Raw genomic sequence first — 288358 nt, 5'->3', positions numbered from 1 at the left:
ATACTGTATAGGCCAGCTCATCCGTAACCTGCTGTGGGTTTCTCAGATAAGTCTCTCTCTCTCTCTTGCTTGCTTTAATCATTTCAATAAGACTGTTTTCCTTCTGAATTCATGAGGGTTTTTACGTGTGCCAGTAGCTCAAAGAAGTTGTAAACTGACAGGTTTTTTTTTAAAATTGCCCAAAATATCTCTTATTCTATTCTGTGGTACTGGTAACACTGTGTGAGTGAGTTGGTATAGGCAGCTTGCACACTATCCCTTTTAGTATGCCGGGGGGAGGACACAAGGGACATGGCTGGAGTGAACTACTGTGACCAGTGATACCCAGCTCAGGGTTGGATATGAAAATCCTTAAGCCTGTTCTAATCTACACAGAGCTGGGACTGCTATAGAACTGGCCCCTGAATCACAAAGCCACAACTGCTTCCTTGATCCTGCTCGCCTATTGGGAGTTTTTCCTCGGGAAGGATGGCAAAATTGGACTCTTTGGTGTCTGTGGGAATAATAAACATGTAGGGGCCGTGGTACTGGGCCCTACTAGATCCATTTTTGCCATCTATATGAAGCAAAGAATTGGCCTCTGAATTTGATTTTGTAGCTCTCCATATGTATTTCCCCTCTCTTTTCAAAAACATAGGATACAATGACACTTAGCTTTATGACAGATGCACATTTTCCCGCTTTCTTTCCTGTTCTCCAAAGGACTAGCCGCCCAAAATCTCACTCTCTCTCTCTCTCTCTCTCTCTTTGTATTCCTGTATGAAATCCTAGGTATGCACTTGGGTTTCAGACAGGATCACCGACTGCAACTCATGCCCCCATGGCTACACTTCTATTTTTAGTGTGCTAGCTCCATCAGAGCTGATACAGGCATGTTTGCTCAAGCTGGAAAGCCCTCAGGCTAAGGAAAATGGACCTGTCTCCTTCTGGAGCCTATTTCAATATCATTTCTTGCATCAGCCAGAAGGAGTCACTAGAGAGTGACAAAAGGCACCGGAGCAGAGCAGAAAAAAAGAAAGAAAAGAGCCATTTTGACAACAGAATTTTTTCTTTGGGGCCTGTTAATTATAAGAAATCAGTCACTTGGTTCATACCTGTCAATAACCCCACTTTGCCTAGGATAATCCTGAGTATTTGCTACCAGTCCTAGGAAACTGATATCCTGGTCAATATCAAGTATGACTACAGCTGCTCAGCTCCCTACAGGCCATCCCCTCCCAGTAAATCAGCTGTTGGCCCAGACCCAGCAGTGAGATGATGCTAAGGAGTGGCTCCTTCTTTCCTCCTTGCAAGGAAATTAGTGGCTTAAGGAACTTCTAACCCTGGCTCCCCTTCTCCCCCGCACCCACAGCTAGCAGCTCCCCTTCTGGACCCAAGCCACTACTTGTTTTACTGGAAAGGAGGTGGCTGACACTACAAAGTATCTCTAGCTTTCTCTACATTAGGGGAAAGATCAAAATTAGGCTGGGTTTAGCTAACATGAGCTACCTAAGCCTGACCTAAATTCAACCACTCTTCCTAGTGCAGATACAGGGTAACATCATTAGTTTCAGTTTAGGAGGTCAAGTTATAATGTGTTAGTGAAGTATGACCTAAATTCGATCACTGTTCCTAGTCAAGACAAAGCCCACCAGGCCCTAGCCCAGACTGTGAGATATGTAAACCTCCCACCTCACTTCTCACTTCTGTTTCCCCAGATCCAATGACATCCTTCCTACCTTCCCAATCTAATGAACTACTTCCTGCCTCCATCCTCCTCTCTATAATTTCCTCAGCTCCCTCCCTCGCCAACAACCATCCCATCCTGCCTCTCCCAGGCGCTCACCTACTCACCACTCCTTTACCGTTCCCCTAACTATCCCTGGCAGTTCCCAGATCCATACTTCTTCAAAAATTTTCCCAGGAAAATTGTTTGAAATGTTGGCAACTATCACAGAGCACAATGCTCTGTCCAACAGATATAAAAACTGTTTAGCTTGAACACAAAAGTACCCAAAATCAGCACTGGTTCAAGTTTGAACTATGACTAATGTGCTAACAATGATTTGCTTGAATTCCATTTGTGTCTGCAAGCTCTCTGTGGAAGCTTTTTACAAACACTTTTTTACTGATGGGACAAAACCAAAAACCTTTACCCCAATGCCCTGTAAGCTTTGATGGTTCAGATAACAGAAAACACAGATTTGAACAACCCCTGGTTTTATTTTTACACAACCAATCTTCAAACAACAAGATTTTACAAAAGCTGTCCCCAGCCTACTTTATTGAACAGGCTGCTATTCACTGTTTATTCTCAGTTCACTACTAGTTTGTTGGGGTAAAAGTCACATGGTAGAAGTCACATAATATTCTGTGAGATCCCTGATTGGCTGGACTTTTCTAGCTCTGCACACCACATTGTCACTTAGTTGATATATTTAGATCAGATGGAAAAGTCAAGGGGAGAGTGAGGGGGAGGAAATCTCCTTATCCATCCATCTGTCTGATACTGGCAAGAAGTGGCCTACTATATTTTATGAGTTTCTGTAATTCCCCATTTATTGTAGACTGCATAATTATTACTTTATATTTTGGCTCACATAATTATAGTCTAGCTTCAGAAGGGAACATTTGTTGCCCTGAGATCAAAAATTCAGACATTCAGACGTCAGAGTGGAGACCTAGTTTCACTTTCATTTCCAGCATTAACATGGTGGTACCCTGAGGTTAATCAAAACCAGTGAACAAACCTATCTACACTATTGTAAAGTCCTGTTTGAAATCATGTTAACTGAAGTGTGTTTGCGAACACATTTTAAAACATGTATTATTTTCCCACATTGAATAGTTTCAATCTGTTCATGGACAATTCACAAACAAAAGGAATACATCTGATACATAACTGGTTTATTGTGAACAGGGCCAGCCCTAGACTAAATGGTGCTCCAAGTGAGAAGCATCTTCAGCGCCCCTCTTCATTTGTTAAACTTTTGAATACTTTATTTTTATTGCATTTGTAGCCCATTTCACTAGTTGGATGCATTATTTGCATGCAAGATTTATCCCTGACATATAAGACAATAAGTTTGCATGCTAGGATCAGTAAACCTATATGTAATACATAAATAAAAAAAATTGTTTCCTCTATGCTTATAGAAACTTTTTAATTTTAAGAATAACTGAAATGTACTAACATCAAGAAATTGAACTGCACACCAACACTGGATGCATCAGTATTAAATAGCATTACAGTAGGTGACAGCCTTAGAATGTTAACCTTAGTCCTTGAGTTCAAAAGGTCACTTTTCTTGCCTTTGCTCTCACAAACTGAAGCACAGCGTCAGAGAGATCCAAAGACTGGCCAATGGCATTTTCAAGTGATAAAATAGCAAGCAATGTCAGTCTCTCATCAGCCATCATCAATCAAAGATATGTTTTAATGAGCCTGAGCTTTGAAACACTGTGCTCACCACTTGTGGCTGTGACCAGAAGCATGAGCAGAATCTTCAAAACTATCCGCACATTAGGAAAAGTTCTGCATCATGAATGAACTGGAGAACTTAGAGTGGAGAGTGCGTCCCGTGTTGCAAAATGTGACAGATGTTGTCTAATTCACCATAGAGGGTTTTATCATTGAAGCCCGAACATTCCCCACATGTCAACATCCGGTGAAGGTCTGTATAATTGTTCAAGGTTGTTTTCCTGTCCACTGGTAGCTTACTAAGGTCATACAAAAAAACCCAGGTCTTTTCATGGTGCTTCATTTATCCAAACTTTTCTTCAATGGACACCCAAACAATGTCAATGAGCAAGCAAAAAAACACTCTCTTGAATTTTAATTCTGAGCTTCCCATCATCTTATCTCTGCCCTAAGAACCAAACTGTCTCTACGTCCAATGAATACAAGTTTCCTTGAAGACAGGCTCCACTCCTAAGTTTTCTGCTATTTCTTTGGCAGCAGTGATGGCATCTTCAAATCTGTTATCTCTTTAGGCCACAATGAAATCAAGGCAGTTCTCATCAAAGTAATAGTGGTCGTGATGTCCATCAACTGAGTGTAGCATCTTTCTTACAACATTTACTTGGAACAGGATATCATGCCAAACCACAATTAAGATCAGAAATTTGAAGTCAGTGATCTGGTTTGCCAGGCTTTGCACCTCATGTCAGATTCTTGCCTCAGCTTTACTCAACTGTGCCAGTGCCATCAGGGCATCATTAACTTCAGTCACTTGGTACCCCACTGTCAATGCGGCTCTCCCAGTGAGTGTCACTTAGTGGCTTCAAGGTCAGATTTGTAACATTGTCCGTTAGGATCTTCAACCTGATAGTTGATGCTGAAAACAGGACATATATTATTTGAAGTATTCCGAAGAGAGAAACTGAATCTAAAGAAGATGAAGCTGCATCTGATACAACCAGGTTGAAGAAATGGCAGCCACAAGTCATAAAGAAAGCTCTTGGATTCAATGCAAAGATCCTTGCCTGGACCTCGCTGTTTCTTCTCTTCATGTTCATGCCGTTGTCATAGCCTTGGCCACAGCAGTCCTGCAGCTTTATTTTATTCTCATTTAGAATATTCATAAACAGTTCTGCTAGGCCTTTTCCAGTAGAGTCAGCCACAGACCGGAAATAGATAACGTGTTCCTTTACTTGGATACAGCCATCCTCGTCGTCAACAAATCTTACTAATGTCAGGAGTGCAGTCTATTATTATGGTGTAGTACTTTCATAGAATCATAGAATATCAGGGTTGGAAGGGACCTCAGGAGGTCATCTAGTCCAGGGTTTCTCAAACAGGGGTGGCTGCTTGTGTAGAGAAAGCCCCTGGCAGTCCAGACCGGCGTGTTTACCTGTCCCATCCACTGGTCTGGCTGATCGTGGCTCCCACTGGCAGCGAATCTCTGCTGCAGACCAATGGGAGTTTCTGGAAGTGGCACAGACCGAGGGATGTACTGGCTGCCTCGGAGGGAACAGGTAAACACACCAGCCCAGCCCGCCAGGGGCTTTCCCTACAAAAGCAGTGACCTCTGTTTGAGAAACCCTGATCTAGTCCAACCCCCTGCTCAAAGCAGGACCAATCCCCAACTAAATCATCTCAGCCAGGGCTTTGTCAAGCCTCACCTTAAAAACCTCTAAGGAAGGAGATTCCACCACCTCCCTAGGTAACCTATTCTAGTGCTTTACCACTCTCCTAGTGAAAAAGATTTTTCCTAATATCCAACCTAAACCTCCCCCACTGCAACTTGAGACCATTACTCCTTGTTCTGTCATCTGGTGTCATTGAGAACAGTCTAGATTCATCCTCTTTGGAACCCCCTTTCAAATAGTTGAAAGCAGCTATAAAATCCTCCCTCATTCTTCTCTTCTGCAGACTAAACAATCCTAGTTCCCTCATCCTCTCCTCATACGTCAAGTGCTCCAGCCCCTAATCATTTTTGTTGCCCTCCGTTGGACTCGCTCCAATTTTTCCACATCCTTCTTGTAGTGTGGGGCCCAAAACTGGACACAGTACTCCAGATGAGGCCTCACCAATGTCAAATAGAGGGGAAAGATCATGTCCTTCTATCTGCTGGCAATGCCCCTACTTTTACAGCCCAAAATGCTATTAGCTTCTCTTCCACTATAATCCCTAGGTCCTTTTCTGCAGAACTGCTGCCTAGCCATTCGGTCCTTAGTCTGTAGCAGTGTGTGGGATTCTTCCGTCCTAAGTGCAGGACTCTGCACTTGTCCTTGTCTTTGTTGTACTTTTCTTTGCTAAACCACATCAATATGTTATCAAGCATTTTCCTTGCCATAAAGTCAATCAATTCTTTTTAAATTGTTGTCCATAGCTTCTTTACAAACTATTCAACATAGATGTTTATGCATGACATCATCATATTTGCCAAGGAATTCTATCAAACCAAGGAAATTACCATTATGGCTAGTCAACAACTTATCCAACAAATTCTGGAAAGCCAAATTATTCTTTGCAAGGAAGAGGGTAATTGAGATCAGACGCTCGAGCATGTTCCTCCAGTAATGGGTTTCTACATTAATATGCTGATTTTCTGCATCTATGCATTTATTCAGCTTGAACCTGGACTCAACCTCCATCCATTTGGAGTAGGCCATAAAAATGGCCATGTTACTTTTCATGTTGCTTCAGAGCATCAGCTAAGTTATGCCAGTAATTGTACCTGGAAAGCACAAGCAACAATTTGGCATTCTTGTCAAATATTTTGCAACAAAAACAGAACATTTTGTCAGTTGATTTTGAGTAAACTAGCCAATGCCAATTCAGTTCCTCACCAATCTCAAGCACTCATTTGAAGTGTGACTTTGAGAAGTATCGCTTCTGCTCATTTACTGGGAGATTTTGAAAGGAATTCTGGGAGCTTTTAGGGAACCAGAGGAATTGTAGGAGGAGAAGTCAAAATCATATAAATCCTGGAGAAGAACTCCTAGAAGCTTTCTGGTGATGACACCATTTCCTCTTCCTTTACTCAGAATGGAGGCCAGGATGAATGCTTAGTGTTTGGGCATTGGTCAGCAAGGAATGCTTCTGATAAAGCTTTTGAAAAGTAGCCATGTGGTGCATTAGATAGTTGTGGCAAGGCAGTGGAGGATGGTAGGGAGTGGCAGTGGAAATGTTCCAGCTGTACATGTGGGAAAAGAGAGACCAGCAGTTCTGAATGGTCATGCACCCAACCTCTGCCCCTCCAGAGGCATACCCCATGCAAAATTTGAGCATAGTATTCATCTCAGGGAATATCAGCTTTGAGTCTTAGCCACAAACAATGAATAGTGGGACTTAGTTGTTCTCAAAACCTATATCATTGTTTGTGGGATCTAATTTTTGTAGTCCATATTCATTTGCACTGAATGCCAACTCACAGTTGCAGGGACATAGAAACCCATATAACTGGTACAGGTAAAGCTATAAAATTTGCAGTGTACACTATAATTGTAAGGCTGCTGTCAGACTTTCTTAAAGCAGAGATCTAGAAACACATGCTCTAATGTATACAACAAAGGAGGTGCAATATGGAAGGTCCCTACAAAACCAAAAGATTGGTCTGGGTACCGTTCTACAAGCATACACTAGTGTGCCATATTTGTTAAGGATGCTTGATATAACAGACAAAAGCTGGAATTGTGGAGGGGTGTATGAGAGAGATTTGATTTGGAAGTCTGATTTGAAATAATTTAATCGCCTCATTCACTGTACTTTAAACTTCTCAAGTTTGAGAATAGTTAGTTAAAGTATTTAAACCTGAAACTTGAGAGTTAAGAGGGATTTTTTTTTTTGGCCTAGTTGCCGTGGCACACATCTGGCAGGCAGGTGCATGTTCTCAATATCTGGATTTCCCCCTGCACGTCTCAGATCAATCTTTCAATCTATTTAATCACTGTCAGTATTGTCAGGCTCCATATCCTCCTCAAAGCAAAATGTTAAGGGTATCATCTTGTATTTATTTTTTCACATCAGCTTTACAGTATATTTTCATGTACCATATAGTTTTAGTGTTTCTGCTTCCTGCAGCATTATTTAGTGTTTCCTCAGAGTAAACACTAGATGGTGGGCAAGTCAAGTATAGAATAAGAAGTATTAGAAATGCCAAACACCTTAGCTTTTCCTTTCACTGTTCATTAAATGGTCTTCATTTGCTGGCACAATAACCACCATAATCATAATACACTTCAGCTATCAAACAGGCATTTAACTCTCTTTGTTACTTTGACTCCTTTAGCAAGGTTCAACGTGGTGTTTACAACAATGCTGAAGTCTTATCACAAGCTCTCAGGATCTGGAAGTGTAAAGAGAGCATGTAGGACACACACAATGCTAGCAGGGCACAAGTGAGTCTAAGCAAAATAGTGCTTTTGGTGGAACAACTTACTCAGAAAAAGATGTTGGGCCACACCATTCACACCATTGTAGTCAATGGAGGTGCACGGATGTGAAACCGAAGTAAATAAGGTCAGAATCCAGCCTGTTGTTACATACAGAACTGCTGAGAGAATTTGATATAGGGCTGGTCCCTTGTAGGAATCCAGCCTGGGTCCACTACTCACTCCCTTATACTGTCCCAGCTACTTCAGTAAAAGGCTGATTTCTAACCTTTGTCCTCCATAGGAGTGTGTTCACATGTCCCTGCCTGCCCACTTTGTATCAAACCAGGGAGCACAAGGGTGTATGCATGTGGAAAGCTGAGCATGCACATATGGAAGCCTCACTAAAACCCTGCTCTGTTTGAAGTGTAATTGAACTCAGTACTGTTTAAGACTGTTGCTTTTCAGCTGCATACAATATGAGAGCTAAGTTATTTTGAGGAGTTAACCAGGTCATATTTTACCAGATAATATGTTGTTATTGTGGTGAACACCTCTTTTGCTACAGTGCTCTGGGATGTTAGGCTAATTAACATCCCTCTGATTACTGCTTTCTGTGCATCCTAGGTAGGGTGACCATATTTCCCTATGCTGAATAAGGGACACCTGGTAAAATTACTCATATTCAAGCGAGTCCAGTGGCAGTCAGAACTATGCAGTATAAACATTCAAATTAACATCAAGTTGACTGAACCCGTTACAAAGAAATACTGCATAGTTGGATTCTTTTTATTTATGTTCTTATCTTTAAGGCTTTAAGGTTCACACAGGGAGAGATGACACACGCATACTCCGGTACACCTCCCTCACACAGGCAGGATGACCAGTCGACACAACCCTCCCTGCCTGGCACTCTCTGCCCTCCATGCCTGGCTAGGCCCCCAGGATGGACCTGCTTTTCCTGGTACCTAGCGCTGCATCTTCCCGAGGAAACATGTAAGGTGACATGCAGGGTCACATGCCTCCCTCCCCAGATTTTTGCCAGAATGTGGCCAGTAGCAACTTTTTGGCATCTTGCAGGGTGGCGGGAGAAGGGATGGGACCTGGCCTGTGTCTCTGCAGAACTCATCTCTCCCCCGCCCTCGCCCCCTCACCCAGCTCCCCTCTGACTGGAAGCCCCTTGTCCCTTCCTACCCACACAGTGTCGAAAGGCAGTTACCGTCTCCAGGCTACTGCTGGCCACCAGCGTAACCCAGACGCCACCTGTCCCCCAGCTACAGCACCGGCATGAAGGGGTTAAGCCCTAAAGATGCATTGTGTACCAGGGCCCAGGGAACCTGACCACATGGGCTTCAGCTAACCTGGCAAGAGAGGTGGCTCAGCTGGGGAGGGTGCCTAGGGGACAGAGGTGGACCCAGGGTGGGAGCAGGGGGGCGTATGAAGAGAATGCTAAGCCCCTTCCCAGGTCTCTGCTGTGGATCCTGCAGGGTCAGGATGCGAACAGGTTGGAAATCATTTCTTCCCCCGTCACTCCAGAGCTGAGCTCAGGGGCGGAGAGGCTTCCCCATGCCAGTGCTGTGTGGGGCTTTGGCATGCGCAGTGCTTGGCTCCTCCTGGCCAGCACCCTGGGCCAGAGGGTCTTGGGATTTCCTGGGGTGTCAGCCCAGCCAGAGGCAATGGGGGAAGGAAGAAGCCTACCAGGCTGTTGGTAGGCTGAGCACTCTGACCAGGGACTGGTTCTCCACACAGCGCTGAGAGTGGGACGTGCCCCACTGGGGGGGTATGGAGGAGCAGCGGGGCTGAGGGGGGTTAAGGGGCAAAGCAGGGAGAGGACAGCAATAGCTGGAACACATAAAGGACCGATGAGCAGCAAAGGAGACACGTAATAGGCCGCCACCTGGTGCCTGCCTGCACTCACCAGCCATCGCATCTCACAGCATGCAGTCAGTGCTCGCTGAAAACGGGACGGTGGGGCAGGATCCTGCTAGCCAAGAACCGGCACGCACTAAGGGCTACGCTGAAAAACTAGCAGAGGGAGCAGCTGGCCCCATGCACTGTAGCTTTACCCTGCCACCGTGCTTGCACACCCACCCCCATCATCAGCCACTGGACTCCAACACTCACCACTGGTGGGTGGACATCTGGTGAGCAGGGATCCAGCCAACAGCAGGATGCACCAATACTAATGGAAGAAGACAGAAAAAGCAGGACAATTGGCCTGTTTTTAAGAAAAAGTAGGGACACCTGCAGGGGGGCTTAAATACAGGACTGTCCCTTTAAAAATGGGACATCTGGTCACCCTAATCCTAGATAATGTTTGAAGATGTTTGACCTTTAGGCAAAATTCTGACTATACCTTATGGAGTTACAGGAGTATTGGTCATATATTTTGCAAGTGCCAGCCTGCAGTTGCAGAGCAGTAGCAATTAAGTTTGTGGCACTTTGTGGGCTCTGCTTTCTTGGGTAATTGCTATATGCATACAATCAAACAAAGGATTAGTGACACTGAGATTTATCATCAGAACCATTTTTTAACTCACTTCCACTAGATTCAGCCCTGACAGAAAACAACCACCAGTGATGATGATACATATAGAAAATATATCAAAAAGTGAAACAGTGAATTTTCTACGTGCATGTTTGTCAAGGCTGATTCCCCACTGCGGCACTTCAAGTGCAGAAGGTGGGGGCCCGCAAGGATTCTGCAAATTAATCCTGGCTGCTCCAGGCTTGTATCAAGCTCCCAAGGTTACAGCTTCTCTCTGACCTTGGATGGGTAGATGCTGCCACCACCCAAATGCAAAAAAACCCTTTGAGAGCCCAGGAAGGTGCACTTGGGAATTCCTCCCTATGGGGCATCCTCAATCCCTTTCACACCCCATCCAGGGAAGAGCCGAGAAAGGAAACAAAGGAAATCAGCTGTTGCCATCAGTTAATGAAACAACATATGCACAAACCTCTTAAGACACCAAAAATCCAATCCTGTTTTTAAAAAAAGGTAAACTTTATTAAAAACAAAAAAAAAGAAAATATATCTGGAACTTAGGCTATTGCTTGATTATAAAAGAGCAAATATAATAATTAAGCATCAAGAATGGTTTTCTTGAGGTCCAACTTAATGGTTACCAGCAAAACAAAAGCATTTGGGGTTAGCACAGAGGAGTCCATGAGCTAATAAGAAATAAAAGCAATAACTCTAATAGCATCTTCCTAGACATTCCCTGACCTACTTACATATCTGGGGTTCGGATAAGTAATTCCTAGGTATGAGCTGATGATTTTTCATACTTGGTTTAGCTTCTTACAGCATTGCTGCTCTGTGTCTCCTCTCTCTGGAGAACAGACAAACAGACCAAGGGAAAGTTTTTTTTCCTAATTTTAAAAAGTTCTAGCCCTCCCATTGGTCAAGTGCTCACACCCTTCCTTTTACCTATGGGCTTTTTTAACCCTTTACAGGTAAAGCAAGTAGAGAATAACTACTAACAGAGATTTTGTAGTTAATTGGCTGGCTGGATGTCCATAAAAGGGAGCCACCCCCACTCCTCATTTATCACAGTGTTCCTGTGGTGATGTGGCATAATACATTTATTTTGATATGTGACTGTGCACTGGCATGGTTTCTCTATCATCCCCATCAGAAATGTTCTGTTGACTTTGGACTGCTGCCTTATCTATACCTCCTCTTTTTAGGGAAGGTGATTGAAACAGCAGTGACTGTCCAGTTCCAGGTGCATTTGTACAAAAATGAAATTCTGGGAGAGTTCCAGTATCAGATTCAGCCATCTTTTGGAGTTGAAAATGTGCTTATCATGATTTTGTTTTAGACTGGGATCAGATGGCAATTTTGTTCACGCTGAACTTCTCAGGAGCTTTAGATCAGTGGGTCTCAAAGCCAGTCCGACGCTTGTTCAGGGAAAGCCCTTGACGGGCCGGGCTGATTTGTTTACCTACCACGTCCGCAGGTTTGGCCAATCGCAGTTCCCATTGGCCACAGTTAGCCATTCCAGGCCAATGGGAGCTGTGGGAAGTGGCGTGGGCTGAAGGATGTGCTGGCTGCTGCTTCCCGCTGCCCCCATTGGCCTGGAGCAGCGAACTGCGGCCAGTGGGAGCAGTGATCAGCCGAACCTGCGGATGTGGCAGGTAAACAAACTGGCCTGGCCCACCAGGGGCTTTCCCTGAAAAGCAGCAGACTGGCTTTGAGAACCACTGCTTTAGACAGTGATGAATATGATTTGTTGCTTCACTGAAAAAATGCTGAAAGTGTATTTGGAACTGACCTCCACTGTTTCAAGTCATACCTAGAAAATAATCTGTTATTGATGATGGATAATTGTGACATGACTGCAGAACTTGAAATGTGATATATGTGACACATGGAAATTTCTTGCAATATCTTTGGAGGACCTTATTGTATTATGTTTACGTATCATTGTGGGCCAGGATTGTATGCAGCCTCTCTAGCGGGGAGATATGACATTTGTGAAATCTGGGATTTCAAAAGAATATATTGAAAATGTGTCGGACAAGTATGAACTTTTGGGACAACACATGTTCAGTGGATTTCCTGGGGAATTCCTAGAGACAAGTTAATGCAAATTTCCCAACTCCTGTTGTGCAAAATCCCAGCCTTTTGAAGCTGCCCTAAGGAGGGCGTCATTGCCTGCTACAATACCCATTACAGAAGGCCAAGATCAAAGACCCGAGATGTATAAAGAAATGGCTGATCTGCCTCCATTCTGGTTCTGGATCTAAGACAGATGAACCTGTAACCATGGGAAAACCCACTTGTGGTTTTTGAAGGATTAAAACATACCAGAGTCCTTGGCTGGAGTTGGGAACTACCCCAATAAGCTTTCTAGCCTGTGTCTAGGTTCTGTTATTATTTTAATATGTTTTATCTACCATGCCCTTACTTTGAGAATGCGCTTGCTTAGAAGGAGCTGTGTGGTAACTTACAACTGCTGGCAATACTGTGGTCATATCCCTCAGAAAGAAAGCAAAGAGCAGAGACTTTTAGGCAGTCTGGCTTGCTGGGGATATCAGTGTAAGGCAAGGAGCTATGCAGACTTAAAATCCCCAGTCAGGATGGAGTCAGATATAAGTGTCTGCCCAGTGATAGCTGGGAGCCAGAAGCCTAAAGTGGGTGGACCTCAGAGGGGGAACATAGGTGCAGTTGTCCTGAAACTGTGCCAAGATCCATCAAGAGTCTTCCTTATTCTCATGTTGTTCAATAGATATATGAAACCTCATGGTGAGTTTATTTCCAAACACTAGTGTGACGGACAGCTCTACTCACCACTGGATGACACTGACTCCTAGCAGTTCTGGGGATTAGCTCTGCCAGGCCAATGCCCCTTCTGGCAGTTGCTCTCTGTCTTTTTCTCTCTCAGCACACCCTCTCTCATTCCAGGAACTGCAGCCTCCTCTTCATGATTTGGCCCGCCAGGTCAATATGTGTTTTCCCTTTCTGGGTGATCTCAAAGTCCTTCCTCACAAATGGTCTCAGGCAGTCATCTCCAGTGCTGCCCTGATGGTGCAACTTCCCCAGTGGCTAGTAGGGGAACCCAGGTCTGGCCACTACTCTGGGTTCCAATCCTAGGACCCTGTACCTGGCAACAGTGGTCTGCTTTCCCTCAGAACTTGTTTCTTCTTCCCTGGACTTTATCCTACAGTTTCTGTTTCCGTACACACACCTCAAAAGTAACTATAAACTGATCCCTGTAGCCTCAAACACACCTCCCTTCTCCCAGGGAATGACTGCAGTCTACTTCGCTGCAGCCCCCTTCTCCTGCCTGACTTTATAAACCCATCCCAGCTCCTCCCCCAGATGGGCTTTATCGGCCAATTAGGCCTTAGCGTGCCCTGTCTTTCCTCCAGGTGCAGCTTATAGGTTCTTTGTCCTAATTTACCCCTTCAGGACTTGTGTGGGGTGGACACCCCATCACAACTAGATACAATTTGCTTACAATACATGATGTTTCTTGCATGCTGGACCCACTAAGTTCAGTCTCTGTTTTGGAGGAATGCTTGAATGATATTACCAACAACTTCTTTCTCAACTATGGGAGAGAGAAGTCTTATTCTTTTTGGTTGTCTACACAAGAATGCTCTCTCAAACTTCATATCCCCACTTGTTAAGATGATTCATTCAGAGGTAGTCAAGTTCATTATCTTGGCATCAGTTTTGATCATGCCTTTTCCTTAGAAAGCCATATTTTAGACATGACAAAAGATTTGAATATTGTAATTACCTCTTCACAGGCCTCTTAGTAGTTCTTTTCTGTTCCTTTCTGCTTGTTCAGAATGCAGCAACAGGATTCTCACTAGTTTGGGTGAGAATGTCAGATGTCATGGATAATAAAAAGTAGTAAAATATCTTCCATTGCACAGAGGTTACCAGAATCCCAAGAACTGAAATTATCCATCTGGAGTTAGTGCTTACTATTTTTTTACCCATATTCTAATAAGATCTTTGGGAGCAAATGACTGGATCTAGTGAACATTCCATTCGGTGTAGGGTAATAAAATACCTGCTATATGTACAGGTCACCAAATTCCCCATGAAACTAGAGTTACTCATCTCTATGTACCTTGAAAGTTCTTTCATTTCTATTCATTTGCAGCTATGCTGTGTAACCCTTATTCATGCTGGTGAGCATTTACACCAGTAGTCCCTTTGTATAATGATCTCAGAATTATAGATATGTAGGGCTGAAAGGGACCTCAAGAGATCATCTAGTCCAACATCCCTCATTAACCCCCTCCCCTACTCTGAAGCAGTATTAGTATGGGTTGAACTGTCTACCTGTATAATCTAAAAATCAAATCTAATGTGATCTTTGAGAATTTAGCACATAGGGTAATAAACATCATAACAGTTCCAGAGGAAGCACTAACTTCAATTTCCTGGGAGTCCTTTCTAGTTCCTAAAACCCTTTGATTGTCTGACAGATATAATATTTACATTACTTAAGAGAAATCTTCCAAAAATCACATGCACTCTGCCTTTGTAATTAATGTTTTTTTGCTCAATAGGCATTAACAAGCTGAGTGGAATCAACAGAAGACTAGGGCATGCAAAAATACTGCTAGGTTGAATAAACTTGTTAAAAATAAATGTAAGAGCTGCCTAAAGCAAGCAATAAGTCTTTTTCTCTGCATTAGCAAGACTGTACGTTTTTCATATTTTAGACAGTTCTGAAGTCCATATGTAATAATTTCCCATCTCTTTTTGTTAGTGCTGTTAAGCCATTAAAAAAATAATTGTGATTAATTGCATTATTAAACAATAATAGAATACCATTTATTTAAATATTTTGGATGTTTTCTAAATTTTCAAATACATTGATTTCAATTACAACACAGAATGCAAAGTGTACAGTGCTCGCTTTATATTTATTTTCACCTCATACAAGGACTGTAATGCAATCTCAATCATGAAAGTTGAACTTACAATCATAAAATTATGTAAAAAAAAAACACTTGCGTTCAAAAATAAAGAAATGCAGAACTTCAGCACCTACAATGCACTCAGTCCTACTTCTTCTTCAGCCAGTCACTCAGACAAACAAGTTTGTTTACTTTTGCAGGAGATAATGTTGCCTGCTTCTTGTTTACAATGTCACTTGAAAGTGATAACAGACATTCATGTGGCACTGTTGTCGTCAGTGTTGCAAGATATTTATGTTCCAGATGCGCTAAAGATTCATATGTCCCTTCATCTTCAACCACCATTCCAGAGGACATGCATCCATGTTGATGACAGGTTCTGCTCAATAACGATCCAATGCAGTGCAGACTGCTGCATGTTCACTTTCCTCATCTGAATCAGATGTCACCAGCAGAAAGTTGATTTTCTTTTTTGATGGTTCATGATCTGTAGTTTCTGCATCAGAGTGTTGCTCTTTTAAGACTTCTGAAAACACACTCCACACCTCATCCCTCTCAGATTTTGGAAGGCATTTCAGATTCTTAAACCTTGGGTTGAGTGCTGTCGCTATTTTTAGAAAGCTCATATTGGTACCTTCTTTGCGTTTTGTCAAATCCACAGTGAAAGTGTTCTTAAAATGAACAACATGTGCGGGGTCATCAATCTGAGACTGATATAATATGAAATACATGGCAGAATGTGGGTAGAACAGATCAGGAGACATAGTATTTTCCCCCAAAGAGTTCAGTCACAAATTTAATTAATGAATTTTTTAATGGGCGTCATCAGCCAAAGCATGCCTTCTGGAATGGTGGACAAAGCATGAAGAGGCATCTGAATGTTTAGCATACCTGGCATGTAAATACCTTGCAATGCTGGCAACAAAAGTGCCATGCAAATACCTGTTCTCACTTTTGGGTGACATTGTAAATAAGCAACCAGCAGCATTATCTCCCATAAATGTAAAAAAAATTATTTGTCTTGGTGATTGGCTGAATAAGAAGTAGGACTGAGTGGACTTGTAGGCTTTAAAGATTTACATTGTTTTGTTTTTGAGTGCAGTTATGTAACAAAAAAAATCTACATTTGTTGCACTTTCAAGACAAAGAGATTGCACTACAGTACTTGTATGAGATGAATTGAAAAATACACCTCTACCCTGATAGAATGTGACCTGATATAACACAAATTCAGCTATAACACGGTAAAGCAGCGGGGAGCCCTGAGCCCTTTAAAGCGCCACCCAAGCCCCATTGCTTTACCGCGTTATATCTGAATTCATGTGGCACCATGGCCCCTTTAAATCATTGCCCGAGCCCAGCTGCCAGAGCTCTGGTGGTGATTTAAAGGGACCGGGGATCCCCACAGTGTCTGGAGCACTAGTCCCTTTAAATCACCGCTGGGGAAGCCAGTCCAGTCCAGCACGGCGTACAGGCAAGAGCCATACCGGACCAAACCTGATATAACACAATCTCATCTATAAAGCAGTGAGACTTTTTGTCTCCCAAGGACTGTGTTACATCAGGGTAGAGATGTACTATTTCTTTTGTTTATCATTTTTACAGTGCAAATATTTGTAATAAAATAATAGAAAGTGAGCACTGTACACTCTGTGTTCTGTGCTGTAATTTAAATCAATATATTTGAAAATGTAGAAAAAAATCCAAAAATAGTTAATTCATTTCAATTGGTATTCAAATTTTTAACAGTGCAATTAATCATGATTAATTTTCTTTAGTTAATTGCATGAGTTAACCACGATTAACCGACAGCCCTACTTTCTCTAGTAACAAAAGAACGCTACTTTGTTTCCTTGCCATTTTACACTTCCTTATCTAACCTCTATAATAAATGCTAAATTATCTACTAAAGATCAAAACTTCATTTTGCTTTGGAGGCCTTAAATTAGATCAGAATTAACCCTGAACTGCCAAAGCCCATCTTAGTCTGGCTAATTGGGTGGCATATCAGAAATTTAAGAGAGATCAAATATGTAATTGGTCTTGTTCCTGTTCCCCACCCAAACTCTGCTCAGAGTAAATGGTGAACTGTGAGCAACTTGGCTAGGAACACTGTTTCATGCCAAAATTAGACAATGCCACTTCCTGATTTTTCTGTGAATTAAAGAGTCTTCTCTGATTTATCTTCCATTGTTAGAGATACAAGCCGATTCTGTCTGGATTAGGTTGCTTAGCACTGTTTGGATTGCCTGTGTGAAATTTCATATACCTGAGACTACTTCAGATACCCAACTGGACAGCCAGTTTGCTATTTCTGAGATGCTAAATTTAAAAAAAAATATGAAAGGATTCAGTAACAGATAACCCACCTTGGCTTACCCTTGAGATCTTGCGTGACCTACAAAATAAAAAGGCGTCATATAAAAAATGGAAACTAGGTCAGATCACGAAGGATGAATATAGGCAAATAACACAGGAATGCAGAGGCAAGATTAGACAAGCAAAGGCACAAAATGAACTCAAACTAGCTATGGGTATAAAGGGAAACAAGAAGACTTTTTATCAATACATTAGAAGCAAGAGGAAGACTAAGGACAGGGTAGGCCCACTGCTCAATGAGGAGGGGGTAACCGTAACGGGAGACTTGGAAATGGCAGAGATGCTTAATGACTTCTTTGTTTCGGTCTTCACTGAGAAGTCTGAAGGAATGTCTAGTATAGTGAATGCTTACGGGAAGAGGGTAGGTTTAGAAGAGAAAATAAGGAAAGAGAAAGTAAAAAATCACTTAGAAAAGTTAGATGCCTGCAAGTCACCAGGGCCTGATGAAATGCATCCTAGAATACTCAAGGAGTTAATGGAAGAGGTATCTGAGCCTCTAGCTATTATCTTTGGGAAATCATGGGAGACGGGGGAGATTCCAGAAGACTGGAAGGGGGCAAATATAGTGCCCATCTATAAAAAGGGAAATAAAAACAACCCAGGAAACTACAGACCAGTTAGTTTAACTTCTGTGCCAGGGAAGATAATGGAGCAGGTAATCAAAGAAATCATCTGCAAACACTTGGAAGGTGGTAAGGTGATAGGGAATAGCCAGCATGGATTTGTAAAGAACAAATCGTGTCAAACTAATCTGATAGCATTCTTTGATAGGATAACGAGCCTTGTGGATAAGGGAGAAGCGGTGAATGTGATATACCTAGACTTTAGTAAGGCATTTGATACGGTCTCGCATGATATTCTTATAGATAAGCTAGGAAAGTACAATTTAGATGGGGCTACTATAAAGTGGGTGCATAACTGGCTGGATAACCGTACTCAGAGAGTAGTTGTTAATGGCTCCCAATCCTGCTGGAAAGGTATAACAAGTGGGGTTCCGCAGGGGTCTGTTTTGGGACCAGTTCTGTTCAATATCTTCATCAACGATTTAGATGTTGGCATAGAAAGTACGCTTATTAAGTTTGCGGACGATACCAAACTGGGAGGGATTGCAACTGCTTTGGAGGACAGGGTCAAAATTCAAAATGATCTGGACAAATTGGAGAAATGGTCTGAGGTAAACAGGATGAAGTTCAATAAAGATAAATGCAAAGTGCTCCACTTAGGAAGGAACAATCAGTTTCACACATACAGAATGGGAAGAGACTGTCTAGGAAGGAGTATGGCAGAAAGAGATCTTGGGGTCATAGTGGACCACAAGCTTAATATGAGTCAACAGTGTGATACTGTTGCAAAAAAAGCAAACGTGATTCTGGGATGCATTAACAGGTGTGTTGTAAACAAGACACGAGAAGTCATTCTTCCGCTTTACTCTGCGCTGGTTAGGCCTCAACTGGAGTATTGTGTCCAGTTCTGGGCACCGCATTTCAAGAAAGATGTGGAGAAATTGGAGAGGGTCCAGAGAAGAGCAACAAGAATGATTAAAGGTCTTGAGAACATGATCTATGAAGGAAGGCTGAAGGAATTGGGTTTGTTTAGTTTGGAAAAGAGAAGACTGAGAGGGGACATGATAGCAGTTTTCAGGTATCTAAAAGGGTGTCATCAGGAGGAGGGAGAAAACTTGTTCACCTTAGCCTCCAATGATAGAACAAGAAGCAATGGGCTTAAACTGCAGCAAGGGAGATTTAGGTTGGACATTAGGAAAAAGTTCCTAACTGTCAGGGTAGTTAAACACTGGAATAGATTGCCTAGGGAAGTTGTGGAATCTCCATCGCTGGAGATATTTAAGAGTAGGTTAGATAAATGTCTATCAGGGATGGTCTAGACAGTATTTGGTCCTGCCATGAGGGCAGGGGACTGGACTCGATGACCTCTCGAGGTCCCTTCCAGTCCTAGAGTCTATGAGTCTATGAGTCTATAACCCTGTAACACCAATTATATCATTTTGTGATTATTGAGAAAAGGCATATGTTAGGAAGACTTTAATTAGAAGATTACAAAAAAAAATCTGGAAAGATAAATTCAGTTTAAGGAACACAAGTGTTCTTTTAAGAGCTCCTTTTTTGTGATTCACAAATTCTTGAAATGTGTTTAGCTTTTTAATTTGCAAAGAAAATACTTGGTTTTCCCCTGTGGATTGGGACTCTGAACATACATTTATGAAATGTGCAGATGGATAAGTCCAAGCATATTTCAGCTTTCCTGCCTTCTGTATACCCTTTATTGTCACGTCAGTTCTCTTTCTTGCTATCTCTCTCATTCTTGTTCTGTTCGTAGGAAATAAACAAGGATATAGCTACCAGTATATAGACCAAACAACACTGACATTTTCCAGAATGATCTCAGGTCAGTGTCAACCTACCAGGACAATTTTTTCCAGCAAGCTTTGTCTGTGAAGTGTGCTAAATTCTGCCTTGTCAATCATAGATTACAGGTAATTATTCCTCTTCTTGTCACCAGTCCCTATCTTGCAGCAAGATCTGATAAGCTGTCTCTAGCATAATGCCTCACTTGTTGATTATAAGCAAAGACAGCATACGAGCTCTAGCTAACCATAACAAAATGTGAGGAGGAACTCATCAATTTTGGTGGCCGTTCTAATAGGTCTTGACATTTCATGGTGTGATGTGTTGTGTCACCTTGTGGTGATGATATGAAACCATCGAAAAGTTGAAGAAATACATCTGAAAGGAATTCATGGCACCAACTAGGCACCAATAGTCAGAAACAAATAATGAGTGCAAAGTGTTTGGAGCAATAAAGTCCACTTTACTTTAAACCTTGAAGATGAGTAATAAAATGGGCCAGATAGTGATGAGCCATCCAGCTGAGCCAAAAGTTGCTCTATCAAACCAATTTGCTGACAATATGACTATGGTGAACACAAACACGTAAGAAGCCACCAGACCAGCCACAGGATGTCCTGATCTCTGTACAGAGACAGAAAATATTGGATTTTTTAATGGCAATCTCAGTTCATAAAAGACCAATGAATGGAATAACAGTTTTGCAGTTTAAGTTTGAGGGGAAATTGCAATTGTCATCAGTGGAAACAGGATTTGACCCAGGGCCATTTCATCTTGAGAGAGACAATAATACTTATTACAAGATATCAGTGCTTTCTGTAGTCGTTGTCTTTTTCTGGTAAAAATGATAATAAAATAGATTAATATTGTTTAAAAGTTCTTATTAGTAGAGCATGTTTCTTGGTCCATGCTTAGGCCTGGGCTACAGTAGCGGGGGGGGGAGGGGTTGATCTAAGATACGCAACGATAAATCGATCCCCGATACATTGAACATTACCTGCTGATCCGGCGGGTAGTATAGATGTACCCAGTCAGATGCACTTTATTCAATACAGGGCTCTTCATACAGCTAGACATCCAGTTTTATGATAATCATAGAAATGTAGGTTTGGAAGGAACCTCTTAGATGTCTGAGAGAGAAAGCCCAAACTTCCCAGGAACGTAGTGTTTTTATATCCATATGTTCCCCATTGAACCCAATTTTGAAGACCACAGAACTTTTGTTTTCACAGAGAATGCAGGATCCAGTGCTCCAGTACAGTATTTATCTCAACTGCATCCAGTCACCCTCAATTGACCTACTGATTCTCCTTTTACTCCAGTTTCACATCAGTTGATTGTGCTAATTATTACTATATTTATTATTAGACACCATCAGCCATCCAAATAGGTCTCCAGGACCAAATTCTGATTTCATTTATACCCACTGTGCACAGTAAAATTTCACAGGCATGAGAACTAAATTTAACCTACTGTGTAGAATGAAAAATAGAGATAAAAATCTTAAGCCCTTATGTTCACCTGATGAAGATGTCAGGGGAGGATGAAACAGTTTAAGAACGGCCTACTAAAAGTCTGCGAATTACTATCTGAAATCTGAATATCTTTTTTAAAAGGAAAATGAATAGACAGTGTAAGGCAGAGGATAGAATCCCTTGTTTAACATTTACCATTTAAGCTCTGACTAATAGTTATATCTATTAACGTGCATTTTAACTGTTTGTGATTCACAGACAGATTGTTTAAATGCAGCCCTGTTTATCCATCTGGTTTCTTAGGCCTCAATCCTGCAACTTGTTCCCACAAACAGAACCCCATTGACTTCAATAGGACTCCATGCAGACACAAGTTGTGCCTGTGAAGAGCCCTACTGAAGTCTATGAGCTCTGCGCAGTCATTTACCTATGTTGCAGGTCTCAGTTCTGATGAGGTGCTAGGATAATATAAATATTAAATCTTCATCCTAATAGCTTGTTGCTCCAAGACTGCAGCCAAGACCTGGTACTGTCACTTGTCTCAAATAGTTCCTTGGGAGTATAGAATGATCATAGATTCCAAGGGGCCATTGTGATCATCTAGTCCAGGAGTAGGCAACCTATGGCACGCTTGCCGAAGGCGGCACGCAAGCTGATTTTCAGTGGCACTCACACTGCCTGGGTCCTAGCCACTGGTCTGAGGAGCTCTTCATTTTAATTTAATTTTATATGAAGCTTCTTAAACATTTTTAAAACCTTATTTACTTTACATACAACAATAGTTTAGTTATATATTATAGACTTATAGAAAGAGACTTGCTAAAAACATTAAAATGTATTATTAGCACACTAAACTTTAAATTAGAGTGAATAAACTAAGATTCGGCACACCACTTCTGAAAGGTTACTGACCCCTGATCTAGTCTGACCTTCTGTATAACACAGGCTATAGGACTTCCCCAAAATCATTCCTAGAGCAGAGCTTTTAGAAAAACATTCAGTTTAAAAATTGTCGATGATAGACAATCCACTACAACCCTCAACAAGTTGTTCCAATGGTTAATTACTCTCACCATTAATAATGTACACCTTATTTCCAGTCTGAATTGGTCTAGCTTCAGTTTCCAACCATTGGAGCACATTATATCTTTCCCTATTAGATTGAGGGAACCACTGAAATATTTGTTCCCTATGTAGGTATATATAGATTGTAATCAAGTCACCCCTTAATCTTCCATTTGCTAAGTTAAATATTGTGATGGACTCAAGCAGCTCAGTCTAAGGCAAGTTTGCTAATCCAATGGTTCCCAAACCTTTTTTCTGCCTATGACCCCTTGACTACATTTCCCGGACACTTTTCATTTTTTATTCATAAGTTTCATGTTATTATATTAGATAAGTTAGTTTATTATTTAAAAAAAGAATCTGTAATACAATAAGACTCCCAAAGAAACCAAACGTAAACAGTCCAATTATTATTTTCACTTCAAGTGAAAGGTATAATCCTGAATAGCAAGTACGGTTCTACCAGAATGCCCTCAACAGCATGGGAATGCCCTCACCAGTCTGACCTCTCACACACAGTGCACGCAAAGTCACCGTAATGGGATGTCACCCACCTCTTGCAAGCACCTCCAGTCGAATGTGTTCATGCCCGCAGTTTTTCCTCAACTTCCTCCACTCACAGTGCCCCCTATCTGCTGCTGCACTCATCAGGCAGGTCTTCTGTGATTCAGCCCTCTGACCAAGTCACACAGAATCCATGTGTGAAACTAAACAAAACAAACCCCTTGCGAGGTATACTGTCCAGCTGTGCCTATGTCAGAGCCCTCAGTAACATCCTGCAGTTCTTCCTGGGCTCAATCCCTTCACAATCCAACTCTTATCACAATATCCCTCCATTGGAACATCTCTGTAGCCACCTCCAGGCTCTGGTCCTAAGTCTGACAAAGAGGGCCCATCTCAGCATCCTAGCTGGACAGCTTACATGCAAAGGTTCCTGCTCTGGGTTGGAGAAGCACTGCTGGGGCTTCCTCCCTGGAGACTCTTTGTCAGTCTCTATCCTCAGCTCTCCAGCTGGGTAAGTCTCAGTTCAGACCCCTTCCGGGGCAGGTAATGGGTAACAGTTCCACGTACAATCCCTTCTGTGGGCCTGTCTAAACTCCCTTCTTTCAGGGCACAGCCACTTCCACAGTGGCTGCTGGGAGAGACCTGGGTCAGCCCACTACTCCAGGCCCCAGTCCAGGGACCCTCTAAGTAGCAGCCATATACCATGTCCCTTTAACTAATTGCATTTCCATGGGCTACTTCCCCATGGTCCTTGTCTTTTTCAAATCCCAGCAGCTAGCCAGGAGCATCTTCCTTGCTTGCTCCCCCAATCCCTGCCAGCAACTACCTGCCTTGGCCCTTTCAGCTCCTGCAGCCAGCCAGGAGCACCTCTTGCTCCCCTGGTACCTGCCAGCAGACTAAACTCACTCTGGTCCTGTAGCTTCTTTTATATAAGCCTGCTGGACCCCAACTTGCTGCTACCTGCAGCCTCTTTCCTGATTGGCTGCATCCCACGCAGCCTCTCTAAGGAGCTCAGAGGACCCTCTTCACTGCCTTTTTGTGGGGCTGGGTGTGGCAGAGCCATGTGGCCTCCAACAGGGGGCTTCAGGGCCTACTTCACCCTGTCACAGTCACACTGTGTGAAGGATGCCATTTTAAGAACAAAATGGTGTCCTCAATGAGGTAAAAGTACTGGAACACCATTCAGGCATGTTCCGGGCCCACTGCAGTACTCCTCAATGGATGGACCCTCCATAACCCATGGTGGACCCCTGAGGATTCAGGGACTCCATTTTTGGAACCACTGGTCTAATCATTTAATCATTCTCATGGCTCTTCTTTGAACCCTTTCCAATTTATCAGCATCCTTCTTGAATTGTGGCCACCAGAACTAGACCCAGTATTCTAGCAGCAGTCTCAACGGTACCAAAATACAGAGGTAAAATAACCTCTCTACCATAAGTGCCAACTCTGTGGGTGCTCCAGGGCTGAAGCACCCACAGGGAAAAAATGGTGGGTGATGAACACTCACCAGCATCCCCCTATCAGCTCCCCCCATCACCCCCGCACAATGTTTTTCACCCACCAGCAGGCCCCATGAATCAGCACCTCTCCCTCCCTCTCAGTGCCCCAGTGCCATGATCAGTTGTTTTGCGGCGTGCAGGCAGGAGGCTCTGGAGAGGAAGGGAGAGGAGCAAGGATGTGGCGTTCTTGGGGGAGAGGGTAGAATTGGGCAGGAGGCGGTGAGGTGGGGCCGTGGAGGAAGGAGCGGGCCCTGGGGCAGAGCCAGGGGTCAGGCACCCCCCCTGGCACTTTGGAGTCAGTGCCTATGCTCCTACTTGACATTCCCCAGTTGATGTATTAGCATTTTTGGCCACAGCATTGCACTGGGAGCTCATGTTCAGCTGATTATCCACCACAACCCCTCAAATCTTTTTCAGAGTCACTGCTTCCTAGGACAGAGTCCCCTATCCTGTAAGTATGGCCTACATTCTTTGTTCCTATTAGCCATATTAAAACACATATTGTTTGCTTCCACCCAGTTTACCAAACAATCAAGAATCAAAGCCCCATTGTGCTGGATGCTAACCAGCTTACAGCTGAGTCAGACAGACAGCTGGCAATGGACAGTACAATGCCAAATGCATAGATCTTGCTAGTTACATTTTCAAAGATTTTCCGGTTCCCTCTGCTTTTCCTGCCCCAGCTGCCCATCCAATGCTGATGCCTGGTGCACAGTTCCTGCCCCTGGGCCCTACAGCAGCTCTGGTGGAGCATGAATCTCCCCCTGCCAGGGATATATGACAGGAAGGGAGACAGAGGGACTGTGTCGGTTAGTGCACTGGGACAGGAGGTGTAAGCAGAGTTCAAAATGTGGAGGGAAAAGGCAGGACCCTATCACATCCCCCCGAGGTACATGGGGACAGTGAGCCCTCAGCACAGGGAGCAGTGACAGGACACGCAAGCAGGGGATATTGGACTGAGTTACAGGAGACCAGGTGCAGTCTGGAATCCACACAGCCCCGTCCCTTAGTGAAGGGGTTGGACCCTCTTTCCAAAGACATTTGGCACTGTGGAGTCTTGGCAAGGGCTAGGTGGGATGAGCAGGGCTTCTCCAGCTGTATTCTATCGGTCCAGGTAGGGTGCCAGGGGCATATGTCCAAGGGTGTGCTGAAAGGGTCAGTGCCTTCCCATCAGTCAAACAGTCCTTCCACCCATTCCATTGCTCCTTCAGGGTGTACTTGAGCATTATGTCTCTGGCATCCATACTAGTCATGCTGAACCTTTCCTCCACCAACGTGATGGAGTTGACCGTGCCAAGAGGGGGCACTGCATCAGACAGTGTTCAGGTGTTTGTCTAGGCTCTCCACATTCACACCTGTGGACACTTGGATATCTTGGGATGGTACAATCCCTGAGCACTATTAATGTCCATTGTGCCTTGGAATCCAATTAGATCAGTGGTGCCCAAATTTTCTGTTGCACCCCCACCCTTACCAGTTATGGAATCTGTCCATCTCCACTCCATTCCTGCACAGTTGGCTCAACAGAGGAGCTTAGCTGACAGGGGCGACTCTAGACATTTTGCCGCCCCAAGCACAGTGGCATGCCTCTGGGGGTGCTCTGCCGGTCACCAGTCCCGCATCTCCGGTGGACCTCCCTCAGGCACCGCGGGACCACCGGAGCCGCAGGACCAGCAGACCCTCAGCAGGCATGCCGCCAAAGGCTGCCTGCCTGTAGCCTTCACGGCGACCGGCAGAACGTCCCTCGTTGTTTGCCGCCCCAAGCATGCGTTTGGCATGCTGAGCCCTGGAGCTGTCCCTGTTGGCTGAAGACAAAGCTGGGGATGGAGCTGGGGCTAGAGGCAGAGCTGGCCTGGGGGTGGAGAGGGAATGAGGGCAGAAGTGGGCTGAGGGAGGAGCAGGTGGTGGAGTAGAGCTGTGGCTGGGGGCAGAGTGAGCCTGAGTGCAGCTCCTTCCCCACCCCCTGTGGGGACTGGCCCTGGCCATGCTGCATGTCTCCTCGAACATTCTTCTGCACCCTCCTGTGGTGTGCACCCACGGTTTGGGAGCCACTGTATTGGATGGAATGCTGACATTCAAACAGCACATCAAGAAGCTAAAAAGGAAAGTTAGCTTCAGGAATTGTGTAATCCAGAAACTGGCCCACATAAAATGGGGAGCTAACCCTACAACACTCCGAGCAACCAGTCTTGCCCTGTGTTACTCAGCAGCAGAGTACTATGGCCCGGTATGGTCTCGCTCAAGTCAGGCACACAAAATTGATAATGAATTCACTCAATCCCAGAGGCTCATTGCAGGGACTTTGAAACCAACTCCCACTCTGTCTGTAAACTGCCTTGTGAGAATTGCCAGAGAGGCAGGATGCCTTCAATAATAATGATAATAATACTTCCCTATGAAGCAGCTTGCATTAGAGTTTAATTCAAACTGCAGCATATATATGTTACTTCTATTTCTCCTTAATAAAAGGCTGTGTTTGATTGAACTATATGTAGGGCCCTACCAAATTCATGGCCATGAAAAATGTGTCAAGGGCCATGAAATCTGGTCTCCCGCCCATGAAATCTGGTCTTTTGTGTTCTTTTACCCTGTACTATACAGATTTCACAGGGAGACCGGTGTTTCTTAAACTGGGGATCCTGACCCAAGAGGGAGTTGCAGTCAGGAGGATGTCAAAGGTTATTTTAGGGGGGTTGTAGTATTGCCACCCTTACTTCTACACTGCCTTCAGAGCTGTGTAGCTGGAGAGCGGCAGCTGTTGGCTGGGGGCTCATCTCTGAAGGCAGCACCCCGCCAGCAGCAACACAGAAGGGTGGCAATACTGGGTGACAGCCACTGCCCGAGTGCCCAGCTCTGCAGGCAGCAATGCAGAAGTAAAGATGAGAGTACCATACCATGCCATCCTTACTTCTGCACTGATGCTGGCAGCAGCTCTGCCTTCAGAACAGGGCTTCCGGCCAGTGGTCACCACTCTCAGGCCCTCCAGCTCTAAAGGCACCACCGCCAGCAGCAGCAGTATAGAAGTAAGGGTAGCAGTACCAAAACCCCTCCCTCCTGCAATAATCTTGTGATCCCTCCCCACACACACAACTCCTTTATGGGTCAGAATCCCTACAATTACAACACAGTGGAATTTCATATTTAAATAGCTGAAATCATTAAATTTATGATTTTTAAAATCCTATGACCATGAAATTGACCAAAATGGACCATGAATTTGGTAGGGCCCTAACTATATGTCAAAAATGTCTGTGTCAAACACATGCCACATTATCAGTACCATCTATCCTGGGCATAATTAATTTGAAACTCTTTTTTGTCATCAAAGCAATATTGTAGAAAAAAAGTATGGAAGCACATTAGGGCTTCAGTTAAAGTTGAGTTCAGACCTTGCACTTACAGCAGGGATTCAGCCTTTTTGTTTTGCATGAAATATACAGCATATCCTCTCCAGAGCTGCAGCACTTATTCTTTGATTATTGAAACTATTTTCTGAGAATATTAAATGAACATGTTAACTTTTTTTAACAGCAGTTTTCAAACAGCATCGACATCTGTTCTCATGAAACACCTAGATTAGCTTAAATACATTTTTTACACAGGGTACACTTTCATTACAATACTTAGGAGTTTGCTCTAGGGATTTAGTTTCTGAACCTGCAAAAGATTTAGGCACATACTTAAAGTTAAGCTAAAGTTATCCTTTGTGAAACTGGGCCTTAATGATCAGTTTCATTAACCTCTTGAGAATATTTTGGGCCAGATCTTTGATTTCAATCTAGCCTCTTTACACCACTCTGGTGGTGCATGGAAGACAGAAAGTCCATGTCCCAAACTAGCCATCTGGGGCAGTTTCTACTTGGTATAGCTTGCTCTATGCCACTTTTTTCTGTTCTCTGTGTAGAGTGCATGCTGGGGGGCAGGCTGAGGGTGTGGATGGAGCATGCTGTGTTCCTCAGCTAGTGTTACTAAGCAGGGGACATATATAGAAGGTAGAACCAACCCAAGAATCAGGCTGCCACAAAATGACTCCTCGGTCTGCATCTTCTCCTCACAGCTGTGCCTAGCCTGGTGCAGCTGAGAGTTCAGCCCATTTACTTTACAATGTGCCAAGGTCCTAGCAGTTGCCCTTAGAAAAGTCTGTGCTTGGGACAAACATGAGTGCCCCATCCACATGATGACACACACACAACATGAGACATCCTCGGTATTTGTGCTATATTGTAATAGCAAGAGATATATTGGGTAACCTGGTAATATTGGTGCATCAAGAGATCCACACACAAAAATGTCAAGAGAGGAGCCAGGTAGGCTGGTTGTGAAACTGTGAAACGCTATAGCTCCTACCAAACTTTAAGTACTAAGGCCGTCATGAGGATTTCTGAAAGCTGTGACTTACTGGAGGTATGCAAAAGATCAAACCATCTGATTTAATAAATAGCATGTAGAAGTGGAAATTCAACCTTCTTCTCTATTAGAAAAAGGAATTGCTGTAATAATAATAATAATTAATAATAATTAAAACCTTATTCTTATATAGTCTTTTTCATCAATAGGTCTCAGAGCATTTCAATCTTTAATGTATTTATCTGCACAATCCCTCTGTGAGATAGAACACTGTTATTATCCCCATTTTACAAATGAGGAACTTATATAGGGAGGCTAAGTGACATGCACAAGGTCACACAAAAGGTCTGTGGCAGAACAGGGAAAACTAACTCTGTGTAGCCTAAATCTTTCCAGTACTTTAAATTGTTTCCTTCTTTCAGATCAAGGTTACATCTACTAAAAAGCATAAATATTGGATCAAAACTACAACTGGTCAAAATAGTAAAAAAAAGTTTTCTATGAACGTTCATTTGAATCTGAAAGCAAATTTTGCTTCATTTGTGTTTGTGACCCTTTTGGGAGTGTTTCCCATGAGCCCTCAAGGTTTATTAGTGTGAATCTTTATGAAAAGCAAATGTTACATTCAAATGCTCAGATATTCAACAAAAGTGAATTTTGAATTGTATCCTTGCTTGTAAAATTCCCAACCCATGCTGTGCTGGTTAGTTAAATAAGTCATCCAACCAGGAAACATAAAGTGTAACAAATCGAGACAATATGAATGGCAAATATTCTCAAAGAACTATCCCTACCAAGAATTGTCTGCAGACCAAGAATTACACTCTTTATAACCTGTTTGTGTAGCACCTAGCACAATGGGTCCCTGATCTTGATAGGAGCCTATGGATGCTACTGTAATGTAAAAGCAGCAAATGTAAAGAATATATGTCTGCCTGACTATTTTTTATGTGGCTGCCCATTACTGCGGTATCTATGTACATTCCAGGAAGAGTTCTTCACCGAAGAAAATCATGAATAATTGTATATAACATATGGGAGAATTCCATGATTTGTAAACAAAGATCAAATGCGTTGCATAAATTATTAATTGTGAATTATTCACTCAACTCAAATCAGAACCCAAAGTATCAGCTTGAATTTTATTTACACCATTATAATTTTGCGCCCTGATTTTCTCTTGTGTGCTGCTATGTAACTGACTAACCAGGTGTGCCAGCCTGATCTGAGATCCGCAGCAACTCTAGCTAGCTAGATATACTTCAGGAAGCAAACAAATCGGGTGAAGACAACACTCCTCCATGTGCTCTGCCCGAGCCCATGTGAAATGAGTGTGCTGGAGCACTGAAATATGAAGTGTTGTGGTGATGTTATCTCTCCCCATCTCTTCCGTCTTGCTCTGGTGGGCTTCCCTCTCAGACTGAAACATAAGGAGAGTAACATGGTGTTTTCTCCTAGCTGCTTGTTAATCCAGCTAATTTGTTCCAAGAGAAGAAATAAACTGCAGACTTAACAGCATCAGAAATTCTGAGCATCCCACTCAAGCACTATTTAAAAATCAGAATTTAAAAACAAGTATTTTTCATTTTTATATATAAAAGCCCCCTCCTCTCCCCAAGGCTGATTGACAAAGTGAGCAGAATCCGTGTTCTCACACCACAAGGTATCTATTACATGAGAACTTTCTTCTGGCGCCAGGAGGTATTTAGAGAGTTTGCTTGGCGATTCCATAGGGGAAAGTGTGCTGAAAGTTAGAGATACCTGAGCAAAACTGACTACCAGCCAAATTCTGGGGAAAAGTAATGAGCCTCAGCAATTAATAATGTCTCATTTTCTTTCCAAAGTTATTAAATCTGAAACTAAACAAACGCACAGAATCAACTAAAAACGAATAATTCCGCAAACAAGAGGGTCCTGGGTATTGGTCAATGCAATTAACACAATGAACAGTGTTTGCTCGTCGTGTGTATTTTAAGAATTCTGGAATCTGACTGTTCGAAAGCTAAACATGTTTCTTTTTATTTAGAAAAAGCGCCTTTTTTATTTATGTTCTGTAGATCGAAGTAAACGGGGAGATAATTATTTTCTATTGCACAACGCATACATACTTTAGGAATTTTATATCTCTAGATGGACGGTGTATATTGAGTATATGCCTGTACACATATAGTATGCTAGAAGTATTGATCGAGAGATATAGGTAAGAATATATTTGTGAGAAATTAGACAAGCAATGACATTTTCCCCTTAAACAGCTAAATCTAACACATTTAGCTAAGAAATCGGACAAATGGCTGGAGTAAAATATAAAAATCCCATGACATCATAATTAATGTAAGCTCTCCAGCAAGATCAGGGAAAGCTTCCCTTTACGTCGATGGAAGTTTAGTCTGACAGTCTGCAGGATCCGACTCTATGTTGCATCTTCTTGATCTCTTCCTTTTCTGTGACATCTTTCCTCGTGGCACACACTGCTTTGGGAAATGTTTCCATGTCGTCGATTCTCACTGTGCATTCGTTCCCATTGAAGAGGTGTTGTCAAACTGCACTCGGTAAACACACTAACGCTAAAGATCTAGCATCATCAGGTGTTTCTGTTTTTAAATCCTGGACTTAAAATTCATTTGCCAAGCGTATTCTTTGATGATGTGCTCTGGTGAGGGAGTTCCGCGCAGAATCAAGTCGAGTAAATAATTTTCTTACTTTTCTTTCAGGGGTTCATTTAACACTTGTTTGTTTTAGTTGACATGGCTTAACCCATTCACTAGGATTTTCTTCTCCTCCTCCTCTCCAAATATCGCGGAAAGGCAACTCTTTGTGAAACCACCGTGTTGTCTTTTTTTTTTTTTTTTTTTTTTTTTCCGTTTGTGAATAACCTTTCAGGTTAGAGTTTCCTGGATTTCTGTGTGATACTTTTATTAGAATGTCCAAGTCTAAACGAACATTGTTGTCCTTTGCTCGGATCATCACTTCAAGGCTCCACACAGTCATATACACGCTTTGTTAGTGTCCACGTCGTGTGGTCAGGAGCGCTAAAGAAGCAGGGTCTGATCCTCAGCCCGTGTAAATGGAGTAGGATGAGAATCTGGCCCAAGATAGGGTTTTTAGTTTTGGTTTGTTTTTTTTGGAAGGTATGAGAGGGAAGTCAGTTTTATGACTGCTGTGCAACCCTGATCTTGCCAAACGTCTGGCTCAATGCCAGGACGCTAAGCAATGGTGTTTAGTAAACCCAGTATGGGTGGTTCTTGGTGGTTCTAGCAGCGACAGGTATTTCTGTGGAGTTTAAGTGAACTGTACGGAGTGTAAAGCACAGTATTCTGGCTCCCTGGAACACCTTTTCGATGCACAATGTTCCCTTTCCCTTTGAAACTGAGGCGATCCACAAAGTATCACAGCATGAAGTATTTTTGTTCTGGGGCAGCAAGTATTAAGGAAAGCAGCAAAGAGTCCTGTGGCACCTTATAGACTAACAGACGTATTGGAGCATCCCACGAAGTGGGTATTCACCCATGAAAGCTCATGCTCCAATATGTCTGTTAGTCTATAAGGTGCCACAGGATTCTTTGCTGCTCTTACAGATCCAGACTAACACGGCTACCCCTCTGGTACTTAAGTATTAAGGAAGTCATTTCTCCTCCCTCGGAGAACAGAACACTGCTGTTAGGGCAGCTCACCATATCAGTACTGCAAAATTATTGGACAACAGGAGGGATTCAATTCTGACCTCCCAGAATTTGATAAAATACATGTTCCCCTCATGCAATGACCTCACAATACGGGTAGCAAAGAGGGAATCTCGTGTAAATTGTGCCGTGGCAGCACATTCCTCCCTTTCTATATAATGTTCAGGTTGTTTCTTTTAATACAAATTATTACACATTCTTTTTTTTTTGTCTATAGGATCAGCAGGTAATATCCATTAATAGCAGAAGTGTGACTAATTATATTTTCTAACAAGTTCCCCTGAATTCTTTTTCAGTTGCTAGGGCTCTCCCTTGTGTCATGTTTAGGTTGCTTGGTGTATGCCCTGTACAGCTTCTATAGTCAGACACACTCCCTCCTCCAACCACTCTCGCGATGTTATCATTTCCTACTTAGTCCAAAACTATAGCAAGAACAACAAAACCCACCCTTTTAAACTCACTTACCTAGCTCTCTCGAAGAGCTGAAAAACTATACTTCTCTTCACGGTGAGGGATTTGCTGTGGCTAGATACGTTGCAAGCACAAATGCCCGAGAGAACCCATCAATTAAGCCATCCGATTATTGTATGTTTTACATAAATGACTTCCTGATACCCCAGTTTTATGGATCCATAGATACAAACTAAGTATATGATATAAACGTCTCTTAAATTCACAAGAAAATTGATTCTGCAGTACTTTATCTACAATGGCTAAGTGATTTCTGACATAATTTTGTTCTGTTCTAAAATATTGTTTGAGAAGAAAAATGCATACACTCTCTCATCCACAGTACTCTGACACACAAACAGCCTTCCATGCCGTTAAAGCGTGTACTTTGACCAGAAATAAAGCGGGGGTATTATACAGCTTTCCCAGCTATCAGCAGCACAGGTCATGTTTGGGCAGTGGCGGCATGATGCTGAGGGGTCCTGACTGGAGTTCCTAGGCACTAAAGTGATACAAATTTCAAAAATGAGAATGAGTCACTATAAAGACAAGAAGCCAAACTCTGTTTTTATGGATTCAAATATATCCATTTATTCTGAGTTATTTACCAAAACTCCTATCCAGAACTCTAGAATCAAGCCATATGCAAAAATTAAGGAAAATACGTAGTAGGTTCTGGCATATTGCCAAAACATAAAATCCTCCCAACCCCACACAAGCAAGGACTCTCCTACCACTTTCTCATGGAAAACTTAAGGAAATAGATTTTCTATGTGGCATCACCTTAAAGTCAATATATATGGCAGGTCAACAAGAGGAAGCGAGTTCCAGAGTTCCCTGAAGAAGGCCCTATCTCCAGTTCTCTCCCCATCCGGACGTTATTTCTGTGTCTACATTGGTGTTTATACTTGACTCTGCGACATTCAGGTGTCAATAGTGTTACACAGAGAGGGCAGAGGTCTTACACATTGGAGCGGTACTGAATTCAAAGAGAGCAGGGTTTGGTTCAATATTTGTTCACACTGTGCCTCCTAACTGAGTAGAACCCCCATTGAAGTCAAAGACTTCATATCTGGTAATTGAGAGAGATTTCTGGCTCAATCTTATAATGAAATATTCCTTGTTCAGTATTCCAGAGAGCATGCACTACTGGAGGATTAAAGTATTTGTTAACAAAAATGAATGTTAGCATGACGTAACGCTCTGGCCCCATTAAAGAATTTATTCTGAAACTGATATGCTGGTCAAGAGTAGAAGCAATTTAGTGGATTCAAGGGACCAAATTCTATTTAGTAAATCCAGAATACCTCCTTAGACTTCAATAGAGTTACTCCCGATTTGCACCACTGGCGATTTTGTCCCAAGATCTGTAATAACCAGTAAATGAGCATAGAGATTGTCTATTCCCCCTCTCCATTTTTCAGGCGGTTTAATCGGATGAAATGAACAATCAATTAGACTTTAATTGGCTGAGGAAGCGCTAGGAGTGAAAGGTGAGATTTGCCAATATAGCTTTTAAGACTGGGTACCATTTTCCTCTCTGTTTAGAGAAATCCAGCACTTTTTCTCCATTAATCTTTCGCAAAGAAAGTGTTCAGACTGCACCTGAATAAACAATCCAGATTGGGGAAAAAAGAAAACTTATATATGTGTTCCTGATGTGTGTGTCTCACTCTGTATTTATATTGATAGTGTGCACTAATAGGAAACGCATAGTATAGGGCTGCTGAGAAAAATCCATCGCCTCATCTTATTTCCCCTACCACTGTAGCCTTATGTGTAGGACAGAAAGCAAGCACCCAGAGTCAACTCAAGTTCAAGAGATCCAGTTGCAAGTATCATTCGTGTGTTTCAGCGGTTCAACGAATATTGTTGTCAAGTTTCACTTGGAAAGTTTGACATAAAATATCCTTCTGTTGAGTCACGCCGCTATTGATGAAGACATTTATACAACGTTAAGTGCCCCCAGAGTAAGACTGCAAAACTCGTGAGGAGCAAATTACAGAGTGCTGGGTGAAAGTGGTCATGAAAAGAAGGAAAATTGTGCAAGGAATTGTAGCAAAGGGGAAGTTGCCATATTGGTCGAGAGATGAATGTATCGAAAAGATTAAGGAGCAAGATTTAAGACAGATCTTTCCACCTGTTATAACCATCAGATCCATACATTCTCTGCAAACTGGAACATTTATTCTAGTTATTTGTATCCAGACAGGTCGAGAAGGCCCATGAAATAAACAAGAGTTGGGTCTTCATTTTAGGAAGGAGATTTTTATTCTGTTATCAAAGTTATTTCTATATTGCTTTTGTATATTACCATTTCCACTGGACTGAGTATTTTTCCCTGCGCGGTGATACATGAGAACTGCAAAACGGAATGTAAAAACTCTGATGAACTTTTACAGGAAAGCTGCCTTGTTTAAGTTCGTACATGTCACAGAACTATACGATTCCAGATCGGTTTGATTCAATTAAGATTGCTCCAGGGGAGAAGAAATCTCCAGACCCGTTTATATCCGTTTGCCACTTTCTATACCGTTGTGCAAGTTATTCGCAATGCCAAGATATATGTCATTTCTTTTTAGTGACTTTTAACTACATTACGCATTTAAAAAAAAACTACTTGGTTTTCAGCTATAGCATTGTTTGCTCGCTCGCTCTCCATCGCCTATAGCCCGCGCATAGTGAATAACAAAGTCACTGCCTATAAATCAGTGAGGGCCAGGTCTGTAACAGGTGGAACTCCATTTATAGCAGGGGTGCTACAGCCGCTGTAGGTTTGGCCTATTGCCGGCCATTGCAGAGCCGTCCCGAAAAATGGGGCCAGGTATCTTCGATCTAGTCTTATGCGGAAAGCCCTGAAATACGAAGGGGATTTGACTGTAAGTTTTTTGGGGCAGTGTCGCGGTAAAGTGCCGGTCACTCTATTGCAGCGACAGGTATATGATGATAATACGACAGAGCTGTCAGTCCCCAGTGGACGCTTGGCCTGGGCGAGGACGGCAAGATCACCACTCTGCGGTTTCGGGTCCCGGGCCAGGCAGTGGAGATGTCCCTGCGGAGCCCCATCCCCCCTGCAAAGGGCCCGGCGGAGCTTGGAGGGCAGCTGGGAATCGCAGACTGTGCAGATAGGGGGCAGTGGAGCCTCCCGAAGCACAGGTGCTGGAACTAGGGGAGGGGGGTGCAGCACCCCGGGCCTGGCGTGAAGTGGTTTCCCTTAGATACAGGGGTTGCCCTTTGGTTCAGTGGCCCTCAGCACCCCCGCTATAGAAATTGTTCCCCGGCCCAACGTGCCCGCAACTCCGGCGCGGGGTGGGGGTGGGAGATGACCCCTTCCTCCCCAGCCCCGCGCTCCGGGTCCCACAGCAGCGCCGGGGTCGCTGGCGGGGCGGCTGGACACACTCTGCGGCGCTGGGGAAGGTCTCGGGCGCTGCTGGTGGGGGGAGCTCCGGGCGTCCTGCCCGTCGCCGTGTGTGCGCAGGGAGGCGGGGGGGGGGTGTCCCCTTGCCCTTGCCCTCCCCCTCCCCTTCTGCAGATGGTCCGCTCCGGACCCCCGGCTATATATCCCAGCTGGCTGAGGGCATCCTGCCGAGCCTCCCGGCGCGGGGTGAGGACGGGGCGGCAGCTGGGCTGGGCGGACTCCTCGCCTGCGCTGCCTGCCCGCCCGGCGCCGCTGCCCCCCGAGCCCGTCTCTCCCCGGGGAAGGGCGCGTGCCATGTCCACGGGCTCGGCCAGCGACGCGGAGGAGCTGCCCGCCATGGAGCTGCGGGGGCTGCAGCTGGGCTACGCGCCGCCCGCCGCCCAGCGCCAGCCCCGCGGCCCGCTCTACCCCTCGGCGGACCAGTCCTCCGCGGCCGAGGAGGAGGACGAGGAGGAGGAAGAGGAGGACGGCGAGGGGCGCTGCGCGGCGGCGGGGCCGGCCGGGGGCTGCAAGAGGAAGCGGGCCCGGGCGGGCGGCAAGAAGGCGCCGCCGCTGCTGCCCAGGGGCGCGTCGGGCGAGTGCAAGCAGTCGCAGCGCAACGCGGCCAACGCCCGCGAGAGGGCCCGCATGCGGGTGCTGAGCAAGGCGTTCTCCCGCCTCAAGACCAGCCTGCCCTGGGTGCCGCCCGACACCAAGCTCTCCAAGCTGGACACGCTGCGCCTGGCGTCCAGCTACATCGCCCACCTCCGGCAGCTGCTGCAGGAGGATCGCTACGAGAACGGCTACGTGCACCCTGTCAACCTGGTAAGCGCCCCCCAGGCGAGGCGAGGCTGGCCCGCCCCCAGGCGGATGGGCCCAGCAGGGCTGGGGGGCAGGATGGCCGGACAGAGGGATGGCAGACAAGGGCCACTTTTCTAAGAGGCCTCTGATTTGGGTGGGGGGAGCAACCTCGCACACCCAGAGCCTGCTTCGCAGAGGTGCTGAGCTGCAAGAAGCCGATGGCTTGGCACGCCCGGCCCTGTCAGTCCGGTGCCAGGCGTGTCTAGCTGGGCACCGAACAATAGCAGGCACTTGTGGGCCTGAAACCTTCATCCTGGAGCTCGAGTCCGTCCAGTCCCCGCTCAGAGAGCTGTGCGCCTTGGGGATGAACACGTAGTAGCTCTGGGAGCGGGGGTGTTTGTGGAGAGGAAGAACAGACCCGTCGACGTGTGTTTATTTTTATAGGCTGACATTTCCCCCTGAAAAAATAATTAGTGATCTAACTCATCTGGTCTAGCTCTTACTTCTGATGTTTAACTTCAGCGTGTCTGTAGCTGGTATACTACATTTTCCAGCCTTCTTAGATTTCCCCCTATTTCTTTAAACTGTGTAGATCACTCCAGCAGAGTGATGATGTTTATTATCTAAGCAAGACCCCAATTCTCCGCTCAGTTACAGCTTTGAAAAAATTCGCAACCATCCCGTTTACACTAGTATAACGAAGAGCCGACGTTGGCCTAAAGTGATGCAGAGGCTAGATGTGTTTATGTTGGGGAGACTGAATCAGAAACCTTTAACGAATTCATTTTCTGGATATCGGGCAAGTTAAATGACTGAGGAAAATATAATTCATTCTTCAGGTCATTTTGCAGCATAAGCTTTCACTAAATCTAGAATTTAAGACCTGAGACATAAAGAAGAGGATTGCTGTTCTGTTTTTCTAGATGTATTAGGATGGTTGATTATTTTAGCACCAGTTTAAAAACTAGGAAATCAGTTACAAAGCATTTTAAAAATATTATATGTTTGGACATGAATAAGTGGATGCTGGTAATAACAAGTTAAGGTGTATCTGATTCTAATTAAAATAATACTTTTTAGAGAGGACTAGTTTGTAGTGCTTCCCAGTGTGACTAAAACTGTTTGTTTGTTTTTTAAATATGGGGTGCTAGGAAATTAACTGTTAATAAAAGCTCCAGTTTTACTTTATATTGCAACTATCCTTCTAATGTGAAATGCCTTTTTTGTTTACAGACTTGGCCATTTGTGGTTTCAGGACGACCAGAATCTGACACCAAAGAAGTTTCTACAGCTAACAGACTATGTGGAACTACAGCTTAGCTGAAGTAAAGCTAACTTTTTTTTCTGGATATTTTTAAGAGCTATGATTTATGGGCACATAACTAAAGGATGGTGATTAGAAGCCATCTCTAACAAACAGTGTGAAATCTTTGTACCCTACCCTTTCTTTCCCTTATAGTTCTGAGGGTAAATGTACTTAAAGGGAAGGAATAAAGAAGGGAGGAGGTGAGATGGGAATTTCTCTGAACTGGCTGCAGCGGCTGAAGTCTGGAATTTGGAAAGGCCTTTCTTTTGCTGCATCATTACTACCACTGCCTGAGAACCTGTTGATCTGAGGCTTTTAAAGTAATGGAAGAGGATTATAACATTATAGAATTACCAGCATGGACCAAAATCAGACTCTATGAACTAATCCCAAACAGTGTTATTTGTATTCTAAAGCAAAGCAGTATTCTAGAGTAGTTTTGAAACTCAAATAGATTTATAATATATTTCGATGGCTTTTTTATTCATGAATCCTATTTCCTGCAGCTATACAATAAATATAGTCATATTACTTTTGTCCTTTTAACTAGATTTTTCTTAAAGACATTGAAGTAGCATAAGCGAGGTTCTGCAGTTAGGTTATGGGCCTTGGAATTAGGTTATTGCCCTTTTGTGTGTGTTAAGGTGCTATATACACGAGCAGCGACTATCCCTAGGACATGTTAATAGATAGGACAAAGTTCCCATGTCCTCACCTGGAAGGGATCCTGCTTTTACTCTAAATCTGGGGCACATGTGTTGTAAGGAATGTATTTGTATCAAGCTATAGAAGATCAGGAATTTTAAAATATTTTAAACAGTCTGTCCTGTCATATTATGCTCATCTATGAAGGATACTAACCCTAATGTGTATTCCAGTGACATTTCTTCATCCAGTAAAGTGCTGTAATGAGGATGCCATCAAATGACTTGCAAATGTAAATAACTTTATTTTTTTATAAAGGATATTAAAAGCTTTGTTACAACAATTCACGGACTTGCTGGTGCTATGGTAGTGTCTGACTGCATGAAAGTAAGGGTATGTCTACACTACAGCTGCTACAACAGCATGAGTACAGCGCTGCAGCTGTGTCCTTGTAGCACCACTGTGTAGATGCTTCCTACATTGACAGAAGGAGTTCTTCCATTGCTGTAGCTAATCCACCTCTTGGAGAGGCAGTAGCTAAGTCGATAAAAGAATTCTTCCATTGGCCTAGCTGCATCTACATGTCTTAACTGTGGCACTCAGGGTGCAATATTTTTTGCAGCCTTTTGAGTGATGTAGAGAGATTGATCTAATTTTTAAGTGTAGACAGACATAAAAATATTCCTTATAAAGATGTTCCTGAAATCACAGATTCACAGAAAGGAAAAATACATGTAGATTAACAAATGGATGTCAGCAATACATTCCTTTTCGAATCCTGAAAGATAATGTAATAATCCTTTGCAACTGTTCCTTGTCATTCTACCATTCAAGCTGCAGTCAGCTTTGCTTTTATTTGTATTTGTGCAGTGGGAAAGCCAGCTGAGTTTTGCAAGTTGGAAGCAGACCTTTCCTGTTTCTTAACTCCTAAGATTAAAAATCCTGAGATAAGATTTGTTTTCAGAAAATATTTTCTTTGGGTTTAGCTCACAATCATCGCAGTGAGGGGGAGGGTTGACTCTTTTTAGAAAAGAGGAGGCCTCATCTCAATTTAAGCAATAGGATAAAGTAGCATTTGTTTAACAAGAACTGGCTTAACTCCTGTGTCTTTATAGCACAGCAAGATTCCTTGAAAAGTATACTGGAAAACAGCCTACAGTGTCCAGTCTCCCAGAGACTAGCTTGTACTCCTGCTTAAGATCTGGTGCTCCCCTGGGGGAAGAATTAAGTGAACAATTTAGTTAAGTTGCTCTCCTTACCATCAAGTTAAAAAATGATTCCTGCACAACAGAAGTTGGGACTTGATCCCGTGCCCATTGAAGTCAATAGGAGTCTGTTGCTTCCAGTTACATCTGGAATAACTATTAAAGGTTATTTGAGCTACTCCTATTTTGCACCCACATAACTGAGAGATGCTCACCCTCACTAGGAAGTAAGGTAAGAGAGCAAAGATATCCAAGTGAAGAGGAAAAGCCTTAAAGACGGTGTAGTATACTGAAGAAATCAGCCTCATGTTTACAGTTCTGGGTCCTTGAGAAAAGATTATTTAGCAATTTCACTGAGGTCCCACTTGAGATAATCTTATTTGTGATCTTGAGCTGTTTTTGGCCCTGATCCCTGCTGTAATTGGTAAATAACTCTAGGAGACTGGAGAAACACTGAAAAAATGGAAAAGTTTAATCAGTATAGAAAGATTAGTATGGAAACATTGAAAAAATGGAAAGAAAAAAGGCCCAAAACATGAACCAGTTATAATGAAGTAAATATAATAAGTCAAAAATTGGGGGATGGAGCATGCAAAGGATAGACATCTATTTTAGCTGCAATCAGTGTGCCATACAATACAGTCTCTAAAGCACACTCACTTGTGCCTATAGAATATAAAATAAAATTGTTTGTCAAAAAACAGTGAATACATTTATATTACCTGTTTCTTCATTGTAGGCTTTTAAAAAAGATAATAAATATCTATAATATGACAATTGTAAAAGTGCAGATTTCACATATGCTCTTCAGTTAAATGCATCTCAAGATTTGATCATAATATTTTCAAGAATTCACTCAATTTTAATTCCTGTGTTCATAAATACTTTCTTAAAGGCATCTCAAGGAGCTTTTTCCTTCTGATCTGTCACCGAGAAGCATTTTGTAATGCAAAAAGTGAGGTGCTCATTTGCACTAACTTGCTGTGGGTGAACATGCTGACAGGAAGCTTGCTGTCCTGCCTGGGGGAATGGGTAGGGCAGGCTGTAGGTTCTAGCATGCCTGGTCTATATTAAAGCAACACTCTGGCTCTGCTCTAGCAGCCTTTTGCAGGAAAACTCAGAAATAGCAGGATCTTGGTCACGTGACCTGTTCGTTAGAAACCCCTGTTTTAAGCACTTACACATTTCCAAGGGGGAATAATAAGATTTGGGCTTTCTTCCGTGGGTTTTGCCATCCTGATGGAGAATTTCAATTCTATTTTAAAAGAGTGGCACCATTCTGTTGGGCTGGGTGTGAGCTACCTGAGCCTGGAAAGGGGTGGGCTAGTTTCTTTTATGCTTAAAATGAATAAAAAATGCATCATATGTCCAGACCAGCGATCTGCAAATATGAAAGGTAAGAAGCAGCTAAATTTTTAATTACAGCTGGCGTTTCTAAGCTCACTGACCTTTTTGTTATATAGTCCCGTCTTTTGTGACACTCACACAAGGAACAGAGTAAGCCCATCCTGATCCCAGGTTCATTTATTAATCTCCCCATAGCCTTAATATTTAAAAAATTGAAAGGACAGCTGCAATTCTCATTCAGCCTTTTACTCAGGAAGAGCTGTTAAATATGAAATTTTAAGGGCCAATTCCCACCCTCTGATACATGCCCACTTTGACTTTGATATATCTGAAGAAGCATTTGTCCCCCAAAATTGTGTTTATGATTTTTAAATTAGTATAAAAGCTGCATGGAAATCTGTTTGCAGTTCTTTACATGGAGCTTTCATATAGCAAGTATCACATCACTGTCAAGATAATTGCCTCCAACAAGAAAAGTGTATAGAGCTATATATGTACACACACAAATCTCCAATGCATGCCACTGTTTAGACATAGGAAGAAATGCCTCATATATTATGAACGATAAAAAAATTGAACTGAGCAAACAGATGTTTGCCTTTAAGAAATGCTCATGACACACCTTTTGAATTTGGGTAAATCATAAGCATGTTATTTTTAAAACTTCAGATTCACCCCAGATTTAGAGTAAAAATTAAATCTGCTCAGTTGAAACCTATATGTTTGAGCTCTATTTGGGAAAATGAGAAGAGGGGAAGACAAGCGGTTTTGGAACCTGAAATCTATCCACCAACCCAAGCTCGGGGGTAGTTTCATCCTCTTCACATTACTTGCATGGAGCCAGATGCTCCCATATATTTTGCTACATGATGAGTAGTCCCTTTCTCCACCAGTAGTCCTATTTAAATAAATAATAGAATTAATAATGTAGAGCTGGAAGGGCCCTCGGCAAGTCATCAAGTCTAGTCCCCTGTGCTGAGGCAGGAATAAACCTAAACCATCCCTGACAGGTGTTTGTCCAACGTGTACTTAAAAACCTCCAATGATGGAGATTCCACAACTTCCCTCGGAAGCCTATTCCAGAGCTTAACTACTCTTAAAATTAGAAAGTTTTCTTGGTACCATGACACAAGATACTACTGAGCATGACAAAGGGGAAGAATCTGACCCAAGATATATTGCACCCACTGGATCAATGTAAATAAAAGTTCTGTGGTTCCACCATTGGGTCCCTCACATCACTGCTATCCACATCTCACCAGCTTATGCAGGATTTGTGCATAGAGCTTTCATGCAGTCCACAGGGGATGCTATGCTTCTCCCCACCGACAACTGTTTTCCCTATTGCCCAGATATATTTTTAAATCAAAATTGCATGTTTTCCTAAAAGATATGATCTAGTTCAAACAGGAATTAATTCAGGGAACTGCTGTGGTCTGGGTTAGACAGGATGTCAGGCTAGACCATCACAATGGTCCCTTCTGGCATTATAATCTATGAATCTCCAGTGGAGTGGAGGGCCAGTGCAAGGGCTCTGCAAAGCCCTGGTGAATTTCACCCTTAGCAAATAATTGATGCATTCAAAGATACTAAATAAAAATTTGCAAAAGAGACTAAGGACCTTTTTCAAGCTAAATCCATGGGATTTACACACACAGGCTATGTCTACACTACTGCAGTAAGTCGACCTATGCTATGCAACTCTAGCTATGTGAATAATGAAGCTGGAGTCAACGTACCTTAGGTTGAGTTACCACAGGGTCTGCACTGTGGGAGGTCAATGGGAGAAACTTACCTTACTCTTGTCATTGGGGGTAGAGTACAAGGGTCGACTGGAGAGCGATCTGCTGTCAGTTTGGCAGGTGTTCACTAGACCCACCAAATCAACCGCCGGTGGATCGCTCTCAGAGTGTCAGTTCTGGCTGTAGTGTAGACATAACCTCAGGTGCTTTTGAAAATCCCAAGGTGCCTATCTACATCTTTAAGTGCCTAATTGCCTTTACAAATCTGTCCCTAAGGGACTCAGAAATCTAAGCCCCATTCTACTGCTATATTCTTATTGTTCACTCATGTAATTTCTATCCATAGAGATTCTATGGTACAGTATGATTCATTTAAGATTCTAATCTTATTTGACTCTATGCTTTCTTTCAGATATAGTGCCACTCCCCCACCAATGTCACCTGCTCTGTCATTCCTATATCTTTTGTACCATGGTATTAATGTGTCCTATTGATTATCCTCATTGTATCAAGTTTCTGTGATGCCTGTTATACCAATATCCTCGTTTAATGCCAGGCATTCTAGTTCACCCATCTTAAGACTTCCAGCATTTGTATATAAGCATTTGTCAGTATTTAGTTGCTCTCCACTTTGGGCGGTGGGGATTGAAAGTTTTGGACGAACTCCCAAGGACTGAATGGACTTTGAGGGCCTGATTCTCCTTGGCCTTGAACTTTGCACAGTCATTTACACCTAGGGAAAGGGAGTGCAAGTGGGTTTAAAGTGCTACCATTTTGATTTGATAGCATTTTGCACCTACTTTGTGCAAGTATAAATGACTAATGGAGGTGGCAAGGCAATAGCCGATCAAGCCAATTTCTCTCCCATTCCTCAGAGTGATCTCCCAGGGTAGAATGGAGACACATTAGGAGGGAAACTTATGCCCAGTGTGATGCTTGTCATGGATAAATAAGGACTTCTAACTTTAGGGATTTCAACCCACCTCCTTTTGCCAAAACCAAAATTTAAAAAAAAAATTGAGGACACAAAAAAAGAATAAAGGAAGCACTTTTTGGAAAGTCCCTGTCAGACAAGCTACTAATAATCAAGCTGGATCCATAGATAGCCTGTGTAACCATGTGATCTTAGTAGTATTGCCATGCCATCCCTGTTTATTAGGCCTTGTCTACATGGGAAAGTTTTACTAGCTATACCAATTATAATTATAAAGGTACGTCTAACCCTTGTGTGGACATTCTTATTCTGATGTGAGTCGCTTTTTTCTGTTTAGCTTAAATTCCTTCCCCAGTGACATAAGCTAAACCAAAAAAGGCACAACACACACTAGAATGGTGATTATACTGATAAAACTATAGTAGTTTAAATTCATATTTTAGCTTATACAAAAAACAACCCTTTGCCATGTGGATAAGCTCTCACACTCACTTTTTGCATCTTGTTTCACATTAGTGTGTAAGCTTTTCAGAGCAGGGACTGTGGTTCCCAGAGTTTGTTATGGTGCTTAGCACAGTAAGGCCCCAAGCTACACATGGGGCGTGTTACACACATGGCAGGGAAAAAGCAGATTAATACTTATGAGCCACCGTACAGCAACAAAGTGTGTTTGTGCTTTAGGCAGGAAGAAGGCTGAGAAGAGTGCTGCTTTCAAGTTTCAGATTTCCAAGGGGCTTTCACGAGAAACAAAAATGAGAATAAACATTATCTTAAAAATTCTGGACAATGTCTTTATGTTGTTCTTGTGAGAATTTTTAAAATAGGGTTTAAACTTTAGAAGTCTGATCAGTTTATGGGAACAGCTGGTGACTGGGTGGCAAATTTCTAAAGGTGTTTAGGTGCCTAAAGGTGCACATAGATGCCTAGTAGGATTTTCAAATGTGCCTTAGCTTTTATAAATCTCACCGGGTGCCTATCCGCATGTTTAGGCATTTAAATACCTTTAAAAAATATGGCCCTAAGAGTATGTCTACACAACAAGGTATCCTGGGTCTGTGGGATCCGGGCTTGTAGACTTGGTGTTTGCAAGCCCATGCTTGAGTGTCCATAGTGCACTGTACACTTGGGCTTACAATTACTGCCCCAGGTCTCACAGCAAAGACATCCATACTGCACTGTGCAGACCTTCTGACTTGGGTATGTGGCTTGAGCTTCATCTACTCTGCAAAATGACAGAGTTTGCACCCAAATCACAGTGCAATTACAGCTCTGATCCATCACCCTTAGCCGGCACCTAGGATCCAGGTCCTGAGTGCTTGCTGATCTGAATTAGATTGATTTGTGTGTGGATGGAAGGGGGGCTTGATCTCAGAGCCTAAGCTTAGTGTGTAGAATAGACATATCCTGAGTGTTCTAATGGTTTTGGAGCGGGGTTAGGAAGAAGGCCTAGGTAGGAGGAGGAAACATCAAAATAGCTTCCAGCAACTGGGAGGCTGAGACTATGATCCAGAGCTAGTCCCAGCAAACACTACCTACCTGCTGATAGAATTTTTCCCTGTGTTCCCCGTGCATCCTGCCTTCCTGCTCCCAGTTTCCAAACTGGCTCTTGGCTTAGGAACTGACAGATGGGTTGAAGCAGATGTGCAGTGGGGAGGCTGGTTAGGCCGTAGAAGGAGGGAATTGGTCTCAGGAACATGGCTCAGGTTAGGGTGCTTTCACAGAGAAAGGAGATCTGGTATTTTGTGTGGGAAAGGGAAGGATAAGCATTTGGGAGCAGATTGGGGCATGAGAACAAACTTATCTCTTCAAACAGTTAGTGTTACTAAAGCCCTACTGCAGAAAGTGCACAAGAGTTCAAAATATTGTTGTGTAGGTACTATAAAAATATCAATCTTTCATGTTTTGTTCTTTTGCGCTTCTAAACAGTCATGTTATATAGTAATAATACAGCAAAATAACTCAGAGAAGCCCACCAAATTCAGAGGATACTTCTGATCAAAATATAATCAAAATAGAGTAGGACACATTTTCAGCTTAAACTACATGACACTGTCCCTTTGATGTTCCAAAGTTCTTGATTCCTCATTAAATTAATTTTCCAAACAGTTCTAACACCTGTTTAAAACCATGCACCACAACCCATGCCTGCTGTTAGAAATAGTGGCATCTGGCCACAGTAATTCTTGATATTTGTGTTTGGAAATTTCATGCTAAGAATTTAATGTAATTCAGTATGGAATATCGTAATTCAAAAGCCATTTATGCTAAAATTATCACTCTGTCATAACTGCACACATTACTGTTAAAAGTCACAGAAGCAAGGAGGACCTTTATACAATGGGAGAGTTTTCACTTAATAATGTCCACTAACCAAAGAGATCCCCAAACTATTTCAATGGCCTTATTTTGTGGCGAGTAATGAGTTCTGAGGGCAGATATCAACCCCAAATCTACCTTGGCAGACAAAAGGCATAGTTTATGCCCAAATACCAACAGAGGTCATGTCAGATGTGATTATGGCACCATCTTGTGGTTTAGGGGAAATGTACAGACAGGACAGACTGCATACATTAGGCTTTGCGCATGCAGTAGACTGATTGTGACAGTAGGTTTTCTGTCAGCTGTTCATTTCAGTGATCACCTAGCCTAAAAGGAAGCTTTTGCAGATTGTCAGTTTACTTACAACCCATTTGTTTTTTGGCTTGTGACTTCTGAGCTCATGTTGCAGCCAAAGTCTCGGACTCCAGGACCTGCTTGATCTGGTAAAAAAAGTGAATGTTGTGGTGAATGTTTCAGTATTTAAGCCAAAACCCATTGATTTCAGTGGGAGTATTTCCACTGACATCAATGGACTCCTGATCATGTCCTCAATTAAAGAAGACAAAGAAAAAAAAAACATACAGGCTGGCCCAAAGCAGTGTGTTATCTACGCTACGTCATTTGTAGGAGTAGACTCAAGACTGTTGCTCAAATAGTAGTAAGATTCTCCTTGTCTATGCAGAAAGGCAACTTGGCCTCTCCTACAACCCCTGTCAACCAAACAGAAACCTAAAGCATTTGATCTCCCCTCCAGGATCCTGGGAAGGTGATTAGTAAGTAAAATAAAGTTAAAGAAAAGTTTCTGGGCAAATTTTCAATGCCAGTAGTATACAATCCAAAAGATCTAATCTGCATTTCCTAGGCACTCATTCCTTCCAGGAGTGCCATTGGGTTCATACTCTTTTGCAATGAGACTAGGGCCCGAAATGCAATAATGGTGATGCAATTCTTTTCAAATCCACTAGGAATAAATGCATTAGGTATAAGGTCATATCAGTGCGCTCTCATTATTTTCACTTGTAAACAGTGATTTGTTAACTTGACATCATACTTTAAATTATGATGATGGTTAGTTTGGCCGGGGGGATTGAAGCCCCAGGGAGCAAGGCACTGAACACATGCATAACATCAAGAAGATGTCTGTCCCAAAGAACTTACAGCTAACAGACCGAGCAGTAGGCTGTATGTTAATGATATTGCTGTTTCCATTCTCCCTCTCCCCAATTTCATTATTATTTAAACATCTGTAGCACAGAAGGCCCCAAGAGAGATCAGACCCCCATTGGGGTAGGCCCTAGATGCACACACAAGAGACCCGAAGGGCTTACAGTCTGAACAGACAAGGCAGATAACGTGTGGGAGAAAAATAAATATAATTGGCCTTATTTTACAGAAGTGAAACTGAAGCACAGTGAGATTCAGTGACTTGCTAAAAGTGGCAGAAGCAGTCTGCGGTAGAGTGTGGAACTGAAGCTAGGTCTTATGTGTCATAGTCTAGTGCTTGAACCAAAAGCCCATCCCTCCTCTCATGTCCCATTACAATAGTGTCACAGGGTGGCTGGGCCTTTAAGGGGAGATGAGCCTCAGTCCACCTGTGACAAATAACTCTCTCCCCAGATGAGGAGAATAAGTAGTAATGAGCAATGTCATGTGACAGGTTATGTGGCTAAAATCTGGCCTCTGGCTGCAGATAAGAGAGGCCTGGGAAAGCACAGGAGAAAAGCAGGAGTAGAGTTAGTAACAGAAGCAGACCCTGGGGCAAAGGTCAGGCTCCAGAGAGGAAGCCCCAGGAACAATATTTCTAAAAAGGAACAGAGAACTGAAGGGGAGCCTAAGAGAGATGACAGGATCAACCATGGAGTGGGTGCAAGAAGCTTCAGTAGTGTTTGATTTGTTAGTAGTTTTGAGGTCTACTGAGGGGCTCCCAAAAGAAGCCCTGGGACCAGCTACTTTGCAAAGACAAGTGTGATTAAAGAATAGCCCAGGAGGAGCCCAAAGAGGATTTTTGTTTTAAGGTTCTATGTAATTTAAGACTTTGCTGCTGACCAGGTGGAGGTGCATGAAGGGAATTTGCAGAGGCCTCTGGGAAAAGCTGGTTTGGTACTGAACAGTTACAGCTGAACTTGGTACCCCAACAAGAGACTGAACTCTGAGACCGATCCAGCCAGAGGTCTGAGCCACACAAACCTCCCAGAGAGATGGAAAACCTTGGTGAGGGGAAACCGAGGCAGAATGCTACAGCACCACCCCAGGTCATAGGGGGTCGCTCAGGAGATGACTGCCTGGCCACAAGTGGGAAACATTCAAATGAAGTTGGGCAAGTTTGCCCTCTGCAATCTGCTTTGTGAATCTATCACATACTGTATATATAAACTTCTATGACATAGATATTTTGTACCCACAAATACAGAATATTCTCTAGATAGCCACATACCAAGAGCTTGTCCATGAGGAGGAGATAATTTTCCCCTTTGAACACATTTCAAGTGGCAACTTCAGGCTCAGAAATGTCTCATAAGAAGGTTGGGTTTAGCTTTTGTTTGACTCTGAAAGCTTAAATTGTTTTTTAACTTTTTTTAACATATTATTGTGTTTGTTTTTTAACATATTTGTTTTTTAACATATTATTGGGTTTATAATTTGACCTTCCAACATTGTCCTTAACTGAGACTAGGCATTTTGGCGAGCATTATGTTTTAGAATTTTTTGGAAAACCCTTTTGGCCTTTTCTGGGTTTTGAGTCCAGTTCCCACAGGACAGGTGTCCACAAAACCCCTTCCCAGGCCCTCACCATTACTGGCTTTAACTGGCCTCCTTGATGGCAGTTTCAGGAGAGAGTAGATAGGAGCTGGAGAGAGCTCCTTGTTAAAATTATGCCACCATGCTGAATACAGAAGGATGGGATGATTCCCTTTCAGATTTCCTAGTAAGTGCTTGCATCCCATGTACCCAGGGTTTACTCCAGGCAAAGGGCAGTAATCATACAGAAGCCTTTTGTTAAACTATAGGCAGCACACCAATTACAGTGTGGTCAAGGATGGAATGACATGTAACCTCACAGATGTGGCCCTTGCAGGGAAAGACTGAGGCCATGTCTACATCTAAAATTTTGCAGCGCTGGTTGTTACAGCTGTATTAGTACAGCTGTATAGGGCCAGCGCTGCAGAGTGGCCACACTTACAGCAACCAGCGCTGCAAGTAGTGTTAGATGTGGCCACACTGCAGCGCTGTTTGGCGGCTTCAAGGGGGGTTCCGGGAACGCGAGAGCAAACCGAGAAAGGAGACCAGCTTCGCCGCGGTTTGCTCTCGCGTTCCCGGAGCCACCCAGCAAACCGCAGGGAAGGAGACCTGCTTGCTCGGGGTTCTGGGAACAAGAGAGCAAACCGGGAAAGGAGACCAGCTTCGCCGCGGTTTGCTCTCGCGTTCCCGGAGCCACCCAGCAAACCGCAGGGAAGGAGACCTGCTTGCTCGGGGTTCCGGGAACGCGAGAGCAAACCGGGAAAGGAGACCAGCTTCGCCGCGGTTTGCTCTCGCGTTCCCGGAGCCACCCAGCAAACCGCAGGGAAGGAGACCTGCTTGCTCGGGGTTCCGGGAACGAGAGAGCAAACCGGGAAAGGAGACCAGCTTCGCCGCGGTTTGCTCTCGCGTTCCCGGAGCCACCCAGCAAACCGCAGGGAAGGAGACCTGCTTGCTCGGGGTTCCGGGAACGAGAGAGCAAACCGGGAAAGGAGACCAGCTTCGCCGCGGTTTGCTCTCGCGTTCCCGGAGCCACCCAGCAAACCGCAGGGAAGGAGACCTGCTTGCTCGGGGTTCCGGGAACGAGAGAGCAAACCGGGAAAGGAGACCAGCTTGATTACCAGAGGCTTCCTCCTTCCACGGAGGTCAAGAAAAGCGCTGGTAAGTGTCTACATTGGATTACCAGCGCTGGATCACCAGCGCTGGATCCTCTACACCCGAGACAAAACGGGAGTACGGCCAGCGCTGCAAACAGGGAGTTGCAGCGCTGGTGGTGCCCTGCAGATGTGTACACCTTCAAAGTTGCAGCGCTGTAACTCCCTCACCAGCGCTGCAACTTTCTGATGTAGACAAGCCCTGAGGCTTATTATCAGGGCAGTATGGTGAACGTGGCTCTGTTGGCACTGCCTGTGTTGTATTTGCCCTGTAGCTAAACAGAGACCTTTCCACTACACCAGTGTTTCTCAATGACCAGTCTGTGGACTGGCGCCCGTCTGTGCGATCTCCCTGACATAGTTTAGGAAAGCAGCAAGCTGGTCCCTGGGATCAAAAATGTTGAGAAACACTGCTTTACACAACTGTCAATACAGGTTTTTTCAGGAGCAACTTTAAGTTTAAAGTTACTTATTTGAAACACTTGGTAACTCAACATAGTTTAGTTGTTTGCTGTATGAGCAGGCTAAATGGTTGCATTACTGTGAAAACGATCAAACAGTTGGTGCACAGGAGGAGGCACGCTATCAGGAGGGTGTACGTTTGAGCTCTTCAAAGTGCATGCTCTTGGTTCAGTGAGAGCTACATAATACAATTTACAAGGAGAGCAATAGACAGAGCAACGTGAACCGATAGCGCCCTCTGGTGGGGGGAAAAATTAACAGGCGCTTACGTCCTTCCCTGTCTCACATTGTTTCTCTTTCTGTATGGTTCTCCAGCATAGTCTTATTCTGTTCATCTACATTTCTAGTATGATTATCGTACTGGGGGTACAAATAAAGGTCTGTATTGGATAATAAAATGAGTTAGTATTAGGGGAAACAGCAACACTTGCCTGTTGGAGCAGGGGCAGGGCATTAGCTTTAATTCATCACTGACTTTGCTGTATGACTTTGAGCAAGTCATTTGTTCTTTGTACCTCATTTCCCACCATGTTTGTAAAATAGAGAGGGTCATACCTCTCAGAGATCTTCAGCTGGAAGGCACTGCAATTGTTATCATGAAGCTCTGGGCTTTTCCATAGTTAATCCTATTTATCTGCGGCCACAAATTGCACTGTCCCTTTAATTTAATTTTGTCCTCTTGTCCTCAAGGAGGGGAGGGAAAGAGAAGAGATTTTTCTGAGACTCCCATATTTCGACACTTCCATATAACAGGCCTGCTCCAACAAACTCCTTTGCATTGTTGTCTGTGTATCTTTAATGCATGAGCCTGACCTCAACACTCCATGTCCTTTTCATGCATTTACTTCTAAGCACTAATTCATACTTTTGTCACAAAATAAAATCTTGGCCTTGGAGTGTGAGGAAATAAATAAAACAGAATTCATTTCAAGTGAGTACAAAAATCCAGGGTGGGATTAACCTGTGACTCTCGGCTTTCTAAAGGGCTTTACTAAACCATAAGAACTACAGTATAGGGGACATGCTAGAGGCATCAGGGGGATGGGGTAGGACATGGCCAGAGCATATGTGTACCTGTGGGAAAGCTCTAAGTGGCCATTGCAGCTGAGCATAGGTTAAAGAAGCCCTGAGGTTGTTCTAATGTAATCAAGGAACTGGGCCGCCCTCCCCCGAGGCTCAGAATACTAGTGGCACAAAGGTAGCCTTTCCCCCCTTCCATTCCTGAACCAAGCACAGGAACAATGGAAAGAGAACCCTGGGGAGCTGGGTCGCAGTGAGCAAGTTCACCTCTTCTAGGCCTGAAGGAACAATGCTTCCTCTCTCACCGTGTCACAGCAAGAAAAACTTTAGTCTTCCCAGCATTCTGAGAGACAGGTTTGGCTGTGGCACTTAGGGGTGAAAGTAACTTACAGGACTTACCCATACTGCTGGAGTCTTGAGGGGACGTGGCCTCATCCGGAAGAGGTGTGGCCCCTCAAGATTTAAAGGCCCTGGGGAACCAGCTGTGGCTGGGAGACCCGAGCCTTTAAATCAACCAGGGGCTCCCAGCTGCGAAGGTGGCTGGGAGCCCCCCAGGGCTCAGGGGCAAATTAAAGGGCCCAGGGCTCTGGCTGCCAAGGGGAACCCCAAGTTTTGCGGGGCTGGGGCAGGGATTTAAAGGGCCCAGAGCTCCTGCCGCTGAGGGAAGCCCGGAGCCCTTTAAATCCTGGCCCCAGCCCGGCCACCAGAGCTGTGGCTGGGATTCAAAGGGCTCTGGGCTGCCCACAGCCGCGGGCAGCCCAGAGCCCTTTCAATCCCTGCCGTCGAAGTCAATGCGGCCCAGCACAGCATACTGGCTCTTGCCGATACACTGTACCGTACCAGCTTACTTTCACCTCTGACTGTATATATGTGTATGTGTATGAATGTGTCACAAACAATGCAGGTGCAACCTGCCACTGACCAGCAGCGACCCCAGCAACCAGCCCGTGGGCTGCTGCCTGCAGAGAGCCAGCAGATGCCGCTGGGCTGGGTCTGCCAAGGAGTAAGTAACCAAGGCAAAAACCACAGCCAGACAGACAGGTAGGGAGCTGGCAGGGGCAGGGAGGGGAGTCAGGCGTGAATGAAGGACAACTGGAACAGCCTTCATGAAATACACAAAATATTTAGAGAAAGTTTTGTCAATTTCAGCCTCTGCACTCTGCAGGCAGGACAAAACAAAAAGATATCTGAGATTGCACCTGATGTCCTAAGGAAATCAATATATAAAGAGGGTGGATTAGAATGAAAACTACTATTTCTTTCAAAGGAGGCACAATAATTTCCCTGAATATTGTTTTCCCCTACAATCCTTTTGTGGTTTTGTCTATGGGGGCTATTTGCTTTCCCTGTGAATCTTTAGTTGCTTTAGCAAAATTGCTTTGCCCCAAATAATCCCTAATCATAATGACACATCTTTTCACCATGTTCTCCATGTTTTTTGTGTTGTTTTTTTTTAAAAAGAGGATCTGCAAGCAGTTTGGACACCACAACCATGATCTTCTGCTAGGGACGGAATGGGATAGATTTGAACTTGGAAATGGTTCCTGATTTTGATTGTGTTTAGGAGATCCCCTCATCCTGGGGGCAGAAAAGAACTGCCCCTGCCATGATCACACACACCCAACCACAACTGGGAGTGAAATTAACATGGATGCCAGAAACGGCTCCTAACTCTGGGCACTGAACTGCACAGGAAACAGCTGAGTTTAAACTGTTCTTTTGCAGGAAGCAACAGCAGGCATCTCAGCCAGTGTCCCTACTGCACGCAAGAGCCTAGAGCCTGCTGGGGGTGGGAGAGGAGGAATGCAGAGCCTTGTCTGCAGCCTGGCTGGAGGAGGGGGAAAGAGGAGCCGAGAAACCAATGTGACAGTGAGTTTTCACTTCCACCTGCTTTTATTAGCTCTGGATTTAAGCTGTGCAGCCAAATGCTTGTATTTGTTGTGTATATTAGTATTGGAGAGATCCCCTCATCCTGGGGGCAGAAAAGGACTGCCCCTGCCATAGTCAAACACACTCTCTCCTGGACCCCCTCCCTCCCAGCTACTGAGAGTGAAATTAACAAGGATGCCAGAAACCTAGCCCTGAGGGCTGAACCATCAGGGAACAGCTGAGTTTAAACTATTCTTATGCAGGGAGCAGGCTTCTCTCTCCCTCCCTCAGTCAGTCTCCTTTTCTTACCGATCCTCTTATTGCCACCTTATTTCACCTCTGGTGGCACCTTGACTGCCTCTGACCATGACTGTAGAAGGGCTGGCTGCCTTAAAATGTCTGAGGTTTAATATTTTAAATTGCACGCCCGTAACCTGGTTGTTGACTTGTGCCCTTGCTTAGTTCTGGAGTTGCCTTCCTTATGATACACACGGAAGATATCAAGTATCAGAGGGGTAGCCATGTTAGTCTGGATCTGTAAAAGCAGCAAAGAGTCCTGTGGCACCTTATAGACTAACAGAAGTTTTAGAGCATGAGCATTAGTGGGTGAATACCCACTTCGTCAGATGCATGTAGTGGAAGTTTCCAGGGGCAGGTGTATATATATGCAAGCAAGAAGAAGGCTGCAGATAACAAGGTTAGTTCAATCAGGGAGGATGAGGCCCTCTCCCTACGGGAGACGGAGACGAAGAGCTACTTAATAGGAGACCAGGAACTGTCATTTCTTTATGTTCTTTCTTGTTAGGCTTAGACTGATCCTCCCAGCAACTGGAGAGGTCTCCCTGTACCTTCACCTCCTCAATCTAACTTTGCTCAAAAGTCAGTATCAACCATGTTTCAAAAATCCAAGGCTGAAATTGTGTCCCACTGAAATCAATGGCAAAGCTTCCTGTGACTTCAGTGGGGACAAATGTAACCCTAGGTATTTAGCATATTAGGATTTTGTCTACCTCTGCTGGCCTGTCTCAATGCTGATGACCCAGCAATACATTTTCCCTGCAAAGAGAAAACATATTTTAACATATACTGAAACTGTGTTTGTTTTGGCTCCCAGCTGGATTTCAGAGTTTCTTACTTCTCAGTCTTTTGTCCAAGATTTATACAATCAAAGCATAATTAAGAAAGGCCTCATACCATTAGCCACCTTCCACCAGATTGTGTATCCTCTGGGAGCCTCCATCCTTTGTTTGGAGTCTATCTTCTTCCTCAATGGGATAATCTTCTGGGACAGGATAAACTCCATAAATGTCTCCTCCACTTCATGGGTGCAAATACAATCTAGATTGGAGGTACTGACCAACTCCCTAGTTGTTTGTTTTTGTTCTTCCAACACTGGCTTTCCAAAGATGATGGACAGGAAGGAGACTGACCACTTTGCTTATAGACTTCCCTCATTTGTTGCACTGGAGGCCAGCTTTCCCTTTGTTGAAGTGGATCTCTCTCAAAGGGAAAATCTATCCACTCAAGGGCTTCAACCAACATATTTGGTTTGTAGTCAATGAGCTTAGTGATACCGGATATCTAGACCATCTTTACCTTCAGTAGCTTTCACTAAGATGATAGTGAAGTCCATGGGAGCACCTTAGGCAGGGACCACTTCATAAATCCCATGGAATACTCAGAGGTGATAACCTGGGCTGATGAGCTGGAATGTGGGAAGCTGAGACAATGGGACTGGACATAAATATCTGTTGAGCTGGGTCATTGTATTTATCTCCCACCACCATAACAGCTGAGCATCTGTGTCATGCTGCACTCTGGAACCTCTTTTCCCTTGTCCCAATTTAAATGTTTTGCCTTGATATGATAAAGGTAAATAGTGTCTGAGGGTAGGTGCAGTGGTAACTGAGACCTTTAGGGAAAAGTAGGCTTATTCTTTCTGTGCCTGACCAGGTGTGCCCTTGTTAGATCTGATTTTGCGCGTCGTGTAGCACCGGGATATTAACTAGGGCGACCAGATCACACAGGTCAAATATCGCGACGCGGGGCAGGGCGGCAGCAGAGTGGAAAAAAATGGCAGCAGAGCCAAAAACAATCCCCCACCCCCAATTCCTCCTCCCTCCGCAAGCGCTGGAGGGAGGCCCGGGAGACTTAAGAGAGCGCGGGGCCGGGGTGAGTGTGGGAGCAGGCAGGACTCGGGCACGGTACCTGGAAGGAGAGTAGGGGGTGGCCTGCGGGGCCAGCTGTTCTCCCCACCTGGGCAGCGGGGCTCCGGAGCAGCCGCTGCTGCAGCTCCCACTGCCGCGGGGGCAGGAAGCGGCCGCTGACCAAGCTCGGTGGCTGCGGCTCTGGCGCCCACGAACCCCCCCAAGGCCGGGCCTGCTGCGGGGACCCAGCGTGCACGCTGCGCGCGCCCAGCCCGTGGCCAGTCGCGTCTGGGCTGGCTGCCCAGCTGGTGCAATCAAGCGGGCGGCCCCCCATCCCGCTCGGGTCCCGCAGGGGAACGAACGGGGCTGGGCTGCCGATGCCTCCGCCGCGGGATTGCACCAGCTGGGCAGCCAGCCCAGACGCGACTGGCCAGGGGCTGGGGTGAACGTGCGCGCCGCTGGGTCCCCGCAGCGGGCCCGGGCGCCACGTGCTTGGCCACTTCCTCCCCCCGCGGCAGTGGGAGCTGCAGCAGCGGCTGCTCCCGAGTCCCGCTGCCCAGGTGGGGAGAACAGCCGCCGCCTGGCCCCGCGGATCACCCCCTACTCTCCCTCCAGGTACCGCGCCCAAGTCCTGCCTGCTCGGGGCTCGGCCTGACTCACACTCACCCTGGCCCCGCGCTCCCCTGAGTCTCCTGGGCACGCGGGCTTGGCAAGAGGCGGGGATTTGGGGAGGGAGCCAATGGGGCAGTGAGGGGGGATGAGGGCGGGGATTTGGGGAGTGATCCAATGGGGGAAGGAGGGGGCGGAGTCGGGGCGGGTGAGCGTGCAAACCCTTCCGGGCTCCGGAGCCTTTGCCGCTTTGTCCGGGGTCCCATCTAACATCGGTCGGGACGTGGGACAAACAAGCAAATATCGGAACAGTCCCGATCCAGTCAGGACGTCTGGTCATCCTAATATTAACTAGCATATGGAGCGTGGCTGGGGGACCAGGAAGAAGGCCAGGAGGCCAGAATGAGGGAGGCCTTAGTGACACAGACTTTCCTGAGACAACCTGAGGAGCATTAGGCTGTGAAACTTGAGGCAGACTATCCTGAGCTAGCAAGAGGCTGGAGGGAAACCTAAGAGGTGGTGAAGCCTAAAGGCCTAGAAGCCTGTTTTTGGACTACAATTCGGGTACCTCAGGCCTGGATTTGAGTAATTGAAGTTAATAAAATCAACCCTAAGAGGGGCCACAAAGTTCATGGTGTAGTTCCTGGGGGATCAAGGGAATCGGAGATGGGTGGAGACTGAGCTGTGACCGCTGTTGTGTGGCCAGCCTTCTGCCAAGGGATGCCTCCAGTGGAGCTGAACTATTACAGGGCCCCATAGCTTCCCCAGCCATACATCCGCTAGTGGAAGTATCTGGTCACCCAGGGGAAGGGAGGGGGAGTATGTTCCACTCTTTAAAGGGATCTAGTGAGTTACTTCCCTCGCAGTATTACTAGGGGGTTCCTGAATGGACTGTGCTTCTCAGCCACAAAACCTTCCAGGGCCTCCTTACTCCAGTTCCACATTGCCCTTTTTTATGGACTCTGGGCTAAAAGCCTAGTCTAGCCCTGAATAAATGGCTGATGGTGTTACAATTCAACACTATACTTCAGTTAAACTTGGCAGCGATTCTTCAGATATGTTGATATTTACACTTGCCTTGAGCAATCACTTTTACAGTTGGAACCATTCCAGCTGTGGGACTTAGTACACATTTGAATATTTATTAATTTGCATTTCAACCCAGGAGAGGAAGAAAACAAGAGAAGGAGCTTTAAATGTGTTACTCTGGATGTTAGCGGCAAGATCAGAGGAGTCTCAGTTGAATTCAGAGAGTGATGACTATCCTAGGAACCAGAACTGCTCAGAGAGGGCCTTGACCCATCAGACTCTTGAAATATCAGCCTGTTTCTTTCTATGACAAAAGTGGTAACATTATAGCATGAATTGTGATTAAGGTACATTGATAAAGCTTTCTGAGCTTTTTAAACCATGTATTTCTTACTAAAGTCAATGGGAACCATAGAAAACACTTGTTCCTAAAAGCTTGTTCACCTCTTGAAAACTTTGCCCTTTAAGGTGTAGAAAAAACTAAGTTTACAAGATACAAATACATAGTGGTTTGCTAGTGCCATGATGTGCACAGCCAAGCAGCATGTTCACATTCTGGACGGTACATCGCACTCTCCAAGCCAGCAGAGGCAATGCTCTTTGCTCCCAGCTAGCCCTGCCCCACTTTACCTGCAGGCAATGCCAGGCCTCAAGGGAGAAGAAAAGGAGAGAACCTGACTTGTTCTGGACTGACAGGTGAAGGGGCAGGAGTTAATTCTGCCTCTCTGTATGGGAGGGGAACATCTCTAGGCACCTGACAGCTGGGACTGCTGCTGGGGAAGAAGCACTGCATCTCTGACCAGGTGAGAATGTTGAGGAGACCAAGAAGTACCCAGCTGTGAGTGAACTGTGTGATTAAAGTACAGAGACATTGTGGGGCTAGCCCCCACCGCCCCAGTCTTATGTCTGCCCCACCCAAAGGGACTTGAGGCCACAGCAGGATGCTGCAAAAAAGTCCACAAGGGGATGTTACTTTGAGTCACTACAGACTGTACCATAGGGGCCATGCCCCAAACTGAAGGGGCAGAGGTAGGAAGTAACCCAGGGCAGTGGACTTAAAACTCTTTGCTGGGAGGACCCTTCAGGTTCTGCTTCACACAAGGCCCTGGGCTGGGAGCTGGTGGAGATGGAATGCTGGGCCCCCTACCACATGCCCTTAAAGGCTGAGAATCATCCTCCAGGGATGGAAGGGGCCAGAAGCCAAGCATGCCAACCAGGCTGCCTGGCCCTCTGAGCCCCCTCTTACAGGCCTTAATGAAGAAGGAATGGGAGTTCGTTTCAGCCATCAGAAGAGAGCCCTTCTAATAGAAAAACTGTATGCAAATGTAAGCTGGAGAATGGTCCCGCTATTGTGGGGAACTTTCCTGGCTTCTGCACCACCCCGGTGAAGTGGGCTGGCGAAAGGATCTGAGTCCTCACTCCCACTTCCTTTATCAAGAGGCCTCCCTGCCCTTGAGGACTCCCCTTCCGCTCTCCTGTCTGGCAGAGTCCTCGTAACCCCAGCAAGGCTGGGCCCAGGATTCCTGGGGGGCTCAACCCCCAACCCTGCTCTGGTCACCTAGGACAGGGGCTAGGGTGTCCCCACTCCGGGGTACTCTCTTTGCACTGCGCACCTCCCTGACCCACCGATCACATTATACAATTTAAAGCAAATATAAGTTATTTAATTAACAATCAATTTTAAAAAAGAATAAGGAAAAATGGAAAAGGTTAAAGGAAAACACATCACCCCGCTCTATGGCAGAGAACATCAAAAACAGTCTCTCTGGAATGTCAGGGCAGTTCACAGTCTGTTCCTTGTAGGTCCCAGGCCTCCTTCTCAGGCCCTGGCTGTGCTGCAGGGACACTGCGGGTTGGACACTTGCTCTGGCAGTGGCCACACACTCTCAGGTTCTGGGTGGCAGGGACCCTTCTCCCCAGTGTCACCCCCGCTCTGTCAGGGTTAAGATCCCCCTCCAAGTCTGGCCTGCAGAGCCTCTTGGCTGAGGCGTCTCCCTGTGCTGGGCCCACTGCCCAGGGTCCCCCTCGCCCTCCCCAGCTGCTCACCGCACCCAGCTCCGGACTGCTCCAGCCCCAGCTCCACACTGCCTCAGCAAGGCTGCTGCTGCTGCTCTGCCTTCAGCTCCCTGGGCTGCTTCTCTGGCCTCTCTGACTCCAGTTGTGGCAGGTCTGCTCTGCAGGCTGCTTCTGTGACTCTCTTTCAGCTCTCACCTGCTTCCTGGACTGCTTGTCTGACCCCTCTGGCTCTGGCTGCTGCAGCTCCCCTCCCAGGGCAGGTCTGCTCTCTCTGGGCTGTGCTCTGGCTTTTTTGGGCTGCAGCTCTGCTTCCAGCAGCTTAGCTTGGGCACCTGCTCTCTCCTTAGCTTGGCCCCACTCCGTCTGATCCAGGCAATTCCAGCTCACAGGGAGGATGGGACCCACCCTGGCCTTCTGTCTCTTTGATTAGCCTGCCCGCCCTATCAATCAGGCTGACCTGGAGCATTGGCCTCTCGCCATTGTTCCTGGGGACTGTCAGTCTCAGGGTCCTGATTTGCCATTGATCCCTCCCTTATTAGTGCTGGGAGCTAGCAACCAAACACCCCCACTGAATGTTAATAAGGGGATAACAGTCCCCTTACACAAAGCATGGTGAAGTTATATAGAAGGAGAAAAAGTATAAGGCTTTGTCAGGCTTGGGCAGGTCCTCAACTGCATTTTTAATAACGCTGGCTAGACCACTGGCATCAATGTTAGATGTAACTGCTACATTGCTCTTTCACTGACTCTTGTCTTGGATGTACTTTAAGGTTGACCTTTGATACCATTTCTGTTTTTCTTTAAAAAATTGTCCTTTTGAGAGGGGGAAAAAAACAAATTTCCACCCTTTTGAAAAAGAAGTATTGTGCAGAATCATACAGTGTCTGGAACCTTGGGGAACGAATTTACAAGAGAAATGTAATAGCATCCAGGTATACATCTGTGGAGCAGGAGGGAAATAACTATTGCTTTTTTTATTAATATTATATTTACCTGCTTGAAATTATTCTGACTGACTGCATGAAGGACTACAAATGCATGTAAGGCACTGGTTGCCTTATAACCATGACAGGATGTTGGCAATAGGGGGTGTTGCAGCCTAGTGATTTTGTCTGAAGTGGGGTTGTTGGTGTCACTAAGCATAACCCTACGTAACTCGAGAGGGTGGAAGGCCACAAGAGTATGGAGCCTTCCTGGTTTTAGGCCTCAGCAGACAAGAGTCCCTCCATGTTTGAACTTTAATCGACCTAAAAGGCCAGGTGTAACAGCCGTTATCAGTTGCAACAGTTCTAACTGGTCTAAAGCAGAAATAATGAGGCCTGTGCACCTTTAGCAGAAGGACAAGATAACTTGCAGAAGGAAAACTTACTAACGAGCTGCCGGGGCCAAGATTACTTAATGCACCTGCGCTTACGTAATTGCTACAGGGGGAGGAAGGAGGAAGGGGGAGGGGAAACGGGGGATTGCTAGTCAGTGAGAAAAGTTCTCATGGATATAAAGGAACAGACTGCTTGTTTTAGGTGTGCTTGATCTGAGTCAATCTCCCTGCACCGCTTTGAGATCTCAAATAAACTTGGTTTGCTTCTCCACCCTGGTGTGTTTATTGGCGCGGCACACCAGGCCACGGACCCCCCCGCTGTTGCTTGGCCTCAGGCAGTTATCTGCCGGCAACAGGGTGAATCATAGAGGTCTCCTCTAAATGTAGGTAGAGCCTTTAACTTGGAAAGAGTCCCAGTGGAGATACTGGGAGAGAGATCACAGGTGCAGCTCAGCACAGGCCCATCGCAACATCCCTCTAAATCAATTAGAGCCCAGACAAAATGGAATATTTATATAGAATCTGAAATTCATATGCTGCCAGTTGAGGTACCTCCTGATGAATTGGACTGAGTCTATTTACAGTAGATACATATATATATTGGCCCACTGAAAGCTCAGCAAAAATATATTTGGCAGCAAGTGAGAATTTCTGAGTTTTGCAAAGAGTTCTATGGTCAATCTATTTCATTCCAATGAATTTTTTTGAGAGTGTTATATTTTGTTTAATCTTAGAACTTCAAATTCTATTAAAGCCTGTGGCACCTCTAATATAAAGAAGGTACATACACTTAAGTCATACTCCTGTTGAACAAGATTAGATAGTAGCTGAACAGCAATAAGCTAAAAATATGTTAACATAAAATTCTGTATGTTGTGCAAATCCATCTAAAAACAATCTGGGCAAAATCCTGGCACCATCAACATCAATGGCAAAACTTCCATTGACTTCAGTGGGGCCAAGATTTTACCCTCTGCTCTTAAACTTTTGATGCTGTTTCCATCCACTTTTAATATAAGCTTGAAGGTAAAAGTTTATTACCGGAGCTATATTTGTAAGATACATGAAAATAATGATGAATGCACATGTAAAATTCAAGGAACTTTTTAATGAATATTCATAGATGCATATGCAATTCAAAGAATCTTTCAATGATCCCAGTCTTAAGAGATCTCAGTACAATAACTTATGAAATCGTGCATCTCAAGAAGTGAATCCTGAAGACCCCATTGACTTCAGCGCAGCTGTCCCAGTTTATACAGGCTGAGAATCTGGCCTGGCATATGGAAATGAATGAATTCATGTATGAAGGAATAAATATACAGGCAGGGCCGTCCTTAGGCATAGGCAACATAGGCAGCTGCGTAGGGCACCTGAAAATTTGGGGCACCACTGGGTCTTAGTGTCCACCCTCTTGTTTTCCTATCCCTGTTCTGACCCTTCCTGCAGGCTCCCACAGATGGCTGCTCTAGCCTGGTGAGTCTTCCTTGGGAGGGAATCTAGTAGTTAAAAGTGAAAAAAACCTCCAGCCTGCCAGACCTATTAGCACAACATTGAAACTGTTAAAGAGACATTCAAGGGGTAATAAAGCCATTTAACAGGCATTTGCCAACCCCAAGGTATATACTGACAGGTTTCAGAGTGGTAATCCTGTTAGTCTGTATCAGCAAAAACAAGGACGAGTCCTTGTGTCACCTCAAAGACTAACAAATTATTTGGGCATAAGCTTTCGTGGACTAGAACCCATTTCATCAGATGTCCACGAAAGCTTATGCCCAAATAAATTTTTATGCTGTCAGTTTCTGACTTTACTGACAAAAACAGTTGTGCATTAATTTAATATTTACACTGAACATGTCAGTCTACAGGACCTTAGTTTAAAATTTGCTTTAAAAATATTTCATTAGTGAGCTGGTTAAGATTATAAAATCACATTTCTAAAAAATGCTTGCATAAGAGTTTTAGATGCACAATCATCTTTAGCCTTAAATGCGTGGATCTTCAGATGTAGTTTTTTAAATAAATCCTTCAAAAGACCTACCTTATCTAAAATACACATTTTAATTACTATAGTTAAAAAAAAAAGTGCTTCCAAGTCTTCCTGTCCTTTCTGTCCATCCCTTCACCACCTCTCCCCCCCACTCCCCACTGAAGAGAGCCCTTACAGGGACAACAGTCCTTCCCTTCCAGATAGCTGGACAAAGAGTTCCCTTTCTTTACTTCTGACTATCCGACAAACTAGTTTTAAAAGAACCCTCCAGCAAAATCAGTACCTTAGTAAGACAAAATCCTTGTTATACCTAAAATCTTTGGAAACATATTTTTTTTAAGTTGGTAAAATTTCATAACCATGTCTCTTGTTATGGAGATCACACAAAGTAAATTACTGTTCCCTTTTTCTAAAAGCAATGAACATTGTTATGAACACACTAAACCTCTCTGATTAATTTAAAAGAATGTCTTTGTTTCAGTGAGTTAAATATGTAGTAATCTGGAACGCTGGCTTAAGATTTGAGTACATTTAAAATATAAATTCAACTTAGAAATACTGATGAAGAAAATGTAAAACAGAGAAGAGCTGCATCATGTATTCCATTATATGTAATGTTGTATTCAGCAGGACAGCTGACTCACCCTTACTATGAAGTTTTTGCAAATAAATCTCTGACAAACTTCAGGGCATATCAAAAAACCTGTGACTGACATTTTTTATTCTCAAATTTTAGTGCTTTTAATTAGGTACTTTCTTCATGTCCATTCTGCATGAGGGAGAGGGCATGGAAGTCTCTGCGGGGAACTGGGACTCTCCGCCACCATGAGGCAGGCTGGGCATCTCATTATCCTTTGCTGTCAAGTCCCTCCTCCCCCTCCCCCACCAGGCTGTGAGCTTGGGCTGCCATCCGGCATAGGGGCACCAGTTTAATAATACTGCGTAGGGCCCCATAAATCCTAAGGATGGCCCTGTATACAGGAGAATATGTTCAAATCACACATTGCTGGAACCATAATTCTTGTGCTTATGGCATCGGGTTTTTTAAACTTAGAGTCAGGATAATTTTCTCACTAACAAAGCAAGAATTTACGGTTACTATTAATTCAAGGGCCATTTAATGTGAAGGACTTTTTTATGCATCTGCTGCTGAGAAGACTTAATGCATCCCAACTTACTCATAAAACAGACCCTTCAATCTTGAACCTTTGGGGCTGAGTACACAGAATGGCAAACCTAACATCCCTGGGTCAACTGATAGTTAAATGAAGATATTAAAAATGATAGGAATGACTCAAGCGGTCCCCAAAATAATATAACTTGATTCCAATCTCGTAAAGTCAAGAAGAGCAAATAGAAGAGAAGAAGAATGTAACCTTTTTAAGGTAAATAATAAAGGGGCAAGTTCTGTACTGCCTAGTTTTTTGTGTTTGGTTTAATTCAATCAAGAATAAGGGAGAAGGGGCAGATTGCTATGCTTATTTAGGCTTTTTTACATCACTTACTCTAGGGGGCTTCGCCACTTGCATGTAATATAGCTCCATCCAGAACTCATGCCAATAAAACCTTCATGCCACCACACATCACAATTTACTTTGTTTATGCCACATTTTCAAAACAGTTATTTTTATGTTTTAAGACATTGATTGATACCAAATTTCATATCCCTTTGATTCAAAAGGCAGATTAGTTGTGGAGTGATAGAAAAATGAGAGCTAATATATTATTAAAACCTTTAAAAAATTTCTCTTAAATAGCTTTTCTCTAAATCAGAGCATCCTATTTTCAAGGTCCAGTATCTTAATGGTGCCAGGGCTAGAAAGGGATACTGTATATATGGAGTGTGGACTCCCAGCTCTACAACGGCATACTGCAAGGTATTGCACCTTAATTTTCGGTCTGGACCAGTGTCATTTCATCCCTCTCTGTTGCCTGATCCACAGGTGTATTTAAAAAATAAAGTCTATTTGAAGCTGTCCAGAGGATTGGAGTGCTAGTAGTCTGGGCAGAGATGGTTTCGGTGAGGTCAGAGGTACACAAGAAATTCAGTTTATCATAATTTAATCCAGGGTTACTCAAATATGTAGATTTGTTACTTATCATCCTGCCCACTTCTGTAGTTTAAATATATAAAAGAAGCATCTGCAATCTCTGAAAATTTCCATGCTGAGGTGTTTTGGTTTGTTTTTTCTCTCTCTTGGTAGTGAGTTTAGTGCTCAGAAAAGCTACCAGGTTGAGATCTGAGCCTTCTCTCTATGTAATGAATTAATTACAACACAGGATTCCCCAAATGCCTGCTAATGTACCTCCACTATCCGAAGGCTACTTATAGGGATGAAAGTGTAGTTGGAGTCTGTTATAAACAGATAGCTAAGGGTTAATGGGTCTTTCACCTGGAAAAAAAGTAACCTGAAGCACCTGACCAAAGGACCAATCAGGAAACAAGACTTTTTCAAATCTGGGTGGAGGGTTTTTTGTGTGTGAGTCCTTTGTTCTTGGTCTTCTGCCTGACTCTCTCTCGGCTATGAGGGGATTTCTATTTCCTGCTTTCTAATCTTCTGTTTCCAAGTTGTGAGTACAGAGATCATAAAAACAATAGGGGTTATTGTTTTTTTCTTTTGTATTTACATGTCTATAGTTGCTGGAGTGCTTTGAATTGTATTCTTTTTGAATAAGGCTGTTTATTCAATATTCTTTTAAGTAAATGACCCTGTATTTGTCACCTTAATACAGAGAGACCATTTTAATGTATTTTTCTTTCTTTTTATATAAAGCTTTCTTTTTAAGACCTGTTGAAGTTTTTCTTTAGTGGGGAACTCCAGGGAATTGAGTCTGCAGCTCACCAGGGAATTGGTGAGAGGAAAAAGTCAGGGGGAAATCTGTGTGTGTTAGATTTACTAGCCTGACTTTGCATTCCCTCTGGGTGAAGAGGGAAGTGCTTGTGTTTCCAGGACTGAAAATAGAGAGGGTGGACTCCCTCTGTTTAGATTCACGAAGTTTGCTTCTGTGTATCTCTCCAGGAACACCTGGAGGGGGGAAGGGAAAAGGTTTATTTCCCTTTGTTGTAAGACTCAAGGGATTTGGGTCTTGGGGTCCCCAGGGAAGGTTTTTGGGGGGACCAGAGTGCCCCAAAACACTCTAATTTTTTGGGTGGTGGCAGCTTTACCAGGTCCAAGCTGGTAACTAAGCTTGGAGGTTTTCATGCTAACCCCCATATTTTGGACGCTAAGGTCCAAATCTGAGTTGGAGTCAGATCATTTTTTGCTGGAAATGTGAGTGTTAATTGTCATAGTGGCCTTTGGAAGGAACTTGATTGAGACTGCCAATTTATTTTACATAGGCCACCAGGTAATTAAAATGTAAGATGGTAATTGTAAAGTGGGGACAGGTTCTTTATCCCATTCTCAATCATCTAAGTCAGAGGTTCCCAAACTTTTCTTGTTGCATACTTCCTTCCAGATTTACCAGCTGCCTGCATACTCCTACCAGAATACAGGTTTTGTTGGAACTCAATCTTGAGTCCACCATCAGTTGAGATGTCCAGGAGATTCTCTTGTTCTTTTATTGACAAGTCTTGCGGCATGGATACTTCAGAAAAATTAGTGAAAGGGTAGCAGACCCATCTGTTTGCATTTCCAATTGAGGAAAAATACTCATGTAATTGCTTCACCAGTTTGTTGAAATGTTGCTTGATGTCATCTTTAATACTGTCCTGCAACTGTAGTTCATTCATTGTCAGGAATTCATGCATATTTGGGAAAATTTCAGTGTTGTTTTCCTCCACACCATGAGCCCAGAATTCCAGCTTTCTTATCATTGACTTAGTTTTGTCCTGGATATTGTAGATGGTTGTATTCAGCCCTTGAAGTCCTAGATTTAGCTCATTCAGGTGAGAGAATATATCTGACAAGTAACCCAACCATGAGAGCCAGGCCGTGTCATGCAGAGAGTGAGAGAGCGGGAATGGGTGGTCTGTAAAGAATACCTTGATCTCAAAGTAAAGTTCAAAGATGCATGTCAAGACCTTGCCCAGTGACAGCTATCTAACCTCTGTATGGAGCAATAGGCTGTTGTGCTCGCTTACCAACTGTTTAAAGTGGAAAAGATTTTGAAATTCAAAGGTCAAGCTTTTATTAAGTTTAATATCTTCACAGCATTGACCAGAACCTCCTTCAATTTGGTAGGCGCGCCTTTGGCAGCAAGTATTTCCCTATGCACACTGCAATGCACCTGCATCACATCGGGAGCAAGTGCTCTGATACATGTCACTACTCAACTATGCCTACGAGTCATTGGCTTTGCTTCATTGATATAATGCCAATACATCATGACCGTATGATATCATGTTGATTTATGAAGCTGTCAAGCAACTGAAAAATCACATCAGCTGGTGTTCTGGTAAGCAATGTCTGGCAAAACAAAATGTCCCCCTATACTGCACCTTCATAGATGTATCACACGTACACCAGAAGGTGAGCTAAGCCTGCCTCATCCAGGGATTCATCCAGGTGCAGAGCAAAATACTGGGTGCTAGTGACATGGTTCATCATTGGCCATGTCATCAATTCGACATATTGTTTGATAATGGCACTAACTGAATTAATTTTGTCTCCTTCTCTCCAAGCATAGTGTGTACCATGTCTGCAGTCGCAGGTAGCATTAGTTCCTCTGCTGTGGTGGGAGGTTTTCCTGACTTCGCCACTCTGTAATGCACTAAGTATGATGCTTCAAGGGCCTTAATATCATTTCAGCAGCAGCAGAGTGCAAAACTTTCTTGCTCGCCTTTAGCTGTGCCCACATCCACTTGAAAAATTCTAGTGGTTTGTCCTTGTGTTGGTCATGTTTTGTTTCCAAGTGTCCAAGAAGAGATCGTTAGGCTGTTGTTTGACAGGTCTCAACCACATAACATACTATGGCTGAGGGTATTCACTGTCTCCAGTCCAAGTAAATCCCATTTCAGTGTGCTTTTCATCAGACTTACATCTGTTTGCTATAGATCCTGTTTTGTCCCTGGCGTCAACATTTCACTTCACAGGCTGAGATCTGCATGTGGAGTCAGTAGTCATCTCACCTGCAATTTCAGCAAGTGCACTGGTACTGACAACACAAATTTCATCACTTCACTTTTCATCACTGATACTTTGCATGTTCTTCTTAACACTATCTGTCTTTAGCCATCTGTCCATATTTCACTGTTATGTACAGATATAGTTATATGGCGACATATACATCTGAAAAAATCCCTAAGTTCTGCTCTAAGTTAGACTGGACAATTGCTGGGCAACTGAACCTGAGCTGTAGAGTGATTGGAGGTGAGACCGTTGTACGTCAGCGTCTCTGTGTATCTGTGTTCTCAATGGTATATCTTGAAGTAAATTAACTATCGTATTCTATATAACAAATTCCCACAGAGTTTTAAAATTTTCTGAGTAGCCTATTATGAACATTCAATAAATAAAATAATTAATAAATAAAATCTGCCATTACACTATTTCTCCAATGTACCCCTCCCCCCTGAGATGTCTCACACACCCCCAGGGTACGAGTACCACTGTTTGGGAATCCCTGAAAATCCATCCAGTCCCTCACTGTGTTGTGGGGTTTGGTTTTGTTTTTTGGCTTTGCTAATTTGCGTGCATTTTTTTTTTCTGGATGTTCTGACACTTCAAATTGAAACTTCCTTCAGTTTATTTTTACTTGTCTATCTGCTTGTGCTGGTTTAAATAACTTCTGTATATGATTCTTTCTATGTGGTTCCATGTGCCCCCTCTCATGGAAGTACCTTTCATTTTTCTGGGGGGGTGCTACACCCTTACTCTGCCCCAAGGCCCCGCCCCCACGCCGTCCCTTCTCCCCAGGCCCTATACTCACTCTGCCTCTTCCTGCCCCCCCACTCCTTCTGGCACACCACACCCTCACTCTGCCTCTTCCTGCCCCTGCTCCACCCCTTTCCCCAGCACCCTGTCCTTGCTCCACCTCTTCCCACCCCTGCTCTGCCCCCCAATGCCTCCCACCCACCACCGAACAGCTAATTGGCGGGGGCTTCTGAACAGCTGATCGGCAGGTGGCTGGTGCAGCCTCGTAGCACCCACAGAGTTGGCGCCTATGCTGGTGGCAGGAGGCTCATGAAGGAGGAACATTCCACTTAAGGAACAGCAGTTTCAGTCTTAAAATCTGTGGGAAGTTTTGTGCATACAGATTCCCCAAAAGCCCTATGCAACCAGAATGGACCTCTGCTCCCCTGCCCACTCCCTTCATCATCCTGATAGCCACACTTCCCTTTGATACCGTTGCCTGTGGGAATCCCTCAAGGAAGTTTCCCCAGCACCCACAAGGGGGCATGGAAGAAATAATATATAGATTCATAGATTCTAGGACTGGAAGGGACCTCGAGAGTTCATTGAGTCCAGTCCCCTGCCCTCATGGCAGGACCAAAGACTGTCTAGACCATCCCAGATAGACATTTATCTAACTTACACTTAAATATCTTCAGAGATGGAGACTCCACAACCTCCCTAGGCAATTTATTCCAATGTTTAACCACCCTGACAATTAAGAACTTTTTCCTAATGTCCAACCTAAACCTCCCTTGCTGCAGTTTTAAGCCCATTGCTTCTTGTTCTATCCTTAGAGGCTAAAGTGAACAAGTTTTCTCCCTCTGCCTTATGACACCCTTTTAGATACCTGAAAACTGCTATCATGTCCCTTCTTAGAATTCTCTTTTCCAAGCTAAACAAACCCAATTCTTCAGCCTTCCTTCATAGGTCATGTTCTCAAGACCTTTAATCATTCTTGTTGCTCTTCTCTGGACCTGCTTCAATTTCTCCACATCTTTCTTGAAATGCTGTGCTCAGAACTGGACACAATACTCCAGTTGAGGCCTAACCAGTGCAGAGTAGAGTGGAAGAATGACTTCTCGGGTCTTGCTCACAACACACCTGTTAATGCATCCCAGAATCATGTTTGCTTTTTTTGCAACAGTATCACACTGTTGACTCATATTTAGCTTGTGGGCCACTATAAACCCTAGGTCCCTTTCTGCCGTACTCCTTCCTAGACAGTCTCTTCCCATTCTGTATGTGTGAAACTGATTGTTCCTTCCTAAGTGGAGCATTTTGCATTTATCTTTGTTAAACTTCATCTTGTTTACCTCAGACCATTTCTCCAATTTGTCCAGATCATTTTGAATTATGACCCTGTCCTTCAAAGCAGTTGCAATCCCTCCCACTTTGTTATCATCTGCAAACTTAATAACAGTACTTTCTATGCCATATGTAAGTCGTTGATGAAGATATTGAACAGAGCCGGTCCCAAAACAGACCCCTGCAGAACCCCACTTGTTATATCTTTCCAGCAGGATTGGGAACCATTAATAACTACTCTCTGAGTACGGTTATCCAGCCAATTATGCACCCACCTTACAGTAGCCCCATCTAAGTTGTATTTGCCTAGTTTATTGATAAGAATATCATGCAAGACTGTATCAAATGCCTTACTAAAGTCTAGGTATACCACATCCACCACTTCTCCCTTATCCACAAGACTCGTTATCTATCAAAGAAAGCTATCAGATTTGTTTGACATGATTTGTTCTTTACAAATCCATGCTGGCTATTCCCTGTCACCTTACCACCTTCCAAGTGTTTGCAGATGATTTCCTTGATTACTTGCTCCATTATCTTCCCTGGCACAGAAGTTAAACTAACTGGTCTGTAGTTTCCAGGGTTGTTTTTATTTCCCTTTTTATAGATGGGCACTATATTTGCCCTTTTCCAGTCTTCTGGAATCTCTCCTGTTTCCCATTTTCCAAAGATAATAGCTAGAGGCTCAGATACCTCCTCTGTTAGCTCCTTGAGTATTCTAGGATGCATTTCATCAGACCCTGGTGACTTGCAGGCACCTAACTTTTCTAAGTGATTTTTAACTTGTTCTTTTTTTATTTTCTCTTCTAAACCTACCTCCTTCCCATTAGCATTCACTATGTTAGGCGTTTCTTCAGAATTCTCGGTGAAGACCGAAACAAAGAAGTAATTAAGCATCTCTGCCATTTCCAAGTTTCCTGTTACTGTTTCTCCCTCCTCACTGAGCAGCGAGCCTACCCTGTCCTTGTTCTTCCTCTTGCTTCTAATATATTGATAAAAAAGTCTTCTTGTTTCCCTTTATTCCTGTAGCTAGTTTGAGCTCATTTTGTGCCTTTGCCTTTCTAATCTTGCCCCTGCATTCCTGTGTTGTTTGCCTATATTCATCCTTTGTAATCTGTCCTAGTTTCCATTTTTTATAGGACTCCTTTTTATTTTTTAGATCATGGAAGATCTCATGGTTAAGCCAAGGTGGTCCTTGGCCACATTTTCTATCTTTCCTACCCAGTGGAATAGCTTGCTTTTGGGCCCTTAATAGTGTCCCTTTGAAAAACTGCCAACTCTCCTCAGTTGTTTTTCCCCTCAGTTTTGATTCCAATAGGACCTTACCAATCAACTCTCTGAGCTTACCAAAATCCGCCTTCCTGAAATCTATTGTCTCTATTTTGCCTTCCTTAGAATTGTGAACTCTATGATTTCATGATCACTTTCACCCAAGCTGCCTTCTACTTTCAAATTCTCAATGAGTTCCTCCCTATTATACAAGAAGAGTGCATTGATTTTTCACCACTTCTACTGATATTTAGAAAAAGGGATGGCCCAGTCTTGGTCATCCCATTCCTTCTCACGGCTCACATTGCCTCAGCCCAATAGAGGATTATCCCCAAGGTCCAGAGGAGAGAGTCGATGCTTCTGTGAAGATGGCTGATGCCTCTTTGTGTGGGAAGGGAGAGATCAATATGGAAGAACCCTCTTAGCTGGCAATCCAGGGGAACATGGGGAATTGATTGGTCCCTCAATATTGTAATTCTAAAGGATGGAAACTGTGACAATCCCATGTAGTATCTTTGGGGACCAGATTGTATTAAGTTTACCAATCACTATGGGTTAGGGATTGTATGCAACTCCAGGGAGGAGGGATACCATAACTCCTTCAAGACCCAAAAGCACTCTGGAGGGTGGGGAATGATTGAAGTGAATCATTTAATTTATAAATACCTCCACAGAGGTACCAGTTCCCAGAGAGATTTGCATATACTAGATCAAACTGAATTTTCCAGAGGCAAACAAACAAAGAAAGGGTTTTGGGCATGACAGTCTGCATTTAAACTGACTCATTTCTTCTTTCTGATGAAGCAAATGGCCAGGACCTTCTGCCCATCCCTTGCAGAAGGGTTGGAAAGTCTACTAGGGCTCCATAAGACTGAAGGTCTCCTAGTATGTTTAGTGTGTTTATATCTGTTTGTTGTTTGTGTCTTGTCTGTAATAATGCTTTTACCTTAATAAATGTACTGGCTTAGAAGAAGCTATATGGTAACTTGTAGTTGCTGGCAATACACTGTTTACAGCCCTCAGAGAAAGCAATACACCGGTGCTCGCCTTTAGGCAGAGTGGCTTACTTGGGATATCTCACCATAAAGCAGGGAACTGTGACTCCTTAAAACTCTCAGCAGGAGGGAGAGAGAGACTCATGCCTCCACCCAAGAGGTAATGACTGGGAGCTGGAAACCTTACATGGATGCTATCAATGGACCACAGGGCCATGGAGGGCGGAGAATAAAGGTGCAGTTACCCTGAAACTGTGACTGACACCTTCATATATTCTTGTTCACCTCTTTGAGTAGGATAAAGAAGGCTCATTCACAGTTGTTGGTTGCAGTGGGAGAAGAGAAAAGAATTGAGTGGGTGTTGTTTTCCCTTCTCAGTGGCTGAGCTGGCAAAGGACAAATAAACTATTCTTGTGTCAGTTTGCTCCCATTTCTTCAAATGACTCTGCATGAAATCGTCTCTTCTGAATGTGAAGATTTATTTCTCCCCCATTTTGTATCAACACAAATCTTCTCCTGGTCATCATGAACCATACTGAGGGAGAAGCAGAATATCTTGTTCAGTGGGTTTCTTTGTAGGACAATATGAAAGCCTCATACTCATATTTCAGATTATCTCTTTTCTCTGACTCTAGGTTTGGCAGCCTCAGAGTTGATTTTGTACACAAGAGCGTATTTCCTTGAATGTCAGATTCTCACCCTTCTTGGTTCCAGACATGAGCTATTTTAACTTCATGGCTGTCTCTAGGCAAAACAAGAAGATGAAACACAAAATACATAGTATTATACACAAACAACCCTCACATGTATCAACATCCATATGGAGAGAGCGATTTAAGATGTACCTAGAGCTCCTGGCAAACATACACTGACTTGGAAGATCAATCTCAAAATTGAAAATTTTCTTTTAAAAAAGAACAAAAAGAAACAAATGCAAATATAAAGTCAAAGATAAGATGATATATGGTATAGAAGACAAACACAGCTTCCCAGATCTGCCTCTTCCTTTCCCAAGTGCTGAGTGAAGCTGATCTCTCTCTTAGGAAAAGCTGGGGTTTATTGCCTGGTTCTCAGCATGCTTCATTTTTAATGATCTCTTCTTTCTTTCCATGTCTTTCATTTCTTCTCCAGCACTCTAAGGGCCACTATTGCAGATGAAGAGCGGGGTCAGGGGTTGGCTGCTTGCACCTGGATAACTTCCAGGGGCAAAAGTAAAATACTTACTACTCCCGGATGGGAAGGTGCTTCGGTGGAAGGGGCGGGGCTGGAGGGTCAGACTGCCCCAGTCAGCCCTTCCATGCTGCCCAGCCTGGGGCTCCAGTGGCGAATTAAAGGGCCCGGAGCTCCGGCTGCTGCCACAGTAGCAGCGGCCGGGAGCCCCGGGCCCTTTTAAATTGCCGGGCCCTGGGGCAGCTGCCCCAGAGATCAAGAAGCATTCTCTGTCTACCTGTGTGCAGCATTTCTTTTCTGGGTAAGTGCTGATTCAGTGTGACCTCAAATCAGATTATTAACATAATCTAGGGCTGCCTCGATATCTAGGTGTCATCTTCTATGGGTAACATGACTGTAAATATACCAAAGCTGCCATTTGATGTCCCCTTATCTGGAACATACCCTCATGTGATGCAGATTGAGCCCCACCCTTCCGTGGAGCAAACCCAGCACAAATAGATGAAGAACCTTGGAGAAAGGAAAAGGGGGGTGGCAGTAAAGACCTATGATATCCAATGTTTTCAAAATGTAAGGGGAAGATTTTAAAAATACCCAGAGGATGGGGAAGCCATCTCTCAAGCTCCGCTTCATGGCAAGGGTCTTGATGTGGTAAAATGAAACTAGTAATAAGCAACTTCATCTTCTCAGTCAAAACTAGGAATGGGTCTAAGATGCAAAGTTCAGATCAAGACCAAGATCTGAATTTCTACCAGGCTTGGGGATGTTAGGATTTGGAGATTTGGTTCAGTCCACCTCTTGTCAAAAAGCATGGTTTAAATGATGAACATACATTGACTAATCTTAACATTTTACTTTTCTTTAAAAGCTACATACCTGCCTGTAAGCACTGAGCCTTTTCCCTAACCACAGTGTATGTGTAAAACCAGGTAGCAGAAATTGTAGGCTACATCTCTGTTAAATCAGGTAATGACTATTCACCACATAGTTTTTGGCAAGGAAATTCAGGGCAACTGTTCAAGAAAAACAAGCAATTTCCTTTTGCCTATGAACTGCTCATAAACACTTGAGCTCTGGTGCTTTTTATTCAAACCCTTCAGGTCTCAAATGCCTGGTATTCATACAAACTGTTAATTACAAACAGTGGAGTTAAAGTGACTGCTCAGCATTACAGAAAGTTAATTGTCATTATTAATGAGGAAAATGAAGGACTGGGCATGTCCTTGGGACGCTTTCATCCTAAAAGCTAGAAAGCCTAAATTGGAGACTCTCAGCAATTAGGCTTTTGCCAATTTATGCAATTTTATTCATGAACTCATATTTTTATAATATAGGGCTAGATTTAGAATTTATTCTCTGTCCATAGCAAGGAAGGACAAAGACCAAATGAGGGAATCATGATGCTAACTCTGTGAATCACAATTCCTTCTTGGTTCCCTACCACCTCCACCTTGCTCCATACGTGATGTAATCTGATACAGGTTGATACCCAGCCATGTTAGCTTCGCCATGCTGCCCAGCACATTGAGGTGGTGTGGAATCAAGGCTCTGCCTATTCCCTATCCACACCTGACCAGCTGTGTCCCACTTACAGCAGTAAAGAAGCACATGCCATTCTCTTACTCCCATATATGAGCGCATAGGGAAGTCATGATCTTGCTTTAAGGGAATAAATTTCAGTCAAGCATGTTCAGCATCAAAGAGAAAAATTTAAAAGGGCAAAAGAAAGTGATTTTTAAAAAAAAGTTTTGGGGGGGTCTATTGGGGATGGCTTAATTTTTAAATGTTATGCTTCTGGGGCTCACTCAGAAGTACCGATGCCATCTTTGGAATATGCGCCAGAGCAGTTTGCTCTGAATGCATCTCAGCATAGGGGATGCCATTTAAAAAAAATACTTAAAGTCCTGTGCTGCCAAACCAACAAATTTCAGAATGGAATGAAGGACTACATGGAGCATATGGAGCCAAATTAGCCTTGAGACACAGTCCATCATGGGTTGATTGAAAAGGAAGATAGAAGTCTGAATAATTAACACAACTATGATACCAACTATGATATTTAACACAACTGTGTCTCCACACAGAGGAAAGAGGGGGCTGCAATGCTGATCCTGGGAATCCCTGCATGTGAGAAGGCTTCCTCAGCTGGCATGAAGTTGATGTAACAGCTCAGTACCACCGCACGGGGCATTTTAGGAGTATTCCTGAGGAATGGAGGTTTGGCCAGAGCACTCCTGTTAAGCCTGGCTAGTAGAACAGCCACTTGGTGTCACAGGCAGCCATGCGCAATTCAGGAAAGCCTTTAGGCTGCTCTAACCTGTGTCAGGGGTTGAATTAGCCCCTCCACCCACCTCCCTTAGGATATAGAGGCACAAAGGGGATGTAAAGCCACCTTTGCCTGCACACTCCGCTTGGGCCTGGTACCCAGCTCAGCTCTGGTGAAGGGATGATTTGGGCCCATCCTATCTCTGAGCTTCAGTTCCCCAACAGTATAATGGGGATAATGCTTATCCTATGAGGTAGAGTACATTCTTTAATGTATGTGAGATACTTATACTACTCTGAGAGGAGTTGTATAAGTACTTGGTGGACATGAACTCCCCCAGCAGCAAGAACAAAACCCTGCATCACTCATGGAGGAGTTACCCCTCACCCCAGCTAAAGAAGAGTTGTCCATATTCATCACTTATGTTGATAAATTTCAAGATTCCTTTGAATAAACTATTCATGAATATTGTTTTCATTAACCCAGTTTATACAGCTGGGCAAATAATGCCTGAATAAATCACAGGCACCTATGAATATTATGAATTTTTAACTTAAAATATTCATAAATAATATTATTGTTATTACACACCCAGCATGGCACCTGGTGGTGAATGGAACCAAAGGTTGCTGAACAATCTAGCCAACACAAAATGTACAGTTCTAGAGTGCACTAGTACATTTTATTGATGGTCCAGTGCTTAGGGCACTAGCTTGGGACCTGGGTTCAAGTCCCTTCTCTACCACAGACTTCCTGTGTGACCTTGAGTAAGTCATTTAGACTCTCTGTGACTCTGTTCCCTATCTGTAAATGCTCATAAATAGCACTCCCTTACCACCTACGTGTACTGAGAGAAGAAATGCATTGAAGATGATGAGATGCTCAGACTACAGTGATGGAGGCTAGATAAGTACCTTAAGCAGACTGTTCACAGTAAGAGGAAGATATTGACAGCAACAAGGATGAGTGTTTCAGTGGAGCTTCCTGAATTCTTATCTTCTTACTAATCTTCTGCAAAAGAAAGGACATTAGAAACTTGTTGGTATTTCTCTCATTTGGAGACAGTCCTGTATGTGAACATCAAATCTAAACCCAATCAGAGCCAGACTAGCTTCAGAATTGAGTTTTCAACTCAGACATGGCCTTCAAGTGATCATCAGTTAGAAATTACAAAGAATTGGCAAACACTGACAGGATTTGTACAATACACAGACTTTAAAGATGTGCAGTAGGAAAGAAACAGAAAATGTGTTTGTTGTTGTATAAATCCTTTTCAAACTTTGCCATTTCTTTGTAATCTCTAACTGATCACTAACTCTTTGTACATGGTATTGATCTGTAAAAACAATGAACAGATTTTTAAAAATCCTCACTGGCAACAAATGCTATCCATCTGTCAACCTGTTAATGTTTTCCGCATGCTGGGATAAGAGAGTATGCTAAATGATAGGCACCATTTGCAAAGGATGCTCAAATAACTCATTGGTTTTATACATGTTCTTGTTCATCAAAACATGTTTTTTTAAATCCATATCTCAAAAATAGAAGTTCAATTTAAAGATTTTCAGAAAGAACATGAGATTATCATAGTCAGTGGTAGCCACTTTTCTGTTTCCCTACATTATTTAGAAAGAGATGTGGAAATAATTCCGACAAATGCAAATTCTTGACTGAATGCAGCTAACAGAATATCACCAACCACAAGAAGGTCTTGGCATGCACTCTGTTTCAACTGTAGCTGCACCACTCTGCCAAACATTACTATCGATCCCAGATGACTTGCCAGTGAAAAAAGTACTATAGCTCTCCAATGACTTGCCAGTGAAAAACGTTTACCTGTCTGGAGTAACTTAAAGGAGAAAAAAAATGTTTACCATGGAAGATTCACATTGTTGGACAGCTCCAGCTATCAGGCAATGGGAAAGTTATTTTTGCTTGATGGCTCAGGAAGTATTAGAAGATTTAATGTCACAACAGTGCAGTTTTGCTGTTTTCTAACACTGATTGATTATTCAATGGCAATAAGAACACATTTTCCTTCTGGAAGAAAAGGGGCAAATCCAGTCCCCAGCTCTGTGGCCATTGCAGTTTCCCTGGGCAATAGGTAAGGGGACTGGATTCAGTGAGTGCACTTATTTACACAGAACCAAGTTTGATCATGACTCCATGCATAGTAGTGGGTAAAGGGTGGGTCAGGGCCAAGGAAGGGGCAGTAGGGGAACCTGCTAATGTGCAGATCCCCCAGTCTCTCACCCCACCTGCAGCAGAGGCAGGTAGGGCCACTGGGGGCTATTTCAGCTTTTGGGCTAACGTAGCCACCACAGACCATCTCTGCAATCTTCAGAGGAATATTTCTTTTCACCTGGCCTACTTGCAGAGATCCCAAATACCCAGTCTAAGTTCTGGGTCCCTAGATTTGGCCCTGTGTTGGAGCAAAGAATCTCACATAAGCAGAAGAAGAGTTAAAGAAAGCTTATGGAACCAGCTAGCCCATTCCACCTCCAGCCGATGCCAGGCCTGGAGGGGATAGAAAAGGAGAGAACTTGGCTCATTTCAGGGCTGTCTAGTGAAGAGGCAGGAGGTCATTCTAATTCTGTATGTGAGGGGAGCTTCATTACAAGCCTGACAACCACCAGGGGAGAAGCATCAGATCCCTGACTGAGAGAGACTTTTGAGGAGACTGAGGAACACCCAGCAGTGAGTGAACTTTACCGTTTGACTGTAAGGATTCTGCAGGGCTAGTTCCTCCAACCATACATCTGCCCCCCGCCCAGAGGGACCTGAGGCTGCAGCAGGATGCTGCAAAAAGTCTGCAAGGGGGTGCTACTGCTGGTGAGCCACTACCAACTGTTTGGACCATAGGGGCCATGCCCCAAACTGAAAGTACATAGGTAGGAAGTAGCCCAGTGCAGTGGACTTAGACTCTCTGCTGGGAGGACCCAGTGGTGTTGCTTCACACAGGGCCCTAGGCAGGGACTTAGTGGAGAGGGATAGTCCCCTTACTGCACCTCTTTAAGGGCTGAGGCCAGGATGCAAGTGGAGGCCAGAAGATTCCTGACATGTCAGCTACCAGGCACCTCTGCCACCATATTAGGGCAACAAGGGGCTGGACATCAGGAGGGCTAACTTTTAGGCCATCTGAACTTCCAAGCACCCTATCATGGGCCATAAATGAAAAGATCGAGGGTGTTTTTTTCCAAAATAATTTTGAAAGCATTGTAGTGTACAGCTGCTCCTGTTAATAATCAAAAGGGTAAAACTACTGCCATTCCCCTCTGTATTAATTCTGTTTAGAGAACACAGATGTCTTTTATCAAAACCTCTTCTTCCATCATCACATAGTGAGTAAACTAGTCTACCATGTGTGATCATAACCTCTGAAATATTGTAACGGATGCAGCTCTGTCTTTGTGCAAGAGAGGGCAGCCTAATCCTATTAATGCAGACTCAAAGCTCCAGACATCTGGAAAATCTGTTACATTATTTATTACGCTTAACTATAAAAAATATTGCATAAATTGAAAATTAACCTTTGTTATTCATTTTATGAGAGACAGGAGAATACTCTGAGATTTCTGATGTCTGCAGGAAAGTTTCAGAATAAAAAACTGGGGTTTTTCCATGGGAAATTTCTTCTAATGCAATATAAATGTGTCGGGTTTCTTCACAGAATAAATTACTTTAGAACTTGCAGCGTGAAAAGAGATCAGACTTAGAGCCCTTGTGTCTGGCCTGATCTCATAGGGTTTGATCCCTGAACAATGTTGGATCGGATCACATCTTTCTTACCAGATCAAAATATAGTATATCTAGATAATACTGCTGTTTTTCATTTCCTCTCTCTGCTTCTTAGGTCTGTCCCCTTCCTCTTGCTGTGATTTGGGTCCAAGCTCTGTCATTTTGCAGTGTGGATGCAGCTAAAAGTATAAACCCAGTCAGAAGGCTTGTATCATCCAGAATAGACATATTAGCATCTCTGTGAGACCCGGGCCCAGCAACTGTAAGCCCAGATTTACAGTGCAGTATGGATGCTCAAGTGCAGGCTTAGAAACATCAATTCCATAGACCTGGGTTTACAATGCAGTATAGACATACCCTCTTTCTACTCTCTGGGCCTAATCCTATCCTCATAGGCAGGGGCGGCTCTAGACATTTCGTCGCCCCAAGCACGGCAGCACGCTATGGGGGGCGCTCTGCCGGTCGCCGGTCCCGCAGCTCCGGTGGACCTCCAGCAGGCGTGCCTGTGGAGGGTCTGCTGGTCCCGCGGTCCACTAATCCCGTGGCTTCGGTGGACCTCCCGCAGGCGTGCCTGCAGAGGGTCCACGAGTCCTGTGGCTCCACCGAAGCCACAGGACCAGCGGACACTCTGCAGGCACGCCTGCAGGAGGTCCACCAGAGCCGCCTGCCTCCCTCCCGGCGACTGGCAGAGCACCCTCCGCTGCATGCCTCCCCAAGCACGCGCTTGGCATGCTGGGGCCTGGAGCCGCCCCTGCTCATAGAATACCAATTATTCACTGTAATCAATGGAAATTATTTGTGTCTCGGGAGCAAGAGGGCAATCTTTATTTTCCTTGTCTGTTTTTAAGGCATCTTTTTCTATATTGTACTAGACCTTTACTTTTTCCATGAAGCTTATTTTCCTTTAATGTCTCCTTTTCCCCTCCTGTTCTTTGCCTTCTTTAGCCCATTCTTTTCTTTGGGTTGTTCCAGTCTCTTTTCTGCCTAGCTCAGTCCCTGACTCAAGCCCCAGGTTCTGACATGGCCCCAGGCTAATCATGCTGAAACTGAGATTTTGTCCTAGTTTAATTTTAATCAGCTGACCCTTCATCCTACAACCACCTTTCATAACATTCTTTTCATTGCAATTGCTGTCCATGCCCTCAGGAGTGTTCTCCCCACCTTAAAATATCTCCCTACTGAGTGTCTGCGTCATACTTGAAAGAAACTACTGGCCTCCTGGAGTGAAACCTCCACTAAAGAAGGCAACTTGATGTATTTGGGATTTGGAGAACCCTTGAGAAATATCATGTCAGAGACACAGTTCCTTTAAAGTGCAATAGTGGGTGAAGGACAAAAGGCTAATAGAGATGAAAGAAAAAAAGAAAGGATGGTAGGGGAAAATCACAGACACAAACAGCCTCAAATGTCCTGCCACTATCCAAAAAAGCTGCCATGATCCAAATATTGCATAAGTGTCTCTAGTTTTCATCAGAGAGCTTTCTACCTAAAGACAGAGTTCTGGCATCCTTTGCCGCTACATTTTTGCCAATTAATGTAGTGAGAAGGTACGTTCCTTCTGCATTTTTCTGTGTTATGGCCGCTCTCATAAGTGATAGGAGGTTGGTAGCCTGAGTTCTTCTTAGTATACTCATTGTAGTGTAACTATGACTCATGGTGGCATAGGAACACCTAAACCACAGAATCTTGCTGAAAATGCCCTGTTTAACTGGGAAGGTGATGCATTCCTGGAAAGCAAAGATTTGGTTCTGAGAGTAAGTTGCAAATCCACAAAGTTCAGCAGGGTTTAAACTTTACTCAAACACAGTCTCGCATTCCTGTATTTTACAGACAAGGGTAATGATCCTAAGAGCAACTGCCCCACAGCATCAGTGGAGTGAAAAATTGGAGGGTTGTTTTCCAAGTAATTTGACCCTATACAGCTGGATCAATAGTCAATATTGCCACGGCTTTGCTGAAAGCTAAACTTTGTTTCTACCTAATTTTTACCGTTGTATGTCACAATGAGGGCCAAGGTAGAGAAACCTTTGGTATATGAAAAGGAAAAGAGGACAAGAAATCTTATCTGTTCTTGGTTTTCTTGATTCTTAGCATGCTGAAAATGGCACATTCATTGAGACTTCAGGGACTTGTGCAGATCTAAAAACTGAACTGACCTGTGCAAACAAGTCCCTGTAGAGCTATGAGCTGATCACAACCTTATTTGCTTAGCTATTTCTCAAGCACAAGTTTTTACACTCAGCAAATTTATCCTGGAGCCAAAATGCAAGGTCCCAAACACACCAAGGAGTGAGCTCCCCTAATTGCTTGTGTCTGAGTACTGCACGGTCATTAAGGCTGAGTTCCAAATTACAGTCTAACCTATATTTGCTAATTGCTCATAATTTGTCCAAACAAATTGAGTGGGGGGCTGGTATTTTCCATGTTTGGTCCAAAGAAAAAAGGTTCTAGAAAGCTTCATCCAAATTGATGCAGCTACTCAAGCATGAAAAATTGTTTCCCTTTTACATCCTGTTTTGAAAATTGTGCTCTGATCTTTTAAAAACGATGAAGCCAACCATTGGACTGGCACCTTGCAAACTGCCTGTGAGTCAGAGAGAACTGAAACACAGTGGAGCAGATTCTCTTCTCGTCTCATTAGAGCCCTGCTTGGTGCAGGAATGAGGGGTAGAGCTAGATATAGTTCCAAGTTTCTGAGGGTCAGCCCCACTTCCACCACTACTTAGAGTTGCAGCTGGGCAGCACTAAGGGTATGTCTACTCTGCAATATAAGTCCAGGCTCAAGCTTGAGCCAATGACCAGACTCTCCGCCCTTCGATCTATACACAAATCTCAGACTTGGGTATGGATCTAGAGTCCTAGGGGCTGGTGGGTTTGAATCCAAGTCGGGACTCAAGCCCTATTGCTTTGCAGGGTAGACACAGCCCCCCAACCCACAACTTGGGTTCTAGGAGTCTGCCAAAAGTATCCCACAATCCTATGGGCCCACTTCTTTTGTGTCTCTAGGCCAAGACTGGGAATTCACCGATCATCGCTAGGGCATTCCTGCTTCTTAAAAATAATAACCGTACATTGCCATGCCTGTAAGTATGCTGCTCTGTGTAGTGGTGTAATGAACTGCCTGGAAACAATGAACTGTGGGAAGGGGACATGTGTTCCATTTACAAATCTAGTCGATTTCAGTTAGAGATACCTACGGACTAGATGGGCTAACGTAATCATTTGTGTCCATTTTGACTGGGTTTTGAAATTTTATCCAGAAATGAGAGGAGGGAGCATTAAGGAGGAAGGCTGTGGAGTTCTGTGTGTGTTTGCCTGCACCCCTGACAGGCTAAGCCATGTAGAAGCTGACAGTTATAGCAGCCTGCTTCTGGATAGGCAAGGGTGTCCTCATGTAGCTATCTTTATGCTAGAGAGTGAGGGCAAGCTGCTCACAAAGGTCCAGAAATGTAACTTTCTTCATGAAAAAGTTCTGGACCTTTGTGAGCAGCTTGCCCTCACTGTCTAGCATAAAGATTGCTAGTCATCCCAGGTAATCCCACCGGTTTGTGTCTGTGGCCGCTCCAGCAGTGCTGGTCTATGTAGGGGGCATCAGCAGCTATGCCAAGTGTCATGAGCAATATCAGCCAGTCTGAGTCGGCCATGTCTGTGTCTTTCTCTCCTAACTCCACCATAAGCTCTTTCACGTGCCTTTGATGGGTCAGAAAATGCCACCGAAATGTCCACCAGCATCTCTCGGATGCTCTTGTCTGTTTCCTGATACAGGAGTGAAAGCACAAGCAAGAGAAGTTCTTCAGAAGACGTCTTCTCCATGATGCTGGCTCCAGAAGCTGGATGTGCACAGACCAGAATGACTGCTTAGCGGGCTATTAAAACTTCCAGTAATGTGCAGGGTAGATAGTCCAGTTTTCTCACAGTGCCATATAGTCAAAGGGCTAGAGCGGTCACATCTTGGGAGGGTGTTGGGCATCTGGGATATGGTGGGTTTGACTCAGATATGAGTGCTGCAGTGTGGACACCAGAACCCCAGGTTCAAGTATGGTTAGATAATTCTTAACATAGGGTTAATCAGTGCAGAAGCTCAAGTGTTGGGTTCTCTAACCCAGAGTGGCTGAGTCGAGTCTCATTAACTCTGGGCTTACACTGCAGTGCAGACATACCCTAAGTTCCGTCACTGGCATAGCATAGTGGAGCTATGTCACAACCTTGCCACAGCCCGTATGCTGGAAGTGAGAGAGCGGGCAGAGGCGCAGGGGCAGCCCCATGGAAGGGGGCAGCAGGTCTGGGTCTTTGGCGGCAATTCAGCGGCGGATCCCTCAGTCCCTCTCAGAGGGAAGAACCGGCTGCCTAATTGCTGCTGAAGAATGAAGTGGCGGCAATAGAGGAGCCACTGAAGTGCCGCTGATCACAGCTTTTTTTTTTTTTTTGGCCGCTTGGGGCGGCAAAAAACCTGGAGCCAGCCCTGGTGGCAGGGCTCAGATAACAGGCTCCTTGCCTGGAGTTGAAATCCTTGGGCTTTGGCTTTGTGCCCCCGACCTGGGGCAGCAGCACTCAGACAGGCTCAGTCTTCAGTTCCCCCTCCTGGGGTTGTGTAGTAATTTTTATTGTCAGAAGGGGGTTGCAGTGCAATGAAGTTTGAGAACCCTTGCCCTACGGCATATGACTTAAAAATAGTCTGTCTTCTGCTTAATCAGTCATTCTTCCCACATATTTTTCAAGTCCCTTCTCTCATTTCTTTTTATTTGTTGCAACTATTTTTGATGAATCCTTAAGTATCTATTAACTAACTCACAGATAGCGATTCAAAACAACATGAGAGGCAACTGTGTCGTACATAAGAACCGTGTTTATTATATCAGACCCTTGGGGTTCTCAAACTGTGGGTTGGGACCTCAAAGTGGGTCACAACCCTGTTTTAATGGGATTGCCAGGGCTAGTGTTAGACTTTCTGGGGCCCGGGGCTGGAGCCCAAGCCCTACCACTTGGGGCCAAAGTTGAACCAAGGGCTTCAGCCCTGGGCAGTGGGACTCAGATTACAGGCTCCCAACCTGGAGCTAAAGCCCTAGGGTTTGGGTTTGTCTTCCCCACCCCTCCGCATGGGGTGGTGAGGCTTGAGCTTTGGCTTTGGCCCCCCCATCAGCCGTGGCGGTGCTCAGGTGGGCTGAGGCTTCAGTCCAATCTCCTGAGGTCATGTAGTAATTTTTGTTGTCAGAAGGGGCTCGTCGTGCAATGAAGTTTGAGAACTGCTGCCTTGTTTGATGTTATCTGATTACATACGTGCCATTTTCATCCTTTTGAAATGTTAAACATGAATTTCTCATTATTCACAACTAACGTATTAATCCACTTACACTCATTTTTCTTTCTCAAGTAATTTTGGAGGGAAAAATAAGATTTGGATAAACGACTAATCCAGTTAGTAGATCATGAAATTATTTAAAACCAGACTGCATGCTCTTCCTGCATAGTAATGGGTCATTAATTCTGCCCATATATATCATCTGTAGAGTCAGGCTTTATGGAACAGAATACACTTCATGTTATTCAGTAGAAATTTAGCTATTCATTCCCCTCTTCACGTCTTTTTTGTTGTTGTTTGTTTTCCCTTGCTGCCAGCTTAGTCTGGAAAACAAAAAGATCACTACTTGGAACCAGATATTTCATGGGTCTCTTTCTATTATATTGTGCCTAGATTTTAGAAATCAGCTTCACCATCTTGACAAGCATCTACAAGATCTCAGCTTCAGGTTGGCTCCTTTCTTATAAATTCATTACAGAGTTTTCTTTTGACTCTTCTGTACTACTTAGGTTTACTCACATACAGTATTGATTCTATGCTCTGTACACATTTAAATTATATGGCCATAATTTGGTAGCAGTTAAGCACATGCTTATCTTTAAGCAATTAAACTTTAAATATTTGCTTAAACACTTTGCTGAACAGGGACAGACTTAAACATGTGCTTAAGTTAAACATATATTTTATTGATTGGTAGAATTGGGCCCTATAATAACTTTTGGCACCCTAGTCAGAACGTCTTCCCTCTAATAAGCTAGCAATAGAGGTAGAACTTATTCTGTCAGGATTTAAAAGTGAGCCTCAACTGTTGTCTTCTGTGTTGATGTGCCACTGTGAAATCTGCTTACCATGTCAGAATAGCCAAGTGGTCAATAAATACTCTGACCTAATTTTCAAGAAAGCAGCTGACCTTTGATACGTAAAGCATTACAGACCTATGCAAATTGGTCCAACAGCATGACAGCTGACGCAAGAAAGGCAGGTAATCTATAAAACTGTGGTATATATGGTATCAGTTAAAAGTATTTGCGATTAAATAAGGGCTTCTAACTATATTTTCATGTCTCTAACAAGCCAGGCCTAGGGCCACATTATGGTTGTAAAGCTACATTGTGAGCAGTGGGAAAACCATATAGAATGCAAGGAGGGTGTGGCTGCCCCTTCTTGGAACTAGGTCTACTATTTGGTGGTTTGAATGGGTGGGAAAGAGAGTCTGGCCTGGCCCCACCCTTGCAACTTTCAGTAGTCTAAGCAGCTGTGTTAACCTGATGGAGTCCCTGCACTCCCTGACAGCAAAGATCGGGTTTGTGTGAAACTTTACCTCACTCATATCTCTTCCCCACCCCCACAGTAAGCTGTGGAGCTAAGAGTGAACTGTGAGGCAGACAAGTAAGGGAGAACTATTTGTAAAAGTTTCCTCTTAGGTTTTCTCCCAGACAGTGGGAGACCCTGGCCACATCCAGTTATATAAATTGACCCACCCTAAACTGCAAGCCTTGGAGTAGGGGCTTCACTTTGTAGCAGGGGAGCTGATAAGGTGATCAGCTCTCCTGCTGTGAAGCACAGCCACTGCCAGCAGCACCAGATTTTCCAGTGCAGGGCTGTGGTGGGCCTTAGCCCTCTCATCACCACAAGGCCCGGTCCCACTCAGTGGCCCTGCCCCTGGGTCCTCCTCTTCTCCTGAGGCCCTGCCCCCTGGCCAGGCTGGAAGCCAGAGCCAGCCAGGCCCCAGTGGGGAATCCAAGACCCTCCACCTGTCTGTGGCGGCATGTCCCAGGGGCAGGGACTTGGGCTGGGGGCTGTTCTCAGGCACCCCGGCTGCCTGCCCAGGGCAGTTGGAGGATCCGGGGATCCCCCCAGGACCCCAGGCTCCCTTGGAGGCTCTTACCATTGCCCAGCTCCAGTTTCTGGCCTGGCCAGGGGGCAGGGCCTCAAGGGGAAGAGCAAAAGGGCAGGGGTGGGGCCACAGAGAGAGGTGATGCCTTATGCCCCCCCTTCTATTGTGGTTCCGGTGCTCCTTTCCTGAACCAGGAAGTGACTGGGCACCTTTGAGGAAACAGCAGAAACCTGGCAAGCCAGGAGCAACAGAGAAGCCAGATGCAGAGAGGAACCCCCAGGAACTTCATGCAGAGCCATGTGTGGAACAGACTATGACTGCCAGACAGTACAGCTGGATGAAGATCTTTGTGGGATTTATGGGGGAGCAGTAGTGATTGGGCAGTCAAACAGTGCAGAAGGACCCCAAGGAGTGACATGAACTGAGCTTGGCCTGAAAAACAAGCAAGCTCCTACTTGCTTGAATAGAGAATTGACTGGAGAGGGCACCCCAGACAGCAAGGTTCTGTTGTGCAACTCACTCCAGACTCCCAGTGTTTTTACTCTTTGAGTAACAGCCATATATTTCTCCTTAAACCTGCTGAGATGCAGCTGAAGAAGCTCTCCCTTACCACTGTAGTACCATGCATGGAACTTTGTGAGAAAAGCACAGGTTGCCGGAGGGAAGAGTGTGGAGGAAGCACCAACAAGTCTGTGTGCCCATGGCTAACTGTAGTTGTAGCATCTCTGTAAATGGTTATTTTAAGAAAGAGACAGCTTAGTTTTAGAAACATTGAGTCATGTTATTACACAGCACATAGTACAGGAAATACGATGTGACCTGCCCCTTTGTCTGTCCATCCACACTCCATACATCATTTCACTGTGAATAGCCTCTGATCATTTCAGAGGGATGAGGGTTTGGTGCCCAGATCTCTGGAGAACAATTTTTCAAAGTATCACCTAATTTTTAAAAACACAAGAACCAGGCAGCCCCAGCACCTCCTGTTGCCCTTGTGCTGAGCAGTTCAGACGGTTTCAGCTGCAGAATGCTCACCAACTGGACATCACAAAAGGGATGAGGTTCTCCCAGATAACTCAACAATAGGGACTAGCTTTGTACCTGGCAGGAGGAAGAAGACTAAGGCTTACCATGTAAATTTTCTCAAACCATGAAAGACTTGTGAAGCTCTTCTGATGGACCTGTGGCTAGCAAGCCCTGAGCTAGGACCTCAGATAGTTGTTTGCTCAGAACCTGGCCCATTTTATTGAATGAGGCCCTTGCACCAGATCAGAAGATCCAATTGGTGCAAATGAGCAGAGAATTTTCCACAAGCTCAGAAAGAACAAATGTGAAGCAACATCATCTAGGAAGAGCACCAGGGCAACTTGTTAGGGAGAATCCTGGCCCTTACCAAAAAAGGTGTGGGTTATGATATGAGAAGAGGTGCAGAGAATGCTGAAAATGGGAGTCATTGGAGAGTCTAAGAGTGACTGGAGACGCCCTGTATTTCTGGTCCTCAAAGTGGATGACACGGTCTGATTTGTGTAGATTTTCACAAGATCAATTCCATCACAAAGTTTAACATCTATCGAATGCCAGTGATGGATGAGCTGTTAGAGCTGTTGGGCCCAGCATAATATCTCAGTACAGATGACCTTACAAAAGACTATTGAAAGATTCCCCAATCTCTAACCCCTCAAAAGAACACTACACTCTTGACCATCTTTGGCCATTTCCTTTTTAAAACTATGCTGTTTGGTCTGCAAGGGTCTGCAGAGACTTTCCAGTGCCTTATGAACCAAATCCTCACACCCCACCAGAAATACATTGGGGCATACCTTGATGGCTTTGTCATCTATAGCTATACGTGGGAAGACCACCTACAACACCTAAGAGCAGTATTGACATCTCTACAGCTAATCCTGCAAAGTGTAAGTTGGCTATGACAGAAATGACTTATTTGGGGTTTAGAGTAGGAGGAGTCCTTGTGAAGCCTGTGCTAGATAAAGTTCATGCATTAAACTCATGCCCGACATGATACAGGAGACAGACATGCTACTTCCACTAAGACTGTCATATTATGACCTATTCATCCCCAATTTTGCACTGATTGCAGCTCCCCTGATTGATGTGCTAAAAGGCAAAGATACTAGGACACTCTGGTGGGACAGCTGGTACAATAAGGCTTTTAATATCCTAACAGCATGGCTGGACAGACACCTGTCCTTGCCAACCCAGTCTTCACTTGGGAGTTTATTCTTTATACGGTTGCATCTGACATCAGCTCAGGAAAGGCTCTGTCTGTTTGAGAGATGGAAACACTTTATACTTTATTTAAGCAGGAAGTTGTTGTTTCCCAGGGAAAGACTGTATCCAATTATTAAGAAAGATGCTCTGGCTATCGAGTGGGCAGTGGACTCCCTCAGGTATTATCTGTTGGGCAGCCCCTTTTCCCTAGTCAAAGACCATGTATGCTTGCAGAGGCTTCACGAAGGACTCAAATCCCCAGATTAGACACTGGTATCTACCGTTCCAGCCCTATAGCTTCCAGGTGCAACACTGAGCAGGGAATGAAGATGTAACTGTGGATTTATTTATTTTTTTAGGGAGATTGAGACCAGGGAGATGCTCAAGCAAGAAACTCCACACCCCATCCCACTGGTGGAAAGGCTAACTAGCTTTCCTACAATTAGGCAGCCACAATTAGATGCACCTGCAGAATATTCATCTGCTAGAGAAGCAAGAGCGTAAAAGAGGGAGACTGGACACAGACTGGGGGGAGGGAGGCTGCCAGGGATAGTTAGTGAATGCCAGTAGCAAGGGGAGTGCAGCTTGAGATAGTTGCTGAAGTTTTTTTCTTCGCACCCTGTTTGGGGCAGACTGATGCTCCAAGCCTGATATGAGCAAAGGTCCTGAAGTCTGCTTCTAGCCAGTGACTTGCAGTGGGACCTGGGAAGCACCTCTAGGGACAAGGTACTGTAAAATGTGTTCTGAAAAGAATGTAGGAGCGAGCTGAATGCCTGCTGGGGACAGAAAGATTGCCTAGGCTTCTGTAGGGGACCATGGGGCCAAAGACTCAAAGATACTATGGCCAAGCCCAAGCTGAAGGTCAGCCAACTACAGTACCTGAATGTGGATTTAAGTTATTAACTTCAATCACACAGGTCTGAATGTTTTGGCTAGGATATTTTTCAGGGCAAAGGAAGCAAGGGAGGATAGTAGTGCTGCCTGTAGTCCTGGTTTATTAAAACAACTAATTATTTCTTCCTGTATCAGTTAGACAGAGTACCAATCCTTTAGATCCTTCTGGTTAGCACACAATAAATCAAGGGAAAGAATTTTAAGACATTTACTTAACGGTGATATGTATTGGCAGTAACATAATTTTTGATCCCTTTATCATGTGTTGATCACTAAATGCATAGTGCTGGATTATCTATATGTAGTGTCTACTTGAAAGCACTAGATGGAGCTTAAGGAAGCAATCTGAGGAGAAAGGCGATAAGATGGAGTGCTTCAATATTTTTTGTAGAGCTGCCTGGGGTGGGAAGTTGAGTTTCAAAAAGGGTTTTGTTGGTTTTGGTTCTGAATTGGAGTGAAAACCAAAAATTCTGAGATTCTTTGCAAAGGAAAATTCCAAAGCTTTGGGGTTTTGGGTCATTCAAATGCTTTTGTTTCAAGTTGACTTTTTAAAATTGTGTGCATACAGAGACCCAATTTTGTGAAACATTTCAGTTTTGATGGAACTATGTATTCCAATAGACTATAGTTCTGTTGAAGTTTCTCTGACTAGCTCTATTTTTTTGTAAATGTGCTTGAATAAAGAATATTACAGGAATAAAGAGAAAACTTGTTCACCTTAGCCTATAAGGATAGAACAAGAAGCAATGGGCTTAAACTGCAGCAAGGGAGTTTTAGGTTGGACGTTAGGAAAAAGTTCCTAACTGTCAGGGTGGTTAAACACTGGAATAAATTGCCTAGGGAGGTTGTGGAATCTCAGTCTCTGGAGATATTTAAGAGTAGGTTAGATAAATGTCTATCAGAGGAGGTCTAGACAGTATTTGGTCCTGCCGTGAGGGCAGGGGACTGGACTCGATGACCTCTCGAGGTCCCTTCCAGTCCTAGAATCTATGAATATTGTTTAATCCTACTGACTAATTGCTTTCTTCACATGAAACATTGTGTTGCATTTTCACTGAGCTTTGGACTTTCATTTTCTGTACCTAGGTGGTGTTATAATGAGAAATTGTTGTACATATTGTAGACGGATTAACTGTGGTACACACGCAGCTGAGCAGATCCGAGTCCAGGCTGGAATTTACCTATAACTGTCACAGGTGACAAGTATTAGCTAACCAGGTCAAACAGCTGCAGAACTCCCTCGGCCTATTAATCACTTGGAATAATTCATTAGCTAATGTCTTTCACTTGTAAGAGTTGCCTGTAATTCCTAGCCAGGAGATTCAGTCTCTGCCCTAACAGCACCCTGATCATCACGCTGTGCAATAGGAAATATTGTGGGTATGCTCCTTTGCTGGTGTCTTCCAGATTATTTGATTTTATGCTATTATGGAGGTGTTGCTAATAACTCCATTGTTAGTTTTTTGTTTTTCACTTAAAATGGAAACCTTTTTAGGTGTGAAATGTTGATTATAGCCAAAATAACATACCCTAGGGGGTAAAGGTTGATATTTTGGCCAAGTTCCTTGGATAGTTAACATTAAATTTGTTCAGTAATTTAGGAGTTACTCCTTTAAAAAAAAAAAAGGAATATTTATCTTGCTTTTTGTACCCCTCCAACCTATAGTTTTAGTCTTTGGGGCAGGGGGATGAAGGCTTTGGGGTTTTTTTAAAAGTAACATTGTAGATTTGTATAAAGGTTATTCTAGAAGGCACTAGCAGCACTACTTTAATTTAAGGTTGCCTAACCGTTTCCATTGTAAGTCCCTGCTTTCTGCTGCTTATAAATTTGCCAAACTTTAATTGTTTGGGCTGAGATTTTCCATGTCTGTCTCAGGCTGAATTGCTTTGGAAAGATTTAACAAAAGTGGTTCAGCGATTTGCTCCTAACCTTTGTCTTTGAATGTATTACAACTATTTCACTGAGAAGCTGGAGTGCCTCTATACTGCCGAGTAGGAACTCGAAATGCGGTTGCCTTGGTGTCAGGGGCAACTCTTTTTTTTGCCGCCCAAGCACAGCAGTCAGAGAGCCTTCGGCTGCGTTTCTGCAGGAGGTTCGCTAGTCCTGCAGATTCGGCAGCAGTTCTGTGGGTGATCTACCGGTTCTGTGCTTTCTGCATACCCGCTGATGAATTGCCGCCGAAGCCACAGGACCAGTGGACCTTCCACAGAAATACCACTAAAGGCTCCCTGACTGCCACCCTCATGACGACTGGCACACTGGCTCTCCCCCCCACACACACACACAGCTTACCGCCCCAGGCAACCCTTGCTGTGCTGGTGTCTGAAGCTGACCCTGCCTGGTTTCAATGATGTGCCTCTTGACAAACTTATAAAAATCTGCCCAAATATGACCAATTTATGAGCCACTGAAAATCACAGCTTGTACATACTCAGTGGAGGCCAGCAGCCGTCTGCACACAGCATGCTTCATCCCCACACAGTTCCTACATGCTGAATGGACTGAGCATGTTATGGCCCCACAGTGACTGACCATGCTCTGTCCAGGAAGGAAATAGGTCTGCCTTGAAAATTAAGAGAAGCAGAGATCCTTCCAGCTCTTTCAACTCAGAGAGGCAATCCCATCCTCTGGCAATATACAGATATTCAAAAATTACAATTTAAGTTGTTTTTTTTTTAAGGTAGTAGCTCTCACTCTTCCCTCTGAATCTTTGGTGTTCCAGTGTGGTATTGGTGATGCTGTGCTGCTTAAAGGGCTTTCAACAAATGGCTAAGTGAGTTCCTGACCACCTTTGGTTATTAAACAGCCCACCGCACGTCGTGCAGAAGTACTGATGTTAACCATGCCCGGAGATACTACCTTTGATACCCTTTTCGTCTAGTTCCTTCACAAATGTTTCTTTTGACCATCACCTACCAAAAAATCAGTATCAAAACCAACCAAATGGAAAACCTACCAACAGATACATGCTTCAGGCCCTGACCCTGCCATGGGTTACTCCTATATTTATTTGTTCATTCAGTTGCTTTGCCTCCCACTGACCTATCACAACCCACACCAGTGCTTGTCATAATTGCAGACCTGGCATCCAGGAGCTACTCTCGGTGTGTCCTTGGGAGGACAGTTCTCCTCAGAGCCATGGCCTTCTTTGCACAGTGCTGAGTGTGAGACACAGTCCTTCCTGGAGCAACCCTGGGGTTGGGGTAGCTCTGCTTCACCCCTGCATAGGGCTGTGTACAACACATCATCTAGCCCTTGGTATAAAGCAATGTTGTTAAACTTGGCTTGGAGACGTGTCCATCTCTTTTCTATTTTGAAAACTTGTGGCAACAGCAATATCTGAGGAGACTACAACAGGTGTTTCTGAAACTCTAAAGCATTTTGATTTCATTATACAAGCAGGCACTGCAGGGTGCATAAAGTTTCCATATTTGTGCCTTTGCCATGGCATGTACATACAAGCACTGCAGCTGCAGAAAGTTTTAAGAAAATCTTTTTCACCTTGTCAAAGATGGAAATATCAAAACCATAGAGGTAAATCTAAAAGTGTAGATTCTGAGCTAGTAGGTAGATTTAAGAGGGAAGGTAATAAACAACCTGAAACCTTATTTCTGCAAATCCTATCAGGTTTTCAGGTCTACTGAAAGTAGAGCTGGGAGAATACTGTGAAGAACATTTGAACATTCAATCAAGGTTTTAAATGGATTGACTTTATGTGTAATAACACCTTTTGGAGTTTGTTTTCTTGAAATAGATGAGTGAATGAGTACAATACAGAAAAACGTAAGCTAAATGATGTAGGATGTTTGGGAAAAGTATATATTAAATTCATAATCACTAGTTTTCACACCAATTCCTAAGTGAATGTAACTCTTAAAATCAGGTAACAGCAACAGGCCATTCTGTACACTCTAGATTTATGTCCCTTGCTACAGATTCTAACCTCGATGTGTGCAGTGGAAGCAACTCAGTTTATACTATGAATATCAAATAATTGAAGCAATACTTGCAAAGAAAGAACAATTTAAAAACAGCCTATAAGCTAAAATATGTGTGAATAAAACATTCCTTGAGGAATTTAGATAAGACTAATTTTTAGAAACTGTGATAGCTGTAGACTTTCTGAACAGATAAGAGGGTTAAATGGATAAATAAACAGTTTATATTTCTACTTGAAATATATATTTTAAATGTATCAGGTTCTCCATTTACATCTAAGCACTACAAATAATCAGATTCTATCTAACAATTGGTTAGTTGAATTATCAGTCAGCATTGCTGCATATTTCCCCTACTGCTCTTTTTTTTTAAATCCTTACCTCCCCTTCCCTAATTACGCATAAGAGTATTTTTAAATACTATTTAAATTGTTACAGAAGAAATTGTTATAATTGTACTGTTTGAAAACTTACACTTTTTGGCACTTCCCCACCCTCTACCCCTTATGAAACAGTAATCTGGGTGTGTGACAGTGCTGGAATATAATTCATCACTGTAGCGAGGAGGCCTCACTCCCCGCCGCGCCTGAGAGGAACAGGCCAGAACAGGTGCGGCAATGGGCGGAGCCACTGCCGCCTGTCCCTGCCCCCTGGAAGTCAAGGGGCGGGACAGGAAGTCCAAGGCCACTGCCGCCTGTCCCCGCCCCCCAGAAGTCATAGGGCGGGACAGGAAGTATAAAAGCCCGGCCCCAGCGCTCAGTTGAGAGAAGGCTACCGGAGAAGGCAGACACTGGGGCCCAAGCTCCCACTGGGCGCAGCCTACCCCGGGCCTGGTACCCAGAGGAGTGTTGGCCTGACCTGCCCCATGCTCGATACCCGGAGGAGTACTGGCCGGACCTACCCCATGCCCGGTACCCAGAGGAGCTACCTGAGCTTCCCGATGGCCGGCCTTCGGAGGAGCTGTCGGAACCTCCCAACGTCCCGTACCCAGAGGAGTGGACTGGACCTCCCGACGCTCAGTACCCAGAGGAGTGGACTGGACCTCCCGACGCCCAATCCCCAGAGGAGTGAACTGGACCTCCTGACGCTCGGTATCCTGAGGAACCCATGGTCTGGGACCCACTGGACGACGCCGGTGGATGGGCAGGTACCCAGTGAGGGAGAGGTTGGAAGTGGCCCGGGGGCAGCCGACTCCAGTCAGGCTGCAGACTCACCTGAGCCGATATCAGTGTGTTTCGGTCAGGATCCCCCACTGACCGCTAGCGGTGTTGACCGCTACTAGGGCCCCGGGCTGGAACGCAGTGAAATGGGAGGGCCTGCGTTCCCCCTGCCACCCCTTCAAGGGTGGCAGACTCCTCCTCCTCCCTGGCCTGAGGAGGCCATTCCTGTTAACTGTTTGCCAGTTTGCTCAGCCCTGCAACCAAGGGCCTGAGCCACCTATTGACTTTGCTTGTTTGCTCAGCCCTGCAGCCAAGGGCCTGAGCACCCTGTTAACTATTTGCCTGTTTGCTCAGCCCTGCAACCAAGGGCCTGAGCCCCCTGTTAATTGTTTGCCTGTTTGCTCAGCCCTGCAAAAGAGGGCCTGAGCCACCTGGTAACTGTTCGCTTGTTTGCTCAGCCCGGCAACAAAGGGCCTGAGCCCGAAGTGACAGTGGGTGACCACAAGGCCCCGAAGCAAGGGGCGGGCCCCGGGCCAACGGAGTGCGGTAAGCCGGCGTGGCTCCCCCCTGCCTTCAAGGAGGGTTGAGCCCCGGGACTGCTCCGCTACAATCACTTAGGCATCAACCTGTTCCTGTGGAGAAGACTGATTTGGGGATAGGCAGCTAATTAGCTGATCAGGCTGGGAGGGCTGTGGACTAATTAGCCATCAGCTGAGTGGTGGTATAAAGGAAGAACCAGGAAAGGGGGAGGATCTGAGTCCAGTATTGTCTGAGATCTCAAGGCAGGGAGATCTCTGCTCCTCCTAAGCCCTGTGAAGAAGGGCTAAAGGACAAGAGACACTTTAAATACTTTATTGAATGAGACTGTATTGGTGCTGGTGATGGAAATGTAAATATAGTCACACAAAGTTGCCACATAGTGGAGAATCTGAGAGATTTCTGGAGGATCAGAGAACAGGGTTGGGGGCTTGCCTGGGATTTTGACTATCCCAAGTCGTCATGATTAAGAGAGAGGCAGGAGAAGCTGCTGTGAGGATTCAGTGTCCGGTCAATGGCACAGATTCTGCGGTGGTTGGTGGACAAGCAGAAAGAGCTGCAACAGACTACAGAGTCTTTCCAATGGTCACACCAGCTGAAGAGACAATCCCTGCTGGAATGCCAGGCAGAGCAACAGAAGAATCTGCAGGAATTTATCAGGGAACAAATCCAAGTGCAGCAGCAGTTGCTTCAGAAAGTGGTGACTCTCAGTATGGGGAACAGCAACTGGACACAGGGGGTTGGCCTGTGTAAAATGGGGCCTGAAGATGACCCCAATGCATTTGTAGTGACATCTGTAAGGGTAGCGATGGAAGTCAATTGGGCCAGAGGAATGTGATCCCTCCAGTTAGCACCCTATTTGGCGGAGGAGGCTCAAGTGGCCTACATAGCCTTCGGCGATGAACCACCCAGAGATTGATGTTAAGGTGGCCATATTAGACAAAATGGGCCTCCCTATGAAGAAGTACTGACAGAAGTGTTGGGCCATTAGATGGGCTGGAGGTGCATGACCCAGGGCACTTGCCCAAAGGTTAATGGACTGGGCTACCCACTGGCTAAAGCCAGATAAACAGGGTGTGAAAATATGGACTCCATAATTCTGGAGCAGGCCTCCCTGAGAACACCGGTGTCTGTGTTAGGAGGCATCAGCACACAACTTTGGATGCAGAGGTGAAACTCAGAAGAGTTTAAGGAAGCAGATTTTTGGTAGTATGTCCAGTTAAATCCAGGAAAGAAGTTGGAGAATTGGCAGAGGAAAACCCAGCAGGGAAGAAAAGAGAGGAGAGCATAGGAACTCTCACAGGAAGACAGAAAATTACTTGCTATCAATGTAGGAGACAGGGACACAGAAGAGATTGAGCCAACCTATAGTCTACAGAGGGGCAATTTTGTGGTTGGACTGGTACCTTGGGGGAGTAGCAGAAAAAAATGCCAACTATCTTGGTGAATGTGGGGAGGATAGTGGAGAGCAGCCTAACGGACACTGCATCAGGGTTTTTATGGTCTAGGAAAGGAGTGGTAAAGCCACACTGGATCCTGCCAGAGGAAAGGCTGAGTCTGGAGTGCGTTCAAGGGGAGAGAAGACACTGCTCAGTGGCCGAGTTGCCTCTGGGAAGGGGATGGACTGTCCAAAGAGTGCCTCAAGAGGAATAATCCCAAAATACATTGGTAGAATTAGGAAAATGAGGCCTTTAAGGAACAAGATAATGAAGGGTTAGGACATGTCCTGTCCCAAAAAGAAAGAGGGTGAGGAGGAGCAGATTTGATCCTCCAGTTGCCCCTGGTGTGAAGACCTTGGGCTGAAACACAATTATGAGGATGTTACCCACACACAAAATGTGACTTCTGGGGTGGAGGAGGAATAACCATCTTGGGGACAAGTGCAGGTGAAAAAGATACCGGGAGATTCCTCTCAAGAAGGGAGGGTGTGAGGAAAAAGGAACTTTGGCATTCGACAAGGATGGGCAGGGTGTGACAAAGTGCTGGAAGATAACAAGTGAGTCTGCACTCTGAGTGCTTCGGCACCAATCTATTAGTCTTTAAGGTGCCACCGGACTCCTTGTTGTTTTTGTGAATACAGACTAAGATGGCTACCCCCGATACCTGACACCATGCAAGGAACTAAATTTAGCCGTACAGAGTAGAAATCCATCAACCTCAAAAAAACTCACACAGATACAGACAGGCATTATCTTCCTCTCCAAGTGCAAACAGATGGACATCATACCAAATGGACTGAAGATAAAAAATCGATTGCAACTGACATACTACATTGACTATGGTGAGAGACTATGCCAAACACTCTCAAAGAAACTGAGGAACCACCTGATCAGCATCCTGTGCAGCAGACAGGAGAAGATCAAGAATGAGCTCTCAAAACTGCAGACTCTCATACAAAACCCACCTTCCACACAAACTTCCACGTGGCTGAACTTTACAAAAACGAGACAAGCCATTTACAGCACACACTTCACTTCTCTACAATCTGTTAGTCTTGAAGATGCCACTGGACTCCTTGTTGTTTTTGTGGATACATACTAACACGGCCACCCACTGATACTAGGCACCAATCACTTTCTCTGGAGAAGGCTGATCTGGGGATATACGCCTAACTAGCTGATGAAGCTGGGAGAGCTGATGAAGCCATCAGCTGAGAGGTATAAAAGAACATGAGAACAGCCATACTGGGTCAGACCAAAGATCCATCTAGCCCAGTACCCTGTCTTCTGACAATGGCCAGTACCAGGTGCCCCAGAGGGAATGAACAGAACACGTAATCATCAAGTGATCCATTCCTTGTCACCTCTTCCCAGCTTCTGGCAAATGGGCTAGTGACACCACCCCTGCCAAATCTGGCAAATAGCCATTGATGGCCCTATCCTCCATGAAGGAAGAAGATTCAGGAAGGGAGAAAAGTGAGAAGACTTGAGCCAAGTATGCGCTGAGATATCAAGAAAGGGAGAACTCTGTGGGAAAGAGCTAAAGGGCAAGAAACACTGTACATATTTTGCTGCATGAGACTACTGGTGTTGGTGGTGGGAATATAAATCAGTTCACACAAAGTTGCCATTTACTACAGAATTTGAGAGTTTCTGGGGCTTTTGAGGATGGGGATAGAGCATGTCCAGTCACAGCATCGCAGACACTCTTGTCATCTTTCAGCTACTTATTGGGTCACACTTTTCTTTTGAAAGCCAAAGGTCATTTGAAAGACTTCATGTGGAGGAAAAGAATCATGCAAGAGGCTTGGGTGATTATTCTGATAAAGGCTGGGGAATACCAGTTTACTTTTAAACATTCAAACATCATGCTCTGCTGCATGACAATAATAATGTGAGTTTCAGACAAGTTATTCTCAAACCTAAACCAAATCCTAGAATTCAAAATATCAGAAAATTGGACAATTTTAAATCTGGATCAACTTTATAGTTCAAGCCTATCTCCAACCGCACTAGATAAAACAGCAAAATATGCATTTAAAAACAAGTTTTACGGAAAGTAAAAGTATAGGATTTTTTCAGTGTAAATATCATTTAATTTTAGTTAATATCTGATTACACCAGTAAATTGGCAACACAGGAAAGTACTAGGACATTTTTTAAAGAATTAAGATTGTTTTTAGCTCCCTTTGAATTGCGCTGAATTTCTTAGTTTTTTTCACTTCATATCTAACAGTTTTGTTTAAAATAAAAATTCTATGCGATGGTATATAATAATAGGTCTTGTCATATGTTATGGACATGGACTTAAAGTGACTGTAGAATTCTGATTCCAAAATCGAAATTTGAAGATTTCACCTCTGCTGGTTAATACTGTCTCTGAATTTCACTAGAGCAGCAGTTTGTAGGATTGTGGCTTTTGTTTTTTTTTAGAGATTTTCAAAGAGCATAAGTGGAGTTGGGATACAAAGAGCCCCTTTTTTGTAGATCCACTGAGAAAATCCTCCATGTTCAATAAAATCAAAATATGTTTCCCCTTTAGAAATAATGTAAAGAAGTTTAGGAGATGCTTATTTACAGGTAGGATAATTAATAGCTGAAATAGAATGTCAACAACAGGAGTTCCAACTATGAAACATAGTTCCAACTGTGTTTAAAAAGAGAGCATAAAGAAACCTGAAGGGTACCATAGCAAATGACTTATTTGATAAGTTTTCTGCATCTCTTCCAAGAAAGACAATAAATTTTTACTACTCCATTTTAATTTTATAGTCCATTTCTAGTCAATTTCACTTGCAGGTTGTCATGCAGCAGGACAATAAATATTGCAAAGTTTGCACTGAAAATAGTGGAAGAGAGATTTATTTATTATAAAAACTTTCCTCATTGGAATTTTTTGTACATGGAAAAGTTAGGTTTTATAAAAGCTAATTTGTATAATATTTTTCCATGTGCTTTCTTTAGCTGAAGAAAGAGAGCATAGGTCAAATCTTTGCAAGAGAGTACAGCATTTTCTTCTTTGTAATATGCTGTATCAACTCTGCCTCACAAAGTGGCAGCTCACTGCAGACAGTACATTCCTAGAAATTTGAAGCTAGTGAAAAACCCAACATCATAAAAATAACACAGACCACAGTTTGATAAAATCTGAGGTCCCAATCATGCAATTGGATCAAGTAATATGGTCGCTGTGTCCATGCAAAACTGGTTGAAGTATGGAGCCCTGATAAGTCCAGTGCTATTTCTCATGCAGATTAGAAGGACCAGCAGTGGAGAGAGTGAGGAAAAAATCAGATATCTGTCGTTGTTACTCTGTCCATTACCAGTCCTTCTAATTGACTGAAAAAAATCTAGATGGCACTGGGCTCATTAGGAGTTCTTGCTCACTCAGCTTCATTTTTATTTTAACTGGCATGAAGCAATAAAGCCTATGTGAGCTATTACTGTCTCATGTCTTGGTACACAGTTTTTTTCCCCATCCCAAACTGCCAGGGGTTAGTTTTCATCTAAACTTTTCAGAAAGACTACTTTTCATTCTCTTCTATATATGAATGTTAGGAGTATTTTAGATTTTTATTTTATTTTTTTAATCTTAGTTGGTGAACTCTAACATCCAGATCACTTGTAAGTGGGGGTGACTTATTAAAGAACTGTTACTTTTAAATAGGCAGGAAATACATCACAGGATTATTTCCTAGCTAAATGTTATTAGGTATTTATTTCACCTCTTGCACATTCCTCCCAGGTTGGTGTAAACGGATAAATTCATGTCCAGTAATTACTTCTTGGAAACTTTCTATTAAATGTCAATATTTGACTCTAAACTAATCTTCAGAAATTACCTTTGAAGTTGTACTACTTTGAATAATATTCTGGGCTTTTAATATACTGGCCCAAAGGCCTTAACTTTATAAATATGTCTATACCTGATTTACCTGAAATTTTATTTTGTCTACACAGTGCAACATCTGGCTTTGCTTTGAAAATTCATAAATGGTCACTTGTGGTTGAGGCCACCACATAATGCCATTGCGTAGAGTAAAGAAGGAAATCTAAGAAAGTGCTTTCATTAAGCTTGCACAGCTCCAGCTTTCATTTACAGTATGAGCCTTTAATAGAGGCTGCACAATGTAGACCCTTTTCAAGTTCAGCCAAAAAAAAGAGGTGGGGGAGGATAGAAATTTAGACAGGAATCACATTAACCCCAGAATTCAGGTACTTTAATGATCCAAACTATCCACTTGGTCTTGAACAGGACTGGTATTTTACATTCTTTGCTTCCATGTGGTGGTTACTGTTGCTATGGAAACTGCCCTTCTGGTATTCAATGTTTAGCACATCTGACTCACTTTGTATCTGGAGCTTCTTGGAAAGGTATAACAACATGATGGCATGATTTCAGGAACAAGCAGGGAAAGTAAAGAGCATGGAACATGTGTAACTGCTTTGCAGCAAAAGAAGGAAACCATCTCTCTTATTCAAAAGCAGTTTAATTATGGTAACTTTTTGGAGGACATAATAGTTCTTATGGTGCCCTATTGGTAAAGGGAGATGTTATTCCAGGCTGCTGGAGAGAAACCTCCAGTATATGCAGCTGAAGTATTCAAATGTATAGTGACCAAACAGCACATTTGTGAGTGGAGTGGATTAGTCAGCTATAGAGGAGGGCCTGCAAAATCCACCCTTGCCTGCAATGTGACTAACTATCTGGAGTTCCCACTTCAGGAAGAGTTTGCAGCTATCAGTAACCAGGATTGGGTCAGAATCCATGAGAGAATTAACATGATGCTGCATTAGCTCACACATGTTGGCATGCCACAATAACAGTGCAAACCATACTGCAATCTGCAACTTTACTGCACCCTGCACCCCAATTGTACTTTGGAGAATGGTTTCGTGACCCACAGGCTGTATGAACTATATCTAACTGAAATGGCCTTGATTTGGAAATAGAATACCATTTTCCAAACACGCACATTCAGTTCGCTGTTCACAGACCCAGAAAGAATGATTACAGAGTGGCAAATTTCTTATTACTGAAAGGAAAACTTGAATGACCCTAGCAAACATCTGTGACTTTACAGTTAAAATCACCTTTCCAGCTGTTTATAAATGTTTGAAATTCCAAGTTGCCATTTTGAACTCAGTGTAGTGGATGGGAGGGTAAGGGAGGACACCAAGCGGTTGTGGTACAATCCTCCATTAGTGGCCACACTCTGGTAGCTGGGGCTTATCATTTTTGCATTGCTTCTTACAGCAGACATCCCTCCCATTACTGTAATAATAAACTGTAAATTTGTGTCCGATGCTTACCAGGCTCTGAGGCAGCTTCTGTCTCCAATGGGGTTGTTGCAGCCTCAGCAGCAGGCTGTTCCTCAGAGATAGGATCAAACAGCTTCTCCAAGTAGAGTCAGATAATTCACTGTTGATCCTGATCCACAGCCTGCTCTGACACTGGCTTCCTTGAGAGTCGCTTCATTGTCCTCACTGGGAGCCTGCTGCAGGCTCCTAACAGTCTCCAGGCTGGATTCAGAGGCCAGTAAGGCATCATCTCGGTTGGTGCAGTGTCCAGAACCTGGTCAAAGTTGTCACAGAATGGGCATGTCATTCACAAATTGCCTGAGGTGTGGTTCTTGTCCCTGGTCTTCCAGTGCCCACTCTTCAGCCTCTTAATATGCTCCCTGCGCCAATTACCTGTCTGGAAAATCTGCAGAGCTGCCAGCTTTTTAGCTATCAGCTGGTACACGTGGTTGTTCCTGATTCCTTTGCTAAAGTCCACAGTTTTACTGGCCTTGCACCAGAGATTCACCAAAATTTGGCTGTACTTCCATGACCACAAAGCAGCATCCTTGCAAAAGGTTTGTTCAGTTTGGTCTCCATTGCAAACCCAGTGGGCTCTCAAATAGCATGCTTACATCTTGGTGATCAGAAGAGCATGGATTAATGCTGACCTGAGCTGCTGCCATATGCCACGTGGGGTTGGCTTCCATTTTCAAGAGAATGGATTAGAGATTATTGGGATAGAGAAGACTGAGGAAGTTGTCCCATGGAAATTGTGGGATACTGCTGGCAAACTACTGGCACTCAAATCAAGCGGGGCTGCATCTACACCGAAAGCAACAGGGCTTGAACCCTGAGTCCTTGACTGACTCGTGCTCAGACCCTGCAGAGTCCTGAGACCCTGGGTCTGAGCACTGGTTAGCTCAACTGCAGAGTAGATGCAAGGGGTATTAGGCTTGAGGCCAAGCTGAAGCATTGGCTTATGTTGCAGTGTAGACATACCCTAAAATACAGCTCTCCCCACTCTCCTTCCTAAAAGACCTGTTTTTAAAATTGCCAGGTTCTTGTAGAGCTTTTCTACATGGAGATTCAGAACAAACTGTGGCAACCATCCAAACCAAATTCATATTTAAACTGCCCCACACTGACTGATCTAATATCTATCACCAGACAGGCTCTATACATTCATTAATGAAAATAAGAGATGTGGGAAGTACATCATAAATTCTGCTTTTCCTGATTTCCCCCCACCCCCCCCCCCCTAACTTTTTTGTTTTGGGAATTAAACTCTTACTTTTGGAAAACCAAAAGGAGCATAGGACACTGAGTTTTGGTAACCTTATCTCCACTTCAAGTTTTTTGTGTTTTGAATGTTATCAAATTTATTTAGGTATTAATAAGGAATAATGAAGTAAAAGGTGAAGTTCTGCCTTGGACTAGAAACTAGCTAAGATGTAAAAGAAAGAGTACTATGAAATGCTAAATTTTCAACATTGCAAAAGGTTGACAATAGTGTGCCCTAAAGATCCATAACAGGTTGAGTGGCTTTTAATTATACGTATCAGTGAACTCATAAAGGAGTGAACACTAACATGGAGAAATTTACAGAGGATACAAAATTATGTAGGTTAATTGGTCAAAACTAGAGAAGACTGTGGGGCCTTCCAGGAGGACCTAACCAAGTTGGGTGGATGGGCAGCACTGTGACAGATGAAAATCAGTGTTGGCTGGGCCAGCAACGGAAAGAAGCCTCTAGGGCCCCTTAAGAGTTGTTCACCCCATTCCCTCCCTGTGGGGATTCGGCTCATGACTTGAACAATTGACACACTAGATTAAAGTTTGTGGTCAAAGCTCACTGGCTTCTGTTCACCTGAGGAGAGTGATTATGAGCCCTTTCCCCCTTTTGCTGTGGCATTCTGTGTCCGAGACCAAAGGCTCTCAGGATTGGAAAAGAACCAGGTTTGTGGGCCTTGCTGTAGGCAGGATACCAGTCACCTTTTGGCGCTGGGAAGGAGTTTTTCCTTCGCTGCCATAATGGCCTGAGTGATGGGCTTTCCACCCTCCTCTAAGCAGCCTAGAGACCAGGGTTGGGGTGGGGGTACAATTGGTTGTTCAGGTGTTCATGTTATTGCAACTTAGAAGGCATCCAATAGTAATTTCATAGGTCTGGTTCCCTGATAATCTGGGAGTGAGAGGCCATCTCCTAAAGAAGTTGAGGGCAGAGAGTGGGGCTCCAAATGTCTGATACTGTGAAGGGCTTCCCCAATCCCCTTTTTCCTGTATTCTCAACCCTTGTACAAGGGGAGGCCCAATGGGGTCTCAGCAGTGGCGCTAGGACCAGGTCAAGGGTTTGTAGAACAGAGTCAGAGAAAAAGGAAGAAGGCTGACCTGCTCTGGATGAGTTACTGTTGAATAGTCTGCCATATGTGTTAAATTAATGAAATTGCTGTCTGATTAAACTGCATTTGTGGTGTCCATCTTCATGTAGGTATCCCAACAATTTAATGTTTGTGAAAAGGGGAGATCCAAAAATCAAGTATTTGACCTTGTTGGAGTTAATAAATCTACATTTTTATAAACCAAAGAATATAACTATCAGCTTTCCCTCTGCATCTTATTGTTGCTTAACTGAAAATAAGAGTGTTACCGGTTACTTAAATGCTGCTGATATTGCACTGTATTTAGTGAATGGTTAATTATGTGCTAGGGTTTCTACCACGTTTGGTAAATTTGTTTTAGATTTAAAAGAAACCACACTGTAGATTAGTAAATTTGCTCATAATCCCAACAGAACTGGTCTCACTAAAACAGACGCAGTGCTTGTTCTGCTTCCTCTATCAAAAATACTGGCGGACACATCAGTCAACATATAAATGGATCTTCAGTCAGTCTAGAATAGCTGAACAAATCCATATTTTCAAGACTGGCCTACACAAGTCTGAGGGTAGGAAATAATCTGTAGTTTGTAAGTGACAATATTTAATCTGATCCTCAAGGTCAATATGAAAATATTGCTATGTTTTGATCTGTTGGGTTTTAAAGACTTCCTGGCAAGTCACAAATGTGACATAGATGTCATTCATGTAGCTGATACTGTTACCTGCCTAGAGATACAGCAGCCGCTCTGACAGCATAATCTTTGTTATTCAGCTAATGTTAAAAGAAGGTCAGGCTAAGGGCTGCAGACTGACATGTCAATTTAAGGCCTAGGATAGTGCCCAAGGTGCTTTCTTTCATTTCATTTGGAATCCAACAACTTGTAAACTTGCTAATATTTTGTCCCTTCACTACAGGCTCTTTGTTGTGACGGGTATTTAGTGATTTTCCTCAGTAAAACAGCTGTCTTAATTGGAAAAGCAAAAAAGGAATAAACATACAGAAATGGTTTTAATCGTATCTAAACAAATTTTCAAGGTGGCAATGTCTGGGCTCATCCCTTCTTGATGACAGATTTTTGACATGAAAAACCTATTCATAAATACTGACTGCTTGAGGACTATACAGGGTAAATGTTCTGTGGAATAAATGCATAACTCCCACATAGAGTAACTGGACAATGACATCTATGCTCTCTGTAATTAATGTGCCTGAACGTGGCTGTAAAGATCTTGGCGAGGAAACAAATATCACAGCATCCCTAATGTAGCACCAACAGTATTAGTTGTGATCTATTTACTGTATCCAGTTGTAAATTAGGCATGGCTATCTCCTTCAGTTTTTAATCATTTGGTGCTAGGAGTTGGATTTCCACAGTGAAATGGCTGTTGCCAACAATGAAAGAAAACAAACTTCTATCACAACATAATTGCACTGGCACCACAATAATTAAGGCTCTGGTAGTACCTGCATTGTAAACTCCTACTTTCAGGAATTTATCACTTGGGTGTAAAAATTCACCAATGATGAAACTCAGTATGTAAGATCTCATTCTGGCTATGTTTTTTGACTTCGAGTTTCATTATGCCGTGTTTAGCCATTTTAAAGTAATAGAAATGAAAAACCCAACACAGGGGGTGGTATCTGACATTAAGATGACCTCTACTCTAGCAGACAAAGATATAACAAGACCTAGTGACTGGAGGTTAAAGTTGGACAAATTCAAATTTGGAAAAAATAAGCAACATTCTAAGTGAGCGTAATTAGCCACTGGGCCAAATTAACCATGTTGGAAATCCATCATCACTTGGCATCTTTAAATCAAGACTGGACGACTTTCTAAAATACATGCTCCACTTCAATGACAAGTTGTTGGGCTCAATTATGTAGTAGGGAAGAATAATTCCCTCCAGTGTGGGAATGACTAGATGAAACTCTATGGCCTGTGTTATGCACTAGATCAGAGTAGATGATTCTAGTGGTTCCTTTTGGCCTTAAAACCTATGAATATTATATAGAAAAGATGTAGCTAATGTTATTGCAAGGGCTAATTGCACTATTCTCTTCCTACCTCCTGGGCCCCATCTCCCCCATGCTCAGTGGTCCATGCAGTGTGCCTACTGTACCTGGAGGAGCATGTCTCCCCCATCACCCATGCACTGGAGGGCAAAATCCCAGGCACTTCATGCTGCACTTTTTACTCAAAAATGACTTCCTGTATTTAAAATAAAATATTCCTAGTAACTGAATCATGTTGTGTAAAGATTGTTTTTGTTTGGAGAAAAATGAAATAGTGTAATTATTTTATTTAGCAAACTGACTGATGCTTATTTTCAGTTTAATTGTGGATTTCATTACATAGGTTCATAAGACATAAGCATGTACTATGAATGTGATGGTCATATTGACATTGTAGATCCCAAAGACTCTGGAAGAGCCATTATGGTCAGTTTATCACAAGGGACCATAACTGTCTATACTGTGCCATTTTTTATTATTAATAATTATTGATTTATAAGTGCATATGCACTTCACAAACACATTAGAGACAAGGACTCTCCCCCAAGTTATTTACAATCTAAATTTAGACAGATACGACACAACCAAAGTTGATCCTATCATGTTTTGGCTGACTTATTTTTGGGGTTGGCGAACTGTATAACAATTCTTCAGTTCTAATGGTGAGGGCAGGCATAGTACTTAGCTCTCCTCAAATCAGGCATTTGTTAGAAACTACTTGTAACAGGAAGCCTGCCTTAAATTTCCCATCCAATTATTGGGTGTTGATTCTCTTGGGAAAGGTTAAGTGGGCTCCACAGAATCATTGTGGCAAAGTCATTAACCCGCCTGGATATATGAGAGGTGGGAATAACTCTTTGGGGAGTGAGATGTGGACTGAGCAGTCCTAAGAAAGGAACCCTAGGTGCAGCCAAGCTTGGTGTGACATTTCAAACTATTATTTTACTATTCATTCTGTTCATTAAGCCAAACCCCAAGAAGATGCTGAGTTTGAATTCTACCTGATGTGTGGACTGTATTTATAGAGCAAGATGGGAAAGGCACCTACTAACACTACAGGCAAATGCATACCCTTCCTGCAGAATCTAAATATCCACTGGTTCAATCCACTCAGCTCCCCCCCATCAAACCCCTAGGGTTTCCGTCCGATTTATATTGCTTGAACCACTTCTCCATCAACTCAGTTCTGTCAATGGTAATTTGCTCTGAGTGAGAACCTCAAGGTTTGGCCCATAGATCGCAGGTTTTACATGTAAGAACTGCTTTTCCCTTAAGAGGAAAGAAACAAAACTGCACTGACTGAAAAGTGACTACTTTCTGAGTTTTGATCCAAGAATGAGCTGAAATGTTTGTTTTCTCTCTGTCTAGAAATGCAGATAAAGTACTAACACTTTAATTTAAATTCACTGAACTAACTTTTTCTTTGAAATTTAAACATATTATTTCATATCTTATGCTTTAAAAAATAAATGTAAGAACTGGAAAATTCTGGGGCAAGTATTCACTCTGGGTGTGGACAGAGTTTTCTCCTGTTAGTCTCATGACTTCTAATGCTAACTTCTGTGCTTTGTGTTGAGCATGTGTTATTCTTGCAATGAAATACTTATAATAAGCACTATATGTCTCTCTCTAGGATTTTTATTTAATCCCAAATATTTGATGACATATGTCAGACCTCATCAGGTTTTACACCTTTTCTTCCAGATTTACCTTTCATTTACTGATTTTTAACTCCATTATTCCTGGTCTCCCATTTCCTTAGTCTTTGTAAATCTGTTCCTCCAATATTGTTCTTAGTAACTGCTAGAGAACCTCTATAAATATTAAAATTATTATAAATTTAAAATATTTAAAATTAATACTTGTAGACATTATATAGTAAATCAGTGCATCTGAGAACCAACTCCATTGCAGGGTGAGTTGTAAGGCTGCCTCTCTATATCTGGAAGTAAGATTCAGCTCAGCTAGGTTTTCATTCATCATTAAATTCTCTGTTTGCATACTGCATTTGACAACTTATTAAAGGTGACAATTGGCATTTGACTGAAACTACAGTCAAATATGTATTCAAAGCTTATGTGTAATTAAAAAAAAAAAGTTGATCCAGCGTGAGAGCAAGGCCATAAAACAACACAGATTATAAATGCTATATAATATTACCAATCAATCTAAATGTGTACATGTACAATATCAATTGCGAAAGTAACATATTCATATGTGAAGGGAGCCGGGGTGTTCAAGTGGACTGGGAAAAAAGGTTAGGGCAGCAAAAATTCGTGAGTTATAGTCCTGGATTTGCTACTGAGTCAATGTGTTGCTTTAGGCGCCTTGCTTGGGGCTGATTTTTGGTAATTTTGTTGGTGCAGATTTGCATGTCTATTCTGTGTGTGTACAACTGGATATGCATATACCAGTCACGTATTTGTGCATGCCTGACGACGCGTCCTCCAGGGATTGGTGTATGTATATCAAACAGGAAAATGGATGACATTTGCATAGTCTTCAATGTTTTACTTTTTAATTTTGGGAGAATACTGGACCAAACTCAGCCACATTTTGTTTTAAAATGCCTGCAATGATTATGTACATTTAAGTCAATTGTTCCTGACTTTAACACATGAGAACAGCCATACTGAGTGAGAGGTCTGTCTAGCCCAGTATCCTGTCTCTGTCACAGGATAGTGACAGATGATTCAGATGGGATGAACAGAACAATTTCTGGTGATCCATTCCTTGTCATCCAGTCTCAGTTTGTGGCAGTTGAAGGTTTAGAGACACCTGGAGCATGGACACTATGACCATCTTAGCTAATAGCCACTGATGAACCTATCCTCTACGAACTTGCCTAATTCTTTTTGTAAACTCAGTTATACTTTTGGCCCTCACAACATTCCCTAACAATGAGTTCCACAAATTGTGCATTTTTGTGAAGAAGTACTTCCTTCTGTTTGTTTTAAACCTGCTGCCTGTTAATTTCTTTGGGTGACCCCTAGCTCTTGTGTTACCTGAAGGCATAAATAACACTTCCCTCTTCACTTTCTCCACATCAGTCATGATTTGATATTGTTATCATATCCCCCTTAATTGTCTCTTTTCTAAGCTGAACACTCCTAGTCTTTTTAGTCCCCCTTTTTATGGAAGCTGTTGTCATAAACAGATAGCTAAGGGTTAATGTCTCTTTCACCTGAAGCACTTGACCAGAGGACCAATCAGGAAACCGGATTTTTTCAACTTTGGGTGGAGGGAATTTTGTGTCTGAGGTTTTTGTTTTCTGTCTGCCTGCTTTCTCTGAGCTTTGGAGAAGTAGTTTCTGCTTTCTAATCTTCTGTTTCTAAGTGTAAGGACAAAGAGATCAGATAGTAAGTTATATGGTTTCTTTTCTTTGGTATTTGCATGAATATAAGTGCTGGAGTGCTTTGATTTGTATTCTTTTTGAATAAGGCTGTTTATTCAATATTCTTTTAAGCAATTGACCCTGTATTTTGTCACCTTAATACAGAGAGACCATTTGTATGTATTTTTTCTTTCTTTTTTATATAAAGCTTTCTTTTAAGACCTGTTGGAGTTTTCTTTTCTGGGAAATTTCAGGGAAATTGAGTCTGTACTCACCAGGGAATTGGTGGGAGGAAGAAATCAGGGGGAGATCTGTGTGTGTTGGATTTGCTAGCCTGATTTTGCATTCCCTATGGGTGAAGAGGAAAGTGCTTTTGTTTCCAGGACTGGGAACGGAGAGGGGGAGTCACTCTGTTTGGATTCACAGAGCTTGTGTCTGTGTATCTCTCCAGGAGCACCTGGAGGGGGGAAGGGAAAAAGGATTATTTCCCTTTGTTGTGAGACTCAAGGGATTTGGGTCTTGGGGTCCCCAGGGAAGGTTTTTCAGGGGGACCAGAGTGCCCCAAAACACTCTATTTTTTTGGGTGGTGGCAGCAAGTACCAGGTCCAAGCTGGTAGCTAAGCTTGGAGGTTTTCATGCTAACCCCCATATTTTGGACGCTAAGGTCCAAATCTGGGACTAAGGTTTGACAGCTGTTCCATAACCCTAATCATTTTCATTGCCCTTCTCTGTGCCGTTTCCAATTCTAATATATATTTTTTTAGATGAGATGACCAGAACTGCACACATTATTACAGGTGTGGGCATACCATGGATTTATATAATATATTATGATACTTTCTGTTTTATTATCCAGTCCTTTCCTAATAGTACTTAACGTTCTGTTAGCTTTTTTGATTGCTGCTGCACATTGAGTGGATGTTTACAGGGAACTATCCATGACAACTCCAAGAGCTCTGTCTTGAGTTGTGACAGCTAATTTAGACCATTTTTGTATGTATAGTTGGGATTATGTTTTCCAATGTGCATTATTTTGCACTTATCCACAATGAATTTCATTTGCCAGTTTGTTGCCCAGTCACCCAGTTTAATGAGTCCCTTTATAATTCTTTGCAGTTAGCTTTGAATTTAACTATCTAGAATTATTTTGTATCACCTGCAAACTTTGCCACCTCCCTGTCCACTCTTTTTTCCAGTTCATTTATGAATATGTGGAACAGCACAGGTCCCAGTACGTTGGAGACCCTGCTATTTACCTCTCTTCAATGTGAAAACTGACCAATTATTCCTGCCCTTTGTTTCCTATCTTTTATCCAGTTACTGATCCATGAGAGGATACTTTTTATCCATGATTGCATACTTTGCTTAAGAGGCTTTGGTGTGAATCCTTGTCAAAGGCTTTTTTAATACTATATGCTCCAATGGACCCCACAGACTGTGATCATCTCTAGTCTTTGCATGGGGTATAGAACAGAAAAAAGCTTCTTGTAGTCTCCCTGCACCCTTGTCCACATGCTTGACTCAAACCCAACAGCTCAGCACCTCTCCTGATTCAAGCACTGCTTTAAATGGTACAATCTATCCAGTCCTTTACATGTTTATAATCACAGGCACTGGCTTCTAATTTTCCCCAGGGATGCTCAAACCTTGCTCAGCCTCAGGCCCTGCCCCAACTTCACCCTTTCCCCCAAGACCCCACCCCACCCCTATTTCTCATCTCAGAACTCTTTTAAGAAATTTGGCCATATATGGGTTATGTGTCCTTAGAAAGGGCCACAAGCAAAATTTTTGGATGTTTGTGAGTTTGAAAGATACCGTTGGTCAATGTACTTTGTGTGTTTTTTATACTTTAAGAAAAGAAAGCTCCTTTGAACCATTGAGATGTATGTCTGCCTAAAGGTCATACATGCAAAACACAGCTCCACTCTACTTGCTCCTCTCCTCCCTAATATTTTAGTTATCGTTACTTGTCTGTCATATGCATCAAGACTGTAAGGTTTTAAGGACAGGGATTTATGTCTCTTCTGTGAAGCACCTAATGTATTTAATGGGAAAATAATACTAATAACTAAGACATCAATAGAAATCCTATGGAAGCTTATCTAAAAATAGAGAAAAAGTTTCATGACCCTCTTGCATTGCACAAAATAGGCCAAATTCATGCCTGGTAGAACGTTATTAAAGTTACTATATGCCTTACTCTAAGGACTCAGTGATAAGCATCAGCTGCAGCCCAATCAATCAATCAATGGAATTCCACCAGAGAAGAATTTGGCCCATTAACTTTATAGCAGGCTTAGTCCATTTAACTTCCCTTGGTTTATTTTTACCCTACAGTGAAAATCTACAGTCTATCATTTCCCATGAAGGTGGCTGTTATGAAAGGTGAAGTTGTTAAGAAAAATCGCTAACAGAAACTAGTTCCTTAAAAATCTTTAATATAGCTCTTAATGAAAATACATATTAATCTTCCCTGAAGCAAAGCAATATGTAGTTAAGGTCCACAAAAGATTTTCCTTTCATGCACCCTCTGTATGCATTGTCAATGTCAAAGTTGTTACTTGAAGATATACCCAGCAGCGTTGTTTGAGGTTTTAGCTGTCAAACAATCCAAAGAGATTATGTGCAGGTAACAGCAACAATATTGTTTCCACTGGTCAAATGAATCAGGCGAGTGGTCCTCTGCCTTGGACTCTGGTGTGAACCTGCATGCAGGCTGTAAGATCTGACACACCTGCAAACTAAGGAAAAGAGTTTCTCTAAATCCTTGGGCCATGCTAATGATATCTAATAGATCACTCGTCCCTGTCAGACTGAACGTTCTATTTTTCTCCTGGTGTGTATAATTACTATTAGAAGTCATGGCCTTTCATGGAGAAGAGTGCTTCCTGTCTGTTATTTGCATAACATACATTCAAAACTCTTGACTTAAAATACTGCAGGGCTTATTGCTAATGTTGATGTAAAGGTTTTTTTCTTGCTTCTACCCCGGGGAGTGGGGGAGAGGAGGAATCTTACCAATTAGTTCAATGCTGAAGTTAAACTATGAGGTGTTGGGTTTTGTTTTATTTTTCATGTTACTTGCCTATAAATGGAAGACTTAATAGATTGTTTAAACTATTCCAGTGAGTCTGGAGCCATTTTCAAATATTATTTCATTTGGAAGGAACCATACCAGTGCACATTAACAGTTTGTTGTATTACACTGAAAAAAAAAACCCTGTTTTTCTGAATCTTGGGTGAGTCCAAATTTCCAATGTACCTTAATAGGACATCCGTATTCTGCGCTTGATCATTCAAATCAGTACTTGACATAGCTGTGAAAATGTGTACCCAATTGCAAATTTGGGCATCCAAGGGCAGAATTTAAATGTTCTATTATTAAGATACTATGTTTAAAAATTAGCCTCCCAGTGTCCATTCAGGTGTTTCAAGGTATTTTAAGTTTCCATTGTGAGTAAATAGTGTATTATCATAAACAATAAGATATTTAAATATATGGGAAGGGGCAAATTACCCAGGAATAATTACTCTATGGTCCTAAAGCCAATTCTCTCATTTTTAAAATATATTATATGGTGCCAAGGTTCTACAACTGCCATAATATTAACCTTCCACCCTGTCCCTCTGGAGAGTAGCACTGATAGTGGCCCTTGCATAATTAGGACTGTTAATACATGAATCAAGACTTGAATACAACAATTTAAAAAAAAATCCAACTTCTTCCTTAAGCATTCACATAGACACAATTACAATGCACACATGGCTAGCTGCTGTGATGACTTGCACCCAGAACTGATGGGAAAATGAATTTAAAAAGATCCTAATCACAAGCTACAGTTATCATGGTGAAAAGTAGGTTTTAAAATGCATCTGTTCTAATGTCCCATAAGGTCTATGAATCTGCACTCCAGTAAACTGTATCAACTTATCTCCATCTGATAATCAGTATACCTGAGAGCTGGCCTTTTCTGACAGGGCTATTTCATCTGATAGAGTATCAAATGGCTTGTTGATTATTCTGACTTCAAAGGCCACTGGTGCAGATATCTTCAAGGTGGTCTCTAATGCCCTGAGTGATGAGGCCACCTGTCAATGTGACTGCAAAATTAAAGAGAATCTGTGGGGAAATGAAGGGTAAACTTCCTCTCTTTCAGATGAGCCTGATTAGCCTTGAACAATTTAACGTCTACAACTCAGGTTTGTTGCCATGAGAAAAATATTACTAGCAGGCTACTTTTTTTTTTGGTTGGTTTTTATGGTACGTAGTTCTGTAGGATGCACTTTCTTACTTGAAAACCATTTTTCCATTCACAGCATTACAAAATCTCTAGGCAAAAATCTTTCCAGACTTTAATCAATATCTGGAATGATTATTAAGTTATGATGGAAAAAAATACAAATCCACCCATTGAACATTATTCGTCTTTCTGCTTGTTTTGATGATACTGTTCTGGGGCAGACAGGGTTTCAGTTGCCACTAACGTCAGGCTTACTGATGATTTTGAAATATGCGCTTGTGACTAACAAGGAGTCAGTTACTTTTGTTATATGTGATTCATTTGAATTTGGTGGTTGTTAGCAGAGATGATGAGGGCAGAGAGGTTAACTTTCCCTCTATAATTTAGATAGCATTTATTAGAATATTAGTACAAAAAGAATTAGCAAAAAACCTGGTGATCAAGTACAGAAAGTATCATATGCAATTCCAATTATTTGTTTTTATGTAGCAAATTTACCAGCACCTAGTTATCCATGTTTTATGGCATAAACCATTAAAAATAATAAACGCAGTCCTGGGGATGGCAGTTGTAATCCTAACTGCAAGTTTTCATATAAACTAGAGTTCTTCAAAGTCTGTGCATCAGTCAAAGCAAAGAAATATACAGGAACTGGTCTCAGGGATCCATCACAAAATAGCAGCCTTACCTGTTGACTATGGTTGGTAGAGAATAGGGGAGTGAGTTTAGTCAACAGTTCCACCTTTGCCACAGTGGTTCTGGAACAATTTGTACAGTGCGGGTGCTGAAAGCCATTGAACAAAACTGTAAACCCTGTATATGATGGAAACCACTTCAAGCCAGGAGGTGCAGCAGCACCCCAAAACCCCTACTTCCAGCACCTATACTCTGTTGTGGGAGCCCCATTCACATTCAGAACTCTTCATTACTCCGGGGATATTACTGCATAGCAATCACATACCTCTATAGGACTTTATTGATTTATGTACATCTGGCAAAATGGCACTAACTAGAACTTAAACTAGTGAAAAAACTCTTCTGTTTGTAACACCCCGTACATATCAATCAAACCTCTTCTGTCCATGGAGATTTCAGCTCTTCATTGAGAAGACTCAGTCCAATGGCAGCCTAAGTTCAGCACAAGGATAGTGAAATTTAGAGCACTTAGAAAAATCAGCTGTTAAAGAGTGAGCGAGGCTATGTCTGGCCCAGCTATGTCAGCACAACCCCCTAGCGTAGATGCAGCATACTCTGACAGAAGGCGTTTTTCTGCCAGTGTAAGAATGCCACCTCCTCAAACAACATGATTCATGCCTTCTTCTGTCAGCATAGTTGTGGCATAGCTATGTCAGCCAGGGATGTGGGTTTTTCACACCCTTGACTGACAGCTATGCCAGCATATGTTTTAAGTGTAGACCAAGCCCTAGTCTCAACCTTAACTATAGTGCTGCTACCATCACACCAGGATAAGATGTCCTTTCTTATTTGAAAATTCTTCAGAAAATGACAGTTCCCTCCTTGCTCCAGATTGCAGCACACTACCTTCTACCACTAGGGCCTGAATGCAGAGCTGGCTGGAAATTTTCCAATAAAACAAAGTTTTGGGTTCCACAAATTTTACTGAATTGCAGGCCGGGTTCCATCAGATACCTGCCTGGTTCCCTGCCAGCTCACCCAGAGAGCTGCTAAGGGAGCTGAGCTTCCAGCCTCCATGGCTCTGGGGCAGCTAGGTGGTCTGCCTCAGGACCAGAGATCCCAGCTCCAGGGCAGTCTGCCATGCCACGCCTTCCAGGCTTTCTCCTGTGGAGCAGAGAGTCTGAAAGCTCTGGGGCTCAGCTCCCAGATCTGCAGCATGGAGCCAAGAAGCCCTGAGAACCTTGTCCTGGGCTGGGACTCTCATGCCTTCCAAGTTCCCTGCCATGGGAGTTAGATTAGATGCTCCTGCATTTTGTGATGCATTAGGCAACCCATTGTTTCCACCTCTCTGTGTTTAATGCCAAATTTCTTGCCCCATTGTAATCTGTTTCCATGACAGTGACATCTTTTTCAATGGTTTTCTTATATGTCGTCTGTTGTCCTCCTCTTTTCCTTCTTCCACCAAGTGGTATTCAGTGAAGGGCTTGTCTAGGAGTACAGCTTTTTGACATAAGTACAACATGTCCAAACCACAGCAGCCTTTTTTTTCAAAGCAGTGTCACTACAGTCTGTTGGCCAGTCCTTTGTAATACCTCAGCATTGGTTAATTTACCCCAGCAGCAGACAACAAGTATTCTCCACAAGCATCCAGGAACCTAAAAGTTCTGGAATGGGAACCCATAGTGTAGACTTGGCCTGACTATAAAGGCAAAGCAGGTCTCCTTCTTTCCCACCAAACACTGGAGTTGATGGGAACTGACTTAGGCATTGCCAAAAGATATAGCAGTCAGCCTTTAGTGATGTCTGCGAAACCCCCGTCACAGGTTGCAAACTGCCCAGCAATGCTGAAGTGCAGTAAGAAGAGAAGAATTAGGCAAGTATAAACTATGATTTCTACTAGACTCTGTTCATTTTGATATATCATCCACCTACCTGCACTCATTTACCTGTTTCATGTTCCTCTGGTATTCTGTCTTACACCTAGATTGTAAGCTCTCTGGAGCAGGGGCCACTTTATTTGTTGCTTGCCTGTACAGTGCTTAGCACAATGGGGACCTGATTCTTGATTGGGCTTGCTAGGCACCATGTAATGCAAATAATGAATTATTTAAAGAGCTGGATAGGTAGATTCATGAGCCATCAGTATAGAAATGGCAGCGGTAGCCATGTGAACGAGAGAGGTTGCCCAGAGAGAGAACTTAAAGTGGAAGGAGGACATCAAAGCCCTAAAGTTCTTCCCTAGAAAATGAAAGCAATGAAGAAGAGAACCTGCCAAAAAAGAGGTGAAGGAATGGTTGTGAGGTAATAGGAGAACCAAGAGGTAACTATTGTCACAACCCAGCAAGAATAAAATATTGAAGAGAGGATGATTGATTGTGCCAAAAGCAGCAGATACACAATATAGGATAAAGATGGAGCAGAGTACCCTGCAATGTTGTTAGAGACCTTGGTAAGATCACTGGAAGGGAGAAGGCAGAAGCCACATTGCAGGAGATTCAGGTTGGAGTCTGAGGAGATGAATAGACTAATGGTCATTCTACTGTGGTATGCTGTTTCCAAAAAAGGAGGGCACAAAGACTCCATAATGCACTAGATACTGCAGACAGCACTCCTAGCATGACCTGCCTACATTACCTAAAGCTGTGTCATACTAAAGTTATGTTCAGGTGCGCCCTTTGAGCTTGCAAAGTTTTGAATATTTTATTGGGGATTTGTTTAGCTTTTGGGATATGTTTTTATTGTAAACCTTTATTCTTGGCAATGGCTTTAATTTTCAATAGTCTTGAAGGTTTATTTAGATTCTTATTAGATTCACTTGTGGCAGAATTCCCTCTCAGAAAGGACTCAGGTCTTGGGGTAGAGCATGTTATGAAGGCCCTATTGCTAGGATTATGATGACTTCTCTAAATGTGAGTATGCTGTCTGCTCTCCCTCTCTCGGCTCTGTCTAGTGACAACTTTGTAGAATGACTTTCCAGATCTGTGAATAAAAGTACAATTTACTATTCCCATAGAAAGCTCGGTGTGTTGCATTAAGGGGCTGCCCATAATTGAAGGAGCAACTAGGAAAAAGGGACCCTGGGAGGCTGGAAAATGGGACATGGTCTGCAATAATGCTATGTGGAGCTATGAGGGGATTTCTCTTGGATCCTCAGATCTTAGCACAACCCACAAGTGAATGCTATATTTATATTGATTATGCGGTCTGAGTTTTAAGTGGCTTAGTGTGTATGTGTTTGTTTGTTTGTTTGTTTGTTTAAATTCCTGTGTGTCCCCATTGCTTTAAACTATCTTTGGCACCCTCATTTCCCTCCAACCTGGAATGTCATCATCTGCTGCATAGGAAAGGGAAACATCCTTTCGAATCCCTTGTAATTTTATTTTAGCTACTGTAAACGCAGAAGCTGCCCTTATTTCTATATATATATCTAATTCTCTGTTTAATCCCACTAAGCTATTTGTCTCAATAATACTTTGCAGGAGTGAGTTTCATACATTAATTATACATTATGTGTATAAATAACATTTCTTTATATCTGTTGGCTTTTAATTTCACTGAGTACCCTTTCATTCTTGTATTTTTGGAAAGAGTAAATAGGACCCTGATGACTTTCTAATTATTATTTATTACTTCATTCTTTTCTAATACTGACATCCTGTCTCTTTACTTTCCAAATAAAATAGATGTAATATGTTTAATCTCCCTTCATATTGAGTTCCAATCTATCCCTACTACAATATCTGTAATTAGTTTTGATATTCTGCTCTTGACTTTCTTAAACTGAAGACTTAAGCTCTTCAACCTACTATCAGAGACTCAATATACATCTGATCAGTTTAGTAGCTCTTCTGTGGACTTTCTCCAGAACTTTTACAGCCTAAGCCAGGATGATGTACTGGAAATAAAGTGGCACCAAGCATAATTGGTTTTGTTTTATTTATTTGGGGGGGGTTATGCATTTGAACAATGTGTTTCATCTTCACATTTCTGTTGTTGCAATCCCCTCAGTCCCTTCTTTTATCTGTACATTCCACTCTTTACTCAGCAGTGTACAAGCTGTCTTTCTATTTTTACATTGTAAATGCTCCACTTAACATTTGCTCACATTGAAATTCAGCAGCTATTTCTTATGCCACTCCCCTAATGTGTTTAAATATCCTGAAGATGATCTATGTCACTTAAAGTATTGGTGCTATTTTGGATTGTAGTTTCATCAGCAAATTTTGTCACTGTACAGACACACATGATTAGGGCCTCAGTTTCTGAGCCGCTGACACAGAGCAGCATGTTACTCCACAAGTAGTGCCTTCAGCTGTATAGGGAGTAAATAGTTAACAAAAGGCCGAAGATGTAAGTTAGAGAAATAGCAATTGGGTTCATCAAGGGAAATCAGTTCATCTGAATATAACTGCAACTGCACAAGCAAATGAGATAATTCCAGTTCTGTTTGGTTCTTCAGTAACTTCGTGCAATAAAGCTCCTCAGCAGAGTATTAAATTAAAAGCAGAAGTAACTCTCATTGGCCAATTTACCCAGAGGACATGATGCTGTGGCCAGCTGCTTGTAAAAGCAATAGCCTTACAGAAAGTAACTGTTTGGTAGGGAAAGTCACAAGTGGGTGTGGGTGTGGATATATATGTCTCTAAACTAAGATTTTGTTTTCTTGGTAATGCCTCTTTACATTTTTGCAATCTGCTGCCTGGGGAGGCAGATGCAATGTTGTTGAAGCCGTTATTCAGATTCTTGCAGAGAATATGTGAACGGAGCTCTCTTATGGCAACTTCACTTTGGTTCTGTCTTGTCTTATTGTTCTCTTAACTTGATATGAAAGTTGTTGTAACTAAAAGAATGTTTGTTCTTTGTGAGTGGAAAACATAACAAAAAACCTTTACTTTTGTCTAATATTTTCTTTAATAAACTCTCTTAAAGTATTTGTCATTTGACTGTTCACCTATCTTTCAAAGCTAAGTTGGCTTTTTTAAAATTTGTGAATTCAGTGATATGTTTCTGATGGAACCCCCTTTTGTCTTCCCACCCTCCTCCTACAAACCCGCAACCGCAGTGAACCAGCTGGCTGGCCTGTTGAGAAGATGCTGTGTAATGAGAAATACAAATTCTATGTTACAAAAACAAATCAAATTACCAAACTTTCCAATGCAGCTCACCCAGGCTGCCCCCAGTGCTGAGTATTGCAAATTGATTAGTGGAGCCTTAATGGCCATTTAGTTATCAACAACACAAGTAGTGATTTAGAAAGCAGCTATAACTTTTGTAGGCCAGTGTGTTTTGAGTGCATAAAACAAATACATTATGCCGTAATGTAGAAATTCAGAGCAATTAGTAACATGGCCTAAAAGGAGTAAAATCTACCTTGAAGTAGTCAAAGACATAAATTGCTATTAAATCAAGGCTTTTATTTTTCCTGCCTTTGTCCTTCGAACGTTTGGTTTCACAGTAATGAAAGAGGCCATTTGAAGTGAGGGAGAGGAGAAGACAGGCCTCTGACCTCTAGATAGTCCACGGAGATCAAAGGCAAACCCCATGTGTGTTAGATATTATCTTTCTGAGGCAAGTGGGCATGATGTTTTGTGATGCAGCAGTGTGGAAAAACACAAATAACCCGGTTAGTGACCGCTGAGAGAAGAATGATTGACACTGTGACTGAAGTAGCAGGAAAATCAGGCAGAAGAAAAGATTTGGTTTTGGTTTACATGAGAGCCCTTCAATGCTCTGAAATGATCAAATGCTGGTTTTATTACAAATTACTAAAATCAAGTAAATATTGTGACTTAAGTATACAAAAGAATTTGTCATTGCATTTGACAATATTAAAAAGTCAACATTTTCTTCAGATGAACAATCTGTTGCTTTAGTATTATTTAAGATAGTCGGTTTGAATGCCAGTTAAGATTTGTGTTTGGACAATATATTGATTTGAGCACAGATTTTTTTTATATGTGCAGCACTTAGAATATCCTAATTCCCTAAGTAATCATCACTTGTTCCAATAAAAAACAAGCATTATTCATGGTATTATTTTACTAGGAAAATTTAATTATTGGGGGAAAGTGTGATCCTGTGGCTGAAACACTTGACTGGGACTCCTAGTCCAGTCTCCGCTCTGCCACTAGGCCTCAACCTAGCATAGCACTGAAGGACCTCAGGTTGTGACACTGAGCAGGACACTTAACATCTCTGCCCCTGGGTTTACCTATCTGTGGAATAAATATAATATTATGTTCGTCTCCTTGGGGAGGGATTATGAGAATTCATTAATGCATGCATGTAAAAAGCACTCTGAAATCTGGGTTGAAAAGCACTCTGTGTAAGTGAAAAGGATTATTGTTCATGCAAACAAATGCAATCTATTTGTGGGGTAGATACAAATTATTCCATTAAAAACTTCCACAGTTGCCCAAAAAACTATGTTGTGGGATAACCTGCTGTGTTATTCTTCTGGCTGCAGGGCATGTTGACAGGAGGATGTTGTCAAATTCCTGCACATCATCAAAACCAGCTTAAGACTTAATGCATCTCTGTCTACATAAAGTCAGTCATCAAACTGATCTTTTAAAGTTCCCCAATTCAAGAACAAAACACAACAAAAAATGAGTTAAATTTCAGTTCCTGTGGTTGAACTTGACCTTTAAATATTTTTTTCTGCTTCCCTTTCACCCAACTCCCCATCTGCAATTTAATAATTCCCTTGGAAAAGCTGAAGACCTATTTGGTCTCTATTTCCTCTGTTACTTTGTTACTTTTCCTTTTAAGGTTGTTCTAATCTAGTTTGTCACAATTTGGACTTGTTTCAATCTAGTTTATAGATTTTTCTTCCCCTTAAAGCTGCATACACAATACAGTGTTGTCTGTTGTTAATATACTCATCAGTGATACCAAAATTCATTTAAAGCCTTTTCTTAGCACCAGAACATATTCAGTTCATTATCCAGCTTGCACTGGATAATGCACTCTTGGGTGCACTCAGGTTGCCAGAACACTTTCAAACACAGAGATAACTGCAAGATGTTTTTATATTGTACGGTGATATCTGGAATACATTTCTCTTATGTGTGTGAAAATTAATGTTAAGGTTCCTCTTCAACTGTTAAAATTTAGGAAAACAATAAAATCAAGAATTCTCTGGAAATGCAGCCAAAGCATAATCTTTAGTACACTCAAAATATAACATAATACGGTGACTGGAGTTTTCGAGGGTACAACCAGATGGGTATGGGTTAGTAAGAATGGCCCAAGAAGTAAAATGTACCACAGAGTTAAATTTTGTTAACAAAACAATAACATGAGCCAAGTAGGATACTTTCCTTCTTCATTCTATGTACTTATGTTGAAGGGCAACAACATAATGAACAAACAAGCCTCAAAGTTTTATTTAAATAAAAAGGTTACCGTTAATAATTTCTCGCGTGTTTTGGATTAAATGTTTTTCACAAAGCTATTGCAGATGCATTCTCACCATTTTTAAAAGAAAGAGATTCTGACTTAGTGTTAGCACCATGGTATCTGTCACAGGAACTAAAATCTAATTTACCTTTGATTGTGTTTTGTTCTTGAACTGTGGAACTTTAAAACCTTAGACAAAAGGAGTTCATCTGCTCTTGGCAGTGATGAATGAGAAGCCATTTAAGTAGAGCTCAGATGTAGTGTCCAGGATCTGGGATGAAAATCCAGGACCTATGCTCTCTAACATTCAGTGATAATTTGTAAGTGGTTTGTCTAAACAGTGGAAAAATATACCAGTATAAGGGCCAGGTTGTCCATCTCCTATGATAGGTGGCCAAAGAACCAGAAAAATTTTGTGACCTTCGCTTTCAGGAGCTACTGCAAATTGTCCCCTCAAGTGGGGACAGAGGGCTAGGGGCCCTTCAAAGTCCTGGAGGAAGGCCTCCCAGCTTCATAGATCCTGGGGCATCCCAGGTCTGCAGATATAGAAGCATCTTCAGAGATAACTCCTGTGTCCTCTGTCCCTCTCTCCTTCCCCCTCCCAACTTTTCTGGCAGCAAAGTTTATTTCATATGAAGATATTACTAGTGAGATTCATGCTTTTGTCTCCTTGAGATTAGAATGTTGCAATGCACTTTACATGGGGCTGTGCGTTCAGCTATTCAGAAGTTGAATTAAGGATGAATGCCATGACTAGAATGTTAAGTGGACTATCTTGTTGTGAACATGTGATGCTAGTGATGCTAATGATCCTTGATCTACACTGGCTGCCTTTTGGCCATTTAAGTCCTAACTGGCTGGGGACCTGCCAACCTGCCTGAGAGACTTCCTCTCTCCACATGAAATAGTACCAGAGATGCCGATTTTTGTTCATCATCTTCATTAATTATCTGGATCATGGAATGGATTGCACCCTCAGCAAGTATGCGGATGACACTAAGCTGCGGTGGTGGGAGGGAAGTAGATATGCTGGAGAATAGGCATAGGGTCCAGAGTGATTTAGACAAATTGGAATCCCATGCACTGCTACAGGCTGGGGACTGACTTGCTAAGCGGCAGTTCTGCAGAAAAGGACTTGGGGATTACAGTGGACAAGAAGCTGGATACCAGTCAACAGTGTGCCCTTGTTACCAAGAAGGCTAATGGGATATTGGGCTGCATCAGTAGGAACACTTGCCAGTAGATTGAGGGAAGTGATTATTCCCCTCTAGTTGGCACTGGTGAGGCCACATCTGGACTATTGCATCCAGTTTTGGGGGCCCCACTACAGAAAGGATGTGGACAAACCGGAGAGAATCCAGCAGAGGGCAACAAAAATGATTAGGAAGCTGGGGCACATAATTTATGGGGAGAGGCTAAGGGAACTGGGGTTATTTGGTCTGCGGAAGAGAAGAGTGGTGGGGGATTTGATAGCAGGCTTCAACTACCTGTAGGGGGTTCCATAGAGGATGGAGATAGACTGTTTTCAGTGATGGCAGATGACAGAACAAGGAGCAATGGTCTCAAGTTGCAGTGGGGGAGGTCTAGGTTGGATATTAGGAAAAACTGTTTCACTAGGAGGATGATGAAGCACTGGAATGGGTTACCCAGGGAGGTGGAGCCTCCGTCCTTAGAGATTTTTAAGGCTCAGCTTGACAAAGCACTGGCTGGGATGATGTAGTTGGGGCTGGTCCTGCTTTGAGCAGGGGGTTGGACTAGATGACCTCCTGAGGTCTCTTCCAATCATAATCTTATATAATTCTATGAATAGTGGAAGTGGCTGAACTGGAATTCCCTCTATTTATAAGAGAAGATGTCATTGATTTTGGAATTTTCTTTCCCTCTGGGTTAGCAATAGTTTGTTGCAGGGTATGCAGTTTAGCCTATCTTTGGCACAGTCATTTCGGAAGGACAGCTGAGGTGGTTGTGGGTGGGTAGCGTCCCTCTGTGGAATCTGAGAGGTAGGGTTGTTTGTTCTACTAACTGCTTTTGCATTAAGGTATCTGCTACTGTTGCTGTTTCTGTTGTTATGAATGTCAGGGTGCTGAGAGCTAAGGATGTGAATATTTTGCTATGTTAAATTGAAATAAATGTGTAGTGGCCACTTTCATCAAGATGGTACTGGATAAGGAAGAGGAAATCTCTATATCCGCTCTACTCCAAAATAGTTTTATGCGTACACAATAATGATTTTGCCATATGTTTTTCAACAATATGAGTATTGAAACCTATCCACAGCTTGTATTGATCAACAGTATTATAGAATCATAGAAGTGTAGGACTGGAAGGGACGACAAGAGGTCATCTACTCCAGTCCCTTTCACTCAAGACAGGAATACATAATAACTAGACCATTCCTAACAGATATTTGTCTAACCTATTCTTAAAAACCTCCACTGAGGGAGATTCCACAACTTTCCTAGGCAATTTGTTCCAATGCTTAACTATCCTGACAGGAAGTTTTTCCTCAGGTCCAGCCTAAATCTTCCTTGCTCCAGTTTAAGCTCATTGTTTCTTGTTCTATCCTCAGAGGTTAGGAGAACAATTTTTCTCCTTCCTCCCAGTAACAGCCTTTTATATATAGAAAACTGTTATCATTCCTAGCCCCCCAGTCTTCTCTTCTCCCGACTAAACAAACCCAATTTTTTCAATCTTTCCTCATAGATCATGTTTTCTAGACTTTTAATCATTTTGTTGCTCTCCTCTGGACTTTCTCCACTTTGTCCACATCTTTCCTGAAATATGGCACCCAGAACTGGACACAACACTCCAGTTGAGGCCTAATCAGCACAGAGTAGAGTGGCAGAATTAAGTCTTGGGTCTTGCTTACAACTCTCCTGCTAATACATCCCACAATGTTCACTTTTTTTGCAAGTGTTGCACTGTTTAGTTTGTGATCCACTATGACTCCCAGATCCCTTTTCACAGTTCTCCTTTCTAGGCAGTCAATTCCATTTTGTATGTGTGCAACTGCTTGCTCCTTCCTAAGTGGAGTAATTTGTATTTGTCCTTATTGAATTTCATACTATTTACTTCAGGCCATTTCTCCAGTTTGTCAAGATCATTTTTAATTATAATCTTATCCTCCAAAGCACTTGCAACCCCCCCTAGCTTGCTATCATCGACAAACTTTATAAGTGTATTCTATATGCCATTATCTAAACCATTGATGAAGATATTGAATAGAACCAGACCCAGGACCAATCCCTGCATTACCCCACTCAATATGACCTTCCAGCTTGACTGTGAATCACTGGGAATGGTTTTACAACCATTTATGCACCCACCTTATAGTAGCTCCATCTAGGCTGCATTTCCCTAGTTTGTTTATGAGATGGTCATGTCAGACAGTATCGAAAGCCTTTCTAAAGTCAATATATACCACATCCACCACTTCCCCCCCAATCACAAGGCTTGTTATCCTGTCAGATTAGGATATTAGGTTTGTTTGACATGATTTGTTCTTGACAGATCCATGCTGACTGTTACTTATCAACTTATTATCTTCTAGATGTTTGCAAATTGATTCCTTAATTATTTGCTCGATTATCTTTCCAGGTACTGACTGGTCTGTAATTTCCTGGGTTGTCCTTATACCTCTTTTTATAGATTGACACTATATTTGCCCTTTTCCAGTACTCTGGAATCTCTCATCTTCTATGGATTTTTGAAGTTAATCGCTATGGCTCAGATATCTACTCAGCCAGTTCTTTGAGTATTCTAGGATGTATTTCATCGGGCCCTGGCAACTTGAAGATATCTAACTTGTCTAAGTTATATTTACTTGTTCTTTCCCTATTTTAGCTTCTGCTCTTACCTCTTTTTCACTGGCATTCACTATGTTAGACATCTGATCTCTACTAAACTTTTTGGTGAAAACTGAAACAAAACAGTCATTCAGCACTTCTGCCATTTCCACATTTTCTGTTATTGTCTTTCCCTCCTCATTGAGTAACAGGACTACCCTGTCCTTGGTCCTTTGCTTCTAATATATTTGTAGAATGTTTTCTTGTTACCCTTTATGTCTCTAGCTCAGAGTTTCTCAAACTTGGGTCACTGCTTGTGTAGGGAACCCCATGGTGGACTGGGCAGGTTTGTTTACCTGCTCCGTCCACAGGGTCCAGCCGATTGCGGCTCCCACTGGCCGCAGATCACTGCTCTGGGCCAATGGGAGCTGCTTGGAGCTGTGTGGGTCGAGGGATGTACTGGCCACCGCTTCCCGCAGCTCCTATTGGCCCGGAGCAGCGATCCATGGCCAAAGTGGGAGCCGTGATCAGCTGGACCTGCAGACGGGGCAGGTAAACAAACTGGCCCGGCCTGCCAGGGGCTTTCCCTGAACAAGCAACTACCCCAGTTTGAGAAACCTTGCTCTAGCTAGTTTAATCTCATTTTGTGCCTTGGCCTTTCTAATTTGTCCCTACATGTTTGTGGTGTTTGTTTATATTCGTCCTTTGTAATTTGACCTAGTTTCCACATTTTGTAGGAATCTTTTTTTGAGTTTTAGTTCACTGAAGATTTCCTGGTTAAGCCATACTTATGCTTGGTCTTGCATGGTCTTTTGCCATATTTCCTATCTTTCCTATACAGTGGGATAATTTGCTCTTGTGCCCTTAATAATGTCTCTTTGAAAAACTACCAACTCTCTTGAACTGTTTTTATGTTCAGCTGATTAACAAAATGAACTGATGAACTCACCGGAGAGAGCGTGATCCAGTCCTTGATCACCAGAAAGATGGCTGCTGCTATATGCTGCAATACAGGGCATCTAACAGGCGAGGGCTGAAAAAGTGGGGCAAATGCAAAAATAGTGTTGATGCAATGTACCCATTTCAGTGCAGAAGATTAGTCTATGTAGATTCTCAAGATGGTAAAAAAGCAAATTCTTTGTGAATTATATTGAAGTTTATGGATCAAAAAGTATGAACAAATAGATAAAATCTTTTTAAAATTCCCACTGTTTTGAAGTTTGGCCACAATTAATGAATATCTTCATTTTGCTGGCATCTCATAAAATTCATGACAAAGTGTTTTTCATGGATAGAAAAATTACTAAACCAGTACTGAGTCAACAGCAGTTGTTGTTGCTGGTCTTTTTGCATAACACCATAAAAGGATTATTTTTCTATTTTCACCCTTTGTGCAAATGCCTGTATCCCTGTTTAATGCATCCCAGTATTTTACATGCTAGCCGCAATCAGTATCACATATAATAACAGTGAAAGAACAAACAAAATGATTGCTATAAGAACTCCTGGAGGGGTAGACCCTTCAGTCTTACATAATTCCTTTATGTACCTCTGGCTAAGTTAAAAACAGCTCAGAGATGTTGCACAGTCTCTTATTTCAGCAATAGCTGCTGCTGATTTTTCTAACCAAACACACAATGTTTAAATGAAATATTGGAGTCAGCCGTGCACAAACCACACGTAAGTGACATTTGCCTTATCAATAAAACTGATATACAGTCTACTGGAAAGCTGCTCAACAAACAATTTCCAGATATCACTGTTACTACAGAGTATGAAACAGGTCTACTCCCTTTCCTGCATGTCAGAATTTTACAGACCGCAGCCGTTCTCTGACAGCTGCTTGTCATGAAAAGGGCACTGCTTCAGGCTGATATGTTGTTCATTTCTGCATTCCCAGGGCCAAACATGCTCCATCCTATCAGTGTACATCCAGAATAATTCCCCTGAAATCAATGGGTTACTCCAGATTTACGCTGGTATAAGAATAAAATCTGGTCTCTGGTATCTATGGGGAAAAATGTTTTTGGTGGATGGATTGGTTAGCAAAATGTATGTTTGTAGTGGGGCCCATTTCAGAGGAGAGGGTGAGAGAAGTAACCAACTTGACTACCTTTTCTCCCTTAATAAAGTTATAAAGATAAAATAGTCTCTGCTAAGCAAAATAATGTATAGAAATAAGGAAAATACCGAACAATGGAGATAAGCTACTTATCAACAGCCTACAGAAGCTATTGTTTTAACCACCTGCTATTGAGGAAAAAAAACAAATGGATTTGAAGAGCATCTTTGAGACTTCAGCTTGAATCTTAAAACTAGAACTCATTTGAAAAAAAAAATTTCATTTCAACAACGAAAAAGTTCGTGAAATTTTACTGACAATTTTCCATTTTCCATCCGGCTTTAAATAAAATATTGACTATCATTAATAATTAAATGTCATTGCCCTGAGATTATGCCATTCAATGTCTGGTCCCTGCTTCAGCACCATGCACCCAGGGCTACATAATCGGGCAGCTAGGGATTGCCTGAATGTATGGGAATGCCCTGGTACCATAGAGTTGGTATTGCTGCATCTGAGGCTCTATATTTTGACACACACATCCCGACTCCCAACCTAGGGATTGTGTTGGGGACATGACCAGAGCCCTGCTATGCTCCCATCATTGTTTGAGTGCTGTTACCTACTGACATAAATTAGAGCAGCCTCAGGATTATAACCAGCCCATTCCCACACCGAGCCAGGACAAAACAAAAGCATCATACATACAGAACATGTAACAATTGCCAGTGACCATATCAAGGAGATAAGGCACATGCTCCCATTCGAGATTAAAGGAACACAATTGTTATTAATATTCCTGATGTAAAGAATCCCATTAAAACAAGATTTTAAAAGACGGTGGCAGGACCATTCTCTGTGGAAGCTCTTTGGGACTGGAATTTGCTTCACCACCCACCCCACCCAACACTGATCCTCGGTGGGCCTGGATTTGCTATCCTTTTGGGCATACTGTAAAAGCTTGTTTTCTCCCACGTCCTTTGGGGTGGATCAAAAATTGGGACCTCCGATTAGGCACTTCAGATTTTATAAATGAATAAATGTTCTAGTTCAAATTTACTAAACTACTAGATTTGAATAGGTTTCAGAGTAGCAGCCGTGTTAGTCTGTATCCGCAAAAAGACTGAAGAAGTGAGCTGTTGCCCACGAAAGCTTATGCTGAAATAAATTTGTTAGTCTCTAAGGAGCCACACGTACTCCTGTTCTTTTTGTAGATTTGAATAGATTCTCTTTCTGTACTGTGCATCTTCTTTTGCAATACTACATTATGAAAGCACTGCCCATTAGCAAACCTAAACACTTGGTGATGTCCTTAATTAATGAAGAGTTTTTCATGTCCTTTCCCAAAGCTTGGAATGCACTGTTATGGGTCAGCTGCACAGAGTCTCCACATAACTTTAAAAGTCATTGGCACTTTAACTTTATATAGCACACTTCCCCAATTAAGCTTTCTAGGCCCCAGCCTTTAACAGCTATCCACAGCTGCTGAAAAGTGGTTTATCATTGTCAGAATTCATGACTAAAACATTCAAAGGTGCAGGTTTTTAACAGTTTGGCAGACTAGCACTTTTCTGCCCTCACCCATTTTAATAGTTGTTTCAATAAAGGTACAGTTTATATATGTACACTTGAACACGGCCTCTCTTTTCATATTTTTATATAAATATATATTAAATGGTAGATCCAGGTACAGTGAAAACTGAATGTTCAGATTTGTATTCTATTGGAGTATGCTTGATTTGAGGTGGTACTGTCTGGGGATTTGTATATACATACATAGTTAGTTACCATATTTAGTTACCATAAAAGAAGATGTAACTTCATTGGGAACAATGCTATCTTTGCATTATCTCTTCTCACAATAACATCAATAACTTTACTATATAAGGAGAAGGAAATATGTTTTTACTGCTTTCTGCTTATGCAGCATGTCTTGGCTTTCCTGTGTCCTACTTAGTACTGACTCCCTGGAAGAAGTGAGAGTTGGCCTTTTTCTTCTTTTGGCTATAGATCTGTTTTTCTTAGGATAATAAATTGCGTGAGCAGCTTCCTGTTTGAAAGAAATTCCCTGGGTTTATTTAGTGACACTGAATACAAAAACAGCAAAATGTATGTACTTTTAAAAGGAGTAGCATGAGCCTGACACTCAGCATCAGCTGTAATGTTGAAAGCATTAGCCTAAATGGAATGAAAGTGGCCAAAAGCAACACGAGCTATTCTTTCTTCTTCTCTTTTGGAGCTTGCACTACAACAGTGAAAAGCATACAGACAAGTGGATGTGTAGAGGGATTTGTAAAAGGAACTGGAGACATTGACTTCTAAGTCTCTATCTTCTATCAGTCATTCAGTGGCCTGTATGGAATTAGCTAATAGTCTCAGTACAGTTTCTAATGGTCAACTTATCAATTATCAGGACAAAAGGAGTCACCATAAATGAATAGCTACTATTCTAACTCACTTACAGTGGGTGCATTTTCAAAAAACTTGGTTTCAGAGAGAGACCACTGGCTCTATTAATATTCCCCCATTTTAAGGAGAAGAGCATGTACAGCCTTTCAAAATGGAAGAAACATTCAGTCCCATTTATTCAGGGTAGATGGGGTTAAAGAGTAATCTTTGCATACTGTAACAAAAACATAGCCTGATACAATGGTGCCCACTCAAACAAAGCAATGGAAAGGGGGAAAAAAATCACAAGAATATTTTTTCTCCTGAACAGCAAAAAATTGTGACAACAAAAATAGACCTATTGACCCTTTAGATTCCATGAATCAGAACTGCCCTGAATGGACCACTTTCCTAGAGAGGGGTCATCTCTCACACTTTCCTTGGTCTGCTAAGGACAAAGACTTCATAAATGCACTGGCCTATGCTTCGCTCAGCTCAAGCACACTGGTAATGTCCTTTTTAGGGTCTCTCTCATGCAGTGGTGAACAAGTATTGAAGTGAATTTTACCGGGTACTTTCAATGCTTGGGGTGAAAGATGCTCTTCCTCCCAACTGAAGCCCTAATTGTCTTAGCATAACAAGAGGTTTTCATCTCAGCTTTATTCCCTATCACCATGACAGACCAGATGAGACTTTTTTTTTTGCAGAGTCCATCAATGCTGCTCCTTAAATTGACCAATACACAAAACAAGCTTCTTTCCTACACCAGTGCACACTCTCCATGGTTACTTGTGCTTCTCCCTTCCAAACTCTGTTACCATGTAGATGCATACCAAGGGTTATGGGAATAAGTGCTCTCTCTGAAAGCTATCATTAGTCTCATAACCTCAGAACCTCTGGCATGGCAGTTTCTCTCCATGAACATGATGCCTCTGGCCCTTAGGAAACTCCAACTAGTACAGCACTCCGCAGCATGTCTTCTCATCAACACAGGCTTCTGTGAACAGATCGGTCCTGTACTTTCCTTTCTACACTGACTTCCACAGGCACTGAGTCAAGTTCAAGGTCTTGGTCCTTATCATCTTCAAGGTGCTTACAGGCCTGGGCCCAGGGTACCTAAAAGATCACTGCAAGTTCTGGGATAAAGACCAGGGTTGACAGCGCTCCTCCTCAAGTACAATGGAACACTTTACAATACGAGTAAAGCTTGTCTGTCCAGGAAATAGAACTTTGTCAGGAGCCACTCTGAAACTGTGTAATGAACTCTCTTAGGAATTAAGGATCATCACAAACCTCACCACCTTCTGCTGCATGTGCAAGGCACGTTCCTTTGATCTTGCCTTCTCTAACATAAATACAGAGCTGTCTGCACATTATAAACCCCCTCAAACCAAAAAAAGCCCTTCCAAAACAAAACGCTTCACTGCATGAACAGTTCTCCCTCTGCAGAGAGGAGGAGAGAACAAATCACATGTAACGGATGTTAGTCATGGTGCTTAGTGCACAACTGGAAGGTGCTCATACAGTAAAGTCATGAGAGAAATACAAAAACCTGAGTAGAACAGAATGAACCCTGATACCGCAATGACTTGCCTGGATTCAGAGTGGAGAGAAAGCACTTTGACATCATCTTCTTTCTCCGAAGAACTTACTGCTGCATCAAGCCAAGCCATTTAAGTGCACACGTACATTTCAGTGTACATCTGTGGGACTAGCACACTCAGAAAGGAGACTTGTACTAGAGAAAAGGTGTATGAGATAACACAGACGGAAGGGAAAGGGCTGTAAAATCAGAGGAGATGAGACAATGGAGTAAGGGAAAGGTGGGACGTGAGATAATGTGGTGCTGCCAATCCTATAATAGCACTGGACACTAGTGTAGTACATTGTGAAAATAGATGCTGCTCAGCTACCCTTCAAGCTCAACAGAAATGCACGGTGTAATAGTAAGGAACAGATTCAGTAGGACTGCGTTGGCCTTGTCCTGTAGAGATGGTGCCTTTTTCATTTGGTTGATTGCAAGTTACTCTAAAATGTACAGATCTTAGTGGGCATAATTAAACATAAACAAATCAGTTATATCTTACCACAGTTTAAAATCCAGGCTTTTAAAAAAGGTCTGCTCTGCTGTAATATTATGAGGAGTCATAGCAATGTTCTACTGTACAGACACCCATATGAGTAATTGCTATTTGATCTAATCCTCTGATAGTAATGGAATCATTTCACGCTCTATCAATTCCACACCTTTACATTTCATAGAGTGTTGTTCTCCTATTTGTTAGCCAGCTGGGTATCGGAACAACATTTTCTCACTGAACTGTTTTTAGCTGAAGCTAGTTTCAAAATCAAAGACTGATAAAGAAAAAAAAGTTGAGCATTTTTCATTGTTCTGGTTAACAAAGAAAGGGTGGGAGAAGAATAGATGTCCTGTATATGAAAAGGTTTCTATTGATTCTTCTAAAATATGAACAATGGTATAACAGTACTATAACACTTTGCACTTATTGTAGCATGTTCCAGCTCAGGAACTTAAAATGTTTCACAAGAATTAATTAATGCAAACAAAATTTGGTAGGGGTAGATTTGATTCTATCTAAGAGTACGTCTACATTTGATCTGGAGCTGTAGTTCAGATAGATGTATCCTGGCTTCCTTTGACTGAGCTAGTACATTAAAAGTAGCCATTGCACAATGGGTGGCAGGGTCAGATAACCGCTCAAGTACAATCCTGCCTAGCACCCTAGGTACTTAACACCAGCAGCTAGCCCATCCTGCTGCCTGTGATGCCACAGCTACACTTCTATTTTTAACACTTTAATTCAGTCAAAGCTCTTGTGCATATGCCTACCCAAGCTGGAAATTACCACCCCCAGCTCAACTGCAGATGGACCCTAAATCACATATGAGTAAAGTGAGGGGCCAAGAGGTTAAGGGCTAAATTGTGACTCACCTTCATATGGCAGAGCTGGAGACTAAGGCTGCACCTAGCCCTGCACAGGGCTGTGTTCAAGCTCTCCAGATCTTGGGCCTGGTCCTACGTGGAATGAAGGGTCTGAGCTCCAGCTGCTCATCTCAAAAAGCCAATGGGAAAGGAGGAGGTAAAGAGGAGCAGAAAGAGTAGAACCAGTGATCAGCTCACCCCTTCCATCAATCTATCATACTTGTATGACCCTCATTACTGTAGTATCTGAGCACTTCAAAATCTTAACCCTTTTGACCCAAGTAGTTCAACAATATTCAGGGGCCTATAGGTTTTTTCCATTAGGAGGAGAAACTGATGTTTGATTCAGGTATTTCTTTGATGCAATCCTGTTTATTTACAAAGAATGTACATAAAGTCCTGTTTCCCTGATCACAGGAGGAATCAAACAGCAGGAGCGCGTTTCTTTGCTCACAGTTCCAAGACTTTTTCACCAAAACCCAAAAACACTCTTGCTAGGCTTTTTCTCAAGGCCATGTTCCCAGGACTTGTTCTGGCTTTTTCCTTGGCTTTCTGTGGTTTCTCTGGTGTTTCTGCCACTTCTCTCCATGCACACATACAGCTCCAGCTAAAATAATACCCAGCCCTCCCTGCATTTGCATTCAGCCCCCAGTGAAACCCCTCTACCCACATAGCTTTGATTCCTGACTTGTGTCGTATGTGACCTGTGTTTAAGGTGGGGATTCCTATTGTTTTACAATCTCATGACATACAGAAGCATGATGGGTTTTCACGTTTGTGCTGAATGAAGGGTAGCTGTTAGCACCCATCAGTTTGAAGGAGATATCACCCAGTCCCTAGCATAACATTACTTATCCTCACAACTCCCCTGTGCGTTATGTCAATATTATTATCCCGATGTTCCAGATGGGGATCTGAAGCACAGAGAAGCTAGCTAACATGCCCAAAGTCACACAGGAAGTCTCTGGAAGAACAGAGAATTGAATCTGTCTCCCAAGTTGTAGACTATTGCCCTAATCGTGCGACTCTCCTTCCAGAACGAGTTAGGCCCATAGGATGTAGCAAAAAGGGGGTATGGCAGGAAATGTGACTGTGAACCACAATGTTTCCTGGCGCTCCTCCTGGGGTAATGCAGCTGTACACTGATGCTTATTCCTAACTAAGTGCAAAAAGGACAATCTAGCCCTAACTGACCTATCCAAAATCAGTTCTGCTCGTGGACCCTTAAAATCCCACCCTTTCTGCAAAGGATTTCTCTTTTAAGCCTGTGAATGATAATACAAATTCATCTTCCTGGTGACATGCATTAACTAAATAATAATTAATAGGTATTTTAATTAGTGTGAAAACAACTCTTAATATTATCCTTTTTATTATCAATCTTAATATGAATTATGGAGTGGCAGTGGTATGGGGATTTGCACAGGTTGAGGTGAGGTGATGAGCCAGTCTGCTATTGTCAATTAAGATCCTAACTCTTAAAACAAGAGTTTAATGAACTAATCTTTGTTCCTGTACACTAGAGCTAGACTACAGGAGTCTGGTAAACCTTTTACTCTCTCTGGTGCAAAGAAGCAAAAGTAAATATTAGACTTTCTGAATGTAATTAAATGCCCCTAATTTTAGGGTGTTGTAACTCAGGAATCTTTCATACAATTGGTTTCAGATTTAGAAGGGAAAAAAATCTACATTGGTCCATGACTTAATATTCCAGTTTTGAGGCTTGTGCTCCTTTCTGGAATTCAGAGGGGGCCACCATGAGTAACTATGCATGTGATTCAATAAGACTATTCATGTGCATAAAGTTACTCACTTTTGTAGCGTTTGCAGTATTGGAGCCTTTGCCTGTGGATTTTGGCCCCCCCATCTAAAATCCACAAACAGAGCCTTCAATACTGCAAATGTTTATGTGTATGAGTAACTTTTTTATGCACATGAATAGTCTCATTGAACTTACATGCGTAAAGTTCCATGTGTGTTTGCAGGATCAGGTCCAAAGGAACATTGATTATTATATAATTGTATTCATTTAATTTAGAAATGAGCCTGAGCCACAAAGTTTAGGTCTAGAGCTGAAATTTCCCCAAGTGTGGGGGTTGGTTTCTGTTCATCTGGTTTCAGTCCATTTGGTGTTTTTAGTTGCAGTCCATTTCTAGTTCAATTAAAATATTATACATTTCCTTTGATTGTCTATCCTTATTTCATTTATTTGAATGACATGTATGACTCTAATCACTGAACAATACCTGGCTTATTCATCTCGTCCCTCTATAGTTTAAGAAAACATGAGTTTAAATACCCGAGTATAATAGGAAGCTCAATTTAGTAACTTACTACCTTAATGTAATGACCCTTTTCCTCTGAGAACTAATTTTGAATCCAACCCAAACTAAGGCAAAGGAAACTCATTTTGACTGTAATGACTACAAGTGTAATGAGATTAGGCTGAGAGAATCCTGTTCATTCCTTATAGCCTAAATATATATCTGATTCAAAAACTTTCTCTTCTTTGAGAGGAAAACAACGGGCTAACTTGGAGCCCGCTGGTAGCTGACCAATTTATGCAATACATCATTTTATTTTTCCCGTATAAAGACAGGCTTTTATAATGAATGGCACTGCATAGTTTGAGGGTATCAATTCTAGTTCTAAATCCCCAGGCAAAGTTGTTTCCTAACTCAGTAAGCCTAACTAAGCACTCTAATAAACCACACACAGTAAAATGCTGTTGCACAGTATATTAACCTAGAGCCATCGTCTCTTTCATTTCCTAGTGTTCGCATGTTCTTAGTTAATTCATCAATTCAGTAACTTCTACAGATTCAAGACTTTCCTAGGCAGGTCACAGCAACAATAGAAAGGGTGGAGAATATATTGGCAGGGGACAGGTCACTTTGATTTGGTAAGAGTACTGAGCATTTTTGAATGCCTTACATTTCATCCCCAAAAGTTTTCTGTAAAATAACTAAAATGGTTGGCTATATCTGTGACCTCCATCCCCACTGTTAATTTACATAAACCCTCACCATCTCATTGTTACATGGTGATTGCGCACCATCTATTTTGTCACATCCACCTGTTGTCTCTCATGTTGTTCTTCAACGGTAAAGTGTGAGCAATTTGGAGCAGTGATGGTCTTTTCCCTATGTGTGTGTACAGTGTCTAGCACAACAAGGCCCCACTACCTGATTGGAGCCTGCTGTCAGTACCACAATGCCAGTTATAAACAAAACAAACGTAGGTATAGCAGCCTTTCAGAAAAGGGCATTAGACATATGGTCTATTTGTCTTAGTTCATCAACTAATGTTTAGAAGTGTAAGAAAACATGGCTAAGAAATATGAAGAAATATATCACAGACCCTTCATCCTTCCTAGTCTGTATGTGTATATATATTGTTTTTCTTTTTGGAAGAACAACTCAAAATAGATTTCCTCCCCCAAGGACACTTCTTAAGAACTGGACCCATTCCAAAAGAGCAGAGCAAAGACTCTTCTAATATTGGTTGTGTCCATCATTATGGGTGATGAATGCCACTTAATGCTCTGAGTCTGGGATCAGTCTGGAGAAGCATCTAAAAAGTCTGATGCTTATTTGAATTTTCTGCACCTCTCCAGTCAGCTTCAAATCTCATGAGAACGCACTTTCCAATGAGATTCTGACACATCAGCTCCCTAACCCACTTGGCACCTAGCGGTTTTAAAAAAAAATAACCAAACATTGCAGAATTTCACAAAAGATTTGGCTCTAGATCCTTGTTACTTTCGGATGTACCCAAGACCAACAATTCCAAAACACAACATCCTGTCAGGTGGGTTTGGGAGCTAACATGTCAGACTTTCACTGGAGCAGAAACCAGAAAGACAGGAACAGGAAGCAGAAAGCAACAAGCAGGAAGGCAACACACATCGCCTGTCATCACAATCCACAATGGTTCATAGACTCATAACTTCCATTGATTTCAGTGGAACTCAGGAGCCTAAACATCTTTAAGGATCTGGGCCTTGATTCCTATCTAACAACTACCTTAAGTTTGGGAGCAAGATAAGGTCTTAATTTTCCGCTTTTATTCACTCATCCCTAATTAGCGTCATTGCCTATGAGGACCTTTGGTTTGAGTTTTACATGACGCACTGAGTCAAAACCTTTTGCACTGGAACTGACTACTGATTTTATTCACTTATGGCTTTCATTAGCATTATCAATATCAAGGAAAAGGTCTTGTCCTGTTTTAAAGATTCATAGGCCTTAAGGGACCATTTCTCCATCAAGCCCATAACTTCTGTTTGAGCTACAACATTGCTTTTGGAAAAGACATCCAGTCTTTAAATCAAGACTTCAAGCCCTAGTGAATTTACCACATCTTTAGGTAAATGGTTTCAATGGTTAATTATCCTCTCTGTTAAAAATTTTAACCTTATTTCTAGTCTTTTTGTCATCTAGTTTAAGCTTCTAACCAGCGGATCTCATTATGCCTGGACTGATATAAATATTCCATCCGGATCTGTAATACATATAGGCATCAGCCTTTTCATTACACTGTGTCCTCATGCCCACTTTATGACCTGTTTGTTCCCTCACTACTTCCTCATCCATCATTTTTTCAACTCTTTCAAAGATAATCAGCACAAAAAGCATGTACTCTGCTTGCATCAGAAGCCAAAGAAATAACTTCTTTCTACACACTTTATGTCTTTCTGTTCTGGAGGAATGAACACTCCCTTGGCCAGTCAGTCACTGCCTGTGTGTTTCTCTCCTGTGTAATCTATCTATTTATTTATTTCCACATCATCCATTGCCATCGCATCCAGTGAGTGCCTCACAAATATTAGATGTTGATAAACTTGTCACTAGCTCTCAGAGTAAATAAATAACCTTTGAACATCTGGGAAAAAAAAACAATGCAACAAATTGAAGGATCGAAATTTTATACCACTTCTTCATAGGAATAAACATCTGAAGAGCTTGTTTGATCAGTCAGTTACTCCATGAAACAAACAGGAGTGGTGCTGTGCATAGAAATCTCCCAAGCGCTAAATATATTAGAAATAAAGCTTACTATTCACAGGTTCAGATTTAACATGTCATGAATCTCCCTAAACTTCCCAACATTCCTGTTTCTGATCTCCTGTGAACAGTGCTGCTTATTAACATGGCCTGTGGTGCACCACAGACACCATTATAAACATGCTGTTAAATCAATCACTGGGTGGCACCCAAGAGCCAGCTAAGAGTTGTATTGAATTGCAGACACTCTCTAATACACATATTTTAACAATTTCCTCTGTCTTCAGTGAAATTATGCTAATATTTTAGTTGAGTTTCCTTAAGTCTGGAACTCAAATTAAGTCTGTCTGTTTCATTTTTATGATAGTGCTTGAAATCACTTGCAGACAAGGGGTTGTTGGACTATGAGATTTATAGTGGCAATGCCACAAAGGTGAAACACATCCTGAGGAAGAGGAAAGCAATCTGTATAGCCAGTGTTTTCACTGCAGTAAAGTTTATAGCAGTATTAAGGGAATAGTTACAAATCAGTTTGATGGTGTTGATTTCATTGAGAATAAGTATATTTACACTTGCAACCTTTCTCTTAATAATATCCAGTATGTTTTACACAATGGGGTTAGTGAAGGTTGAATCTGAACATATTTTGAGAGTGACAAAATCTGTTATTCTTTTTCCCACCCAACATTCTACTTTACTTTCACAAAATGGTTTTATAATAGCCCCTCAGGGGCTGAGACAAGGTTCAGCTATTTTATGGAGTCTTTCTGATGATTCTGAAGATGCTGCAGAATCTTTAATGTTCAAATGCTTTTTGGATGACCAGATGTCCCGATTTTATAGGGACAGTCCAAATTTTGGGGGCGTTTTCTTATATAGGCACCTATTACATCCCACTCCCTGTCCTGATTTTTTAGAGTTGCTATCTGGTCACCCTAGATGCTTTTGGTTATGGTTTAGAGATGTGTTGAAAGTAAAATACCCACAACCCATGAGTACCAAAACATGTCCACTTCCTCCACTGACTCTGTGCCACCAATTAATGACCTGGAAAGGCTAAGGTTCACTGTTTGATTCTCAAATCTAAAGAAAGGAGCTTTATAAACAATCTCCTGGTTGACAATCGCACTGTCCAGACCTCATTGTGCCTCATAAGCTTTCTATAGCACGTGAACTTGTCACCAGCAGAAATCTCTCTAAACAGAAACAACTAAATATGTAACAGATATCCAAGTGTATTTGTGGATGAGTATATTAGGTAAGGATTGTCAAATAAGCCAGTCTTCTTTAGATGATATTCCTGTTCAGAGATCATATTCTACAGGAGGGATTTGGATTTGGAAAACAATTTTCAGTAGGGGATTGAGGACAGAATTGTATAAGTAGAGCTGGCAAAGAAGGGAGGAAAAATAAAGGGTTTTATTATTGTTGGGGGATTTTTTTGGATGTTCATCATAATAATGAGAGAGACCGGCTGGCAGCTGTGAGTGAGCATGGAACAGCAGCTGCATCAAATGGAAATGGCCAAAATGCTGGGCAGCAGTGTATCAGTGGGTGTTCAAGCAGCAAGTCAGCATGCCACAAGGGAACAACTAGAAGACGTACAGCACAAAGGTGTGTTAAGGGTAGAAGGCAGCACAGGTTCAGAGTGTGTGTGTGTGTGTGCGTACACTCACCCCCAACTCCCTCACCCCTTTCTGTGACTACTGTCAGCTGTCTCTCTGTATCTCATTGCTAGACCTGCAGGCCTGCCAACAGGAATTCCAGGCCCAAGGGCTAGGGCCAGGGACATCCTGGAGCCTCAGGGGCGGGCTGCAGAAGAGGCCATGGACCAGCTATTCCACACTCTGGGTCTCAGAAGTCAGAATTCCCCTGGGCAATTGTCCCTTCCCCTTACACACACACACACACACACACACACACACACACACACACACACACACACACACACACACACACACATCAATACATTGAAATGTTTCCTTTTGATATTTTCTAAAAGAAACATTTTGATTTTTTGAAATTTCCATTTTTTTTATTTTAAAATATTAATGTATATTTCAAGTACTTTTAAAATGTTTTATTTCAGGTCAGACAAAATAATTATGTTCAACTCAAAACTATTTTTTTTCAACTTTTCAGAATTGCCAGTGAATCAAAAATATTCGTTGTTCACCCAGCTCTGTTCATTTCTTCTCCCAAATTACCATATGTTGCAGGAAAGATCGTAGTACTTTATTTTCAACATTAAAAGAATTACTAAGTATTACTAGTCTGTTCTCCTTCCACATCAAGTTTAAACTTTGTCTTCATCTCATCCCCTCATAATACCACCATTACATGCATCTTTTCCCACACATCATCCTACTCTTACAGGCTTTTCTCTTCACTTCTACCTTTGCCTCCTTCATCTACTTCCAACTTTGTGTCTTCTTTCCTATCATCTTTTATGCTTAAAACAGCCTTCCAATTCATGTTTTCCTTCTGAATGGTGTACCCTCCACACTGCTCCCTCGCTCCACAGTCCAATGCAGAGCACAGCAGGGTCATGGGTCCACCCCTTCCTTAAACTCAGGGCCTACAGTTGTACAGGAGACACAAAGAGGGGGGTTCTTATACTTGCCTCTTTAAGAAAAAAAACACATTTAAGATCCTATCACAATCTGGCACTAAAAAATTAAAAATAACATTACCCAGAGCTAAAATTGTGACAGCTCATTTTTATCTCAAGTAAATTCTGCTTTAAAATATTGACACTGTTATATGCCCTGTGTTTGTGGGCATTATTTCATACATACACAAGATATATATATAATGTCAACACACACACACTATATAATGTGTAGGGCCCAGATCTTAAAAAAACCCACAGAACTCTGTAGAGATAAAAATGGATTTTTGTGATCTGAACTACATAACTGTAACAAAATAACACCCCAGTTTGATTATTTTTCAAAAGTGAATTTCATTCCTTTTTCAAAAATGGCAGATCAGATTTTAATTTTTAAAATATTCAAGTGCAAGCTCTGCAGTGACTTTGTGTATTTTGACTTTGTTTTCTCTATAAACCTAACATTTTAAGCGTTAACTGAAAACATTTTAATTTCTATTAAAGAAATCCCATTCTGATAGCTCTTTTTCTTCAAAAAGAAGAACAATCAAGCTATTCAAGCCATCACTTTTTACTCCATTAACCAGTTCAAAATGTCTAGTTTCCTCAGTATAATGTATGCCCATTCTTATGGATAGGAAATTAACATAAATCACTTGCTCCATGGTACAGTTTTTTCTCAGATAATCACTTAACAGTATAACATGTGATAAAAATCTAACTTCTTTATATTCAGGTTTTCCCTATTTCTGCACCCAATCATTTACAAATTTGTCATTCGTAATGGTGTGAGATGTAATATAACTCTCTGCCCTTTAGATCTCTTGTTGTGAAAATGGAGTGACTGAAAAAAGAGAAATAATATGTGATAGCTGCATTTTGTGGCAGTAGCAGTTAAAAACCACATGAACACACATCACTGTCCCAAGCCTGTTCAAAGAAAAAAAATGCACTAGCCCGGATTTTGCTCTCACACCCAAGTAACTGCATTGACTTCCCTGAATTTTCTTCTGATTTACATCAGTGAAAGTGAGATCAGAATCAAGCCACTAGATTCCATTTCAGCATACAGGTATGTGATACTGTTTTTAGTTAAAACAGGGTGACATTTTTCAAACAAATTGTTTATGCTACCAAAAAAAGCTGCTTTGGCAGACTCAAAAGTATGCATGAATTTGGCATCAGTATAGTTTTGGCCATTCAAAAAACAGCCAGAAGAGGAGGAGGTGGTGGTGGGACTGTGCTGTTGCTGTGTGCTGACCCTCTCCCCCACGCACACACAAGAGCCTTAACTCAGTGATTAAGGCACTCAGCTGGAATGTGAGAGACCCCAGTTAGATTTCCTCTCTGAAACAGACACAAAATGGACTTTTTTGACCAAACCATTATTCAATTTTTCAGAACTGCCACCAAACTAAAAAATCAACTTTGTGCTCAGTTCTATTCCTAACTAAGACTATCCAAAGATTTTTAATCTCACTAACTGAAACTGTTACTAGCCTGGCCCATATGTTTATTCAGGGGTGCTTCTCCAATTTAGATGGTAACATATCTAGAAATAAAAGAGATTCTTTTTTCGCATACACCTGGATTCCCCTCTCACATACACAAACTGGGAGTTATTCCGCTGAGGTCAGTGGAGTTGCACCAGTGTAAAATTAATGTGAATGAATGGAGAATTAGGGCATTGGTCTTCTGAGAGTTTTCCAGTAAGCTTACACAGTGGTTGAGTGAGGCCTGTTGGAACTAGCTGCTTTAGGGAGAAGAGGAGCCAAATTTCCAAAGTAAAGCATGCACAAATATTTGCTTGGCTCGTGCATGCAAATAACACTTACAAAATACCATTGCCTAACCAGCCAAGTAGATACAAAAATACTTGGTTTGCATGTACACATTTGGCATTTGTAGGTATGAATTAGGCATGTGTAAATATTTGTATATGGCTGGCTTTGAAATCTGGTCCAAGCTCTGAGCTATTAGTACTATGCAACCAAATCACCAAGAGCCACAACTCCAGCCAGTGAAAATTAATTACCAATTGACAACAGCTGAGGAACTGGCCCCTTGTCTTTGCATAGTGCTGGCTGGAAAATTGGGTGTGGCCAAGTACGAGAGCTGAATAACACCTAAGTGACACAAAAACAATATTTTAAATTAAACTTTCACTAGCAACGGTTTTATTCCAACTTCTTCACTTGAAATTAATTTTTTTTTGGGTAAAACTATGAGGGTTGTTATTATTATCTGACAAAGATGTGACTTTAGTATTTACTCTTTACAAACTATTCTACTCTCCCCTCACTCCACCCCACCCCACCCCACCCTACCCCACAGGTGTGGCTGCAGCCTTCTCCCTTTTCTCTTCAGGGTTATGGTCCTCAGTTCACCTATAAGGGCACCTGGTTCCTCCACCCAAAGAAACTCCTATTAGTACAAAGAACACAGAGGACTTGTTCTTTGGGAAAATATTTAGCACATAGTCTGCTACAGAGGAATGTCAGTCAGAGTACAAGAAATAAAATAACTGTCATAACTTCCAGAGTAATGAAACAATAACCCAGGCTTTATTAGGTTTGGGGAATTCGGGATAGGGAACAATGGAAAAAGGAATCAAGATACTAAAAGACAAAAAAAAATACATAAATTCCACCTCTCCCTAATGTAGAGCCAATACAAACCACCTTGTGCTCCTTCCCATCACCTGCTGAGGCAAATAGTGAGTGTAGGCTCAGTCTTTGATGGGTAATGAAGCACTGAAGTCAGTGGCCAGCTTAAAACTAAATAGCAAAATAAATAAACAAGGGTGTTGTTACAAAGTATTCACACCAAGGATGGTAAAATGGCTCTCTGGCCTGGATTCCAATGTGCAGCTAGGCTGGCTCTGGGCAGCCTGACCATGACTCTCCTTACCTCCTGGATTTCTGGTCTCTGCTGAGATGACACTTTTCAGTGTCCCAGAAATCCAAAAGGACTCAAAGTCTTTCCCTTGGGTGGGAATGTGGAGAGTAGAAGGGTCCTCCCTGGCAGTGATGCTTCTTTCCCTGCTAAATTCTAAACCAGTGGTCCCCAAACTTTTTACCTCATGCTTCCCCTTCCCCCTGTCTGTGCCTCTGCCCCCAGAGCCAGGGATGGGAGCGAGGCCACAGCTCCAGGAGCGGAGGACATGGACAGAGGTAAGGGGGCTGAGGCTGGTGCCACATCTGGGAGCAAGGACAGCAGCCAGGACCAGCAGCCGGGGCTGGGGTCAGGAAAGGCGCTCGGTGGCACTCCCCTCCCTGCCCCCCATAGGGGTGACCTCAGCCACGCTCTGCAAACATTCCTCCTTGCCCTTCTAGGGGAGCTCTGCTCTAAACACAGCCAAAACTGAAAGTAAAATTAAACCCTTTGTCTCTGAGTTCCAGCTTATAATTGGCTCTGCCAGTTCTATCTCTGCCCAGGATCCCATCTAATCTGGGAAATGGAGTCCTGAACCTCTGCTAACATTGCTGCTGTAGTCCAGGGTCAAGTCCCCTAGATGTTTAGTGTGGTATTTCAGGAGAAACCTCTCCAATGGAAGTGTTAATTTTGGCACTTTTGCACAGTGTGCCAAACCTTTACATCCCGTGTCTCATTAATGTCTTCCTTTGTCCTTTGTAACTAAATTGGATTACTGAAGTCTGCTCTGCATGGGGCTAGAACTTAACACCACTCAGAAAGTAGAGCTGGAGCAGAATATAGCAACCCACTTGTTGAAGACTGTTTCATATTAAGAGTACAGTACACCCTTGCTCTATAACAGGGGTCGGCAACCTTTCAGAACTGGTGTGCCGAGTCTTCATTTATTCACTCTAATTTAAGATTTCACATGCTGATAATACATTTTAACATTTTTAGAAGGTCTCTTTCTATAAGTCTATAATATATAACTAATCTATTGTTGTATGTAAAGTAAATAAGGCTTTTAAAATGTTTAAGAAACTTCATTTAAAATTAAATTAAAATGCAGAGCCCCCTGGACTGGTGGCCAGGACCTGGGCAGTGTGAGTGCCACCTTCGGCACCCGTGTCATAGGTTGCCTACCCCTGCTCTATAATCTGCACTGGCTGCCAGTTTATTTCTGGGTGCAATTTAAGGCATTTGGTTTAATTTATAAAGCCTTAAATTGGGTTGGGCCATAATTATTTAACAGGATGCATCATACTATGAAAGTTGAGGTCTTCCAAAATGCTTAAGTTCCCTGTCTCTGACTATCAAGTGACTTCTTTTGGCATCACCCATCAACCCCCTTCCTCACACCCTGTCACTTGGCCTTTCCATGACTTCCAGTCCCACAGCACTGATGACTTGGCTGCTCTCAGTCCCATCATCCTTGCATTCTTTTTCCTTTCTTCCACTGATATTGATGTTGAGTTTATCCATGCTTTACTCTGCTCCACTGTTGATTCTTTTACCCTTCTATCCTATCACAAGGTCTGCCCAACCAACTCCCAACTCTGGCTCATCCTCAACATCCCCTTCTTCCACTTCTGCTGTTGTTCTGCAGAGTGTCCCTGACAGAAATCTGTCTACTGACCAGGCTGACTTCCTCCACTACAAATTCATCCTCTTCTTTACTTCTGCCATTGTGCTAGCCAAACAATTCTACTTTTCAGACTTAATTGAATTCCAGGCCTGCAATCCCAGCTGCCTTTTTGCCTCCTTGGACTCCATCCCCAGACAGGCCCTTCCTCCTGCCTCCAGTTCTTTTACTGCACAGGATCTTGCTGATTTCTTCCAACAGAAAACTGTCACTATGACATGACCTTCACCCACCGTTTGGCTTGCCTTCCCTTCACCTCTTCCTACATTCTCCTCCTTGTCCCTGTCACAGATGCAGATCTACTCTCCTCCTCTAACCCCTCCACATGTCCCAGTGGCCCCATCGTATTCCCTGATCTTTGCACCCACTCTCATCTCCTTTAGTCTTCTCTTTAACCTCTCACTCTCTTCTGATTATTTCCCCTTACAATACAAACATACTTTAGTTTCTCCCATCTTAAAAAAAAAAGCCACCCTTGATCCTGCTTGCGTCTCCAACTACTGCCCCATATCTCCCTTCTCACTTGAATCTCTAAGCTCACTGAAAGCACTGTCTAAAATGACTGGCTGGTGTTCCTTTCCTCCAATTCCATTCTAAAACTGCTACAATCCAGCTTCTGCCTCTTACACTTTATGGAAATCTCTCTTGCTAAAATATCTAATGACCTGTTCCTAACCAAAGCTTAGAACTAGTACTCCATCCTCATCCTCCTCGACCTGTCAGCTGCTTTCAACATCATTGGCCATGCTCCTCTTCTTGAAATTTTCCCTCCCTTGGCTTCTGTGATTCAGTCCTCTGCTAAATCTCCTGCTGTCTTTCAAAATCATTCCTTCAGCATGTCCTTTGGTGCATCCTCTTCATTACCTACCCCTCCAGCTCTGAGCGGGGAGGGTTCCACTGGACTGTCTCCTTGGTCCCCTTCTCTTCATTCGCTACACCCTTTCTCATGTTAATCTTATCTGTAAACACAAATTCAATTACAATCTAACTGTTCTCCAAGCTCTCATCATCTCACATCTCAATTATTACATTATGCTTCTCTCTGGCCTTCACAAATGCAGCCTTGCTCTGTTCATAACCATTCAGAATGCTTCTGCAAAGCTTATATTCCTCATCTGCTTCTTTGATCATCTCACTTGTCTCTTGGAATGCTTTCACTAACTCCCCTTCCCTATCGTATCAAACATGAACTATCGCCTTCACTTTCAAGGCCCTTCGTGGCCTAAACCCAGCCTATCTGTTATCTCCTGCCTTCAACTGACCAATGATGCCAGACTCCATCACCCATTTGTTGAATTTTTAAACAAGCACTTTGTGCTTTCTCTCATGTTGTCCCATACATTTGGACACCTTCAAATCCCTTCTTAAAACTCTCCTTTTCCATGATGCTTATCATGTTGACCAATATTGTCTTGTTGTTTTCTTGTTCTCCCTCCATCGGCTTATCTGTATCCATTTCTTATAATTTGTTTTATATTTATATTCTCAGCTGTACAGATCAGGGCCCCTCTTTTTATTCTGTATTTGTACAGTGCCTAGCACAATGGGATGTTGGTCCACTGGGGCTCGTAGGCATTATAGTAATAGAAACAGCTCATAATTTAACATTATTTACTAACAGCCCCTTGACGATTCCTTCTGAGTGAGAGGGATGAATTGCTGATAAGGTACATAAGCATCTGTAGAGTATTTGGCAGGATTTGGAAAGTCACTTTTGTTTTGGTGGATTTTCTTTTAAATGTGTGAATTGTAACATTTGGAAATGCCCCCGGAGCTTGGAATAGGCACTTTATATTTTAAAACAAAAAGGAAAGTGTTGAAATCAGAATAGATCAGTATTATTTAGTTAAGGTACTGGGCTATATATTGCAGCATACTTGAACATTTTAAGGCCAAACAAATAAAAATGTGTAGTGAATTTTTAAAGTGGGATTGTGATGCTGTCAAACCAGGTGCCAGCTCAGGTCAGAATCCCAGACCAATTCACTTTTGTGTTAGTACAGTTCAGTGGTCCCAAAACTGTGGGGCACACACCGCTAGGGGAGTGCGAGGGAACGTTCAGAGGGCATGACAGGGCCCTGGCCAGCCCCCACAGGGGGCACGGCGGGAGCATCACCCAGCCTCGCTCTCCCCCATGAACCCCACTCTACTCCGGCTCTGCCCTCAGCCCCAGCCTCAGGTCCAGCCTTGGCCATCAGCTCCTGGCCCCACACCTGTCCACAGTTCTGCTCCCAGCCCCAACCACAGGTGCATTCACAGCCAAAGCCCCTGACTCCAACCACAGCCCTCTCCTGGACAAGCCGTGAGCTGCAGCACCAGCCCTGCTTCCAACCACACCGCCTAGCCCCGACCAGAGCCCCCTTCCCAGCCCCAGCTCAGGCTCCTGACCATGGCTCCAGGGAGGGCACGGACCAGGTAAAGTAGGGGAGCAGACAAAAAAGTTTGTGGACCACTGGTATAGATCAAAGTGTTAAATGTATGTCTGTATTCAGATATTTAAATTTCATGAAAACTAGAGGAATGTTACTTGTATTTTTTTAAATATCACCTTAACTTAACACCTGTTATTATACTTTATCTTTTCTTGTTATAATGTAATAGCAAAGATCTACATTGTAAATAACCCTGAAACTAAATAACTCATCAGGCATCAAAGAAGCCTTTGGGAATGCTAATGAAGGATTTAATCAGAAAAGGTGCTAATTCCAAAACTAATGGCCATTGTGGTGATGACCCGAGGTCAAAAGACTAAGTTCATTCCTCACACACCACCATTGGAGGCATAGGTGCTGACTTCTAATGGTGCTGGTGGGTGCTCAGCCCTGCTATGCCTCCTGTCCCGCCCCCTCCTGCCCCCATTCCAATCCTTTCCTCACAGCCCCACCCCAACTTTGCCCCCTCTGTGCCCCTATTTCAACTCCTTCCCCAAATCCCCTCCCTGGCCGCACCTCTTCCTTGCCTCCTCCTCTGAGCACGCCACATTCCCACTCCTCCCTCCTGGAGCTTGCTACAACTGTTTGGGGCAGCAAGCGCTGGGAGGTAGGCGGAGGAGCTGGGACACGACTGGGCTCAGGGAAGGAGGAGGTGAAGCAGGGAGGGGAGCTTGGCTGCTGGTGGGTGCAGAGCACCCACTAATTTTTCCCTGTTGGTGCTCCAGCCCCAGTGCACACACAGAGTCGGTGCCTATGATCAGGGGAAAAGCCCACATGGATAGTGACATTGTCAGCTTGTCTTCTGTGAGAAGCAGATATAAGTATGGATTCAAGGAAAGATCCTTCATCTCTGGATTGTTTGGATTCTTACAGGACAGAATAATTGAATGAGAGCACAGAGATCCCCAGAGTTATTCTGGGGAACCCTGGAAGACTTTTGGGAAACTGGCAGTTTATTATATCACTGCCACCATTTGGAATTACAAACTGTGATTCACCTACCTGCTTTAACCTCTCAATAACGCTCTCTCTCTTTTTTTAAACTAATAAATCTTCAGTTAGTTTATTATAGAATTGGCTGTCAGCATTGTTTTTGGAGTAAGATCTGGGATACCTATCAATCTGGAATAAGTGCCTTGTCTCTTGGGACTGGGAACAACCTGATGTGATCAGGAGCGGCGCAAGGGTTTTTGGCGCCCTAGGCGCAGGGCCTGCTCGCCGGTCCCGTGGCTCCGGTGGACCTGCTGCAGGCGTTCCTGCGGAGGGTCTGCTGGTCCTGCGGCTCTGGTGGACCTGCCGCAGGCATCCCTGTGGATGCTCCACCAGAGCCGCGGGACCAGCGGACCCTCCGCAGGCATGCCTGCGGGAGGTCCACTGGAGCAGCCTGCCGCCCTCCCAAATCCTGGTGCCCTAGGCAACCGCCTAGGTCACCTAAATGGAAACGCCGGCCCTGGATGTGATGTGATTTTTGGTTTAAGTGACCTTGTATCACAAAGTTCAGTTTTTCTGGGTGGTAAGATAGACTGGAGAGGCTAAGGGGACTGTCTGTGAGTCTATGGTAAGACTGGTATAGTGAATCAGGAGTGCACATTTGTTATTGGTTTGGTGAAAACTATATAACTTACCACCAGTTTGGGGTGTCTGCCCTTGTTTTCTGACAGTCTGCCCTGAAGTAGGCACTCTCAGTTGTGAGCCACTCCAGACAGTGTGACAGGCACACTGAGGAAAATACCTACTGAATATTAAATGACTTCCTCAAGTTTTTTATGCTGCAATTTAGACTCACTAATGATTTTTCTGTTAGTAGCACAGACTTCTTAAAAATTATTGGGTGCTACTTTAAGGATTATGATGTGTGTGGGGGTAGAATAAAAGTTTTACATTAGAAAATAAGTCATTATATGATATAGAAAGCTATATTTGAAATTCTTCCTACATCTAAACTCTCAGGGTAGTCACTGTTTAGTTAAATTTTCCCCACCACAGAGCCATGTTACGCTTTCCACTATTCACTAAAACAAAAATAAAAGATTTTTGCAATATTGTTAGACTACAGTAGTTGTGATGGGCCTTTTAAACAAAAAGTTAAATGTTATGTATCCTGCTGGCAGCAAATTTCAGGAAAAGCAAAAAGTGTGTGTGTGTGTGTGTGTGTGTGTGTGTGTGTGTGTGTGTGTGTGTGTGTGTGTGTGTGTGTGTGTGTGTACACTTTATTTATATAAACAATGCTAGTGGGGTTTTATTTTCACTTTGTAAGAAAAATTATTTATGTGCATTTTATTTCTCCTAGTACTGTATATTATCTATATCACACACAATAAGAGTATAGCAAGTAGGAATATACTGCTGATCGCCTGATGAAGCCCTGGATGGAATGATTTCGTTGGAGTTGGTCCTGCTTTGAGCAGGGGGTTGGACTACATGACCTCTTGAGGTCTTTTCCAGCCTTAATTTTCTATGATTCTATAAGGATGATGATGGCAATTGTGAAATGCTCAAATTGGAGAGGCAATGAAAAAAGAAAACCCAATAATGATGGGAGATTTCAACTATTCCCATATTGACTGGGTACATGGAGATGCAGAGATAAAATTTTTAGATACCATTAATGATTGCTTTTTGAAGCAGCTAGTCCTGGAACCCACAAGGAGAGAGGCAATCCAATGATTTATTCTTAAATGGAGCACAGAGTCTGGTCCAAGAAGTGAATATAGCTGAACTATCCAGTCATAGTGACCATAATATAACTAAATTTAACATCCATGTAGGCAGAAATACCAAAGAAACCTATTACAGTAGCATTTAACATCATAAAGGGGAACTACACATAAATGAAAAAGCTACTCAAACTGAAATTAAAAGGATCAGCCCCAAGAGTGAAATGTCTGCAAGCTGCATGTAAAATATTTAAAAACATCATCCCTGAGGGTCAAATTAAATACATACCCCAAATAAAAAAAACAGTAAGAGGACACACAAAAAATGCCAATAGGGCTAAACAACAGAATAAAAGAGGCAGGTAGAGGCAAAAAGGCATACTTTAAAAATTGGAAGTCAAATCCTACTGAGGAAAATAGAAAGAGGCATAAACTCTGGCAAGCCAAATGTAAAAATATGATTAGGCTGCCCAAACAAGAATTTACAGAACAACTAGCAAAGTGCACAAAACCTGAGGAACTGTCCCAGATTGAGGTGTCAATAGAGGAACAAATTGATAAATTAAACAAATTGATAAATTAAACAGTGATATTTCCAGGGCTGGGCTTGGGTATTCACCCAAGAACTCAAATGTGAAATTGCAGAACTACTACCGATAGTATATAATCTGTCCCTTAAATCAGCTTCTGTACCACATGACTGGAGGGTAGCTAAAGTAATGGCAATTTTTTAAAAAGGCTCGAGGCAATCCTGGCAATTACAGGCCAGTAAGTCTAACTTCAGCATCAGGCAAATTGGTTGACACTATACTAAAGAATTATCCGATACATAGAGAAACATGATATGCGGGGGAAGAGTCAACACAGCTTTTATAAAGGGAAATCATGCCACCCAGGTGCCCATCAGAGTAATGAAGGGACGTTGACTTGTTCTTGTTGTTCATCGACATCACTTTTGTTTTATGATTTTTTTTTCCGATCAGGAAAAAAATTATTCATATAACTAACAATTTGTAAGATTGATGTTCATAACATTTTTGAGGTTCTGCTATCCATTGTCATTTATGAACCCAATTTTTTGCTTCTGATTCTAGCACCCAAATACCATTAGCTCATGCTGGACTTGTATGTGCATAAAATTTGGCCCTATGTTGTTATACTCCATTTAGTTTTTTCAAAATTGGTAGCAGAAAAATTTGTTATATCTTAGGTGTAAGATGGTTGCCTGACTGCCTCAATTCTGTAAGTTAAATTCTATATTACATTTCTGCCTGTATTTGAAACTAAGAAGAGTCTGAAAAGTTACAATTGTAGCAGCAACACGATTAAAAATATTATCCACTTTAGATCTACTTAAACCTGTCATATTCAGTAAACATAGTAGAAAAAGCACAGCTAAGAAATATAAACGGTTCTGCAGTAAATTTATAGTAGTCCAAACAGCTACTTTGGTTGAGGTCAGGTCAGTAGTGTGCAGTTTCCATTTAAGAGAGTCATCTAGACTTAACGGGAGATATTATACGCATATTGGATCCTTCAAAGAAGGCTAAAACGTAGTTGGCAGGCATTTTAAACAAATAGTAGATTGTCAGTTAATCCTTATAACTGCATGCTAGATATTTATTGTAAACTAGGGATCACTCTAGTCATATTGTTTAAACTTTTTTGATATTAGTGTTTTAAGAGCAGTAACACTGAAACGTATACTAGACAGTACATGTATTACTTATCTGAATAAACATCTGTGTCAATTTTTTGACAACGAAATATTCCACCACTTCAATTCCATTCTGAATAGTGGGTGGTCAAGCAAGCAGCTTGATGATATTAATGCATTTGAAATTAAACTGTGGATAACAAATAGCATTAAACATGATAGGCCAAATTCTGCCCTTCTGAATGTAAATCTGGAGTAGCTTCACTGATTAATTGGAGTTACTCTGGATTTACACCAGTGCTATGAGAGTACAATGCAATCATGGGCTTCACATCAGTAAATGAAGTTTCTGTTATTTACTTTCTCCCTTTCTAATAATCTCCACCACAAGGTATTCCTGAAAGATACCTCCCTCACTCTTATAAAATGAAAGAATGTGCTGTATATTCTCCTTTCACAAATGGACGCTATGCATATTCTGTTCTCTCCTCGGAGAAGGCAGAAGGTGTCCAGGTGGTGGAAATGATGTGGATATGCTATGCAAAGTGGACCAAGAATTAGGGAACAGTGCAGAGATGAGCACCCCCTGGTTGGTGTGGTTTGGGGGTCACAGCAGCATTGGGTGGGGTGGGGCAGGGAATGCAGTGTGTGTGTTTGTGGCTCTGTAAGCCTTCCCTCCCTGATCTCCATGAAGAAGAAGATATGTTTTAGCAGTCACTGGAGCCTCGGGGCGGGCTGCAGAAGAGGCCATGGACCAGCTATACCACACCCCGGGCCTCAGAAGTCAGAATTCCCAGCTTCTGGAAATGCTGGCAGAGTTTGGCTTTGTTTTGTTTTTTTAAATGAACATTAAGAACATCTTGGTGTATTCATGGGCTTTGATCATAAGGGGGTTTACTTTAGTCCACAAGGTTAAACTGTCCAGAGAAGGTTTCACAAACTTGTCTTCCTTTAGAGTACTGAACAGGGTCCATCTATTTGAATCAGTTGAGAGTATCTACAGGATCACTTTTCTGCAGTTGCAAGAGGCCAGCAGACTTTGGTCTCTCCCGTCTCTTTCTCTGATGTCCTATAATGACCACTGGCTGTCTTTAAAATGCTCGATAATTTGAAGGATTTTCTAGCCATGTAAACTTCATCTTGCATTATCCTCATGAGTGAAAAGTGTGTGCTTTGAATTGTTTCCACATGAATTCCCTCCATGAACGGGTGATTAGTTGCCTCAGTTACTGAGTAGTTGTCTTTTCATGCTTTGTTAACAAATATTTATACTCAGTAAATACCACCTCAGACTCTGCCCTAGTCCTTCAGTGTCACTAGTGTAGTGGGAAACCTAAAGCCCACCAGTACTTGAACTCTTTCTTTCCTCTGAATCCAAAGTAAATAGAATGGCATTGAAAGAGATTGTTTGAAAGATTGGGTTACTCAATTAGAGGGATTTATTCTACCTTACTAGCTTCCCCATAAACATTGTCATTTGAATTTTCAAGAACAAGTTTCCATTTTCATAGGGGCCAGCTCCACATACCACCACACATTTCTTTATATGGCTAAGTGTTGTATGTATATACCGTACCTTAACAATTAAAATAGAAACTATGTTTGTTAAATGAATTGTTAATGGGGGCTGTAGACCTATGCAGTCTCATAAGGCCCTGAACATCTGAGGGTTCTCTACACACATTATACACCAGCCAAGTCTTGGCTAATAACATCATTATGTGGCAATCAAGTGAATGGGTGGGTGCTGCTATCAGGAGAGGTAGCTGGATGAGTTCTTGAATATACGCAGAGATTCATAAAACATAGGACAGTCCCAGACCCATGTACATTGTACTCTTTGCGTAGCTGGGTCCAAACCTCTTGATTTTAGGGAAATGTGGACTCTAGACCTGATCTTCATAGCTGACCCTTACCATTTTAATAATTCAAAGCAAAGTCTGGAACCAAACATCCTTGATCTTTGGGAGAGTTTGACTCTGAACATCACTGCACATGTTAAGAGACATGTTCTGAAAAGGACAAGTCACTGATTCAGAGAGATCTAGATAACTTGGCAATCTTGGTGCAAGCAAACAATGGCATTTTAATATGGCTAAACATATACGTATATAGATAGTAACAAAGAATGTAGGCTATATTTACACAAGAGGTGGAACTCTATCTTGGGAAGCAGTGACTCTGAAAATCATTTGGGGATCATGGTGGATAATCAGCTTAGTGAGACAATGTGGCCAAAAGAGCTAACATGAACCTGGGATGCATAAACAGGGGAATCTCTAGTAGGAGTAGAGAGGTTATTTGACCTCTATATTTGCACCCATGCAATGGGTGCTGGAATGCCTAATCCAGTTCTGCAAAAAATGGGAGTACTTGTGGCATCTTAGAGACTAACACATTTATTTGAGCATAAGCTTTCATGCATCCGATGAAGTGGGCTATAGCCCACGAAAGCTTATGCTCAAACAAATTTGTTAGTCTCTAAGGTGCCACAAGTACTCCTGTTCTTTTTGCGGATTCAGACTAATATGGCTGCTACTCTGAAACCTGTCATGAATCCAATTCTGGTGCCAACAATTCAAGAAGGATGTTGATAAATTGGTGAGGATTCAGAGAAGAGTCATGAGAATGGTTAAAGGAATAGAAAATATGCCTTATATTGATAGAGTCAAGGAGCTTAATCTATTTAGTTTAGCAAAGAGAAGGTTAAGGGGAGACTTGATTACAGTCTGTAAGTACCTACATGGGGAACACATATTTAACAATGGGCTCTTCAATTTAGCAGCGAAAGATATAACATGATCCAATGGCTGAAAGTTGAAGACCAATTCAGACCGGAAACAAGGTGTCTATTTTAACAGTAAGAATAATTAACTACTATTGGACATTTTACCAAGGATCATGGGGTATTCTCCATCACTGATCATCTTTCAAGATTGGTTGTTTTTGTAGAAGATCTGCTCTAGGAATTATTTTGGGGTAAATTCCATGGCCTGTGCTATATAGGAGGTCAGACTAGATCAGGGGTTCTCAAACTGGGGGTTGGGCCCCTCGGGGTCACAAGGTTATTACATGGGAAGTCACAAGATGTCAACCTCCACCCCAAACCCCACTTTGCCTCCTGCATTTATAATGGTGTTAAATATATTTAAAAGGTGTTTTTAATATATAAGAGGGGGTTGCACTCAGGGGCTTCCTATATGAAAGGGGCCACCAATACAAAAGTTTGAGAACCACTTGACAGATGGTCACAGTGGTCCCTTCTGACCTTAGAATCTATGAAATCTCCTGCATCAGCTAAAACTCATACTGATACTTGGTTGTTTTTTCTACAACTGTAGCAGAGAGAAACCTACTGCAGCAGTAACTGTATCTCCTTTTGTGTGTACAGTATCAAGTATACTGTTAACATTCAATAAATCATAGAATAATAATATGCATTTTATGCAGGAAGGAAAGATAGTCTTATGGTTAAGACATAGAACAAGGAGCCAGGAAACCTGATTCCTATTTCTAGCCCTACCACTGACTTTCTGCATGAACTTGACCAAATCATCTAACTTCTCTCTGCCTCCATTTACCTATTTGTTAAACGTCCATAATAATAATTTCCCATATCACAGGAATGTTGCATGGATTAGTTAATGTTTGTAAAGTACTTTGAGAACTTCAAATAGAATGTGCCATCAACATAGAAAGTATTTATTATACCTATTATTTATGCCATTCTTTATAAACTAACCCCATCCAACAGGCTACCAATTGGGGGGAAAAGTCTCAAAAAATCATGCACTCAAATAAAATGATACTCAGTTTATTTCCACCTCATTTGGACAGCTTTGCATTGTTAAAAATTGCATAGTATTGCATAAAATGCATAGTGAACAGTTCCTTAATATATTATAATAAATGAATCTGTTTATAGTGTACTTTAATGTTTAGAACATAAAATTAAAATTCTAAGAACCTGGCCTGCTAGTAAACATTTTTCTATTTAAATAAAGGCAGTGTGTTCTTACTTGCTTTTAACTTTTTTCCCTGTTTCCTTTGCTTTTTCCAATAAAGCTAGGCCTCTGACTTTAACATTTTGGCAATATATATAATATCTAGCAATGCAGATCATTAGAGTAAGCGAGAGAAGAATATTTTATAGAGCAGGGATGATGAACGCTTTAGCTTCCATGAAAAAAAAAATCTCATTTGTCAAGGTCTCAAGCGTAGGCTTGTTTGCGTGACTTCCAATGTTGAACTTGCTCCAAAAGTTTTCATCGACATAAGTACTAACCATACAAGTACTATATTTACTGTATAAAAATAGATTTATTTCTACTGTCATACTGTGATGAGGGAGACAATCCACATGCCAGCAGGGAAATATCCCAAATAGCCAAATGTCTCTGCACTCAATCGACAGGCCTGGGGGCTTCTTCAGATGCTTCCCAAGAGGTGCTAATCATCTGCATTAAGCTTCTTCCCAGAGAGATGAGGCATGTAGAACTGAATGACTGGTGGTGAGGAGGGGAGACCTGGGAATCAGAGGAAGATCAGGGCACTCAGCCCACACAGTAGCTGAAACAAGAGTTTGTTTCTGGTACTTTGAAAACTACAACTGAAGAACATCTTAAGTATGGGTCTTAAAGTGGCAGTACCTTTTTGTGTTTTCGTTGCTTTTAAAATACACTGTCTCACATATGTATTTAAATTCAGCCTGGGCCTGCAGTGTCATTGCTCCAATATTGCAATATACTGAAGATACTGGTACGATTTGCTCTTGAGGCTTTGATGAGACACATTTTAATAGTTTTTAAGTCACACAGGGAACAGTGTCATCTATGCACATGTCCACTTTTACATGTAATTAAACTCTGAAAAGGAAACTAAACTGGCATTATATCAACACAACACTGAAACACAGAAATATGGCCAGCATTGGACTACTCACACAGGCTTAAAGCTAAGCACATGTATAACAGTCTGCATGATTAGGGTCATAGGGGAAAATATTATATAGCTACAATAGGAGTCTGTGATAGTCCGTCTATCCAATGCTAGACTGATCCCTTGTAGGGAAGGGCAAACATGGCAAATTATTTTTTGTGTTTGCAGAGTTTCACAAAGTAGCATAACCATCTTTTCCTATCCCTCAAACCCATTTAAAAGGCAATTCAGGTTTTGTTTTGTATTCATCTAGTTCAAATCCTGTCCATTACTCTCCCCATTTTTTTTTGCCTCTCCCCTCCTTCTCCTCCCAAAATAAATGCTGCGATGTTACAAGTGGGTAGCTGTGTATGGAAATATACTTTCTGTAGTGTTTCATTGGGTTTTTTTCCTCCTTTCTCTTCTGATCCCTTTGCTATTGGTGTTTTTCCATTCTGTCCACTCTGCTCCATTATATGCCTTTTTTTTCTTGTGTATTTAATCTCTCTACCCTTTTCCCTCCCCATCCTCCTCACTGCAAGTTTCTCCGAAGGAAAACTCAAAACCAATAACATCTGAGTTCAAGTCAAACTCGAACCAAGAAGGAGAAGATTTGCAATTAGATCAATCTCCTGTATCCTTCTGAAGTATTTCCCCTGAAGTATATTCTACGATGTTTGGCCCAATGATATTTTAAAGAATGTCAACTATGGGTCTACCCTTGCATAGCTCCATAGATCTTGCTGCCTGTTTCCTCCTATTCAGCCTTTATTCGTACTCCTTTATTAATTTCATTTCATTATTACTTGTTGTACTCCCTAGGACCACCTTAAACTACCCAGGCAAAAAGCATGGCTGCTAAGACAAACTTTATGAACCTTGCTACAAGTTCAGAGGGGAAGACAGCTGCAAGTGAAGGATGATCATATAGAAGAACCAGTCTTTTTAGAAGCTAATGACCTGTCAGGAGAAGCCCCAGTATTTGCCCCATTTCCATGGCAACTGTACCTCTGGGATGGGGAAGCCATGGCCTGGAATCTTCATACCTGAGGGCATGCCTCTCTTCCCATGTGGCTGCTCCATAGTTGCAGCCAATGAAGGCACCTGATCTGGCCCTCCCTTCATTTAAAAAGGGCAGAGGCTGCTCATTGGACTTTTTCTGCCAAGGACCTACAGATTTTTATTTCATTCTTCCTCCTCCTGGATCTTTCAGACACTTTACAGGACCCTCTTCCTTTCTCGGGCACTTGAGGTCAGATAGAGGTAGAGAGTGACTGGAATTGTTGGAGCAAGAGAGTTAGTGGATTGTCAGCTGGCTGCTGGATTTTGTTACATGGATGGTAGTGGCTTTAAGATGGATTCTTATTATTTTTAAATTATTGATATGAAATTGTATGTTAAAATGTATGACTTGTCTAGAGTTTTGCATAGACAATTCTATCAATCTAAAGGAATAAAGAAAAAAAATACATGCATACAGCCCTGCCTGCTGGTTTCTTTGCTTCTTTGACATTTATGGTTCCAATCAGCAGGCATTACATTAAGTGCTTGGTCACATTGACCACCCCTGCCTCTACCGTAGTCAGGAAGTTGATTCAGGGCATATGCCAGCAGAATTGGCATCATGCATCATTTACCATCTCTGCTGTAGAGTGTCCCATAGGGACCTCTGGCAGAGGCCAAAAGTAAGGCACTGTAGAAATAGACCACAGCATGGCAATGACTGTTAAGTCTTTCTTCACTTGAACACTTATTTTACTATGAAAAGCTCCATGTTAAAAAGAAATGTTTATTTGGAGCAAGGGAAAAACATATTATGGTTTCTCATCTGTTTTTACAAATGCGTACATACTCTGGCAAAGATATCCCATCAGTTTAAATGAAAACTGACTGAATGTTACATCGGTTTAAAATTAACTCATACTGTCGTTAGGATTTATTGTAAAGCAGCTGTTTTTTATTTTTATTTTTGAGGAGAGCATATGGATTATGACAGATCCTGTTAAAAATCTTTTGGAGTGTTGCTTCAGTTTTACCACTGAATTGCTTTTTGAACCTGCGGATCTCCTGTTGTCTCCCATTAAGGAACTAGGAGAAAATAATAAAAAACAACCCTGTGAAGCTAAATGGGGAGTGCTTTTTGTGTGTACACCTCAAAATTGGAATCACTTAAATGTGTGGTTTTCTTGTTTGACTAGGACATATCTGCTTTTAGTGTTTGTTGTTCTGACTTTTTAAATGTTAGTCCTGCACTGATTAATATAGTCGAGAGATACAGTATGTGTGAACCATAAGCTATCAGTATCTCCACTCCCTTTGGCTATACATGGCATCATGGTGAGCCATCATAATCTTTTGTAAAGGTTAATGACCTGGTTTACAAAATACTTTTGCTTGATTGTTTGCTATTTCTTAAGCTTATGGCAAATGTATTTCTGACACTCATTCACTTTATTATGCTATGGTAGCAAAGTCTTCATATTTAGCGAAGCAAAAAGCATTCAGGTCAAACACAGCTGTCATTCTATGCTAATGGCACTTGATAACAGTTTCAGTACAAGGGTAAGAGAAAATAACATCTCCAGTTGAAACTAAATGGGAGATTTCTAGGCAGGCAGAATTACCTGATTTGGAATTTGTTCAGGAACATGTGGTTAATGCCCCACCTCTTCCGAAAAGTGCATGGGATCTTTAGTGACCACATTGCTTAAAGCGTGGGATGTTAGTCTAATTATTGGGAGATGTACAGTATTTTTAATTTGTACATGAGGAGGAGAAGAGAAGCAGTGTGTTTAAAAAAAAACACCAAACGATAGCTGCCAAATTGGAAGTAGGCTTTGGAAGTTCTCTACTGCAGGAGCCCAGATGCCTTTTTGTTTTGAAGGGAAAGGAGCAGAGTCTCAGTTGAAAAGAGCTTTAAGATCTATTTGCTGACAGTGGAGATTATGAACTTTAATAATTCTACGCACAGAAGAACATTTAATTATCTGTTGCTAAATTGCAGAATGACTTTTAAATTAAATAATGCTGTTTCAAAATTCCAAAAAATTTTTGCTTCATGCTTTACTACTTCATAGGAGATGATGATTTGTTCCAATATTTGGTACCTAAGGTCCCAACCCTGCAAACACTTATGCATATGCTTAACATAATGCATAGTCCTTGCTTAATGTAACATAATAGGCTTAACATGACTCATAATCCTTGCTTACATGTGTAAACTCACATGCATAAACTTAGGCATGTGTGTAAGTGTTTGGCTGATCAGAACCTAAAAGTGTATTCAAATTATAGTTGAAGACACATGAGAAGAAATAGAATTCAGTTCACTAGCCTATGGCTGTGCTCGCTCTTTAGAATTGGCAGGAACAAAAGTTAATATTTATTTTTGTCTCTAATGTAACCAGAGACAGAGAACAGATCAGTTAAGAAAGAATTTAATTAGTAAAGGACCTCCACACACAGGCACAGGACTTCACCTACATGGAATCCCTAACAGAGTCTGGCCCTCAGTTCTTTCTTACCATTCTTCACAAGGTTAACTGAGGGCAACAATGAGGGCAGAATTTGGCACCACAATTGAAACTTAGGGTTTTTCTACACTTAAAAGAATTCTGCAGCAGCACAGCTGCCCCACAGGAGTGCTTCAGTGAAGACTTGCCTACACTGATGGGAGGGGCATCTCTTCAGCATAGGAACTCAGCCTCCGAAGAGGCAGTAGCTAAGGTGAAGGAGAATTCTCCCATCAGCTTAGTGCTATCTGTACTGGAGGGTAGGTCAGTTAATTGTGTTGCTCAGGGTATGTATTTTTTACACCCCTGAGTGCAGTAGTCATACCAACCTCATTTCCTAGTCTAGACGAGGCCCTGTAAGCAGTTCTTTCCACCAGATTTCATTTACAATGCAATTGCATAGGTATATGTAAGTGAAAACTAGATCTATGAAAGTAACTGATTTTTCAGTTCACTGGCAGTTCCAAAAAATCAGAAGGGAAAATTGTTTGGGGATGAACCAAGGATTTTTATTTTTAAAAAAATTCATTTTGGGTCAGATGAAACATTTTGTTTGATGCAAAATGAAACATTTCATTTTTATTTTGAGCTGGTTTTTTAAGGTTTAAAAAATACCATTTAAGGAAATTTCCAAACAAAAAGTTGTTTTGAAACGAAATATCAAAAGGATTTGTTTTATTTTGACATTTTTGAGACAATTCAGTTTTTTCTGGGTTTTTTTTCAATCAAAACAATTTGGCGATCACAGCATGAATTGGCAAAATGTTTCAGTCAACCCAAATCTGCATGTTTGCCCAAAAAAGTTTTGGTCAATAAATGTTGCTCAGCTCTAATCAAAACCTAATCTGAAGACAATGGATGTAATTCAGATCTGATGTAAGTGAGAGCGGTTGACCTCAGTACGGTTCTATCTACTCTAAATTTGGAAGTGTGCATCAGCTCTAAATTTGGAACAGGCAGCACAAGTGTAATAGAGGACAGAATTTGGACCACAAAATCTTTGTCACTGAGAGGGATGCACAAGCCAGAAAGAACACAGATGGACTTCCAAGTCTTAAGCTGTTTGAAAAACTGACAGTTAAAAACATCTTTGTACTTGTAAATTGAACACTCTTTGAAAATTACCGAGAGATAATAAACGTGCCATTTTTAGAGCAGAACGCCACTTTCTGTTTCTGATTGTTAGGGTACTAGTAGTCTGTAAATATCACAAAAACATCCTTGAAAGAAGAGAGGAAATGATCAGAGATATATAAATATTCAGAATGCCATTAGGGATGCTCAGAACTTGGCTGTTGTTGAGTTTGTGACGCTTCCTCAAATATACGGCATTAACAAAAGAGTTAATCACATTGACTTGTCAACCACTACTCATAACACTGACTATATGTTCGTGACTTGAACTGAAGACACCTCTAGCTGACAAATGCAATTAATTTTATGGTCTCATGAAAAGAGCATGCTTTTCGGGCACAATTAGAACTTGCAAACAGGATGCCCAAACCTCAGCTTTTCTGGAAATGTATCCCTTAATGTGTGACTATGATTATGTGCAACTTATAATCCTGCAGTTAGAAATGGTTAATTTATTTTCATGCAGGAGTATTAAGGAGGACCTGTGTCCTGGCTGCACACAGCAGTTGGTGATAGACACTCCAGACTACCAGGTTTCAGAAATGTATAAAAATGAACCCTATGTCCTCTAATGTTACAAACTGAAACACTGAAAGGTTAAGTGAGTTGCTCAAAATCACACATTGAGCCAATGACAGAGCCCAGAATAGAAGTTTCTTCCTCTCAACCCCAATTGTCCCTACTAAATAACCCTCTTCCTACTGGAATTCAGTTGCAGTGGAATGACAGCATTTTACCCATCAGAAGAAATGAAAGGCTTTAAAAAAAATACATCCACAAGTACCCAAATATCTTTTTAGAGAAAGCCATTAATTGATTTGGGAAGCATGCTCATACTAAACTCAGAATCACCTAGTACTTGTTCTAATGCAATCACAATTATACACCAAAATTTCACATTGTTCTTCCACCCAGACCTCCTGCTCCATTTTTGTGAGCAGGCAGAGCATTGAAATACAGTATACAAGACTCTACACTCAGAGAGATGGAGGAGACAGGAAAAAACAGGCATGACACAGTATCTGTGCTCTCCCCAGCCACATTCATACCAGCAAGAGAAGAAAGGGATGTAAAATGCTCCTTTACTCCCCTGCCTGGCGGCATAAGGCAAGTTAAAATCTTTCCCTGTATTTTAACATTTTAATTCAATTTCTTTGGTTTACATAGAGTGTAAAAGATATAAGAAACAGCGAACATAAGAGGAAAAGGACTTATGCTATGGATGGACCTTTTTTCTATTAGTAAAATAACATATTGCAGTTCTCTGTAATAACGGTTTAAAATACTTTATCTTACAATAGTTGTACTGTAGCCTTTGGACAATTAGTACAGAATATTCCAATATTTTTGTGGTTTTGCTGCTCTGTATTTCAATCAATTGTTCCTGTAATTCATGCTAACAGTTTCTGAAGTTGCTTTTAAATGTAAGTCTCCTCTTTCTTAAAACTATACTTCAGAAAGCTATGGAACCAAAGTCATCCTTGGGGTAATGCTTTGGAGTTACCTCAGTAATAAATTTGGCCCCTTGAGATGTTTGAATGGTAGAAACATCAACAGTTTTCTGCATGGCTTGTCTTATTACAAAAAGATGCCCATGCTGAGATGTGAGAGTAGGTGATGCAGTGAGTCAGAGGACGCTACAAATTCCACTCCTTCCTCAACAAAATGGTGAGTTTGATCTTGTATTCTCTGTGCACCCTAAACTGCTGTTGAATTCAGTGGACTCTTTTCTACTGTAGCTTTAAGGGTTTCCTATTTTCCTAATTAAATAAAGTTCTCATTAGATGCAGGGACAGTCTGTCTCACAGCCTGTCTTTCTTACACTTACGTAGCTAGCTTCCAGGAATTGCACTGTGAAGATTTCATAGAGTGGTATGTGGATGGAGAAAACAGACATTTTGTTCTTTGACTGAATTACACAAATTCTCTCATTTTGAAACACAGAGGGTGTGTAAAAGTTTTAGCAATAGGCCTCTTAGGAGTTTTTGTCTCAATCCAATGTTAAGCCTAACTGTTGTACTTGCTAATTCACAGGACAAAATCTCATTTGTTCCACAAGACTCTTATTCTTGTTTGACATTTGTTCTCCAGTGGGAATTCCACCACCCTTTGATTTAATTCTTCCAGATGTTTCATGCATCCTATTATGAGCCTCTTCAAAGAAGGAGCAGTCACCAGTCTAGAAAGCAGTTGTTCCATTTTCATTGTTCCATGGAAGGTAATAATTTTATGCTAGGAAACGGGAGCAAAAAAATTCATGGCTAGTTGAACATGTGTGTGTGTGCCTGTGTGTGTGTATATATTATATATAAAAATCAGTAATAAAAAACTCACTACAATCTTGTCAATTATACCCTTATTTAAACATGCTACATTCAAGTGGTAAATACATACATTAAAAGTACATTCTAACCAAATGTAACAATATCCTTGGGAGTCAAAGATTTAGGGCTTTTAACTTCTCCCCTTTCCACATAATGATTTGCTTTGTACTTATAAAGGGGTTACAAAGAGGGTAGTTTAATATATGTAGAAGCCATAATGCCTGCATGAAAGACTATAACAAAAAAGACGTTGGTGGAAAGATGTTATGGTTTAAAAGAGCAAATAGGGGAAGTCAAGACAAGAGTGCAGTTGAGCCACTGCCCCTCCCTCAGTCCCTAAAACAAATCATATTGTGCTTAACTGTGACTGTTTTCTTATTAACTAAATTTTGTACCACTCATCTTCAGCAAATTTGCTACCACAATTCCTGTGCCACCTGCTGTATAGCAACTTTTTTGGATCTTTACCCTTCATTCATTCATGAGCTCTTCTTTTTGAACTAGTTACTTTCTCAGACAATTTGACATCAATTTGTGCCTTTCCTGTTCTCTCAGGAGTCAGTACCACTCTGAGATCACAGTTTAATTTTTTCTCCTAAGCTTTCTAAGCCACATCTAGCTAATCCCCCTTCATAATTCATATACCCCTAAAGTCCTGACCCAGTTGGGGTATTTATTAATTATTTTACAAGAGCTTCTTGAGATTAAGCTTCTCATCCTCTGTGGAATCCTGGAAAGGCAAATATGTCAGCAGCAAATACCAAAATTACATCTCAGATTACATATAATTACAAACAGGCTGAAAATCATCTAACAATTTTTGCTTAAGAAAAGCCAAGGAGAGTAGACATTTGATATCATATGAACTAGTACCCACTGCTGTACCTTTCCAGTTTCAGCAACAGATTTCCTATATTACTGTTATCAGAAGTACACAATGGGCCAAATGTTGCTCTTTTACACTGGTGTAAATCTGGAGAAACCCAATTGACTTTAGTGGAGTTAATCCAAATTTACAGCAGTATAACTGAAAGTAGCATTTGGCTCAACATTCCTAAAGAGGTTTTGGTATAATACAGCAAGGAGTAGTTCATTCTTTTGTACTGGGTATTGTGGAAAGAAAGAAGTAGGAGGGAACTATGGGAAGGAAACATTAGAACAGTGGTTCTCAACCTTTCCCATGTGTGCATCCCCCAGTTGCCCAGCTCCATCTACCTGGGATTTAGCCAGGACCCACCTCCCAATTAGCAACATGAGATAGGCAGGATGGTTTAGAATCCCTGCCCTGGATACCCTGTGTTAGAATAAATAACAACACTAAAGAAAGCTAGGTGGAATAACATTATTCCCCAGGTCTACTGCCATTATTATGTTAGTCATTCTACTTGACCATTTTGCTGGAGGTGGTTTTTCATTTTAGCTGCATCACTCTAAATTTGGTGCAGTGTGAATGACTGACCTTCCTGAAATAAGGTGTAGCGATAAAGAGCCTTGTATGTGAGTCCAACCTTTTGCCCCTATGAAAACTTATCAGAAAGCAGAAACCTCTGTATTTAACAGACTCTTGTGAGACCACTGTAGCACCAGAGCCCATGTATCCCTCCTCTTCTAGCCATTTCACTGATAACGAGCCCCAAATGGTGACCAGCATTCCACTCTATGGATATCTCAGTTACTGAAAGTGAGAAGGATGCTGAAGAAGATTTGTCCTTACAAACATCTTTCTTTGCATTGCAGTAGCACAAGAAATAGATTTCCTTTTAAAAATTCAGTGAACCAACACTGGGTCATAGTAATTTGAGCCATTAAGTCAGGCTTCTGCTATGGCAACCATTGACAAAAGATACAGGAGGAGATTTAACTCTGGCACGTGTATTTCAGATGCTGGTAGCAGAGATGTGGCAATTGCATTGTTACAGATAATCAGTCTTACCCACAGAACTTTGAAACAATTTGATCACAGTCTATAATTACCTACACATGGCTCTTTCATCTTGATGATATAAGCATAACCTGATTCAATAACTAGAAGATGAAGTTGGAAACATTCATGTTGGAAAGAGATTACCAAGGGATGTGATAAATTCACAATCACTGGATTCTTTTAAAGCTGGATGTTTTTCTAATTCAGCCACAAATGATTGAGTTTGATAGTGTTTACTTACTTAGGGCCTGGTCCAAAGCCCTTTGAAGTTAGTGGAAATCTTCCCCTAGGCTTTGAATCAGGTCCAAAATAGGGAAGAATAATTCCCTCAACTACAGGATTGATTTGGTGAAGTTTTAGGACTTGTGTTATGCTGGAGGTCAGACTAGACACAGGGGTTCCCAAACTTGGTTCATGGCTTGTTCAGAGTAAGCCCCTGGCAGGCCGTGAGACGCTTTGTTTACCTAAGCATCTGCAAGTACAGCTTCTCACAGCTCCCATTGGCCACAGTTCACCATTCCTAGCCTATAGGACCTGTGGTGTGGGCCGTTCCACCACTTCCTGAAGCTCCCATTGCCCGGAAACAGCGAACCATGGCCACAGGGAGCTGCAAGCGGCCATACCTGCGGACTGTTAGGTAAACAAAGCGTCTCGCGGCCCGCCAGGGGCTTACTCTGAATAAGCCACGAACCAAGTTTGGGAACCCCTGGACTAGAGGATCCCAATGGTCATTCTTGGTCTTAAAATCCATGGGTGTGAGCCCGGGCTCTATTGAAAATAATAGCAAAATTAATGTATACAAATATCTATCTTAATAAATCATTCTCTGCTATTAAGCTTTTTAGAAGGCATTTCATAAATGCTTTTGAAACCACCTTCCCCTGTTGTTTTAAGCTTACATTTCCTAGCTTCTCATCAAATATCCTATCTTTCTAGCGATGCCAAACATTGTTTATTTTCATTGTTACTTTTCTCTATATTGAACTGTATGAACAACTTAGGATAGATAAGGTTTCTGGCCTAAGTTATCTTGAACTACCTAGCTCAATTTCTTGACTTTGCTACTGAAATTTTGTATGATCAACAAATGTCTTCTCCAAACCACTTATAATTCACACCACCAAAATCTTCGCTGGTTTAGAATCAAGGTGGCTTAAGGATAAAACCCACCCAACACAATGCTTGAAAAGCAAGGAAATAAGGTAATGAGCCTCAATTTAACATAAATTAACACAAACACAGGAAAAAATAAATGGAAATATCAATATTCTCCTGAGGAGTTACTGACCCAATTTCCATCCTCTGCATGGGGACATAGCAGACAGAGGTGGCTGCAAAAAAACCCATTTGTAACTCTCTGATCCTCAGCTGCCCAGCCCCACTGGAAATTAAATAGGAAGGGGCCTATTCTAACTTCTTCCTGTGACATAAGTGTTTGCTAGTAGAGGATCATATGTAGGGAAGTAGCACAAGGTGGTCCCCTGAGGGTCCTTTCCAACCTCAGTCACTGACCACAACCACTCCAGATCTCTTTAACCAACCCCAGTTTTATTATATTTACAATCAGTAGCCAACTTCCCCACTTGCTTCTATGGAAAAGAGGAGGGGCGCACTATGGAGCAACAATCTGCTGTCCTTGCACAGTCCCTACTCTCCTCTCACCAATGCCATCCTGTTTGCTTATATAGTCCTAGCTGCTGGAGATACTTCCATCCAATTAGCCCCTCAGTTGTATCTCTACTCACTTAATTAGCCTTCTCCACCAACTGCCTGTCTTTCAATCAGAGCGCAATTAACATAAACTGGTATGGCATTAGCTCCTGAGTCAGCACATCCTGGGGGTGAGGGGCAGCAAGCATAGGAGACAGCTGTGCTGTTGGAAATTCCTCTGTACAGGGGGAATTCTGCTGTAGGAATTTCTGGTTGGTTGAAGTTCCCTTTGTAGCACACAAGCAGTGCAAAGTGAACTGGGGGGACTGGAGAATCTCACCTCTTGCATTACATTTAAAGGATTTATGGAGGAATTTTTAGTCTTAGTCTATCTGCATATCTTGCTGCAGCTTTAACTGTGGTGCCATTACCTTTCTGTTTATTAAAAAAAATGAGGGCTATAAGCAATCCATGTGTCAACTGCCTTGACACAGTTACCAGGGTGGCTTGACACACAGTCTAGCTAATCACAGTGCTTGATGTAGCTAATCCGTGTTTGATGTGACCAAAAGAATATGTATCAGAGATCGCTGGCCTCTCTGAACATGGATTTATTGGGCTTCATGAGTGACCATGAATTATGTTTTATTATGAAAGGCATGACTTTTGAGATTGATTCGTTAATAATCTATAATTACTGATTGAGAGCAACACTTGATTCCATAAAAGTGCATGCTGTAGTGTGTATTCATAGCGCCAGAGCAGTGATGCGACTTTCAGCATTTTCTTGTTATTTGTATAGTGGTAGTGCCAAGCAGCCCCAGTCATGGAGATGGACCCCAATGTGCTAGGGATGGTACAAACACAGAACAAAAAGACTGTCCCTGGCCAAAGACCTTACAATCTTCTATCATTTTCTGAAGGAGCTCTCTTGTACTATTATTCTACACAAACATACCCTTCCACCACTAAGGTGCTGTTAGAGAAAGGATGTTACCCTTCTTCTCATCCTTTTGTCTTAGAATGTGAGAATCAATGAAGTGTATGGTTATATTGTAATACCTAGTTACTTACTATACAACAGTTAGTTAAGCAAAGTTTTTAACATTACCACTCATTGTGTCATTCATAATCCTCCACTAAATAAAATTAAATTGTCTCTAAGCACCATGGAGGCTCAAATCTTAAAGGACTTAATTGGATTTTATTCCTTATTTTTAAACTGCTAATTGGGAATACATAAAGTAAAGATTAAGAGCTAAAGGCCACTTGAGTTTCAGCACTGTTTACACTGATTTGTTTTTCCTAGCTTCTGCATGAGAGAATGCACCTGACACTTGCATAAGGCTAGCTCCACTTGCTTTTCTACCTATATTGCCTAGGGTAGAATTCCAGATATTCAGAGCTAAGACTGGGTCTTTATAGTTAAGTCAGCTGTTCCCAGGAATTGTGGGGCACTGAACCATAATGCTTTTAGTTATGTATCATGCAGTAGTGCCTTCAGGCCCCAATCATACTGGGGTTCCAGTATGCTAGGTGCCATACAAACAAATAGTAGGAATCAGTCTCTTCTCCAAAGAGCTGACAGCTAACTTTAAGAGCAGATGTCTTACCAAGTGTGTGAGGTGGGAGCCTGGAGGAAGGAGGAGTAATATCAGTGTGTCTTCACACTGGAAAAAAAACACATTGGAAACCAACTTTTGGGTCCTCAGCTTGTTTATTTGTTTTGAGATAAACATCTCAGGAGCTGTATGCCCAGCTTCCCACCTATCTAGCCATTAGCAGACAACAAACACCAGGGAGCCTCACTCATCATACCCCATGAAGGGCTCAGTCTTGTTCCCATGGAAATTAATGAGGGTTTTACATTGACTTCAGTAAGAAAAGAAGCAGGCCTAATAGGAGTAAAATACGATGTTATATGATTGACAGAGAGATTCCTCAATAAGTCTGAATTTCCTTGATTTTGTCAGTTTAAAGTTGACCTCTAACATGAATGGAGATTTTGTCATTTATTTTTGACACCTAATGTATCTACTTCAATACCTGGACAGCAGTTCATACTGAGTGCTTTATACATAATTTATATCTAACACCAAAACCCTTTGTATTGTTTTGAGGGGTTATAAATTCACTCCAGTCTAGCAGATATGTTAATGGAAAACTCCTGGCCTGAACATTCTTCTTGACGTGAATTGCCTATGGTTTTCCACCCTAGACATTTTGCTGGTAATTGGAGGCAGGGGAGGAACTACAAAAATAAACTATCCATGAGCATAATAGAAGGCTCCTTCATGGAAATATTCACATCACTAATAATAATTATTCACCAAAGTTTGGATCAGATATTCATTGTTCGCTTTTTTTAATTATCCATGAAGCCATCCTATTTCCCTGGGTTGTGTGATATCCAAGACTGTGGTTGTAGAGAAGTATAACAACACTGTACCAAATTTTACTACATTCTATCATATCATGTTAACAACATGCCATTATATTTTATCCTATTTACATTTTGGCTAAAATGATACAAAATTGCTTTTATGATACAAAAATGTAGTAATGGTAATATTCCACTGGATTTTGTGAAAATAGCACTATACAACCTCTTCATTCTTCAACATTTTTCATTATTGTTTATATCTTTGCACAGTGCCACATAAAAGTGTGCTGCTTTATAGGCAGAGGTACTGCGGTCTCTTCCCCAAGGAGCTTGCAATTCTACAAAGTGCTCCATCCCCTTGATTCCCTTTGATTTGACTTGAGGGCATTCAGCAGTTTGCTGAACTGAACCCTAAATTATGGCATGAATCACAAAAGGAGAAAAATAAACAATATATGGGGGTGGGTTAAGGCAGAACAATAGTTACAATCCTAAAGTCTAGCAGTTACATCTTGGAAGTTCCACAATGGTGTGTGTAGGGGAGTGAGCCGGCAGGTTAAAGTACTGTTTCTTTGATGAGCTTCGTGGAAGAAATGTATTTTAAGAAGGAGAGGAGATGAATATGGGGTTTTGGATTGGACCCATCTATAATATAATATGGAAGGGGTGTGTGTGTACACATTCCTATAATAGCTTTCATCTAGAAAGATGCCAAAATCCTTTCCTAGGGTAGGATCCTCCAGTCCACTAAGGACATTTTGTGGCATCACAAAGTGGCATTAAACTGGTTGGAGATTCCCACAGAATTCCCCAGGACTCCACTGGCATAGAACTTGTAGAGGGAGCATACCCTGGTACCCCCATGGTAAGGGTTGGGAGGAGGCATAACAAGGGCAGGCTAGGGGTGAGGCAGGGCAGCAGGGAATGTGGTGGAGCTGAGGTCATTTATGCCTGATGCTCTGTTATATTGTGTGACTGAAATTAGGGTAGACCTCCAGCTGCTCTAACTTCTGCTGGGCCAGGTAGTTGAGGATCAGAAAGCCAGAACTGGCTCCCTAGGGCTGTCACTGTCCACCACCTCCAAAAGGAGTTCAGAGACTGAGGGAGAATCGTGGGTCACTCACCCATCACAAACAGCATCCAGTGCAATGATGAAACATGGCCTTAGTTCTGTACCGCAGCAGATTATTTTTTAAGGCTGGAAAATGAAAACCAATGTGTTCATAAAAACTTCAGGGGGTATTTAGTAGTTTGAACATCAATACCCTTGTTAGAATTTGACAAGGACACTTGCATTCTTGTGAAAGGCTCTGTAGGGTCTTTAATGATCGGAAGTAGCCAGAACCTCACTTTCTCATTTCAACAGAAAATGGAATTTCTGTATAGCTCTTAACACTATATTGGAGCCTTGGTCAAATACTGATTCAAACAGCAATCTACTATACCACCTGCATCATTTGCTACAGCTCTGGACCTTCCTTGGGGGTCTTCCACTCAGGTTCTGATCACACTAAAAACTTGCTTAGATAGTAGCATCTAGCAACATATCAGCCCACAGAACTAAGGATAGACACCCAACATAACTATGTATATACATTGGGTAAGTAGTGCACAAATGTGGAAGTAGTATAATTTATGTTAAAATGCAGGTGTAAAAGGTATCATGAAACTTTTATGTTAAAATAATGCTGCAGGGTATTCATTGTTGAAGGCATTTGCTAAGAAGATTATTGTAACTTCAGTCAAAATAGGGCTCAACAAAGGGCACCTTTTATTAAATTATTTTTGATTGCATTTGATTCATCACAGATGTGCTAATCAGATTTCTTTAAATCTCTTATTAACTACAGTATATTTTTTTCTAAAAGATAGGGTTTGGTTTTTTTGTTTTTTTTTACCAGTAGTAATGCAAACCTGACATGCTGGCTGGTTTCCTTCCAGTCCTGCCTTTGGCTTTTTGTTTATTTTCACATTTCTCTGATAACTCTGATCTAGCAATAAAGGGCCAAATTCTGATCTCACTTACACTGGTAAGATCTAAGTAACTTCATGGAAGCCTGTAAAGTTACTCCCATTATACACCAATGTAAGTAAGATCAGAATCTGGCTCACAAGTTTAGAAAATACCTCTCCCTACCCCCAAATTAATTTAAAATTGAGGGGTTTTAAATGTCACCAATTGCACATATTTAGAAAAGAAAAGGAAAAATGACTATAGGGTTATAAACCACATTTATACATCAATGGATTCTCTTTGTTTTACTCACAGGCTATGAGTTGTATCAGATTTCAACACACCACACACCTGAATCTTCAAGGTTTGCTTACTTTCCATCCCATGGCTTCATTCAATAAATAAGAGGTAAAGTCAATAACACCATGTTTTTCTCATCTAGAATGAGTGAAAATCCACATTCCATTTTCTAGAACTAAATGGACACGAGAGACCACCAGGGTAACTTGGGATGTTCCAAACAGCCCAGGTTAATGTCCTCAGGTTGCCATAAGTCACATGAATTAACACTGAGACCTAGTCAGACTCTGTGGATGTAAATTATCCCAGAAACAGTTTTTCCTTTAGACCTTAGGAAAATTGATCCAATTAGTGGGGACTAGTTTTTAGGTATTTCTCTTTTAACATGGAATTAATGGATACTTCAAAAGAGTTACAGTACACAGAAAATGTTTACAAAATGCATTTCTATACACAGTTCAATATTTTAATAGAAATGATATTCACACAAATAAAAACATTACGCTCTTTATAGGCTTGGTTTCCTTCTTGTCTTCCTCCTTTGGCTTGTGCGGCCCTTGCAGTAGGGGCCTGATCCACTGAAGTCATTGGAAAGACTTCCACTGGTTTCAGGGAACTTGGGACTGGACGCTAGAAGCTCATGCAGGTAGGAGGGCTCCTATACATGAACTATTGTTGCTATCTTCCCCAGTATTGCCAGACCCAAGTATTCAAAACTCATGAGTCAAGTGATCATGAGATTGGCTTAAAAATAATGATATTTGAAAATTAATACATGTTGGGCTCTTCTGATTTGACTTTGATGTTGAATCATTTGAGGATCATTTTTTCATGCCTTTCTTCTCAACCGTCGAGACCATAACATGATTTTGTTTAATTTAAAGATGAGATTCTCATTATTCATTATTTGCAATATAGTGCCTAGGAACCCTAGTTATAGACCTGAATCCCATTGGGCTAGGTGCTGTACAATTACAGAACAAAAAGACAGTCACTGCCCCAAAGACCTTACAATCTAAGTATAAGACAAGAGACAACAGATGGACACTGACAAGGGAGTACAAGGAAACAATAGGACAGTATTGGTCAGCATGCTAGGCTATGGGCTCAACACACCAGCAGCCAAATTGTTTGCAAGTTTTTTGTAGGCATCATGGCAAAGGAGAGTTTTAACCAGAGGTTTGAAGGAGGATAGTAATGTAGTTGGGTGGATGTTTATGGGGAGCATTTCACATTCATGTGGGAAGGAAAAATGGTTCTAGTTTGAAAATTTAACACGTAATCAATGGAGGCTAGCCTCATGTACTGATCAGAGGCAGGAGTTGACCTTTCGATATAGAATAAGAGATAAAGATCGCTGAAGAGCCTTGAAAGTGAGGACTATTGATACTGTAATGACTTGACCCCAACATCTGAAACTTTAAGAAGGATGCCAAATATCATGAGACTTGTGATAGAAATCACAAGAGTTGTCAACACTTCTTCTCACTGTTTGTAAGGGACTGAGGGACTCTATGAGGAGAAACAGCAAGACGCATCTCCAGTTATTTTTCTTTTTCAGCTTGAGTTTTATAACTTAATAGATCTCTCACTCTGTGTTCCCTCTCACCCTCCAATGGATATCCTGGATAGAGTAAACCTCATCACTGAGTCTTCGTGGCATGAAACTGGGGATGAACCTGTTTTTTGGTGCATGGTTATAGCACGCTGAAAGTGCTTAATAAAGTGACCTGTACATGAATTCTGTTTTTCTGTGTCTTTTTTTTAACAGGTGAAAAACAAATAGAGGTAAGACAAAAACAAATTATTTAAAGATGATTAATATAAAATCATTAAGTGTTCCCACAGGCATTGGGAAGCCCATCCAGAAAGACATGGCAAGAACCTTGCTGCATGAGGTCTTTTTTTTTTTTTCTAGCTGAGGTTTTTATGAGTTTCTCTCTATGGGGGAGAAAGGTTTGTTTCCTGGCGGAAAGGGCAGGGGGCATGGCCTCTAAACCGCATAAAGCTCATAGATCAGTAGGTTAAAGAAGCTCTAAACTTGCAGGTCCCAGGGCCTCAGCATGACAAACCTATCCTACTCTCTGATACCATGGCTTCTCAGGAGCTAGCAGCATTTGTAGGCAGCTGATGATACGGAATGGAAGTTAATGATGCTCCCAACAGCAGTAATGTCTGCTGATTTTTTTTCCTAGTAGAAATAACACCACTGGGTGAGAAAAGCTTGTCACTTTCAAGCAGCTTTAACCTGCAGGAGAGAACCTTTTCATGTGTGCCAGCAGGGTCCACATCGGACACTTTTGTGCATGACACACTGGGGTGAACTACCATTAACATCCCTCTGGTGTGGAATAAAGCACCATGTAGACAAGGCCCCAGAGATTTTGTTTTGAGTCCCCCCAGCCTCCCACCCTAATATATTCCTTCCCCTCTGTCGCTTAGGCTCCTGACTTTGTAAAGTTGCCATGAAATGTCTTCTGCAGGTTCCCAAGAAAGAGGGTTTATACTGCAGAGCAATTTCCATTCCTACTCCTTTAACTCTCACATTCTTATCTCTCTATGGTAGGGTGTGTATAAGACCCTATGAGAGAATAGGAGCAGACTTGAAAATTTCATGTAAATACAGTTCAAAGGCAGAATAGTTTTAATTTAAACCTCCTTTATGGATTTGCCATGACTTGAGTACAGGATTTTTTGTTTCCCTGAGATGCCAACTAAAGGTGGTACCAGGGGTGGTTGCAGTGGAAACATTTTGGTTCACTCAATTAATTTCTCCTGATTTAAATATGTAAAGGTAAGGGCATAGTTATCTAGGATACATTAACTTCTCAATCTCAACACCACAGCCAAGATCTTTTGTATTGTTCTTTGGGGAGGGATTTCTTTTTAAATAGATGGACCCAAATTTAGATCCAGATCTGAACTTTCCGAAGTTCAGGGATGTTCTGATCTGGGATTTTGGTTTGCTCCAATATAAAGATGAAGGAAGCTATGATTTTGGATCTGGATCTGATTTTCTGCAAAGCTGGAAGATGTTCAGATCTGAGGTGCTGAAATTGCTCATCTCTAGTCTTTTGCTTTCTAATCTTCTGTTCTTTTTTAAAGCTAGAAACCAACATTTCTTTCCATAAGGACTTTTTTTCCTTTGCCTTTCATAGCAAGTGTGCTTTTGTTTCCCCCCTTAATTGTTGTGAAACATCAATTAATCTTGATCTGTCTTGTCTACATATTTGTCTGTAACACTGTCAGTGATATTCTAATGCGAGCATGGAATAAGACTGGTTAGTTACCCCAGAGAACTGTCCATTTTCCATGAGGGAGGTGGTTGGCTTTTATGAGTTTTATTGCATGTATTGGCTCAACCTACAAAATTCACCTTCTGATACAGATATTGGAAACTTTGCTAGTAGTGCTCAAAACCATGGTTTCAGTTTGGACCATTTATTAAAATACAGACTAGTTACAACACTCAGCTCCATGGCTGGATTTCAAATACCCATATTTGGAATTACCCTGGATTTACATTGTTGTAACAGGGAGGAGAACCGGGCCCTTTTTGAGAGGCTAGTAAAGGCTGAGACTTTTCATCCTTGGCAGAAGGAAGAGAAGTTTTGATCTTTCTTTTTCACCCTCCATCATTTCACAATGATTCAAATATCTACTTGAGAGAAAGTTAGCTAAGGATGCATTTATAGTGCTCATGTAGAGTAAATGCAGAGAGAAAAGAAGGTAAACACATAGGTCCAGAATAATGAGGTAAGCTAAAAAAACAAGATTCAGATGCATATAAAAAGGTCATGTCTATATAGTGCCACTAAAACTGCTTAATTACTTAGATGATTATTAGTCATCAATTACTTTTCCTAAATTACCTGAAAGTTTTAGTACCATCAATGATGGATGGTATTTTTCTGAATCTCCTTTACTTCTGCTGTGCAATGAAGTTCAACCACTCTGTACAAAGGTTATATCCAGTTAAAACAGCCTGTTAATTATTTATGAGACAGCAAGAAGACCAATGGGACTTTCACTTGTCCTGCTGGAGAAATAATGAGACCATTACAGTCTTTTTAACACCATAAAAAGCAATATCCACAGGTGACCTTTTGGAATCATTGCCAAGGCAAGTAAGAATATCTAAGATGTGTTCAACGTTGAACAGCCACTTAAAATGGGAAGTTTCCCAAGGTTTGAGAATGAAATAATCACTCTTCTTTTTTTTTTTTTTAAAGTGAACAAATATCTCTCTCAGATCTGATCCAGTAGCTAGCTTTTTTTCTGTTCTGGGAATCCACTGAATACTTTGAATATGTGCTGAAATATGACAAAAAGATAATGGCTGAGATATTGCCGTGTGTGTTAAAATGTTCAAAACATCTGTACTTTGAGAGAGACTTTGGCATTCCATTCCTTCTGCTGCAGAGTCTATTAAATCACTACTAAATGAAATGTTCGATCTTTAAAGGGAAAAGGCTTTTCTAGCCATATCTGTGTCAAATGTGTAAAAAAACAAAACAATAGAGGCACTATCATTGTCTTCAACATTCATTCTCACGGTGGGAAACAGGAACAAAATATTTTAAACTGGTTTTTAAATGGTAAGTAGTTCAATGAAAAATATATTTTGATTGTGCTTGTGGGTAACTGATTGTAATGAGGTATAGACAGCTTAAATCCGGTTGCCTGATTAGACTTTTAAAAAATGCAAATTAATAAAAAAAATTAAAAATGCAAATTAATAATCCCTTATATCTATGCCATAAATGCTACCACTAATACCAAACAGGAGTATTTAGGACAAATCGTTTCTTCAATTAAAACTACAGGAGGAATAATAAAGAGAGAATATAATTGCACATCTTTAAGTAGAGATGAAACTAGGGGGTTGAGAGATACCAAGAAGTTGATATTTGTATTGTTATAATTGAAATGACTTAAATGGAAGTGATTACTTGCTGTCTTCCCAGGAGGACATTAATGGTGATGTACACCATCCAAAAGGTGTTTGAGTCCAGGTAGAGGTTCTAGACTAGAATTCTGAATGGCTCCATTTTCAGTAGTAAGGCCCCAATCCTGCAAGAATTTATGCATGTGTTTAATTTTGTACACATGCTTATGGTATGCAGGATCAGGACCTAAGTATGGCATTAATGAGAAGATCTCACACTTCGTTACATCTGCAGGCTGAGGGCATTACACACATTGGGGGCTCCTTGCATTCCTCCATCACCTCCCAAACCACTGTCTGATCTTCTTCTATTTCAAGGACTCCCTTCAACTGCCCTTACCCCTTCCCTCATGTCAGGATTCTGTACACCCCTCATTCCCCACATGCCCCCATTCTCCCCTATTCTTAGGGCTCTCATATCTCTCCTCCCATACCAGTCCCTCATTCTCTCACCCATGCCAAAGGCTCTGTGTGCCCAGTGTCCCTATCCTCCAATACCATGGTCTACCATTCTGCTCCACAAGCCAGGGGCTCTTTGTGACTTCCTCCCACCATTTTCTTTTCTTTTCTCTGGGAGAGAAATCCTTCAGGGTGTCACCATTGTAAATTATTTTGGGAGCATAGCTGAGCTGGAGGTGGTGTTATGCTGGATACCATTCATGGCTGCCTACAAAAAAACCCACCCAAAACTGAAGATTCGCTTTAATTTTTAAATTAAATGTTTGTACCTCATTTTCAGGCATTTTCTGGGAGCACATGTGTGATCAAGATTTACAGATAAAAATGTTTCGGGCAAATGAATTTCACTCACATGCACAAGTAACTAAATGGGATTTTCACAATAAATGCTTGCAGTATGTCCAGTTAGGAAACAGAAAAAAAGGCCACATTACTTACCCAACCTGTGTTGGTTAGTTGTGATTAGGTATCAAATACTCAGAGGGAAATGCTCACCAGGAAGCCATACAAGTAAGAAAAAATGTTAAATAAATGAAAAATCGTAATATACTTTCAAAATATGAATGCTCTGGAAATTACAATCTGCTCATAGATATTCTACAAGCAGCTAAATTTGTCAGATAAAGTATTTTGTTTGGGTCCTGTCTAGTATGAAGAATAGGCTCAACTCCAAGGAAAAAGACTTGAAAAGAAAAGACTCTCTTGTTGTAAGAGGTATTTTTCCTTCTCTTTTTTTAAAGCTTCTGGATGCAAGAGGCATTTCCTTTGCATTGTCTCAGGCTCTGACTGTGGGAAACGTTAGCCTTTCTGTTGGAGCAGGGTTCAGGACAGCCTTATCCTTTGTTACATTTGGATATCAAATAAACCATGACTGCTCAGACTTGAGTTGAAACACCATCTATACCATTCCAGCTGCCACTGCTGGCCTTTGTCACCTGTGCTTTCAGCATAAGGGAATTGTTGGGGTTTTTTTTAATTATTTGTAATGAAGAGAAATGTGGAGCTGCTCTTCCTGATACAAACTTCAAAATCCATCTACCCACCTGTGTCCTCACAACTTTGCAGGCTCAATGGACATTTCAGTTTTTCGCTATCTCTTTTTTCTGTTGAATGGTTTCCAAAAGTCAGTAGTTCTAAAAAGCAACATTTTATCAAACTGAGTGAGAATGTGCTACACACACCATTGGGAGTAGCAGCAATGATTGGTGTACCAGGGTGCTCTTGGCCCTTAAGCGCTTGCGGGGGAGAAGCAGGGGCAAGAAGCAGCTAGCCCTGTTCTGGAGAGGAACTTGACTAGCAGGTGCTGGGAAAAACCCAACCAGGCCGCATCAAGTGATTGGGTTTGATGATTATCAGATAGGGCATAGAAATTAGGGCCCAGATCCATAAAAAAGCCTGGGAACAGAAATATTCTGGGAGAACACTTTCCAGTAACTGTAGTAGAGGATTCTGAGGGGATGAGAGGCCCTGTAGGCCCCCCTCATCTGCCTAGTAAGCTTCTGAGGGCCCCACAGTCTAGGGCTATTACTTTATGTTGTCATTCCACATTTCCTTATTTTTTGTTAGACAATAACAGAGCCTTAAGCCAAGGGCTATGAACTGATCTGGCTGATTTCCCTCCCCTTCCCCCCAGGCTGGTGATTGAACCCCCCCAGCTACAGTCAGTAAGCCAAACATATGGACTACCTTCATACACATGTTACCCCATTATATTCAATGCAGTCATGTATCTGTGGGGGCAGAATTTGACCTTATATGTTCATTGCAACAGAATGTATATTCCTGTTGCCTCTTCACATTCAGAGAGCTAGTGTGAGTAAGTACGGTATGTGTCCTCCTCTAATTCATTGACAAAAAGGAAATGGCTACCTTGAGCAAGTTATACATCATCTCCCTTTTTAAAAAATCTTGAAACTCATTAATCCAAATTTCTTTTAAAAAAAAATCTTGCCCGTGACTATATATTGTACACCCAGCCATGTGTCAGTCCAGTCTATTGAGACCATGGGCACAATGCTGGCCACTCTCCAGTTTAACAGCATACTGTCTGTAAACTTATTTAGTAGTTCACCTTCGGAGCCCTGTTAGGTGCAGGATCTGGTGATCTGTGGCAATTTAATTTCTCAGCTGGTCCCTTCACCTTTTTAAAACAACACAAACAAAGCAAAAAATGTTTATATATTGTCTGTGATGAGCACCATGCTTGTGGACTGCTGTAGAATACTATGTGCATTCTTTTTCCTCCACTCATTTGAGGAATAGTGGCTGATACCATATGTGTAAGACGAAGCTAAAGTTTGAGGGTTATATCAGTCCAAATGGTTTCATCTGGGTTTTCTGCTATGGTGTGCAGAATAGAGAGGGAGCAGAGTCTTCATTTCCTGCTGCTTAATGCAAGCTTGCCATCCAGGATCCTGGATGAAATGAGATCCTGGACTTTGCTTGTATGGCGAAAACCTGGCTGCTCTCCACCTCTCAAGTGAGACCTTCCTCAAATCATAGTTTCCCTTGTGAAGTGAAACTCCATGGCCTTGCTTCTATTGTCAAAATCATGTTTCAAAGAACTGACAGGTTGCATATACCCTGGGACAGGACTATTGGGGAGGAGAGGGCTGACCCACTTCCCTATTAGAATAATACTTTGAGGGAGCAGTACATGGCCACAATCATAGGTGGGCTTTGTGGGAGAATTCTTTCTCTTTACACCTCTGATCATAGGCTGCCAAGATCCCTCAGCCATGATCTCCTGCAAAGGCACATGTGCAGACCCATCCAGTTCAAAGAGACCCAAATTATGGTGGTGGTTGAGTTTTTGTTTGTTTGTGTTTAAAAACCTGTTTGTGGCAAGGCCCATCTCAAGAATCCTTCTCTCAAGCTACAGGAGATGCTTTAGAAGAAGAAACTCTTGTGAAAAGGAGGTTTGCTTGTTTATCTCAGGAAAGCAGACACAAAATAGTCTCTTCAAAAGACCCTCAGGCCTCTGGGCTGCTCATTCAAACTCAGGTTCACACCAAAATAAGCAGAACTAAAGTATGTGCTATTTTAAATACCCTTTCAAATGGGTGGGATCTTTTCTCTTCTTGGCAGCAGCAGACACCTTTTTTACCAGACTAGCTGCTTTATACATGCTTTTGGTAACTAGATGCAATTGTCTTCCATTCTTCCCCCTTGAGCTCCTGAGGGAACTCCTCTGGATCTGACCTTCTCGCTCCATAGGCAGACATTTCCTTCTGCTATCAGGGAAATGGGATATGGGGGAGTGGGAAACCATATCTGGGTCCTTTCTGGGCCCCACAGGATCTGTACTACCTGACACATTGTTAAATCATCACAGAGTGCTTCAATATGACACTAAAATAAATATGTTTTCATTTCCTAAATTTTGGAGCCTATACAGATCGTGTTCTTTACAAAGGGGTCTCCCAAGGAGAAGCAGATTCCTGGCTCTCCAGGTCTCAGATGGAGACATAAGGCCCATATGACTATGGGATTTAATATTAGAGCAAGGAATTTTCAATATTGTGCTATATAATTTAGTTTCTGGCTGCCTGAGAAAACTCTTCTTTTCCAGTATGTTGCCTTGTCAGTTGAGGTCTGTCTTGTTGACTAGATGTGAATGGCTAGATACTAGAGGTAGGGAGTTTTCAGTGAAGGGCCCTCAACTATGGAAGTGTTCTTTGATATCACTGAACTATTTTACATGAGCAGGGTGCATATTTTTCTTTACAGACTGCAACAATGCATCCCTTACTTAGTAGTGCCAACCCTGAACATTCCGAAATCATGAGTCAGACCCCAGGAAATCATAAGATTGGCTTAAAACTCATGAGAACTTTTTAAAAAATTAGATTTGGGGGGGTTTCTTATTTGTCTTCTGGCTTTTGAGGCTTTAGAATTGGGTTGCATTTTCAAGTTTTAGTCCTCAAGCATAAAAACTAGAAATGCTTTAAAAAAAAAAAGAGCTGAGGTCCTCATGTATTCACCTGACTCCAGGAGCTGGGACTTGAAGAAAAACACCAAATATCATGTGACTCTCAATAAAATCATGATTGTTAGTTAGCCTGTTACTGCCCCTTCATAGGAGAGGTGGATTTTCATTCTACTTGCTAGCTGACTTAACCTATCTTGCTCTGTTTGCTGACTTCTGATTCTGACCATGTTGCTTTAACTACTGGTACTCTCCTCCTTGTCCTATCTGGAGATTTTGCCTGCTTCATTCTGGTTTCCAGCATCTGGCAGTTGCTGCAGGGATGAGTGCTTTCTAGCCATTAAAACCTAAGGCTACAGCAGCAGCAACAACAAAAAGTAAAAGGAAACAAACAAAAAGCAGAAGGAAGCATTCTAAAACATCTAGTATTTTATCACTGGCTTCTAAAAAAGCCACCTAAGGCAGGCTTAAAGGAAAAGAAATGTATTTAAAAACCAATTATTTACTATGGGTAAAGTTACTAGCAAATGTTGTAGATGTTTGTATTTACCATATGCAGTTCAGGTATGGACCTGGTAATATACTAACACAGACCCCTGTATTGCAATATTGGGGAATCCCTGCTTTTAAAACTTATAGCCAGATAGTTCTACAGTGGAGATGAATATATATGGTTTCTTAGCCAGAGTCAGATGTAACTTCTACATCAAAACTGAAGTCTAGATGTTAGGAAAGATGACAGCATGAGAACTACAGTGTAATGGTAATTGCTCTGGATTTTTTTTCTAAAACACCCATGAATTACAGATATGGTAGAGATTCTACAACTTTTCAAAACTAGCCTTAAATTTAAGCACATTTTAATATATTGCAGAGAGGAAAGTTACTTCAGACTCATGGGGACAAATTCTTCCCTCAAGTAGATCTCTGCAGATGCACAGGGTTGAAATCAGTGAGGATGTACAGCTGTAAATGATGGGAGAATTTGGCCCTCTGATTCTGAAAGCAACGATGCCTCTTAATTAACAGCCTGATAAAAGTAAGGCCAGCTTCTAAAGTATGTGAATCTTTCACAACACTTGCTCACACACCTTTACTGAGTTGAGTGTTACTGCACAACTATCAGTTAGGAGGCAACTTGGCCCCTAATTGCTTGTTAGAATTTTTTTCCAACAGAAGTGTGTGGCTTTTATTGCAGTAAATGCTCTCAATGGCTGAGAATGATGCCAAATGGCAGACATCAGAATTTCTTGAGGGGAATTTTTCCACTGTCTTTTTTTTTTTTTTTTTAAGAAAGTGGGGCCCCAGGGGAGGGGAGGAGGATGAGAGAGAGAACCATTGTGAATCTCTTGGCAGTAGTGACAAAGCTGTCTATAGAAAAATTTACTAATGCCTTCAGTTTACACTCTGGCACAAACTTTTTAAAACTTGACTGTCTCCATTTCATCATGAACTAAAACTTCTTGCTGAATGTAGTGATTTATTTATATTTTTGTTGTTTCTGTTGGCATTTAAGATTCAGAATTTTTTCAAGTACTTAATATAAAATAAACTCACATGCAGATAAGTTTGGAGCAGTGCAGTATTTTAAAACCACATGTTTACAATAAAACAGTGAAAGCTTTGAAATACCCAAATCCAAGTTAAGCTCAGAATGAAACTAGAAAGCTTTAGAAATGTCTCTGATTGTGAGTTTGGTTCTGCCCAGACCGGGCCAAATTCTGCTCCCACTTATAATGGCTTAAACTGGAAGATAATGGAGTTATTTCAGATTTATACTACTCTTATAGAAAGCAGAATCAGGTCCATTGTATTTGTTTTACTTTTGTTTTATATGATGAAAAATCCCCAGAGCTGAAGAAAATGTATCACATGGCTAAAAGACATCCATCTAGTGCTGCAGGTTTCCATCCATTCACTTCAAATGTTTTCCCTGCATTTACTCCTGCTTCCTGTACCCTTTGCAAATGTTTTTGTAAATGAATCCTGGACTTCAGTATCTTTAATCTCTGACCTACCTTTTTGGGAAGAAAAATCTCCTTTTGATTACATAGAAAATAGCAGTTTGTAGCCCATCATGAATATGTCACATAACTATTGTGTTCCGGTACAACATTTTACTTCCCTACACATTTCACAGATTTCTATTGTCCTATGGAGATGGGGAGGCTAGTATAGTGAGATAAAGACAAAAGGCATCATTTGTTTGGAGTGAAATGCTCTACAGATCTTTGCAGGAAAATGTCAACCAGACTAATGTTTTCTGAAGGCTTCATTTTGCCTTGATCATACCTTAACTACATAAGTTAGTGATTTTAGTTTAACGAGTTTTAAGAAAAGTTATGTAGGAGCCGGATTTTTTTTTTAATTTTCATTTAATAACTAAGCAATTTGCTACCTGATTCTCCTCATTTTATATGACTATTATCTATTTCATATCTATTAGTTTTAAATTACTGGAGCTTTGGACTGTGTTTTCTATTCTGGCCACTTGAGGGAATCAAACTGCAGCTGTTGTCCTCAATTTGTGTTCTTACACACTAGAGCAGTAAGGAAAAATATTTGTTGTCAAGAGTTTTCCAACTTTACCTCAACATTACGGACACCACAAGAAATAAATTACTCTCTATATACGAAACATCCAGGAAGGAAAAAAATTATTGATAAATGAGAGTCCTGGGAGTTGCTAAGTGAGGTCCCTGCACACAATTTATGATCATGCACTCTTGGACTTCAAAATGATTAATACAGCTAATTCTCCGTAGAATAAGAGCTGTTTTAGCCCAAGAGAGGACTGTACATTATTGTTTATAGAAGCAGATAACATCAAAGTGGCCCACTGCTTGTGTTAAGCAAATACAGAATTCTGGGTCAGTGCAAATTAATCCTAAAGGAGTAAGAAAAAGTTCTTAATGACTGTTAGATCTGTGCATTATCACTTTTTATACAGTTGAAAATAGTAGAACTGTTAATGAGAATTACAAATTCTCACTGCTGGCTGCAGAGTACTATTAGTTGTTTATTAGCATGTGAGCTATTCATGAGTCTAACTATCTGTATATATGCAATTTGTTAATAAAAATGTAGAAGATTAGGCAACTTCTGGGGGTATTGGAACAGTTTCAAAATTGTTTCACAATAAAATATGCAGCAAGTGTCAGAGTGCTTTGTACCATGAATAGCTCTGTAGGATGATAGTTTTAAAAGTGTTGTCTTCTCTCTGTGTAGAAGAGATGTTTACGATAAGAAACTGATTGTAATAACACATGAAGGCACTGTAAAAAATGTGGGTTTTTTTACTAACAAGTGCCTGTTGTGTGGTCTTCTCCAGTTAAACAAACTGACAATTAAAGCATACATTTTTAGTTTGAATTGAAAGGAGTATGCTACACTTCATTGTCTCATATTTTCAGAGCCTTAACTATGAGCTTACTTTAAAATAGACTCATGCAAATACTCCGTTTTTCAGTTCACAGGCCAAGCCCCCCCCCTCCAAATCTTTTCGTATAAAACCCCAAACAAACTTTTCTTTTTCTTTGATTTCTTGGCCAAACAAACAAAATTCTTTTCATTTGACCCAAATGAAACATTTTGTTTCAGTTTCAGGCATTTTAACTGCTTTTATTATTAAAAGCAAAGGAAGTGCCTCTTCCTCAGGTTTAGAGCACTTACTTGCACAACTACTTAAGTATTCATTAGGCCAGAGAAAGAGAATGAGAGTGATATTCTATAGCCTGCTGAGTAGAACACTCACCTGAGAGGGGAGATATATTGATTCCAGTCCCTGATCCAATTAATATTTGTTTAGAAAAATGAAAGTAGCTTCAACAGGAGAGGTTGAGAGAGTCCGACCCCAGAATACACTATGGCCAAGTGGTTAAAGTATTCAACTGCAACATGGGAAAACACCCAAGTTTAAATCCTTACTCCATATCAAGCAGAGTAGGGACTTAAACTTGGATTCTCCCAGGTCAGTGCTCCAACCACAAGACTATAGGCACCATTCACAACCAGACCGAAGGCTCATGTCCCCTTGTAACTTTAACCTGGAAAAAAACCAGACTAGACTACTTGGCGAATTTGTGTTGAACTTGAGAATATATATGGCTGACCTGAAACTACATTTTTGTCAACAAACTATTTGTCTGAAAAACTTTACCCAGTTCTGTGTAAGAATGGGGTTTTATTATTTCCCCCGATGTATAATTTAGCTGCTATACTAAATGCAGGTCTAGAATATAAACTATAAGGAACTATTAAATAAACTGAACACATATTCTGAGAAGGTGCTAATTGGACACCCTGAATTCACTGTACAATTATTCCTGTGGAAGAATTAGTTCTTTACTTTTTATTTCATAAAGAGAGTTTCACCTACATGCACAGAATTTTTAATGCAGTTACCATGCCCTGCCACATTAGTTGTCATTTAGCCAAGTTCGGTTTCCTGGGCTGAATCGTCACCAGTGGACCCATGCACATGCGTGCGAGTGAATCTTTCCTCTGCCCAAGGGAAGGTGAGCTACCTCCACAACCCCATCCCTCTTCCCTTCTTGATGGGTGCAGATGCTCCTAGACTGGAGATGTTGAGTGTTCTTGGAGTAGAAACGTGGAAGTGCTAGTTTTTGTGGCACAGTTCTCTGCCGAGCTTGAGGATTTTTGTGCCCAAATCCACGTGAGATGTGGTACAGTTCGGATCTGTATTTCCTCCATCTGGGCCCCCTGCTTAGAGGGGCGAGCCAATGGCAGTGCATTGAGGGGGCCAGTGAAGCCCTTGTCATCTCAGCAGGGTGGCTGTGCCTCCAGACAGAAGGGGGTTTCTTTTCCCACAGTTTGCAAGGATCCATGTAGGTGGATCCGTTGTGTGTGGCTTCCAATATTAATATCCCCCCAAGGGAGAATATAGTTCCATGACAAATCAACAAAGTAAACTTCAACCTGGAATACTGGAAGCAAATGTATACATTTGTCAAATGCTTCCTACCCACAAAGTATAACAGGGAACCCAAGGAATATATTTCCATGAAAAATCAACAAAGTAAACAAAGCAACTTTTCTTCTCTCTATGCCTCCTCCCACCTATTTTTGATTGGATGTCCCTCAGTTATACCAGTGCAAATCCAGAGTAACTCTGTTGATTGAAGTGGAGTTAGCCTCGATTTACACTGCAGTAGCCAATTGCAGAATTTGTCCAATTTCATTCTTTAGAAACACTTTTGTAGTCAGCTATCATGCCCTCTGCCCCTGTCATCACTTAGCCAAAGTATTCTTATTTAGTTCTTTTAATCTTTTCACATAAATCAGTCCCGCCTGCCCTTTAATTACTGTTGATGTTTTTCTCTGAACTCTCTCCAGTTTGTCTAAATTTTCTGGCAATGATGTGCTCACAACTTGACACAGTATAATAGATACATAGAGTAAACCTATATCTTTAGATATTTAGTAAATATTATATAGCGGAGCTATTTTTCTAAACCTATATAAAAAGGTATACCTTTCAATTTTTCATTTGTATATAAAACTTTGAAAATCTTCACCATCTACCCTAATTCCTAGGAGAGCTAGCATAAGAAACTTCTTTAGAGAAATGCAAAGTGTTTACATTTTGTGTATGCAAAAGTGCTTCTTTAAATCTAGTGCTGGTCCAGTGCACTAATTTATTAAAATATAATACAGAATTTCTTAGTGCACAGTTCGAACCGGTCATCCTCTCCAGCTTCATATTGGTCATTTTCAATCCAGCTGGCCACTTTGATAGCTTTCACAATTCAGAGGTTTATAGTGACTGTAAATCTATTAAGCCACAATTTGCACATAATAAAATGAAACAGCAAGTAGTTAAACGAAAGCTCATTTCTAAGCTGGAGAACATTTTTCAGGAAAAGTCACTTAGACTGCATTTGCTACTGCTGCCGTCCTTTGAGAAATGCAATCATGCTGACTGAGGAAACCTGGGGGAGAGTTGGCTGTTCCTTCCTCCAGTTCATAATTGCCCTGTAGACCATTTAATCATCTATAGATGAAACAAAGCCTGTGCTATAGAGTACTGGAAGCAAAGGTATGCACTTATCAAATGCTTCCTACCCATGAAGCATAACTAGGAACCCATCTCTGTGTTTAAGAACAGCCCTGCAGTCAAACTAGGGAGCTGAAAGCAGACTGTCTCTTCCTGTTGTCACTAAGGTGGCCTTTCTGAATTCCTTTACTTTATTACAATAAAATATGCACAGCTAATTTCTCAGGAACAAAGTTCAGGGCAGAGAATGAGGGTCTATCTGCCAGTGAATGCAGACAGACATCGAAACACCCGCCAAAACAAGAGCTGTTTGATGCTGACTTGACAAGCAGAGATAAGCTCTGAAAGATAAATAAGAAGAACAAGGGTTTAGTGGCTACTGCAAAACAAATTTCTCTGTCATTTTTAAGATGATACTTCCTATACCCCCTGCTTTGTGCTTAGCAATGTTCTTTGCATCCCTATATTGCTGGATGACCAGCTGGCTACCCTGGCCTAGTAGATCAATGGTCTGGTCAGAAACCACATGCCCAGTTTCATTTACTGGGCAAGAAAGACAGCTTGGCAAGTGAAGGCACAGAGAGCTAGAAAACCTGATCCATCATACTAATTGCTTTGGAATATTAGCCTTTAGTTGAGATTTGAAATCCTTTTCCTCCTGAATATAGGCAATTTGCCCAACAGCTTACCCACTATACATAACCATGTAAAGCTTGACATGTTGCCCTCAAATCCTAGCTCATATTTTCTGGGACACTTTGGCAGAATGCAGTATTTAAAATAGAGTCACAATAACGGCTACTATTGTTAGGAGATTTAAAGATTTTTTTTTTCCCTTTAAAGCTTTTGTCAGTCAGAATTTTTATACGGAATTTTAATTCACAAAAACACTGCTGACTACTGTGTGCCAATTAAGTTCAATTCATTGAATCAACAGTTTCCTGTTACCTGTTCCTTCAGGTAGAACAGTGGCTGATACCCCTGCCCTTTCCCAGGCTTCTGTGCAAGGACCTTTCCTGCCTGAAAACAGTAGGGACACCTGTTTTCTGAGCAGGGAAGGCTAGCACCTGAAATCTTAGGAATGGGCCTGCTATTGAAAAAAGGGTGCTCGATAAGGCAGTCACTGTGATAGGCAGCGGAAATTTGATAATGAAAGGAGATGCTTAATAGATTAATCTGGTGTGATTTGCCAAAACACAGCGTTTTCTGGAAGATTATCCACACTCGCAATAGGAAGCCCTTTGTTTTGTAAAAATCCCCACTTAGCATTGTATTCTTTATCTCAGTAAGAAACATAATGGTTTACTTGTTTACATGCATGGCAGATATATTCAGAGCTGGGCTTAGAAACTGTGAACTCCCTTTCATATGAAAGGTTTCCAGCATGCAAGTTATTAGCTGAGGGGGAACTCGCAGTTGGACACACATAAAATTTAAATCTGCTTTGCTTAGATTGGCAAAAATGAATGTTATTTCATCCACTGGGAAAATGTTTTACTTCCTGCTCAAATACTCCTGGAAGAAAATCACAAGCTCATTTGTAGCCATCATATATGTATGTATATATTTTAGAGTTAAGTGCTATGTCTACAGAAACATATGTGTTACTGTGTACCAGTTATTTTCCATTAATAATAATTATTTTATTAGCTTGTATTTACTTTTTCTTCTTTTACTATAAAATTTGACTAATGGCTTTACATTATTTATACTGAATGTATGGCTAGAATATAGCCTTTGAGGTACCCCGGCTAGAACTACTTTGGTTTTCTGGAATTGATTTTTGAATACCTTACACATCCGGGACTGCAGAACTACCAAAGCACTGTGTTCCTGAACTCAGAAAATAAACAAAAATTACCATGTTAGAAAACAGTTTTATTAAAGCTCTTTTTAGCAATCTTATATCAACATTTTTCATATCATGCACTATTAAACTTAGTATATACATAGTATCCACACTGGACTAATGTGTAATGTTCAGAGAATACATACTAATAAAGAAGTTTCTTAACTCAATCAGTGTAATGTGTTAACGTTCTCTGCTCTCAGCCAGTTGTGCATCCTTTAGTATTGTGTGTGCGATGGGCTTTAAAGTTACTATGAAAGCAGTTAGTTACCAACTACGAATAAAGGATGGGGTCATTTGAAACAAGACAAAAAGAAGAGAGAACACTACTAAACAATCTCCTGCCACTGTTGCCACAGAATTAGTGCTGTTGCCCTACCTCAGCAGCTAAGGCATTACATAGCAGCAGTAGCAACAAACACTATAGAAAGGAAAAAATTGAAATTACAAATGGGGCAAATAGGGATGGAAATCTGATAAACCCATCAAAAAGAATGGATCTCAAAAGAATTGTCTGTCTAGACCAGTGGGCGTATGCAACTGGATTCAGTGTAATGAAAAATTACCATCAAGTAACGCTTGGCACCATAAGAGGGATTTTATTTTACTTTAGAACGTATTTTATGGTTTATGAAGACAATAGAAATCTACTTTGTTTTCTTCTGCCATGTTTGTAGTTTACATTTCTGATTTTACAATGTTTCAGGCACATATTGGACTTTTTTTTTTTGTCCATTCCAAGCCTTCATACAATACAAACAATCCTACATAGTCAATACTCAACAGAAACTCCCATGCTCTTGCAGCGACTTTGGGCTTTGATACATGATTTGTGCAAAATCATGATGACTTGCAAAATATGACTAAATGCCTTCATTCTGCAATTTAAATTCAGTCGAGCTACACACCAGGGCAAGTGTGTCCATGCAATTCAGATTGCAGGATCTGCACCTAAGGTAATTCCCAACTTCTAATGAAGATTTTGCACAGGCTTATGAATTAGCATGGTGCTCTTTGTTAATATGGTTACTTAATGCCTAATTCTGTCATTCTTCTTCACAATGATTGCTACCTTGTGCCACAAGCAGACAGACTGCAATCAGTGGGACTACTTGCTGAGTATGAAACTAATCACTGGAAGAATGGAAGAACTGAGCCCTTAACTGAGGCCCTAAGAGGCAATGAAGCTTCTTAACACACTCATTTGCAAATATGTCTTTCCTTAGCACATTTATTGAAATGATTATATTTCAAGTGCTTTTCCTATCTGCATCTAATTTATGCTAATGATTAAAACACGTTCTGCAAAGCTGAGATAATGAAGCATTTCAGCATCTTGCTTCTATTACAAAATTGAAACCCATTTCTAATTAGAGTACGGTACATTTGATCAGCCTCCTGGTATCCCCTGGGCCGTCCCCCCGAGCCACGCCGCTCCTCCTCCCAAGTTTTGCTCAAGGGTATATAGTAAAAGTCAGGACAGCTCACAGGCCATGAATTTTTGTTTACTGCCATTGACCTGTCTGTGACTTTTACTAAAAATACCTGTGACTAAAATGTAGCCTGTGACTAAAATGTAGCAAGAACTAGAAGACACTCAATGAAATTAATTGGCAGCAGATTTTAAACAAACAAAAGGAAGTACTTCTTCAGGTGATACACAGTCAACCTGTGGAACTCATTGCCAGGGGATGTTGTGAAGTCCAAAGGAAATAAAAAAAAGAACTAGATAAGTTCATGGAGGATAGGTCCATCATTGACTATTAGCCAAGATGGTCAGGGAAGCAACCCCATGATCCAGGTATCCCAAATACTGCCAATTGCCAGAAGTTGGGACTTGATAACAAGGGATGAATCATTTGAAATTGCCTTGTTTTATTTATTCCCTCTGAAGCATCTAGCATTGGCCACTCTCAGAAAACAGGATACTACTTTAGATGGCCTATTAGTCTGACTCAGTATGGCTGTTCTTAATTTTTCTTTAAAATTAAGATAATTACTGGAAAACATGATACATATATTGATAAAGCTACTCAAGTTCTGGCATATCTATAGATGTTGACATATACTTTCTATTCCCAATCCACTCCTACACAAACACACATGTAAGTAGGAAAGTGATTCTGTATCCTGACTGAAAAGAGTCCTGTGAAAAGTCCATCTGCACAACCTCGGAAGTACCGGTAAAAATCTGCAATACCCAGTGAAGTTCGTAGGATTGAGAGCTAAAATGCATAAATGTACTCAGGGACCATGACTTGGGGCAGGTGTCAATATATGCACAGCCCTGCAAATCACTACCCTGATGGCTTGCAAATCTTCAGTTATATTTTTCCATGTTACATGCTGTTTAATGGAGAATCTGTGAAAAGTTCTGTTTTCAACTTTTTAGAGGGAACACAATAGATTCAGCTTCTCCCATCGTATATAACAGCTGTAGAGTAGATTTTTGTGCTGTTTTTTATGGTGTGCACATATTACACAGCTAGCCAGAATTTAGCCCATAATGTGTTTTTAAAAGCTTTCCATTAGATGTCAGATACTCTGAGTTCATTTTTTGAAATAAGAATGTTATAGTTTTACTAAGAAGAAAAAGGGAGGCAAATACTATTATGGACATTTATTATAGCTTTATACACAGAAAATAAACTCCCCGAGTCCTTCCATAACCTCCACTATAATCTTTAAAGCAAACTAGAACATTTACTGTTTTCAATGCTTCGGGTATTTTAAAAAGAAAGACAGAGACTTTTGGCAGCTGAAAATAGCAGCCTTTCCAGTCAAACAAAAGAATTATTGTTTCTGGTAATGGCCCAAAGGATTAAATACTACGTAAAAAGCAGCACACTTTTGTGTACCTTAATCACAGCAAAACTAAAGGCAGTATTCCAGTTTTGTCTTCCTTTATACATCCATGGTGTCTTCTTCTTTTTATGCTTCCTCTTTCCTCTCCGTAACACCAGAAGAGGACACTTTACACAACATCCTGTCCCTCTCATATTGTCCATATGTACCTAGCAAATGCAATTGGAGCAAAATGTTGGCAGACATGTACATTAGTGTGGTTTTCAGATAGAGAGTCATAGATTCTACAGTCAGAAGAAACAACTCTAATAATCTAGTCTGACTTCCTGAATAACAATGAAATTGGCCAGAGAGACTGGGGTGCTGTATTTGCAGAAAAGCAATACATCGGCCACATTATTCTGTCCTTCCTTGCTTGCTTCCTGCTGTTTGTTATTTACTGCCCACTACTCACCCTCCCCAATACAGCATGAATGGTATTCATAGTTTGAAAGCTCCCCTATCAGTGAAGTTATTCATTGAGGAGCCTAATTCCACCCCTACAAATCTCCTGACTAAGATTGGTATTAGAAATGGAGGTCACACACACGACACAGATACACAGATAGCAGAAGGATCCCAAGTGTCTTCTTTCCTGCCAATCCAAATAAAGGATCCATTCCAATGCATGAGGTGGATAGTCTTGACTTTATCCCCACCACCCACACACAACATAATTAAAAGTGATTTAAAATAATATGGTTTTGAAAAACATATGTTAGAGGCCAAACTGTTTTTAGGAACATCATCTTATTTTCCATTTAAAAATAAGAAAAGCACTGGTAAATTTTAGGATTAAGAGTATTTATTTTAAAGCCATGTGTATTTGTCAGCTTGTTGTACTTAAATTATATTGTTTAGTATATATGTGGCTGGGTAAATAAGAGTATCATAATAATAGAGTATGTGTAGCTGAATATACACAGAGTATAGTTTAGGGGAATTTCACGGTATTTCTAAATGACTGAATAATTCCTCTGTTATTGTCAACATTGTCAGGATAGTTTATCGCTGTTATCTGGTAAATATCCAGGAATAAAAATATCTCCTTTGTATGATTGTGATAGGAGAACCACATTTTGTCACTTTCTCATTTAAATAATGAGAAAATCATAATTAGAGGTGACCATAAAATTTGGCAACTGCATGTTGGATTGACTTGAGGGATTTAATGTGAGAATCCAGGAGGCCAGAGAAAAGGATGGTGTCAGGGATGGATATGTAGACCTAGTAGTCATCAGGGAAATGTGATCTAGATGAAATTACTGTTAGGTGGGTGCACAACTGGTTGAAAGACTATACTCAAAAAGTAGTTATCAGTGGTTTGCTGTCAAACTGGGAGAAGTTCCACAGAGGTCAGTCCTGGTTCAGTACTAGTCAAAAAAAAATTTAATGACTTAATAATGGAGTGGAGAGTATATTTATAAAATTTCTAGATGACACAAGCTAGGAGGGGTTCCAAGCACTTTGAAGAACAGGATTAGAATGCATAACAATTGTGACAAATTAGAGAATTGATCTGAAGTCAACACGATGAAATTCAATAAATACAAGTGCAAAGTACTACACTTAGGATGGAAAAATCAGGAGAACAGCTACAAAATGGGAAATAATTGACCAAGTAGTAGTAGTGTTCAAAAGGGATTTAAAGTGGTTCACAAACTGAATATGAATCAATAATATCATGCCATTGTGAAAAAGGCTAATATTCTGGGATGTATTAACAGGAGTGTTGTATGTAAGACATGGAAGGCAATTGTCCCACTCAACTCAGCACTGGTAAGGCCTCAGCAAAACTTTAGGGAATATGTGGATAAATTGGAAAGAGTCCAGAGGAGAGCAGCAAAACTGATAAAAAGTTTAGAAAATCTGATCTATGAGGAAAAATTTAAAAAACCTCAGCCTGTTTAGTCTTGAGAAAAGAAGACTGCGAGGGAACTGATAACAGATATATGGGCTGTTCAAATATGTTAAGGGCTGTTATAAAGAGGATGGTGATCACTTGTTCTCCATGTCCACTGAAAGTAGGGTAAAAAGCAATGGGCTTAATCTGCAGCAAGAGAGATTTAGGTTAGATATTAGGAAAAATGTTCTAACTCTAAGGGAAGTTAAGGTCTGAAATAGGCTTCTGAGGGAGGCTGTGGAATTCCCATCATTGGAGGTTTTTGAAAACAGGTGGGACAAGCTGCCATCAAAGATAGTCTAGGTATACTTTGTCCTGCCTCAGAGTAGGGGGCTCTGATTGATGCCTTCTCGAGATTCCTTCCATCCCTACATTTCTTCAGTTCTTTGATCAACATAGATATGATTAATGAAGCCAAGAGAATGAATCGGTTGCCAAGAGAGAAGATGGAAAGGGAGAAGAGGAGTAGAGAAAGAAAAGAACCCTAAGGGACACTGAAAGAAAGCAGCAGAGAAACTTCTTAAGGAGAGAAGAATGTAAGAAAAGAACTGAGCATAGCCTCCAAAACAGTCATAGCCAGAAAACCAAGGAGGAAGCAATCAATATTGTCAAAAGTAGCAGATAAATTGAGAAGGAAATTGATAGAGAAGAAGCAGGAAATCATTCAAAGGCAAGTCATTACTTCATTCAATGAAAGCAGTCATGGTGGACTCATGCAGGAGGAAGCCAGATTGCAGAGAAGAGGAAGCTGAGTCAGCAGGAGTGGCCAGCATATTCAAGGAGCCTGGAAGTGAGATGAAGAGAAAGGAGAAAAGATAGCAGATGGAGATGCAGGAGGAGTCCCTTCACAAATTCTGGACATGACCAATTATACCCCCCACCCCTAGATTTAATCTCTTTCCCATAGCAAGTTTAGCATATGTTGGGATGGTTATGGAGAGAAAACTGAACATTGCTGTGATGTTGCAGTCTATATAATTTTATTAAAATATGCTAATGAGTGAATGTAATATAACTGGAATATGCTTCATGCAAAAGGTCTCTTGTAAGGTATCATTACAAAGCTTATAATCTATGGAGTGTGGTCATCCTATTTGTATAAATGTACCACTCTTGTATCTGAAACTAGAAATATGAAATATAATTCTGAGGGCCTATTGTAATTATGCAAAGTGTGGGCCATTAATGGTGGTTTGGAATCTTGATGACTCCCACTAACCAGGACAATTGTCTTCAAATGGGTGTGTTTTACCTGTAAGTCTTCCTGTATACATGTGTGCTGGCAAGTGAGCAATGAAGTCTTGCAGTGATATGTGATCATGTCACCTGAACTGGAATCCATCCTTAACTTGGTGTCTTTCCGTTGAGAAGGAAGGAGTGGAAACCCAGAGAAGGACAAAGGATTCCCGCCTTATGTAAAAGATATATAAAGGGGTGGAACAGAACAAAGGGAAGAGAGGAGCCATCATAAAGAATCCCCTAGCTACCACTTGAGCTGGAACAAGAGCTGTACTGGGGAAAGAATTGTGCCTAGGCCTGGAAGGTGTCCAGTCTGAGGAAAAAACTTACTGAAACATCTCTAAGGGTGAGATTATCTGTATTCAGTTTGATTAGACATAGATTTGCACATTTTATTTTATTTTGCTTGGTGACTTACTTTGTTCTGTCTGTTACTACTTGGAACCACTTAAATCCTACTTTCTGTATTTAATAAAATCACTTTTTACTCATTAATTGACCCAGAGTATGTATAAACACCTGGAGCAGAAAACAACTGTGCATAGATATCTCTTTATCAGTGTTATAGAGGGCGAACAATTTATGAGTTTACCCTGTATAAGCTTTATATAAGGTAAAAGGATTTATTTGGGTTTAGACCCCATTGGGAGTTGGGCATCTGAGTGTTAAAAACAAGCACACTTCTGTTAGCTGCTTTCAGGTAAACCTGCAGCTTTGAGGTAAGTAATTCAGACCCTGGGTCTTTGTTGGAGCAGACAGGAGTGTCTGGCTCAGCAAGACAGGGTGCTGGGGCTGCGAGCTGGCAGGGAAGACAGGAGCAGAGGTAGTCTTGGCACATCGGGTGGCAGCTCCCAAGGAGGTTTCTGTGATCTAACCTGTCACAATTGCTTCTTAGGTCATATAACAAAGGGCACCAACCCCTAGACATCACAGAGAGCCCTATTTCATTTGAACCAACCCCAGGTGAAGAAGAAATCCACCACAAGTGTGCAGTAGGCAAGGGGCCATTGTGATATGCTTAATCCGAGTTCCCTGTAATGTGTGTTCCTGGCCCTTTGAGACCCACTGCTGGTGGCTCTGTGGTCCTCCTACACCCCCTCCAGGAAGGAGCAGCAAAGGTGGGTCCTCCAGGCCTGCCTAGAGAGGCCTCATGGAAGCAGTATATCGGAGTCCAGCAGGCTCAGATAAAAGGAGCTGCAGGGTATTAGCAGGTCAGCTCTGGATGAAGGAGCTTGGTGAGCTGCATTTGCTAAAACTGGGATCAAGAGGACCTGAGAGCTCTAGCCCTAAGGTAATGGACAGAGGTAAAGAGACCAAGTGGAAAGAGGCCCAGGGAATGTCACAGCAACCAGTTAAAGGAAGGGGTACATAGTGCACACATTCTGTGACAAAGCATATGAGTGTCATGATCCAATGACTCTATAAAATAATTAATGTTAGATACATTGGTGTGGAAATACCACAGTACTTATTTCAATGAAATGCCTTTAGGGAAAGAACCATAACTAGAATATCAAATATTACCGTTTCTTGAAAAGTGATAAATCATCTAAGTATTGAAGTACATAAACATGGGACTCAATTTCCTGAAAAAAATGTGTTGGTTTTTTTTTTTTTTTTTTAATATTTGAATTTTTCCATGCCTTTACCTTATATATCACATAATTCTTAATTATATTTCTTGTAAAGCCACTAACAGCCATACACTTAATTATTTATATATATAATCCCATAATAAGTGCTGGCATGCTATATGGTTTCCTTTGACAACTTAATGGTGTTGAACTCAGAATGTGTGCATGTACAGAGCTTCAGCTTGACAGTGTTTATGATGTCAAAAAAGGATAAACACCAGGCAAGTGAAAGTCACATGTGGGGTTAAAAAACTTCCCACTGTGTAGATTATTATGATCAGCTAGATCCTGAGCGAGTGTGAATGGGGACAGCTCTAGTGAAGTTTAAAGATGTTACATCCATTTACACCAGGTGATAATCTTGTCCTATGTCTTTACTGGCATGTTATCCCAAGACTCTAATTGATTTGTATTTATTACTTTATGTCCATTGCAATATTAGGATCGTCACAAATACCTGTTATAGAAATTCTCAATTAAGTATATTTGTGTCAGGCTGACATTTAAAGTAATTCTGTGAACACAGAATGTTTGAGTGAAATCCTGGCCCTGTTGAAGTTAATGGGAGTTTTGCCACTAATTTTAGTGGCATCAGGATTTCACTCAAGCATTCTGTGTTCACAGAGTTGCTTTAAATGTTAGCCCAACACAGGTATAATTAATTGAGAATTTCTATTACAATGTGACGGGGAGGGGAGTACCCCAGCCTTCAAGCTGTCCTCTGTCTCAAGACACTGAGGTCTCGTGGATAAAATCAGTAGGGTTCCCCTTGTCAGCAGGGTGATGAGGCTTAGTGGCCTGAGTTAGGATTGTCCTGAGCTTCAGGGCAACAGGGCCTAGTGGCCAGAGTCAATAATTTCGTCCGGATCCACATGGTGGGAAGGTCTAGTGGCCAAAGTCCATAGGTTCACCCTGATCTGAAGGGTGGGAAGGCCTAGAAGCCAGTCAATAAGTTCACTGTGATCCACAGGGTGGTATGGCCTAGCATCCAGAGTGGGGCTTGGGCCACGTCCCAGGGGTGGGTAGTGGCCAGAGTAGGGATACCCAGGCCCTTCCTGCTTCACCAGCTCCCAGACCATTGCTCTGGTAGTGGCGATTGGTAGTGGCCTCTCCACTTAGTCTGAGGAGATCTGCCCAAAACATGTTGACTGCTCTAGGGACAATGGCTAGTCCTTCCCTGGGCTACTTCCTACTGTCTTGGTCTCCTTGGGTTGTGCTGCTTCAGGGGGCTCTGACCTCCAAGTGGTGTCCTCAGGTACCTGGGCATCACCCTTTAGACCAGGGTACAATAGAATTAGATTTTTAAATCAAAATACGGACCCTGGACTTCAGAAAAGCAGACTTGGACTCTCTTAGGTATTGCCTGGGAGGCTAACATGAGGGGGCAAGGAGTCCAGGAGAGCTGGCTGTATTTTAAAGAAGCCTTATTGAGGGTGCAGGAAAAAACCACCCTGATGTGCAGAAAGAATGGTAGGCAAACAGCTTGGCTTAACAATTAAATCGTCAGTGAGCTTAAACTGAAAAAGGAAGGTTACAAGAAGTGGAATTTGGACAGATGACTAGGGAAGAGTATAAAAATATTGCTAAAGCATGCATGGGGTGTAATCAGGAAGGCCAAGGGACAACTGGAGTTAGCAAGGGATATGAAGGGTAACAAGAAGGGTTTCTACAGGTATGTTAGCAACAAGAAGGGACTTATTGTCACTCCAAAGTTAGTAATATGGAAGTAAACAACATAAAGGTAATGCCCAAAATGCCTTGATCTTTTTTTTTAAATGAATTACAATGTATCTGTTACTTAGTCAGTTGTCAATAGACCAAGACTCTTTTTATTTTCCTTCATTTACTTTGTTCTAACAAAAATGGGGCTTGGGGAGAGGAAAGGTTTATAATATGTACACAACTTTTTACATTATATATACACATGCACACACTATATTGCATTGAATAAGTTCTAAGAACCAGATCTATGGAGAGTGGATGGCTCACCATGGTTGAAGAGAAATAAATGTTCTGCATCTTCTTTATTATATATTGGGTTGTTTTTCTGCATATATTATAGGTACTGTATTCTAAATGCATTTTGCCCACTTTTCTATTAAAACAATAATTGTTGTCTACTCTTACAATCCGAGTTGACTTGTTGCAAACATTACTCATCATATCTGACATAATTACCGCGCAAACCTTGCTAAAAGAGCAGTACTAAGGTTGTAAAGTCAAGCACTCAAAAGTTATGAAATGCCAAAAATTAAGGTTGCCGCTTGAATTAATAGAGTAACTGACAATAGTAGTAGGTTGTCATCCTCAGTATGGACCAGCATTAGAGGTGGGGATGGGACACGTCAGTAGGTTTCACAGGTATTTGCTGACAGGAGAGGAATAGTGACTTGGGAATTTTGGCTTCATTGCAGGCTCTGGAGGGGAGTGTGCTCTAGCTAGCACAGACTCTTCTTCCCATTTCCCACAAGCTTAACCTCTTCTGCCTCATCCCTTTAAACCTGTCCTTGTCTCAGTCCCATGTCTTCCCCAACCACTGGCTCCTTGTCCCAGTCCTATTCCCCTCACATAGCCCGTCCTAGTCTCCATTCTGCTGGTATTTCATCCCAGTCCCCTCCCTGTCCCAGTTACCCCTGCCCCAGCCTCCTTGTTCCAATCTCCTCCCACCACCTGGTCCTGTCCTGCATCCAGCTCTTGTCCCCTCTGCATTCTTCCTTCATGCTGCCTGGGCTGAGCAGAGGTCACTGAGTACACAGGAGATACAGGCTCTCTGCTCTCAGTTCTGATATCCAGACCTGCCATGGCTTGGAGCAGTTGGGAACTTCAATTGCAAAAAAAGTCCTGCTCAGCTCCAGGCTGCAGCATGCTCACTGCGGATGGATTATTTGGGGAATTAAGCTGACTTTAGTAAGTCTCTACTGAGTATGTGAGAACTGCAATTTTTCAAAGGCTTATAATCTGGCCAAAGTCAGGAAGATGCAATAAACACAGCCTTGACACAAAGGCCACACACCTCTAGGTTTTCCAGGTATCTGGCTTTCAACTGAAACACCCAGTCGAAAAGGAACCCTGGTGGCTCAAGTCAGCACCACTGACCGGGCCGTTAAAAGTCTGGTCGGGCAGCACAGCAGGGCTAAGGCAAACTCCTTGCCTGCCCTGGCTCCATGCTGCTCCTAGAAGCAGCCAGTATGTCCAACTCCTAGGCACAGGGGCCAGAGAGGCTCCGCATGCTGGCCCCACCCCGAGTGTTAGCTCCACAGCTCCCACTGGCCAGGAACTGTGGCCAATGGGAGCTGTGGGGGAGGTGCCTGCAGGCAGTAAGCAGAGGCCCCGGGTCCCTGCACCTAGAAGTCAGACATGCCAGCTGCTTCCAGGAGCCGTGCGGAGCCACTGCAGGCAGGGAACCTGCCTTCTCCCTGCTGTGTCACCAACTGGGAGCTGCCTGAAGTAAGCGCTGCCAAGCTGGAGCCAGCACCCCAAACTCCCTCCTGCACCAGGTCAGAGGGGGATGCTGATTAATCTCCCTTCCCCCCTATCAGGTGACCAGAAGAGATGGGGTGAAGACTTCACAGGTCCACTCCACATCCAACCTCCCACCCATGAAAGTGGTGAAATACTGGGTTTTGTCAGGGTCCACTGTCAGCACTGCTCTTATTCGCTCCTTTCTTGGAAGGCTGGGGACCAATTTTTCCCTCACCTCCAGATTGGCTAAGGAGATTGGGAGCGGGGGTTGTCTTCACTACAGCGGGTTATGGGGTGCTTAATTGGAGCGAACACAAAACAGGAATTAGACTATGATGTTTCAACGCGTTATGTAAATGCAGGGCAGATGTCCAGTGCATGTACTCCATAGGGAAGGGATACAGTGATCAGAAAAAAAGGATTGGTAAAGAATTTAAAGGAGGTATAGTTTAAAGCAATAGAAACAAGGGGGTGGGGTTGGGGCTTCTATGATGGATATGACAGGAAGCCAGCCCTACTCCTTTTTAGCTCCTCTCCTTTAACCCTCATGCAATGAGGACGGGGGCAGGGGATGATGAGGTCCTAGTAGCAGGTTGGCTGGGGATTAGGATGGGCAAGGGTGAGGGCTGATGGAAGTCCTCCAGGTAGATATTGAAATGACCATGGAATACCTGTATTGTACACTTTGGGTACTCTCAGACATTTAAGAATAAAGTTGCAGCCTAATTAAACCACATCCAGTGTCTCTTGTCCCTCTTCCAGCATCGCCAGATGATGTACTTCAGGCACCCTTTCTCTCCTATGGGCCAGCCTCCCTGGAGGGCCATATATCTCCCACAGCGGTCAGAGATGTGAGGTGCATCATGGGAGCCACATGATTCTGGATGCTTTATGGGACTTGGCCTATTGGGGAGAATGGGGGCATCAGGCTCTTGAATTACAGCTCTTAAAAAGGTAACATACTACTATGGGAAAATGCAGTTTAATATTGGACTGCCATGAAACAAAGCAGTTCTGGAAAGTTCAATAAACCAAAACATTTTGAGTTCAGGAATGTCAAAATGTTTGAGTAGAAAATGTCAAAATGAAATGTTTTGAACTTTTGGGGAATTTTTGTTTGATGAACTATTTTGAAATTGAAATTTCTCATCCCATTGTGGGGCACAAAAAAAATATTGAAATATCAAAAGTTCCTGTAAGTGTAGGATGGAATTTCTAAATGTTGCTAAGCTCTGACCATGATTGACTTTCAGGGTAAACAGTGAAACTATTCAAAGTGTAGTCAAGTCAAATACACAAAGTAAACAGCAAAAGACTGAACTATTTTTTCCTCTCTCTAATCTCTGTTATAGAAATTATAAGTGTTACGGTGTAGTAACTGATAGGTTGTAACAATAGAAGGTACAACAATATTCAAAACAGAAAGGTGGGTTTAAATCGAGGATGTCATGTTAAAATTATGGTTTTAGCCCATGAAAGCTTATGCCCAAAAAATTTGTTGGTCTCTAAGGTGCCACAAGTACTCCTCATTCTTTGAACTAGTATAGAAATCACCCATAACAATGAAGAGGGTTTTTTTAAACAAAAACTATATAGATACAAAACAACATCTATGGCCATGAAAGCTGATGTAAATTCAATGTTGTCATACCATCAGACAGGTGAAAGGCATCCAGCTTTTTAATTAACTTTTCTCAATCTGCTGTGTATTACAATAAGATTGAACAAAAATCTGATACATTTAAATGCCTTTGAAACTCTTTATATTGATCAAATATGGCATACGCTATCTATAAAGTGATGAGAATAGAAAACAAACTGGATACAGATTTTTAGATCACAGCACATTAGAAATAAGTGAAGATTACCTGAAGATTAAATTTGATTGGCAACCATAACACTGTGACAGTTGTCAGCTCTAATAATGTATTACTATGGTACAAATCCAAATGCAATAATACAATGGAATGAAAGGAGAAAAAGGCATAACTGAAAGGAATTATCCGGCATGGAAATGCTAAAATTCACACTTTTCCAAAGTCTTGTTAGCAAGGTCAAATACTGTTGAGTTGATGATTTTTTTTTTAAATTAAAGTTTATAAAGTGAGTGGAAAAAGTTCATTATCATTTTAAATTTGCAAAGTTTTGGGGTCTCCTTCTACTCTGAAGTAGTTCCAGTGTATACTCAGTGAATTTTGCCTGTGTTGGAAATATTTTAGATTAAAAGCAATATACAAAGTTAAAGAACACAAACACACTTCCAAATGATGATTAATCCAGGCAAATGCATAATAAAATTTTTATATCATAACATTTTAATTCATTATAAGTACAGCTTTTTTTACTTTTATTAGTGAATCCACTGTAAAAGTATTATCTTTTTCTATATACTTTGAAGGTTCTGATTTAAAATCTGAAATGCTTTCCCATGTCAATGACAATCTTAATAGAGTCCAATTAGTTCCACAAGGCACTTTCTGATGCACAGGCCTCTGGCTTGATTGCGGTGAATGGTGGGTATTTCCTGTGTTTAAGTCCACATATGGATTGAGTAAGGCAGTGGCAGAGAGACTACTGTTTTCCTTCACTACATTTTCATTTCTTTTTCACAGTCTAAGCCTTTTTTGTTTTTCCTGGCTCTGTTGTCAAAATACTGACCAGAGTTTTGGCTCATGGTATTGGAACACTAGGCCAAAACAATCCTCTGGAAACCAGTGTGGTAAAATGAATTTTACTCTATACATTCACCATTCAGCCATGTGAATAACCACACCCGTTGACCCACTCTGGTTTAGAAACAACATGGGTTTGCCCCCAGAATTGTTTGATTTATTTGACAAGCTTTTCCAAGCTGCGTCTATCAACACTGAAAATGTTCTCAGGCTTGGTTTCTTGTGTCACATGCACAGCAAATATTAAAATGCACTCTAATCATTTTCTGCATCTATTGAATTAAACAAGGTGAATGCATTTTGCATGCTGAAGGATATCTTTGAAAAAAACACCAGTTTTTCTTAATATAGGCAGACAGGATACTTTGAAACTTTTCCCCCCCAAAACCTCAAAATAAATGTGTTCTAATTATTATTTTTAGCGTATCCTCTGGAAAAATATAATTCTGCATAGTTCTATTAATGTTAACATAAAATCCTAAGAGTTACCTCTTATTGCATAAGAGTACTTGTGTAACAGTTTTTAAAAGTGTCTTACTAAGAAGATATAATGTACAACACACCATCCCATGTGTATAAATATTAAGTGATACATTATTTCTGCTTTGTCAGATTCATTGAGTAGTCTGGCTTTATATGTGCCCTATTTAAAAAAAAATAAAACTTAAGTGTGTATGTGTAATATATATAGAACTAGATGCCTCAATAAACCTGACCATAAAGAAGAACATTTTTAATATATCCCTTAATCTATAAGAATGGCCATGCTAGGTCAGACCAATGATCCATGTAGACTGTAGTCCAGTATCCTGTCTTCCAACAATGGCCAGTGCCAGATGCTTCAGATGGAATTAACAGAACAGGGCAATTATCAAGTGATCTGTCCCCTGTTGTCCTGGGCAGTTGGAGGTTTAGGGATACATGAACCATGAGGTTGCATCTCTGATCTTCTTGGCAAATAGTCACTGATGAACCCATCCTTCATGAACTTATCTAATTCTTTTTTTGAACCCACCTATACATTTTGCCTTCAACATCCCCTGGCAATGAGTTCCACAGGTTAACTGTGCATTGTGCAAAGAAGTACTTCCTTAAGTTTGTTTTAAGCATGTTGCCTATTAATTTTATTGTGTGACCCATGGTTCTTGTGTTACATGAAGAGGTAAAATTACACTTCCCTATTCGCTTTCTCCACATCATTCATGTTTTTATAGATCTCTATCATATCCCCCCTAACCTGAATAGTCAGAGGACTTTTTTTTAATCTTTCCTCATATGGAAGCTGTTCCATACACTTAATCATATTTGTTTTCCTTCTCTGTACCTTTCCCAATTCTTATCTTATTATATATATATATATATATATATATATTATAGGGCAACTAGAACTGCGCTCAGTATTCAAGGTGTGGGCATACCATGGATTTATATACAGTGGCATTATATTTTCAATTTGTTATCTATCCCTTTCCAAATGGTTCCTAACATTCTGTTAGCTTTTTTTGACTGCCACTGCATATTGAGCAAGTGTTTTCATGGAACTATCCACAATGACTCCAAGATCTTTCTTGAATGGTGACAGATAATTTAGACCCCATCCTATATATTGTTGGGATTTTTTTGTACTTACTTAAGGATTATATGCACTATTTTACACTTATCAACTCTGAATTTCATCTGCCATTTTGTTAGTCTTATCATATAGTATCTCTATATTTGCATTTTCCCATATATCTATATCTATAGATAGATAGATCAGGAAAATGTAAAAATAAAGCTACTACATTATCCTAGTAGTAATAGTATGAACAATTTAAGTGCTAGAGGCCACATTTATTGGTTCTATGGAATAATGTATTATTTCTAATTCTCTTATTCCTGTTTTGCACTGTGTGGCCATAGGATTCTGTCAGATCTCTCTAACTTAGGCCACATTGACAGAATATATGAACAGAAATACATATTTGCTTAGAGAAAGTGTGTACTTCTGCCATGACCTATATGAGGTTTGGAACAAATTTAAATATCCCATCTGGGTTTATTCCCAAACTGCAAAACATGAACCAGAAAGTAGTCCAGAAAAATCTTTCACCATTCAATAAAACAAAAACTTTCAGCCAAAACTGTTTTGCGGTACTTGCAAAAAGCTTTAAATAAAAAATTTTGTAAATGGAGGGACACTCTCTTTACAATTTTTTATCTGCTATAGCATCAGGCTCCACTTCATAATGTTAATTCTTCAGTAAAACTGCCAGCTGAGGATTTGAGAAAGCCCTTGTGTCCTAATTGAAAGTAAAGTACAGTCCTCAACGGAGGCAGCAGGAGTGGGAGTTTTTGTTTGGCTTCCTAGTGTCCTCACAAAAGAGTGTTGGCATGACTTTTGTTTGGAGGTTTTGTCATCCTTAAAGGATTTAATATTAGGTTGTGTCAATTGCTGACATGGGCTTTTTGACTGTAATAATTCTCCCTTTCCTCCCAAAACACAACTCTTAGTAAAATGACACAATTATGGAAGAATAGGTGACCTTTTGGCTGTGCATTGAAATAGTCAACTATTTCATCACAGTTAATGGCACCTGTTCATTTGTCCTGGTGATTCCAATTTATATTTGTCTTTGACTCAATCTCTTCTAGTTTCAACTTTTGTCATGAAGATAATTATTCCCTCCTCCACTCTTCCCTCCTTCCATAAAACCCTCCTGTACTCTGAAATAACACCTACTCTCTACTGTAACTTTGCATTTGATATATAGGAAGTATCTATTCCAGATATATCACCTTGCTAATTAATCTTATTTTTGTAGTTAGCAGAAATATAAAACTGTGAAAAGTTGTCCAAGATATCACTCATACAGCGTTGACTACTTTCAAATCAATTAAAAACATCTCCACAAAATAAAAACCCTGCCTAGGCTTTTACTTCTTGTATCCCTTTCAATTTATTCACATCGACATTCCTAACAAAAACTATAAAGCCCCAATATTATTTTTATGGTGGTTAAATAAAGAATATTATACATAGGGAGCTGTAAAAGTAAGATGAGACAGTATTTCAAGGATCAGACTTTTTACAAAGCCTATAAACCTTAGATCCAAGAGCTAGGAAGTGAGGGGGAGAACCTGAAAAATATCAATGCAATTAGATTAGTTTTTACTCACAGGCAGCATAACTTGTTTTACCATTAGTGATCTGCTTAAAGATTTCTCCTGGATGTACTTAATATTAGGTTGCCAAAGGTTACATTAATTATACATGCTATAATGATCTATGAAGGACTGCAAGGAATTAGAGAAAAATACAGCACATTTTGATTTTAGTGCTGAATTTTAATAGGATTGATAGTTTTAATGATTACCTGCTCATAATTTGTTTACTACCGTTAATTGGCATTTGGTTTTAATAAATTGCTAAATAGTAAAATTTATCTAAAACGTCCATTTCTTAGAATCATCGTGAATAATAAGTATCCGTGAAGGACAAATAACGAATACAATAGAAACATATGTATTTTAGCCATGCACATGCACTTTATATGTCCGGAATGAGTGCGCCTGTATCACACAATATCACGTTTGGGTTCAGCCAAGATACATTATTGTGCGGAATTAAGTGTATCTACTAATAATCTACAGCCTGGTTTGCAAAAACACAGCAAACAAAATTGTCATTACAAATGAAAAGAAAACACGATGTCTTAAAAGTGTTAAGGAGGGTGCACAGCGGGTCATATTTTCTTTCTTACTGGCAAGAGTTTGTAACTGGATCCCTTAACGTTACTGAGAACATGAAAACATGAAACAAAAGTATTGATCCAAGAACTCGCGGAAGAAAAGAATTCAAATACCCACTGGTTTGTTTGATTTTTTTTTTTTTTACAATGTTACATTACTTGTTTATTAGAAAAAGCTGAGCTTGTGATTTATCTCTGAGACGCACTATTTAAACATACATAAAGGAAAGTGTTATTTGTGTTGTTAAATTTACATTAAGTTCACTTTAATTGCATCAGCTGCTAAACAGAGCTAGGAATAATGGCATTTAAAAGGAAAATTGCAATCATCTTCAGAAGACTGCAGCATAATGGAAGAACCTAATTAATTTAACCTTGCAGTCTTCTATAATGGCTGCACTTTATCATTTCCACAGATGGAGCTTGAAAGAATTAACATTGTTGTTTATCCCAGCAGACATCTCTGACTGTGGTTAGCCAGTGGCAGATTTCCCTTTAAAGATGCATTGCTTCACTTGAGAGAAACCAACTCAAGTATTTGCAATGGCTGTCGAAATTTACTAGCGTGTGGCATTTGAAAAGCACGGACAAAACATACAATATTTGGTCTCATCTGGTAACGATGAATAGAGTTAAACTGTTTCCTTGATTAGTGGAGCCAAGACTCTTTCAATGCCACTTTGATTTCTCTTCCTTTATTTTTTTTCCGTTCAGATATGTATGTGTATCGATACATGTATGGCCGTGCCCTGCTGCTGTAAAGAGAGTGCTATGTGTCAATTTCTAGTTTCGTATAATTAAACTAAATACTTTTCTTAGATAGTTTGTAATGTTTACAATCTTTTTAAGCATGGTAAACCTGAGTAGATTTGATGTCACACACACACACACAACACAGTAAAACAGAATATTTGAACCAGCTGGTATTATTTCAGGAAATAATGTATTTTCCAAGCACTGTAGTTATATTTCTATGATTTCTGTGCTACAGGGCACGCCCGAACACAAACCCAGAAGACACACACAGGAGCTACGAATACGATTATAAATATGCAGTGTGATATTCGTCAGATTTGCTATTCTGCTTTTCTGAGATACATGATGCTTCTTGATTCCAAGGTGATCGGGAGAATTAGAGCCATTTAAACTATTCTGACGTTTAAAAAAAATCAGCATAGTCCACTATATTAATTTGTGACTTGACAGTTGTCAGATTATCTGTCTATTACCTCGAACTGAGACCATCCAGTGAAATTCAAGGTTATCCATGAAGGGAATAAAAGCATACTGGGACACTAATACTCTGAAGAAACGCAACTCGATATTTGCTGATGTCTTTAAGAGACGTATTTGTGTACAGATGAAAGGGTGCGACAGTTATGCTTCATCCTCCCCATAGCAATGTACGTCTCCTTCTAGGTAATATTTTAAACTCTATAACGATATTCCTCTCTTCTAGGTTATGGTTAACAAGCTTCTCAGAACCCTCCTTGACCACTTGCACAGTTTCTGACAGAAAAGATAACTGATACCCATCAGTGTACGTTGACCCAGAAAGCATCTTCTGTATTCCTCCTTTGGGTGGGGCACAATGTGATGTCAAAACTTGGCTTTAGATACCGGTGGGCTGCAATTAGATCATTTATTTATTTATTTGCTAAATACGTTAGTAAAGATGTGTCGCAGTCAATCGAACGGCTTTTCATGGTAAAGTGTGGTCCCGGGAGTGTAGTTTTGGACACTAAATCCCTCTCGCTGGTTATCCAGAAGCTACCCCTACATGCTCCAGAAGTGAGTCAGAGAGAAATGCTTAATATGCTACCAAAATACGCTCATTTGCAAAAGAATTGGCTCTCTGGAAAAGAAATTCACTAGCTAATATAATACCATGGAGGATAGGCAAGAATTCTTTGCTTACCTTTTTGTGAGATCAGAGCTGCACAAATGACTCTAATTGAATTGTTCGCTCAGGAAATCTTCAGTGCTAATAAGCGTGTTCTGATTTCTCTTTATTGCGTGGCAAGCTGAGGCTCAACAAATTAATATGTATCCAATTATTTCGTTTTGTTAATCAAATGGGAATTCTATCTGACTTTTAAAGGCAAGTGGCCATTTGGAAATAAAAAATACACATGACAATGGAATATAAGCATACGCAGGTGGTTCAGGTAACAGAGCGAATGAATGACGAGTAGTTGCAATCTCGCTAGAAGAAGAAGCCTAATGGATGTGTTGCTTACCGATTTTAATGTCTCTGTATTTAGAATGACACTTCAGGTGACTTTGAATGGCTAAAACAGGAACAAACATGTTATGTGATTTAAATAACACAACAAAATAACAATTACAAGCCCTTGAGAGCACCTGCTAAAGGGATGTATCGTCGCTGTTCACTGTTTCATCCCTGACATTCACTTTATAGAAATGATGCCAAATCCTGGGGTCCTAATTTTTACTCAGACGAACTCCTACTGAGTTTGCTTGAATAAGAGCCCCAGAATTTGGCCTTAGGTTAAACGGAGAAAAGCAAAAGCAAAAACAACGATGGTGTCTTTGTAAATAAATACTATGGGTGCTACCCTGACTTCCATTAAAGTCAATGAGAGCTTTGCGATTATCTTCATGGGGGCGAATTTCACCCTATGACGCGATTTCCCAATGTTGATTTCTAACTTATGCTAACAATATTAATGCTGATTTCTAACTCATGCTAACAATACAAAAGTGCACAACTGCAAACATTCCAGCGAGGTTTTCCGACAGTTTTTTTATACTCTAGAATACGTGCACATTTCTATTGCTCGAAGGTACTTTTCGCTGGCAACGTGAAAGAAATTCCGGGGAGATCATAGGTTCTGAAAACACCCCCTTTCATATATTAAATATGGGCATTACATGGAACGAAGAGGCCCTGATCAGGTATGTTTCATATACCTAGTACTTGCTACCACCGAGATACACTTAATTCATGTTTAGTGTGAACAGTACATACTGCACCCTAGGCCTGAGAGTTTTGTTTCATGTAGTGATGCTTTCCCCGTAAAGGAAGCTGCAAATGGCCGGCGACTTCAATATTAGTTTTCACTTTTGCGTCTCCTCTTGCAGCCTCAAACGCTGGCGCTTTAAACGTTTGAGAGGAAGGAAGTGGCAAGGGTACAGCCCTAACATATTAGAGTACAACAGGTCACACATGCTAATGTGCATTGTATTTCTCTCCCACTCCCAGCCCGCCTGTTTTCAGTGTATTTAAAATCCGCCTGGAGATCGAGTGGGACCCGGCTTATGTACAAGGCATTGATTGTGTCTGTGAGATACTACTGCTGGTGTAGGGCAAAGAGAGGTGGTGATGATCGTAGTGGTGAACTGGGCCAGGCCAACCAATATTGGAAAGCTAAGTAGAAGCAGCTGTTGTGTAATTAGGTACTGGTCTGAACTTGCTTTTCCACTTAGCCAGGTACAGGGGGGCGCTGAGAGATGCAGCCGTTAGCGGCAGCATCAGCATCCGGGTAATGCCGAGTGAAACCGACCCAAGGAGAAAGCCAAACCTCCCTGGCTTCTAACATTTGTCCCACAGAAATGGCCTGAGTCCAAAGACTCCAGGGGCCCCACAAAGACTTCTATGCGCTTTTCTGTCCATCCTGTGGTTAAAGCTTCACTGGGATTCATTCCGATCAAAATCTTTTTATACAAATAGGCAGGGACAATGCCCCCCCATTGCCCCTCCCAATGGTACGCAATGTTGATCCAGTGCCAGAGAAGTATTATTTAAACCGTGATACAGCGCTGTAAATCAGATGCCGCCGAGAAAAGCTGCAGATATTTCCAGTTCCGATGTTTGTCACTGTCTCCTGCGATGCTAGGACCAGGAATATTGATATTTGCAGACGCAGCTATTCTGACCTACTCAGAAAGCAGGAGAAATGGGAGAAAATACAAATGCAAAAAGCAGGTTGTTTGTTTTAAAGAGTAAACTTACTGGGAAAGGACGTGTTTCTAAATTAGAAGGATCACGGGAATCCATAAAAAATTAGTACAAATATCCTCGAGAAGCCGATTTTTATCTACCGTTTTATACTGTTCATTATCCACCTACACATAAACCCCCACGTGTTTCTGAAGTTTACAGAAACGGAAACCACAGGCATTTTGGCATTCCTTGTTCTTTTTATTCTAATACATCAATGAACTGGCAATAGACTGACTTCGAACCGCGTTCAATACAGAATTGAATACATACAAGGGAAGGAAGGGGGAGAAGGGCCGAAGGGAAAAGCTGAATTCATCACGTCATTTGTTTTAATGCTGGTTTTGAAAACTTCGGGAAACTCTCTAAGCTACAGATTTGTGCCACTTCAAATCCCCATGTTTCTCTGAATCTCGCTAGGTTCTTATATGATCCCCATCGTAGTGCGCAAGCGCCCGAGTCCCTAAAGTAACTTTCTCTGGAAAAGACAACTTTCTCCGATGGTTGAGACTGTTATACATTTAAATGTATATATCGCCACAGAAACAAAATCAGGTGGGGATTTGTTTCATGTGATGTTTACATCAATCAGTATTTTCATTACAATCTTGTCAACACGTTTAATTCAAAACATATGTCAAAGCAGGAAAAAGAAGCGCTACTACGCTTAATGGTCCTAAAAATGTAATCAAACTGTTGTTATTGCTAAACTAGTATAGTTAATACAGGGCGAGAGAACTTTGTTTTTCTTTATTAAAAACATAATGGTTTCAAATACTGTGTGGGTACTGGTTTTACAACATAGGAAAAGAAATTATCTCCTCTTGGATCGTTTCCTGGAAGTATGTCTGTCTCTCTGTCTAAGTTATATGCAAATATAACTTTCCATTTTCATTTTGCATTTCTAGTGTCTGACATATCACTTAGCGAGTAAAACTGAAAGAGTGTTTTCAATGCGACCTAATATGCTGTATCTGGGCAAACCCTGTGAACACTCCCAAGGCTCGTGCAAATATTCTGCTGTAGGTTTAATAAATCGGCCAACGTAACCCCCTCCGGCACTTCCCCGTCTCCGCACAAACACGCCTCACAGAACTGGAGCTGTAACTGGGTCTAGGCACATATCTATGCTCAGGTCATCTTCTCTCTTCCGCTTTTCTTGGGTCAGACTAGTAACTGTAATTGAAGGACAAAGACCATAGGACGTTAGTGACACATTTTAAAGTTACGCAATAAACTAAAATTAGGCATTTTCCTTATGCAAATACCACATATATTTGCATGCATGGTCGGAGACTAAAAATCTAAACAAACAAAGCCCCCTCCGCTTGCACAGGGACAAATAGCAACTGAAAGCTACAGCCAGATAGAGGCCCCGGGGAGCTGCAGCAATCAGAGCTCCCGAGCGCTGGAGAAATTCGCCTGATGTGCGGAATCAAGTTATACTCACGTCCCTGCCACCAATAACGAGCTGCTCGGCTGCTGTCGTAAGAAGCTAGATTTCCGCCAGATTAAAGGTTAAACCAATACAGAAACGCGCCTACCTGCACCCTATTTTTGCTTAACTATCTGAACATGGCTCGAGCCATTTCATGCCACTTTGCAAGGCAGCATTCATACTCCGTGCAGCGCTGGGTTTACGGCGCCCTTGCACGCCTGCCTCTCTGGCTCTCTCTCTTTCAACCCTCCCAAGCTCACTTTTCACATCAAATAAGCCATTCACTTTTGATCCTTGCTGTTACATTCCAGGTTTCCCAGTGATGTTTCCTGAGCACTGAAAACCTCATTTAAAAACGAATGGATTGATCTGCGTTTCTGTCTAAAATGTAATTTTAAACATATGCATTCATCAGTCCCCTTTGCACTTGGCCTCTCATTGAAATATGCCTCTAGGAGGAGGGACCTAGCGTTTTAGATAACTGTGAAGGGTTGTGAGTTCGTTGGCTTCATTGCATCTGATTGAATGTAAGCGTTCATAGCTGCTGCCAGGAGTGAGGAGACCTATCGAAATACTCACCAGAGCCTGCAAAGCCGATTTACATAATTTCAGAGGTCTAACACTGCTATTGGCAATTGGTGTACACAAGCCCTGCAATAGCCAAAGGGGTCAGATACATGGCTTCTGCTCATGTTTGATGTGTAGTAAGAAAGAGTGACTCATTCCGCAGCTGAACAGGCATTTTTGCACCATTTGAGCTTCATGGGTTTCTTTCTCGCACGTAAACTTTACATGATTTATGGGTTATGTTCATGCATCAGTTCAGAGTCATGCGGAAGAAGTAAAATCTCTAAAGAAATTCAGAAGCGTCTGCAAATTAAAAAATGATATACTGCCTCAACAAACTCCTCCGCCGTACCCGGGAGTGTACGCTAACACGAGCTGCGAAATGCGAACAAATATTGTCTGCTGCACCAGCATTCTGACTTTCAATAGACACGGTATTTTAAAATGTTGCTGTCACAGCCAACGGGCCGCAGGCATCCTAGTGCCACTCCGCTGGCTTCTCTGAAATGACAGGTTCAGTTTACGCCCAGAGATGGTTTGGGCTGGGGCAATGCAATGCAGAACTAGTATTTTAGGACCAGCTACCGGCGTGCCCTGCACGCTAATTTGAGGCGGTCCCTTAGGCTGCTAAACCGCACCGCAGCTTGCGGGGAATAGCCTCCTGCGCAGAGCCGCAATGTCGACCCCTCTCTCTAGCTCAAAGTGCCGAAGAAGAGTTTGTGAGGGTGGGTAGAGCCTTAGCTCCGCCTCTTAGCCCGCAATGTAACTGAAATACCGCGTCAGGGTCCATAACCCGGGTCTACGCGCGACGTAGTTTCCTCTCATCCCGGAGCAGCTGGGAGCCCAGGAGAAAAACTGCAGCCCTCCAGGCTCCTTCCAAGGCATCCCCTTAGCGTGTTGCCCCTTAATCTGGGCAGATCCTCAAATTAGCCTATAATGGTTTAAAAGCTGCTGGTGGTACACTTTGATCTTTAAATGCCTCGCACAGAATCTACTGTGAAAGCAGTTAGTAAGAAGAAAACAATTGTTCAAATAAAGTCGAAAGGATCCTTCCTGTAAAAGGATGCCATCTGGGAGAGCGTAGACTACAAGGACCATTTTTAACATCTCCTTGCCAAGAAGCATGAGACCAGAACAGAAATCTCGTGTCTACAGCTGGGCAAATAATTTGCAGTGAACATTTCATGCGATTTATTTAGATTATTTCTGTTTGTGAATGACCCAGGAGTTTTTTTTAAATGTATTCATTTAGTTTCTGAACAATTTCTGCACATAATTCTTGGAGTAGAGAGGGTTTGTGATTAGTTGGTTGCAAGTATTCCAACAGAGATGGTTAAATCTGATTGGACGTATAGGTCACATTGGCACGTTTCTGTTTCCTGATTTGTTTTTAGTGCCAAATCTTGCTTTTATGAGTTCGAATTTGCTTTCCATTACTATTCTATAATGTTTACTTAAAATTCACTGTTTATATGATCATTCTTGCCAATAAACTCATTCGCTGGAATATTTGCAGAAGGGAGCGCAAAAGTGGCCTGAACACAGGCACAGATAATTCAGTCTTTAATCAAGCAAAATATTTACAGAAATCTTTTGGAAGTATTTGTGTAACTCTGCTTTTACAATATCATAAATGGATTGTCACAGCAGAGATTCAACACTATTTTGTCAGTGGGATTAAAACAATTTTAACGATATGATTAACACAGTATATTATTTTATCTTCTGCCTTATTATATTTAAAGAAAAATAGTTAACTGACCAGCAAGGTCATACTTTAAAGATGAAAAGATCAAAATACTATCTGTTCTTTATGATAAATGTGATTTTTCTTTGGTATACTAAGCAGTTTCCTTTTACGCTCACCTGTGCTTGCTAAGTATGTAATAATGTCACGTAGTGAGCTGAATGGAAAATCCAACAGAAAGTTATAATTGTGAATAAAAAACAATAAAAATGACACTAATTAGTTAATAAAACAGAAAAGTGGATAATGATAGATCACATACTGCAAGAAAAATCAGTGAAAACATTAGAATATATTAAAGTTTTAAGATTCAAAAATAGGTGCCTAAAATTAGGCTTCTAAATTGACATTTAGGAACTTAATTCCCAATCTTGCAAATACTGAGGTACATGCACACAGAAATAAAGGTACACTGTGTTTGAGTGAGGCCTTAAATATGTGGCCTGAGCCCCAGTAGCTCAGGACAGGGCCGGATTAACCTTTTGTGGGCCCAGTGCCAAACATATTTGTGGGCCCCCCGGAGGGCAAGGGAGCAGGGTGCAGGGAAGTCGGTCCTTGGAGCAAGGAGCTGGCCAGTGGCAATGGGGCATGGCATAGCAGGAGTGGCCCCGCTCCACCTAGCCCACTGCTAGGGCACTGTTTACAAACTGGCAGTTGCCAGACACACAGTGGCCCACCCGGCCCTGTGCTGCCAGCGTGCCCCTTTCCCTTAGGGGCAGGCCCATGCTGCACCACACAGCCTCCCCAACAGGCCCCCGACTCCCTATGGCCAGAGCCCCCCAAGACCTTCTATGTCCAGCACCCTCCGCAGATCCACCCATAAAAGCACATTGCCCTGCATACCACCCCTGCCGAGCGCCCTCCTGCCCACAGAACCACCACAACTGCCCAGCACTGCACACAGAACCCCCACTCCCTAGTGCCCCAACACATACAGATCTTCTCCGCTCCTTCATAGCCCAGCACCCCCCTAAAGTCCCCCAGAGGCCCACTCCCCCACACCCTGCTTCCCGACCACACTCACCAGCTCTGCAGGGAGGCGACTGTGTCTGCTGGGTTGAGGCAGCAGTGCAGTCAGGGCTAGTCTCAGGGCAGGGAATCATTCTGGCCCCTCAGGAGTGGCAAGATCAGCCAGGCCAGAGCCTGCTCTGGCAGGGCTCCCTCATCGGGACCCACTTGCCTGGAGGGGCCCAGCCAAGTGCCCCCCCCCACTACTCCCCTCCCCACAACTGGCTGAGACTGGCCAGGCTTCTGCACCAGACCCAAGCATCACAGCTCCAGGGAGACAGGCGGGGCCCCACAGGTGGTGGGTAGCAGAAACTGCACAGAGTCAGAGGTGCACTGGGATGTGGCCAGAGGGCAGAGAGGAGCCCTTGGCTGGCTGGCCAGACAGCCAGCAAGCTGAGAGGAGCAAGTGGTGGGGTGGGGGTCTTGGAGCGTAGTGCAAGTGGAGCAGGCTGTGGCCACTTCTGAGCATGGGCCTGGCCCCATAGCACCACTGGCACCATTGTAAACCCAGTACTGGCTCAGGATCTTAATATGCATTTAAGATCCTAGTTCTAGGCCCCTCTTTATGAAAAAATTGGCCTAAACTCATGCTAATCAGAGAAACTGAAGTTTAACACATTACTTCAATTTGCAGATAATACTAAATTGGGAGATGTGAATGAGAATAAGGATAAAACAGCAACAATATGGGGAGTTTAGAAATATGGAAAGGATATAATACAATTTAATCTGAGGACTAATAATCTAAAAGATGTTTCATTTAGGGAGCTATCTGGGTCAAGTCCTGTAAACTCTTATATCTGTGACTAGGCGACTTACATGAGTACCCCATTTACAAAGCAAGGGTAAATGTTTTCAAGAGTGGGTCCTTAGAACAATGTGGTGTCTGGGTGGGTCTAAGGACCATTCATCCACAAAGAGATTAACAGAGGACTGTACTGAATAGACTACAATGACAGCAAAACTCCAGTAATCATAAGAAAAACCCAGGAATAAATGTTGAAAGACCACATCCTGCTTCCATTGGAGTCTGCCATTCATTTCAACAGGAACAGATGGAGTCCTTAATTTCCAATATGTTAAAGTCATGGAGCAGGAAGATGACAGTTCCTTTTTTTCCAAACACATTGGGAAGACCACCTGAAGAATAATGGGTTCAGTTCTGGGTACCTGGCAACCAGAAAGATGTTGACAAACTGAAGGGATTTCAGAAAAAGAAGTTAGATTGGAAAGATTATCAATCAAATATATTTATTTAGGAAGAAACCTTAAGAACTACATTTTCTTGACCACCTTATAATGCGGAGAAAATAACAATCTAACCAAGGATATAAACAATGTAAATTCCAAGGTGTGAGATGAATTGTTTAGGGCAGTCCAAGAGAACATAGCTAAGAGCAATAGGATGAAATTGAGTCATTTCTGTGGAAACCATTTCTATTCTGCTGTGTTGTCTCATGTAGATGTTCTGAAACAGTTCAAGTGAAGTTCTGTTGTGAAAAGTTATTTTATAAATGTGGCATCATGGGATGCTATCTCTGTGGGGTCTCAATGACATATGGCTTAGATGTTTCCAAGTAAAATAATAGTGTTTTTCCCCTCAGAAATGTTGAGCCCTGAAAACTCCCCTTAGGAGTCTGCAAGTCAAGCTGCACTCTTTCTTTCTAACAATACAGATGCTGCAGACCAACTGAGGGCAGAACTGACTATGAAATTGGAACTTAAGGGCCCAGTCTAGCAAGCCTTTATTTTCATGAATAAGGCAGGATCATGTCTATAGTTAACAATTCTGTCTATGATGCATGTGGTATACCACAATTTAGCTCACTCTATCATAGCTGTATGGGCTATGCAGAGTAGAATGGGAATAAAAGTGGTCTTGGGGAGAATTACAGAGAGGAGCTGGCGGGAGACTCCAGCTGGTGGGAACAAAAGCAGCCAAAACAGGGAACTGAGCTCTGGCCATTGAGAACTTTCTACCCTATTTATTGGATTTCTCTGCCTTGTGCTGATTGGCTGTTTGCCCCAAACTTCTCCCTCAGGTTTCTTCACTTCAGCATCACTCCACACCTGCCCCCCCTTTCCTTTCCATTTAACCACTCTCTTCCTAAGTAAATACCGCCCCGCCCCGCCCCGCCCCTCCCACCCCATTTCCTCCCTTTGTGACTGTCTTGTCCATTTAGATTGTAAACTCCTGCGGCTGGGCCAATCTGCTACTTTGTACTGTGCCTAGCACAATGGGGGCCCATTCTTGGTTGTCCCTTTTGGCACTACTATAATAATAACTTACTCCATAAATTAAGAGACGTATATTACAGACCAAGCACTGCTCAACTTACTCCCAGGAATAAAAAGAGTAGGATTTAGCTCTAGATCTGACCAAAAGGAAAAACAGAAACACTTTGTATAGAAGAGTATAATCCACTCATTGGTTAATGAACCTAAAGTTTTGAGATTGTAAAAAATCCAAATTATGAGCAATGAATCTTGTATTTGGATCACTGATTTAACTGAAAGATGCGTAAAGACAGATCCTATTGGCAATATATTGGAGGAGGCTAGAAAGCATTGTTTATTCCAACAAGTGTCTGGAAGAAATTTATGTTCAAGAAACTGGCTCCTGAAATGCCTATTTCAGATGAGAAATTATACACTGTGCTAAATCTCTTACTACTTTTAGCCAAACCATATCCTTTATTAGGGTCTGACATTCATCACAAATGCCAGAAACAATTCTGGAGACCTCCTTGTTTTGGAGGGGGGCAGAATATGAGGAAAAGCTACAGTTCAGCTAGGAATGGCTGTCAGCCGCTCAAATGCATTGATGTCTTCCAAATACTAGAGCTCTGAATATGTACATTTATTGCTGAATAGGATCCATTACTAATAGTAATTAATAAGATGGATAAAAAAGCCTCAGAATATTTTGAAGTAATATTAAGGGCCATATACCACTTAAAATCATGGGAGTTCCAGTGCAGATAAAGGGTCTGCTCCAACAAGATGCTCAGCAACTCATCATGTGCTGAGCATTCACAACTTCCATTAATTGCAGTAGACATTGAGGGTGTTGATCAACATCTCACAGGAATAGGCTTCATAAGAAGCATATGGTTTCTATTTTAAATGGAAAGTATCAAGAACATTTAGGACTACGGGTGTGTGGAATTGAATTTAACACCAGTAGCAGTTGTGATGTATGTATAGATCAGGGACAACAGGCCTTAGTTCATCCTTCTTACTGCATGGACACAGGTCCTCCCTCTCTGAAAAAACCTGTAGTAAGGGAAGTCAATAGAAACACTGCAAGATCAGATCTAAAGAATTTCTGTATCATGGTACTGATGTGCTATACAACATTTAAAGATTGACATTCTATGCTATGTTCTAGGACTGTCAAACAATTTTTAAGATTGATCATGAGATTATTTTCTAATCACTTATAATTGCACTGTTAAACAATAGACTACCATCTATTCAAATATTTTCTACATTTTCAAATATACGGAGTTCAGTTACAACACAGCATACGAGTACATAACCCACTTTATATTATTACAAATATTTGCAGTATAAAGATAAATAAATAGTAATTTAAATTAACCTCACACAAGTACTGTAGTGCAAATTCTTTATAATGAAAGTGCAACTTTCAAATGTAGAATTATTTTTATATAACTGCACTCAAAAATAAAACAATATAAAACTTCAGAGCCTGCAAGTCAACACACCCCCTCCAGTAACCCAACCTCCTGCCCCAGCCCAGAACTCCCTTCCCACACTCCTAACCTTTGGCCCCATCCCCAGCCCAGAGTCCCCTCATCCCTGGCCCCACCTGAGAGCCCTCACCCCCTCTTGAACCCCAACACCCAGCCCCATGAAAATGAGAGAGTGAGGGAGAGCAAGCGAGGGAGGGATTGGGGATGGAGTGAGAGGGGCAGAGCGTTAGGGAAGGGGCGGAGCCTCAAGAGGCAGGAAGGCTGATGATTTTCTGCAGTCACAAAGTTGGCAAGCCCTAGGACAGGTCACTGATATAAAACACTGCTGATAGGGTCAGGATTGATTTCTGAGGCTCAGTGTACACAGCAGAAGGAAGCACTGGCTGAGGGCTCCCCACCCCTCCTGCCAGGTGGTGGCTTTGGAGGGGAGGAAGCTCTGCTAGGGGAGTCTGCAGACAACCCAGGGGCCGCGGTGGAGTGCCACGGGCAGATGAGGGGGCAGGTGTGATTTCTAACCCGGGGGTGCCCCTTTAAGACAAGACCACGTGCAGCGCTGCAAGACCCCAAGACCCCGCGCTGCCTGCCCAGCCCTTGCCCTGTCTAAAATGGCCTCAGGCGTCCTGGCGCTCAAGGCCCCAACGGGCCAAGGGCAGCACTGCCTTACACCCGCTCGGGGTGTGGCTGAGAGACTGGGGCCCCGCCCCCGAAGGGCGTGGGGGGGGGCTCGATAGTAATCTGGGGCGGGGTGGGAGGCAGGACGGGCGCTGGGGAGCGCAGCTCCGGCTCCTGCCTGCGCCCCTCAGGCCGCGGCGTGGGCGGACCGTTCCGGCCGCTCCGGGCCTGGGCAGGCGCGCTGCGGCCGCGAGGCGGAGAGGGAGGCAGGAGCTGGGGTTGCTCAGGTGGAGGGCGGCGCGCGGCCGGACTCCTTCCTTCAGGAGACGCGGGGCTGAGGGCCGGGGAAGCGAGCGCCAACCGCCTGGTGCCACCCACGCCCCGCCCAGGCACCCCCGAGCGCGGCGGGCTCCGGGAACGTGCCAGCCCGCGCGCCCGGCGTTTGCTGCGGGAGCGCCGCTTCCCAGCCCCCTCCGCTTCGAAGTGAGTCGGGTCATCGCGCTGCCTGCGCTGCTTCCCCGCACGGCCCCGCTGCAGCAGGCGGGTGAGGGGCGCCGCGCGGGGGTTGTGGGGCCCCTGCTTGCCCCCGGGAGGATGTGTGCGGGTGGGAATGTTGTCTGGCACGTGGGGGCGAGGGGGGCTGCAAATGGGGGGGGTAAATGCTACTCCTCTGCGGGGAGCCTGTTTGTTTTACTTGCAGGGACGATTAGATCTGGTGAAATTGTAGCCTGCCACTCAGCCCTAGAGACCGCGGCAAATATTAAGGGCGGGCCACAGTACCTGGTCTTAGCTGGCGCCCTGTGCGCAGGATTTGCAGGAGTTTAAATGCAGAATAGTCTCTTCTTCTAGCTCTGTAGTTAAGCCAAGGGAGTTGAAAGGAAGACAGCAGAGGTCATTGAGGGTGGGGTGGAAGACACTGTGGTGTATGAGCCCAGCAAGGTGCTGACACTTGTGCTGCCTGGCCATAGTTGCTCCTAGGGGACTGCATCATGCACGTAGGTGAGATGACCAGTTCCAGTTTCCAGGGCCAGACACCTGTGTATATGACTGACATTATTTGAAGCTATGAAGTATTTAGATGAGCTGAATGTCACTGTCTCATTGTGAATGTCTTCATGTGTGTTTTTAGGAGTTGAAATGATGATTGGGGAGGGGGAGGGAGAGAGAGATCCTTTTGGCCTTGGAATTGCTTGGATGCATGTTTGGTACATGGAGCAAATCATAAAATATGTAGTTCTGCAGTAATGCACAGAAGCAGTAGGCTGGTTCCCTTCAAAACTTTTCTGAGTAGTCTCACTTTGAACACTTAGAGCACAGTATATGTTAAATAACTAATCCTCACAACAGCCCACTGTGGTAGGTGGATATTATCCCTGTTTTACAGAGGAGAAAACAGAGTAAAGTTATTTAACCAAGGTTACATGGTGAGACATCATTAATGCCAGGATTAAATCTCAGGAGCACTTCACTTCAGTAGTCTTCTTATTTCTCTAAACAAGTGTTTCTCAATGCATGTGGGGTCTGACTCAGAAATGGGTCATTTCCATTGGCAGTGAGGGGAAGAAAATCAGTAATACTCTGTGGTTGCCAGGAATTAGGGGTGGGGAGGGCAGGGAAAGAACATGCCCTGAGCCCTTTCCTGTCCTCAAGCTCCAGCCATTGGCTCTTCCTTCTCATCCTTGACAATGCTCAGCTTTGGGACTGGGGAAGGTTGATGCCTACAGGTTCCCCTTGCTGTCCTTATCCACAGCAGCCCCAGCATCCAAAATCTTTCTATTATGTCTTCCTATGGCCCACATCCTACAACAGCATTATAATTGGTTACAGGATGATTATTTTTGGTCCATTTTGTTGATTTGTGGATCCAAAAAAGTTGAGAACCCATTCTTTTGGCTTAACTGCCTCTTTTTAAAATTGTAATTGTGTATACTGTACTTACATTGTGTGTGAAATGGTATTTGTAATAACAAAAACAAAGAGCAGGGTTTTCTTAAATAACATTAGGTTCAAATTTGTTTTCTTTCTAGACTCTAAGGAACATTATTCTCTTCTGTTACATTGCATGAAGGAGAGTAATTTGTATTAACTTTGTTAAAACACAGACAGAATATAGGAGGAGCACTGTACAGTAGCAATAGTGCAAGACTTCCACAGTAGCCTAGCACAAACCTTTGAGTGTCCAGATTAGCCTTACAAACATGTTGGCTATCTCAAGTTAATTGTTTTTTACCTTGAATTAAATGATTGCTAATGTAGTGAAGCAGAGGCACAAAAAATTGTTTGGTCTACCCTCTCTATAGAGCAGGGGTTCTCACAACAAAAATGTTGGTGGCCTCAGAGTGCGGCCACCAACTCTTGCTGGCGGCCACTTTTACAAGTTTAACTCAAATTCCTAATTAACTTTAGGAAAGACAAATAAATATGCCCATATATGTGTCCAAATCATTGCAATTTATTTATGTTGGGATTTAATGTACACTTGTGTCTATTCTTTACTGGACCTAAACAGAATAGAAACACAAATAAGGTACTTTGCACATTCTTGTCTTGTTGCTGCATTTTTTAGACTTGCTAACTAGTAAGTTTGTTGCTGTGAAAAGTGATAAACATACAAATATAACTTTTCACAACAGCAGATATAGTCATCCCTGGCAAGCCCAGGGACAAATTATCCCTGGATGGGGAAGTGGGGGCCAGAGTTGATGGGGAGAATGGATAGGGGACTAGGGGAGGCAGTGGAGGCCAGGGGGAATGGATTTTAGATGAAGGGGGGGGGGCATAGCTCAGGGGTTTGAGCATTAGCCTACTAAACCCAGGGTTGTGAGTTCAATCCCTGAGGGGGCCATTAAGGGAACTGGGGTAAAAATCTGGGGATGGTCCTGCTTGGAGCAGGGGGTTGGACTAGATGACCTCCTGAGGTCCCTTCTAACCCTAATAGTCTATGATCTGTCTCCTTGTGGGAGTTACAATTATCTTCATCTTAAAAAAAAGTAAGGCAGAAGGTTTAAGTGATTTGATGAAGACTGCAGAGAGTATCAGTGACACAGCCAAGATTCATCCACTGGTTGTTTTGCCATTACATCTGTTTGGTTTCATCCAGTACCAAAATGTAGGTTGTAAAGTCAATATATAAGTGTAAAATTAAAGTTTACTTCTAAGATAGCTTACACTTTCTTTCACTGGTTAGTTAAATGTTCTGGTTGCATTTTACGTTTTGTGTTTTCAAACTTTTCATTCATAAGTTTCATAACATTTATTAATGCTTTTTAACTATGACACCTTTGAGGAGTGTTCACGATTGTGGGTGACCTTGTTACCTCCCTTTCCTCCAGTGTGAGAGAGTTTATGTTTCGTAACTGGGCATCAGCTCCAGTGCAACACCAGTCTTTCCAGCACTCTCCTCAGGACTCTGCCAGTCCTATCCTTGCCTTGCAGGTTAGCAGTAAGTGCACCTAGAGTGACCAGATAGCAAGTGTAAAAAATTGGGATGGGGGTGGGTGTGTGGGGTAATAGGTGCCTATGTAAGAAATTGGGACTGTCCCTATAAAATTGGGACATCTGGTCACCCATGGTGTACCCCAACCTTTGAGAAAAACCACGAAGAGGGTTCCTCTACAGCATCCAGTTTCTGTCACTGGATACTCAGATATTACCAAGTCTGCTGACTCCAAAGACAGTACACATACCAGCCTCTTAGCTTTACTTTAATATTACAGCACTGAGATGGATTTTATAGTAAAACCAAGAATGTTTGTTAATAAAGAACAGAGATTTAAGTGTTACTAAGCAAAGATAATAGAAACAAAAATGGTTACAAATAAAATGAAAGTATAACATGCTTCTGGAACCTTGGAATGCTCCAGTCTTTGTCTAAAGCAGTTTTTCTCATCTACAGCTGTTTCTCATGCTCAGCACCACCAACCCACATAGCTGGGGCTCCACTGGTCATGGATGCAAAGAGCGCTGATCTATTTGTTCCCTCAGTGATAGATAACTAAAGAATTCTTTCCCCTTCTTGCAGTCCAGAAAATCTTTGAAATGTATTCTTTTGATATGTACTCTGAGAGAAAGTTCCTCGCTCCTGCTGTGTGTGTGTTGTAGTGCAGACATCAGGTCCCTTTTTCACATTTTCTTGTTAATTTGCATTTCGCATTGCCTCAGCATTTCCTGTTGACTCAAATATAGTCACCATTGTCTGGTTAACCCTGCTCAATTTACGTTATAGACAGGGAGATAACTACTTTCCCTCCTATTTCTCCCTTTGTTCGGTCACAGACTTCAAAGCATCATATCACTAAGTATCTGCAGTTGTTCATATAGTGTTAATACATACATTTCACAGTGATATTACTGGCGAGTGTGTTATAAGTTTTCATTTGATAGCTAATAGATATTCTTTTTAGATGTATAGTGAGTTTGTCAGGCCCGACAAGTTTCTGACACAGAGCAGTGAACCAGCAAAGGGTCTCTCTGTCATAGTAACATTTTCTTAAACTAATATTAATTCTAAATGTGTCTTGGAGCTATTCATTCCAAACAGAAAAGAAACAAAAGTACATATGTGATAGTGACATTTAAGAACAGTTTTAGCATTCAAAATGTAGTACCACTTAGAGATGTTTGGGACCCATGGGCTGAAACTGAGCTCCCCTGTGACTCGTCAAGTTCCAGCCACAGTCTTTGTCACTATTTCTAGAGAATAGGATCCTGTGGTGTAGCTGTCTCAGACCCCCCATGACCAGTGCTGATTCCCTCTCCTTCCCTCCAAAACCCCAGTTGATCAACAAACACATGCAACTCCCATCAATCTCAATGTAAGTTGTTATTTTTCATGTTAACCAGAGGCAGTATATGGTCCTAAGTGATAACGTGCCTTTCAGTCAACTTTTAAACTGACAGGTGGCATTAGAATGAGGTATTTTAGCATACTAGTGGTTGACAGGTCTAGCAGGCTACGGTGTAGATTAGGGCTGAAAGAGCCAAATTTTGCCTGTTACGAGTTAAGTACATGTGCAGCAAATTTAGGCATATAGGGTGAGTGTTTTTTTTTTTTGTTTGTTTTTTTGTTTTAAAGGGATAAATGATTAGGTACCTATCCCCACCCATAAATGCTAATTGGATTCACAGGCATCCATGCTGGCTATTCCTTACAATAGCAAGAGGCACCACCAGGTCAGATCCATGTTGGAAAGGTTTATCTGTTGGCTCCGTTTACTACAGAATCTATACAATGTATGGGCACAAAGAAATACGTTTTTTACCTTATGTGTTCTGGAGCAAGCCTCATAGATGCTTTTACCTGAGTGGTTAGTTTGCCTGTGTGCAATATCAGAGGGCCTCCATGCTTTGTAATATATATATTTTTAAAACAGCTGTTAGGTTTTGGTGTGTCACCTATCTCTGTCACATTTTGGGTAAGCAATTTGTATTCTGTTGTGTTGTCATACTTGGTATTGTAAAACAGTGAAAGGGGAAACATTACCCATTTGGTCATTCCAGAAGTGTTAAAATTAGGACAATATGATTTGTAATATATATTGGAACTTATTCATGATGAGATGTTACATTTTATCAGATTACTCAGAAGAGAAATGGATACACATCTCTGTGAATGGCAAGATCTTGCATTGGGAATTACAGGGATACTCTTTGCTTGTCTTCTGTAGGAGCCTTTCTTTTTAGTCTGCTTTCACACTGGAAATGCTAGTCACTACAGCAGTGATGACTTCATATATTGCACTAGATTTTTGCAGGATGTCCTTATCCACTGTATATTTTGTTTATTTAGATCTATAGAAGTTCCTGTCCAGGATTGTAGGAACCCTTGCCATATATTTAAAAATTCAAGCTAATCACACAAACAATAATAAATGCAGCAGCCTCCTCCCCCCCACCCCCCCGCAAACAACTTCACCCCAGCCACAGATCCAGACACTGTGGAACCGTGTCCACCTCTTGAGGTGGAGAGAGGGTTGTTCTTTTTGAGTGTGTATGTGTGTGCACGCAAAAGCAGACACCTACCTCACATGGTAGACTCTAAAACTGACTTACATGGGAATTTTCACTCTGACTTCACTTACACAGGAATGTCTGATGCAGATCCAACATTTATGGATTCAGATTCATGTCACCATCCCTGCTGGTGTGCATTTGACTCCTGAGAAATTTATACAGTTTGTGAGTACATTACATTTTGCAAATATGGGTCCCTGTCTAATCCATTAGATTGAGATCCCTAGGGCCACTTCAGAGAGGTTACCAAACCTGCAGCTGCAGAGTTCCGGTGTTGTAATGGATGGGCTTTCCACCCCAAGCAATGGCTTTAATTGTTTTCAAAGCTGCTAGTAGATTTCTGTCTAAATTTATCTTTAAAAAAAAAAAAAAAGCTGTTATGCTTGGCAAGTGTCTTTTTTAGCATTTGGTAATAGTTCTTTACCAAATGCTAGAAAGCAAACTTCCTGAATATAACCCTAAAACCCAAGCCACTGACCTCTTTAAAATTTGGACATAAAACTCTATGTATGCACTATCATTCACTAGTAGCACTGGAATAAAGCTTGATGACTGAGGCACAAAACATCTCTCCCCTTCCCTGACAAACCACCTCTAAGCTTTCAAGACCCAGATACGGAAAAGTGTGTCTGGTATTTTTCTTTCCAGCACGTTGAGGAGGGTTGGAGCTTATTGTCGTGTTTAGGATTTGACCTACATATAGTAGTCAGCTCTGTGACTTCACAAAAATGCAGTATTAGGTTGAAAATAATATGCTAGTGGGATAGTATCTGTGTCAGATTTTCAAAATTGTCTTATTCTGGTGAAATAAAGGGACTGCATAGCAGCAGAACCAGTCGCCAGGAAATCCTCCAACATAAAGTGGTTCTCCAGATGGTGCAGTAGCAGAGGAAATGCTCCACGTCCCTTTTTTCCAACCACCCCTGGAGCTGGGGACATGTAGGCAGGGCCAGCGCTACCATTTAGGCGACCTAGGCAATAGCTTAGGGCACCATAATTTTTTTGGGGCACTATTTTGCCGGGGGGGGGCGGCACACGGGTCCGGTGGACCTACCGCAGTCATGGTGGCGGACAGTCCGCTGCTGGAAAGGCTCCGGTGGAGCTGCCGCAGTCATTTCGGCGGACAGTGCGCTGGTCTAAAGTCTCCGGCGGACTGCCCGCCGGCATCACTGCAGCAGCTCCACTGGAGCCTTTCCAGCAGCGGACCGTCCGCCGGCATGACTGCGGTAGGTCCACCGGACCCGCGGGGGGCGGCAAAATGGCCGTCCGCCTAGGGCGTCAGAAACCCTGGCGCCACTCCTGCATGTAGGGTATATAATTGGCAAACGGGCGTATCTTAAGCATTGCTCTACTTCAGCTATTCTTGGCTATCAGAAGCACACCTAGGGGCCACTGGAGCTGAATATAAGCTACAGTAGCCCAGAGACTGCTTTAATGTATTCTAGGAGCTTGGCAGGGCCTAGAATAAAGGAAACACAACATGCTTTCTTATACCAAGAACAAGTCAGCTAGAGTGAAGAAATGAGGTTCAGTGGTCTTAGGAACCAAAGTTTACATTGAGATTGGTTATATGTCACTTAGATACTATGATTATGAACATGGTATAGGAACCTGTATAGAATAAAATTTTCTACTATGCAAGGTTACAATTGGAATGGACCTCCCATTTATGAGATAATCAATTGTGACATGTCCTATACTGTTTTTTGCTTGTCATCAAACCACATATGTAACTGTTGCTCAGAGCATATATCAGCAGTTAGGAGGGTAATTTCTCTACATGTACATCAGGTTATGTAGACAGCTAAGCTGTAGAGTCTGGATTTGCCAGCCAAAACATTGACCCTTGTTTGTAACTCATGTGTACCCTGAAATCTGTGCAAGAGATTATCCTTAATTGGCAACTTCCTGTTTTAAGAGACTATCCTAAATATATTTATAATTCTGCTCAGCCTTTAACAGATCTCCGTTATTTTTAGGTTTGACATGTGCAGGAGTGGAGTTGTAGAAAGCCCTCCATAGTAACCAGACACACTTGGTGTATTGAGGATACAGACTCATCTCCCTGTCCTTGCTGGTATGCGTTTGATGACTTTTAAGAAGTCTTTATGAGCCTTTCCCTTACAGGAGAAAGTTACCTTAAGCTAACTATGAAGATATGCATTGCTACCATTCCATATAAAGAGAAGGAACTGTCCACCTTTGGATATCATTGTAGAGTGAAGGGTATGAAATCCAACATGAAGTACTTTTTATAGAATCATAGGACTGGAAGGCAGCCCAAGAGATCATCTAGTCCTGTCCCAGCACTCATGTCAGGACTAAGTATTATCTAGACCATCCTTTATGGGTGTTTGTCTAACCTCCTCTTAAAAAACATTCTATGATGGAGATTCCACCACTTCCCTAGGCAGTTTGTTCCAGGTCTTACCTACCCTGACAGTTAGGAAGTTTTTCCTAATGTCCAATCTGAATTTCCCTTGCTGCAATTTAATCACATTGTTTCTTGTCCTATTCTCAGGGGTTAATGAGAATTTTTTTTCTCCCTTCTCCTTGTAACAACCTTTTATGTACATGAGAACTGTTATCATGTCCCCCCTCAGTTTTCTCTCCTCCAGACTAACACACACAGTTTTTTCAATCTTTCCTTGTAGTCCATGTTTTCTAGACTTTTAATCATCTTTGTTGCTTTCCTTTGGACTTCCTCCAATTTGTCCACATCTTTCCTGAAATGTGGCACCCAGAACTGGACACAGCACTCCAATTGAGGCATAATCAGTGCAGAGTAGAGCATAAGAATTACTTCTTGTGTCTTTCTTACAACATTCCTGCTAATACATCCCAGAATGATGGTTTTTTTCAACAGTGTTACACTGTTCACTCATATTTAGCTTGTGATCCACTATGACCCCCAGATCCCTTTCTGCAGTACTCCTTCCTAGGCAGTCATTTCCATTTTCTATGTGTGCAACTGATTGTTGGAGTACTTTGCATAGGTGGAGTACTTTGCATTTGTCCTTATTGAATTTCATCTTATTTACTTCAGACCGTTTCTCCAGTTTGTCCAGATAATTTTGAATTGTAATCCTATCCTCCAAATCACTTGCAACCCATCCCAGCTTGGTATCATTGGCAAACTTTGTAAGTGTACTCTCTATGCCATTATCTAAATCATTGATGAAGATATTGAACAGAACTGGACCCAGGACTTATACCTGCGAGATCAGGGCCGGCTTTAGGCCGATTTGACCAATTCTGGGGAATCGGGCCCCACGCCTAAGAGGGCCCCGCGCCTTAGGCACCTTTTTAATTTTTTTTTAACTTACCCCGGTCCCTGGCTGCGGTCTGCTCTGGGGTCTTCCATGGTCACGCTCCTTTGAGGGAAGCGCCAGCGGGAGCGCTGCGCGGCCCCGCTCTCCCAGCTAGAGCTCCAGCCGGGGCGGCGGGGCTTGCCGTGCTCCGGCTGGAGTGTGGCAAGCCTGGCGGCTCTGGCTGGATCTCCGGCCGGAGTGTGGTAAGCCCCGTGACCCCGGCTGGAGCTCTGGGCCCTTTAAATAGCCCCCAGAGCCCTGAAGCAGTGAGGGGCTCCGGGGGCTATTCAAAGGGCCTGGGGCTCCAGCTGCCTTTGCCACCCCGGTCCTTTAAATAGCCGCTGGAGCCCCGCCTCCCCCATGCATTCCCCAGCGCTCCCGTGGCTATTTAAAAGGTCTGGGGCGGGGTAGAAGGGGGTTTGGGGGCTACCTAAAGGGCTGGGGTTCCAGCTGCCTCTGCTGCACCCCCTGACCTGCCCACACCAGTCTGGCCCCCCCAGCCTGCAGCCAGCTCTGCACCCTGTGCCCACAGCCAGCCCCTGCCAAACCCCCTGTCTTGTCTCCAGCCAACCCCTGCCACACAACCCTGCAGCCCTGACCAAAGCCAGCCAGCCCCACACACACTGCTGCCCGCACCAGCCCTGCACACCCTGCCCAGCCCGCACCCTCTGCCCTGTCTCCAGTCAACCCCTGCTGCACCCCACTGCCTGAAGCCAGCCAGTTCCACACTCCGCTGTCTCCAGACCTGCAAACCCCTGCTGCACCCCCCTGCGGCCCAGCCTGAAGCCAGCCCACCCCACACCCCCTGTCTCCAACCAGCCCCACACCCCTTGCCCTGCCTGCAGCCAGACCCTACCTCCAATCAGCTCCTGCCCTGCCTCCAGCCAGCCCCATGTCCATTGCTGCCCTGCAGTTTCCAGGGCAGTAACCCTGCACACCTGCTTCAATGAGGGGGGCAGGGAGCAGCTGGGACCAACACATGTGCACACCCCCAGGGAGTGGCGGGGACCCACACATGTGAAATGGCGGTCATTAATAGCCAATCAACAGCATATATGATGCAATGTATATAATATATAATTTTATTATTCATATAGTTATGGAAAGTAAATAATACATGAAATAAATGAGAGGCTTTTTTTTCCACTTTTTTTTTTTAAGTCATCACTGCCAGGGCCCTGCCGAAAATGTTTGAATTGGGCCCCGCACTTCCTAAAGCCGGCCCTGTGTGGGACCCCACTCAATATGCGCTACAAGCTTGACTGTAAACCACTGATGATTACCCTCTGGAAATGGTTTTCCAATCAGTTATGCACCCACCTTCTTATAGCTCCTATTTCCCTAGTTTGTTTATGAGTAAGGCATGCAAAACAGTATCAGAAGCCTTAGTAAAGTCAAGATATACCAGGTGTACTGGTATCCCTCATATTTCCCTCATATCCACAAGGCTTGTTACCTTGTCAAAGAATGCCAATAGGTTGGTTTGACATGATTTGTTCTTGACAAATCCATGCTGACTGTTACTTATCACTTTATTATCTTCTAGGTGTTTGCAAATTGATGACTTAATTATTTGCTCCATTATTTTTCTGGGTACTTAAGTTAAGCTGACTGCTCTGTAATTCCCTAGGTTGTCCTTATTTTCCTTTTTATGCTTGTTTACATTTTGTAGTTTTATTACCTTTTAAAAAATACGAATAAGTCTTTAGGGCAGGGGCTGTCATTTATCTTATGTTTGTGCAGCTCTGATGCTTCCTGGGGTGCCCAGCATTGTGAAGCACCTCAGTACCACCTGCCCATAGCATGAGGAAGTCTTATCTGTGCTTGCCAGGGGCCAGCTCCGCAACTCCAGCAGCTATGGGCAACACAAGAACTCCCTGATACACCTCTACAGGCACACTCTCTACAGGTTGAACCATCCAAGTGTCCTGCCTCTCTTTCATTGGACACTCATAGTAGTCTCAGATCTGCTGCTTCCAGAGGAGCTGCACCCCAGCTTATCAGTTCTAAGCCGAACCACGGCTGTGCTTAATACACAGTACTTAGAGACATTTATAATGAAATCAAGTATACGTCAGTTTAACAAAGTAATTCAAAGTAGGAGCAAGGAGAAATATTGTAAACAAATGGTTTATTTAAATAAAGTTATAACACACATTCTGGAGCCTAGACTTAACAAGATATTCTCTTGTCTAATAAAGTATTGCTCACCAGCACTTTACAGCGAGGGTGGCTTTGATCCTCTTTTTATGAGACAAACAACTCTGTCAGCTTGTTTCCTCGGTGAAGGATTCCCTGTGTTTCTTTGGATTCCCTGATATACCAGACTATCCTTTGATGTTAGTCATAAACATGATTCTCCCCTGCTGAGAGTTTATTTTTTTTTCCTGTAGGTTTTTCTCTCTCTTAGATTTTGCAGTCTTTCAACTAGTATCTTGCTTAGTGTGAAAATAGGCCTCCATTGTGAGTCATATAAAATACAGAATACTCTCATGGCCGGACAGAGGGATAAGCGTCTGTAACCTCCTGTCTGAAAGTTCTGAGTTATGTCACCCCCTGGTGACCAGCCTTAATTCCCAGTCTTTGAGAACATGAATTTTAGTATAGATGCATAAATCCTTAAGTATTATTATACATATATTTCACAGTGATTATGATGAGCGATGGGCTACTGGATCTCAGTAGAGACCTCACATGTCACCCTTTGGTGAACTGTTATGAAAATATCTGATCCAGAGGATCCCTGCAAAACTTCCTACATTCCTTGTGCTCTCTGCCAGTTGCACCAAGGGTCCTTGGGTCACAGCAGTGCCTAACACAATGATGCTGTGGCCTCGTTGGTCTTTAGGTGCTATCACCGTATACATATTGAATAATAATATTTAAGTAAGCAAAGTGGTTAATTGATCTCAGAAGTAATATAGAAAGAGGAAAAAAAGGGATATGTATTTTCATGATTTCCCCTCAATTTGGGTGTTGTCTTTCCCATAACTTGTGAGGTATTTCCCCCCATATTAGATGACCTATTTTGCATATAATAACCTCTGTGTAATAGATACTGAGTAATTGAGATGTAATTTTTGCTACAATGCAAGGGAGTTTAATTAGTTTTTTGTGAAACTTACTAAATGTTAAATATTCTAAATGACATTTATAATAAAGATAACTCAATTGCCCTTGTTTAAGTTTAATTTTTTAAGATTAAAATTACATTATTACGTTGTAAATCAGCTGCTCTATATTAAAAGCTAAACCCTAATGTCAGTACTAATTTAATGCTGCTGCCAGAGGCCTTGAACAGCTTTGGAGGCAGGCTGAATTTTTGCCCCTAACAGCAGGATGGGTAGTCAGAATGTAGAGGACAAATGTCTAACCCCCTTAATTATTAGCATACAACTCCACTAACTTGAAGGTGTGTTTTGCCATAGCAAAGAATGCAGTATTGGGCTCTTTCTGATAGTGATATATTACACAAAATGGCTTTATGGGAACTATATTCTATAAACATCTGTAAGTGTGAGATAATGTTAGCTGCAGCTCCTGTGAGTCAGGTCATTTAGTCACTCCTGAGGAATTGTATAGACTAAAATCTATCTGTTTTATGCTTATTGGCATTATTACAAGAATGCATTTTAAGTGTAAAAGATTACCAGTCTTGGTAAAGCTTTCATATTATATATTTGTAAAGGGAGTACTGCTGACTTGGAAAGCTACCAGATCACCCAAATGACATCAGTTATCTGTTGGATATTTTTCATGAGAAAAGGCACCGTTTTATTCCCTCAGTGAAGTTGCAGTCTCAGCTCATGTGATTTTTCCTTTATGGAGTTTTGCAGAAAAAGACTTTTTAAACGGGCAGCAGTCATTTGCTTAGGAGAACAGCATTCTGTACGTGACTTTGGCAGAGAAACATTTCACCCTGCTGTTTGTTGGTTTTTAATTAAAAAATAATTCCTTTTGTAACATTTTAAAGTCTTTAATAATTTTCTAATTGCCTGCTTAGGAATCTGGTGTCAGAACAAGTCCAAGGACCCAGTCCTGCTCCCACAGAAGTATCTGAAGTTTACCGTTGTCCTCAACAGGAGAAGGATTGTATTGGATCTTTGTAGCAGGGTGACTGACATCCAGGAGCCCCCTCATAAAGTGGTGTCAATAGACAGCATTGTGGATGGTGTGCATGTGTCACTCCATTAGGTTTTAGCACTTCCTCAATATTCCATTGGCTGCAGAACCAGAGTGTTTGGGATGGACAGGTGGACCATGGCCCAACCACCTTTCAGCAATTGTCTTGTTCTAAATTAGTATAGAAGCTGCTGGAGCAGTGCTCTAGCTGCAAGTTCACAATGTCACTGAAATTTGACCTGGCAGCCCCACCATCCAGACAGAGGGGCAACCAGGCCAAATTTGAGTGCCATTGTGGCCTGGTGCATGAGAAGTCTGTTCCTGTATAGTGGTGTGCAGGAGAGCATGCCAAGAACTTGACTCCAGGTGGCACTAGCTCATGCATTCTGCAGAAAAGAGAGAGAGGGAGGGGAGACTCCCTGGTTGAGGGAGACCTGAGGTCCCTAAAGGGGTGGGGAGACAAGTGAGGATTGTACAGAGTTGCTGTCAGAGGGAGGCAGGAACTGTAATTTCCTCATGGCTAGATGTTGCTGTGCAGGTCACTTTGTCAGTTTCCTTTCCCAAATTCCTTAAAAAAACTCCAGATCAGAGTCCAAAGGTAATTAAAACACTCCCCTTTTGGTTCCAGATTATTTAGTCCTGACACATTGGCCCTCCAGGCTGCTACCTCAGTTCAACGTGTCTCTCCCCTACGGTAGGAAGTCCACAGCCCTCCTTCGTGGAGCTGGGTCACCATTTCTTAACTCTCTGCAGACCCTCCTTTTAAAAAGCCTAGCTGGGTCATCTGATCTTCATTTTCCCACCTGTGGAGATGAGTTAAGCTTGTCACAGGTGTCCTTAGGCCCATCTCCCTTTAAAGTGGCCAGCCCCACCATGACCGTCCTGTCCTGTAAACCGGAAATGTTTTGGAAGATACACCAGGAAGCATGTTACATATCAGCATCCTCCCTACTGTGTGGAGTTGACCTGTTAACACTTTTTCATGTTGCTTTTTTAAATAAAACTTTTATACAAGTAGAAGAGTTTGTGGACTGAGTAGAACCCAATAGTATGTATCTTGTACATGTAACATTCCCATTGAAATAAAGGACGCCAGGATTAGGTCGTTAGATCCCAGTCCTGAAATGCATATGCACATACTTAGATTTATGCATGCAAGTAGTCCCATTGAATTAGGGCTGCTCACCCGAGTAAGTGTTTGCAGGACTTTGGCCTTAGTTTGTTACAGAAGGAAAAGTGCCATTTACCTAACTGTTTGTGTGTGAGAGAAATTAAGGCTTGGTCTACACTAGGAGTTTGTTGTTATCACTGCGTCACTCAAACTTGTGGATTTTCCACACCCCTGAGAGACATAGCAACCAAACACCAGGTGTACATAGCACTATGTAGACAGGATAGTTTCTTCATCAACATAGCTATTGCCCCTTGGGAAGGTGGAATATCTACACCAACAGGAGAAATTCTCCTGTTTGCATAGGATCATCTTAACTAAGTGCTAGCGGCACTGCCACTGCACTGTTGTAAGTGTAGACAAGCCCTCAGATTTTATCAGTGATTTCCTTGGTTTACATTGTATCTGCTAAAAGCAACAGAGAGTCCTGTGGCACCTAACAGATGTATTGGTGCATAAGCTTTCATGGGTGAATATCCATTTCGTCAGATGCATGTAATGGACATTTCCAGAGGCGGGTATAAATATGCAGACCAGAATCAGTCTGGAGATAATGAGGTTAGTTTAATCAGGGACCTCATCCTCTCTGATTGAACTAACCTCATTATCTCCAGACTGATTCTGGCCTGCATATTTATACCTGCCTCTGGAAATTTCCATTACATGCATCTGACGAAGTGGTGCTCCAATACATCTGTTAGTCTATAACAGGGGTAGGCAACCTATGGCACGCGTGCCTAAGTCGGCACACAAGCTGATTTTCGGTGGCAGTGACGCTATCCGGGTCCGGGTGGCTCTGCATTTTAATTTAATTTTAAATGAAGCTTCTTAAACATTTTTAAAACCTTATTTACTTTACATACAACAATCATTTAGTTATATGTTATAGATTTATAGAAAGAGACCTTCTAAAAACATTAAAATGTATTACTGGCATGTGAAACCTTAAATTAGAGTAAATAAATGAAGACTCGGCACACCACTTCTGAAAGGTTGCCAACCTCTGTTCTATAAGGTGCCACAGGACTCTTCGTTGCTTTTTACAGATCCAGACGAACAGGGCTACCCCCTCTGATACCTGACACGTGTCTGCTGTTCATGCTGCATTTACTGCACACTTTTCATAAACACATTCATCACAAATTTGGGGAGAAGGAACAACCTTGGAAGCTGGTATTTGGAGTGATGTCTGCTTGACTGGTATGAACAATTAATTTTAAATCTTAAACAATTGCCACAACACTTTATTCTGAAGATAGTTTCCTCTAAATAAGTTATCTCTTGAAATGCTGCCTTTAAAAAAGGACTGAACCTTTTTAAACATAACTCTGTTTTCTGTTACTTATAACATGAAAGAACACTTTCTGAAGATGAGAGAACACAAAGCATCTCATATTTATGACTTTATAGGCAGTGGGACTGTGACCTAATGTAAACTTGCAGAGATTTAGTATAATATCCTTAGCTTGAGGGCAACATTCTGAAAACGTTGTGGATTTTCTCTTTTATCCTGGCTCAGTCTACAATCATATTTCTTCATTATTATTTCCTTTTAGCATTACAGTACAATTGATGTTGATAGAAAGCATGCAGAAACTGAATTTAAAAAAAAATCCTGACCCCCTCCGTCCCCAAAAAAACACAATTAAAATCTTGTGCATTGTTGGCACAGAAATAGTGGCTGTAGAAAAGTTCCTGGCTGCCTTTCTTTCAGCTGCTGATAGGCACATCAGAGCTATCACTTCCTGCATTTGGCTCATGTAGATTGTCCTAAATAGTAAGACCATATATTTATTTTAAAGATTAATTTAATTCATTGAAGATGAATGTTCCTGACTTGTGTGTACATGTTAGTTAATGGAAAGCTGCAAATGTAAAGATCAGCTCTTACTTTCATGCCAACAAATTAATACAACTCCGTGGTGCTGTATTCTCCACAGGTGTGTGTGTGTGTGGGGGGGAGTGGGTGCACGCGCGTGTGTGTGTTAGGACTGTTTGAAGCACACTTTAGCTAATAGCCCATATATAATTTGGAAGAAGATATCTTCAGTGGAAGACCCTCGGGGGATAAATGGAAAGTCTGTAAGTAAACAACATGTCAGCCCTAAGGAAAGAGTTATTGCTTTTAAAGTAGTAATTATTTTTGTCGTAACTGAGTGGTTGGAAACTCCTTAAAGTGAAATACCCACTTTTAATGATTTGAGGCTATGAATTATAATATGAGAGGTTAGAGGCCTAATCCAAAGCTGCATTGCATAATACTTTTAAAAGATGATAGTTTTTTAAATCTCTCATAGTATTTGTTGCTGTCTTCAGGTATTTTTCTTATCTGATTTGATTTGCTCATAACATTTTAATCATATTAGCAAGTCTCCTAATCAGTTTATTTCAGTTTACCTGCTTTTTATATGTGGTTGTGAGATTGCACACCAGATTCACCACTGGAATAAATTGGTATGGCTGCTGTGAATTTAGGACAAAGTCTCATAAATCAGCTTTATACAAAATGACAAAATCTGTGACTCTGAAATTATGATATTTCAGTGATGCAGTTGTTTCCTGTAAATGCCTGTTTCACAAGCCACATTGGTAAGAAGCTTTGCACACTGATTGCTAATGTAATGAGGCTCTTCATAACATTTGAATATTATAAATAAGTCTTTATACTTTGCATGATTATGCATTCATTAGCTTGTTTTGTTGTTCTCAATGAGCGATTAATGAACACTCTAACCTGTAGCTTTTATCCTTGATTATAGAACACATAGATCTGGAAACAGCTTACAAACAAATCCTACTGTTTCTCTGACCAATTTTTACTTATCAAAAAATAGCTCCTAAGATTACTATTAACTTAAATATTAGAGACTTTTTCTATATTTTTAAACTTATTTACTGTGTGTGTTTAACAGCCCTTGCTAGGTAGTCAGTTTCCCCTGCTTGTGTGATTTTTTTTTTTTCCACATACCAACAAAGAGATGAGTCACCAAGAAAAAAGGTGGCAACCCAAAATTGGGTGATAGCGTGCTGGTCAGGGACCACTGATGCAGTCCATTCTCCTGACAATGGATGAATGTTCACTACTGTATTTGTGTTCTCATTCTCCAGACTAGTTTTTACGGTCTAAAGCACTGTGGCTACTACCACTTGGCTTAGACATTTCATTTCACAATAGGAGTCTGTCTACATTAGGGTATTGTATCCATTGCATGCCAATGTGTTAAAAGGACCAATCGACATTCAACAACGTTTCAGAAACTGTGGTTGAAACTTGCCTGAAACAGAACTCAATTATGGTTTCTAAACTGGTGCTGAACATGAATTGGTCCTGTTTGCACATGTAGTTAAATAGTTTTCTTCACCACCACAGCTATATGCATGACTGATGCCTGTTGAGCACTCCCTTGGTGCCTAAAGAGGAATTCTGCCTGATGCAACCAAAATTTTTCCTGTGGCTTCTGCTGTGATACTATCTCACCACACAACTGAACACAGACTGTGTTTTAAATATTGCCATGTGTATTGGTCAGGTGCACAATATTGATTGGCAGTGTGTAAGTGATTATTACAGTTGTCATTAGCAGGAAGTACTTATTCATGTTTGGAAGCTGTCAGTCAGGGGAACTCTGTTGGGGCTGTCTGGCCCCCCCCATCCATTCTACCAATCAACCCATCACACTTGACTGCGGAGTTTGGGAGGCATTACTTGTGCTCAGTGCCTCCTTATGGTATCCTTCTCTTTGCTGAAATAGGTTGCAGTCATGGACTGTACGGCTGTGTAACACCTTGATGGTGACAGAGTGGACAAGATATATGTAATTCACTGCCAATATGGAGTTTGTCCTGGTCAAACATATATGAGAGGAGGCAGATTTACCTTTGTGGTTTATCAGTTTTATGCCAATAGTGTAACTCCATTGATTTCCATGCAGCTACATCACCATTAAACTGGAGTAATGCAGTTGTGAATCAGGCCCTGGAACTGGGTTTCCCGTTAATCCGTTAAATTGCTGTTTGGGCAGCAAGATTTGCCACAAATAACCAAACCAACACTGAGATTTCTTATAACCAGTAGTTAGCAGGGCAAAGCAAAGAGTAAACCCAATGAGATACAGAGTGAGAAGACAGAGGAGAAAAGATAAGTGAACCATGAAATGTGTGGGGAGGGAAAGGGGAGTTCCAGACTGTGAAATAACAGAGACACTAACCAATAGCCTTTTGCAGTCCAGGATCCAGAGCACATGCAGCCACTCCAGAGTCCTGGTAGTAAGCCACTGAGATAATGTGATTTTCCTCCCTGCAAAATCTCCCTAATGCAGAAAGTGAAAGACACTTAAACACATGTAATGCAAACTGTTTTGGGGAAGCCATTTCAAGACCAAGTGGGAACACTGAGGTCCTGTTCAGTAACTAAATTGAAGGGTGTGTTACATACTAAGAAAGGAAAAAGATAAATGGATACCCAAGAAAGTAGTAGGAAAAAGAAAATATTTATCAGCCAATACAATGCAAGTGAACAAGTAACTATGGGAGACTTTCCACTCTCTAGGGCCAGAGCTTCTCTACTGATTGAGAGTGACAGTGAAATTCCAGCTTGTATCTGGGATCAGTAGTCACCTTATCAATGGTAACAGCCAGCAGGAGACCCAAAATAACTCCCTTGGCCAAATGCTGCTGTTACACTCAAGCAGCCAAACTAGAACTTAATTTAACTCTTGCATCTGAGTGATATTTTCATTGTCTGAAGAAAATGTTTTTAACTTTTTTATCAAGGGGACTTGAATGTGCAGTGATTATGGGTTTGAAATAATCATATAAACTAATTGGGGCAGCTCTCAGTTACACATGTGTGTATCTGGACTAAGTCCTTGTAGTCCCTCCACTCTCCCACCTGATTTGTGAGAGAGAAAATACAGATACAGTAGAACCTCAGAGTTACAAACACCTTGGGAATGGAGGTTGTTCATAACTCTGAACAAGTTGTTATGGGATGCTTCTCAGGGCAGAGTGCTCGTAGCGGGGGCTGACAGCTCTGCAGTGGCTGCCTAGCCGGTGGGGGTGGGAACCGGCAGCTGGTTCTAGCCCCCAGGCTACAAGGGTGATGAGTGAGGCACCCTGGGGCACCACAGTGTCAGTGGGTGCATGGTGCAGGCTGTAGCCCTTAAAAACTGAGCTGCTACTCCAGAACGCAGTGTGCAGGCAGGATCTGGGGCTATGGCTCCAACAGTTTACACTCCAGCCAGGTTTCAGTAGCAGCTCAGGAAGTTTCTTTCGAGGATTCTGAGCTTTCAAGCTTGTCCTCCTCGCAGCCAGGGGCAGGGAGAGGGGAAAACAGAATTCACCATCTCCTACCTGTAAGTGGCTGCCCTGCACCATGACAGGTGGGAGTGGAGACAGGCAGCCCAGATGTACCTGCCTTTAAGATTCAATACAGGCACAGTGCAGTACAGTATTTGCTGTTGTTTTTTTGTTTTGTTTTGTCTCCGCTGCTGGCTGACAGCTTACTTCTGGTTCCCCATGTTGTCTGGTTGACCGGTTAGTCTGTAACTCTGGTGTTTGTATCTTTGAGGTTCTACTGTATAACATTTAAGTCAGATATTAGCTAGAGGATTGTGTGTATCTCTAAATACACTTGCCTCAGGTATTACCCATAGAGAATTTTGGCTTGTCTGCACTTCAAGCTGGAAGTGAGATTCTGAGCTCAGAGAGAAACTTGTACTACCTCTCATTGAGCTAACATGCTAAAAACAGAGTGTACCTGTGGCAGAGTGAATGGTGTGGGATATGCTAGCTGCCTTGAGTATGTGCCTATCCTCAACCCTAGGCATGTACATAGGGTGGTTAGCCCATCCCACCATTCACGCTGCTGTGACTACACTCTGGTTTTTATCACACTAGCTCAGTGAGAGCTAGTGCAAGTATGTCTCCTCAAGCTGGGGAATCACCCCCCCCCCCCAGGCAGAAGTGTAGACATACTCTATGTGTGAATCTTGTTTAATGAAAATGAAAGCTTTTAGTCTCTGTCATGGGTAAATAGAATATCTTCTTCAAACCTTCCTGTGCTTGATGCAAAGCTGTATCTGATGTTTGATTAAATCAAAGTCTGATCGTAAAAATTTTAAATGCTAAAGTTAAATTATTTGTAGTTCACTGAGTACCACTTATTGTGTAGCTACTCATCTATTTGAAATATTTCTCAGTATCTTGACTTCACTCTGTTTTGCCGTAACTTCTTTTTGATATCAAGTAATCATACAGTTTGCTTTTTTTCTCTCTCTCTACATTTGTATTAAAGCTACTTGGTAAGGTTCAGCATGTCCAATCCTTTGCATAAAGAACCTGAAGGCTGCCTCTATTGTATCAAAAGGACCCATCTTAGGGACTTCACTAAAGGATAACTATTTATAGGATTTGTGAATGATGTGCATGCTTTTTAAAGACGTTCCATTCATATTTATTTCATAAGTGCATATCCAAGTGGATATGCATCAGTAGTGTTATGTGCAGTCCAACGCCACACCCCCCGGCAGAATTACAGCCCGCTCCATGAGAGTGCAAGCAACCATCTCCACTTCCCTGGAGGATGTCCTCTGGAACGATATCTGCCAAGCGGTGACTTAGCGCTCCATACATACCTTCACTGCCCACTTTGCCATTGACCAGGGAGCAGCCGCAGAGGTGATGGTGGTCTGTGTTGTCCTGCAAAAGGTGATATCTCTGGCATCCTGGCACCCACCTCCAAGCTGACCACTGTTTCCTATCACCCACATTTGGAATACATAGAGGGACCATCACTCGAAGAATAAGAGGTTACTTACCCGTAACTGATGGTCTGTATTTGTACCTTCCCGCTGTCCCTTCAGCCATGGATGGCCCTATTTACTTAGCGGTAAGAGGGTGACTGAGGGTGCATTGCCCCACGTGGCCTTTTTTAATCTCGCCTGGAGCACAAGGCAATGTATGATGTGCGTGTGGGTCAATGGGCACTGCTGCTGAAAACTTCTAGCTCCGGTGCCTGGAATGCACACGCACCTACAGTTGGAATACAAATAGGGACCACACATCTCAAAGAATATCCAGTTTCAGGTAAGTAACTGCCTCATATGCTTAACTTTCTGCATTATAGTCCCACTGAAATTAATGGAGCTACTTACAAAGCACAATATTAAGTCATTGTAGAATCAGGCCTAAATATAGTACTTGTGGTATCACTCAATTTTTGTGAATTTTTGTAGTTTATTGCCTGTGATATGGGAAAAATAATTGCATATCTAGAGAGAAATTGCTAGTATAGTTTGCTAATGAAAAACCCCAATTCCTCCAAATGAAATGATGCTTTTGTGATGTGGACAAAAGGCCAGCAGAGATTTGGTTGAGGTCATCCAACTCATTTCACCTTTGACTTAATTTTGGTTTGACTCTATATTTCTTTAGAAGTGAATATTGGACTGTTTTAAGGTGTGGTTTTCCTTTAGAAAAAGAAAAGGAAGCACATACTTAACTGCCCTTTGAAAGTGTGTTAATTATAGTAAGACAGGGTTCTACAATTCACCATAAACTTTCAAGCAGCTGTGTAATTCACCATAAACTTTCAAGCAGCTGTGTGAATGCAGTGTATGCATGAAGTCTCTTACCATCTTGAAAATCTTTATAAAGTTGTAGCTGAGCTTTTAACAGTAAAAAACAAACTGCCAATGAAGTTTATTTTCTTTTTTACTGAGTTTTCTGGGCCATTGTTCCGCTTGAGGAGCCATGTTTGTTAGTTTTGGCTCACAGACTTCTCTTCCTTAAGGATAAACTATCCTTAGGCACTTGTACAACTATGCATTAAAAGACTGCCTAGCAGTTTATTCACAGCCTCTGCTCAAGCAGAATTCAACTGTGTGACTTCCTGGCTTAAGCGGGGGTGCATCTGTAATGTAAATACTGAGCTGATTTTGTGGAAAACTGGGACTTTTTTTTTGTTCTTGTAAAAGATTCCTGCTGGAAGCTTTACTTTAAAGTTGGCATTTAGCCTTATCTGCTGTGACTTGGATACTGATCTGATTTTGTGCTTTCATGGACGTTTTTTATATTTTTAACATTTTAATTCAACATTAGCTTTGCGTACAAGCTACATAGCAGAATAAAATTGCATTACAAACATTGTAGTATTAGATTTTATCACCATTTATTTCTTCTAGTCTGCCCAGGGATTTCTACATGTTCAGTAGAACTAATTTGCAGTCAGACACTGAGGTCTTCTAGAAGGCCAGCAGGCTCCACAAATTAATTTATCCAAATAACCAATCCCTCCTAGGCCAACCATAGAAGGACACCAAAATGGCCTAAGTAGGCAAAGCCCCCTTTTGAAGTCTGGAATGTTTTGACTGACTTGAAGCAGGCGGCTGGAATGAAAGGATAATTTTCAGTGACCCTTGGGATTTTTTGCCATTTTCAAATATTAGGTAAAACAAAGAGAAATTGCTTGGTCTAATTTAGAAAGACTTAGCAATCCGGATGGTAACCAGACTAAGAATAAAGTACTGAGGTATATATCAGAAGCTCATTCACTGGATTTTTTTATAAAGCTAACCTATGAAATAAAGGTTTTACAGTATTTCAGTTTACAGTAAAATGTACAGATATCCATAAAGCGTAAATAAGAAATGTGTTGCCCTACTCCTGCTTAAAAAAGCTACAGTATTCATTTGTGATTTCAACTTCAAAGGGCTTGTCTACATCAGAAAGTTGCAGCGCTGGTGAGGGAGTTACAGCGCTGCAACTTAGGAGGTGTACACATCTGCAGGGCACCACCAGCGCTGCAACTCCCTGTTTGCAGCGCTGGCCGTACTCCCGTTTTGTCTCGGGTGTAGAGGATCCAGCGCTGGTGATCCAGCGCTGGTAATCAAGTATAGACACTTACCAGCGCTTTTCTTGACCTCCGTGGAATAAGCAGCTATCCCAGCATACCTGAGGAAGCCTCTGGTAATCAAACTGGTCTCCTTCCCCAGCTTGCTCTCGCGTTCCCCGAACCCCGAGCAAGCAGGTCTCCTTCCCTGAGGTTTGCTGGGTGGTTCCGGGAACGCGAGAGCAAACCGCGGCGAAGCTGGTCTCCTTTCCCGGTTTGCTCTCGTGTTCCCCGAACAAGCAGGTCTCCTTCCCTGCGGTTTGCAGAGTGGTTCGGGGAACGCGAGAGCAAACCGCGGCGAAGCTGGTCTCCTTTCCCGGTTTGCTCTCGCGTTCCCCGAACCCCCGAGCAAGCAGGTCTCCTTCCCTGCGGTTTGCAGGGGGGTTCGGGGAACGCGAGAGCAAACCGCGGCGAAGCTGGTCTCCTTTCCCGGTTTGCTCTCGCGTTCCCCGAACAAGCAGGTCTCCTTCCCTGCGGTTTGCAGGGGGGTTCGGGGAACGCGAGAGCAAACCGCGGCGAAGCTGGTTTCCTTTCCCGGTTTGCTCTCGCGTTCCCCGAACATGCAGGTCTCCTTCCCTACGGTTTGCAGGGTGGTTCGGGGAACGCGAGAGCAAACCGCGGCGAAGCTGGTCTCCTTTCCCGGTTTGCGCTCTCGTTCCCCGAACCCCCGAGCAAGCAGGTCTCCTTCCCTGCGGTTTGCAGGGTGGTTCGGGGAACGCGAGAGCAAACCGCGGCGAAGCTGGTCTCCTTTCCCGGTTTGCTCTCGCGTTCCCCGAACAAGCAGGTCTCCTTCCCTGCGGTTTGCAGAGTGGTTCGGGGAACGCGAGAGCAAACCGCGGCGAAGCTGGTCTCCTTTCCCGGTTTGCTCTCTCGTTCCCCGAACCCCCGAGCAAGCAGGTCTCCTTCCCTGCGGTTTGCAGGGGGGTTCGGGGAACGCGAGAGCAAACCGCGGCGAAGCTGGTCTCCTTTCCCAGTTTGCTCTCGCGTTCCCCGAACCCCCCTTGAAGCCGCCCAACAGTGCTGCAGTGTGGCCACATCTAACACCACTTGCAGCGCTGGTTGCTGTAAGTGTGGCCACTCTGCAGCGCTGGCCCTATACAGCTGTACTAATACAGCTGTAACAACCAGTGCTGCAAAATTTTAGATGTAGACATGGCCAAAGATTGTCATGAAATACCTTCTTCCATGCAGGGCCCAAATCTTGCATATCATTTAATTGGGACCAAGATTTCCATTAATTTTCAATGGGAGCAAGAGTCTGACCCACAGAAGACTTTAGCTCATAAAAGGAAAGTATTTTAATACCAAATATAAATATATTATAATTCTTTGAAAATATTTTTGGACAGAGGATGTAAACAAAAAAGACTTTAAGGACTCCAGTCAAGCATTTTTGTTTAGTACATTTAGAACAATATTCTGCAATTGGTCCACATGCTGGACTACTACTGATATCCATGAAGGGGGGCAAATCCTTATTTAGGCAACTTAATAAAAGTGCTGAGTACTTACAGTTCCCATTGATTTCAGCACCTTAGGAAAACAGGCTACTTTTATGTAAGAGCTTTCTTTTAGACACTTGTGGTTGATTTTTTTTTTGCCAGATATACTATGCCACTGTTTCCCAAACTACTTCGAGTGCTATCCCTGGGGGTGCTCCACTCTAGGTGATGGTGCGTCCCGGCGCTGTCGATTGGAGATTTTCGGTAGCAGTGCCTGGTTGGGGCGCATGCAGCCAGATAGTATCTCCTGTCTAGCTGGAATCTTCTTGAGTGCATGCGCGCCACACCCTCCTCAGTTCCTTCTCAACTGTCCTCGGCTGAAGACGGGACTCGGGGCAGTGCTACCTTCTCTTCCCTGATTTCTATAGGAAACAGTAACAAAGAACATAGAAATAATTATTAATTACTTCCCAATTGTTTCCCTTCCTTTAGTATAGTTACATAGTTACTTAGTTTATCAAAAACAAAAAACAAAAAAACCCCCAACCCTCAGGCTTGTCTCCCATTGAGACACTCTCCTCGGCCATCTCTAACTCATAATGCCAGGAGCTTCAGGTTTCAAAAGATGCATCTCCTGTCAGGACTCCATGCCACGGTCAGATGGCCACTCTCATTGTGTCAAGTGCCTCGGGGACACCCATATCCCTGCGAAGTGCCTCCATTGTGCGAGCCTCAAGTCAAGAGCTCGTCGTGACAGGGATCTGCGCCTCAAGATCATTATGATGGAAAAATCCCTGCAGCCGCTGTTGAAGACGGGAAAGGTAGAACCCACTCCCACACGCTCCCCAGCTAGATCTGAACCAGTGCGGAGCGTTGCTTCACCCTCCCCGTAGCGGAGGCAAGAAGCTCAGCAGTCTCACAAATGAGACTCTAACAAGGGTAGGGGGTCTCCGGCGAGATCCCTACCTCTTGTGCTGACAGCATGAAAGACTGCTGCATCAGCCTCTTCTAGCGCCTCAGCAGACAGAGCTTAGAGGCAGGGACCAGACCACCCGCGCGGGGAAGGCACCTGTTGACTCGGTCCCCTCAGCGCCGCAGACGACTGTGGCGTGGACAACTCACTCCTCTTCGGCACCGAGAGCGGCTTCAACACCGGCACCACGTTCCTCCTCGGCACCGGCAACGGCCGTGGTGCCGGCAGCGCGTTCGGCACCAACACCCAAAACGGCTGCGGTATTCACAGCCTGGTCAGTTTCAGCATCAAAAGCGGCCGCGGTCCCGCCAGCGTGCTCTGCCTCAGCAACAGAAATAGCTGCGGTGCCAACAGCATGATCAGCCTCGTCACCGAGAAGAGCGTCGGCACCCAGCCACTCTTCTGCCCGCGCACCAGCAGCAGACCCCCTGCAGGGCACCTCTAGGCTCAATACAGCAGGACGCTCTCTGTCACTCTCTCCTACTAAAGAGCTGGAGCAGAGAGCAGGCTTAGCTCAACCTAGGGAGCAGAAACAACAGCTTCTCACTCAAAGTGACCTTTTAGTGCCACCTGAGCCTCGCTCTCTGCTCCTAGATACAGAGGACTCCTTTCTTGACCTGCCACTTTCTCCACCTGAACTGGCTTTCACTGACAGTGACCTTGAGCTACAGCAGCAAGCGGAGTTCTCCCCTCCTGCTTCTCCTCCACAGGCACCTTTACCGCCTCAGGTTACGGCTCAAGCTCAGCAGCCTCAGTTTCCCTATGTTGCTCCTCCATGGGCGATGCCTGGGTTCTCCTACCCCATGCCTTGGCCTCAGTGGTACCCGTGGCAGAATCCTCCTACCAATCATCTTCCTTTGGTGCCTCAATCTCCTCCATCCACTTCCAGGGTGCCTGAGCCCCCTCCTCAGCCTAGGAGCTACACACCATATCCTGACTCGCCTAGCCCTAATTCTCCATTAGCCTCAGATGAATCCATCCTCCATAGACCGTGGATGACTGCAAACAATTTCAAGAACTTTTTAGGAGGGTTGCACTTAGTCAGGATATCCCCTTAGAAGAGGTTCAGGAGACTCAGCACAAAATCCTTCAACCATCTGCGCCCTCGAAAATTGCACTCCCTATAAACGAAGTGCTCATGGAGCCAGCTGACACTCTCTGGCAAACCCCAGCTTCTCTAGTACCAACTTGTAAGAAGATCGAATGTAAATACTACGTTCCTGCAAAGGACGCAGACTTCCTATTTTCTCATCCACCACCGAACTCTCTTGTCATCGATGCAGTTGCACAGCGGACCAAACAGTCACAATATCGACCTACCCGCAAGACAAAGACCTTAGATGCCTTGATGTCCTGGGCCGCAGGGATCCTCGACACTACAATTCAGGATTGCAAACAATTCTGCTTTCCTTGTCAGCTACGATTTCGATAATTACAATAAGCTTTTCGAATTTGCCTCATACATCCCAGAGGACAGAAGAGCTGACTTCAAATCAGTACTGTCTGAGGGACAGCTGATCTCCAGAACGGCCCTACAGGCGTCCTTAGACACGGCGGACACAGCAGCCCGTATCACTGCAACTGCTGTGGTTATGCACAGATCCTCCTGGCTCTCTGCATCAGGCATTCCTAAAGAGTTCCAGACCAAAGTGGAGGATCTCCCCTTTGATAAGGACAAACTCTTTTTGACAAAAACTGATGAACTCCTCCACACCATGAAAGATTCGAGAGCGACACTGCTCACCTTGGGCATTCACCCATCTCTTCCCAGGAGACAACGATACCAACCCTACCAAAGACCACGCACGCATCAGTACTATCGTCCTCAATCCAGACCGTACGACACAACTAGGAATCGTACTAGACCTCCCAAATGCAGACAAAATCAAAATCAAGACACCACCTTCCATCCACCGGGCAATAAACAACAGTTTTGAGGCTTTGGTCGAGGGTCTGCACGACCACCCTTGATTCCACCACTTACTTGTCCATTTGGCCACCGCCTCCAGTATTTCCAGTGTGCTTGGCAGCGGATTACACAGGACCGCTGGGTCTTCGAAATAGTTCAGACCGGTTACTCCATCCCATTCATATCCCTACCCTCCTACTCTTTCCCCTTCCCCATCCCCATCCCTCTTCAGGGACCCCTCTCACGAACAGTTACTTCGCACAGAAGTGGCACACCTTCTGCAACTAGGCGCAGTGGAACCTGTGCCGACGCAACATCAAGGGACAGGGTTGTACTCCCATTACTTTCTAACGCAGAAGAAAACTCGGGGATGGAGGCCTATACTAGACTTACGCCAACTGAACAAATTTGTGAGGACACAAAGATTCAGGATGGTCACACTGGGCACAATAATACCTGCATTGGATCAAGGGGACTGGTTCACAGCTCTCGACCTACAAGATGCTTGCTTCCATATATCAATACATCCAGCTCACAGACGCTTCCTCTGATTCACAATCGGTCAGGATCATTTCCAATACAGTGTTCTCCCTTTCGGACTCTCCACAGTTCCAAGAGTTTTTTCCAAGACCCTAGCCGTGGTTGTGGCTCACCTCCGCAAACACGGAGTCACACTTTTCCCCTACGTGGAAGATTGCCTTATCAGGGGCGACTCCTATGGCGAGACACTTGAAGCCACGCGCTTCGCCATCTCCCTTTTTCACAGCCTAGGCCTCCAAATAAACATAAAAAAATCTACCCTGATACCCACGCAACAGATCGAATTCATTGGAGCTCATCTCAGCTCAACCCAGAGCAGGGCCTCGCTCCCATACAACAGATTCCTCGCTATCACGCAGCTCACACGTACGCTTTCTATTCATCCCAGGACGCAAGCATCTGCCTACAGCTCCTTGGTCACATGGCAGCTACCACCTTCGTGGTTCAGCACGCCAGGCTACATACGAGATGCCTCCAGGGCTGGCTCAGCTCCAGTTTCAAACCCAGCAGACATCCCTTAGGGATGCTGCTAACTCCTCCACCCCATGTTTTAACTTCCCTACAATGGTGGACAAGTCCAGAAAACCTCTGCACAGGGGTTTCCTTCCAGCAACGATCCCCAACGCTCATGCTCACCATGGACGCCTCCCTGATTGGCCTTGTGCCCTGTGTTCCCCAACCAGTGGTCTACATCAGAGACACAGCTACACATAAATCTCTTAGAGCTCAGAGCAGTGAGGAGAGCATGCCTTCACTTTCTTCCCCTCATAAAGAACAAATACCTGCGAGTCTTAACAGACAACCTAGTATGTACGTATTACATAAACAGACAAGGGGGAGCCCGATCACATTCCCTCTGCATGGAAGCCATTCCACTATGGAATTGGTGCATACAACATCGAATACAGATCTTAGCTTCCTACCTACCAGGCTGTCACAACACTACTGCGGATACACTCAGCAGACACTTCTCGACAGAACACGAATGGGAACTGCACCCCGCAATACTCCAACAGCTTTTCTCCCACTGGGGTACACCATCAATAGATCTCTTTGCCATGACCCGAAACCTAAAATGCCCCCTGTTTTGCTCCAGGGCGGGACTCAGGACTGCATCCTTAGGGGATGCATTCCTCATCCCATGGAACAACTACCTCCTGTACGCCTTCCCACCTATCCCTCTACTACACAGGGTTCTTCGGAAGATTGCGGATGACAAGGCCCAGGTTATCCTTATTGCCCCGGCTTGGCCAAGACAGACGTGGTACCCTTACATTCTCCGCATGTCCTCCCGTCACCCATGGGCTCTCCCCAATAGACCAGACCTTCTTTACCAGGACAAAGGACGAGTCCTTTGCCCCCAGCTCCAAAAGCTCCACCTCACAGCCTGGTTCCTTCATGGTTCCAAACCCATGAACTAACCTGTTCCGAGCAGGTCCAATATGTCCTCTTGCACAGTAGGAGAGACTCCACTCGTAAAACCTACCTGCAGAAGTGGAGACGTTTCGCTCTTTGGTGCTCACATAAGCATTTAGCACCCAATAATGTGACCCTCCCTAACATTCTAGACTACCTCCTGAAACTAAAACATGACGGACTCTTGCTCAGCTCCATCAAAATGCACCTGGCTGCGCTCACCACCTTCCATGACCTATTGGATGGGTACTCACTCTTTACACACCCCACCGTTGAACACTTCCTCTCTGGCCTGCAAAATCTTTACCCTGAAATTCACCCAACAGTGGCTACATGGAATCTTAACCTCGTACTTCATGCCCTCATGAAACCTCCATTTGAGCCGTTGGCTACCTCCTCTCACCTCCATATGTCCATGAAGGTGGCTTTCCTATTTGCCATAACATCAGCAAGGAGAGTGGGTGCCATGAGTGCCCTCATGGCCCACCCTCCCTACACAATCTTCTCCAAAGACAAAGTCACTTTGAGACCACATCCTAAATTTCTTCCTAAGGTGGTGTCGACCTTCCACCTCAACCAACCTATATACTTACCCACTTTCTATCCCAAACCTCACAAAACTCTGCAGGACGCACCTGCATACTCTCGACGTGAGGAGAGCAATTGCCTTTTATTTAGAACGGACTAAACCATTTCGCAAGTCTCCACGACTCTTTGTTTCCATTGCCGAAAGATCAAGGGGCACGACTATCTCTAAACAACGTCTATCCAAGTGGATCTCTGACTGCATCAGATCCTGTTACCGTGCAAAGAATCTTCAACTGCCCGACAACATTAGAACTCATTCCACTAGAGCCATGTCGGCATCCATTGCTTTCTTACACAACGTTCCCATTCCTGATATCTGCAAGGCGGCTACATGGTCATCTGAACACACGTTTGCAAAACACTATGCTCTCACGCAAGACACCACGGCAGACGCAATAGTAGGCCATACAGTACTATCTTCAGTACTCCTTGCCGCATCTCCAAAGTCCCACCAACCATAGTGGGTACTGCTACACATTCACCTAGAGTGGAGCACCCACAGGGACAGCACTCGAAGAAGAAGAGAAAGTTACTCATCTTGCAATAACTGAGGTTCTTCGAGATGTGTGTTCCTGTGGGTGCTCCACTCTCTGCCCTCCTTCCCTCTACTTTGGAGTACAGAGATGACTCTCGACAGTAGAGAAGGAACTGAGGAGGGTGTGGGGCGCACGCACTCAGGAAGATTCCAACTAGATGGGAGATACCATCTGGGTGCGTGCGCCCCAACCAGGCACTGCTACTGAAAATCTCCGATCGACAGCGCCAGGACGCACCGTCACCTAGAGTGGAGCACCCACAGGGACACGCATCTCGAAGAACCTCATTACTGCAAGGTGAATAACTTTCTCTTGGGACATTGCTTGTGTATGGAAAGCCCCTGGCGGGCCGGGCCGGTTTGTTTACCTGCCCCGTCTGCAGGTCCGGCCAATCGCGGCTCCTACTGGCCACGGTTCTCTGCTCCAGGCCAGCGGGAAGTAGTGGCCAATACGTCCCTCGGCCTGCGCCACTTCCAGAAGCTCCCATTGGCCTGAAGCAGCGAACTGCTGCCAGTGGGAGCCACGATTGGCCGGACCTGCGGATGAGGCAGGTAAACAAACTGTCCCAGCCCGCCAGGGGTTTTCCCTACACAAGCGGAGTCCCAAGTTTGAGAAACACTGTACTATGCAGATACATGTTGGTGGACTCCAGTCCTGTGCTCAGCAGCATTAGTGGTACAGACCTTACAGCAGCTGCAGAACTTACCAGATCTCCTCAGTTACAGAGAGACCTAAAATAGTGCTGAGTCTTGGAGAAAAGATGGGCCTCATTGATGTGGTATGAAGAATCATGCATAGAGGGAAAAGTGCCAGGGCCCAGTGACATCTCTTTCCTCATGCTTCAGCAAAGCATGTTGCTTAAAAGAATGTTGTGACCTGGAAGGAAATCTCTCTCTGACTCACTCCTTTCCTTCTAATACCCTTGTCTGCTCCTGGGAGCTGTACAGAGTAGAATACTTCTGCTTTAGGTCTGGAATAACTCCTACTCTATGTGTAGTCCTGCCTAGGACATAGGGGGAGAGAAAGGCTTGAGGATCTACAGTGCGCTGCTTTAGGGGTGATGTGTGTTACATTTACTTACTTCCCTGCCTCTATCAGCCCTGTACCTCCGGTATGTAGAGGGGTCAGTTTGCCTAGATCACAGTCATTCTTATGTGGCCTAATGAAGCTTAGAACCTTCTTCAACCTGAATTTCTCTGGCATCTTAACACATAATACAGTACTGTATTAATGGGAAAGTAAGTTAGAATGATAGAGAAGTCGTATTTAAATGCATTAAGCACAAAAGCATAAAGTTAAATTTGAAAATTTAACTTTATATTTCTTGACTTTTGAGTGACTTCTTTATAGAACATGTAAGTTCATAATTTATTTTTGCACAGAATGTTTTTACAGTCAGGTTATGTTCTAGTTTTGCTTGAGGAACATAATTTTGTTGTAACGTAAATGCCAACTTTGTCTAATGATTGTTGAATTATATTGGCTGTGGGTGAAATTTAATCATTTTGGACCCTATTTAAAATAGGAGAAATTCAAATTCAATGGCTACAGGAGACAAATGTCCCTCTGTTTCTTTATGCCTTGCTTTCGCTACGTTTTTCTAGACTCTCTCAGAAGACGAGGATTCACTTCCCTCTTTGTAAAGAATAACAAACTAAGATCTAAATTAAACATATCTTTAAAAAATCAGTGGAGGGATTTCATAGGATATGTGGAGGGATTTTGTTGAATTACCAACAATAATTATGGGAACATAGGATTTGCCATTCTGGCTCGGATATTTGACACCTGAAACCTGCTGTCATGCCACCAGCATTCACAAGGACATGAACCCCTCCTCTCTCATCTCTAATAATGCATGTAGGCAATTGTGCAATGCTGTACATGGGGAGAAAATTCCTGCCGAACTCCTGTGGTGGTCAGCTCATAGTCTGAAGCCTAGGATTTGATTGCCCTTATCGTAGTTCACATAGCTATAAATATTATTTGTCATAGATCAGTGGATGAGAGCCCTTAAAGGCAAACAAAACATGTTGATTCTGTGTCTACAAGGACTAGATGAACAGGCATTTCCAGGCACACACTCACGATGTTTTCACTCAGCTGAGTTAAGACATTTAACTACATGCTGAGACACAGTTTGGACAGACATGAGCAAGAATATTAGTAAAAACTTTTGAGAATGAATAATCTACAAGTACTTGCCTATTCAGGCATCTACCCCTTACTGAGACTGCCTTTAGTACTTTTTGTTTTCTTTAGGGAGTAGGTGTTTCCTGTGAGATTTATTTATTTATTTATTTTTACTTTGATCTCATCTCTGACTGGTTTGTAATTTTTTTTAAGCCTGGCCTCTCTGTGCTCAAATAGAGGTACAATTTTGCAAATGCAACTGAGAGCATCTTGCTATCTAAGGGCTTGTCTACATCAGAAAGTTGCAGCGCTGGTGAGGGAGTTACAGCGCTGCAACTTTGAAGGTGTACACATCTGCAGGGCATCACCAGCGCTGCAACTCCCTGTTTGCAGCGCTGGCCGTACTCCCGTTTTGTCTCGGGTGTAGAGGATCCAGCGCTGGTGATCCAGCGCTGGTAATCCAATGTAGACACTTACCAGCGCTTTTCTTGACCTTCGTGGAAGGAGGAAGCCTCTGGTAATCAAGCTGGTCTCCTTTCCCGGTTTGCTCTCTCGTTCCCGGAACCCCGAGCAAGCAGGTCTCCTTCCCAGCGGTTTGCAGGGTGGTTCGGGGAACGCGAGAGCAAACCGCGGCGAAGCTGGTCTCCTTTCCCGGTTTGCTCTCTCGTTCCCGGAGCCACCCTGCAAACCGCAGGGAAGGAGAACCGCTTGCTCGGCGGTTCGGGGAATGAGAGAGCAAACCGGGAAAGGAGACCAGCTTCGCCGCGGTTTGCTCTCGCGTTCCCCGAACCACCCTGCAAACCGCAGGGAAGGAGACCTGCTTGCTCGGGGTTCCGGGAACGAGAGAGCAAACCGCGGCGAAGCTGGTCTCCTTCCCCGGCTTGCTCTCTCGTTCCAGGAACCCCGAGCAAGCAGGTCTCCTTCCCTGCGGTTTGCAGGGTGGCTCCGGGAACGCGAGAGCAAACCGCGGCGAAGCTGGTCTCCTTCCCCGGCTTGCTCTCTCGTTCCCGGAACACCGAGCAAACAGGTCTCCTTCCCTGCGGTTTGCAGGGTGGCTCCGGGAACGCGAGAGCAAACCGCGGCGAAGCTGGTCTCCTTTCCCGGTTTGCTCTCTCGTTCCCGGAACCCCGAGCAAGCAGGTCTCCTTCCCTGCGGTTTGCAGGGTGGCTCCGGGAACGCAAGAGCAAACTGCGGGGAAGCTGGTCTCCTTCCCCGGTTTGCTCTCGCGTTCCCGGAACCCCCCTTGAAGCCGCCCAACAGCACTGCAGTGTGGCCACATCTAACACCACTTGCAGCGCTGGTTGCTGTAAGTGTGGCCACTCTGCAGCGCTGGCCCTATACAGCTGTACTAATACAGCTGTAACAACCAGCGCTGCAAAATTTTAGATGTAGACATGGCCTAACAAACCATGTGTCTGTGTGCTCAAATCAAGCAGTTAAATGTCTACACACCTCATTTTAACCTGCAGTCATTTGTGGGTGCAAAATAGTATCCAAGTTTAAGGATCCTTAAGTTAATAATCCTTTTAAAAACAGGCCCTCTGTGGCTTGGATTTTCATTCTAGTTCCAAAAATATTGTAACTTGATTCAGATAATATGCATTTTGTTACATTCTCATATTTTACTACAAATCAGAATTGTGAGGTTAACAGCAGCAAAGGGATGTGGGAGAAGGTTCACTTTACTTTTTTCAATACGTGTTTCAGTCAGTATACAAGCTAAGCTGCAGATGAAGCAGGTTTATATAGAGCACCATATACTGCATAATTCCCATACTTGGTTCTTGGAACTGATCTTGATTCTTGCTTTCACTGCTCCAACCCCTTTTTGTTTGTTTGTTTTAATTCACAGTTCAGTGTATCATCATATTTATGTACCTGTTTGATCCTTAGTAACCAGGAACAGCTTGGGTTTCCAGGTACAAATTGGATCCTCCTCCTTTCTCTGACTTGTCTCCCCAGCTAATAGGGTAGATAATTGCTTCTGATGAGCACGATCTCCCGTTTCTTTTGAGAGTGTTTTTTGTAGTCTGTGGGTACGTCTGCACTGCAACTGGGAGCTGTGATTCCCAGCATAGGTAGACAGTCACGCTAGCTCAGCTCAGCCTAGCACACTAAAAATAGCCATGTGGATGTTGCAGCACAGCTGGCAACTTGGGCTAGCTAGCTACTCGAGCTTGGAACCAAGTAGTTGGGTGGACTCGGGCAGCTAACTTAAACTGCTGCTAGTGCCACACGTCCGCACAGCTATTTTTAGCATACTAGTTGAAGCTGATCTAGCATTCGTCTGTCGCTCCCTGCTGGGAATCATACCTCCCAGCTACGGTGTAGGCATACCCTAAAGCAGTGGTGGGCAACCTGCGGCCAATGGGCTGCATGCGGCCTGTTAGAGTAAACCACTGGCAGACAGTGAGACAGTTTGTTTACATTTACCATCTGTAGGCACAGCCACCTGCAGCTCCCAGTGGCCGCGGCCTGGCTGCCCCTTCCTGAAGCTCCCATTGACTGAGAACAGTGAACCGTGGCCACTGGGAGCTGAGGGCAGCCATGCCTGCGGACGGTAAATATAAACAAACTGTCCCGTGGCCCACCAGTGGATTACCCTGACAGGCCACAGGTTGCCCACCACTTCCCTAAAGGCAGCTAAAGAGAGTGGAGATGTCTCTGTGATGCTGGCAGGCCAGGTGCCAGCTTATGTCAAAGTCTCCAGGGCTCAATGGAACACTGACATGTACGTAACTGGAATCAGCCTGGCTCACTTGTGTGTTAGTATCATTAAAATAGGTACTAGAATTTTAGGAATGAGTTTAATGTTTAGATTTTGTTGAATGCTTGTGAGTTGCTGCCTGCATTAATCTCACTTATAACCTCTGTATGCCCTATTGTGAGGTAATATTTGAGTGATTGTATTGTTGAGAGTCTGTGAATATGTAGATCACCAGACAGGAGATAGACATTAGTGTAAAGTGCTGATCTCCAACAGAGGGTGTTACATCCTGCCTAACAGAAAAGGTCCATTGACACGAGATAGACTATTGTGGGACACTTAAGAGGACAAAATACATTGGTTGTTCTGCCCTTCGCCAATGAAGTGCAAGTGGATTCCTTGCATCAGTTGAGATTGCAGCTCAGAGCATATGGCAGGAGGGGGATAAAAACCTCAGACAGAAATAACTGATTATCTCTATTCTTCTTGGGTTCTGTGGGGCAAGGGTTTTCTAGGCATAAGCAAGAAATCCCCAGCTGCTTGGAATGGGTTAGCCCTTAAGGACATATAGACCTTGTCTATTATGGAAACTTCTATTACCTTTTGAAACTTAAGATTGTGACTCATTTGTGTATATATGTTTACCTTCTTTAACCTTGTAAATAACTCTCGTTTCTTCTTTGAGTGCTTGCTTATGTTCATTCCATGTTAGGTATGCGTGCTCACCACATGCACCAGTGCCGTAAGTTTTTTCCCTCAGTGGTATCCATAGGAGACTGGCTCTGGTGCCCTCTAGAGTGGCACACATATGAACTGGTATAGGAAGCGCCGCTGGCTCCCCCTTCTCTCAGTTCTTTCTTACTGCCAGTGACGGTGCTGGAACATCTCCTTGCCTCAGCAAGCATTTTCTAACCAGTGGTTTTTTCCTATCACCCATTGTGTAAATAGTTCTTAGATAAGTAGTTTTTATTGTTCTCTTAATTGTTAGCTTAACAGTGACTGTAGATAAGTTAGTCCTCTGCGGGACTTAGCCTATGGACAGGGCATGCCCCAGGGCAAGCCTTGTGATCACTGCAAAAAGCCTATGCCTGTCAGGGAATCACATCAAAGTTGCTTGAAGTGTTTGAGGGAAACCCACCTTAGCGACAAGTATTGCATCTGCAGAAGCTTCAAGGCAAGAACTAAAAAGGAGCTGGACGTAAGACTAAGAGTGCTCCTCTTGTACTCTGCCCTTGCGCCAGCCTCTGAGCCACGAAGACTGGACTCTGAGCATCATGGCATCGGTGTGAAGTGCGCTGCTGGCACCAGTCTCCATCCGGTGCTGATCTCTGTCCCCAATCTCCGCCTGGTGCCAATCTCCATGCTGGGTGCCTGCTAAGAAGCAGAGGAAGCACACCGGAAGATGGTGCTCCCTGATGTCCTATATAGGGAAGAGGAAATCCAGAGAGGAGCACAGGCCTGCACAGGACAGCACATCTTCTTGGGAGCTCACCCAGGCACCTGCATTGCCGGCTAGACTATCCAGCTTTCCATGGGACACACCAGCCATACCGGGTAGTGGCAGAGGTCCCCGGCACCTGGAAATTCCATCCGCACTGGAGGCCTTCCAGGCAGCTAAAGACATCATGTCTTTGAGGGTGCCACCGATGCCCCATCAAGATGCAGTTATCTCAAGAGGGAAGCTGGCGCTGGGGTCTGTGCAATGTTCCCAATCCATGTGGCATCGCTCCCCAGCACCACAGCAGTTGGTGTTGAAGCAGTGATTCCCAGGGACGTGCTTTCAACCCATCTATACCAACCAGCGCTCCAGGCACCATTCGCCAGCCTCTCAGCATCAGTCCACCAAGGCATGGCATCGCCCACCGGACAGTCAGTGCAGACCTGAAGCACGGCACTGGTTGCTATAGCGTGGGCATCAGTTCTTGGGGCAAAGCTGGTCCCCGGAGCCATAATGCTGGTACCCAGAACCGAGACGCCAGTTTTTGGATCTCAGATGGCGATTGCCAGACTCACGGCACCGATCTCCGGGGTCAAGATGGTGCTCTCTGCTATCCCCTTCTTGGTCACCAGAGTCCTGGCACTGATCCCAAAGCTCTAGGTCAGTGGTCCCCAACCTTTTTTGTCTGGCGGGCGCCAGATGACGAGCCATGGAGGACTATGGCGGCGGACGAGCATCTGCTGAAATGCTGCCAACAAGCGGCAACGTCAATAGGCGTCGCTGTCGAAATACTGCCAACAAGCAGCGTCATCCAGAGGCATTGCTGCTGAAATGTCACCGAAAATTGTTGGCAACACCTCTGGATGACGCTGCTTGTCGGCGACATTTCAGCGGATGCTCATCCGCTGGCCAGTACGTGGGTGCACTTATATGCCCTGGCAGGTACCATGGCGTCTGCGGGCACTGCGTTGGGGACCCCTGCTCTAGGTGTTGATTGCTGATGTACCATCACCAATCTGCCGTGCTCCACTGCCAGTCTCCGGACAGACAGCACTGATACTCCAAATCCTGGCACCTTTCCCCCAGTAGCAAGCATTGGGATGGTAAGTGCAGAAGGGATACGTACACAGCATCAGCATTGCCATGGTCCCCAAGGGAGGACCTTTCCTCATTGGGCTCTTAGGCCCTCGAGCCAGGCACATCCAGCCAGATCTGGGTTTTTTCCCCCACGGCTACCAGCTAATACATGGTCCCAGGGCCAATGGCCTATCCCGTAGCAAATGAGCGAACCCATGGGAGTTCCCCCAGGCAGGGAGACACAGGCAGAGACAACTTGGTTCAGCTCCCAAGAACAAAGATGGAAAGAAGCTAGACTTATTTGCCTGAGAAGTTTATTCGTCTGCCAGCCTCCAGTTACGGGTAGCAAACCATCAGGCCTTACTTGGGAGGCATGACTTTAATGTGTGGCAGTCTGCGGCCAAGTTCATAGACTCGCTGCCAGAGGACTCCAAGCAGGAGTTCCTGGCTATTTTAGAGGAAGGGAGAAATGTGGCAAGAGCCTCCCTTCAGGTAGTCTCTGACATGCCGGAGTCATCAGCCAGGTCTATCACTACGGCTGTGTCAATGAGATGAGCATCGTGGCTGCTATTTTTGGGGCTGTCGAAGGAGGCCCTGCAGGCAGTTCAGGACCTCCCATTCAATGGCCTAACCCTGTTTGCAGAACAGACTGACTCATGGTTACATGGGTTTAAGGACTCTAGGGCTAGTTTGCATTCCCTAGGTCTATACGGTGGCCCACTAGAAAGAAGTTTAAGCCACAGCAACCTCAAAGATCAAGTGATCAGGCCCGACCAGAGCCCTACGGAAAAGAGGGCAAGGGCTACGAGTGCCATCAAGTCCAACAACCAGCCTCTTCCTCCCACTCAGGTCTCTCCCGCTACCTTCCTGGAAACAAACAGGTGTTTTGAGGGTGCGCCCAAGAGCGACCTCTCAGTCTGCAGCCAGGATCCTGCATCTCTTTTGTTTTCAAACTGCTTGTTTCCTTTCTTTCCTGCTTGGGCCTCTATAACGTCCGACTGGTGAGTCCTCAGCAGAGTAGCAGTGAGGTATACCCCACAGTTTATTCCTATCTCCCCCTTTTACTCCCGTTCTCTGTCCCTCTTCAGGGAACCTTCTCATGAGCAACTTCTTGCCCAAGATGTGCAAGCCCTCCTGTGAGTAGGGGCCATGGAGGAAATTCCCATGCATCTAAGAGGGAAAGCATAATACTCCCTCTGCTTCCTGATACCAGAGGCCAAGAACGATCAGCCCTCCATATTGGACCTGCGAGGCCTCAACAAATATCTCAAAAAGTTTGTGCTGCATGGTCTCCTTGGCCTCCATTATCCCCTTCCTGGAGACTGGTATGCCACCCTCAACCTGAAGAACATGTACTTTCACATCCCAGTTTTCCACGGACACAGGAAGTTCCTGTGGTTCGTAGTTGGATGGGCCCACTACCAGTTCACAGTGCTTCAGTTTGGCCTGGCTATAGTACCAAGGGTGTTCATGAAATGCATGGAGGTAGTTGCAGCTTACCTAAGGTGCCAGGGCATTCAGATCTACCCATACCTTGACAATTGGCTCATCAAGTGTTGTTCGAGGGTGCAAGCTCATCGTAGCATCAGGTTGGTGCAAGCCTCTTGCTGAACGCTGGGTCTGTTCATAAACAAACAAAAATCCATGCTGGCCTCAGTGCAGAGAATAGGGTAGTTCTGGATTCCACCCGAGCCCGGGCTTTTCTCCCAGAACCAAGATTCAAGGCAATGTCAGATCTCATCGCCCAACTTACCCTGGCTGTGGTGATCAGGTGACTGGTATGCCTCAGGTTGCTAGGGCACATGGCAGCGTGCACTTACGTAGTTCGGCATGCACGACTACATCTCAGACCCCTCCAGATTTGGCCGGCATCAGTCTACACCCCAGCCAGGCACCACCAGGACAAGGGCCTCACAGTTCTGCCACAAGTACTTTGTGCTCTGGAAAGGTGGTCCAACCCAGGCAATATGCCTGAAGGGATACCCTTTGTGACTCTGAAACTCACGATGATGCTGGAGTCAAATGCATCTGACCTGGGCTGGGGAGCTCACCTCAGAACACTCAAAGACCCAAGGGTTCTGGTTCTAGGAAGAGCTGGTACTGCACATCAATGTCAGGGAGCTCAGGGCCATCCATTTGGCTTGCAAAGTGTTCCTTCCTCAACTGTTCCTTCAGGTGGTACGGGAGTTGACAGACAATTCAGTCTCCATGTTCTTTGTCAACCGACAACGGGGAGCTCAGTATTCAGCCCTCTGTCAAGAAACCTGCCGGCTGTGGGAATTCTGTATTCAGCACTTCATACACATCAAGACTTTACATCTCCCCAGCATCCATAGCATGCTGGAGGATTGCCTCAGCAGGTCGTTCTTTTCTCACCATGAGTGGATTGCTTTCCAACTCATTTCTCCTGCCTTGGATAGGTGACCTGACGATCACCTTCCCATCGATCCCACTTATCAGCAGGGCCCTCCTGAAAATCAAGAGAAGCAAGGCCAGAGTCGTCATCATTGCCCCTGCATGGCCTCACCAGCATTGGTTTGGCATGCTCATGGACTTGGCAACAGCACCCGCATGGACGCTTCCCAGCTGCCCAGACCTCTCTCAAGATCACAGGAGGTTGCTGCACCCAAACCTCGTCTTTCTCCCCCTCACAACATGGATGCTGCATAGCTGAACCTGGAGGAGCAGGCCTATTCTAGTCAAGTCCAGCAAGTTCTGTTGGAGAGTAGAAAGCCCTCCATTAGAGTGACTTACCTGGTGAAGTGGAAGTACTTCTCCTGCTGGGCATCAAAGAGGAAGGTCTCTCTGACCTAGTCTTCCCTGCAGTCCATTTTGGACTACCTGCTTCACTTAAAACATCAGGGCCTGGCCTTCTCCTCAATCGAGGTGCACCTGGTGGCCATATCAGCCTTCCATCCCCACATCCAGGGCAGATCAGTATTCTCGCATGAGATGACAATCAGGTTCCTAAAAGGTCTTGAAAGACGTTTTCCGCCTGTCTGGGACCCAGTGCTCTAATGGGACTTCAGCCTAGTCTTTTCTCTAATCTCACTGTCCCTACCTTTGAGCCTCTAGTCTCCTGTTCACTTTCACATCTAAAATGGAAGGTTGCTTTCCTTGTGTCTATCACTTCAGTGAGGTGAGTCTCCGAGATTAAAGCCCTTGTGTTGGAACATCCATACACGGTGTTCTACAAGGAGAAGGTTCAGTTGTGTCCCCCTCCTGCTTTCCTTCCAAAGATGTCATCACCTTTCCATGTTAACCAGGACATTTTCCTCTGAGTCTTCTGCCCAAAGCCTCATGCGTCCAACGAGGAGAGGCATCTGCACGGTCTAGATGTCCAGGCGGGCTCTGGCTTTCTACTTGAAGCGTACTAAGTCCTTCGTAGATTGACTCAACTGTTCGTCATGGTGGCTGACAGGATGAAAGGCCTTCTGGTGTCTTCTCAAAGGCTTTCATCTTGGATCACCACCTGCATCCATGTTTGCTATAAGTTGGCACAGGTTGGGCCATCACTATCAGTGGAGGTACATTCGACCAGAGCTCGGGTGTCGTCCGGCAGCCTTCCTGGCACAAGTCCCTATCCAGGACATCTTCAGGGGCATGACATGGTCATCAATGCACACCTTCACAACCCACTGTGCTATCACCCAGAGATGACTCTGGCTTTGGCAGAGCTGTGTTGCAATCATCATATCCATGAACTCCTACCCACCTCTGGAGATACTGCTTGGGAGTCACTTAACACGGAGTGGACATGAGCAAACACTCAAAGTTACTAACCTTTTCTAACAGTTGTTCTTCGAGATGTTATGCTCATGTCTATTCCATGACCTGCCCTCCTTCCCCTCAGTTGGAGTTCCAGCAAGAAGGAACTGAGGAAGGGGGGAGTCGGCAGCACCCCTTATAGCAGTGCATATGTCCCTTATGGATACCACTGATGGAAAAACTTCCGGTACCAGTGCATGTGGCAAGCACACATGCTTAACATGGAATGGACATGAGCAACACATCTTGAAGAACAATAGTTATGAAAGGTTAGTAACTGTTTTTTTCCTTTTCTTATTTAATACATCTTTGTATAGTTTATTATAGCATTGGCTACAAGCATTGTCTCTAGTGTGAAATGTAAGGTGCAATTGACCAGGGGTAGTGACTGGTCCTTTGGGACTGGGAGTAAACTGAATATTGCTGTGATGTGTGGTGTAAGGGCCCATCTGTCACAAAGATTTGCTCACCAAAGTTGTGAGGTAGATCGGTGTACCTGAGGGGACTGTGTGTGACTCCATGTTAAGGCTGTTATAGTGTCTGAAGAGTTTGATAATTGGTTGGTGAAATGTAAGTATAGAACTCTCAAACCAGTTTGGGGTTTGTGCCCTGTTTCCTCAGTCTGTCCTGAGGTTGGTGTTCTCTCTCTCTTGAATCATTGCAGGTAGCATAATAGACTACTTGCTCAGAATCAGGCTGTCTTGGGTTGGGTATGAGAGCTAGATCTCTGTTCCTACAGGTAAGATAAAACTGCTTTGGATTGAAGGGGTAGGCACAGAGTGGAGGTACTGGTATAGACAAGTCATCTTTTACCTGCTTTGAACACTGTATGCTTGGTTAAATTCTTGTTTGGTGGTGGTTGTGTGAATAAACAGCAAGCAAGCATCTACAGATCAGGTATGTTGATCAAAAAATAAATGACTAGATGAACATGGAGTATATATTGTATTCCAGGAAATCCAGTTTCTTGGAAGAGGAAATTGCACTTCATATTTCCACATCTTGAAGTGTAAGGATAATGGCAATTAACAGCAGTCTGTGTATATCTGCTAAACCAGTGGTCCTCAACCTTTTTGTGGCCAGTAGCACGTTCATGTTTTCAGAAGAGTGTGGTAGGTGCTAACAGTTTTTCAAGGCTTATTTTGTATTTGTACATTAATATGAAAAATATCATATTTAATATATGAATCCAGAGAGAAGAGAGAAGCCGGAGAGAAGCTGTGAGGACAGAGAACCCCGGTGCCTGCAGCCCCGGAGTTCTCTGGCCCCGGAACGCGTGGGTCTGTGGCTTCTCTCTGGCTTATGCCAAGGCCCCGCACCTGTCAGGAACTGAGAACATTGGCGCCTGCAGCCCCAGAGTTCTCTGTCCCCGGCAGGCATGAGGCCACGGCTTGTCTCCCCTGCTGGGCACTAGGTGGGCCCCGCGCCTGCTGGGAACAGAGAACACCGTGCTCACAGCCTGAGTTCTCTGTCCCCATCAGGTGCCTGGCCACGGCTTCTATCCCTTGCTGGGCACTAGGCGGGCGCACATAAATGCCCTGGCGCCCACGAGCACCACGTTGGGGACCACTGTGCTAAACTGAATAATTGACTGCTTAGAGTTCCAGGACTACTTCTGAAAATTTGTTCTCAGTGAATAGAACAATCAGGTATGTCCTCCCTTAGAATGTACAACAAGAATACTTGTTCACACAGCAACATCTACTATTGTAATTAATGGTCTGTTTCTTTCTGGTGGTTCTATTGTATGTGCAAGAAAACAAATAAAAATCAGTGTTTGACCTATGCTTTGAAGTAGGGGTCCAAACACCCTTCTAATTTGTCTAATACGTTTCTGCAGGAATTTGGGTGGCTATTGATTTCCCCTAGGTATGGAATCATAGTTGCTGTCATATCTAAAAGGAAGAGCAGAGTATATCAGTTTCTCCCCAGCCAAATCATGCCATGGGAAGGCATTCTGAGTGCTGATGCTTTCTTTCTGATAAAGACATGAATGCTGTTAAGGCACTTTTTGAGGTCTGGCAATTCTAAAGAGAAACCTAGGCCACACAGGCAACTTGTCTCTTCTTTGTGCTGGGGCCAAAACAAAAAAGAAATACATAATATTTATAATGTATTTAAAAAAAAGGATAAAATTCAAAAAGTGTTTATCCTTTTGCTTTACTGATGAACATGAGCTCTCCGGGAGAATCAGACCATGAAACTCTGGAAAGATGGCTTGCAGGTTGTATATTTGAGACTACTATCCTGACAGCATTATAAAGGTGTTGGAATTGCAGTAGCAGCACAAGGGAAGGCCACACTGACGCCTCTTGAATTTTAATTGGGGAAACAAACCTTTCGTATGGATCATACAATCCAAGTGAGATTTTTAAGCATTTTTCATAAGAATATCACATCAATGCAAGGGCACACTAAGACACTGAAGAGCCTTTTTGTACCACGTGCTAAGAAATGAAAAAAGAAGCATTCACCATATGACAAATTTCAGATCTGGAATTTTTAGTCTGTGTCATAAATTATGTACTTGTATAACTAGGCAGTTCCTAATATCAGACCTGATGGAAGTTCATTGCTAGAAAACAGTTGGTCAAATAAATGAGTTGAACTGAGTGCCACTGTTAAAACTATGGTTGTTTTCTTTTTCATTAAAAAAATTCAGATAGCATCGTAGTTCTTCATTTTCTTCCATCCTGCCATACTTCATATTTTGCAGCTGGAAACTGAGGTTAACACACTTCATTTTCCAGATGTTACTTTCCATACTTGATTCAGTAATAGTCTGAATAGTAGTTTATTTGAACCTGTCAGAACTTAAAAAGGTTTCCTGAAAAGTCTTCCTAATTATACCTGAATATGATTTATGCACTTCACCAATGTTAACAACATTGCCTGTGAAAGCAGGTGAATTTTCTAGTTGTTGCCTCAACGAAAGTTAATATTTAAACTTAGTTGTGTCCAAGTCTTTTTGGACTATTTTAGAACTTAGGAAAAATAGCTGGAAGTTTTCAAACATGGGTTGTGTCCACACTATTGAACTTTCAGCAAAAAATCCCACCAGTGTGTGATAAAAAACGATAGACACCATTGGAGCCAACTTCAGTAGTGCTTTCAGTGATGCTACTATTAGAGTAGGGAGCTGATGATAGAACCATTGGGAATTTCTGCTAAAAGTCCTTAATGTAGACAGGGCCCTGGTGTCTATCATCATTCCTCATATTTAAAGTTTTATGCTCTGTTAAGGTGCTGAGTGAAGTCAGAAAAAGAGTCATTCAACCATTGCAAGTTTATTTAGTTCTGTTCCTTTTGAACTAAGAACAACCTGATTTCTTCCAGAACATTACTCAAAGTAACCAAGAATACAACCTTTGTGTAGCTGACATTGATGACATCTGCAATCCTGACTAAAACACTTAAAAAAGGCAACATCTCATTAAATTTTGAGTTATTAAGAACTCTCACAACAGTGAAATTCACAACCCTCATTACAAGTGCTACTATAATTGCTTTGGCATAGAGTGCCTTGTGATGCAATAGAATTCCACCAATTGGTGAAATTTTAATTATTTGAACTTGCACTTTTTGTGTTACATACCTCATGAAAATGATCAGCTCCTGCCTGATGATTTTTATTGGTAGGTTCATCTGATTAAATCAAGAATGTACTGACGGACTGAAACTACTCATTTCTGCCTTCATTCATAGGTTCAACTTTGTCTTTGACTGTATTTCTATTGCTTGTAAGGTGGTGTCATTACTCTTTTTTTGTCTGATTTTCTTTTTTAACAAGGTATCAGTACTAGAGCATTGAGTTCTGAAGAAGATAGTCATAGAAAGTGTTTCATCATTTTGTGTGGTACAATATGGTGAAAACCAGTAGCAACAACATAATTTGAACTCTAAACTAATTTTACAAGTGTGTCTCAATTCCTGGAATCTGTGTAGCACTGTTTTGAAGTGACCCTTTTGTTCTTCTGTAAGTAGTCAAAGATTATTATGGTTTGTGTGCAGTGATGTTAACAACTGATTGTTTTGGAGTCCATGAACTCTGAACAAAGAAAGCACAATGTTTTAAAACATTTCATTATCTATTTATTTAATATTAGGTTAAATTTTTCAGAAGTTCCTAAGTGACTTAGCATCTCTGAAAATTTTCTCCCTAGTAACTAGAAGCTCCAGTCAAGGGTAAGGGCCCCATTCTGATACGTAATGTGTAGATATGAAATAGACATGACAAGACTTGACAAACAAGACATGAGAGGAAGGAAAGCACCATACTTACAAGTCCACCTCTCCTGCAAGTGTCTGACCTGAACCAGGGTGCTTAATTTTGCTTTTTTTTGGTAAGAACATTCTTTTAATAACAATAAATACAAACTACACTTTTAAGGTTCAAGCTGAATAATGAAAATATGGATTCTAAAAGTACCACCATTTTTCTTCTCCCTTTAATGGAATTGAGCACTGGACAAAGGCTAACTCGTGACTGAACTTTAGTCTTGTTGCTAAAAATCAGTAGCCGGTGATATCTAACCTTATTTAAGAGAGCCATCTCCACTCAGAGCGTGCAGCCTGTTGAGCTTGTTTAGTTGTTAACTATAGCTTATAGCGTTCATAAGATTGAGTTAGGCAGTAGGTGAGTGGATGGGCTGTAAGTGAAATGGCTCAGTGGGTAAATTAGCTGGGTAACCCAAGGTTAAGGTGCAGTGAGGAGGAATCTGGAGCATGTGAGGAGATTCTGGGGAACACAACTGCAGCAGCAAGAGAGGCAAGTAAGGTTTTGGAGCAAGAGAGAGAGGGTTTCTCCTTTTCCTTCTTATCCCCATCCCAAGGCAGGAGTCCCCACCACCTCTTCCCAGGCAGGATTTCAACTCCATCCACTTGCTACTACTTTTGTCTTGGCAGGATTCTCTCCTTTTCTCATTTCCAAGTGTTAATATGTCAGCCGAGTTACTTTTATCAACCAGATTGGTCAACGACCGATAAAATATTAGTTAAGGGGAAAATAGCAAACAATCTTGAGTTGTGTTAATTACGTTTCTATTCTTTCCTGATTGAGTTGGGACCATACCCATTATTTTGTCGGGGGTCAACTCAGATGGATGTATGTATGATTAGTTGTGTCCTCCTCTATTCTCTTTTTAAATATTGTCACAATATTGGCTTTCTTTCAGTCCCCTGGAATTTTCCAAATTTCCAAAGCTTTAATTACAATTTAGTCATTACTGGCAGATGTTGATGTTATCTATGAACTGCAGTGGCTTTCTGGTCAAAGGGCCAATACATATTTTGCAAACAATTTCTCCTGCAGTAGCCTGTTAAGCCATGGAGGTGGATCTGCCATCTGATTCCTGGGTATGCTACTCCTGCCATTTCTCATTGCCAGTGATTGTTAGGAACATGTTTCTTCCAACCTCACAGAGTACTGTGGATGTTCTCAAGAAACAAAGCTGGTGTCCTTCTTGGTTTTTTTGAGATGTCTTCTGTTTCTTATGTTGGACCCAAGTGTGATTATGACACATGAGCTTGGTACAGATGGTGCTGTGAACTTTGTAGATTGCCAGCTAACTTTTCTCTCCTACTTGGAATGGGATTAACTGTTAGGCATTCTTGTCATATTATTTTTTTCTGTTGTAGTTTCCTAATGTATAGTTCTTTGGTAACTGTCTTTAGTTTGTTAAATACTGGTTCTAAGGTTTTTATCCTTGTGCCTGTAAGTCTGGTATCCTTATAGACTCATAGACTCTAGGACTGGAAGGGACCTTGAGAGGTCATCGAGTCCAGTCCCCTGCCCTCATGGCAGGACCAAATACTATCTAGACCATCCCCGATAGACATTTATCTAACCTACTCTTAAATATCTCCAGCGATGGAGATTCCACAACTTCCCTAGGCAATCTATTCCAGTGTTTAACTACCCTGACGGTTAGGAACTTTTTCCTAATGTCCAACCTAAATCTCCCTTGCTGCAGTTTAAGCCCATTGCTTCTTGTTCTGTCATTGGAGGCTAAGGTGAACAAGTTTTCTCCCTCCTCCTGATGACACCCTTTTAGATACCTGAAAACTGCTATCATGTCCCCTCTCAGTCTTCTCTTTTCCAAACTAAACAAACCCAATTCCTTCAGCCTTCCTTCATAGGTCATGTTCTCAAGACCTTTAATCAATCTTGTTGCTCTTCTCTGGACCCTTTCCAATTTCTCCACATCTTTCTTGAAATGCGGTGCCCAGAACTGGACACAATACTCCAGTTGAGGCCTAACCAGCGCAGAGTAAAGCGGAAGAATGACTTCTCGTGTCTTGTTTACAACACACCTGTTAATGCATCCCAGAATCACGTTTGCTTTTTTTGCAACAGTATCACACTGTTCACTCATATTAAGCTTGTGGTCCACTATGACCCCTAGATCTCTTTCTGCCATACTCCTTCCTAGACAGTCTCTTCCCATTCTGTATGTGTGAAACTGATTGTTCCTTCCTAAGTGGAGCACTTTGCATTTATCTTTATTGAACTTCATCCTGTTTACCTCAGACCATTTCTCCAATTTGTCCAGATCATTTTGAATTTTGACCCTGTCCTCCAGAGCAGTTGCAATCCCTCCCAGTTTGGTATCGTCCGCAAACTTAATAAGCGTACTTTCTATGCCAACATCTAAATCGTTGATGAAGATATTGAACAGAACCGGTCCCAAAACAGACCCCTAACTTATAAAGCTTTATGAGGTGTTACAGTATGCTAAATATGGATCTTTGGAGTCTACCAGGTTTTTTATAACAAGGATCAAAAAGAACTAGATAAATTCATGGATTTATGATGGATAGGTCCATCAATGGCTATTAGCCAGGATGGGCAGGGATGGTATCCCTAGCCTCTGTTTGCCAGAAGCTGGGAATGAGCGACAGGGGATGGATCACTTGATGATTACCTGTTCTGTTCATTCCCTCTGGGGCACCTGGAATTGGCCACTGTCGGAAGACAGGATACTGGGCTAGATGGACCTGTGGTCTGACCCTGTATGGCTGTTCTTATGAGGGTTTTTTTGTTTTGTTTTTTTGTCAAGGCTTTACTATTCATATTGCCTTTTGTGTTAAGCCTCCAGTTTGTTGCACATGTATTATTGCACAAGCTTGACATGTATTTTGAACTTTTATATATAAAAGAGAATTGCCAGAATGGGCCATTCTTGAACTGGGGGCCATTATTTATAACTTGCTCATTTGGAATCTTATGGCACAGAAAACTGACAGTGCAATAATACATTGTAAATCATAAGGTATCGTGCAACAGCTCCAATTTAAAAATATGAGGAGGAGTCCACTAATTAAAGATAATCTTTGCTGTTTGTTTAATCTCTGGACCAAAGATGATTAGAAATTGCAAGGGGTTGCAGTGTTTCTTTTGCGTTCTACTTCCTGTATTCATTTGGTATTTCACTTTGAATAGCAGGATTCCTCCCTGGCCAGAATAGGACAAGTTGGCATTTCTTGATAAACAGATGGGCATTGTGGACTATGTTTAACATTTTTTACTTCAGCCCGTGTGCTTATGTAATGTCAGTTGTACAGAGTCCCCATCACATGAAGCATAGCAGCTCTTGAAATATAATTCACATGAAGGTGCCTAGCCTTGCTCTGTTGGCCATTCATTCAGAAATACTCGTGTGTGTCTGTGTGTGTTTTGTAGAAGAAAACAGAGCTTAATGTCTTTATTTTGATGTGTTTGGAGTTATAATATTATTAAACTTCAAAGTCACTCAAAGTAGAGATCACAAATTGCTATATTTTATTTTTCAAACATTTCTTCCTATTTTACAACTCATTTGTAGGTATAAAAGTATGATTTGAGTGAATTGAGTGCTATTAACTGTTCTGCAGTGACTTGTGTAGGTCTGCCAACAAAAATAAACCTGGCTGTGATTAAGTATACGACAATGGTGTTAGCATAGCTATAGAGGTTCATAGAGGCATGCTAAACAAGCACAATTAGAATCACACAAACGGGCTTAAAATGAGGTGTGCAGGTGTTGGGTTTTATGTGAATTGGAGATGATCTAACTTGTCTCGGCATACATAAATATCTCTGTATAGTATTTTTATAAAACATTCACCAAGGAGTTTCAGGGTTTTGTTTGTTTAAAAATAAACAGTTGTACGTCTATTGTAACCAGGGTAATGGATTTTTGTGTTCAATTAACCAAAATCTGAAGGTGTCATGTGACACCCGTACCTGAACCTTGATTATAGATTATCCATCTAAGAAAAGACCCTCAAAAATATGGCAAAGTTCCTCAATAGCCAAAACACTAAAGTTTATAACATTATCATATTTAGAAATGAAGACGCATTTTGTCTTGTAGTCCATCCTTCTGCCCGTGCAAGATTGCTCACTATAGCGTACAGTGCGTAGATAAGAAGAATGGTCTTGTCAGTAAGGTATTGAACTGGGACTCAGGAGGTCTGAGTTAACTTACAGTGCCACAGATTTGGAGCCTGTGTGGGTATGTCTACACACAGCATCTTGGAGCGAGCAGGAGCAAGCCTTCCATCCCGGGTCAATAGACGTGAGGCAATGGGGCTCACCCTAGCACTCTAACAATAGCTATGCAGACAGCATTTTGAAGTTGTGGCTTGGGCTGGAGCTCAGGCTCGGAAACCCATTCCCCTCTCTAGGCTTCTGAGCCTGAGCTCCAGCTCAAGCCGCAACTTCAAAGTGCTGTCTATACATCTTTTTAGAGCACTTGTGTGAGCCCCTCTGTCTGTTGACCGGGACTGGAAGGCTTGGTCCTGTTTGCTCCCAAATACTGTGTAGACATACCCAGGGCTGATGAGATGAGAGGAAAGCGGGGACAACTGTGCCAGGGCTCCAAAGCTTAGGAGACCCTCCAAAACATCTAACTGGGGTGAAATGGGAGGGAATGAGGCCCCAGTGAACATAATGAACAAGGGCCTCAAATTTCTCTCAAAGGGCATGGATGTACCTAGTGTATCTTGGGACAGATGTAATCTCTCTGTGCTCTGTATATAAAATGGGACAATAATACTTCCTTTCTTACACTGTAAACAGATGAGACAGACTAAGCTTTTCAGGGGTACCACGAGTTCAGAGACAAGCACTGCAGATGCTCCAAGCACTTGGCTATAAAGGCTCTAGATCAGGAGTTGGCAACCTCTGGCACGCGGCTTGCCAGGGTAAGCACTCTGGCGGGCCGGGCTGGTTTGTTTACCTGCCGCGTCGGCATGTTCGGTAGATTGCGGCTCCCACTGGCCAATGGGGGCTGCGGGAAGTGGCCTCCCGCAGCCCCCATTGGCCTAGAGCAGCAAACCGTGGCCAGTGGGAGCCGCGATTGGCCGAACCTGTGGACGCGGCAGGTAAACAAACCAGCCCGGCCTGCCAGAGTACTTACCCTAGTGGGCCACGTGTCAGAGATTGCCGACCCCTGTTCTAGATTTTGGTGGGTTCCCATACACGCTCATGCATTTAGAATAACAGAAGAGTCCTTTACTGTGAGTGCCAGAAACTAAAAGCTTCAAATACATTAGGTATAATTTGTTTTTAAGTTACATTAACAGTGAAGATCTAAACAGTTCCAAACCTAGCCTCTACAGGGCTATAAGGATAAACAGTCCCATTTTGACCCTTCCACACCATCTTCCTACTTGCAGGCTACTGTATCCTCCCATTGTGGTAACTGCTGGAGCCTATCCAGCCGCAGGATTGTAACGTATAGGTATTTGTTAGGTAACACATACATATTAAGACAGGAATACAGTGAGCCTACAATATCTTAGCTAAACTAATCAAAGCCTAAAAAGCCTTAGCATAAGCAGCTGACCAAGAGTAACCCTAGATCATAAGGTGCCAGTTGATATTAGTTTGAGATATTTTAAGTAGGAACATAAGCAGATGTTCAACCACAAGCCATGGTAACTAACTGATCTATATGGTAATAAGCTTGAGGTAAAGGGCCTAACAATCTATGGGAGAAGGCACCTCAAAATTTGTAGGATGACGAAGTTCAAATAATGAAAAGGGACTGAAACCCCTGCTGAATATGCATTGGGCATAGTGGGTGTCAGCGTAAAGCATTTATCATATGTTATCTTGGCATGCATGTCTTGGGAGATACCAGAATGACAACCACTGGTAGTGGTGTGATGATGAAACTGATGACTAATGCTTCAACTCTTTTTGCAAGGGATGGTGTGAGTATATGGATGCTCAGACACTCATTCTGTATTTTCTCTGCCTACCTGTCTGGGTTGGAGTGTTTTTTTGTAATTTTGCTATGTTGATAAAACTACATTGCAAATTCAGAAGCTTTTCCTAAGAGTAAGCGTTGCAACCGTGCATGTTGGGGTTCCCAACTTAATGGTAATTCTGATGACACTGGGCCTGATCTTGGAACTAGAACCTACCAAATCTCAGTGTGTTAAATTGTCAATTGAGGATCCTTAAGTAATCGATATAATTAATACGCAATCAATAGATCAGGCTTGTATGCACAACACTGAGCCTTCTGCTCCCAGCTGTTTTGGCCTTTGCTCTGCAGTGAGCTACCTGGTTGTTGTCTACATTCTGTGGCTTCAGCTCCTATTCAGCAACCAGTTCCGTCACAAGCCTAGTCCCCTCTTACCCTCAGGATATTACTGACTTTCCTGAATGCTAATGATTATGGAGCCCACTGCTGGCTAAATTTGAATAGCTTAACACAGTTCCTTCCATTGGCTAGACTTTTCTCACCAGCTCTGCCAGAGTGATACCCAGAAATGAGCCAGGAGCCTAGATTACAGTATTTCTGTTCCTTTCAACTTTCTAAACAAACATGTATCTGATGCACAGGGGAGCTCCCATATGGGGTGCCAGTGACTACAGACACCAGCCAGTCCTGCAGTCCAGGAATAGTTTTATATGTGCACAAATACTCTGAAGCATGGGAGATGGAGGATGCTTGTAGTAAGCTCTGAGCTGCCCTTCAGTTTAACATATTGTTTTAATATCAACTCAGAACACGTGCAGCTGAAGCACAGGATCAGGTATGTGTAATTTAGGGTATGAGTATACCTCGTGAGGATTTAATTCCCGCTTTGAGGGGGCATGCCCATGGTAGTGCTCATCAGACTAGTGGGCTACAAATAAAATATAGCTGAGGCAGTAGGAGGTGCTCACCGCCCTGAGTACTTACCCATCAGAAGCACTAGGTAAGTAGTTGGGCAGCTCCTGCCACTTTCACTGTGGCAGCTACATTCAATTTTTAGTATGCTTATTTGATCAGAGCTAGCGTGAGTATGTCTTCTTGAGCTAGGAATCACACCTCCATATTGAAGAGTAGACATACTCTTAGAGGGGCACGGCAGCGCTACACTTTGCCAACTAAATTACATGTGGTGTAGAAGCAGTGATCCCAAGGACTGACCATGTGGTTTTGTGACAAAAATCCAAAATTTGGCCTCGAATGTTGTATGTTCCACTCCTGTTAAATGGGAGTAACATGCGTACATCTAAGGGGAGGGATAGCTCAGTGGTTTGAGCATTGGCCTGCTAAACCCAGGGTTGTGAGTTCAATCCTTGAGGGGGCTTTTAGGGGACTGGGGTAAAAATCTGTCTGGGGATGCTTTGAGCAGGGGGCTGGACTAGATGACCTCCTGAGGTCCCTTCCAACCGTGGTATTCTATGATTCTAAAGCCAGATTTTGGACCCAAACTTTCAAATCTCTCTCTCTCTCTCCACCCTTCAACTCCTCCACCCCCCCCCATGTGTTGCTTGCAAGGAAAGAATTTTTAATTCAAAATATTCCACGTTACTGAGAAGGAGGAAATACTACTTTGGACTGCAGATTTCAAATTGAATAGATATAAGAGCAATATAGTTTGTACACAGTTTTTTTTAATGGATTTGAACTGTTTATCTATGGAAGTTATTTTTGTGTAGCATAGCAATAAATTTGAGTTTCCTAGATTCTGTATACTTATTACTATACTATACGCTCTTTTATGTCGTATATAAATGATTTTTTAAAAATGTATATCATATGTTAATACAAGGTAACACCGAGAGATGAGTAATAGCAAATGCTAGAATGAGTGATAGCAGATTTTAGAATTGTACTGTATTTTTTTAGCAACTTCTAAAAGTAGGACAGAGTTAGTGATCGTACCTTTAAGAAATCTGTTATTCCTACTGTGTGGAAGTGATGCTTCCATGAACAGATGGCTAAGAGACATAATTTTAGCACACACTTAAACTCTGAAAAATAAGAATGTATTTGCCTTGTTGTCTTTTAAATACATGCAGATTTACTTAGTATAAATCTTTTAAAATGACAGCTGTCAAAGAATAATTGTAATAGTAATTTATTTTTAGGTGTGCTTGCTCAATTATTATGCATTTCAATCTTAACTGCCTGCCTCATGACAGCTGTTTTATTCACTTGTAGTGTAACCACTGGCATGTTAAGTTCAAATTGGAATGTCATGGAGAATGCAGCTAATATATTTAGTTCCTATCGCCAGACAGCACAAGGCACCAGTGCGTCTCGCTCTCAGAGGAGAGGCCAGCCCCTTTCATTGCGCTGTTCTCTTTCAGTTAATATTTGTTATTACGGGAAGTTTTAGTTCACAGCTTTATCCTGAGTTTTACTGTTACATAAGGTGATTTGAGTAAAAATAGGTAGCCCTTGAAAGAATGAGTTGTTTCAGGAAAATAAATATTCCTAAATAAGCAATAGAGAGAATACTCACAAGATTGATTTTGTTTTTAAATATGCACAGTCTTTGTATATATTTACATAGTAAATTGTAGTGAGAATGGATGCAGGAGGGTTCTAGGACCAAATGATCAGAAACAAGCCATTGTAAAATCGATTATAAAAAGGGGGAACTTTCTCTAGAGGGTAGTGCAAGGCTTCTCCATATTTCTAGAAAATGTGCAGCTGTCAGGCTTCCTTTTATTGCCCTGGCAAAATGCTGTGTCAGGCATTGTGGAGAAGTTTTGCAATGCATTTAGAAAATTAATAGCTTCCTTACATCAGAGGTGTAAAATAAAAAAAATTTGTACCATTGTGTAGGTAGTATATTGATGTTTATATTGAATGTTATTTCTTTCAGTGTATAGTAATGTTCAATAATACTTAAACGAAGAAGAAACATAAAAATGTACTTTAACGGTCTTTCAAACAAACAAGTGTTCATGGGGTCAGGCCAATATTAGCAATGTCTACCTTACTAAAATAAGTAATGCACTCTTGAGACCAGTTGTCATTCAGTCACAGTGAATTCCAGCTGCAGAGCATATTACTGCAGTACTTCCATACAGGGAAAATTTCGTACTGCCAAATTCATTTCTGTCACTTGGTTCCATTGGTGCAAGTTGATAGATTAAGTGAGGTGTTGGGCAGGCAAAGTGACAGTCATAGAAATGTCTTATTTTCAAGCTCCATCCTTTCCTGTGAGACCTTGCAGAGCTTTAATTTTACCATAATTAGTGCTCACATCAACAGCTTGAACAGTCTGGAATTTACAGTGTTGGTGATTTCTTTCTGTGACTGAATAGCTATCGCTACAGAATGACAGGCCTGAAGTTGACTTCCCCCAGAGAAAAAGCATTGGGAAGAGATGTATACTGTTACCCCTTTTGACTCAAGGAGTTAGCCAGTATTTGGGGTCTTGTGGTTTTTTTCCCATGAGGAGGAGAAACTGGTGAAGGAGTCAGGTATTTCTTTGATACAATCCAGTTCAAACAGCAGAAGATAGTTTCTTTTCCAAACCTCTTTAATCCAGCACTTTACCCCGGAAGTGCTCTCTAGTCTTTTCTTAAGGCCATACTGCCAGTGCTTGTTTCAGTTTTCTCTTTGGTTTTCTGCTGCTTCTCCTCCCACCCACTATACTTCTACACAGCCTCTTTGTGTTTGAATTTGTCCCACATTGAAACTCCTCCACCCTCATTACACCAATTCCAGATCAGCCTTGCATGGGGTCTGTGTTTCATGTGATGGCTCCGATTGTTGCAGCTATCTAATTCCATTAAAGACATGTTACACCCACTGGTTTCAAGGACATTTCTCCAACTCCCAGTGTAAGAATATGCTAAAATGAAAAACAAGGGAGTCTAGCCCATAGCGCAAGTGGCTGAAGAAAGCACATGCAGTCTGTAACGCTTTGAAAAAGTGAAAGTGTGGTGAGAACTTCAGGCGGTAACTGTCAGCACAATACCTTTAGCCAAGGAGTCTCCCATTTCAGCTCAGAATCTGCAAAAACCTGAATAGAATGGTCATATTCTTCTGATAGGAATTGATTGAAACATTGCATGAGGTGTATATAGCTCCTCAGCATTTCACTATGAAAGGGGTGGAGCTTAAGGCTGTTGTTTTCTACTCTGCTGAAGGCAGAGGTATCAACATCTCTTCTTTCTCCTCATGGCTGTATTGATTCTAACTGAGGATGCACAGAAACTGCGGAGTTAAGAGTTTCTCCTGAAGACTCCTCTCACAAATAGTATGGCTCCTTCACTCCTATTGTTGGCTTCAGCACAAGTGTTGATGACCTAAATCCATCCAACTGTATAATCAGGAGTGTTGTAGAGCTGCGAGCAACAGCAGCAATGTAAATAGCCCGATTCTAGGATGTCGGTGAGGGGCATTGTCAGGGAGGGATGTGATGTTCCCTCGTTGATGAGAACATTGGGCTCCCTGATGAGCAATAGTTACATCTCTGCACTGACTTGTGACAAACATTGCTCCTGGGGTTTCTTTGGGCTTATCTTCACTATGGGGGTGAGTCAACCTAAGTTACGCTAGTCTAGCTATGTGAATAATGTAGCTTGAGTCAACATATCTTAGGTAGACTTACCCTGGTGTCTTCACGGTGCTGAGTCGATGGGAGATGCTCTCTAGTCGACTACCCTTACTCTTCTTGGAGAGCTGGAGTACTGGGGTCAACCAGAGAGCTCTCTGCGATCAATTTAGAAGGTCTTTACTAGACCCGCTGCATTGATTGCAGCAGCATCAATCTCTCCAGTAGTTGAGACCAGCCCTTTGTTAGTGCAATTAGTTCCGTTCTCTTAGAGCTCTCTTATTTCAGAGACTTCTTCATACTCCTGTATCATCAGAGACCTCAAGGTTTAGTGTCATCTGAAGGCAGGATGTCATTTCAGAAACTACTCATTATGCCAGTTACAAATGCAATTTGGGTTCTTTTCATTTACTTCATGGATTTTTCACAAATTTGGACCAGTACAAAATTCTGCACCGACAGCAAAAGGCTTAGATCATTTTCCAACCAAATTCTAGAAAGGTAATAATTAGGGCTGTCAGTTAATCATGGTTAATGCATGCAATTAACACACAACAAATGAACTAGTTTTAAAAAATAGTCCTGATTATTCTCAGTTTTAATGGCACTGTTAAACAATAATAGAATGCCAATTTATATTTATTATAAATATTTTTGGATGTTTTTCTACATTTTTTCAAATATATGGATTTCAGTTGCAACTCACAAAGTGTACAGTGATCTCTTTATATTTTTTATTTAAAATATTTGCACTGTAGAAAGATAAATAAAAGAAATAGTATTTTTCAGTTCATCTTGTACAAGTACTGTAGTGCAATCTCTTTATTGTGAAAGTGTAAGTTACAAATTTAGTATTTTTTTTAACATAGCTGCACTCAAAACTATGTAAAACTTTAGAGCCTACAGATCGAAGCGTGAAGGTGCATGTGAATGTTTAGCATATCTGGCACGTAAATACCTTGCAATGCCAGCTACAGCAGTGCTATGCAAACATTTGTCCTTACTTTCAGATGACATTGTAAATAAGAAGTGGGCAGCATTATCTCCTGTAAATGGAAACTCATTTGTTTTTCATAGTGATTGGCTGAACAAGAAGTAGGACTGAGTGGACATGTATGAGGTGAATTGAAAAATATAATTTTTTTTTCTTTTTACAGTGCAAATATTTGTAGTAAAAGTAATATAAAGTGAGCACTGCACATTTTGTATTCTGTGTTGTAATTGAAATCAATGTGTTTGAAAATTAGAAAACATCAAAAATACTTAGAATACCAATTAAAATTTATTATATTATTGTTTAACAGTGCGATTAAAATTGTGATTAATCATGACTTTTTTTAATCTTGTGATTAATTGCAATTTTTAAAATTGTTTGACAGCCCTGTTAATAGTGCTAAGAAGCCTCTTTTTTTTTTTTCCTCCAAAACATATATTAGAGTTTGAAGTTTTGCTCCACAAGAAAAATTGTATGTACTTGTCACTAAGCTATTTAATCCATTTACAGATAAAGGAAGCTTAACAGCAGGACATGTGCTATCAATTTGTTTTTAATTTTGTTAACAACTGATGCCTTGCTGTTGCCTAGTGTGACATTAATGTTCTGAATTTCTTTGATATGGAACTTATTATTTTAAAACAGGTTTGTAATGTCAAATAGCTTTTAGATCTTTGGAGTCTTAACTGAAATCTAAATTATACCTGTTCTGTTGACATGGCAGGCAAATCAGACTTGGATAACTTTCTTAGCTATAAACCTGATGCTGCATCCGTTAGGGTACGTACTCTTGTGTAGAGCCAGGATGTTAAGCTCAACATCTTTACAAAAAAGAAAGAGAACCTCGTGTGATTTTTTTACTTGCTCTTGGAGGCACAAGAATTTGTAAGCCTTACAGTTTAAATGAGTTGTTCAGACTCTAATCTTTATCTCCTTCAATTTTACGGGAAAGTAAGTGTGTTTTAGTTTGAATTGGCCAGGACTGTATGTGGATGAGGAGCTTGATGACAAAAACAGAAAATAGCAATATTTGTTTTCAGTTACCGCTACTTTGTTATTATATTGAGAGAAACAAAGGCACTTTGTAATTATTACTCATTCAGCTTTTGAATTATGATAATTTCCAAAGTTCAAATTTACTTTTTTTTATGCTTAAACTTTTAATGCTTGTTTACAACTTGATTCTGGAAATGTTTCTTATCTGGGTGTCTTGCTAGCTATTGTAAGTGGCTGCACTGAAGTAAGTGCTACATCTGGTAGTGTTTGCAGGATCAGGCCCCTTGCATTGCCGTGCGAGGAGAGGGAGAACGAAACACTTACAAGTTACACTTTTTAATAAGGAGTCAAAATCTGCTATGTATTAGCACAAATACAGATTTACTAGCATTGATACATTTAATTTGACAGTAAAGTAATTGAATAGCTTTATGAAGCGAAAAATCAGAACCATTGTAGAAACCAGAATCAGAATTGATTCAGAGGTCCCCAGTGTAGGTGAAAATGGAGAGGAAGGGGATGAGGGGGTACAATTTATAGTTATGCCTCTTACAAGGCTGAGCTGCATTAGTGAGGGGCAGAAGGTGCATCAGCCAATTAGGGATTCTTGGAGGCAGGATGATTTTGGTAAAGTATATTGCCTCCTGGATGCTGGGAGAGCACATTTCTATAACAGTGTTACCAGCTAGCTAGCACTTTCCCAAACCTGTAGTGCAGTCATGATTATAGAGGTACACAAAGTCATGGGAAGACTACTTGGGCCTTCTTCCTCTTCTGTACCCATCTAATTCTAAATGGTTTGGAACTGGCTATTTGTTTTTTAGTATTTTGGAACAATTATGGATACAGTAAAACCTGCCTTAGTGACCACCCCTGAAGAGACACCACCTGTCTGAGTGACTATTTGCAGAGGCCACAGCACCTTTTCCCCTATAATTTAACTGTGACGAGCGAATACCTGTCATCACTGATGACATTTTCTTACCCCTTCAGTGATGGGCACCGGGCTAGTGGCCACCACTCTCCAGCCACCCAGCTCTGAAGGCAGAGCAGAGAGTGGCATCGTCTGGTTGGGCACCCAGCTCTGAAGGCAGCAATGCCACCAGCATAGAAGTAAAGATGGCAATACCCTTTTGAAGACAGGTTTCAGAGTGGTAGCTGTGTTAGTCTGTATCAGCAAAAACAACGAGGAGTCCTTGTGGCACCTTAGAGACTAACAAATTTATTTGGGCATAAGCTTTTGTGGGCTAGAACCCACTTCATCAGACGCATGGAGTGAAAAATACAGGAACAGGTATAAATACATGAAAGGGAGGGGTTTGCTTTACCAAGTGTGAGGTCAGTCTAACAAGATAAATCAATCAACAGCGGGATACTAAGGGAGGAAAAATAACCTTTGAAGTGGTAAGAGAGTGGCCCATTACAGACAGTTGACAAGGTGTGAGTAACAGTAGGGAGAAATTAGTATTGGGGAAATTAAGTTTTAGGTTTTGTAATGACCCAACGACTCCGTCTTTATTTGGTCCCAATCTAATGGTATCCAGTTTGCAAGTTAGACCACCTCTTACAAACGACCAACTTTGCTAACTCCCATGAGTGGTTGCTCTTGGCAGGTTTTACTGTAGTTGCTTTTATTCAAAGACTTTAAAAAATTGTAATAAATGAACAGACATTTGGCTAGAAATGGACAATATTTAAAGCTGAATGAATGTCTTGGTTCAAGTGAAAGAACAAATGAGGCAATACTGCTAGTAAAGTTTGTGGATATAAAACTAAGCTTCAGACAGAATAAAGGAATATTATGGAAATATTCCTTTTACAGAAGAAAACAAAATAGTTATTAAATTTTGAATGAACATTCATTTCCATTAATGCTTATTATATAATCAGCGGTCTTGATTTCTAGGGAATAATGGTGGCCTCTTTACAGAATTGCATGGCTCTTGGGAGAAGTTTATACTTTAGAAGCTTTTCCAAGCACATGGCCAGTAATTTTATATCAATTTGTTTAACTGATATTATTTATGGCAAAGCAGTAAACAGCTTTTGTGGCAATTTTAAAAGCTGAAACAAAGCAGAAAGATTTGATAACCTCAAAAATTATTTAATGCAACTAATCTCCAATGCTGTGACTGTTGTTCCCATTATATGAAAATACAAAACAAATTCAACAGACCACAATGCTTTTTTTTCCCATTTGCTTCTTGAGTTTTGAAATTGTCATTGCTTTCTGAGATTTTTCCACTGATGTCACTTTGGGGACCACTATATAACTAGTTAATTGGGTAAATGCTTTTGTATACAGATGGTAAGGCACCTGCCTACTAATTGTTGGTTTACACTTGTACATGCATATTCTAAGGCAAACTCAGATGAAGAATAAATGTTTGCATTTGTGGCTGAAACATGAAGAACCTATTGTTGAAGGCAATGACTTGCATACAAAAAAGGTTATGACTTCCTTTGCCTTTTTCCAGCCAATCAGGATTCATAACTGAAAACCCAGAATATTGCAATTTATTTTGGAATAGCCACTTAAATTTCAGTGAGGAAGGTGTGGTTCAAATTCAAAGTGCCCCAATGTTGTGTGTGTGTGTGGGCGGGAGAGGAAAGTCACTTAACTTTTCTAGGTATTTCACTTTTTAAAAAATGCACTTGTGTAGACATTTACATCAGTGCAGAGTGAGTGGAAAGTGGGTATAAAATGCTACTAGACCAAAACGGTCATGCTTTATATCTACTTTGCACAGATGTAAATCCCTGCACATGGACAAGGCAATGGATGGTCAGGCCCACAAAGCTCTCTGGTGTGAAGTGTAATCAATTTTACTTATGTTAGAAAGTAGAGCCAGCTACAGATTATTAATAAATCCACATACATACTTTTCAGGGGCTCTACCACCAGTCTTTCAGTAACAAACAGGGAATCTAATACAGAAAACTAACTTGCACCAAAGTGATTTGGGGTAATTTCACAGAAGGTTGTTAGAAGTGGTTGAGCTTTTTTAAAACTCAGTTTCCTGAATCTAGTTACATTTCACTAGAATTTCTTGAAATTCTACTGTTGCAATTAAGTTTTCCATCAAAAAAGTTCTTCACCTTTACATGTGAAGAATTCAGTTTTTCTAACCATCACAGCTGCATCGCCAGCTGCATCCTGTCTGAGGGCACCTTCTCTGGTGTTCAGACTCATGCCCTTACCTTGGCTGGGAGGGAATCCTGCAATTATCATGCTTTTTAAAATAGGTCCTGGGGCTCCAGCACTTGATGAACGAGCAGTGATTTCTCAAGCAGGTCCAGCTTGATTTAGCACCAGCAAGTCAACTTGCAACCAGTGGTTAATACTGGTGACCAGACAGCTTCCTCATACAAAAGTGGTGTTTAATCTTAACAGTAGGACCAAAGTGTAACACATGTGGAAAAAAAAGATTTCGCCACAACAAAAGGCTTATATGCATCTCTCTCTCTCTCTCTCTCTTAGAGGCTTGGTATCCGTACATCTGATCTGTGGTATATGCCTGTGAGAACCACTTCTGATCAGGAGCTCTCAAAAACCACTTTTCTTCTCCTTCAAGGTCACTTTTATCACCCCAGAAGCTCTTTGTCTCAGGTTCCTAGGTTTTTTTTGTTCTCCTGTGTCTACAAACTGGGACCTCTCTTTGACAAACTGGTCCATTAAACTAGACAGGGGGTTGGAGGTAGGATATCAAAACTAATGGGTCTAGTAGTGTCCCTCATGTAGGTTATCTGAAGCTATTGTGCTCTTTCCTGCGTAGGTACAGCCAACCCCTGCTTAAATAAACTGCTTTTATTCATACAGTAACTCCCTTACAAAAATCAAACAGACAGAACATATAATATTCATAAGTTATTACGGATTAGCCCCACGTCCTTCTCACTAACACTGAATCCTAAACATGCTGGGATGAATATCACTAATGTTGTTTTTCTCTCAGTTTTTTTGTTTACTGCTATAACATTCTATTTCTGAACTTCAGTGATGAAATCAGAGAATAGTGAAATCTTTTCAGCAGGATACCCTACATAAAAGGTGGTTCTAGACAGCTTATCTTTGTCCTTATGAATTATGGCAATTAAATATTATAGATCTAGGAAATAACTGGAGGAGATGTATGGGTCTTTGGAAAAGAATTCGATGAGCCTTTTCTCAAATAGACACTGAAGCTGACACGGGGGTCGGCAGAAGTGGTGTGCTGAGTCTTCATTTATTCACTCTAATTTAAGGTTTCGTGTGCCTGTAATACATTGTAACATTTTTAAAAGGTCTCTTTCTACAAGTCTATAATATATAACTAAACTATTGTTGTATGTAAAGTAAATAAGGTCTTTAAAATGTTTAAGAACCTTCATTTAAAATTAAATTAAAATGCAGAGCCCCCCGGACCGGTGGCCAGGACCCAGGCAGTGTGAGTGCCACTGAAAATCAGCTCATGTGCCTCCTTTGGCACGCGTGCCATAGGTTGCCTACCCCTGACTTAAAAGAAATCTCTCTAGCCACATTCTCTATATGTAGGGGAAGCAGCTTGGCCCAGAGGATTGGACTTGGAGTCTTGAAAGCTGGGTTTTATACTCAGCTCTGCCAGTGACTTGCTGTGTGACCTTGGGTAAGTCATTTTATTTCTGTATATCAGTTTCCTCATCTGTAAAATGGACATAATGATACTTTTGCTCTCTTTTGTAAAGAATTCTTGAGATCTATGAATGAAAAGTTTCCCTAATATGTTTAAGGCTACTTAGGGACTGGAGGAGGCAGAAAAGGGATAATAGTGATAAACTAAGCATGTGCTTAGTTTGAAGAAACAGATGTTGGTGTTTCTTAATGACATAAGTAAATTAGGAGATAATTGCTTCTGGCTGTACCTGCCTAAATATTGCCTATATAAGCATCAATGCAAAAGACTGTCTTAAGGAGGGACCTGAAGGAGAATAGGAGTAGTGGTTGTATGGAAAAGTTTGAGAATGGCATTCTTTGCAGAAGGGTCAGTGTGGGAGAGAGTGCATGGGTGCTTCTATGAAAATCAGACAAATGAACAATTACTACTGATACATTTGGAGAGTAGAGGGCACCAGCAATATTGTAAGATATGATATTGTCTGATCAGATAAGAAGGGAAGGGCTAAATTGTGAAGGTCCCTAAAGGTCAGGAAAGAAAAATTGTATTTGATGAGATGAAGGAAAGGAAGTCAGAGAGATACAGAGTTAGTGTGGTTAGAGCAATGGGCTAGGAAGATTATTTTAGCGGCAGTGTTTCACATGCAACTGAGGGGACAAGTTGGCTGTCTTGAAGACCAGAGGAAGTTGAAAGAATCAGGTCTTCTAATTTTAGAAATACAAATTCTTTTAGCATTGATGGCTAAGTTCAAATGCTTGTTATACAAGAAACTTGCCTGCCTACTGCACAAATACAAACACTAAAGCAGTTATGGGTGAAACCAGTATTTTTAGCTACCGAAATCTTAATATCAGGAGACAGTGACTTTAATTGGTAAATCTTTGCTATGGAAGGCCTCCCAGGTGCTCTTAGACCTAAACATAATAAAGTAGTTATAGGATGTTTATTAGGGGAAACAAATACTTCCAGTCTCTGAACATGAATTGCATCCCCCTCACCCCAATTACACCTCTACCCCGATATAACACGGTCTTCAGGAGCCAAAATATCTCACCGCCTTATAGGTGAGACCGCGTTACATCGGGTTCGGTCTGGTGCCAGACTGGACTGGCTTTCCCAGCTGTGATTTAAAGGGCCTGGTGCTCCAGCCACTGCGGGGAGCCCTGATCCCTTTAAATCACTGCCGGTGCTCTGGCAGCGGGGCTTGGGCGGGGATTTAAAGGGCCCGGGGCTCCACACGAATTTGGATATAACACGGTAAAGCAGCGGGGCTCAGGTGATGCTTTAAAGGGCCTGGGGCTCTCTGCTGCTTTATTGCGTTATATCTGAATTTGTGTTATATCGGGTCGCATTCTATCGGGGTAGAGGTGTACTTTAAAATAACTAGCATTTAGCTCCATTTCTTCATAACTATACTCTTTGAGGAAGAGATTTTGTAGATCCATCAGATATGATAGTGGATCAGTCATTAATGACCATGTTCACTAGGCAAATGGACTTCAAAGCTGGTATAAGATAGCTAATGACTTGAACTAGTTGAAATTTGTAAACAAGAACCCTGTTGCAAGACTTTTCATTTTGTCCTTGGCATGTAACTCACATTCTCATATAATTTTTCTTTCTCCCTAAACATTTCTTATGTCAGGTTTGTGAAACAAAATACCTATCCAGGGCTTCCGTGATTAGTTACCATATTGGCCCAACAACAAAATATCCTGATTACCAGGCACTAGTAAAGTATTCCACCTTTACTAACTCACGATGGTTTCCAGCTCTTCTTACTTTCTGAAATTGATGACCTCTTCTAAAATAACCCCCCAAATGCAACTGCATTAGATATTAAATGGGAAGCTTTCAAAATCACAATTAAGGCACATGCTATATTCTAGAGTATTCCATTTTAAAAAGGAAATGACTGAAAAAATTAACACGCACTAGAAGACACAATCTGAGTTATAACAGCAATATGTATTAAATCATTCAGGAGAAACTGCAGCTGAACTAACACAGTCTGAACAAATAAACTCTCCATAACAGATTCTTCAGCCACTGAACAGTTGTCATTTAAATCTAAACAGAGAGGCTATGAATGGTTTGACAAAATGAGAAATTGCTGGCATGGTTACTTGGAAAAGATATGTCAGAATTATTCCTGCCATAGAAAAAGATGATTGTTATGTACAGTTGACAAAACTATTAACTGCACCTTTCAGTTTAAACCTGTGTTTTATCTGAAATGGTATTTAACTCAGAAATAGTTACATGTTTCTTATGAAAATGCTCTTTGTGTAAATTAAATGAAAAATCATGCCTGATAAGCCTATTAGTAAAGAAGAAATCAATTCCAGTGTGGGTAAACATTGAGCCAAATTGTTTCTTAATAAGCACACCTACATCATAATTGAACATTTTGAGCAAAGGTTGTGCAAATTGGTCAATCATGCTTTCATCAAAAATAGATGATCCAACTCAAATGAAGGTAATATTACAGTCCTTGCTAAGCCTAATAAAAGTTCTTTGGAGGGTGACCTTTACAGCCAATAGTACTTCTGAATTCAGATGTTAAAGTATTATCTAAATTACTAGCTAAATAAGCTGGAACAGGAAATTTAATTTTATAATGCACTGAAACCAATCAAGAGTCATACAATATTGTTCTACATCAGATAATCTCACGAGATTATTTCACATGTTTTATGTACAATCCAATTTCAAAGAACGGGAGTAATCTATTCTTGGTAGACCTGGAAAAGGCTTTTGATTCTTATAATGGCACTACTTATTTTCAGTTCTTAAAGGCATGAACTTTGGAACATCTTTATATACTAGGTCAAAGTAAATGTCTAACAAGGTAGTGCACTAGGAACCAATCTTTTTTTTGCCCCCTCCTGTTTCTTTTACCAAAAAACCCCCAGTACTCAGCAGAGCTGTCTTCTGTAGACCTCAGTTTAGGCCGCTGCTGTAGCACCATTAGCTTTGCATTTTATGTCATTATAATGAAATGAATCAAGGTTAAAATGTGGCCAACTGAATATTTTCATATGTTGACAATGTTTTGATTTAGTCATCAAACCCAAAGTTTACAAATACCTCAAACTGCATTAACTTTTGAAGAGATTTGGTGCTAGATGTTAGGGGGTAGAGCTGCAGAGGATACAATTTACTTATGTATGGATATCCAAAGTATTCACCATGTGGATGGGGCCATGGAAATGGCTGACCAGGGGCTCTCTATTCACATGGAAGGTATCCTCCACTCATTGATCCTAGGGACAGAATGATTTCTGCCAAGATGTTCAGTAGAGAATTATTGTTCAGCTGCATTCATTATCATTAATTGGCATAAACCTGTGAAAACAGACATCTCTGGATCTTCTAGCATGATCCCCAAATGATAATTTGCAAAAGAGGAATGTAGACAGAAATATCATGAGATAATCAGGAGCAGTGTTTTATTACATTTGAGAGCTTCAACAATTTCTCTTGTCCGCTTGTACGATCTTATCAACAATCAGCTGGAAACCTAGTGAAAAAAGCTTCTGGTGGGGTAAGAAACCTTTATGGAGGTCTCGGGCAGTTGCAAAAAGTGAAGGCTCTGACAACGAGGATGCAGTGGCATCAGGAGCAGGTGGGAGCAAAAGGCCCCCAACTCCTCTGCCTGGAAGTTTCTGTCTTCCTGTGTAATTTTATGAGGTTGACTGAATTCTGGGTGTGGAACTGCACCTTCGTTCTACAGAGCTGCAAACTTCACACTCGACTGAATGTTTGGGGAAAACAGCATGAGGAATTCCCCATGAAATAACAAGCTTTGATCTTCAGTAGGAGTGCTGATGTGGGTAAGATGGTCAAAAAAATTGGCCTTATGGACCTGATTCAGCAAGGTAAGCACATTCATAGCTTCAAGTATATGAGCAGTCCCACTGATGTCAATGATACTACATGCTTAAAGTTATGCATCTACTTTGACACCTTTATTAGAATTAACAGAAAGTGTCCACCGGTTCCATAGTTCCTTTTTTTTTCTCATTTATTGAAAGATATTACACTGAACAAATATCAGACCAAATTCATAATACACTTTTATAAGGCATATAACAATACATTGTAAATTGGAACATCCACTATGTAACAAAGGACACTCCAAATGAAGAATTCATTGTAAGAGTTACTCATAATGGATCAAAGTGAAAGAATAGGACTCCCTTATACTGTACATCTTTCAAGAACTACACCTACTTCACTGGTCCAACTTCCTGCTTTTTTTGAGTCAAGTAAAATGTTTTTGCTTAAACTGGATGCTGTTGTGACAGAGATGGCAATTTCCTGCAATATCTTTGGGAGATTTTACTGTATTAAGTTTATGTACGATTGGGGGACAGGGATTGTATGTAATTCCACAGGGGAAGAGGATCACACTTCCTCCAAAACTAAGAACAGAGTGGGGTGATGAGGAAAATTCATTCAGGTTGTACTACCTTCAGAAAAGGATGGCACCACCTGAAGACATTCACATATACGAATTCAAACTGGATTCTCCAGAGACCAACAGACAAAGAAATTATTCTTGGATAAATAGCCCAAGTTTACACTAACACAGGGCTTCTGTCTGGTCCAGCAAATGGACAGAACCTTCTGTCCAACCAGGAGGTAGGGTGGGGAGACCAGCTAATCCTTGTGGAAGGTTAGAAGGATTGACACTGGCCAGAACCTTTGTTGGAGTTGGGGATGATCTCTGGCAAATCTTTTAGCATGTGTGTAGGTTCTTGTATTGTTTTTGC

General features: G+C 42.3%; 1 protein-coding gene across 1 annotated transcript; it reads left to right on the top strand.

Moving 5' to 3' along the window:
* Window positions 1-36621: 36621 nt before the first annotated feature.
* MSC (musculin) lies at window positions 36622-39446 on the top strand. Its single transcript, XM_030549579.1, has 2 exons — window positions 36622-37176; window positions 38386-39446. The coding sequence occupies exons 1-2, from the start codon at window positions 36667-36669 to the stop codon at window positions 38470-38472; spliced, it is 597 nt and encodes a 198-aa protein (XP_030405439.1). The 5' UTR covers window positions 36622-36666; the 3' UTR covers window positions 38473-39446.
* The last annotated feature ends 248912 nt before the right edge of the window (window positions 39447-288358 follow it).

Source organism: Gopherus evgoodei, chromosome 2 (assembly GCF_007399415.2).
Source record: "Gopherus evgoodei ecotype Sinaloan lineage chromosome 2, rGopEvg1_v1.p, whole genome shotgun sequence".
Taxonomy (NCBI): Eukaryota; Metazoa; Chordata; order Testudines; family Testudinidae; genus Gopherus; species Gopherus evgoodei.
This window is presented reverse-complemented; position numbering and strand designations above follow the sequence as displayed.

Coding starts and splice junctions, on each gene's coding strand:
- MSC (XM_030549579.1), top strand. CDS start 36,667: ATGTCCACGGGCTCGGCCAGCGACGCGGAGGAGCTGCCCGCCATGGAG. Junction 37,177..38,385: donor ACGTGCACCCTGTCAACCTG/GTAAGCGCCCCC, acceptor TTTTGTTTACAG/ACTTGGCCATTTGTGGTTTC.